Source organism: Oncorhynchus tshawytscha, linkage group LG06 (genome assembly GCF_018296145.1).
Source record: "Oncorhynchus tshawytscha isolate Ot180627B linkage group LG06, Otsh_v2.0, whole genome shotgun sequence".
Classification (NCBI taxonomy): Eukaryota; Metazoa; Chordata; class Actinopteri; order Salmoniformes; family Salmonidae; genus Oncorhynchus; species Oncorhynchus tshawytscha.
The window spans coordinates 78,883,492-79,171,849 of record NC_056434.1 but is presented as its reverse complement, the minus strand read 5'-3'; the positions used below and the strand labels follow the sequence as shown (position 1 = coordinate 79,171,849).

The window sequence follows — 288,358 nt, the reverse complement described above, 5'->3', positions numbered from 1 at the left end:
CATTTTGGTATTTTGTATATAGTTTTGTTTCAATGTATACCTTCACCAATTTGGCCACTTGGGTACATTTGGGCTACTTGTGTGGGACACCTGGGTGACTTCATGATAAATGTCATGTAGCACACTCATTTTGGAAAGTTATCATTCTGAAACTTTGCACAAGTACTGTTGCCCTCTTATATTTTTCACTGAAATTGTCCCCATCCTATCTGAATGTTTTTATCTTGTTCATTTTAAAGATTTTTTTTTTCATTGTTTTATCTAAACCAGCTCTATTGTGTTCTCCTACATTCACTTCACATTTACACAAACCTCAATGTTTTCTTTCAAATGGTACCAAGAGTATGCATATCCTTGGTTCTGTTCCTGAGCTACAGGCGGTTAGGTTTGGGTATATTAATGTAATATATGTAATTAATATTCTTGCCCAATATTGCCATAATTGGGCCCTGGCAGTCAATTAAAAAAAATAATCATGATTTTTTTCCCCCCCAAAAAACATGTCAAACAAATATAAATTCACCCTGAACAACACCATAATTGAACACACAAAAAATTACGCATACCTTGGTCTGATCATATCTGCATCGGGAAACTTTAATATGGCAGTGAATGCACTCAAAGAAAAAGCCTGCAGAGCATTGTATGCAATATATGAAATTATTCAAAATCAACATCCCAATTAAAATTTGGACAAATATTTGACAGTGTAATCCTACCAATAGCTCTTTACGGAACTGAGGTTTGGGGGCCATTCAATAAACTGGACTTTAATATGTGGGACAAACATCCAATTGAAGCCCTACATGCAGAATTTGGTCGGAAAATTCTACAAATCCAGAGAAATACACCAACTAATGCATGTAGGGCAGAATGAGGCCGGTGTTGGACCTCACCAACCAAGCAGAGCCCAGAAACGAGCCCTCAGTCAGCTGGTGTTGGACCTCACCAACCAAGCTGAGCCCAGAAACGAGCCCTCTCAGTCAGCTGGTGTTGGACCTCACCAACCAAGCTGAGCCCAGAAACGAGCCCTCTCAGTCAGCTGGTGTTGGACCTCACCAACCAAGCTGACATCAGCACTGCTTCAACCATTTTTTATTCCAATAAACAAAATCATGAACCAATCATAGGACTCATATTTACATTGGAAAAACAAAACAAAATCCCAAAGCTGACTAAATCGCTATCTGACCCTAAACAGAGAATATGAATTGGCCGATTATCTCTAATCTGTCAGAGATACGAAGCAGACAGATCCTTGCTAGGTGCAGGCGGAGTGACCACCAATTGGCAATAGAAACCGGCAGACATAAAAAGACATGGCTACCCAAAGAGGAGTGTGTATGTGGTCACTGCTCGACAGGGGAGGTAAAAACAGATGCACTTTCTCCTTTACTGTGTGAAATCTTCCTCACCAAGTGATTCATTATTCACAGAAATGACTACATTTTTTCACATTTTTGACTTATTAAACCCATTGTAAAAACTGAAATACACATGGGCGAAGGAGCAATGGCTCCACTTGCAGCCAAATATGTATTTGCCTGCTATAGCCTGAGGGACACTGAATGATAACAACTGCATAGTAAATAGTAACCTACTTATTATTAGTATTATTACTATTATTGTTATTGCTACTATTGTTATTTCTATTATTGTTGTTTATCATTCCAAATAGTAGTGGAATGGGTAGTAGGGTGATGGTAATGATAGCAGTTTAATGATGATGATGGTAGTAGTAGTAGTAGTAGTAGTAGTAGTAGTAGTAATGATGATGGTAGTTATAGTACTGATGTAATGGTGAAGATGACAGATATTTAGTTATAATTTATAGTTTAATTTTCCATGTTTAGCTTTTCATATTACATTCCTACTATATTGTTATTTTTGTATTTAAATTTGTATTATTATTTACCACCATTTTGTTAATGTATATTGTATACATTGTTGCTTTGGCAAAATTGACACAATGTTTTTCATGCCAATAAAGCAGCTTGAATTTGAGAAGCAGAGAGAAATAGAGACAGAGAGAAATAGAGACAGTGATAGAGAGAGGCAGGGAGAGAGAAACAGAGAGAAATAGAGACAGAGAGAAATAGAGACAGTGATAGAGGCAGAGAGAGAGAAACAGAGAAATAGAGACAGAAACAGAGACAGAGATGGATAGAGGGAGAGAGAGGCAGAGAGAGAGAAACAGAGACAGATAAATAGAGACAGAAACAGAGACAGAAAAAGAGAGAGAGAAACAGAGAGAAATAGAGACAGCGAGAGATGTAGGGAGAAATAGATAGAGAGAAACAAAGAGACAGCGATAGAAAGAGGGAAACAGACATATGTAGAGAGAAATAGAGGCAGATAGAGAGAGACAGAGACTGAAATAGAGGGAATTAGAAATAGATACACAGAGAGAGAAATAGAGACAGTGATAGATAGAGGCAGAGAGAGAGAAACAAAGAGAAATAGAGACAGAAACAGAGAGACAGAAAAAGAGAGAAACAGAGAGAAACAGAGACAGATATGTAGGGAGAAATAGATACAGAGAGAACTAAAGAGAGAATAAGAGACAGCGATAGAGGGAAACAGAGAGACATATGTAGAGAGTAATAGAGGCAGAGATAGAGAGAGACATAGAGACTGAAATAGAGAGGGAAATAGACATAGATAGAAATAGATACACAGAGAGAGAGAAACAGAGATAGAGAGAGGAACAGATAGAGATACATAGAGAGAAACAGAGACAGCGACATAGAGAGGGAAACATTGGCATAAAGAGCAGGAACCTGGACTTCAAAGAAATCGGAAATACAGACATTTATTGTCATCCTACAAGAAACCTGGTATAGAGGAGACGGACCCACTGGTTGCCCTCTAGGTTACAGAGAGCTGTAACTTTCAGGTGTGAAACAGGGAAGGGACTCGGGGGGTCTGCGAATTTGATATAGAGCAGACCAAACACACTCCATTAAATTCATCAGAACAGGAGCATTTTGCATTTGGCTAGACATTTAAAAATGAATCTTAACTGAGAAACATGTCCTCCTGTGTGCTACCTATATCCTCCATCCTGGAGGGTTCTAGTCTGTGTGCTCCCTAAATCCCCCCACTAGAATACCCATCCTGGAGGGTTCTAGTCTGTGTGCTACCTATATCCCCCCAGTAGAATACCCATACTTTAATGAAGACAGCTTCTCCATCCTGGAGGGGGAAATCAATCATTTCCAGGCCCAGGGACATGTCTAGTCTGTGTGCTACCTATATCCCCCCACTAGAACCTCCATCCTGGAGGGAGAAATCAATCATTTCCAGGCCCAGGGACATGTTCTAGTCTGTGTGCTACCTATATCCCCCCACTAGAACCTCCATCCTGGAGGGAGAAATCAATCATTTCCAGGCCCAGGGACAAGTTCTAGTATGTAGCGACCTAAATGCCAGAACCGGACAAGAACCTGACACCACACAGGGGGACAAACACCTGCCTGGAGGTGACAGCATTCCCTCCCTCATATGCCCCTCTAGGCACAACTATGACAATGTAACCTCCAGCAGCTTTATCACCCGCTGGGTATGTACATAGTCACTGGTAGGCTTAGAGGGGACTCCTATGGTAGGTACACATGTAGCTCATGTCTTGGCAGTAGTACTGCAGTCTACTTTATCACTGACCTCAACCCCGAGTCTCTCAGAGCGTTCACAGTCAGCCCACTGACACCCCTATCAGACCACAGCAAAATCACAGTCTACTTGAACAGAGCAATACTCAATCATGAGGCATCAAAGCCAAAGGAACTGAATAATATTAACAAATGCTATAGATGGAAGGAATGTAGTTTGGAAACCTACCAAAAACAATTAAGCAACAAATTCAATCCCTTTTAGACAACTTCCTGGATAAAACGTTCCGCTGTAATATGTGTAGGTGTAAACTTGGCAATAGAAAATCTTAACAGTATATTTGACCTCTCAGCTTCCCTATCAAATCTAAAAATCTCAAATAGAAACTGAAGAAAATGAACAACAATGACAAATGGTTTGATGAAGAATGCAAAAATCTACGCCTTCACTATGGTGAATCACAAAACAGTACAGAAATACGCTATGGAAAAAGAAGGAACAGCACGTCAGAAATCACTTCAATGTAATTGAAGAATCCATAGACTAACTACTTCTTGGAAAATTGGAAAACACTAAACAAACACAAAGAATTATCTATCCAAATTGGAGATGTCTGGGTAAACCACCTCTCCAATCTTTTTGGCTCCATAACAAAGACCAAACAGCAAAAACATATATGATCAAATACAAATCTTAGAATCAACTATTAAAGACTACCAGAACCAAAAGTGGAAATAAATTTGACCCCAATAACTACTGTGGGATATGCATAAACAGCAACGTTGGGAAAAGTCTTTGCATTATCATTAACAGCAGACTCATACATTTCCTCAGTGAAAACAATGTACTGAGCAAATATCAAATAGTCTTTTAACGAAATTATCGTACACAGACCACTCATTCACCCTGCACACCCTAATTGACAAACAAACAAACCAAAACAAAAGGTGAAGTCTTCTCATGCTTTGTTGATTTCAAAAAAGTCTTTGACTCAATTTGGCATGAGGGTCTGCTATACAAATTGATGGAAAGTGGTGTTGGGGGAAAATATACAACATTATAAAATCCATGTAACAAACAACAAGGGTGTGGTTAAAATAGACAAAACACACATTTCTTCCCACAGGGCCGTGGGGTGAGACAGGGATACAGCTCAAGCCCCACCCTCTTCAACGTATATATCAACAAATTGGCAAGGGCACCAGAAAAGTCTGCAGCACCCGGCCTCACCCTACTAGAATCTGAAGTCAAATGTCTACTGTTTGCTGATGATCTGGCGCTCCTGTCACCAACCAAGGAGGGCCTACAGCAGCATATATATGTTCTGCACAGATTCTGCCAGACCTGGGCCCTGACAGTAAATCTCAGTAAGACCAAAATAGTGGTGTTCCAAAAAAGGTCCAGTCACCAGGACCACAAATACAAATTCCATCTAGACACCACTATTTATTTTCCACCATAATTTGCAAATACATTAATTAAAAATCCTACAATGTGATTTTCTGGATTTCTTTTCTCATTTTGTCTGCCATAGTTGTAGTGTACCTATGATGAAAATTACAGGCCTCTCTCATCTTTTTAAGTGGGAGAACTTGCACAATTGGTGGCTGACTAAATACTTTTTTGCCCCACTGTACATATGACATTTGTAATGTCTTTATTCATTTGGAACTTCTGTGAGAGTAATGTTTACTGTTCATTTTTATTGTTTATTTCACTTTTGTATATTATCTGCTTCACTTGCTTTGGCAATGTTAACATATGTTTCCCATGCCAATAAAGCCCTTTGACTTGGATTGAAACAGAGACAGAGAGAGAGAGAGAGAGAGATTGAAATTTATAGAGAAAGAAGAGACAACTCCTGTATTTAGGAGAAAACTGTCTGTCGGCCACCCTGCTATAATGGCCATCATCCCGCCTACAGACAAACCAAAAAAGACTTGTCCTCAATACCCCTGGTATTACCATTCAAACAAACCTGGCAACATTAACCAGTAGCCCATAGGCCTAACTGACTTATATTCTATCCGTTCCTAGAGAAAATGACTGACCTGTGCAAAAAAATTTTTTAAATTGCTGACTGCTTTTGTGTAATTTAGGCACAAATCATTAGGAAATCATGGAAGATCATTATTTTACCCATGTGGCTCAAACACATCAGTTTTTCTGTGGTGTAACGGCATGCAGACATTGCTAATGGAGCAACACTTGGACTCCCTACTAAATTATTTCTCAGTCGTTCTGCTCTCCCCAGCTGCTCTCGCTCTGCTGATTAATCCTAATGGAAGATTACAGCCTGAATCCCACCAATCTACTTCCATAATGTTGCACTCTTAAATCTTTCACATCCAGTTAACAATCTATAGTGTTATTCATGCATTCTAGTATTGTCTAGACTCACTGTGACCTAAGTCAGAGAGGAAGAGAGAGGAAGAGAGAGAGAGAGGGAGAGAGGAACATACCACATTATGAAATCCATGTACACAAACAACAAGTGTGTGGTTAAAATGGGCAAAAAACACAAATGTCTTCCCACAGGGCCGTGGGGTGAGACAGGGATGCAGCTTAAGCCCCACCCTCTTCAACACATATATCAACGAATTGGTGCGGGCACTAGAAAAGTCTGCAGCACCCGGCCTCACCCTACTAGAATCTGAAGTCAAATGTTTACTGTTTGCTGATGATCTGGTGCTTTTGTCACCAACGGAGGGCCTACAGCAGCACATATATGTTCTGCACAGATGCTGCCAGACCTGGGCCCTGACAGTAAATCTCAGTAAGACCAAAAAAGGTCCAGTCACCAGGACCACAAATACAAATTCCATCTAGACACCATTGCCCTAGAGCACACAAAAAACGATACATACCTTGGCCTAAACATCAGCACCACAGGTAACTTCCACAAAGCTGTGAATGATCTGAGAGACAAGGCAAGAAGGGCATTCTATGCCATCAAAAGGAACAAAAAATTTGACATACCAATTAGGATCTTGCTAATAATACTTGAATCAATTATAGAACCCATTGCCCTTGATGGTTGTGAGGTCTGGGGTCCGCTCACCAATCAAGACTTCACAAAATGGGACAAACACTAAATTGAGACTCTGCATGCAGAATTCTGCAAAAAATATCCTCTGTTTACAACGTAGAACACCAAGTAATGCATGCAGAGCAGATTTAGGCCGATACCCACTAATTTACAAAATCCAGAAAAGAGCCGTTAAATTCTACAACCACCTAAAAGGAAGTGATTCCCAAACCTTCCATAACAAAGCCATCACCTACAGAGAGATTAACCTGGAAAAAAGTCCCCTAGGCAAGCTGGTCCTGGGTCTCTGTTCACAAACACAAACATACCCCACAGAGCCCCAGGACAGCAGCACAATTAGACCCAAGCAAATAATGAGAAAACAAAAAGATAATTACTTGACACATTAGAAAGAATTAACATAAAAACAGAGCAAACTAGAATGCTATTTGTCCATAAACAGAGTACACAGTGGCAGAATACCTGACCACTGTGACTGACCCAAACTTAAGGAAAGCTTTGACTATGTACAGACTCAGTTAGCATAGCCTTGCGATTGAGAAAGGCCACCGTAGGCAGACCTGGCTCTCAAGAGAAGACAGGCTATATGCACACTGCCCACAAAATGAGGTGGAAACTGAGCTGCACTTCCTAACCTCCTGCCCAATGTATGACCATTTTAGAGACACATATTTCCCTCAGATTACACAGATCCACAAAGAATTCGAAAACAAACCCAATTTTGATAAACTCCCATATCTACTGGGTGAAATACCACAGTGTGCCATCACAGCAGCAAGATTTGTGACCTGTTGTCACAAGAAAAGGGCAACCAGTGAAGAACAAACACCATTGTAAATACAACCCAACTAATAATGTAGGTGGTTCTTATCAGTGTGTTGATGCTGACTAGCCATAACCTAAAAAAAGCTTCGCCAACTAGTTGTTTTTTTTACATATTAAAATGTGTAAGAAAGAAACAGTACGAGAGCCAGCACTCTGTCACTGATACTAAGGTGATGTCTGAAGATACATTTTTTCTGCCATCTGATGCATCGGACTCTATGGCTGCGTTTGGCCAGACAGCCCAATTCGGATATTTTTTCACTATTTAGTCTTTTGACCAATCAGCTTTGAAAAATATCTGATGTGAAAAGATCTGATGTGATTGGTCAAAATCCCAATTTGTGGAATAAAGAGCAGATTTGCACTGCCTGTGTAAATGCAGCCTAACATACATTATTAGAGCAGTATTTCAGAAGTAGACCAGAGCCCATGGGTTTGATCTGTCTGTGAGAGAAGACAACCACAGCTTCTTGACAGCGCTGTGTGAAGGTCACAATTGATTCATTTAGCAGACACTCAAAAGCGACTTAGTGAGTGAATGCATGTTTGTACTTGTACCCCGTGGGAATCGAAACCACAACGCTGGTGTTGCAAGTACCATGCTCTACCAACTAAAGCACATTCACACACACACACGCACCCTGGGTAGAGACGAAGCAGGGTAGAGACGAAACACAAAGGTTAATGTGACCAGTGTAAAAATTATCTCACAGAGTAAAGGTTAACTTGGACAGTGTAAACATTATCACACAGAGTAAAGGCTAACTTGGACAGTGTAAACATTATGACACAGAGTAAAGGATAACTTGGAGGCTAACTTGGACAGTGTAAACATTATGACACAGAGTAAAGGATAACTTGGAGGCTAACTTGGACAGTGTAAACATTATGGCACAGAGTAAAGGCTAACTTGGAGGCTAACTTGGACAGTGTAAACATTATGACACAGAGTAAAGGATAACTTGGAGGCTAACTTAGACAGTGTAAACATTATCACACAGAGTAAAGGCTAACTTGGAGGCTAACTTGGACAGTGTAAACATTAGAGGTTGGGTTAGGATAGTGCAAGAACTAGTCTAACCATGTCATTATCCTACCTACAACATCAATATGTTCCTTTAATGAGTGTTGCCCCTTTACTACTTTTTTGGTGATAAAAATGCTAATTTCTATAAAGATGGAGATATCCACAGGCAGACGTAGTGTGTTGGAGTGCTGATGAAAACTTCATGGTTGTATATGTCAGCTGAGCCCTGCAGGCACACACACACACAATTAACACACAGCCTGGAGATACACTACATTACCAAAAGTATGTGGACACCTGGTCATTGAACATCTCATTCCAAAATCATGGGCATTATTATGGAGTCGGTCCACCCACTTTGCTGCTATAACAGCCTCCACTCTTCTGGGAAGGCTTTCAACTATATTTTTGAACATTGCTGCAGGGACTAGCTTCCATTCAGCCACAAGAGCATTAGCGAGGTAGGGCACCACTACAGCCGACGCTTGGCATTGAGCATGGTGATCTTAGGCTTGTGCGTCCACATACTTTTGTATATACAGTGTATGTGCCTTGTTACCATAACATCAAACAAAGCACAGGTAGGGTCACACTAAAAAGTAACTCAATCTCAGCCTCCATGCATGCTCCTGAGACCCTATAACTCAGAACGTTCAGTCTAAAAACACTTTCTTTCAATAACCCTGTTACCTCTCTGTTGACAGCAGAAGAGATCAGGAGATACTGAGTAGGAGATACTGATCAGGAGATACTGATCAGGAGATACTGATCAGGAGATACTGAGTAGGAGATACTGATCAGGAGATACTGATCAGGAGATACGGATCAGGAGATACAGATCAGGAGATACTGATTAGGAGATACTGATCAGGAGATATGGATCAGGAGATACTGATCAGGAGATCAGCCTCCTGGCCATATACAGCATTCCTCATTGAGTTCCCTGAATTCCTATCGGACTTTGTAGTCATAGCAGATAATATTCAAATTTTTGGTGACTTTAATATTCACATGGAAAAGTCCACAGACCCACTCCAAAAGGCTTTCGGAGCCATCATCGACTCAGTGGGTTTTGTCTGGACCTAGTTTTGTCCCATGGAATAAATGTTGTGGATCTTAATGTTTTTCCTCATAATCCTGGACTATCGGACCACCATTTTATTACATTTGCAATTGCAACAAATAATCTGCTCAGACCCCAACCAAGAAACATCAAAAGTCGTGTTATAAATTCACAGACAACACAAAGATTCCTTGATGTCCTTCCAGACTCCCTCTGTCTACCCAAGGACACCAGAGGACAAAAATCAGTTAACCACCTAACTGAGGAACTCAATTTAACCTTGAGCAATACCCTAGATGCAGTTGCGCCCCTAAAAACTAAAAACATTTCTCATAAGAAACTAGCTCCCTGGTATACAGAAAATACCCGAGCTCTGAAGCAAGCTTCAAGAAAATTGGAACGGAAATGGCGCCACACCAAACTGGAAGTCTTCCCGACTAGCTTGGAAAGACATTACCGTGCAGTATCGAAGATACTTACTGCTGCTCGATCATCCTATTTTTCCAACTTAATTGAGGAAAATAAGAACAATCCGAAATTCCTTTTTGATACTGTCGCAAAGCTAACTAAAAAGCAGCATTCCCCAAGAGAGGATGGCTTTCACTTCAGCAGTAATAAATTCATTAACTTCTTTGAGGAAAAGATCATGATTATTAGAAAGCAAAGTATGGACTCCTCTTTAAATCTGCGTATTCCTTCAAAGCTCAGTTGTCCTGAGTCTGCACAACTCTGCCAGGACCTAGGATCAAGAGAGACACTCAAGTGTTTTAGTACTATAGCTCTTGACACAATGCTGAAAATAATCATGGCCTCTAAACCTTCAAGCTGCATACTGGACCCTATTCCAACTAAACTGCTGAAAGAGCTGCTTCCTGTGCTTGGGCCTCCGATGTTGAACATAATAAATGGCTCTCTATCCACCGGATGTGTACCAAACTCACTAAAAGTGGCAGTAATAAAGCCTCTTGAAAAAGCCAAACCTTGACCCAGAAAATATAAAAAACTATCAGCCTATATCGAATCTTACATTCCTCTCAAACATTTTAGAAAAGGCTGTTGCGCAGCAACTCACTGCCTTCCTGAAGACAAACAATGTATACGAAATGCTTCAGTCTGGTTTTAGACCCCATCATAGCACTGAGACTGCACTTGTGAAGGTGGTATATGACCTTTTAATGGCATCAGACCGAGGCGCTGCATCTGTCCTCGTGCTACTTAGTGCTGCTTTTGATACCATCGATCACCACATTCTTTTGGAGAGATTGGAAACCCAAATTGGTCTACACGGACAAGTTCTGGCCTGGTTTAGATCTTATCTGTCAGAAAGATATCAGTTTGTCTCTGAATGGTTTGTCCTCTGACAAATCAACTGTAAATTTCGGTGTTCCACAAGGTTCCGTTTTAGGACCTCTATTGTTTTCACTATATATTTTACCTCTTGGGGATGTCATTCGAAAACATAACGTTAACTTTCACTGCTATGCGGATGACACACAGCTGTACATTTCAATGAAACATGGTGAAGCCCCAAAATTGCCCTCGCTAGAAGCATATGTTTCAGACATAAGGAAGTGGATGGCTGCAAACTTTCTACTTTTAAACTCAGTCAAAACAGAGATGCTTGTTCTAATTCCCAAGAAACAAAGAGATCTTCTGTTGAATCTGACAATTAATCTTAATGGTTGTACAGTCGTCTCAAATAAAACTGTGAAGGACCTCGGCGTTACTCTGGACCCTAATCTCTCTTTTGAAGAACATATCAAGACTGTTTCAAGGACAGCTTTTTTCCATATACGTAACATTGCAAAAATCAGAAACTTTCTGTCCAAAAATGATGCAGAAAAATTAATCCATGCTTTTGTCCCTTCTAGGTTAGACTACTGCAATGCTCTACTTTCCGGCTACCCGGATAAAGCACAAAATAAACTTCAGTTAGTGCTAAATACGGCTGCTAGAATCCTGACTAGAACCAAAAATGTTTTATCATATTACTCCAGTGCTAGCCTCCCTACACTGGCTTTCTGTCAAGGCAAGGGCTGATTTCAAGGTTTTACTGCTAACCTACAAAGCATTACATGGGCTTGCTCCTACCTATCTCTCTGATTTGGTCCTGCCGTACATACCTACACGTACACTACGGTCACAAGACGCAGGCCTCCTAATTGTCCCTTGAATTTCCACCCCACATAGCCTGGTTCCTCTCTAGGTTTCTTCCTAGGTTTTGGCCTTTCTAGGGAGTTTTTCCTAGCCACCGTGCTTCTACACCTGCATTGCTTGCTGTTTGGGGTTTTAGGCATGGTTTCTGTACAGCACTTTGAGATATCAGCTGATGTACGAAGGGCTATATAAATAAATGTGATTTGATTTTGATTTGAGTAGGAGATACTGATCAGGAGATAGAGTAGGAAATGTGAATCTGTATTACACAACATAATGCCTGTTAAGGATTAAGGCAATAACCAATCACTCTGCAATCCCACTACGATGTCTGATATGAAATACTGACATAGAATAATAGTTAACAATATAGAAATAGTCTACTTCACACTGCCACCTTTACACTGCCTGGGAGCCTTACATTGATTGGCTGGTTCTGTCCATACATCTTCAACATGATTTCTCTACATGTCACTGCACATTACAGTACATTGGACATAGTACTACATGTATCATAACACATTGAGACATATTTTCTAATCTACAGTGGCGTGAGAAAGTATTTGCCCCCTTTCTGATTCTCTAATTGTGCATAATTTTGATACTGAATGATCTTCAACCAAAACCTAATATTAGATAAAGGGAACCAGAGTTTAGAAATAACCCAAAAAATGGATACTTATTTAATTTATTTAATTAATGAAGTTACGCAACACCCAATTCTCCTATTTGAAAAAGTAATTGCCCCTTTACACTCAGTAACTGGTTGTACCACCTTTATCTGAAATGACTGTGACCAAATGCTTCCTGTAGTTGTTGATCAGTCTCTCACATCGCTGTGGAGGAATTCTGGTCCACTCTTGCATGCAGAACTGCTTTAACTCAGCAACATTTGTTGGTTTTCAAACATGAACTGCTCGTTTCAAGTCCTGCCGCTACATCTCAATTGGAATTAGGTCTGGACTTTGACTAGGCCATTCCAAAACTTTACATTAGTTGCTTTTTAGCCATTTTCATGTAGACTTGACTAAGTGTTTTGGATCATGGTCTTGGTCAGCTTCAGCTCACAGATGGACGGCCTGACGTTGTCCTGTAGAATTCTCTGATACGGAGCAGAATTGATGGTTCCTTCTATAAAGACAAGGTCCCGGGGTGCTGAAGCAGCAAAGCATCCCAAAAGCATCAGCCTACTACCACCATGCATGACCGTAGGTATGGAATGCTTACTGTGGAGTGCAGAGTTTGGTTATCGCAAGGCCCAATGCGACCCATGTCAATGATAAAGTTGACTCAAGTTTCCAAAAGCACCTAGAAGCACCTAGTTGATCATCAATACCCTTATAAGAAAGTTCTATGGACAGATGATTCAAAAGCAGAACTTTTTGGACGACATGGGTCCCATTGTGCCGGGCGAAAACCAAACACTGTCATGTTCCTCCATCAGCGCTTCTAAAAATACGTGTTTGCTCCAATGACAGCAGCCAATGTCAAACACTGTCTACAGTTAGTGGCATCTTTTGTTCCAGCCTCTTTCACATCCATCAGTTTGTCATCTCCATCGTGGTGCTACCGGTGCTATCTGCTATTTACAACTAGCAGCCCATCAGTCTGATATCTGTTGAGTCATGGCGCGACACATGTGGCTTGGCAAGATGCTAAGGACTCAAAAGAACAACAGTGGCCTCTGCAGCCGTCTGTAAACAAATCTCTCCACACTGATTACCTCGACTAACCACTACCCCCGCACATTGACTCGGTACCGGTACCTCCTGTATATAGCCTCATTATTCTTATGTACATGTATTGTGTTACTATTTGATTGATTAGAATTTTTTAACTTTAGTTTATTTAGTAAATATTTGATTATTTCTTGAACTGCATTGTTGGGGAAGGGGATACTTGTAAGCAAGCATTTCACAGTAAGGTCTACACCTGTTGTATTAAGGGGCATGTGACAATTGTATTAAGTGGGCAACAGTCCACTACAACTACTAGACTGTTGTAGTTGTAGTAGACTGTAATCTAAACTAGATCAAGAGCCAAGAATATTTACACAAGAAACATATACTTGAAAGCTCTTGAATTATAGTAAAGAAACTATAACATAAGACCACAGTTTCATCGTTGTGTGGCCTTGAGTTATGTCTACTACAGAATGAGATCAATTTGTGATCCAAGACAACCACCCACTGACAAAGAAGCTGGTGTGGATACAGGATTTTTTGTGCTCTTGAGGAATCCACTTGACCTGAAGAAACATCGGGGCACATCTATGGGTGTATGAATAAAAAAGCCTGGATGAGACATGATATGAATAATTCATGATGTCACTGCTTGTAACCTTGATGATCGGAACAAGAATGATGGCCAAGGGCGTTGTTCCGTGGGACATGTTCAGCAACCATTATTTGTCTTCAGACTGACTGCACGCCGCCGCATGTGATTGTCAAAGCATCTGTAAAATGTTTGCCCTTAATACTCATATTAACACTTATATAAAAATGCCTGGAATATTTCAATTTTGGAGAATCTCTTATAGAATGGCTTAAAGTTATGTATAGTAACCCCAGGTGTAAAATAGTAAATATTGGCTGCTTCTCAGAAAGTATTTAACTGTCAAGAGGAGTAAAACAAGGTTGTCCACCATCAGCATATGTATTTATTATGGCCATCGAAATGTTAGTTATTAAAATCAGATCCAACAATAATATCAAGGGGTTAGAAATCCAGGGTTTAAAAACAAAGGTGTCATTGTACGATGATGAATCATCTTTTCTTTTAAATCCACAATGTGGATTCCCCCACAGCCTCATAGAGTATCTAGATCATGTTTCTAACCTTTCTGGATTACAACCAAATTATGATAAGTGTGCTATATTATGTATTGTATCACAAAAAAATACAACTTTTACATGACTGTGTAGTTTACCAATAAAATGGTCTGATGGTGAAGTGGACATACTCTGTATTCATATCCCAAAAGAAAGCAATGATTTGTCACATTCTGACCTTAGATCTTTTGTTATGTCTTTGTTTTAGTATGGTCAGGGCGTGAGTTGGGTGGGTTGTCTGTTCCTTTTTCTATGTGGTGTTTTTGTGTTTGGCCTGGTATGGTTCTCAATCAGAGGCAGGTGTCGTTAGTTGTCTCTGAGAATCATACTTAGGTAGCCTTTTCCCACCTGTGTGGTGTGGGTGATTATTTTATTTTCAGTGTTTTTTCAGCACCATACAGGACTGTTCGTTTGTCGTTTTATTTGTTTTGTTCAGTGTTCATTACGTTATTAAAAAATATGAACACTTACCACGCTGCGCATTGGTCCTCCTCTTCTTCCACCTACGACGACCGTTACAATCTCACTACATACATTTTAATAAAAAGTGGTCAAAAATAGATAAGATCTTAATACCATGGAAAGGTATCTATTTGTGGAAAAATCACCCTGATTAACTCTTTAGTCATATCCCAGATTACCTATTTGCTTATGATCTTGCCTACACCTAGCAACTTGTTTTATAATATATATGAGCAAAAAAATAGTCATTTTATTTGGAACAGCAAGCCAGGCAAAATTAAACGGGCCTATTTCTAGAATGAATATGAATTCAGATGGCAGAAATGTTTAAATACTAAAGCATTAGACCTCTCAGGCTTCAGTCATACAAAGGTTATTCTTAAATCCAAACTGGTTATCTAGCAGATTAGTAAGAATGTCTCCCCCAATGATCAAGAATGGCCTTTTCCCCTTTATTCAGCTTACAACCTTTCACGTTTGATTTTTAAAATGAAATCTCCAAAATATTGCTATATTTAAAACAAGCCATATAAAGTTGGTTGCAATTTCAGTTTAATCTACCAGAAAAGACTAAACAAATATTATGGTCAAACTCAAAAATGTGACTTGTTTCTGGAAACTAGTCATGTGTCACTACTTTCTTTTTGGCAGAAATGCATTCTGGAACATGTGAACTTTCATGTGCCTAAATAACAAACTTGTATGCCATCTGTAAATATGAATACAATTGTTAAATTACTAGTTGGTTTAGCCACAGAAAAAGTAAGCAACTTTCCCGCTAGCCATGATTGGTTGAGATAATGAGTGGGCTGGACATGCTGGAGATGAGTTTGGATTGGTCTGCCATGTACCACACTTCTGTCTATAACATGAGCTAGTCAGTATGTGTAGGTAATCCTTCTAGCGCTGTTTTTTCAAATGAGATCACATAGTAGAACTGCATAAGTTTTGCTCTCCACTTTCTGGAGGACAGAGTTTTGAAATAAGTGGAATTAAAGTTTGATCGCTAAGGAGATGGAGAAGATTATGCGTTTGATTGCAAATATGCAGAAGCAGTCAAAAAGAGAACACACAGAAGACTGTTATACAAAACACCTGTCTCCGGATTACATCTTCAAACTAAGGTCAACCATGGCATCCGTGACAGAGAGGGAGAAGTGTCCATCCATGTACAGTTGAAGTCGGAAGTTTACCTTATACACCTTGGCCAAATACATTTAACTTATTTGGGATAGGGGGCTGTATTTTGACACCCGGATGAAAAGCATGCCCAAAATAAACTGCCTGCTACTCAGGCCCAGAAGCTAGGATATGCTTATTACTGGTAGATTTGGATGGAAAACACTCTGTAGTTTCTAAAACTGTTTGAATAATGTCTGTGAGTATAACAGAACTGATTTGGCAGGCGAAAACCCGAGCACAATCCATCTAGGTAAAAAATGTTTTGAGCTCAATCTGTTTTCCATTAGTTTATGGCAATCCCTTTTTAATAGAAATATCCTTGCAGTTCATATGGCTTCCACTAGATGTCAACAGTCTTAAGAAATTCGTTGATGTTTTTCCTTTGAGAAATGAAGAAGTGCTGCTATTCAGAATGAGTGTCAAGCCAAGTGAACTCGTTTGTTCTATATCTATATTTTATAGATTATTTACGTTTTAGGATACCTAAGGATGGATTAGGAAATGTTTGGACCAAGTTTACAGGTAACTTTAGATAATTTGTAGTCATGTTGGGCGAGTTGGAACCGGTGTTTTTCTGAATGAAACGCGCCAAATAAATTTACATTTTGGGGATATAAAAAGGGAGTTTATTGAACAAAAGGAACATTTGTGATGTTTCTGGGACATATTGGAGTGCCAACAGAAGAAGATCTTCAAAGGTAAGGCATAAATTATATCGTTATTTCGGACTTTCGTGTCGCACCTCCCTGGTTGAAAAATGTTTGTCATGCATTTGTATATGGGGTGCTGTCCTCAGATAATCGCATGGTTTGCTTACGCCGTAAAGCCATTTTGAAATCTGACATGGTGGCTGGATTAAAAAAAAGTGAAGCTTTATTTTTTATGTATTACACTTGTGATTTCACGAAAGTTAAATATTTATAGTAATTTAATGTGAATTTGGCGCTCTGCCATTTCACCGGATGTTGTCAAATTGACCCCGCTAACGGGATTTCATCCACTCAGTTTCACAATTCCTGACTCTTAATCCTAGTAAAAATTCCCCGTCTTGGGTCAGTTAGGATCACCACTTTATTTTAACTTGGGTCAAATGTTTCAGGTAGCCTTCCACAAGCTTCCCACAATTAGTTGAGTGAATTTTGGCCCATTCCTCCTGACAGAGCGGGTGTAACTGAGTCAGGTTTGTAGGCCTCCTTGCTCGCACACTCTTTTTCAGTTCTGCCCACAAATCATCTATTGGATTGAGGTCAGGGCTTTGTGAATGCCACTCCAATACCTTGACTTTGTCCTTAAGCCATTTTGCCACAACATTGTCACAAGTATGCTTGGGGTCATTGTCCATTTGCGAACAAGCTTTAACTTCCTGACTGATGTCTTGAGACGTTGCTTCAATATATCCACATAATTTTCCTCCCTCATGATGCCATATATTTTGTGAACTGTATATTTTGTGAACTGCAAACTGTAGTCTGGCTTTTTTATGGCTGTTTTGTGGCTGTTTTGGCTGTTTATGTTTTTTTTATGGCTGTTTTGTCTGTTCTGTTTTTGGTTATGTCGATATAGGACTCGTTTTACTGTGGATATAGATACTTCTGTACCTGTTTCCTCCAGCATCTTCACAAGATCCTTTGTTGTTGTTCTGGGATTGATTTGCAGTTTTGCACATTTCTAGGAGACAGAACACATCTCCTTCCTGAGTGGTATGACGACCGCGTGGTCCCATGGTGTTTATACTTGCTTACTATTGTTTGTACAGATGAACGTGGTACCTTCAGGCGTTTGGAAATTGCTCCCAAGGATGAACCAGACTTGTGGAGGTCTACCATTTATTTTCTGAGGTCTTGTCTGACTTCTCTTGATTTTCCCATGATGTCAATTAAAGAGGCACTGAGTTTGAAGGTAGGCCTTGAAATACATCCACAGGTACAACTTCAATTGACTCAAATGATGTCAGTTAGCCTATCAGAAGCTTCTAAAGTATGTGTGTGTGTGTGTGTGTGTGTGTGTGTGTGTGTGTGTGTGTGTGTGTGTGTGTGTGTGTGTGTGTGTGTGTGTGTGTGTGTGTGTGTGTGTGTGTGTGTGTGTGTGTGTGTGTGTGTGTGTTTGTGTGTGTGTTTGTGTGTGTGTGTGCGCGCGCATGCGTGAGTGAGTGTGCATGTGTGTGTCTTCCTATGAAACATGCATGATGTGATGCAATTTGTTGTGATGATGTCAATTCTAATTTATATCATGCAATTGCAGTGTTCTTGCAGGAAAACAGTCTGGCGCCAAATGGGTTATAGAGTCAGACCCCCGAGGTGGGAAAGGAATGATGAATATGACTGATTACAACTCTGAGCTCTATAATATCAAACATGACAGATAAAACAAAACATATTGTTATTGACATAAAACAAAACATATTGATTTAAAACTTGTAGCTAGAAAACTAGGACGTCTTTTGATTTGACCAATCTTTCTGTTGTTATATATTTGCTGCAGGGCCTCCCGGGTGGCGCAGTGGTCTAAGGCACTGCATCACAGTGCTAGCTGTGCCACCAGAGACTCTGGGTTCGAGCCCAGGCTCTGTCGCAACCCGGGAGGCGCACAATTGGCCAAGCGTTGTCGAGGTTAGGGAGGGTTTGGCCGGCAGGGATATCCTTGTCTCATTGTGCACTAGTGACTCCTGTGGTGGGCCGGGCGCAGTGCACGCTAACCAGGTCGCTAGGTGTACGGTGTTTCCTCTGACACATTGGTGCGTCCGGGTTGGATGCGCGCTGTGTTAAGAAGCAGTACTCGGGGGTCTGGCTTGGCTTGGTTGGGTTGTGTTTCAGATGACGCATGGCTCTCGACCTTCGCCTCTCCTGAGTCCATGCGGGAGTTGTAGCGAGGAGATGAGACAGTAACTTCTAACAATTGGGGAGAAAAAGGGGGTAAAAAATAAATATTCGCCACATTTTTCTTTTCTGTGTATTTTCCTGAAGTTACAGTGCAGCTCAATCAAGGTAATCATGTAGAATAGACTGTACCCCTCTACACAGTGCACTTATGGCCCAACAGGGCTCTCAGCGGAAGACTGATTACACCCTGGTGCTCTACAGAAAGGTTAAGAAAATGTCTCCCGCCCACGGCCATGCCTACAGACATTCAGGCTTTTATCAACAGGTCGAGGTCATCATGGCACAAATACATTGATCACGCACTACCACCGGTGTTGTTCTTTTGAACACTAGTCCAGTACTGTACTTTTTACTTGTCCATGTACAACCTTACATCCCTTTGGGGATTAATAAAGTTTCATCTCAACTCATCTGAGTGAGATAGTTGGTCATACTGTAGTCATGTTGACATCTACACTACTATACTGAACAGAAATTTAAACGCAACATGTAACAATGTTTACGTTTTTACTGAGTATAAGGAAATAAAGAAATATGGCTGTAATCTGGGCAAGGGTGCAGCCATGGGTGGGCCTTAGAGGGCATAGGCCCACCCACTTGGCAGCCAAGCCCACCCATTGGGGAGACAGGCCCAGAGAGCGGGAGAGAGAGAGAGAGACTGCCAGTTCCTTAATGTAGCCATTGGCTACAGCCAAAACACTAAGGAACTGGCAGTCTCTCTTTCTCCTTCTCTCTGTCACTGTTTTCTTCTTTTGAAATATATGTAGCCTAATATTTAAACACTTCTCTAAAGTGGGCAAAGGGGAACACTTGGAATGCATTAATTTGAAATATGTAGTTAGGCTATATATAAGGTATTATATATGCCAAGATATTTATTCACTGATTTTCTTCTGATGTCTAATATATGTGCTTATTCTAACACTACCGGGATGGGTAAACACCTTATTTTAAGGGTCCGTAATAAACCATTTATTAATAATTTACTAATCATTAGTAGAGTATCTTTGCAGTCCCTAAAGTGAGTGATATTTATTTGGGAGACCAGTGCAATTTGTTAGAAAAAGATGGGCATGCCATTGGTAGACATTCCTGCTGTACCTGGTAAAATAACAAGCACACAACATAGGATGCAAATGCAGCTAGCTAGTTTAGCCTACTCAAACACCCAGCTCAAACAGAGGGATGCTATGTTAGCTAGCTGACTATGACTATCCAACACTGTAACTCTTCCAAGTCAAGGTAAGCTTTTGTTTTTTATTAATTTATTGCCCCCGGGGCCTGCCGATGTAACTGCTAAACTGCTTACTGACTGTACACTACTGCATGATTGTAGCAGGTTTACTAACACGTTACTTTAACTAATATGGTGACAACGATGTGGGCTGTGTGTAGAGGTTACGATATGAAGCTTTGGCTTGGAAAGGTTTTGTTGCCTGGTCACAGACAGCTGATGTGTTGTGCATTGAAGTCCACAAGCGAAGGGAAAGGGTGAGAGGAGGAGAGCGCATAGATGCAAGAAGGAATACAACAAGCGTCTGTATGTGGCTATTAAAGTGAACTGTTTGCTGGGGTGTATTAATTCCACTGATTCTGTTCTTTAACGGAAGCAAACAGAATAAAATGGGGATAAACATACCTGATTTTGTCCAATAGAAACTCTTGTTTGTAACTGTTGGACAAATGATTACAGCCTAGATCAGCTAGATGCAAGCAAGAGTGTGCAAGGAGGTATTGAATGTGTCACTGTCTGTCCATGTGTCACTGTTGCCTCAAATCTTTCTCTCGACCTGTGTGAACCTACGTTGTAAACTTTCATTCATAAACTAGGTTGTAGCAACCACATGATGGGTACAGGGAAATTTGAGTATCATGTAGTAGCCTAAACCTATCAATGTTACATTGAACTGGATGAATGAACATGAATAACGGTCATCTAATATGCTGTAATATAACTAAGGCCATCCTCGTAAAAAAAAATCTGCGTCCTCCCGCATCTTAAACGACACCGACTGCCACTGATATACATGTGTAAATAACTAGCTTACTAACATATATACATGTGGGAGTAAGGATTAATAGTGGTAGTGAGCAAACAGTTTGTAAATGCCTTATAAATAGTTTACTAAGTACCCTTGAAATAAATTGTTACCCTAGGATGTTGCTGGGTCCAGCACAAGCAGTGTGGTCCCCTGGTCCCAGTGATGCTAGGCATAGCACAGACATCTCAGCTGTAAGGATGTAGAGAGAAAACAGAGGGGGGGGAGACACTGACACATGTACTGCCAGTTTTATAATATTTTGGCTCTATATTATATACGTAATAGTAATTTACCCTTAGGATATACCCTTAGCATGACACCTAGGCACATGTATTTGCAATTTAAGTAGTTAGGCTTTCATAAGGTATTATGTGCCAATGGTCATCTATTAGCCATTTATTCAGTGATCTTTTTACATGTGTTTATTCGTTCACAACTAGGATGATGCTGGGCCCAGCACAGGCAGTGTGGTCCCCTGGTTCTGGTACCATTGCTGTGGGAAAGAATGTTAGGCTTATCAGAGACTGCTCAGAGGTGAGTGCAGTGGAGGTAGGAAGAAAACAGAGAGACACAGATGTACTGCCAGTCTGTCTGTATGTCTGTGATTCTCCTTGTTCTCTTCTGTTGTCACTCTGTCTATCTGGCTCACGAGGACGCAGTTCAGGAGCCTCATTCATGCCAGTGTTACGCTACTACAACATTATGAAACCAGTCACAATCCAGAGCGACTCCAGCCAAAGTGGACTTGGATGCTGCCTCATGCAGGAAGGCCAGCGCGTTGCATTTGCCTCAAGAGCTCTCACCCCCACTGAACAAAACTATCGGCAAATTGAAAAAGAGTGCCTCAGCATCCTCTTCTCCTGTCAGCTCTTCCATCACTACTTGTATAGTCATGAGCTGATCACCATTGAAACCGATCACAAACCACTCATTTCCATTTCCAGTAAACCTCTCTTCAATGCTCCCAAGAGGCTTCAAAGCACACTCCTGACTCAAAGCTACAGCCTGGTGACACACTGAGCAGGGCAACAGCACAATGTATAGGCGGAGGCATGGCCTATCAGCGACATGCCATCTGTTCCCTACAGCAGGAACCAAGACATTTTAAACACATCAATCAGGCAGACTACATCACAGATTGCCGCCTAGCCCAGATCAGGCAATATACAGACAAGGATGAACACCTACAAGCCCATTCTTCTCACAGGTTGACCTGAAAGAGGAAACAGTGAGAGAATACTGGACCTTTTGAGACGAGATCAGCATGCAAAATGGCATCTTGTTCAGAGGTCATAAGGTGATTACCCCCAAACCACTACATCTAGAGATGCTTACCTGCATACACTCCAGTCACGTTGGAGGTGACGCATGCTACCGCCAAGCACGCAAAACATTATACTGGCCAAACATGCAGGCAGAAATTAAAGACTATTTCAGCAGCTGTATAACATGCAACAAGTACATTTATGAACAGCAAAAGGAAACCATGATGTCTCACAAAGGCCTGGCAGATCGTTAGCATGGACTTATTCAGCCACAGACAGAAAGACTATCTTCTCATCGTTAAACACTATTCTGACTTTTGGGAAATTGAACTGCTCCCTGACTTGTCTGCAGAGACGGTCATAAAGTGCTGCAAGGCACAGTTCGAAAGGTAAGGCCAGCCTGACAAGGTCATCACGGACAATGACCCACAATTCACCACACAGTTCAAGCGTTTTGCCTCAGAATGGGAGTTTAACTACGTGACCTCCTCTCCAAGGCACCCAAAGGCAAATGGCAAGGCAGAGTCAGCTGTCAAGATGGCAAAACACCTGTTAAGGCCTTGCATGACAGACACGACCCCTGATAAAAACCTGTTACACAAGGCCTTGCTTGACCAAAACAAGCCCTGATAAAAACCTGTTACACAAGGCCTTGCATGCCTGATAACCCCTGATAAACCCCTGATAAAAATGGACAATGACCCCAAACATACTTCCAAAGTTGTGGCAAAATGGCTTAAGGACAAGAAAGTCAAGGTATTGGAGTGGCCATCACAAAGCCCTAACCGCAACCCAATAGACGATTTGTGGGCAGAACTGAAAAAGCGTGTGCGAGCAAGGAGGCCTACAAAGCTGACTCAGTTACACCAGCTCTGTCAGGAGGAATGGGCCAAAATTCACCCAACTAAATGTGGGAAGCTTGTGGAAGGCAACCCGAAACGTTTATCCCAAGTTAAACAATTTAAAGGCAATGCTACCAAATACTAATTGAGTAAACTTCTGACCCACTGGGAATGTGATGAAATAAATGAAAGCTGAAATGAAGTATTCTCTCTACTATTATTCTGACATTTCACAGTCTTAAAATACAGTGGTTATGCTAACTTTTTACTAGGATTGAATGTCAGGAATTGTGAAAAACTGAGTTTAAGGTACTGTTGAAGACCTTCTTTGGTTGGTAATAGAAGTACGAAGTCATCAGCATATAGCATATATTTTACCTCTGTGTCAAATAGTGTGAGTCTCTGTTTCTATTTCTCTCTCTCTCTCTATTTATCTCTTTCACTGTCTCCATTTCTCTCAATTCAATTCAATTCAAGGGCTTTATTGGCATGGGAAACATGTGTTAACATTGCCAAAGCAAGTGAGGTAGACAACATACAAAGTGAATATATAAAGTGAAAAACAACAAAAATTAACAGTAAACATTACACATACAGAAGTTTCAAAACAGTAAAGACATTACAAATGTCATATTATATATATATATACAGTGTTTTAACAATGTACAAATGGTTAAAGGACACAAGATAAAATAAATAAGCATAAATATGGGTTGTATTTACAATGGTGTTTGTTCTTCACTGGTTGCCCTTTTCTCGTGGCAACAGGTCACAAATCTTGCTGCTGTGATGGCACACTGTGGAATTTCACCCAATAGATATGGGAGTTTTTCAAAATGGGATTTGTTTTCGAATTCTTTGTGGATCTGTGTAATCTGAGGGACATATGTCTCTCTAATATGGTCATACATTGGGCAGGAGGTTAGGAAGTGCAGCTCAGTTTCCACCTCATTTTGTGGGCAGTGAGCACATAGCCTGTCTTCTCTTGAGAGCCATGTCTGCCTACGGCGGCCTTTCTCAATAGCAAGGCTATGCTCACTGAGTCTGTACATAGTCAAAGCTTTCCTTAATTTTGGGTCAGTCACAGTGGTCAGGTATTCTGCTGCTGTGTACTCTCTGTGTAGGGCCAAATAGCATTCTAGTTTGCTCTGTTTTTTTGTTAATTCTTTCCAATGTGTTAAGTAATTATCTTTTTGTTTTCTCATGATTTGGTTGGGTCTAATTGTGCTGTTGTCCTGGGGCTCTCTCTATCACTGTCTATTTTCCTCTCTTTCTCTACTTCTCTCTCAATATCTGTCTTTATTTCTCTGTCTCTATTTCTCTCTCTATATCTCTCTCTGTCTCTGTCAGTCTCTATTTCTCTCTGTTTCTTTCTCTCTGTTTCTCTCCCTCTTTCTCTATTTCTCTCTCTCTCTCTGTTTCTTTCTCTCTATCACTGTCTCTATTTCTCTCTGCTTCTCTCTCTGTCTCTCCCTGTTTCTCTCTCTTCATCTGTCTCTTTTTCTCTCTCTGTCTCCATTTCTCTATCTCTGTCTCTATTTCTCTCTCTCTCTCTGTTTCTTTCTCTCTATCACTGTCTATTTCTCTCTGCTTCTCTCTGTCTCTCCCTGTTTCTCTCTCTTCATCTCTCTCTTTTTCTCTCTCTGTCTCCATTTCTCTCTCTCTCCCTCTGTTTCTCTCTCCCTCTATTTTTCTCTCTCTCTCTCTCTCAGTATCTTTTTTCTCTATCTCTGTTTCTATTTCTCTCTATCATTGTCTATATTTCTCTCTCTCTGTCTCTATCTCTGTTTCTGCCTCTGTATGTATTTCTCTATCGCTGTCTTTTTTCTCTACATAACTCTCTGTTTCTCTCTCTCTCTTTCTCTCTCTATATATATATATATATTTCTTCTCTGCTAAAGGTGAGAAACTGTCACTGTGTTGAGTTTTAGAATAATCATTAACGTACTTCAGATTAACCTATCCGAGCTCTCGTAGACCTTTAGATAAACACATTCATTGTAGTTCAATTACCAGTCCGCCCCATGGGACGGCCTAATGGTCCAGACAACATAGTTAATGACTGTTTATTTTTACAGTTGGTTTGGAGACAGTAAATTGGGCTTTAGAGTAAATATTAGTCCAGAGTCTAGATGTATTTTCAGCTTGGTCCAAATCAAATTTTATTCGTCACATACATTTGGTTAGCAGATGTTAATGTGAATGTAGCGAAATGCTTGTGCTTCTAGTTCCGCCAATGCAGTAATATCTAACAGGTAATCTAACAATTTCACAACAACTTCCTCATACACACAAAGTTAAAGGAATGAATAAGAATATGTACATAAAAATATGGATGAGCGATGGCCGAACAACATAGGCAAGATGCACTAGATGGCATAGAGTACAGTATATACATTTGAGATAAGTAGTGTAGTGTATGTAAACATTATATAAAATGGCATAGTTTAAAGTGACTAGTGATACATTTATTAGATCCAATTTTTAATTATTAAAGTGGCTAGAGATTTGAGTCAGTACGTTGGCAGCAGCCACTCAATGTTAGTGGTGGCTGTTTAACAGTCTGATGGCCTTGAGATAGAAGCTGTTTTTCAGTCTCTCGGTCCCAGCTTTAATGCACCTGTACTGACCTCGCCTTCTGGATGATAGCGGGGTGAACAGGCAGTGGCTCGGGTGGTTAATGTCCTTGATGATCTTTTTAGCCTTCCTGTGACATCGGGTGGTGTAGGTGTCCTGTAGAGCAGGTAGTTTGCCCCCGGTGATGCGTTGTGCAGACCTCACTACCCTCTGCAGATCCTTAGGGTTGTAGGCGGAGCAGTTGCCGTACCAGGCGGTGATACAGCCCGTCCAGCTGACGCCTCTGTGTTTGTTTATTTGAAATGGAGAGAGATCAGCTATTGTTGGGGGTTAACTGCACCCGGGGAGCAGTTCTTGTTGGGGGTTAACAGCCTTGCTCAATGGCTCAATGGCAGAGTAGATTTGAACCAGCAACGTTTCAGTTACTGGCCCAAAGCATGTAAATTAAATCAAATCAAAGTGTATTAGTCACATGCGCCGAATACAACAGGTGTAGGTAGACCTTACAGTGAAATGCTTACTTATGAGCCCCTAACCAACAATTCAGTTTTAAAAAAAATATGAGTGAGAATAAGAAATAAAAGTAACAAGTAATTAAAGAGCAGCAGTAAAATAGCAACAGCGAGACACTATACACAGAGAGGTACCGCTACAGAGTCAATGTGCAGGGGAACTGGTCAGTTGAGGTAATATGTACATGTGGGTAGAGTTATTAAAGTGACTATGTATAGATGATAACAACAGAGAGTAGCAGCGGTGTAAAAGAGGGGGAGGGGGGGCAATGCAAATAGTCTGAGTAGCCATTTGATTAGATGTTCAGGAGTCTTATGGTTTGGGGGTAGAAGTGGTTTAGAACCTTAGACTTGGCGCTCCGGAACCGCTTGCCGTGCGGTAGCGGAGAGAACAATTTTTAGGGCCTTCCTCTGACACCGCCTAGTATAGAGGTCCTGGATGGCAGGCAGCTTAGCCCCAGTGATGTACTGGGCTGTACACACTACCCTCTGTAGTGCCTTGCAGACGGAGGCCGAGCAGTTGCCATACCAGGCAGTGATGCAACCAGTCAGGATGCTCTCGATGGTGCAGCTCTAGCACCTTTTGAGGATCTGAGGACCCATGCCAAATCTTTTCAGTCTCCTGAGGGGGAATAGGTTTTGTCGTGCCCTCTTCACAACTGTCTTGGTGTGTTTGGACCATGTTAGTTTGTTGGTGATGTGGACACCAAGGAACTTGAAGTGCTCAACCTGCTCCACTACAGCCCCGTTGATGAGAATGGTGGCATGCTTGGTCCTCTTTTCCTGTAGTCCACAATCATCTCCTTTGTCTTGATCATGTTGAGGGAGAGGTTGTTGTCCTGCCACCACATGGCCAGGTCTCTGACCTCATCCCTATAGGCTGTCTCGCCTTTGTCGGTGATCACGCCTACCACAGTTGTGTCATCGGCAAACTTAATGATGGTGTTGGAGTCATGCATGGTCATGCAGTCATGAGTGAACAGGGAGTACAGGAGGAGACTCAGCACTCACCCCTGAGAGGCCCCTGTGTTGAGGATCAGCATGGTGGTTGTATTTTTACCTGCCCTTACCACCTGGGGGGAGTCCGTCAGGACGTCCAGGATCCAGTTGCAGAGGGAGGTGTTTAGTCCTAGGGTCCTTAGCTTATTTATGAGCTTTGAGGGCACTATGGTGTTGAACTCTGAGCTGTAGTCAATGAATAGCATTCTCACATAGGTGTTCCTTTTGTCCAGGTGGGAAAGGGCAGTGTGGAGTGCAATAGAGATTGCATCATCTGTGGATCTGTTAGGGTGGTATACAAATTGGAGTGGGTCTAGGGTTTCTGGGATAATGGTTTTGATGTTAGCCATGACCAGCCTTTCAAAGTTCTTCATGGCTACAGACATATGTGTAACGGGTCAGTAGTCATTTAGGCAGGTTACCTTAGTGTTTTTGGGCACAGGGACTATGGTGTTCTGCTTGAAACATGTTGGTATTATAGACTCGGACAAGGAGAGGTTGAAAATGTCAGTGAAGACACTTGCCAGTTGGTCAGCGCATGCTCGCAGTACACGTCCTGGTAATCCGTCTGGATACTTTGACTGCGGAGAGTATGATCACACAGGCTTCCGGAACAGCTGGTGCCCTCATGCATGTTTCAGTGTTGTTTGCCTCGAAGCGAGCATAGAATTACTTTAGCTCGTCTAGTAGGCTTGCGTCACTGGGATGCCCTCGGCTTTGTTTCCCTTTGTAGTCTGTAATGGTCCCTTTGTAGTCTGCCACATCCGACGAGCGTCAGAGCCGGTGTAGTATGATTCGATCTTAGTCCTGTATTGATGCTTTGCCTGTTTGATGGTTCATCGGAGAGCATAGCGGGATTTCTTTTTAGCTTCCTGGTTAGAGTCCCGCTCCTTGAAAGTGGCAGCTCTAGCCTTTAGCTCAGTGCGGATGTTGCCTGTAATCCATGGCTTCTGGTTGGGGTATGTGTGTACGGTTACCGTGGGGACAATGTCATCGATTGATGAAGCTAGTGGCTGATGTGGTGTACTCCTCAATGCCATCGGAGAAATCCCAGAACATATTCCAGTCTGTGCTAGCAAAACTGTCATGTAGCTTACCATCTGCTTCATCTGACCACTTCTTTATTGATCAAGTCATGGGTGCTTCCTGCTTTAATTTTTGCTTGTAAGCAGGAATCAGGGGGATAGAGTTGTGGTCGGATTTCCCGAATTGAGGGTGAGGTAGAGCTTTGTACATGTTTCTGCGTGTGGAGTAAAGGTGGTCCAGAGTTTTTTTCCCCCTCTGGTTGCGCATTTAACATGCTGATAGAAATGTGGTAAGACGGATTTAAGTTTTCCTGCATTAAAGTACCCGGCTACTAGGAGCCCTGCCTCTGGGTATGCTTATGGCGGAATACAGCTCATTCAGTGCGGTCTTAGTGCCAGCATCAGTCTGTGGTGGTATGTAGACAGCTAAGAAAAATAGGTAGATAGTGTGGACTACAGCTTATCATGAGATACTCTACCTCAGGAGAGCAAAACCTCGAGACTTTCTTAGATGTCGTGCACCAGCTGTTATTTAGAAAAATGCGTAGGCCGCCGCCCCTTGTCTTACCAGACGCAGCTGTCCTATCCTGCCGATACAGCGTATAACCAGCCAGCTGTATGTTGATAATGTTGTCGTTCAGCCACGACTCAGTGAAGCATAATATATTACAGTTTTGAATGTCCCGTTGGTAGTTTAATCTTCCGCGTAAGTTATCGATTTTATTTTCCAAAGACGTTTGCTAGCACAATGGAAGGGAGTGGGGGTTTACTCGATCGCCTATGAATTCTCAGAAGGCAGCCCCCCCTCTGGACCCTTTTTCTCTGCCTTCTCTTCACGCAAATGATGGGGATCTGGGCCTGTTCCTGGGAAAGCAGTATATCATTCACGACGGGCACGTCGGACTCGTTAAAGGGAAATAAAGGATTCTGCCAGTCCGTGGTGAGTAATCACAGTTTTGATGTCCAGAAGTTATTTTCGGTCATAAGAGACGGTAGAAGCAACATTATGTACAAAATAAGTAAAAAAATAAGTTACAAACAATGCAAAGAAACAAACAAAAAACCACAATTGGTTAGTAATACGTACAACGTCAGCCTTGTTCCCTAGCACCGTTTTGCACTTAACCGTCTGAATGGATTGTGTTTTTGTGTGAAAAGTCCTCTGTATCATGTTACTGGTTTCATTTCCTGACTCTGGATTAATAAGGAAGCCATCTTCGTCATGGTGATATTTTTGGCCTGTGAAATTGTAAGGGGATTGTCGAGGAGGTGGTTTGGGAGGCTGTCTGAGAAGCCTTGGAGTTGCTAAGAGTTTAAAAAGACCGAGAAGGTGATTTGACATTAGTTACGCTGTCAGGGAGAAAGAGACTGTTTTGTCCTTCATACCATCTCCCAATATCACTCTGTTAAACAGTGGTATGTTACTAATAAGGTATTTCCTGAAGGGAAATTTGGAGCCAAATTATGTTTTTTTTTTAGATGATTTGAGAATCCAATATAATCACTGTTTAAGTAGAGTGAGGATGTCTCTACCACACCACGTAGCAGAGGAGGCTGCTGGGAGGAGCTATAGGAGGATGGGCTCATTGGAATGACTGGAATGGAATCAATGGAACGGAGTAAAAAAAATGTGGTTTCAATATGTTTGCTGTGTTTGACTCCGTTCCATTGATTCCATTCCAGCCATTCCAATGAGCCCATCCTCCCATAGCTCCTTCCACCAGTCTCCTCTGTTGTACTCAACCTGGTCTGTGTGTCTAGTTCTCAGTCTATTTTCTATCTAAATCATTTTAAAGCCTGTTGGTGTTGAATATTTGCCAGTTAATTGTCCAGGTCAGTTGGAAAGCCCGCTCATCCCTCATGGAGTGGTGCTCTGACGCTCCATGTCCCTTCCAACCGCTCTTCAAAACCTCTCCTAGCTCACAGGAAGAAATATGTTGCTCCATTCATTACTCACAATTTAACAGTGGTGGAAAAACTTCTCAATTGTAATACCTGAGTAAAAGTAAAGATACCTTAACAGAAAATGACTCAAGTAAAAGTGAAAGTCACCTAGTAAAATACTACTTGAGTAAAAGTCTAAAATATTTGGTTTTAAATATAATTAAGTATCAAAAGTAAATGGAATTACTAAAATGTACTTACTTTGATTTGATTTGATTTGATTTGGTATCAAAAGTAAAAGTAGAAACTACACATATTCATGGATACCCAGGGGCACACTCCAACACTCAGACATGATTTACAAACAAAAGATTTGTGTTTAGTGAGTCTGCCAGATCAGAGGCAGTAGAGATGACCAGGGAAGTTCTCTTGATAAGTGTGTGAATTGGACCATTTTCCTTTTAAAATGAGCCTTTTTGGGTGTCAGGGAAAATGTATGGAGTAAAAAGTACATTCTTTTCTTTAGGGGATGTATTGAAGTAAAAGTAAAAGTTGGCAAAAATATAAATAGTCATGTAAAGTGGTGTGTGTGTGTCCCGGTCTTTGATTAAGGGTGCATAACTTAACTATTCCTCCCCCACTTTTCCTCTTCAAATTGAACCTCAGAATGCAGACCTCATCCTCAACTAATCATTAGATAACTATGGTATTACATAGCCTTTATTGTACATCGACAGACATTTAACTCAGTGTCCACATGTGTATTTAGTCTTTCATTGAAAGATGTAGTAAAGTAAACATTGGCAAAAATATAAATAGTAAAGTACAGATACCCAAAAAAACTAGTACTTTAAAGTATTTTTACTTAAGTACTTTACACCTCTGCAATTAACCAACATCAATCTATTTTCTGACTAAAGAGCCTGAACCTACCATTTGGTATTGAAACTTAACCATATGGATTTGAATGAAAATTATTTTAATAAACATGAAAACGTGAAATTAAATCAAATCAAATTTTATTTGTCACATACACATGGTTAGCAGATGTTAATGCGAGTGTAGCGAAATGCTTAAGAAGCACACATTATTTCAAATAGTCTACATGTCACATTAAACAGCATTTAAACACTCTAAATAGGTCAGGAGCCAGACAGGGAGCCTAAGAAGGAACAAAAATGAATTATTTAGGCTATATTATTTCAATTATTTCAAGGCTATAGCCTACAAAGAAATACATTGTGAAGCATTTGCAAGAGCGACACATTAGGCTCAGCATTTAAACAAGATTTTGTTGTATTAAGTCATTACATTTAAATTAAATCATTATAGTCTATAAATTGTGCATATAGGATGTGACTTACTTAGAATTAAATATAAATTAAACGAATAATGACTTATTAGTGCCTTTTAAATTCATTTTTAGAAATGGCCAGTCTGTGGTTTCAGGCCCATGTGATGGTGCCTGGAGAGCAGGTCAGCAGCGGGGAATACCCTCTCAGCGCTTCAGGGCCACTTCTATTGTTAGGACTAAATATTTTTAGGCAAAATAACCAAATCTAAATAACCCAATCTCCCTGAACGTGAGAATATGCCAGACCTATTGGGCCAAAATCAATTATGGCCTATTGTATAGATAATAGAAGAAACATAACAGAAATTAACCGTTTAAGAGATCTGATTTGTGGTTTATATATACTTTGCTACAATAACACACTTGTCTACCCATCTTGTTCCTTTCGGTTAGCATGTACATGTAGTAAGTACAGTGGCGAGTACACCTGTTTTGAGCCCCACCTTTTTAGCTCAAAAAACAAATACAAATACATATTTTTTTAAATATTGAGGGGGTTGCCTGTTTTGCCTGTTATTTTGACATAAAAAAAAATAATATTAGAATAATTTGAGTTAATAAAGCCGCAAACAAACTTGGTCTCTTTTTTGCTTTCTTGAGTAAGGAAGCTCCAAAATGCAGGTCTTTCAGCCTAGCTCATTGCTTTCTGTGGTGGTGGGGCAGCCAGCAGAAAATACAGAGGATTAGGGGTTGGTAATGTTCTCTAGTTGCGCCGTGATTGAGTAATGTTCTCTATTTGTGCCGTGATTGGCTCAGTGTTCTGTCACTCATAGGGACTAAGTCACTGCCAAATCAAGGGGCAGAGCTCGACAATTCAAGCCCCTTGGGTGCTGCCATAGAGTTACATTAGAAGTGCCCATCTAAGAAGGCTCAAGGCCATTGGCCAAAGATAAAAGGATGACAAATCACGTTATAATTACAGTAGCTTTGGTTGGACTGATCATGTCAACATCAAACTTTCAAAATCTTAGCTAGCAGTCATCATGAATCAAGTTGACAATCTACTGGAAAATGCTTTTTAATCCTTGTCATCGGAAGAGAAATAATGAAGATAAATTATAGATAAAAACATATCGGTGCTCATCGGCGATTGGAGATAAACATTAATCAACAAGTTGGACATCGCAAATTCAACAATGAGTGTAACGGCCGTTGGTGGAAGAAGGTGAGGACCAAGGTGCAGCGTGGTAAGTGTTCATTTTAATAGTAAAACTGAACACTATCAAACAAGCAACGAAAGAACAACCAATACAGCTCTGTCAGGTGCAAAACACACTAAACAGAAAATAACTACCCACAAAACCCATGTGGGCAAGAGCTACCTAAGTTGGGTTCTCAATGAGAGACAACGATAGACAGCTGCCTCTGATTGAGAACCACACCCGGCCAAACACATAAATCAAAAGCATAAAAAATGAACACAGAATGCCCACCCTAGTTACACACTGGCCTAACAAAAATACATAATAAAAACCTCTCTATGGCCAGGGTGTGACAATGAGTGGATGGGAAGGAATCAGTGGCTAACTGCAAGCATTGCAAAGCAATCACTAGCCTGCTATTCAGTGGAGTGGGGATTGTGGTTCCAAGATTGTGGTTCCAAGTCTGGGTTTAAGGGTCTCTTTTCCCAGCTGAAAAGGATGCACATTCAACATTTTGTCACGAGTCCGACCGAGGGTGTTTCCCCTTCCTTGGCGGTCGTCGTCACCGGCCTATTAGCTGCCACTGATTGTTTTTCCTCCCCCTCCTTGTATGTTTAGTGGTAGCACCTGTTTATGATTAATTAGTTTGTCTTTATTAGACAGCCGGCCCGCCTGGTTGTTGTGCGGGATTATTTCAATGTAACCTTCGGCTCTGTTGTAGAGGTACGTGTTAGTGCCTGGTCGTGATTTTTTCCATTGTACATTTTGATTCCCTGTGTTTGGGAACGTAACTTTTGTGAGCACCCTGTGGTGCGTTGGTGCTATTAAAAGACGCACAGCATTGAACTCTCTGTCTCCTGCATTTGACTCCACACCCACGACACCCGGAGCATTACAGAATCCCGCACCTATTAAATTGAATGGAGTCAGCAGGAGCAGCAGCCAACCCTCTCCCATCGATGGAGGAACGGGTTCTCCACCACACCACCGTCCTCCATCGGATCGGATCCGCGATGGATCAAGTGATGGAGAGAATGGACAGATGGGAGAGGAGTGGTCTCCTCTCTCCACCTTCGGCACCCACGGTTCCGGACTCCCCATCTCCCGACTCCATCACCCTCCGTCTGACGCTACCGAGGGCTTATGATGGAGCGGCAGCGGGTTGCCAGGGGTTTCTGCTTCAGCTGGAGCTATACCTGGCCACCATCAGACCCACTCCCTCAGGAGCAGAGAGGGTGAGTGTCCTCATCTCCTGCCTCACGGGTCGTGCTCTGGAGTGGGCGGACGCAGTCTGGAATGGCCCAGACTCAGCGCGGGAGCACTACCCAGAGTTTTCCGGCCGCTTCCGTGCCATGTTTGATCACCCTCTAGACGGCCGAGCGGTGGGAGAACGACTATTTCATCTCAGGCAGGAGAGGAGGAGCGCCCAGGATTACGCGCTGGAGCTCCGGACCCTGGCAGCCGGATCTGGGTGGAACGACAGGGCCCTTATGGACCACTACAGGTGTAGTCTCCGAGAGACGTCCGCCGGGAGTTAGCGTGTCGGGACACCACTCTGTCACTGGATCAGCTGATTGACATGTCCATTCGACTGGATAATCTGCTGGCTGCCCGCGGGCATTCAGAGAGGGTCCTGTGCGTTCCACCACCCAGCCCCTCCGCTCCCATTCCGATGGAGTTGGGAGGGGCTGCGCCGAGGGGTACCGGAGGAGGAGGCCTTCCCTGCACCAACTGTGGTCGGAGAGGACACACGTCTGATCGGTGCTGGGGGGGTCCGTCTGGGAGTAGAGACGGCAGGCGGAACGCTTCTCGGTCACCCCAGGTGAGTCAGCATCAAACTCACCCAGAACCCCCTGTTGGCCACATGTTTGTCTTAACCTTTTTCCTTCACTTTTTTTCCCTCTTCCCAGCATAGGGCGCTAGTCGATTCAGGCGCAGCTGGGAACTTTATGGATCGCGGACTCGCCCTTAAGTTAGGGGTTCCGCTGGTGCCGATAGATTCTCCTTTCCCCATGCACTCCCTAGATAGCCGGCCATTAGGGTCAGGGATGGTCAGGGAGACCACGGTCCCACTGGACATGGTGACGCAGGGGAATCATAGGGAGCGTATCAGTTTCTTTATTATTGATTCGCCTGCGTTTCCAGTGGTGCTGGGGACTCCCTGGCTGGCCCGGCACAATCCTAAAATTTTGTGTAGACAAGGGGTTCTCCAGGGGTGGTCAGAGGAGTGTTCTGGAAGGTGTTTGGGAGTTTCCATCGGTACCACGTCGGTGGAGAATCCAGACCAGGGTTCCACGGTGTGCATTCCCCCCGAGTATGCCGATTTGGCAATCGCTTTCAGTAAAGTGAAAGCGACTAAATTACCACCTTATCGACCGGGAAGGGATTGTACGATAGATCTCCAGGTAGACGCTGCGCTTCCCAAGAGTCACATGTACCCGCTGTCCCAGGAGGAGACGTTGGCAATGGAGACATATGTCACGGAGTCGCTGGGACAGGGGTACATTCGGCCCTCCATTTCACCCGTCTCCTCGAGTTTCTTTTTTGTGAGGAAAAAGGAGGGAGGTTTGCGTCTGTGTATCGATTATAGAGGTCTAAACGCCATCACAGTGGGGTATAGTTACCCTCTACATCTCATCACTACGGCGGTGGAATCGTTCCACGGAGCGCAGTTCTTCACAAAACTGGATCTCAGGAGCGCGTATAGTCTGGTGCGTATTCGGAAGGGAGACGAGTGGAAAACGACATTTAGTACTACATCAGGCCACTATGAGTACCTCGTCATGCCGTATGGGTTAAAAAATGCTCCAGCCGTTTTTCAATCCTTTGTAGACGAGATTCTCAGGGACCTGTGCGGGCAGGGAGTGGTTGCTTATATCGATGACATTCTGATCTACTCGGCCACTCACACCGCGCATGTCTCTCTGGTGCGCAAGGTGCTTGGTAGACTGCTGGAGCATGACCTATACGTCAAGGCTGAGAAATGCGTGTTCTCTAAACGAGCCGTCTCTTTTCTGGGATATCGCATTTCCACCTCGGGGGTAGTGATGGAGGGTGACTGCATTAGGGCCGTGCGTAATTGGCCGACTCCGACCACGGTAAAGGAGGTGCAGCGGTTTTTGGGTTTTGCCAACTACTACCGGAGGTTTATCCGGGGTTTTGGCCAGATAGCGGCTCCCATCACCTCACTGCTGAAGGGGGGCCCGGTGCGGTTGCAGTGGTCAGCAGAGGCGGACGGAGCATTCAACAAGTTGAAGGCACTGTTCACTGATGCGCCCGTGTTGGCGCATCCGGACCCCTCTCTAGCATTCATAGTGGAGGTGGACGCGTCCGAGGCTGGGGTGGGTGCCGTGCTATCACAGCGCTCGGGTACACCACCAAAACTCCGCCCCTGCGCTTTCTTCTCAAGGAAGCTCAGCCCAGCGGAGCGTAACTATGATGTGGGGGACCGGGAGTTGCTAGCGGTGGTTAGAGCTCTGAAGGTGTGGAGACACTGGCTTGAGGGGGCTAAGCACCCCTTTCTCATCTGGACCGACCACCAGAATCTGGAGTATATTCGGGCAGCTAGGAGACTTAACCCACATCAGGCAAGGTGGGCCATATTCTTCACCCGGTTCCGGTTTACTTTGTCTTATAGACCGGGCTCCCAGAACGTAAAGGCTGACGCACTGTCCCGCCTTTACGACATGGAGGATGGGTCCACCGAACCTACTCCCATCCTTCCCGCCTCAAAGCTGGTAGCCCCAGTGGTATGGGAGGTGGACTCGGACATCGAGCGGGCGTTACGGGCTGAACCCGCGCCTCCTCAGTGTCCAGAGGGGCGAAGGTAAGTGCCGCTTGGTGTTCGGGACAAACTGATTCGGTGGGCTCACGTCCTACCCTCCTCGGGTCCCCCTGGGGTTACGAGGACAGTGGGGAGCTTTCAGGGGAGGTATTGGTGGCCTACGTTGGCTAAGGACGTTAAGGGTTATGTCTCCTCCTGTTCAGTGTGCGCTCAGAGTAAGGCTCCTAGGCACCTTCCTAGAGGGAAGCTACAACCCCTCCCCGTTCCACAGCGGCCATGGTCACATCTGTCCATAGATTTCCTGACCGATCTTCTGCCGTCTCAGGGGAACACCACGGTTCTGGTGATTGTGGATCGGTTCTCTAAGTCCTGCCGTCTCCTCCCGTTGCCCGGTATCCCTACAGCCCTACAGACTGCGGAGGCGTTATTCACCCATGTCTTTCGGCACTACGGGGTGCCGGAGGACATTGTTTCTGATCGGGGCCCCCAATTCACGTCTCGGGTATGGAGAGCGTTCATGGAACGCTTGGGGGTCTCTGTCAGCCTGACCTCCGGTTATCACCCCGAGAGTAATGGGCAGGTGGAGAGAGGGAACCAGGAGGTGGGTAGGTTTCTGCGGTCGTATTGCCAGGATCGGCCAGGGGAGTGGGCACGATACATTCCCTGGGCTGAAATGGCTCAGAACTCACTACGCCACTCCTCTACTAACGTGTCCCCTTTTCAGTGTGTGTTGGGGTACCAGCCGGTCCTGGCACCATGGCATCCGAGCCAGACCGAGGCTCCTGCGGTGGAGGAATGGGTACAGCGCTCCAAGGAGACCTGAAGGGCCCTACCGGGGGACAGGGTCTGGCTCTCGACCCGAAACCTACCTCTCCGCTTGCCCTGCCGGAAGCTGGGTCCGCAGTGTGTAGGGCCTTTTAAAGTCCTGAGGAGAATAAACGAGGTGTGTTATCGATTACAACTCCCTTCCTATTATCGTATTAACCCCTCGTTTCATGTGTCTCTCCTCAGGCCGGTGGTAGCTGGTCCCCTGCAGGACAGTGAGGTGCCGGAGGTCCCTCCCCCCCTCTGGACATCGAGGGGTCCCCGGCGTACACGATCCGGGCCATTCTGGACTCAAGACGCCGGGTGAGGGGCCTGCAGTACCTCGTGGACTGGGAGGGGTACGGTCCGGAGGAGAGGTGCTGGGTACCGGTGTGGGACATCTTGGATCCATCCATCCATGTTGAGGAATTTCCATCGCTTCCATCCGGATTGCCCTGGTACCTCGTCCTCCGGGCGACCTCCGAGAGGGGGGGGGGGGTACTGTCACGAGTCCGACCGAGGGTGTTTCCCCTTCCCGGGCGGGTGGCGCTCGGCGGTCGTCGTCACCGGCCTATTAGCTGCCACTGATTGTTTTTCCTCCCCCTCCTTGTATGTTTAGTGGTAGCACCTGTTTATGTTTAAATTAGTTTGTCTTTATTAGACAGCCGGCCCGCCTGGTTGTTGTGCGGGATTATTTCAATGTAACCTTCGGCTCTGTTGTAGAGGTACGTGTTAGTGCCTGGTCGTGATTTTTTCCATTGTACATTTTGATTCCCTGTGTTTGGGAACGTAACTTTTGTGAGCACCCTGTGGTGCGATGGTGCTATTAAAAGACGCACAGCATTGAACTCTCTGTCTCCTGCATTTGACTCCACACCCACGACACCCGGAGCATTTTTCTGAGTTCCCAGTTGTCTTGAAGGCACCATAAATCCAGAGAATGCCAGACTTTGATGACAGAATTTGCCCACGAAGGACCGCCACGCCACCTTCCTGTTCAAGTGAGTACAGCATAACAAGTCTAAAAATGTATTGTACTGTATGCTGCATAAATGATGTAATATGCAAGGGAAATATGTATACTGTAGCTAAGAAAGTAATACTAAATGTATGTTGTGTAGTAAGCTGTTAGTAGCCCACATGCCTAATAATTTGGTCCCTATTTTGCCTACTGTTCTGACTTGGTGGTGCAGGCTATAGCCTATAGCCTGTTTTAGACAAATGTAATCACCAAATATTGTAAGAGCTTTCATTGTCTGCTTATATGCCCCCTTTATTTATCCTACTTTTTTGACTTGGTGTACAGGGAGAATAGAGTAAGAATGGCCCATGTTCTGAATTCTGTCATTGTACATTTCAAAAGTGCTGAACAAATAGTTATAATGACTACGTCCGTCGTTGCTCGCTCATTAATGTCTTAATCTAAATTACGGATTGCCTCTTATCTGCTCGTCGTCCCCTTATGCCATAGTTTGTGTTTCTTAAAAGATAGTAAATGAGGCTGAATTAACTGTTTCTCTGCCAGACAAGGCTCCGCTGATAGCCAGGTGTTTGGACAGCTTTATGTAGGCCCTAACAGTTTGTGGGCACCGTCTGTCACCATTATAGTGCAATTAATGTATTGTTAAGTGTTGTGTAGTGGCTTTGCTGGCATGTTTGTTTGCCCCACCAAGATTTACATGCTAAAATCACCACTGAGTAAGTACACCATCATGCTTTCAGGATACCTGTCTTTTCAGATTCCACCATGATTCTTTAGTTGTGGACACTAAATCACCGCACTCCCTCTCTTGCTCTTGGTCCTCATCTTTGTACGTCATCTTGATTTAGCACTTGTGTGTTTTATCAGTTTCTTTATGAAAATATTATGTGAACTCCATGACAGTAGCTAAAGCAAGGGGCAATAGCAGTACACAAGTAGACTACAAATGCATCTGCTCCTCACGCTCCAGCTCTGCTCACATACTCTGGTCCAGGTCCACAGCCCTTGTCATGTGAAAATGAACATACTCAGCTCTAACCCTGCTCGGCCTATAGGAGAGATCCGACCTGTGGAGCTCACACCCCTTGACCATGGAAGCCTGTTCTGATTGGCCTAAGGCCTGTCATCACCTGGAGATGTGTGAGGCCACAGCGCACTCTCAATGCTCACTGGCTATGTTGGGCTATATAGTTGCTGTGTAACTTGCTGTTTCTCTATGAATCATCAGTAGTGGTCCTAAAGATCAACATTGAACATGCATGATCACTGCACAGTGCCCCAGCTACAACTTTAGATAAGTGAGTGACTGTGTCTCTCTCCTACCCTATCCTCATCTCTGCCCTCCGTCTGTGTCTCCTAAGGGAGCGGGCGTGTTCTGGAGGTCAACACCAATCAGCCTGGCATCCAGTTCTACACAGCCAACTTCCTGGATGGCTCTTTCAAAGGAAAGGACGGGACTTCCTACCCCAAACACAACATCTTCTGCCTGGTGTCCTGTAAGGTAGGCGGAGTAGATCAGTGGTAGAGGAGAGAGCCAGATCATTTGGCCATGGGTGCATAATAGTATTTTTTTATTTAACTAGGCAAGTCAGTTAAGAAAAAATTCTTATTCACAATGACGGCCTACCCCGGACCAATTGTGCACCAGCCTATGGGACTCCCAATCAAAGCCAGATGTGATCCAGCCTGGATTTGAACCAGGGACTGTAGTGGCACCTCTTGCACTGAGATGCAGTGCCTTAGACCACTGTGCCACTCCAGAGCCCAAATAGAAGTCTGTTGGTGCTTTTCCATGTAGACTTACCCCCAGGCCAGTGTGTCCCCAGTGTTTTATGTGAATGTGAACTCTTGGTGCAATTGTGTCTCCATCAGGAGTGTGACATTAAAGACTTGGAGCAAGCAGAATCAACAACCTCTGCACCATCAAGACAGTTGCTTTGTGATAAGGTGTTAAATGTTCACAGCCATTGTTATGTAAATGACAGCTGAAAAGTATGCAGGGCCCTACCCTGGCTCCAAGTCAGAGCAGGTCTGCCTGAGCCATGGCCCAGTGAGACACCGGTGCCGGCCCACATAGATGGAAACACAAAGGTCTGAGTATTTTGCGTAAAACACTGGTGTATATCCTCAGTGGAAAAACCCCATGTGTAGACTGTAACCACGGAAATCAACTATGGAAATGTTTAGTCACAGTCGCAGTGAATTGGTTTGCAAATGGCCCATGGGCTAAACTACTGCTGATGTTGACTTTCTATTGATGAGGAACATTACACACTGTCAGTACCTCTCTTCTATTTATGATGGGCGGTCTGGTGGGTCCACATGCATTTTATAAACTGCAAGGCAGGCTGCTAACACACACACACACACATTTTAATTGTCCCTGAGCTTTTTCCTCACAGCCCATTATCTCTAATAAGACTGACTTACTAATTAACCTCGCTACTATTGTTTTGTCACTACTGTTAAGGTACGACGTTAATGATGTGCCCATTAACTAAATGATTAATGAGACTGCTACTGGGAAATGAAGCCTCGAAGACCATTCGATTCTCTTTGATCTAACATTGCAAATGCTCAGCCATTTAGTTGCATACAAATCTTTTTCAAATAAGTAAAATCAAAGGGTTTTATACTGACCAATATTAAAGACCTTCATATGTTGAATCATACTCACTTGTTTTGCAATAATGTGAAATACTTTACTTTGGAGTTACAGTAAAACTAAACCAAACTGTGATGTGTGTCAGTACTTGTATTACATGAGAGCATAGATGTTTAATGACTAGAATTTACGCAACTAGATTGTAGTTGGTGAATATACAGTAAAAGCATAATGGTGAGATTGTGTGTCGGTGCAGAGAGGTGATTAAAGTACATGGTGCAGGTAGTGTTGATGTAAAGACTGGGGGTTTAGAGAGATTGTCTAAGAGCAGAGGACAGGTTCTGGGGGTTTAGAGAGATTGTCCAAGAGCAAAGGACAGGTTCTGGGGGTTTAGAGAGATTGTCTAAGAGCAGAGGACAGGTTCTGGGGGTTAGAGAGATTGTCTAAGAGCAGAGGACAGGTTCTGGGGGTTTAGAGAGATTGTCTAAGAGCAGAGGACAGGTTCTGGGGTTTAGAGATTGTCTAAGAGCAGAGGACAGGTTCTGGGGGTTTAGAGAGATTGTCTAAGAGCAGAGGACAGGTTCTGGGGGTTAGAGAGATTGTCTAAGAGCAGAGGACAGGTTCTGGGGGTTAGAGAGATTGTCTAAGAGCAGAGGACAGGTTCTGGGGGTTAGAGAGATTGTCTAAGAGCAGAGGACAGGTTCTGGGGGTTTAGAGAGATTGTCTAAGAGCAGAGGACAGGTTCTGGGGGTTTAGAGATTGTCTAAGAGCAGAGGACAGGTTCTGGGGGTTTAGAGATTGTCTAAGAGCAGAGGACAGGTTCTGGGGGTTTGGAGAGATTGTCTAAGAGCAGAGGACAGGTTCTGGGGGTTTAGAGAGATTGTCTAAGAGCAGAGAACAGGTTCTGGGGGTTTAGAGATTGTCTAAGAGCAGAGGACAGGTTCTGGGGGTTTAGAGATTGTCTAAGAGCAGAGGACAGGTTCTGGGGGTTAGAGAGATTGTCTAAGGGCAGAGGACAGGTTCTGGGGGTTTAGAGAGATTGTCTAATGGCAGAGGACAGGTTCTGGGGGTTTAGAGAGATTTTGTAAAAGCACAGTTTCATGAGGCCAACAGTGGAATCATGGGAAATCAATTGTTGTCAGAGGTGTGGGAGGAGAAGAGAACACTTTACAGATGGAAGGAGAGGAAGAGAGGGAATAGAAAGGCGGTGGAAGGTGTGTGTGTGTGTGTGTGTGTGTGTGTGTGTGTGTGTGTGTGTGTGTGTGTGTGTGTGTGTGTACTATGCTCCTGCGTGTCCCGGTCTTTGATTAAGGGTGCATAACTCAACTATTCCTCCCCCACTTTTCCTCTTCAAATTGACCCTGAGAATGACGACATCATCAACTAATCATTAGATAACTATGGTATTACATAGCCTTTATTGTACATCGACAGACATTTAACTCAGTGTCCACATGTGTATTTAGTCTTTAGTCAGAAAGCAATGTAACAACAACAACAAGTACTTTCCCTGAGTATTGAGTTTTCTCATTGACTGTCGCCAGAGCCCCTAACCCCTGTAGCATGCAATGTAATAAAGTGCTTTGACATCTTGTGCTCTTGATTCATCGGGCTCCATCAGCTTATCAGTGAGCTGGCTTCCCTTGGCTAGAGTTACAGTACTGCATGGCTGAGCTGTGCAGCAGCCCACTATACATTATCACACAACACACAACACTCAGTACAGAGACTGTCTCATGAACTGCATGAAAAAAGGTTTTATTGAAACATTTCCCCTTCCTCTGTACACGCACACCTTCGCCCCAGTAATCATTCATTTTAAAGAACCAGATTTAGTTTAATTTAAAAAGCTTTAAATCTGATGGGGTGTGCTGCAGACAGCAGCAAATCACATATACTGCAAATATAGACGGCATGAGGATATATTCCAGACATGGACACAGGACACATACAAGGAGCATGGACACGTGAAGGTTGACACATGGTGCACTGAGAAATATTGTATAACACACACACACACTGTCCAGTTCTCCTCTGTAGTTATAATGCACTTTGGCCCTCTCTCTGCTGGCCCCCTGTGCTTCCATTAGATTTATGGCAGTAATTGTTGCTTGAGTAATCACAGCATCAACGTATAATGGGACTTCAGGGAGTACCCTCTATGAGATTTACTGAGAACTGTATACTCCTCTCCTCCTCTCTTCTCTCCTCCTCTCTCCGCTCCTCCTCTCCTCTCCCTTTCTCACCTCTCTCCCCTCCTCTCCTCTATTCTCCTCTCCTCCTCTCTCCTCTCCTCTTCTCTCCTACTCTCTCTTCTCCTCTTCACTCCTTTCCTCTCCTTCTCTCTCCTCTCCTCTTCCCTCCTTTCCTCTCATCTTCCTCTCCTCTCTCCTCTTCCCTCCTTTCCTCTCCTCTTCCTCTCCTCTCCCCTCTCCACCTCTCCTGCTCTTTCCTCTCCTCCTCTCTGCTCTCTCCTCCCCCCTCCTCTCTTCACTCCTCTCCTTTCTTCTCCTCCTCTCTTTTCCTCTCCTCCTCTCTCCGCTCCTCCTCTCCTCTCCCTTTCTCACATCTCTCCCCTCCTCTCCTCTATTCTCCTCTCCTCCTCTATTCTTCTCTCCTCTTCACTCCTTTCCTCTCCTTCCCTCTCCTCTTCCCTCCTTTCCTCTCCTCTTCCTCCCCTCTCTCCTCTCCTCACTGTATACTCCTCTCCCCTCTCCACCTCTCCTGCTCTTTCCTCTCCTCCTCTCTGCTCTCTCCTCTCCCCTCCTCTCCTCTCTTCACTCCTCTCCTTTCTTCTCCTCTCCTCCTCTCTCCACTCCTCTCCTTTCCTCTCCTCTCTTTCCCCTCTCCGCCTCTCCTGCTCTTTCCTCTCCTCCTCTCCTCTCCTCCCCTCCTCTCTCTCCTCTCCTCTCCTCCTCTCCCTCCTTCTCTCCTCCTCTCTCTCTCCTCTCCTCTCCCTCCTTCTCTCTCTCCTTCTCCTCTCCTCTCTCCTCCTTCTCTCCTTCTCTCTCTCTCTCTCTCTCTCTCCCTTCTCTCTCCTCTCTCTCTCTCCTCTCCTCTCCTCTCTCTCTCTCTCCTCCTCTCCTCTCTCCTCTCCTCTCCTCTCTCTCTCTCTCTCCTCTCCTCTCCTCTCCTCCTCTCTCTCTCCTCTCCTCTTCTCTCTCCTCTCCTCTCTCTCTCTCCTCTCTCTCTTCCTCTCCTCTCTCTCTCCTCTCCCTCTCTCTCCTCTCTCTCTCCTCTCCCTTCTCTCATCCTCTCCTCCTCTCTCTCCTCTCCTCTCTTCTCCTCCTCCTCTCTCTCTCCTCTCCCTTCTCTCCTCTCTCTCTCCTCTCCTCCTCTCTCTCCTCTCCTCTCCCTTCTCTCATCCTCTCCTCTCTCTCCTCTCCTCCTCTCCCTCATCTCCTCCTATCCTCACTGTAACGCATTCTCCTGTCTAGACTCTCTTATCTCTCCTCCCATCTCTCTCTTTCTCTTCCTCTTTCTCTTTCATCACTGTTTCTCCCTTCCTCTCTGTTCTTCTTTCTCGACTGCCCTGCACGGTATTGGGGGCTGCACAGTATCAGGGTGGCAGGTAGCCTAGCGTTGGGCCAGTAAACGAAAGGTCGCTGGTTCGAATAACCGACAAGTTTAATAATCTGATATGCCCTACTACGGCTAACCCTGTAAAACAACACATTTCACTGCATATACACAGTGTATGTGACAATACATATATTTGTTTGTATTGCCTCACCTCTCTCCATCTTTCTCTCTAGGCTCCCTTTGTCTTTCCATCTATCTATATCATAACCCTGAGAAATGTAATTATGGGCTGGGAGACTTTTTAAGCAGGAGAAGGCTGCGTGAGGTTGTTGATTTCCATAAATCTGGTTGCTCCTTTCCTCTTGCTGTGCTAGAGTTGTGCAGATTAGTTTCACAGCCTCTCTTGCCCACAGTGTCATTAGAGTGAATATGAACAGGGGAAGGTTCCAGTACACTGTACATGTCTATGAGGCCCATTTCTGTGATTCCAAATGTTTATGTTCAGTTGAAGTCAGAAGTTTACATACACCTTAGCCAAATACCTTTAAACTCCGTTTTTCACAATTCCTGACATTTAATCACAGTAAAAATTCCCTGTCTAATGTCAGTAAGGATCACCACTATATTTTTTATAATGTTAAATGTCAGAATAATAGTAGAGAATTATTTCTTTCAGCTTTTATTTATTTCATCACATTCCCAGTGGGTCAGAAGATTACATACACTCAATTAGTATTTGGTAGCATTGCATTTAAGCCTTTCAATTGTTTATCTTGGGTCAAACGTTTCGGGTAGCCGTCCACAAGCTTCCCACAATAAGTTGGGTGAATTTTGGCCCATTCCTCCTGACAGAGCTGGTGTAACTGAGTCAGGTTTGTAGGCCTCCTTGTTTGCACACACTTTTTCAGTTCTTCCCACAAATGTTCTATAGGATTGAGGTCAGGGCTTTGTGATGGCCACTCCAATACCTTGACTTTGTTGTCCTTAAGCCATTTTGCCACAACTTTGGAAGTGTGCTTGGGGTCATTGTTCATTTGGAAGACCCATTTGCGGCCAAGCTTTAACTTCCTGACTGATGTCTTGAGATGTTGCTTCAATATATCCACAGAATTTGTTCCTCATGATGCCATCTATTTTGTGAAGTGCACCAGTCCATCCTGCAGCAAAGCACCCCCCACAACATGATGCTGCCAAAGAAATTTGTAGAGTGGTTGAAAAATGAGTTTTAATGACTCCAACCTAAGTGACTGCATCCTTATGTAATACATGTATCACTAGCCACTTTAACTATGCCACTTTGTTTACATACTCATCTCATATGTATATACTGTACTCGATACCATCTACTGTATCTTGCCTATGCTGCTCTGTACCATCACTCATTCATATATCCTTATGTACATATTCTTTATCCCCTTACACTGTGTATAAGACAGTACTTTTGGAATTGTTAGTTAGATTACTTGTTGGTTATTACTGCATTGTCGGAACTAGAAGCACAAGCATTTCGCTACACTCGCATTAACATCTGCTAACCATGTGTATGTGACAAATAAAATTTGATTTGATTTGATGTAATCTTCTGACTTCAACTGTATGTGTGTATTTGAATTGGCAAGAAGAATTTTTGAAACATGGCTAATAAGGCTGTCTTGAACAGAGGAAATTACAAGCACTCATGTAGGCCTGCACACACATCCATAAATACACTAGAATTACCTCATCACAGAATCTCTAACCACCGCACCAGTCAATAACACCAAGAGTCTCAGACATGCCTGCATTTAAAGACTAGCAATGAGAAAGCAGCTTATGAGAGACAATGAGCAATATGACTCAGGGTGCTTTCAGACATTGTTTTATCAGCCTTCCATTATCTACTGCATGCTGTGGCCAAAATGTTTATTTAGAGCTATAACAATGTGACATATTTACTGTCACTAATTTCATTATATTTTTTGTACAGTAATAAAGAAGGTTAAATATTTAGTGTAGTTGTTTCTAAAAACTGATTGGACATTCAAATATAAAAATGTTCATTCACATTTTATGGATTCACATCTAATGTTATCGTATTTGTATATAGGTATTATACTTTTATTGTGTACTAGATCTTATGGAGGGAAAAAGTGTTTCTTCTCAGACATAAATTCAGAGGAATTCTGAATTTATTTATTTACACAATTCCAGATGAAAGCCAATATCCATACCTTTCTGGCGGGGGACACTACTACATTATTCAATAAATTGCCGCCTTGGTAGATTGATGAATACAGCTATAGCAAAAACAGTGCAAAAGTGCTCTCAGCTTGAGAGTTTAATGGCTGCTGGTGGGTGGGCTGCCTGGTAATTACAGCCCTTTGTGTTGCCACTACGTGGGTCACATCCAGAGTGTTGGCTAGCACCAGCTCTGGCCCCTGCTCCTCCTCTTCTGTGCTGTAGGAGAGGCAGAGACCCACACAGAGAGACAGCCATTTGCATTGGATTGAGCTCAAGAACAAAGTGTGCAGGCAAATGACAGATTGAGAAGCACTTCTATTTGCATACATATCAAACTGCCGCCCATATGGGAGCAAGAGAACACAGCAGTCAGATCAAGCAGGGGGAGGGGAGGAATGGAGAGGGAGGGTGGGAAGACTGGGTAGAATGTGTCAAAACAGGAGATTTGGAGAGAATGGTACACACACACACACACAAACACACACACACACTTGGAGAGATTTGAACTGAACTCTGCCTCTTGTCTTTTTCCGACTTAACAAGGCCAGCCAGTCCATGTTTTAACTTCTCTTTTCTTCTGTTTGGATGGTTCTTCTCCAGTTCCTTAAACCTGACCTCGACATGTGATGGGAAACACAAACACTGTGTGTCTGTGAACGTTTGTTCGTGTGTGTTTGTTCATTCAGCACAATCACTGAACCTCACATTGAGAGACTCAATGCAGCTGTCTGTCATGTGACACTTTAGGCCAACAGAGACCTCCTCCGTATTCACTCCTAACCACCTAGCAACCACATCTACAGCTGCATGCCCATAGCAACCAGTTTTAGCCTGTCCACAGTTCTCCCAAAAGCCTTCACACCTTTCTTCTGTCTTCAAGGTGAGCCTCTTGTGTCCTGTCCTTCAGGTGTGACCCTGACCATGTGATCCTATGTTTCTGAACAGGCCTCGTTCCCCGACGCCCTGCTGAGAGGAGTACTGTCATGACACTCGCTTCACCTTTTCCACTGCCTGATGGAGAGACAGGGGGTTCAGGGATCAGCATCAAGCACCGAGTAACCAATCAGAATCCCAGCCACTGATCAGAGCTGATTCTTTGCTGAAAGGAGGGATGGAGTGACACGGACCAGGAGATGTTAACACTCAAATCAGAGAGATGATATTGCAATATACAAGGACCAATATGAGATGGACAGGTAATGATTTTGGAATGAAAATGATGCAGATGATTGGCAGCATATTCATGGAAGGCGACGTATATGATTAGAGGTGATGGGTTCATAAAGACACACGGGGACCAATTTGACTCTTTCAACTTCCTCCACATTGCTTTGTTCCCCTATTTTTACAGCTGAAATTTATACCACATGAAACATTGTGATATCATATGAAGTTGGCTCTGAGCCATGTTGAAATGAAGCTTTTAGCTTTAATAAACTAAGCCATAAAAGAAACGTTTTGCTGTTTTCAACAAATGTAACGTGTAAATATTTGTATGAACATAAGATTCTACAAATGAGACATGAACTAAAAAAGTTCCACAGACATGTGACTAACAGAAATGGAATAATGTGTCCCTGAAGAAAGGGGGGTCAAAATCAAAAGCAACAGTCTGGATCTGGTGTGGCCACCAGCTGCATTAACTACTGCAGTGCATCTCCTCCTCATGGACTGTACCAGATTTGCCAGTTCTTGCTGTGAGATGCTAACCCACTCTTCCACCAAGGCATCTGCAAGTTCCTGGACTTTTCTGGGGGGAAAGGCCCTAGCCCTCACCCTCTGATCCAACACGTCCCAGACGTGCTCCCTGGGATTGAGATCCTGTCTTGCAGGAAATCACACACAGAACGAGCAGTATGGCTGGTGGCATTGTCATGCTGGAGGGTCATGTCAGGATGAGCCTGCAGGAAGGGTACCACGTGAGAGAGGAGGATGTCTTCCCTGTAACGCACAGCATTATGACACTCACCTGGACTCCATCACCTCCTTGATTACCTGCCCTATATAAAGTTGAAGTGGGAAGTTTACATACACTTAGGTTGGAGTCATTAACTTGTTTTTCCACCACTCCACACATTTCTTGTTAACAAACTATAGTTTTGGCAAGTCGGTTAGGACATGACTCAAGTCATTTTTCCAACAATTGTTTACAGACAGGTTATTTCACTTATAATTCACTGTATCACAATTCCAGTGGGTCACAAGTTTACAAACACTTAGTTGACTGTGCCTTTAAACAGCTTGGAAAATTCCAGATTATGATGTCATGGCTTTAAAAGCTTATGATAGGCTGGGATGGTAGAATGGTCCAACATTCCCCCAACTTGTTGTGGGAAGCTTGTGGAAGGCTACCCAAAATGTTTGACCTAAGTTAAACAATTTAAATGCAATGCTACCAAATACTAATTGAGTGTATGTAATCTTCTGACACACTGGGAATGTGATGAAAGAAAGAAATGCTGAAGTAAACTATTCATGAAGAACTGAGGTTAAATGTATTTGGCTAAAGTGTATGTAAAACTTCTGACCTCAACTGTACATATAAAATGAGTAAAGCAGTATGGAAATATTGTTAAAGTGACCAGTGATTCCATGTCTATGTATATAGGGCAGCTGCCTCTAAGGTGCAGGGTTGAGTAACCGGGTGGTAGCCGACTAGTGATGGCTATTTAACAGTCTGATGGCCTTGAGATAGAAGCTGTTTATCAGTCTCTCTGTCCCACCTTTGATACACCTGTACTGTCCTTGCCTTCTGGATGATAGCAGGCCTTGGCTCGGGTATTTTTTTTTTTGCCTTCCTGTGACATCGGGTGCTGTAGGTGTCCTGGAGGGCAGACAGTGTGCCCCCTGGTGATGCGCTTGACAGACCACACCACCCTCTGGAGAGCCCTGCGGTTGCGGGCAGTGCAGTTGGCGTACCAGGCGGTGATACAGGATGCTCTCAATTGTGCATCTGTAAAAGTTTGTGAGGGGCCAAGACAAAAAATTTCAGCCACCTGAGGTTGAAGAGATGTTGTTGCGCCTTCTTCACCACACTGTATGGCACATGTGTCAAATTCATGAATTAGCTGGCATCATTTTATGGATTTATACAAAGAAATGTCAAATGAAAAAAGCTTAAACAAATGCAAATGCAGAGACTGTTGTTATTCTGGCTACACTGTTTGACATGACTGTAAATTAGCCGTAGTTAGCTAGCTAGCAAGCAAGGCATAAGAACATTGCCAGCTAGTATGGCAATGGAACATTTTGAACGAACGACTGGGTCGCGTCCATATATACAGAACAAAAAGACTGAACGACTGGGTCGCCTCTCTGACAATCGAACCGATAGAACGAACGACCAGCCGCCTTGGGTAGCAACCCTATATTTGTGTCAGGACTATGTCTTGTGGAAGGATTAAATAGTATGAATAAATTAATCAAATTAATATTTTTAATGAAAATATGTCAATCATTATTTGAGTATGTTGGTAACCTGGTGTATAAAAGTGATAATGCCCTTCAAGCCGGTGTTTGGAGGACATATTGGTACGGTTTCGACTTTGTCTCAGGCTTAACAACACCTGTGCCAATGTATCCTCCGAACACTGGCTTCGAGGGCATTATCACTTCATTATACTCTATAAATTGACTCCTTCAAATAATTTACTCTGGCAAGTTTGCTACTGGCATGCTGCAGTAGGGAAGTAAAGCGGAAGTCGAATCCATCACTTCCGTTGTTTGGCTGTGCCCATAGCAACGTTCGAAAACGAGTTGGATAGGGTGGAGTGTTTCATTGTGCCATCATAGGCACAATGGTAAGAGTGGTATCCCAAATAAGTTGCCTGTCAAACTAACTTTCTTCAGCACACCATTGAATGCTAATGAAATCCCAATAGTGTTGTTTCTGTCTGCGCCTGTCACACTTTTGGATTCATCTCACATGAACTATTTCAATTCGTTGCTTCTTTAGCTGTGAGCGATTCATTCTCATCTGAACAAAGTGAGTACTACTCTTTTTGTAAAATCTGCTCAGATACTCAGCAGCAGCGTTGCTATAGTAACTCCTTCATTCAACCTTCAAAAACTTCAAATTCAGATGTTGGCCCAAAGCCTTTTTCTCTCTTGGAGAGATGAGGTGTTGAGTTTAACAGGTTGCTAAATGTCCTTTTGCTTTACTGTTCATCTTTCTAGCATGGAGGAAGAAGAGGTGTGTATGGTTGGCCTGGATTTAATTGGATTAGATGAACCTTGTTATTTTTTATTGCATCAGTCCAATTGCAGGATTTGGGGATTTGTAAAGTATATTATTCATTCAGGTGGCCGCCTGCGCTGAATGGTTGAATCTAAAGAATGTGACCTGTAGATTTTGTGTTTGTCTTTAATAACTTTATGAAAGTAAAAGTGATTGCCTTACTTCAACACAGAACAGTGTTCAACGTCACAGTTAAGAGTGTCATTACAGTCTAAACTAATTTCACATAAAGAATCACTGTGAGTGTTATACCACTTTTGTCTGTCACAGCTGAGGCGACATTATCTGGTCATGAACAATGAGAAAATCATGCCAATCAGGAATTGTTTATATAAATGAAAGTTAAGACAGGATTCGTTGAGGAGAGAACATTTTCCCAGTTAGAGAAATGGCACCATGCCAACTCTTCAGAATGCAGATGAGTGGGTGGGTGGAAGTGTGAAAATGACTGCTGTTACTATAGAAACCAAATCAACACACTGGTGGTGCTGTGTACGGTATTAGAAAAAGAGCTTGTCACTAAATATGTTGTGTGTTAAATCACATCATTAAAAAAACGTAACTTTAAAATGGTTGCACAAATAAATCTGGTTGATGACCCAGGTATAGAGTCGTGAATACAGTATATGAAATATGGCATACTATCACAAACATTACCCAGATACCCTAACAATTCAAATTTAAATAATTCTGAGGGAATTATTGTTTATTGTCAAATCATAAATAGACAATAATATTTTTCTCCACTGTGTAAGTATCCTAAGTATACTAATATTAAGTCTTGGTCATCATGTCAGCGCTCTGCACTCTAACCTTAAACCACAGGACTATGAAGATAAAATACACCTCAACTAGTTTCTGTTTTGGGGCTGACAGTTAACCTTATAGGTCATAGGCACTCATTTCTAAAAGAAGATTCCAAATTCTCCCACGCTACTCATAGATCGACCTCGCAGTCAAAATATATGAGGAAATGTTTGGTGGCCAGAAATGATGTCACACTTATTAAAATACTAACTGCTCTCTTTTGACTTGTTCCCCATTTGTCAGGGATATGTAAGACACTCTGGCCAATCGCTGCTGTTGGCAATATAAACAAGGGACGATTGTGTCCAGTGGGCCATAATGTGCATGTCACATGTATAATACAGTATATAGAATACAGTATGTATAGAAGGTCATTCACTCCATTTACATTATAAGCGCGGTATAATAATGCACATGACTCACACTTGCTGTTTAACCTAAGGGCTCACTTGCAATTATCACCTTTCTCTCTCCCTACCACTGGGCATAAATGTTGGGATGTAAACTCAGCAAAAAATAGAAACAGCCTTTTTTCAGGACCCTGTCTTTCAAAGATAATTCGTAAAAACCCAAATAACTTCACATATCTTCATTGTAAAGGGTTTAAACACTACTTCCCATGCTTGTTCAATGAACCATAAACAATTAATAAACATGCACCTGCGGAACGGTCGTTAAGACACTAACAGCTTACAGACGGTAGGCAATTAAGGTCACAGTTGTGAAAACTTAGGACACTAAAGAGGCCTTTCTACTGACTCTGAAAAACACCAAAAGAAAGATGCCCAGGGTCCCTGCTCATCTGTGTGAACGTGTCTTAGGCATGCTGCAAGGAGGCATGAGGACTGCAGATGTGGCCAGGGCAATAAATTGCAATGTCCGTACTGTGAGCCTAAGACGGCGCTACAGGGAGACAGGACAGACAGCTCTTCCTCCTTGCAGTGGCAGACCACATGTAACAACACCTGCACAGGAGCGATACATCCGAACATCACACCTGTGGGACAGGTACAGGATGGCAACAACAACTGTCCGAGTTACACCAGGAACGCACAATCCCTCCATCAGTGGTCAGACTGTCCTCAATAGGCTGAGAGAGGCTGGACTGAGGACTTGTAGGCCTGTTGTGAGGCAGTTCCTCACCAGACATCACCGGCAACAACGTCGTCTATGGGCACAAACCCACCGTCGCTGGACCAGACAGGACTGGCAAAAAGTACTGACGAGTCGTGGTTTTGTCTCACCAGGGGTGATGGTCGGACTCACGTTTATCATCGAAGGAATGAGTGTTACACCGAGGCCTGTACTCTGGAGCGGGATCGATTTTGGAGGTGGAGGGTGCATCATGGTCTGGGGCGGTGTGTCACAGCATCATCGGACTGAGATTGTTGTCATTGCAGGCAATCTCAACGCAGTGTGTTACAGGGAAGACATCCTCCTCCCTCATGTGGTATCCTTCCTGCAGGCTCATCCTTACATGACCCTCCAGCATGACAATGCCACCAGCCATACTGCTCGTTCTGTGCATGATTTCCTGCAAGACAAGAATGTCAGTGTTCTGCCTTGGCCAGTGAAGAGCCCAGATCTCAATCCCATTGAGCACGTCTGGGACCTGTTGGATCGGAGGGTGAGGGCTAGGGCTATTCCCCTCCCCCCCAGAAGTGTCCGGGAACTTGCAGGTGCCTTGGTGGAAGAGTGGGGTAACATCTCACAGCAAGAACTGGCAAATCTGGTGCAGTCCATGCGGAGGAGATGCACTGCAGTAGTTGATGCAGCTGGTGGCCACACCAGATCCTGAAAGTTGCTTTTGATTTTTACCCCTTTGTTCAGGGACACATTATTCCATTTCTGTTAGTCACATGTCTGTGGAACTTGTTCAGTTGTTGAATCTTGCTATGTTCATACAAACATTTAGACATGTTACGTTTGCTGAAAATAAACAGTTGACAGTGAGAGAACAGTTATTTTTTTGCTGAGTTTATTTATATGTCAACTTAACTTTGATCTCTTTTGCTGTTTTTAGCAACCGTTTTTGACGACCACCCACCTCCCCACCAGCTATAATAACTTTAAGGCACGTCATTGGAACACCTTTCTCCCAGTAGGGGGGAGTTTCGATGCCAGCAGTCCCAAATAGGGCTACCCGTGATCACATCCTCTGTCTCTGAGGATCTTCCCTCTGAGATGAAGCCATTCCACAAACTATTTAATAAAATGTCATGTTGCATTCTGTCTTTGTTGTTCATTCAGTTATGCCTTTGCTGGAATTAAATAAAGGATTAAGTGGCCAACGAGTGACGTGAATATTCGTACTCCAAGGAGCATTTGCACTCCAACATTTCCATGCAGTGACTATGGTCACTAGGTACAGTGTCACAGACAACAATGCTAATAGAATGATCATTGCTGCTCATGCACTATTAAGCCATAATGTTAAAATGTTTTTTTTGTCAATGACTGTCAGACACCAAGGTATTTATAGTTGTCCACATATTCTAAGTCAGAACCATCCAGAGTAATGACGCTAGACAGGCAGCGATCGGTTGAAGACCTTGCATTTAGTTTTACTTGCATTTAAGAGCAGTTGGAGGCCACGGAAGGAGTGTTTTATGGCATTGAAGCTCGTTTGGTGTCCAAAGAAGGGCCAGATGTATACAGAATGGTGTTGTCTGCGTAGAGGTGGATCAGAGAATCACCAGCAGCAAGAGCTACATCATTGATATTTACAGAGAAAAGAGTCCCGGGAATTGAACCCTGTGGCACCCCCATAGAGACTGCCAGAGGTGCGGACAACAGGCCCTGATATGGTTTAGGACCTTGAGCGTGGATGAGGTGCACCTATGACCAGCACGGAAACCGGATTGCGTAGCGGAGAATATACGGTGAGATTCGAGATGGTCGGTGATGTCACGCCCTGACCGTAGAGATCTTTTTATTCTCTATCTTTGGTTGGTCAGGGTGTGACTCGGGTGGGAAACTCTATGTTCTTTGTTTCTATGTTTTGGCTGGGTATGGTTCTCAATTAGGGATAGCTGTCTATCGTCGTCTCTGATTGGGAATCATACATAGGCAGCTTTTTTTCCTTTTGTATTTGTGGGTAGTTGTCTTCGTTTGATGCAGGTATAGCCTTCGTTTTTGTTGTTGTTTTGTTGGCGACATTTAAAGAAATAAAGAAAAATGTACACTCACCATGCTGCACCCTGGTCCGGTCATTTTCAAGACAGCGATCGTGACAGAACTACACACCACAAACGGACCAAGCGGCATGGCTGGGAGGAGCAGACAGAATGGACATGGGAAGGCATTCTGGAAGGAAAGGGATCCTGGACTTGGGAGGAGATCCTGGCTGGAAGGGATCACCTGCTGTGGAAGCAGCGAGGAAGGCGGAGGCAGCTAGTAAAGGGGCCCAGCGTTACACAGGGTCATGGCTGGCAAGGAAGACCGGGAGGCCACTCCAAAAAAACTTTTTTGGGGGGCACACGAGGAGGTTGGCGGAGCATGGTACTGGTCAGGCACCGTGTTATGCGGTGAAATGCACGGTGTCTCCAGTGCGCTTTCACAGCCAAGGTGCGCTACATTCCAGCTCCCCGCATTGGACGGGCTAGAGTGGGCATCCAGCCATGCCGGCTCAGCGCTCCTGGCCTCCAGTGCATATCTTCAGCCTAGGATATCCTGCGCCAGCTCTGTGCACTGTGTCTCCGGTGCGTCTGCACAGCCCATGCGTCCTGTGCTAGCGCCCCGCATTTTCCGGGTGAAAGTAACCATCCAGCAGGACGTTTCGACTCCACGTTCGAAGCCTCCAGTGATGATCCATGGCCCGAAGCCTCCAGTGATGATCCATGGCACGAAGCCTCCAGTGAAGATCCATGGCACGAAGCCTCCAGTGACGATCCATGGAATGAAGCCTCCAGAGACGATCCGCGGTCTGGAGCCTCCAGCGACGGTCCCCGGTCCGGAGCCTCCAGCGACGGTCCCCTGTCATACTTAGGCAGGCTTTTTTCCTTTTGTATTTGTGGGTAGTTGTCTTCGTTTGATGCAGGTATAACCTCACAGAGCTTCACGTTCATTTTTTGTTGTTAATTGTTTTGTTGGTGACATTTACAGAAATAAAGAAAAAATGTACGCTAACCACACTGCACCTTGGTCCGGTCATTTTCAAGACAGCGATCGTGACAGGTCATCTGTTTGTTCACTTGGCTTTCGAAGACTTTAGAAAGGCAGGGCAGGACGGAAATAGGTCTATAACAGTTTGGGTCTAGAGTGTCTCCCCCTTTGAAGAAGGGGATGACTGCGGCCGCTTTCCAATCTTTAGGAATCTCAGACGATACGAAAGAGAGGTTGAACAGACTAGTAGTAGGGGTTGCGACAATGTGGGCAGATAATTTTAGGAAGAGAGGGTCCAGATTGTCTAGCCCAGCTGATTTGTAGGGATCCAGACTCTGCAGCTCTTTCAGGACATCAGCTGTCTGGAATTGGGTAAGGAGAAGCGGAAGCGGGGGGGCTTGGACCAGCTGCTGTGGGGGGTGCAGAGCTGTTGACCGGAGTAGTGGTAGAAAAATGCTTATTGAAATGATCAATTATCGTGGATTTATCGGTGGTGACAGTGTTTCCTAGCCTCAGTGCAGTGGGCAGCTGAGAGGAGGTGCTCTTATTCTACATGGACTTTACAGTATCCCAAAAGTTTTTGGAATTAGTGCTGCAGGATGCACATTTCTGTTCGAAAAAGCTAGCCTTTGCTTTCCTAACTGACTGTGTATATTGGTTCCTGACTTCCCTGAAAAGTTGCATATCGCGGGGACTATTCAAAGCTAGTGCAGTGCACCACAGGATATTTTTGTGCTGGTCAAGGGCAGTCAAGTCTGGAGTGAACCAAGGGCTATATCTGTTCTTAGTTCTACATTTTTTGAAAGGGGCATGCTTATTTAAGATGGTGAGGAAGGCACTTTTGAAGAACAACCTCTACTGATGGGATGAGGTGTATTTAGATGGCAAGTTGGTCAGGATAATAAGTCAGGGTGTTAAGCATATCCCAGTTTAGATCACCTAACAGTACGAACTCTGAAGATAGACGGGGGGCAAACAATTCACATATGGTGTCCAGGGCACAGCTGGGAGCTGAGGGGGGTCAATAACAAGCGGCAACAGTGAGAGAATTATTTCTGGAGAGATGGATTTTTAAAAGTAGTACCTCGAATTGTTTGGGCATAGACCTGAATAGTAGGACAGAACTCTGCAGGCTATCTCTACAATAGATTGCAACTCCTCCCCCTTTAGCAGTTGTATCTTGACAGAAAATGTTGTAATTGGGGGATGGAAATTTCAGAATTTTTGGTGGCCTTCCTAAGCCAGGATTCAGACATAGCTAGGACATCAGGGTTGGCGGAGTGAGCTAAAGCAGTGAATAAATCAAACTTTAGGAGGAGGCTTCTGATGTTAACATGCATGAACCCAAGGCTTTTCCGCGGGGGGTCAGATTGTAGTGATCTACTGGACAGGGGCGTCAGAGAGTGGAGATCTACTGGACAGGGGGTCAGAGGGTAGTGATCTACTGGACAGGGGATCAGAGGGGTGTGATCTACTGGACAGGGGGGTCAGAGGTGGTGATCTACTGGACAGGGGGTCAGAGGGTGGTGATCGACTGGACAGGGGGTCAGAGGGTGGTGATCTACTGGACAGGGGGTCAGAGGTGGTGATCTACTGGACAGGGGGTCAGAGGGTGGTGATCGACTGGACAGGGGGGTCAGAGGGTGGTGATCTACTGGACAGAGGGTCAGAAGGTGGTGATGTACTGGACAGGGTGTCAGAGGGTGGTGTGCCACCTGTTGGTCTGTTGTAGGAATAATATCAATCTTGTTGCTTGCATGTACACGTGTACACACACACACACCTCCACACCCTTCTTTATCCACATCCACACAGACAAATCTAATTTCCAACCTGATTATACATTCAACAGGCAGATTGGGAAGGAATGTCTTGTTGGTGAGTGGAGACTGAGATTGTGTAAGGAAAAGGCCCACAGAGTACACAGCATAATAACTGGTGGTTGGAGTAAGTGATACATGAGCATGGATTACAGCTACTACTCAGTCACAATCACCCCCAACAAGTAGGACTTCATGCTTGATTGCCTTCGTTTAGGACCGAGATATCAAAACAAGTCTCATGAACACGAGGGGAGAAAGAGAGCTGGTTTCAAGCGCAGGGCGCAGCAGGTGTTTATTGCAAAGGACCACAGGAGGAGGCAGGTGGCTGGGTCCAGGGGCAGGCAGGTCTTACACAGGGGGTCCAAAAGTGCAACAGTACAGGCAGGAAAAGGCTAGTAACGTAGTCCGGGAGATCAGGCAATAGGTAGATAACAGGAAATCCGATAGGCTAAAGTACAGACAGGGAATAAGCAAAAAGGCATTGTCATTGAGGCAGGCAAAAACTATCATACACGGGAGGCGTAAATCACAGGAAACCCAGCGCTCTGAAAGACATGTGTCACAAAACAAACAATACCTCACAATGATGGGGTGCAAAGAACTGAACTAAATAGTGTGTGATAATGACATACAGGAGGAGTGTGAACAGGTGATTAGAATTCAGGTGATTGGGATCTGGAGATTGAGCTGTGTTGAGGAGATCTAGGTGTTTGAGGGTGTTGAGGGAGTTGGAGGCAGATGTTACAACAAGTGTGTGAAACATGCTAGTTACACTTCCTGAGATTGCAATGCCAGGGTTGTGGGTTTGATTCCCATGGGGTACCAGTACGAAAATGTATGCGCTCATTACCTACTGTAAATTGCTTTGGATTTATCGTCTGCTAAATTACGTAAATGTAAAATGCTATTGAAGGCTCTTGAGATATGCAAATCTCCCATTGGCATAAACTCATATAAGTTATGCAAGTTAAGCACGCACATATTAAGATTCACTCATAATGTTTAAGCCGTTCAAATGAGGAACTGCAACTGGGAGAAAAAAAACACCTAGCACTGAAGAGGAAGTGAGGCAATATAGATGTCCTCACCCTGTGTATCTGTGAGTGTGTGTGTGTGTGTGTTTGTGATCTTGTTCTTCTATCCTCATGATGACATGAAACCCCCAAATGTCCCCACAAGGATAGTAAAATAAGAAAAATTCTCCCTCATGGGGACCTTCCTCAAGTCCCCATGAAGAGAAAGGCTATTTTAAGGTTAAGGGTTAGGGTTACAATTAGGGATTTTGAATACCTTTTAGGTCCCCACGAGGATAGTGTGTGTGTCCTTGAGCAAGGCACTTAACCCTAATTCCTCCTGTAAGTCACTCTGGATAAGAGTGTCTGCTAAATTACTAACGTGTGTGTGTGTATTGTAGCACATTGTGATTACACAAAGGAACTCAAGGCCCTAAGGTCCTGGAGTACTCTGGACAGGGTTTGTAAAGGTTTACAAAAAACAGTAATTGTGTTACATTACCAGCAAAAATATTGTGATCAGATTGCAGATACTAGTTGATTACTTCAAGGATTACTTTCAAATTCAGAAACAATGTTTGCGAAAAAAAATCATCTTTGACACTTAGTGTTTTCTCAATAACATTCAAATCAGCATTGAAAAAAGGAGCACATTTAAGTTTGTTCCAACTGAGCGAGTCACCACAAGTCAGACACCCCTATGATGACACACCAATGTGTTTGGGAAAAGCGCAGGAATAGACTTTTGTAGGCTACAGTCCAATATATGTCTTGCAATGGTGCAATGGGTTAGTCTACAGCGATACGGATATCACTTATTATTGACATCTACATAGCGCATTGATGTGACTCAGTGCTGCTCTCTCATTTAGCTATTTGTGCCTCATGGATTGTGGTTGTTGTGGATGGCTGTCACAAATCTAAATATGTATTTGAACCCAATAATGGTTGAATTTAAGATGTTTAAACTGCCTTTCAATCATTGTTTTTGAAACCAGCCATTGAAAAATGCGCTCTTGTGAAAGCTGCCTAGTGCAGATCTCAGCCTATGGAATAAAAATGGGGATTTTATTGCTCAATATAATTCATGCTGATAAAAAAAAAAATCCATTTTTTTTTTACCTCAATTGGTTGTAGTTACAGTCTTGTTTCATTGCTGCAACTCCCAAACGGAGAGGCGAAGGTCAAGAGCCATGCATCCTCCGAAACACAACCCAACCAAGCTGCTTCTTGACACATCCAACCCAAAAGTCAGCCACACCAATGTGTCTAAGGAAACACCGTACACCCGGTCAGCATGCACTGTTCCCACCACAGGAGTCACTAGTGCATTATGAGACAAGGATATCCCTGCCAGCCAAACCCTCCCTAACCCAGACAACTCTGTGCCAATTGTGCACCGCCCATGGGCCTCCCGGTCAGCTGCGACAGAGCCTGGGCTCGAACCCAGAGTCTCTGGTGGCACAGCTAGACCACTGCACCTTAGACCACTGCGCCACCTGGGCCACTTTCAATAGACTTAAAGGGCGGCAGGTAGCCTAGTGGTTAGAGCATTGGACTAGTAACTGAAAGGTTGCAAGATCAAATCTCCGAGCTGACAAGGTTGTTCTGTCGTTCTGCCCCTGAACCCACTGTTCCTAGGCTGTCATTGAAAATAAGAATAAGAATTTGTTAAATAAAGGTTTAAAAAAAAGGGGCAATCTGTAGCTCCTACATCTATTTTTGAACTTATAAATTATATATATATATATATCCATTGATTCTTGAAGAATATAACTGATAAATGCCTCATGAGCTTAGTTCAACTGTCACACTCCATGAGAACCCCGAATATAAACTTGTTTTTCTCCAATGTTTGTAAACATTGCAAATGTAAACAAACATGTATAGCCTCATAACATATTTAAAATAATATGTTTGATATCATGGATAGTCAATCCTTGCATCCATAGCTCTGTCTATTAATCTGAGAGTAGTTACATTTCTCCTGGCCCATCCCTCAACTTTTTACCAAAACAGAGGCAGGGTTTCCATTTTGTTATTGTTTCATCTGAGCGCAACATTTATTTATCAACTCAAATCAATGAGCCAAATCAGTCCTCCATGACAACAAAATCATAAACAACAGAGTACGGCTGGCTAATAAGTCCTCTGTTTTGGGGTTATGCTCAGGTAAAACAATTTGGCTAATCTATACTTCCATATTTCCAAGGAACGACGAAGCAAGTCCTTGAATATCCTTTCAACACCTCCTACATCAATGAGAAGAAATTAATTGTACAGACCTCATACAACATTTATATGGTAGCTCCCCTGGCCTCCACTCTGCTGCCCCTACAATTTAGGCAGTGCCATCAAAACTGTGTTATAGAAACCGTGCCATACAAAACAGTGCCATCCAAACCGTGTCATACAAAACAGTGTCATACAAAACAGTGCCATCCAAACTGTGTCATACAAAACAGTGTCATCCAAACCGTGTCATACAAAACAGTGTCATACAAAACAGTGCCATCCAAACCGTGCCATCCAAACTGTGCCATCCAAACCGTGTCATACAAAACAGTGTCATACAAAACAGTGCCATCCAAACCGTGTCATACAAAACAGTGTCATACAAACTGTGCCATCCAAACCGTGTCATACAAAACAGTGTCATACAAAACAGTACCATACAAAACAGTGCCATCCAAACAGTGTCATACAAAACAGTGTCATACAAAACAGTGCCATCCAAACCGTGTCATACAAAACAGTGTCATACAAACCGTGCCATCCAAACCGTGTCATACAAAACAGTGTCATACAAAACACTGCCATCCAAACCGTGCCATCCAAACCGTGTCATACAAAATAGTGACATACAAAACAGTGTCATACAAACCGTGTCATACAAAACAGTGCCATTCAAACCGTGTCATACAAAACAGTGCCATTCAAACCGTGTCATACAAAATAGTGTCATACAAAACAGTGTCATACAAACCGTGCCATCAAACCGTGTCATACAAAACAGTGCCATTCAAACCGTGTCATACAAAACAGTGCCATTCAAACCGTGTCATACAAAACAGTGCCATTCAAACCGTGTCATACAAAACAGTGCCATTCAAACCGTGTCATACAAAACAGTGCCATTCAAACCGTGTCATACAAAACAGTGCCATTCAAACCGTGTCATACAAAACAGTGCCATACAAAACAGTGCCATCCAAACCGTGTCATACAAAACAGTGCCATACAAAACAGTGCCATCCAAACCGTGTCATACAAAACAGTGTCATACAAAACAGTGCCATACAAAACAGTGTCATACAAAACAGTGTCATACAAAACAGTGCCATACAAAACAATGACATACAAAACATTTACGTGCAACGCATGCTTCCCTTTGTGCTGGGGTGTAACCTGACTCTCAGGTCATGATGAGGAGATGAAGGAAACACCCAGTTGTTTGGTTCCTCTGTATGTAGAGTCAGAGGAAGATGATGATGATGAGGTGATATCTCTCGCTTTAACAGGGTCTATAGGGGAGTGTCTCAGGGGTTTCAACAACAGGAGATTGGTGGCAACTTAATTGGGGAGGACGAGCTTGTGGTAATGGCTGGAGCGCAAAAAGTGGAATGGTATCAAATACATGGTTTCTGGTTCCAGACATTACTATTAGCAGTCCTCCCTCAGCAGCCTCCCGTGGCGTCAACACAGCCCCGATTATCAGACAGAGGCCTCCGTTTGAAGCTTTAACAAACACAGCTACCATGTCATCCAGGGACAGCCAGGCTTTCTCTGTGAAGAAGAGAGGTGGACGTTGAATAAACATTAGGCATAGATTGTCATTTTAAACTAGTGCGTTTAGCCTACCGGTATTACTTAGGTGGGCAAAGAATCTAGAGCGCACAAGGACAGCATATAAAACTGAGAAGGTAAGGAAATATTGGGTTTCTGTACATGTGAAACTGACACACCCAAGCCTGAAGTATAGAGAGTCTGAATCCAGAACCTTTTGTTTGGAGCTATTGATTAAGCAGAGGACACTGGGTATTGTGTGTTTCATCTGAGCATAATGCAGAATCAGGAAGCCCAACGGCCAATTTACAACCTTGGTTAGATAGATAAACATATTTCAGTCACATCTTCTAGTCTAGTACCGTGGGAAGGCTTTCTCTTGACTGTAGTTATGATTCTCAACAATATACCACTGGCTGTCAGAATATGGAGCGGACGGCTGTTCCACTGAGCTGGAGGATCTTCTCAGCTCTTGGATGCACTCAAGTCTAGCATGTTAGTGGGAACTTTAGAGAACCAGACAATAGACTAAAGTATGCATATATCAGGTGCAAATATGGAAATTAAACTAGCCCAAAGCTAGTACTTTTCAGACAACGTTTCGATCCAAACCGGATCTTCGTCAGGTCTGTCCAGTTCCCCAAATTCTTAAATTCCACCCCTGACCAGGTGCAACACAAATATGTGCACCAACTATCAGGTGCTGTGGCAACACTCCTGGAAGTGTTGAAAAGTGGTCCCAGGATGGTGCCAGTGGCTCTGTGGTTTGGTAGAAGGCTCTACCAAAGGAGGTGGATGGTGTTGTGATTGTTATCTCCCCAACTGGGGGAAAATGGCTTCTTCTGTACTTTTAGGAGATTCTCATATCTGCAGCTATAACTTGGGGCAGGAGAGTTGTTTCAGGACTTCAGATATTTTCTCCCATCTTTAAAAGGCCCAAAGAATCATCAGTGATGTCAGCAACATTTAGCTAGAAATACAATTGCAATGGTATCACAATTATGTTGCAATTTTCGAATTCAAACATTATTTCTGTCGCAGGAGATATGACAGCTCGAGCAGCGGCAATCATTTCTGCGTACTTCTTTACTGCATAATGTGGAAACTGGAGAGCGAAGGCTTTCTCTGTTGACACACAAAGACTGACCAATCGGTAGATGTATTCCTAAGTAGCAAGCACAGACTGTCCAATGACGGAGGTGCTGGGTGGGTTCTCTCCACTCACCTTTTCTGGGCAGCTCTCTGGTACAGAACCGCGGAGGAGGGCGCGTTACAGAAGGACATTCAGGTTTCATTGATGCACGCTACGCCAGAGACATTTACAAAAAAAGAACGAGAGGGAACTTTCGACGCACCACTAGTCCGTCTTCACGCTCTATCTCCAGATTAAGAAGGGTTCAATCGCTGTCCATCTGAAGAGCCATGTCACTTGTTGAAGAATACGAGGAAGGGGAGTATGGGAGAGCGCCGAAGCGACTGAAGACGGCAGAGGTGGAGGAGGGCGAGGAGCTGGAGGAGGGAGAGGACTCAGACTCGGAGTCTGCAGGGCTACTCGGAGATGTAGAGAATGTAGGAGCCGAGAAAAAAGCCCTGTGGACCACAACGAAATACGGACCTGCAAGACGGGTAGGGAAGCGCGGCCATCGAATATATATCTGAATCTGATCTGTTACAATGTTTCGTAACATTACTAGGATTGTTTGGCAATGGTGACACAGTGGTGACAGTGTTGCTACTGAAATATTAGCCTAGCCTATATATAGGCTATTCATTCATTGTGTTCGTCAGCGTTTGATAACCTGTCTGCCCTTTGCAGTCAAGATGTCTATTGACAGGCTGTTTCACATGTAGGGTACCCTCACCAGGTAAACATCGTACAATGTATGGGCAGCCTATAGTTATTTTCTACTCTGACAAGGTGTAAATCGTGTTCAGACTAGATGCCCACGTGTTGAAGTTAAACGGGATTGTAATATGATCCAAATTACATGGATTATAACTGATTTATTGGACAATTGATGCATAACATCAAACTGCAGAAAAAGCAAGTGCTTTGCAGAGGAGTTGAAACATACTGAACCCTCATTGACTACTGTAGTTTTAGGCCTACTATGATAGTGACATGTCACGAATATTGAATGACATTTGTGAAGTTAGTGATGTCACTTGGCCTAATATCACTGTTATTAGCAATTCATTTAGGAAATGTCCTCTACCCACTGCTTTTTGTAAAAGTACATATTGACATGATGACGTGATTTGCACTGCTTACATAGTCAGTAGACTGTGCTACACTGTCAGAGTATAGTCTAGTCTTTGGGGTTGCTTACTTTGGATAGGCTACAGATGCGAATGGGAACATCTTCACTTCTGTTGTCTAATGTCTGGAATTGAGTTATGTGAAGACCTGCTCATGCCCTGCAACAGACTTTACCATGACATGACTAGTTTAGTATAATTAAAAGTAAATAGTCTACAAACGTATAATAAGTCTACAGAAACACGTTTAACCCTGCAGCAGAGAAGTGGACCCCGGTGTGTAAAAGAGGGAACAGAGTCTTTAGATTGTAAACCAGTCTATTGAGTTGTCCAGTGAAACTGAGAATCCTGATGTTTTAGATCTGATTTATCTCACTTCAACCTCCGCGGGGTGCAGAATACAGCCCAGCATGCCTTGCTTTGAGATCAACAACAAACAGCAATGTGGGAAGCGAAACCAGCTTCCTGCTCTGTGTCCGTATCTCTGCTACATTTTCTCCGCAGATTATCATAAACCGGTCCTGGCCTGGGGAGGCATTGAACGCATTATCTAGATTAGCTATGCAGTGTTTTGGTCTTTGCTACCTCAGGCAGTGCAGATCTTTAGTCCGTTGATCGGCTTTTCCCCTTATCACCATGGAAAAGCTACGAGTCTGCCACCGGCAAGACAGATTCAGCTGCCTGATGTCACAACCTGCGGTGGAGCACGTACCTTATCTGCGCTCTCTCCCAAATAATGTTTCTACATCAAATGGACGAGCAACAAGAACATCCACAGTGGTCCACACATCCACACATGTAGCTTAGAACGTGAACAGTGAACACCTGACAATAGGCTAATGTGATTCCACATTTCAATTAGATGCTGTTTGCCAAATATGCTTCATAGGTAATGTTTTTATTTTTAGGCATATCAGATTCATCCCAATTCAACCTGGACTCAGAACATATTGTATTATTCTATACGGAAATCTGAGACACTCCATTTAGTATAATATGTTATGTTTCGTATGGTATGTATTCATTTGTGGATGTCCATCATCCATTTTGTATGATATGTTACGAATTTGCAAAGTGTATGATCAAATCAAATCAAATGTATTTGTCACATACACATGGTTAGCAGATGTTAATGCGAGTGTAGCGAAATGCTTGTGCTTCTAGTTCCGACAATGCAGTAATAACCAACGAGTAATCTAACCTAACAATTCCAAAACTACTACCTTATACACACAAGTGTGAAGGGATAAAGAATATGTACATAAAGATATGAATGGGTGATGGTACAGAACGGCATAGGCAAGATGCAGTAGATGGTATCGAGTACAGTATATACATATGAGATGAGTAATGTAGGGTATGTAAACATTATATTAAGTAGCATTGTTTAAAGTGGCTAGTGATATATTTTACATCAATTTCCATTATTAAAGTGGCTGTAGTTGAGTCAGTGTGTTGGCAGCAGCCACTCAATGTTAGTGGTGGCTGTTTTAACAGTCTGATGGCCTTGAGATAGAAGCTGTTTTTCAGTCTCTCGGTCCCTGCACCTGTACTGACCTCGCCTTCTGGATGATAGTGGGGTGAACAGGCAGTGGCTCGTGTGGTTGTTGTCCTTGATGATCTTTATGGCCTTCCTGTGACATCGGGTGGTGTAGGTGTCCTGGAGGGCAGGTAGTTTGCCCCCGGTGATGCGTTGTGCAGACCTCACTACCCTCTGGAGAGCCTTACGGTTGTGGGCGGAGCAGTTGCTGTACCAGGCGGTGATACAGCCCGACAGAATGCTCTCAATTGTGTATCTGTAGAAGTTTGTGAGTGCTTTTGGTGACAAGCCGAATTTCTTCAGCCTCCTGAGGTTGAAGAGGCGCTGCTGCGCCTTCTTCACGACGCTGTCTGTGTGGGTGGACCAATTCAGTTTGTCCGTGATGTGTACGCCGAGGAACTTAACTTACTACCCTCTCCACTGCTGTCCCGTCGATGTGGTTAGGGGGGTGCTCCCTCTGCTGTTTCCTGAAGTCCACAATCATCTCCTTTGTTTTGTTGACGTTGAGTGTGAGGTTATTTTCCAGACACCACACTGAGGGCCCTCACATCCTCCCTGTAGGCCGTCTCGTCATTATTGGTAAATAAGCCTACCACTGTAGTGTTGTCTGCAAACGTGATGATTGAGTTGGAGGCGTGCATGGCCACACAGTCGTGGGTGAACAGGGAGTACAGGAGAGGGCTCAGAATGCACCCTTGTGGGGCCCCAGTGTTGAGGATCAGCGGGGTGGAGATGTTGTTACCTACCCTCACCACCTGGGGGCGGCCCGTCAGGAAGTCCAGTACCCAGTTGCACAGGGCGGGGTCGAGACCCAGGGTCTTGAGCTTGATGACGAGTTTGGAGGGTACTATGGTGTTAAATGCTGAGCTGTAGTCGATGAACAGCATTCTCACATAGGTATTCTTCTTGTCCAGATGGGTCAGGGCAGTGTGGTTGCGATTGCGTTGTCTGTGGACCTATTTGGGCGGTAAGCAAATTGGAGTGGGTCTAGGGTGTCAGGTAGGGTGGAGGTGATATGGTCCTTGACTAGTCTCTCAAAGCACTTCATGATGACGGAAGTGAGTGCTACAGGGCGGTAGTCATTTAGCTCAGTTACCTTAGCTTTCTTGGGAACAGGGACAATGGTGGCCCTCTTGAAGCATGTGGGAACAGCAGACTGCGATAAGGATTGATTGAATATGTCCGTAAACACACCAGCCACATGGTCTGCGCATGCTCTGAAGACGCGGCTGGGGATGCCGTCTGGTCCTGCAGCCCTGCGAGGGTTAACACGTTTAAATGTTTTACTCACATCGGCTGCAGTGAAGGAGAGTCCGCAGGTTTTAGTTGCGGGCCGTGTCAGTGGCACTGTATTGTCCTCAAAGCGGGCAAAAAAGTTATTTAGTCTGTCTGGGAGCAAGAGATCCTGGTCCGCGACGGGGCTGGTTTTCTTTTTGTAATCCGTGACCTCTTGTGTCTAGGGGGTTAGAGTTAAGGGTAGGAGTTAGGTTAAATGGTTATGGTTAGCTAAAAGTTTGGTTTAGGCTAAATAGTGACTGTAGACCCTGCCACATACCTCTTGTGTCTGAGCCGTGGAATTGCGACTCTACTTTGACTCTATACTGGCGCTTAGCCACAATTTGTGGCGTTAGCTAGGCTAGGGGTTAGAGTTAAGGGTAGGAGTTAGGTTAAATGGTTATGGTTAGGAGAAGGGTTAGCTAACAAGTTTGGTTTAGGGTTAGCTTACATGCTAAATAGTTGCAAAGTAGCTAAAAAAGAGCTAAGTAGTTGCAAAGTTGCTAATTAGCTAAAATTCTAAAGTTGTCCTTGATGAAATTCGAACACGCAACCTCTGGGTTGCTAGACATTCGCGTTATTGGTTGTCCGGGATGAGATTCGAACGAGTAACCTTTGGGTTGCTAGATGTTTGCATTAAACGTAACATATCATACTAATTTGGGTCTCGGAGGATTTACATTGACTATTTTACGTCTAGTCTATGAGACCAGGCTGCCCAATTAGGTAGAATATAGGCCTACCTGATATCTGGATGCTGATGCTGAGTTTGTGCATGGTTAACACCTGGAATTCGACATGATGACAATTTATTTTTCTCCGTCCTGCCATGCGCTTTAATGGGATTGGTCCCACCATAAACAGTTATGTGGATATCTAAGAAATTGCATATTGATTTTAATTTTCTAATCTGGTATGCAGGCAGCAGATAGTGCTGGGACTTCTCCTCATTGCTGATGTGTTTGGTTGTGTGTGTGAGTGTGTTTGTATGTGCGTGTGCCTGCATGCGTGCGCATGTGTTTGTGAGAGCGACCTTGCAGGCAGCATGAACTGCAGACAGACCAGGTTTGTGTGTGTGTGTGTGGAATGGGTGCTGCTGTGTGATGCAGGGTGACAGGATAAAATGGACTGAGGCTGGGGGTGACCTCCTGAGAGGGCAGAGTGTCTTCTAAATCATCACTACTGGTAATATGACAGCTGGGACTGCTACTGAAAACCAGCCATGGGCTGGAGAGAGAGAGATAAAGACATAGAGGGAGAGACAGAGAGAGATAACGAGGTAGAGAGAGACAGCGAGAGATAAAGAAAGAGAGAGAGAGAGAGGTTTTAGAGGGGGCTATAAAACATTTTTGTATACAGTAAGTCAATGGTTTCCCCATCGGCATAGTGACAGAGACAGACAAGTCCATGACGAAATGTCACACCTAAACGATTAGAAAAATACATTTAAAGATGGTGTTTGAGCCTGTGGCATAGAATGTATTTATATATTAAACCGTCTTTGAAGACGATGGAAACGAGAGACTCCTGACGAAGGGAGAGATTAAGATACAAACAAACAGAAATTGAGACTAGGGATGGGGGGTTTAAAATAATTTCACTATTCAAATACTATCATGAATTTTTGTCGGATATCCGGTTATTCGAAATACATATGTTGTTTTTTTAACTTAAGTTTTAACATGAGCACTGCTGCACGAGGGATAGAGGCTGGCGCTCTATTGCTGCAGCTGCGGAGGGGCCAGCGTGTGATCGTATGGGAGCGAACAGAAGGAGGGGGAGAGAGAGATGCAGCCAAGGCAACTCGGCTACAGCCAAGACGAGCTAACTTGTAGCAACCACAATGTTATCTATCATCCCATATAACAGTGCCTGTCTTGACTGGAGAAGCCTAGAGAAGCTAGCTAGCTAGCTAGCCAGCTATAGCTAGCTAAGCTAATTGAGGCCCATATGCTGCGTTTTCTCTCCAACCCCATTCAGATAAAACAACAGCCTACTGTTGGTTGATCATTGTATCCTACTCCTTCTAATTTCGCTAACCTTTAATTCACAAATTGTATTTAATCTTGCATTGCATTACTGACGCCACTCCACTTGCTACACATTGAGCCTCTTTGCCGCATCGATTGGCCAACATAAACAACAAGCTGGCACACGCCATAAAATCTGCATTGAAAAGTTTGTATTTTTATTAAATTAATAATTTGAAATGTCATGGTATATCCTTGTATGTAACATTGTCAAATTTATATTTTTATTTAATTTAGAAAAAATCTTATTCAGTGTTAAAATAGGCCAATATTTTATTTGTCAGACAATTCGAATTCTAATACCCGTCAGATATTGGAATATTGGAATATTGGAATAACCGTGCACATCCCTAGTTGAGACACTCTGCACCCAGTAGAGAAGAGAGAAGACAAGCACAGCACCTCTTCAAGTTGTCTGAAAGTCTGTGGAAGAGACAACTAGACTGTTCCAAATCAAAACCCGATTTCTGAGATTAGTGAAAAACAATATTATTTCAAGACAACATTAAAGCACATTTGAACTTATGCAGTTGGATGTCTTGTTTGATTTCCACTGTAAGCACTGTTTTGATGACGGCGGAGCACGAATGCATGGTTTTGTAGTGTGAATGTGGTTATGTGTGTATGGTTTGTTCAGTGGCGTAGTTTTGTGTATGTGTTTAGTTTGTGTGTAAAAGGTAAGTGACCTAATGACCTTGACTCAATAGCCTATTTACCAGTGTAAACATTGTAGCCTACCTCGTGTGCCAGAATATATTAAACATTTTAAGTCATATCCAAGGCACAACAAAGGGTCAAAGGTTGAAAAAACCCCCCATAAAGGTAAAGATATCAATTTCAAGTTGTTATTTTTAAGCTGACGTTATTTTGATAAAGGCGCTCCAAACTTTCTGTGGTGCAAAAGCATGATCTGCCTTAGGTAATTCTAGCAGTGCTGACAGAGTGTGTTTGTGTGTGTGAAGCCTCCTGCTGCTTACAGACCACTCTGTAGAAAGCCTTCCATTACAACCTCCTCCCAGGGAATTTACTCAGTGACAGACTCCAGCTTTCTAGCTTCCATTCCTCCCTTCTTCCTCCCTCTCTCTCCTCTTCTCCCCCAACTGTTAGGTTAGAGAGAATGTGAGAGGGAACTTTGTTCTCATATGTCTCCAGTTTTCCTCCTTTAGGCTGTGAAGTGACCTCCTGACTTCTCCTACAGCATCTCAAGTCTTCCACTGTTGCCAGAAGAACAGTGCAAATATGTGTTAGATTTCCCACTGGCTCTTTTGGAGATGTGCGAATTGAATTATTTGTCAAACTGAGAAAGAATTGAGTGTGTGTATAGTGTGTGTGTTGGTGACTGCGTGTGTTGTGTGTGTAATTGTATTTTACTAAGTGTGCTCACCATCTTTTATTAGCTGTGCTCTCCCACAAAGGAACCTGTTGATTAAAAAAAAAAAAAAAAAAGAAGTTTTTGTTAGGATCCCCATCAGCTAACGTTGTAAAGTTAGCTAATCTTCCTGGGGTCTTCCATGAGTTTGATTTAAATGTTAATGTTGTTGAGACCCTGTTTGTTAGGAGGTGTTGAAGTGAACTGTGTATGTGCGGTCTGCCCTATGCCCTTAATGTAGAACTATACTGAGCAGAAATATAAAAGCAGCATATAAAGGGTTATTTCAACTGACGGATTTCCTCAAATGAACTGTGAGTCAGTAAAATTGTTGAAATTGTTGCATGTTGCATTTGTATTGTTCAGTATATGTTGTGTGTCGTAGGGAGGTGCGTGTGCATGCTGAGAAGGTGCGTGTGTGCATGTGTGTGTGCATGCTGAGAAGGTGCGTGTGTGCATGTGTGTGTGCATGCTGAGAAGGTGCGTGTGTGCATGTATGTGTGCGAGTGCTATGATTCTAGTGTTCTATGCCTGTTACTCACATTTTGTTCATTCCATGTGATTGAGTTAACAGTCTAAAGGTATTTCTGCGCTTTAGAAGTCTGGGTCTTACGTAGAAGCTGTCTTTAGAGTACTAGGAACAATGCTCCTTGTTTTGGTCAATTATTGTGTTTTAGACCGTCACCATGTGATCACATGCTTCAGGGTTTGCAGCTGCTCACATCAGTCACGGCAATTGCAGCGAGTAGAAAAGAAGGATTGATAAAGGCACTGACTGACATTGTGATTTTGTGTGATTATATGTGTATGTCCAGCATGTGTTCATAGTTTGTGTATTTGTGTATTTGTGTGTGTTTAATTAGTTTGTGTATTTGTGTGTTTAATTTGCTTGTGTATTTGTGTGTGTTTCATTTGTTTGTATATTTGTGTGTTTCATTTGTTTGTGTATTTGCATGTGTTCATAGTTTGTGTATTTGTGTGTGTATTTGTGTGTGTTTAATTTATTTGTGTATTTGTGTGTTTAATTAGTTTGTGTATTTGCATGTGTTCATAGTTTGTGTATTTGCGTGTGTTTGAATTAGTTTATGTATTTGTGTGAGTTTAAATAGTTTGTGTTTGAAAGTATATCATTATAAGTTTTGCATCAACCTTCGACTCCACAATGACCCCTTGTGCAGATTACTCTGTTCAATTCACAGATAACATGTATTTCTGGAGGTATCCTTCCTGGTCTTTCTTAATGGCGCAGACCAGCTGGATGGTGTGTTTACGGACATATTCAATCAATCCTTATCCCAGTTTGCTGTTCCCACATGCTTCAAGAGGGCCACCATTGTCCCTGTTCCCAAGAAAGCTAAGGTAACTGAGCTAAACGACTACCGCCCCGTAGCACTCACTTCCGTCATCATGAAGTGCTTTGAGAGACTAGTCAAGGACCATATCACCTTCACCCTACCTGACACCCTAGACCCACTCCAATTTGCTTACCGCCCAAATAGGTCCACAGACGATGCAATCTCAACCACACTGCACACTGCCCTAACCCATCTGGACAAGAGGAATACTTATGTGAGAATGCTGTTCATCGACTACAGCTCAGCATTTAACACCATAGTACCCTCCAAACTTGTCATCAAGCTCGAGACCCTGGGTCTCGACCCCACCCTGTGCAACTGGGTACTGGACTTCCTGACGGGCCGCCCCCAGGTGGTGAGGGTAGGTAACAACATCTCCACCCCGCTGATCCTCAACACTGGGGCCCCACAATGGTGCGTTCTGAGCCCTCTCCTGTACTCCCTGTTCACCCATGACTGCATTGGCCATGCACGCTCCCAACTCAATCATCAAGTTTGCGGACGACACTACAGTGGTAGGCTTGATTACCAACAACGACGAGACGGCCTACAGGGAGGAGGTGAGGGCCCTCAGTGTGGTGTCAGGAAAATAACCTCACACTCAACGTCAACAAAACAAAGGAGGTGATTGTGGACTTCAGGAAACAGCAGAGGGAGCACCCCCCTATCCACATCGATGGGACAGTAGTGGAGAGGGTAGTAAGTTTTAAGTTCCTCGGCGTACACATCACGGACAAACTGAATTGGACCATCCACACTGACAGCGTTGTGAAGAGGGCGCAGCAGCGCCTCTTCAACCTCAGGAGGCAGAAGAAATTTGGCTTGTCACCAAAAGCACTCACAAACTTCTACAGATGCACAATCGAGAGCATCCTGTCGGGCTGTATCACCGCCTGGTACGGCAACTGCTCCGCCCACAACCGTAAGGCTCTCCAGAGGGTAGTGACGTCTGCACAAAAAAAGAAAAGCCTTCTCCATTCGCTGTTTAAGTGCATAGATGACATGTGTTTTTTCTGCTGCCCCTGTTTCGATACAGGTGCATGATAATTGGTCGATTCTAAATCCAAACAAATGTCACACATATATTATTTAGTATATGTAAAGACAAGATTAAATCAAGAATAGTCTGATGGGTGACAATATTAGCATATCACTTGTGAAATATATATTATCACTTGTAAATGATGCCCAGCATAAGAAACAAAGGCTTTTTTTTGTGACTTGTTTGAATCATAGTCACACACCTCATGTAGCCTAGCCCTCATGTAGCCCTCATGTAGCCTAGCCCTCATGTAGCCCCATGTAGCCTAGCCCTCATGTAGCCTAGCCCTCATGTAGCCCTCATGTAGCCTAGCCCTCATGTAGCCCTCATATAGCCTAGCCCTCATGTAGCCCTCATGTAGCCTAGCCCTCATGTAGCCCTCATGTAGCCTAGCCCTCATGTAGCCCTCATGTAGTCTAGCCCTCATGTAGCCTATCACTCATGTAGCCCTCATGTAGCCTAGCCCTCATGTAGCCTAGCCCTCATGTAGCCCTCATGTAGTGTAGCCCTCATGTAGCCTAGCCCTCATGTAGCCCTCATGTAGCCCTCATGTAGTCTAGCCCTCATGTAGCCCTCATGTAGCCTAGCCCTCATGTAGCCTAGCCCTCATGTAGCCCTCATGTAGTCTAGCCCTCATGTAGCCCTCATGTAGCCTAGCCCTCATGTAGACTAGCCCTCATGTAGCCCTCATGTAGCCTAGCCCTCATGTAGCTCTCATGTAGTCTAGCCCTCATGTAGTCTAGCCCTCATGTAGCCCTCATGTAGTCTAGCCCTCATGTAGCCTAGCCCTCATGTAGCCCTCATGTAGTCTAGCCCTCATGTAGCCTAGCCCTCATGTAGACTAGCCCTCATGTAGACTAGCCCTCATGTAGCCTAGCCCTCATGTAGCCCTCATGTAGTCTAGCCCTCATGTAGCCTAGCACTCATGCCCTCATGTAGCCTAGCCCTTATGTAGCCCTCATGTAGCCTAGCCCTCATGTAGCCCCCATGTAGTCTAGCCCTCATGTAGCCCCATGTAGCCCTCATGTAGTCTAGCCCTCATGTAGCCCTCATGTAGCCCTCATGTAGCCTAGCCCTCATGTAGCCTAGCCCTCATGTAGCCCCCATGTAGTCTAGCCCTCATGTAGCCCTCATGTAGTCTAGCCCTCATGTAGCCTATCACTCATGTAGCCCTCATGTAGCCTAGCCCTCATGTAGCCCTCATGTAGTCCGATACAGGTGCATGATAATTGGTCGATTCTAAATCCAAACAAATGTCACACATATATTATTTAGTATATGTAAAGACAAGATTAAATCAAGAATAGTCTGATGGGTGACAATATTAGCATATCACTTGTGAAATATATATTATCACTTGTAAATGATGCCCAGCATAAGAAACAAAGGCTTTTTTTTTTGTGACTTGTTTGAATCATAGTCACACACCTCATGTAGCCTAGCCCTCATGTAGCCCTCATGTAGCCTAGCCCTCATGTAGCCCTCATGTAGCCTAGCCCTCATGTAGCCTAGCCCTCATGTAGCCCTCATGTAGTCTAGGGTTTCGATACAGGTGCATGATAATTGGTCGATTCTAAATCCAAACAAATGTCACACATATATTATTTAGTATATGTAAAGACAAGATTAAATCAAGAATAGTCTGATGGGTGACAATATTAGCATATCACTTGTGAAATATATATTATCACTTGTAAATGATGCCCAGCATAAGAAACAAAGGCTTTTTTTTGTGACTTGTTTGAATCATAGTCACACACCTCATGTAGCCTAGCCCTCATGTAGCCCTCATGTAGCCTAGCCCTCATGTAGCCCTCATGTAGCCTAGCCCTCATGTAGCCCTCATGTAGCCTAGCCCTCATGTAGCCCTCATATAGCCTAGCCCTCATGTAGCCCTCATGTAGCCTAGCCCTCATGTAGCCCTCATGTAGTCTAGCCCTCATGTAGCCTATCACTCATGTAGCCCTCATGTAGCCTCATGTAGCCTAGCCCTCATGTAGCCTAGCCCTCATGTAGCCCTCATGTAGTCTAGCCCTCATGTAGCCCTCATGTAGCCTAGCCCTCATGTAGCCCTCATGTAGCCCTCATGTAGTCTAGCCCTCATGTAGCCCTCATGTAGCCTAGCCCTCATGTAGCCTAGCCCTCATGTAGCCTAGCCCTCATGTAGCCCTCATGTAGTCTAGCCCTCATGTAGCCTAGCCCTCATGTAGACTAGCCCTCATGTAGCCCTCATGTAGCCTAGCCCTCATGTAGCCCTCATGTAGTCTAGCCCTCATGTAGCCCTCATGTAGTCTAGCCCTCATGTAGCCCTCATGTAGTCTAGCCCTCATGTAGCCCTCATGTAGCCTAGCCCTCATGTAGCCTAGCCCTCATGTAGCCCTCATGTAGTCTAGCCCTCATGTAGCCTAGCCCTCATGTAGACTAGCCCTCATGTAGACTAGCCCTCATGTAGCCTAGCCCTCATGTAGCCCTCATGTAGTCTAGCCCTCATGTAGCCTAGCACTCATGTAGCCCTCATGTAGCCTAGCCCTTATGTAGCCCTCATGTAGCCTAGCCCTCATGTAGCCCCCATGTAGTCTAGCCCTCATGTAGCCCTCATGTAGCCCTCATGTAGTCTAGCCCTCATGTAGCCCTCATGTAGCCTAGCCCTCATGTAGCCTAGCCCTCATGTAGCCCTCATGTAGTCTAGCCCTCATGTAGCCCTCATGTAGTCTAGCCCTCATGTAGCCTATCACTCATGTAGCCCTCATGTAGCCTAGCCCTCATGTAGCCTAGCCCTCATGTAGCCCTCATGTAGTCTAGGGTTTCGATACAGGTGCATGATAATTGGTCGATTCTAAATCCAAACAAATGTCACACATATATTATTTAGTATATGTAAAGACAAGATTAAATCAAGAATAGTCTGATGGGTGACAATATTAGCATATCACTTGTGAAATATATATTATCACTTGTAAATGATGCCCAGCATAAGAAACAAAGGCTTTTTTTTGTGACTTGTTTGAATCATAGTCACACACCTCATGTAGCCTAGCCCTCATGTAGCCCTCATGTAGCCTAGCCCTCATGTAGCCCTCATGTAGCCTAGCCCTCATGTAGCCTAGCCCTCATGTAGCCCTCATGTAGCCTAGCCCTCATGTAGCCCTCATATAGCCTAGCCCTCATGTAGCCCTCATGTAGCCTAGCCCTCATGTAGCCCTCATGTAGCCTAGCCCTCATGTAGCCCTCATGTAGTCTAGCCCTCATGTAGCCTATCACTCATGTAGCCCTCATGTAGCCTAGCCCTCATGTAGCCTAGCCCTCATGTAGCCCTCATGTAGTCTAGCCCTCATGTAGCCCTCATGTAGCCTAGCCCTCATGTAGCCCTCATGTAGTCTAGCCCTCATGTAGCCCTCATGTAGCCTAGCCCTCATGTAGCCTAGCCCTCATGTAGCCTAGCCCTCATGTAGCCTAGCCCTCATGTAGACTAGCCCTCATGTAGCCCTCATGTAGCCTAGCCCTCATGTAGCCCTCATGTAGTCTAGCCCTCATGTAGCCCTCATGTAGTCTAGCCCTCATGTAGCCCTCATGTAGTCTAGCCCTCATGTAGCCCTCATGTAGCCCTCATGTAGCCTAGCCCTCATGTAGCCTAGCCCTCATGCAGCCCTCATGTAGTCTAGCCCTCATGTAGCCCTCATGTAGCCTAGCCCTCATGTAGACTAGCCCTCATGTAGCCCTCATGTAGCCTAGCCCTCATGTAGCCCTCATGTAGTCTAGCCCTCATGTAGCCTAGCACTCATGTAGCCCTCATGTAGCCTAGCCCTTATGTAGCCCTCATGTAGCCTAGCCCTCATGTAGCCCCCATGTAGTCTAGCCCTCATGTAGCCCTCATGTGGCCCTCATGTAGTCTAGCCCTCATGCCCTCAGCCTAGCCCTCATGTAGCCTAGCCCTCATGTAGCCCTCATGTAGTCTAGACCTCATGTAGCCCTCATGTAGCCTAGCCCTCATGTAGACTAGCCCTCATGTAGCCCTCATGTAGCCTAGCCCTCATGTAGCCCTCATGTAGTCTAGCCCTCATGTAGCCTAGCACTCATGTAGCCCTCATGTAGCCTATCCCTTATGTAGCCCTCATGTAGCCTAGCCCTCATGTAGCCCTCATGTAGTCTATCCCTCATGTAGCCCTCATGTAGTCTAGCCCTCATGTAGCCCTCATGTAGCCCTCATGTAGTCTAGCCCTCATGTAGCCCTCATGTAGTCTAGCCCTCATGTAGCCTAGCACTCATGTAGCCCTCATGTAGCCTAGCCCTCATGTAGCCCTCATGTAGTCTAGCCCTCATGTAGCCTAGCACTCATGTAGCCCTCATGTAGCCTAGCCCTCATGTAGCCTAGCCCATATGTTTTAATAAGGTCTTTATCACAAACATCTTAAAATGAAGCACATGAATCCACACTACAAGGGGTGTAGAGCCTAACTGGCAGACATAAACAGTACATGAGATTCAAGTTTGGGGAAGATCATTTTCACCATAAAAATGCAGCTTTATAATAAAAGCATTACATGCATAATTTCGTTTGAGGTCACTTTCGATATTGGTGTTTCTGCTAATGGAACATTTGCGCTTATAGCCTACTACCATGTGTGCATTGCTGCGCTTATAATGTGAAGAAATAGCCTAATAGTTTATCAACATTTTAAGCTAACTGTTCTGATCTTTTCCATCATTCACATTGCATTTTTTTAAATCTTAGTGGTTGTATTAATTTGGGATCTAGCGCATTCCACAACTGTCCCGACTATGTTGGAATATTTATTTCTTGCACAGAATAGAATAGGTCGGGGCCTCCCGAGTGGTGCAGTGGTCTATCTGTGCCACTGGAGATCCTGGTACGAGTCCAGGCTCTGTCGCAGCTGGCCGCGACCGGGATACCCATGGGGCGGCGCACAATTGGCCCAACATCGTCCAGGTTAGGGGAGGGTTTGGCCGGCAGGGATTTCCTTGTCCCATCGCGCTCTTGCGACTCCTGTGGCGGGCCGGGCGCATGCACGCTGACACAGTCGCCAGCAGGTGTACGGTGTTTCCTCTGTCACATGGTGCGGCTGGCTTCCGGGTTAAGTGGGTATTGTGTCAAGATGCAGGAGTTGCTGTGATGAGGCAAGACTGTAACTACCAATTGGATACCACGAAATTGGGGAGATTTAAAAAATATTAGAATATGTCGGCTTTTGTACTATGAGGGATAGTAGATTGACATAGGCTAGTGCTTTTGCTGTTCATTAGGCCTACTCATCTTGTTGCCTACTCATCGGAATTGGATAAGGACACGCGTAGTTGCGTCCCCGATGTGTCGGTCTTCACTTGTAGCCTCTGAGAAAGACCCAATTACTGAATGGAGAGCCTCGGATTGGCCAGCACTCTCGGGGAGAAGGGCACAATGCAGCACTCCGGCCCGCAAAAGGGTGCATTACGGCCACAATGTGACGGCGCATTGAAATTTGAGGCATTATCAAGTGATTGTCAAATTGTGAATTTGATAGTGTGAACAGCCTGCTCAAAAAACAAAGCAGAGCTCATGCCTTTCAAGCTACTTTTTTCAAATCATCATTAGAGTCTCATCATGCAGCCTTACAATGTATTAAAAATCTAAACATATAGTCCACCGTTTGTAGAACAACTAAAGTTACATTAATAACTCTAAATTAAGCATATAGGAGTACCTATTTCTTTGTTAAGCGCTCAACACAGAATAGCCGCATGTGCGCACTCCCTGAAATAATTGAGAAAATATTTATATTTTATTCAGCTTTGTTCAATTGTATTCTTCATACTATAAAATAATATAAAATAATGCCACAGAATTATAAGCAAATCTTGTCTGCTAAATGAACTAGTGTAGCCCACAGCTATTTGGCATAGCCACATCAGGGCCTAACATAAGGACAACTTATGTATGCTATTCTGTTCTTCTGAAATAGACTACATTTTCTTCATATCATGTTTCTTTAGACCTGTCTAAAATAAATAATGGATTTATTGTGAAGGTGTATTAGACTGTGTGGAAGCCAGGAGATGCTAAATCTGTTTATGTTAATCAATGGTCAATTACCGTGAGACCATTTGCTTGACAATCACCGGCTGACAAAATTGTGTGACCGCCACAGCCCTAGTCTGACTGAACATGGTAAAATGCAGGTGTCAAATGGAAGTCCTGTGTTTGCCCCCAGTGCTGTGGAGCTAAACGTGTGTGTGTGCAACTGTGCTTGTGTCCTTGCGTGTGCAAGTGTGTGTGTGTCTGTTCATCACAGCTGCCCTCTCAGCGTTTCCCAGCAGAATGAGTGTGATAATACACCTTAGTGAGGAATCCTGAAAGCATCAGGAAAAAAAAACATAAAAATGAATGCCCGTGTTCAGATAACGGCAGAACTCTTCTCAGACAAAACAGCACAACACTGGTAATTGGCTTCTATAGTAAACAATAGGCCTGAATTCAGCTGAAATTGATAAATGCCAAACATTGCCTGATGTATACTCAGAATAAATGCTTGTGAAAGGGCCAGTGAGAGGCCTGTTATTGTCCCAGACTTGATGAGACTTGATTGCTAATCTACTCAGACAGCGACACAGGTGTCAGAGCAGGGTTGGGCTGAAACATTACCCTTTAAAGTGTTCGGTTGATAGAATGGTTAGTGTTTTTGGCATAATTTAAGTCAGAATGACAAATGACTTCAAAGTCCATTTTGTTCAAATAATTATCACAGGTTCTATCTTTCATTTGAAGGTGTTATTCATATAAAATAGTCGAGGCTGGTCTAAATTATGATCATTATTCAGGCAGTATTTCTGTCGTGGATTTTTTACATTTTTCAAATTTTATTTCACCTTTATTTAACCAGGTAGGCAAGTTGAGAACAAGTTCTCATTTACAATTGCGACCTGGATTAAGTGTGTTAATCCAAGTGCTGTAAGGCTGATCATATGAAAGAGAGAAATCTGTATGATTAATGAGGGTCATGTGAAATGGAATGGTAGACTAACATTGTCACATAGCAACAATCCCTGTAGAATTCTCAAATGTTGTTTTTATGGATGGAGCTCTGTGGGAAACTGATGTTTATCGTCAATGTGAAGTCCTTATATCTTTCAGGGATGCAGTCTGTTATAGAATGAAATGGTCTCATTTCAACTGTCAATGTGAAGTCCTTATATCTTTCAGGCATGCAGTCTGTTATAGAATGAAATGGTCTCATTTCAACTGAAGCCTGGTGGAACTCTGAGGTGGAATTGTAGAGGGATGATGTGCTGTAGTAGACTGAATAGTATGTCTCTTTGAGAATATGTCTCAGTGAGGAATGAAGGGGCTGTCACTAGCAAGGTTGTTTTTTTACACATATCGGTCCTGTGGATGATATAATATTCCTCCCAGACGTCTAGGGGAGAGGGGGTGGGGGAAGGGGGTTGGGCTCCTGGGAAGCAAAGCCTCAACAGTCGATGTTCGCCACTCAAACACATACAGAGGGACACACACACACGCAATCATGTTTCAACCATTCGCACACTCTCAAACACACATACACCAGAGTATGTGAGATGAGTTGAGTGGTCGTAAATCCTGCTCATCGTTCTGTTCGAACCACTTCGCTAAAAACCTACTCCTCGCTCAAAGAAATAAAAAACAGCCGCTCCGAATTCATTCCATTCATTAAAATCGCAATTGAACCAAAACCCATCTATTATTGCGACTACCTGGACCTAACGTTTGGTTTTGAAGTTTTAAAATCAAACCGTACGATTTGAATGAAAAGTATTTTAATAAACAACAGGAAAAGGTGACTAAGAAGCATTTATAATTTCAACTAGGCTACATGTTGTATTAAACTAACTGTAAATAGGTCAGGAGCCAGACAAGGAGCCTAAGAAGGAACGAAAATTTATTATTTATTATTATTGTTAATTATTATTTCAAGGCTATAGCCGACAAACAAACACATTGTGAAGCATTTGCAAGTGCGACACACTAGGCTGGCAGGGACATTAAGCGCTCAGCATTTAAACAACATTTTGTTGTATCATAGCGTATAAACTACACATATAGGTTGTGATTTACTTAGAATTAAATACAAATTAAATAAAAAAGCCTTATTATGCTCCATCTACAGGGCCTTTGAATTCATTCTTAGAAACATGAGTTTGGCCGGAGTCTGTGGTTTCAGGCCCATGTGATGGTGCCTGGAGAGCAGGTCAGCAGCGGGGAATACCCTCTCAGCGCTTCAGGGCCACTGCGGATGCCGAACACCCTTTGGGAAGCTCTTGCCAGGCTGGGCAGGGATGTGTAGTCGTTTTATTATATTTCTATAGCTAGGCCTAAAGGATTTGAGGTAAAATGACCCTATCAAAACAGAAAGCTACTTGAAAGATGTAAAATGCCAGGCCTATTGGGCCAAAATCAATGTTGGCCTATTGAATAGATAATATAATGAAAATATTTTTTTTTGTTTATAAATACTTTGCTACAATGACACACTTAGCTAGCTACCGACCTCCTTCCTTTCTGTTAGCATGAACACATACTAAGTACCCCATCATGCTTTCGGGATACCTGTCTTTTCAGATTCCACAATCATTCTTTACTCCCTCTCTTGCTCTTGGTCCTCATCTTTGTAAATCACCTTGATTTTTCACCTGTGTGTTTTATAAGTTTCTTTATGGAAATATTTAGCCTACTAGATGACAGTAGCTAAAGCAAGAGTCTATAGCAGCACACAAGTAGACTATAAATGCGTGCTGGGCCGGTCATGTCCTGAGGTCGTGAAGTGACTGCTACTTGAGAGAAATTGGAGCTGAGAAGGCCGACGCTCCAGCCTTTGGGAAACTCGCGCTCCGCTCTACTCCTCGTTCCACTCCAGCTCCACTCCAGCTCTGCTCCTCGCTCCAGCTCCACTCCAACTTCGCTCCACTCCTCGCTCCGCTCTACTCCTCGCTCCGCTCTACTTGCTCCGCTCCATCTCCGCTCTGCTCCTCCAGCTCCTCTCCACTCCTCGCTCCGCTCCCTCTCCGCTCCGCTCTGCTCCTCCAGCTCCTCTCCACTCCTCGCTTCGCTCCACTCACACAAACACACACATATACAAACAGGTTCAAGCCCCTAGGAAGCAAACCCTGGAAAGCTGATGTTGAGCACAAATTGAGAACAAATTCCGTCTTACTCACACACTTGCATGGCCACACACTCTCCCAGGGGACGTGGCCTGGAAAGCTGATGTTCACAGTCCAAGGAACATCACTCCTTACTCTCAACATGCTAACAGACTCCCCCAGTACATGTTCAGAATGCCTCTACAGGCTCCCAACACAGTTACACACTCTCTCCACCTAAAAATGCTGTAATATAATATTATAAAAATACTGTACTACTTTATATGTTTGGGTGGTATCCAGATTTTCATATTGTCATACCGGCCTTCTTTCATACTGGTATTACTGGCTTAGTACACAAAAATGCAAAATGCACGCCTATTGAGCGTCTATTACCGGAATGCTAACAGTATTATAACAAGTAATAGCGTATTTCCGTGACGGCTATAAAAATGTGTTAATTTGCACAATGTCTATGCATGCTTGTCTGAAGGAAGAACAGTACTGTCTCTGAAGCAGCATGTGTAGGCTACACGCTGTGACTGTCTGGAGTCGCTAGGGCAACAGGCCTGCCTGTCTGCTCAGAGAAGAGGGGGGAGGAGTAAATTAATAACTCATCCAAAGGGCTTTGACTCAAACACGACAGAAAGCTAACACAATATGATGCCCCGTCACCTTATTTATTCAGCCACTTACTGAGATAACTAACATGTTAAATTTAGGGATTGGGTTAAAGCAGAATTCTACGTTTTTCATGCAGGAAGAAAATATATAGCAGATTAGAAACATCTTGCTGTGTTTTGTAAATGCAGATTTAAAATGCTTGTTATTGTAATTTCTACTCGGCATCAGACTCATTTTGTGCTTCAGTTGCCCTTCTCCACTGGAAAGAGAATTCACAAACGGGCATTCTATCAGCAGACAGCGCTTTGATTGATGTGGAGCTACTTTTCTCCATCATTCTATCAGCAGACAGCGCTTTGACTGATGTGGAGCTACTTTTCTCCATCATTCTATCAGCAGACAGCGCTTTGACTGATGTGGAGCTACTTTTCTCCATCATTCTATCAGCAGACAGCGCTTTGACTGATGTGGAGCTACTTTTCTCCATCATTCTATCAGCAGACAGCGCTTTGACTGATGTGGAGCCAGTTTTCTCCATCATTCTATCAGCAGACAGCGCTTTGACTGATGTGGAGCTACTTTTCTCCATCATTCTATCAGCAGACAGCGCTTTGACTGATGTGTAGCTACTTTTCTCCATCATTCTATCAGCAGACAGCGCTTTGACTGATGTGTAGCTACTTTTCTCCATCATTCTATCAGCAGACAGCGCTTTGACTGATGTGTAGCTACTTTTCTCCATCATTCTATCAGCAGACAGCTTTGAGACAGCTACTTTTCTCCATCATTCCATCAGCAGACAGCGCTTTGACTGATGTGTAGCTACTTTTCTCCATCATTCTATCAGCAGACAGCGCTTTGACTGATGTGGAGCTACTTTTCTCCATCATTCTATCAGCAGACAGCGCTTTGACTGATGTGGAGCTACCTTTCTCCATCATTCTATCAGCAGACAGCGCTTTGACTGATGTGGAGCTACTTTTCTCCATCATTCTATCAGCAGACAGCGCTTTGACTGATGTGGAGTTACTTTTCTCCATCATTCTATCAGCAGACAGCGCTTTGACTGATGTGTAGCTACTTTTCTCCAGTACTTTTCTTGGTGTAGCCAGACTACTTTTCTCCAGTACTTTTCTTGGTGTAGCCAGACTACTTTTCTCCAGTACTTTTCTTGGTGTAGCCAGACTACTTTTCTCCAGTACTTTTCTTGGTGTAGCCAGACTACTTTTCTCCAGTACTTTTCTTGGTGTAGCCAGACTACTTTTCTCAGGTAAAATGCTAGATTAACATTAAGCAAAACATTAGGAAATGTAGCTGGCTACATTCTTTCTATGATAAACAGTAGAAATATGATGGACATATATCGTTTTTGATTTTTTTTAAATACCTTGCTTTTTCATTTACTTGTGTCTGCCAGCCAATTAGTGTTGCACTTCTGTTGTCATTTGATGAAAATTAAAGTATTTTCTGCCTAATGTGTTTCATTAATGTATTTTATGTGAAGGAAAACTATAGGAGCAAAAAAACCAACTTAACTTTCATTATAAAACGCGACCCCTAATACACAGCTGTATCGTTTTGATTTTTTTAAATACCTTGCTTTTTCATTTACTTGTGTCTGCCAGCCAATTAGTGTTGCACTTCTGTTGTCATTTGATGAAAATTAAAGTATTTTCTGCCTAATGTGTTTCATTAATGTATTTTATGTGAAGGAAAACTATAGGAGCAAAAAACCAACTTAACTTTCATTATAAAACGCGACCCCTAATACACAGCTGTATCGTTTTGATTTTTTTAAATACCTTGCTTTTTCATTTACTTGTGTCTGCCAGCCAATTAGTGTTGCACTTCTGTTGTCATTTGATGAAAATTAAAGTATTTTCTGCCTAATGTGTTTCATTAATGTATTTTATGTGAAGGAAAACTATAGGAGCAAAAAAACCAACTTAACTTTCATTATAAAACGCGACCCCTAATACACAGCTGGACCTGCTCCCGCTTTCTCCCGTTATGCTATTTACGAACAAACACATGACTGGCTCAACTGTTCTGGGGAACTAAGCTTGTAAAATAATGTGACAGGTGAAGAACGCAATCTGCTTTATCTCCTAACATATTGCACAATTTGACTGCAGGTATTTACGTAGAAATTAGCTACAAATATAAAAATGTATTGAACAACTTCAAAGAAATGGTTTCAAGTTATTCATAGTATTGAAAAACCCTCCCGTGGCTATTTCCAAATACCCCGGTATACGGTATATACCAGTGGAGGCTGCTGAGAGGAAGACGGCTCATAATAATGGCAGGAACGGAGTGAATGGAATGGCATGAAACCATGTGTTTGAAGTACCACGAAGTACCACGAACCCGTTAAGGTGCTTTTAAAGACTCATTTCAACACATATCTGCTGTGTTGCTTTCTCCCATCAGCCTTTATATATTTTCTGACATAGATGTATTAATCTGATCTGCTGTTTGTATTCCCAGAACAGCATAATGTTTAGTTGGTCTATCTACAGGTTGTAGAGAGTCTAGCCTGAGGAGACCATGCAGACCATCAAATTTACCCATTGAAAGTTTGATCAAAATCAAATCAAATGTTATGTCACATGCACCGAATACAACAGGTACCATGAAATACTTACCGTGAAATACTAACCTACAAGCCCTTAACCAACAATGCAGAGTTTTATTTCCTATTTTATTTTATAGAAAATACAATAAACACATTTAATAGAAAGTAACACACTAAAATATGTAAAAATAGCCTACCTAAGGCCAACAAATAAAAACATTGCTGCCTGCAGGTAGAAAATAAATATCCTATAAATCACATTGGCTATGCGTGACCTGTCTGCAATGAACTTCAAACATTGTGTCAACTATCAACTGGGTCCGACCCAGTGCTTGCACTATCAAACTTGCAACACTGTTGGACAGTATTCTGGGCCCTCAGAGTTTCCCACACCAGTGAGCTCCGGACAGACACTGCTAAGCTTTGTGCAAGGGATAAGTAGTAATCAGGTATGTATAACGGAGACACTGAGAGTCAAGGAGGTGCAGATGAAACGTTTAATAAAACAACAAACATTGACCAAGCCAACATAACAGTAGCATCTACACATAAACACAGGAACAATACTGACTGGGGAAGGAACCTAAGGGAGTGCCAGATATAGGGGAGGTAATAAGTGAGGTAATGGAGTCCAGGTGTGCCTCATGATGATGTGCAGCTGCGAGTAATGATTGATGCCAGGTGTGTGTAATGATGGATCCCAGGACCGGTGGTTAGTAGACCGGCCACGGCAAACGCCGGAGGGGAGGAGACGAGACGTGACAGTAGGCCTCTTTTATGATTTTTACACTGGAGTGGTGTAACCACACCAAGTGGTTATCAAAAGGGAGAGACCTGGAAAGATTTTTCTAACAGGCTACATTAAGGAACTATTTAACTATGGATGTTAAAAAATATATTTAAAAAAATACTTTGAGAAGCTCCACAGCTTATTAGTGGTGGTGAAATACTATCAGATCCCAAAATGGGCACATTTATATGCTTACATTTGCAAGTAGGCCAGGTAGCCTAGGCCTACTGCCATGCATAATCAGGTGTGTGTCCTTACACAACATTGACAGGAGCTCTCCAAACAAAAGACACTGAATAAATTGCCAAAACTTGTAAATGGAATGAAATAAACCAAAACTTGTTTCTCAGAAGTGTAGCATAGGTTGTGCGCTCTGCAAACAACTCCAACAATGAGAACAGTAAAAGACTGGAATAATATTGAATGCATTAAGGGAAATTACTGTAACCAAACAAACATTGTAGATTAGAAATTATGGGGATTAACAGAATGTATTAATGGTGATAGGGAATTGATAAACACTAACAATCAAAAGAATCTAGGTCGAAAAACAGCCTACCGACCAAATAATCGATCCGTAGACTAAATGGGGGAAGGTCTAATACACAGAGTATCAGTACCAAGTCAATGTGCAGGGGTACGATGTAATTGAGATAGATATGTACATATTGGCAGGGGTAAAGCGACTAGGCAACAGGATAGATAATAAGCAGTAGCGTATGTGATGTGTCAAAAGAGTTGGGGTCAATGTCTGGGTAGCTATTGGTTAACTACTTAGCCTTCGTATTTTAAGGTTCTGTATTTATTTTCTTAGTCAACCTTGTTCTGTTTCGTTGTGTTCTTGAACCTAGCCCTGTTTCTTTGTGTTCTTGAATATAGCCCTGTCTTTCATTTTTGTTCATTGATTTCACCTGTGTTAGTTACTCACCTGGTCTCATCAGCTCCTTATTTAATTCAGTTCACCTCCTGGAACATAGTAGGCCTTTTAATCCTCCTGGAACATAGTAGGCCTTTTAATCCTCCTGGAACATAGTAGGCCTTTTAATCCTCCTGGAACATAGTAGGCCTTTTAATCCTCCTGGAACATAGTAGGCCTTTTAATCCTCCTGGAACATAGTAGACCTTTTAATCCTCCTGAAACATAGTAGACCTTTTAATCCTCCTGGAACATAGTAGACCTTTTAATCCTCCTGGAACATAGTAGACTTTTTAATCCTCCTGGAACATAGACCTTTTAATCGTCCTGGAACATAGTAGACCTTTTAATCCTGCTGGAACATAGCAGACCTTTTAATCCTCCTGGAACATAGTAGGCCTGTCACTTAACATGTTGAAATGTTCCATTCATTCCTCTTCATCTCGCACGCATTATCGTTTCATCTATAGTCTGAGAAAAATATACAGTATATCTTGCATTTTTCATTTTCTCGATTTCTCTTCACTATGTAAGCAAGCATGATATTAACTTTATCTCTTAAAGGAAGGAAGTTAGACTTGCACAAGAAGAGTACACTCCCTCCTATAAGTATTAAGAAATAACATCACTTGATTCACACTTGAATTTAGTTCAACTGCACCACCAGTACAGGTTTAGGTATCCGTGGATGTTGGCAGGAAGTATGTTTGCAGGACTTCTCCTCTTTATACCAGGTCTGCTGGCTGCAGTTGTGGTAGTTTTATTTTGTAGAAAGGAGAGTGTTTGCGCCTTAGGATCGTCCGTAGAATTGTCCTGCGGTTTGGAAATCCAGGAAACCAGAAGTAAATTTAAAGAATTCTACTGGTTTAACAACGACAACAGGAAGAAATGGAAGGACACAACCATTCCGGAGGATCTGATTAAAGATCCAGAGTATGGAGGACATTTGAGATCTGGTGGTGTTGGGGGTTCCTCAACCCTGCCTACATCTGGTACAAGAACGGACAACAGCTAATCAACCCAAAAACCCTAAATACTAGCCTGCACCTAGACCCATTCAACATTACGGATGCTGGCAGCTACTCCTGTGCTGTAAATGATCTCTGTTCTCCTGCACTTTGTGTACTGGATAACGGTTGGGATGTGAGATACACAAACAAGACAATCTGCGCCATAACAGGGTCATCTGTGGACATGCCTTCCACTTGCACATACCCGAGTGGACAGACCATCACACAGACTCTCTGGTCAAAAACTGTGGATCCCAAGGGGAAGCCTGAAGACTTGGAGTATGAGCAGGCCTTTCTCATTGACCTGGCCCGGGTATCCTGGAAGGATATTGACCTCATTCAGTCAGTAGAGGATGCCTGGTTATTCTTTAAAAGTGCTTTCCTCGCCATCTTAAATAAGCATGCCCCATTCAAATTTTGTTTTAACCAGGAACAGATATAGCCCTTGGTTCACTCCAGACCTGACTGCCCTTGACCAGCACAAAAACATTCTGTGGCGTTCTGCATTAGCATCGAATAGCCCCCACGATATGTAACTTTTCAGGGAAGTTAAGAACCAATATACACAGGCAGTTAGGAAAGCAAAGGCTAGCTTTTTCAAACAGAAATTTGTGCCAGGAAAGTACTTGGCATACCTAGCTAAAAAGAGGGCTGACTCTCAGTCAATTGCTACTATTACTGATTCTGATGGTAATCATTTATATGAAAATAAATTAATAAGTGACTCATTTAAGAAATTTTATACAAACCTTTATGCCTCAGAACTGCCAAAGGATGCACCCAAATTAATGGAGAACTTCTTTTGTAAGATTGAGCTCCCTACTATCTCCGAAGAGCAGAGGTCCCTCCTCAATGCCCCTATTACCAAGGAAGAGATAATGTTCGCAATTAAGAATCTGCAAAATGGTAAGGCCCCAGGACCAGACGGGTTTTGTAGTGAGTTCTATAAAGAGTTCCATGGCCTGATCCTTGAGCCATTGCGTGATATGTTTAACCACTCATTTTCAAATGACCAACTCCCTCAAACGCTGAGAGAAGCCAACATTTCACTTATTCTCAAAAAGGGAAAATGTCCAGAGTCTTGTTCCTCGTACAGACCAATTTCCCTTCTGAATGTGGATAGAAAATTGCTTTCTAAAATTCTAGCCACAAGATTAGAGGACTCACTGCTACTAATTGTGAAAGGAGACCAAACTGGCTTCATTAGGGGCCGTAAGTCGTGCAACAACGTCAGGCGGCTTCTTAATGTAATTCAAGCCTACCAACAAAGTGCTGTGGATGGTCTTGTGCTCTCCCTAGATGCTGAGAAAGCATTTGATCGTGTGGAGTGGTCTTACCTATTATTTGCTCTAAATAAATTTGGTCTGGGGGACAACTTTATAAAATGGGTGAAAGTTTTATATGATGATCCTCAGGCTGCTGTCCTTACTAATGGGCTACGGTCAAATAGCTTCTCTATACACAGAGGTACCAGACAGGGCTGTCCTTTATCCCCCCTCCTCTTTGCACTCGTTATGGAACCACTGGCCGAGGCCATCAGGGTAACGCCTGCTATACAGGGGCTGCTCATTGGTGATGTTCACCATAAAATAAGCTTGTATGCTGATGATGTCCTGATATTCATCTCTAGTCCCGAGACTTCAATTACATCTCTTATTAATATTATTGAATCATTCAGCGAATTCTCAGGCTACAAGATTAACCTTACTAAGTCAGAGGCTATGCCACTTGGTAGCCTACACTCTGTACCTAATACTTCTCCCCCTTCCCTTTTAAATGGTCTCCCTCAGGTTTCATGTATCTGGGTATATTTGTAACTCCTAAATTCCAGCTAATGTACAAAGCCAATTTTGTTCCCTTGTTTGATACAATAAGACAGGATCTGGAGCGCTGGAACTCTCTCCCGATTTCTTGGTTGGGTAGAATATCCCTCTTGAAAATGAACATTTTACCTAGACTACTTTACCCAATCCAAATGATCCCAGTATTACTCTCCAATAAGGTAATAAAGGATGTAAATGGATGGCTAAGTTCCTTTATATGGAGTAAACGCAAGCCAAGACTTAAGATGGCAATATTGCAGCTGCCAAGTTCTATGGGCGGCTTGGACCTGCCCAATATCAGGTTCTATCAATGGTGTGCCCACCTTTGTTATATTTCTGACTGGATCACAAATGATGACTCCTCTATTTGGTTAGACATTGAGACTTCTCTTTCAAAATACCCCTTACAGGATCTTTTATTTTTCAGAAGTTTCAAGTCTGTAGAATATCACTGCAATAAATCCTGTTACACTTAACACACTCAAAGTATGGAGGTCAGTTCAACGCTTCCTGGGAAGGTCCAAACTAACCTCTGCTCTTACCCCAATTCTTAACAACCCAGATTTCAGTCCAGGATTGCTGGATGCTGGCTTTAATTTATGGCTTAATAAGGGCATACGGAGGCTAAATGACTTATTTGCTGATAAGATTTTGTTGTCATTTGAGCAGATGGTCGAGAAATATCGACTCCCAAAGCAGGACTTTTTCCGCTTCCTACAAGTAAGACATTATATTCTGAAGAGCACCACCTTAATTGGTAACCCTGATGTGTCTGTCATTGAAAGAATGCTTTTTTTCCCACAAAGGAAAATGTCTGTAAGTCTGTTTTATGATACTTTAAGGTCCTTTTCTGCTGACAACACACAGAGGGTGAAACAAGTGTGGGAGAAAGAATTGTCTGTTACTATTGATGAAGAGATGTGGGAGGACATTTGGAGATATGCAAAAACAATATCTATATGTAACCGTACTAGAGCAATTCAATTAAGAATAATACACAGATTGCATATATCCCCAAATCGCAGACATGCTTTTAGCCCCACTTCCTCTTCCCCTCAGTGTCTTAAATGCAAAACTGATACAGGCACCCTAACACATTGTTTATGGTCATGTACCAAAATACAAAGATACTGGTCTGGTGTTCTGCTAGAAATGGAAAAGATCCTAGGGGTTGATCTAGAATTGGACCCAGTTTCTTTACTGTTAGGTCTCCCTAGTAGGCATGTTACTTCTGTCGGTAAAAGGAGGCTTTACAACATCCTTACCTTTGCAGCGAGGAAAAACATCCTTTTACAGTGGATTAGTGATAAGGTTCCTTCAATTAAAGATTGGCATAAGATACTATTTGAATGGGTGCCTCTGGAATATCTGACATGTACATTGCATTCTAAAACAGACCAATTCTACAAAGTATGGGAACCTTATCTAAATTACCTAGAACCTGAGGTATCAGCTATTATGCTGCAAGGATTCTCTTAGAATGGCGGGGATCTATGTATTTCAGAACTACACTGTACGTTCCATGTGTGGAACCTAACCTCTTGGTTTAAACTGAGCTTTTTTGTTTAATTTCTGTTTGTAAGTTTGTTTAAAATGTATGTATTGAGAGACGCAATGATGGTGATGGGGTGAGAGAAGCACCGAGCGGGAAGAGGAAAATGGTGTACGTATGTATGGGTGTGTATATGTGTGTGTGTGTGTGCGTGTATGTATGCGTATGTGTGTGTATATGCATGGGTATATGTATGTGTGTGTATGTATGTGTATGTATGTGTATATATATGCACGTAGATATGTGTAAGTGGGTGCTGTTTTTCTTGTTTTTGTTCTGTGTGCTTTGTCTCTGTTGTTGTATCTCTTAATATGGGTGAAAATTGTGAAATTCCAATAAAAATACTGTTACAAAAAACAGAAATTTGTATCCTGTAGCACCAACTCCAAAACGTTCTGGGACACTGTAAAGTTCATGGAGAATAAGAGCACCTCCAACCAGCTGCCCACTGCACTGAGGCTAGGAAACACTGTCCCCACCGATAAATCCACTATAATTGAGAATTTCAATAAGCATTTTTCTAAGGCTGGCAATGCTTTCCACCTGGCTACCACTACCCCGTTAAACAGCTTTGCACCTCCCACAGCAACTTGCTCAAGCCTCCCCATTTCTCCTTCACCCAAATCCAGACAGCTGTTGTTCTGAAAGAGCTGCAAAATCTGGACCCCTACAAATCAGCTGGGCTAGACAATCTGGACCCTCTCTTTCTAAAATTATCCGCCGCAATTGTTGCAACCCCTATTACTAGCCTGCTCAACCTCTCTATCGTATTGTCTGAGATCCCCAAAGATTGGAAAGTTGCCTTGGTCATCCCCCTCTTCAAAGGGGGAGACACCCTAGACCCAAACTGTTACAGATCTATATTTATCTTACAGTGCCTTTGTAAGGTCTTCGAAAGCCAAATTAACAAACAGATTTCGAATCCCACCGTACCTTCTCCGCTATGCAATTTGGTTTCCAAGCTGGTCATGGGTGCACTTCAGCCACACTCAAGGTCCTAAACGACATCAAAACCACCATCGATAAAAGACCATACTGTGCAGCTGTATTCATCGACCTGGCCAAGGCTTTCGACTCTGTCAATCACCGCATTCTTATTGGCAGACTCAACAGCCTTTGTTTCTCAAATGACTGCCTCACCTAGTTCACCAACTACTTCTCAGACAGAGTTCAGTGTGTCAAATTGGAGGTCCTGTTGTCCAAACCTTTGACAGTCTCTATGGGGGTGCACAGTTCAATTCTCGGGCTGGCTCTTTTCTCTGTATACATTTGAAGTCGGAAGTTAACATACACTTAGGTTGGAGTCATTAAAACCTGTTTTTCAACCACTCCACAAATTTCTTGTTAAGCTCTCTGGGATATTTGGGACGGTAGCGTTCCACCTCAACAACAGCCAGTGAAAGTGTAGGGCGCCAAATTCAAAACAACAGAAATCCCATAATTAAAATGACTCAAACATACAAGTATTTCACAACATTTTAAAGATAAACTTGTTGTATATCCAGCCACAGTGTCCGATTTCAAAAAGGCTTTACGATGAAAGCACACCAAACGATTATGTTAGGTCAGTACCTAGTTACAGAAAAACACAGCCATTTTTCCAGCCAAAGAGAGGAGAAATAGAGAGACAATTAATCACTAATCTTTGATGATCTTCATCAGATGACACTCATAGGACTTCATGTTACACAATACATGTATGTTTTGTTCGATAAAGTTCATATTTATATCCAAAAATCTCAGTTTACATTGGCGCGTTATGTTCAGTAGTTCCAAAACAACCGGTGATTTTGCAGAGAGCCACATCAATTTACAGAAATACTCATAATAAACATTGCTAAAAGATACAAATGTTATGCATGGAATTTTAGATCCACTTCTCCTTAATGCAACCGCTGTGTCAGATTTCAAAAAAGCTTAACCAAAAAAGCACACCATGCAATAATCTGATTACAGCGCTCAGACAACAAAACAAGCCATACAGATATCTGCCATGTGGTGGAGTCGACTAAGTCAGAAATAGCATTATAAATATTCACTTACCTTTGATCTTCATCAGAATACACTCCCAGGAATCCCAGTTCCACAATAAATGTTTGATTTGTTTGATAAAGTCCATCATTTATGTCCAAAAACCTCCTTTTTGTTCGCATGTTTAGTACACAATCCAAACTCACGACGCGCGGGCAGGTCCAGGTGAAAGTTCAGACGAAAAGTCACATTACAGTCTGTAGAAACATGTCAAACGAAGTATAGAATCAATCTTTAGGATGTTTTTTTAATCATAAATCTTCAATAATGTTCCAACCGGAGAATTCCTTTGTCTGTAGAAATGCAATGGAATGCAAGCTAACTCTCACGTGAGCGCACGTGATCAGTTCATGCCACTCTTGCAGACCTCTGACTCATTCAGCTCCCAATCCCCCCTCTTTCACAGTAGAAGCATCAAACAGAGTTCTAAAGACTGTTGACATCTAGTGGAAGCCTTAGGACGTGCAATATGATCCCATAGACACTGTATATTCGATAGGCAATGACTTGAAAAACTACAAACCTCAGATTTCCCACTTCCTGGTTGGATTTTTTCTCAGGTTTTTGCCTGCCATATGAGTTCTGTTATACTCACAGACATCATTCAAACAGTTTTTGAAACTTCAGAGTGGTTTCTATCCAAATCTACTAATAATATGCATATATTCGCAACTGGGCCTGAGTAGCAGGCCGTTTACTCTGGGCACCTTATTCATCCAAGCTTCTCAATACTGCCCCCCAGTCCCAAAGAAGTTAACAAACTATAGTTTTGGCAAGTCGGTAAGGACATCTACTTTGTGCATGACACAAATCATTTTTACAACAATTGTTTACAGACAGATTATTTCACTTATAACTCACTGTATCACAATTCCATTAGGTCAGAAGTTTACATACACTAAGTTCACTGTGCCTTTAAAGAGCTTTGAATTTAAAAAAAAAATTATGTCATGGCTTTAGAAGCTTCTGTCAATTTGAGGTGTACCTGTGGATGTATTTTAAGGCCTACCCTCAAACGCAGTGCCTCTGCTTGACATCATGGGAAAATCAAAAGAAATCAGCCAAGACCTCAGAAAACAAATGGCAGACCTCAGACTGTTTGACCATAATGGCCATCGTTATGTTTGGAGGAAAAAGGGTGAGGCTTGCAAGCCGAAGAACCCCATCCCAACCGTGAAGCACGGTGGCAGCATCATGTTGTGGTGGTGCTTTGCTGCAGAAGGGACTGGCGCACTTCACAAAATAGATGGCATCATGAGGGAGGAAAATAATGTGAATATATTGAAGCAACATCTCAAGACATCAGTCAGGAAGTTAAAGCTTGGTCGTAAATGGGTCTTCCAAATTGACAATGACCCCAAGCATACTTCCAAAGCTGTGGCAAAATGCCTTAAGGACAACAAAGTCAAGGTATTGGAGTGGCCATCCCTGACCTCAGTCCCATATAATATTTGTGGGCAGAACTGAAAATGTGTGTGTGAGCAAGGAGGCCTACAAACCTGACTCCGTTACACCAGCTCTGTCAGGAGGAATGGGCCAAAATTCACCCAACTTATTGTGGGAAGCTTGTGGAAGGCTACCTGAAACGTTTGACCAAAGTTAAACAATTTAAAGGCAATGCTACCAAATACTAATTGAGTGTATGTAAACTTTTGACCCACTGGGAATGTGATGAAAGAAATTAAAGCTGAAATAAATAATTCTCTCTACTATTATTCTGACATTTCACAATCTTAAAATAAAGTGGTGATCCTTACTGGACTAAGACAGGACATTTTTACTAGGATTAATTGCCAGGAATTGTGAGAAACTGAGTTTAAATGTATTTGGCTAAGGTGTATGTAAACTTCCGACTTAAACTGTACGTCAATGATGTCATTTTTGCTGTTGGTGATTCTCTGATCCACCTCTATGCAGACGACACCATTTTTTATACTTCTGGCCCTTTGGACACTGTGTTAACTAACCTCCAGACGAGCTTCAATGCCATACAACACTTCTTCCATGGCCTCAAACTGCTCTTAAATGCAAGTAAAACTAAATGCATGCTCTTCAACCGATCGCTGCCCGCACCTGCCCACCCGTCTAGCATCACTGCTCTGGGCAGTTCTGACTTAGAATATGTGGACAACTATAAATACCTAGGTGTCTGGTTAGACTGTACACTCTCCTTCCAGACTCACATCCCCAATCCAAAATTAAATCTATTATCTGCTTCCTATTTCACAACAGGCTACAAAATAGCCTCCAACACTCTACTCAGCAAACTGGATGTAGTCTGTCACAGTGCCATCCATTTTGTCACCAAAGCCCCATATACTGCCCACCACTGCGACATGTATGCTCTCGTTGGTTGGCCCTCACTACATATTTGTCACCAAACCCACTGGCTCCAGGTCATCTCTAAATCTTTGCTAGGTTAAGCCCCGCCTTATCTCAGCTCACTGGTCACCATAGCAGCACCCACCCGTAGCACGCGCTCCAACAGGTATATTTCACTGGTCACCCCGAAAGCCAATTCCTCACTTGGCCGCCTTTCCTTCCAGTTCTCTGCTGCCAATGACTGGAACAAACTGAAAAAAATCACTGAAGCTGGAGACTCATCTCCCTCACTAACTTTAAGCATCATCTGTCAGAGCAGTTTACAGATTATTGCACCTGTACATAGCCCATCTGTAATACCACATCCCCATATTGTTATTTTGCTCCTTTGCACCCCAGTATCTCTACTTGCACATTCATCTTCTGCACATCTATCACTCCAGTGTTTAATTGCTATATTGTAGTTATTTTGCCACTATGGCCTATTTATTCCCTCACCTCCCTAATCTTACCTCATTTGCACACACTGTTCTATTGTGTTATTAACTGTACGTTTGTTTATTCCATGTGTAACTCTGTTGTTTTGGTCTCACTGCTTTGCTTTATCTTGGCCAGGTCGTAGTTGTAAATGAGAACTTGTTCTCAGCTGGCCTACCTGGTTAAATCAAGGTGAATTTTTAAAGATATTTTTTTAAATAAAGCTTATGTGCAGTACTGTGGAGATAAGGAGACTGACTGCACCCTGAAAGTCACAGAGCTGAGACAGAGGGACTCAGCCAAGTACAGTTTTAGATTTCAAACACAACAGGGGAACTACAATGACCAATTTCAGGTCACTCTGTCTGTCACAGATGTACGTGTAAACGTTAGTCCTGACATTGTCATGGAGGGAGAGGAAGTCCGGATCTTGTTCGAGACTTCCTGCTTTCTGAACCTTAACTCTATTAACTACATCTTCTATAAGGACAGCCCAAACCAATACTGGGGTATCATATACCTTGGCCCAGTCAGCAGTGAGGATGCAGGCAGCTACTCCTGTGCATTGGTTGGCCTCGAGAAGGACTGGTCCCTTGCAGCTATGCTCATTGTGAGATATCCTCCAAGGTCCACCACTGTGACAGTCAATAAAATATTGGAAGGCGGTGCAGTGACTCTGACCTGCAGCAGTGATGCCAACCCACCAGTGGAGAAATACACCTGGTACCAAAGGAACGGAACTGAAGTGACGGTTTTACAGGGAGAAACAAATTTATACCAGTGTCAGTCTTGGGTACATTGACCAGTACTTCTGTGAGACTAAGAATGAGATTGGAGCTCAGAACTGTACCTGGGACCTGACCACAGATGATAGACCAGTGTCTTGGCTCCTGTACTGGGGGTGGCGACTGTCCTGACTGCTGGAACTCTTCTAGTCCTCAGCTACTACACACTGAATGGAGAAACCGTGGAGAAAGTGATCTCAGATACACTGAGAGTCCAGTATGTCAGTAAGGATGCCTCGACGTGTGTGAGAAGGAGAGCATAGATCATATCTACGCTGACGCTGCTGAGTTCAATGACATACAGGATGAACCTGATGAGCATGATGACCTACAGGATGACACCTACACAGCCCTTCAGAAAGACCCTCGCCACTCGGTATACGATACTATTGCTAACAGAGAATCACCATAGAACCTGAACTGAAGACCTATGGCAACAAACCAAAGACAGGCCTAACACCTTTTTCCTCTGCTATCACATTGACCTGTGTGTGATGTTTTCCAGACATTGACCTTTAATGTTTGAGTTTATGCTGGACTTGAATAAGCGTGCTGAATTGTTTTGCTGTTGGCTACTGCTATTGTAAATTCTGTTAGATTATTTGGTGTTAGAGTTGATTGTTGCTTACTACACAAGATGAGGTTGAAAGAAATGTCATCAAATCACATGCATGTATTCCTATTCTTTATATTAAGTGAAATATATTCAAATATACCATTAGTGATTGCGACTTTCCTAATTACTGCTCATACTCTGGTAATTATCTTTAATAAAACAATTGAAGCTTGTAGATCGGGCAATAACCAAAGCTATTCTATAGCTAAGATAACTAGGAATACATCAGCAATCGTGCAGACCTTTCAGTATTGTTAATATAATACTAAGGTGTTTCTAAGTCAATGAAATTTCAATAAATGTTTGCTATATGATAAGAAAAACATGTATTGACCCCTGGTTTATTAGCATACTGTAGTACTCTTTACATAGTCATTTCATTGATGGCAGTTTTTTTTAATTAGCAGCTACACACATACACACATATGTACACACATACAAAAATATTGTCCCTAACTGACATATTTTACCAATAACAAAAATACCATTTTGAAACTTCAGAATCTGTTATGAATACATGAAATTTCAGAGTACATTGAGGGAGTTACTACTTTCAATAAATTAAAAAAATACATTTGTATGAGGTTTTCATCAGACAGATATACACTCACCACGCCCACCTCCCAGTACCAACTACCATACTGCAAGCTAATTGGTCACCTATCACAATACACTGCACCAGCCCTTTTCCTGTATGGCCTACATTTTTACTGCAGCCACTCTGAAATGTCAGCAGTGTTCTATAAATATCAGAGAGGGGAGAGGAACACACTCAGTCAGAGCAGCATAGCAGAACACAGGGATGTTGTGAGAGGAGTACACACAGTGAAGGTATGTATGGGAAGTAACATTTATTCTGTCTCTCAATGCTCAAACTGGTGCCTTGCTCTCCCTAAACGGCAGGTGCTGCTGTCTGTGCCAGGGGGGTCACCTCCCTCTGAGACTGTCGGGGTCTTCGTGAACAGCACAGACAGTAAAACACTGACACACACAATAGGCTGAGGACATCAGCTCAGCAAGGAAGTGTAGTCCACCACCACATCATAACTGAGAGAGAGAAGAGAGAGAAAGGTAAAGTAGTGTAGAGAGACTGAGAAGTCATTTAACCTCATTTTAGCCCTGGTCACCTGTGCTGTAGTGAGGATTATTCAGGATTAGAGTGAGGAATGAGCTGGAATACAAGGCCACTAGGCCACTCTCACACACCACTTTAACAAACACTGAAAAAACAGCACTCTGGGAAAATGAGTCTGCTGATGGATTGGACTGCCACTTAACCTTGCGCAACCATCTGCCCATGCCTACACACACAAACACATACAGACACACACACTTGCGTGGCCAACTGATCCTTGCACACTAGGTTATTAGTATTTCCCTAAGAAGTGATGAGGAATGTTGAAATCCCACAACGGGAGAGGAGCGACTAAGTTAGAAAGCCCAGGAAAGAGAAAGGAACAAGTTTTTCCACTATTTCCATCTTAAAGCCACCTCATTCTATTTACCTGATTGTCACCAAATATCTGTCTCTAACCAGGTTTCCATCCAATCTTTTTATGCAAATAAAGTACACATCAGATTGGGAACAGAAAATGTGTCAGTAAACATTCCAATCGTCTACCCCAAAAAATACGACAGTGGGATTTTGATGTGTCGTTAAAATAAATTGTGAGAAATGTCAGTGGAACTGCTTATGTGCGCAAATATTGATATAATAAATCAACTTGGAGTCACGCGGTGACATCTTTTGTGGTCCTCCCACTATGACTCGTTGGGAAAGCATGTTTATTAGGCTACAGATTAAATACATGCTGATGAACTTCACAGGGTGGTGAAAGTGCAAGGTGACGATCTTGATGCTCCTTTCCAATAAACATCGAGGGTCTTATTCTGATGGCATGATCACCGATGCTTGGCTTCCGTTTGACAAATGAAAATAATCGCATTCTCTTGTCGATAATAATCTCATCATGTACTGCAGGTAGGCTATACCCACACGGTGTCTGCGAGCTGTTTGCTAGAGTGCACATGTCCATACCAGAGTGGGCACACTCGCTCTATAAACCACATAAACCACCACATTTTTTTATTTGCATCGAGCATCATGTCACCAGAATAAGACCCTAAATATTTATTGGAAAGGACCATTAAGATCACCTTGCACTTTCACCAGCCTGTGAAGTCCATCATAAATTATTTCATCTGTAGCCTAATAAACTGTTTGGTTTGCTGAGTCGTAGTGGAAGGACCACATACCATACCATTGCATGACTCCAAGTTTACTTCGATATAATGGTTATTATATCAATATTTGCTTTGCGCATAAATGCGTTTCATTTAATACATTTTACAGACACAAAAAGATTCCACCATGTCGAACAAACAAATGATCTGTCAGTGTAGTGGTGTAATATGTGTATTATACACCTCACATGCTAGAATAAGCAATTAGCCTATTAAAATATTTATCTGACTCCATAAAGATGATTCAAATATGCAAGAGACTATAATTGATTTAGAGTTATAGGCAATCAAGAAATGTCTGAGAATGGAATTCTAAATACAGTTGAAGTCAGAAGTTTACATACACCTTAGCCAAATACATTTAAACTCACTTTTTCACAATTCCTGACATTTAATCCTAGTAAAAAATCCCTGTCTTAGGTCAGTTAGGATCACCACTTCATTTTAAGAATGTGAAATTTCAAAATAATAGTAGAGAATGATTGATTTATTTGAGCTTTTATTTCTATCATCACATTCCCAGTGGGTCAAACGTTTACATACTCAATTTGTATTTGTTAGCATTGCCTTTAAATGGTTTAACTTGAGTTAAACAAGCTTACCACAATAAGTCGGGTGAATTTTGGCCCATTCCTCCTGACAGAGCTGGAGTAACTGAGTCAGGTTTGTAGGCCTCCTTGCTCGCACATTCTTTTTCAGTTCTGCCTACACATTTTCTATAGGATTGAGGTCAGGGCTTTGTGATGGCCACTCCAATACCCTGACTTTGTTGTTCTTAAGCCATTTTTCCACAACTTTGGAAGTATGCTTGGGGTCATTGTCCATTTGGAAGACCTATTTATGGCCAAGCTTTTCCTTATGATGCCATCTATTTTGTGAAGTGCACCAGTCCCTCCTGCAGCAAAGCACCCCCACAACATGATGCTGCCCCCTGTGCTTCACGGTTGGGATGGGGTTCTTCGGCTTGCAAGCCTCCCCCTTCTTCCTCCAAACATAACGATGGTCATTATGGTCAAACAGTTCTATTTTTGTTTCATCAGACCAGAGGACATTTCTCCAAAATTATGATCTTTGTCCCCGTGTGCAGTTGCAAACCGTAGTCTGGCTATTTTATGGCGGTTTTGAATCAGTGGCTTCTTCCGTAATGAGCGGCCTTTGAGGTTATGTCGATATAGGACTCGTTTTTACTGTGGATATAGATAATTTTGTACCTGTTTCCTCCAGCATCTTCACAGGGTCCTTTGCTGTTGTTCTGGGATTGATTTGCACTTTTCACACCAAAGTACGTTTATCTCCTTCCTGAGCGGTATGACGGGTGCATGGTCCCATGGTGTTTATACTTGCGTACTATTGTTTGTACAGGCAGATGAACGTGGTACCTTCAGGCATTTGGAAATTGCTCCCAAGGATGAACCAGACTACAATTTGTTTTCTGAGGTCTTGTCTGATTTCTTTTGATTGTCCCTTGATGTCAAGCAAAGAGGCAGTGAGTTTGAAGGTAGGCCTTCAAATACATCCACAGGTACACCTCCAATTGACTCAAATGATGTCAATTAGCCTATCAGAAGCTTCTAAAGCAATGACATCATTTTCTGGAATTTTTCTGAATTTTTCAGTTAAAGGCACAGTCAACTTAGTGTATGTAAATTTCTTACCCACTGGAATTGTGATATAGTGAATTCTAGATTAAATAATCTGTCTGTAAACAGTTATTGGGAAAATGACTTGTGTCATGCACAAAGTAGATTTCCTAACTGACTTGCCAAAACTATAGTTTGTTAATTAACAAGAAGTTTGTGGAGTGGTTGAAAAACGAGTTATAATGACTCCAACCTAAGTGTATGTAAACTTCCCACTTCAACTGTACAAATATTATTTAATTACCTTGTAAAATGAATGGATTCACATACAAGGCATGAAGCTTAATTTACAAAGCATTAACAAGCATTACAAGGCCTTAATCTAGGCATGATCAGAGAGAGAGAGATAATGAAACCATGACTTGTGCCATGACCCACAGCTCACTGGAGAGAATCTCACCAATGCAGGTCAGGAACAAAAAAGAGCGACAATTAATCAAATCAAATCTAAGACCCTTTTATAACATCTGAGTTGTTGGCCAATAGCATTACTGTAAAGTTAACCTCCAATCAGATATCAGACCTACATGATGTAATCACATCAGAACCTCTACTGCTCAGAGGTGTGACAATGGGGTTTGGTGAGATCAACACAGAGAATGTTGCATTCCTAAGACACAGAGGAAATTCTTGCATACAGTTTAAAGGGTCACTTCTGGGGTTCCCCTACATCGGCATTTATAAAACTGTACCGAATCTTGGTATTTCCAACAAACCTGTTTTGATTTTTTTTTATACGGTATGACTTTACTCACATTTAAACTGGGTATGGAAACGTTATACACTGTGTGATATATTTTGAATCGCATTAGGCGTTATCAGAGTCTGCAGGGACTGAACTGTGGGCCATTTGAAATGAACCTCATTTTGGAGACAGACACTTCTAGCAAGTATTTTAATCTTCCTGCCTTGTCCAGAGTCTCTCTTTGGCCCTCTTTCTTTAAAGTCCCAGCACAGTGCATGCTGACACAGGTGTATGGTGTTTCCTCTGACACATTGGTGCGGCTGGCTTCCGGGTTAAGCGAGCATAGTGTCAAGAAGCAGTGCGGCTTGGCAGGGTCGTGTTTTGGAGGATGCGCGGCTCTCGACCTTTGCCTCTCCCGAGTCCGTACGGGAGTTGCAGCGATGAGACAAGACTGTAACTACCAATTGGATACCACGAAATTGGGGAGAAAAATAGGTAAAAATGACAAATAATAAAAAATACAAGTTCAGTTGGGAATCCTTGAAGCGACCCATCCTCTCATTCATAGATGTACTTAAACACTCTCACATAGAGGGGTACAGTCCCAGTTAGGGAAAGGTAACCTGTACTGGAGGTCATCCATTTTTAGCTACAGTTAAATTATTCAACCTGAAACCTCCCCTCTACATACACTCTTTTCAAAATGACTCATATTTTAGATAGGTATTATACAGGACATTGCACTTCAGTTGTTATATGATTTAATACGGTTGATTTATGATCAACATAACCTCTGCCGCTATTCCAGGTATTGTGTGTTCTAGTCTCTAACCAATGTTGTTTGTGTGTGTTGCAGGACAGTGGGGAGGACTCCCACAGGATTGCACAGTCCCCAGTCGTCCATGTCAGGGGGCTGTGTGAGGCTGTGGTGGAGGCTGACCTGGTGGAGGCCCTGGAGAAGTTTGGACCCATATGGTAAGAATCCACCCAAATGTGTTGGGTGGTATATGCACCCCACCCCTTAACCCCTTGTTTTCCTCATTGTTAGACCTAATAACGAAAAGGCATTTATCCCATCCTTTTGTTAAACAAAGGAAATTATGCACAGAAAGTTGTTTTACCAAATATTTAAGAGATAGAAATGGTTTTAAAAAAGAAGTGGTAATATGTCATACAGTACAAAGATGTGTAGGCGGCTTAACTTACCCTATACCCGGGGTAAGTTGTGCCAAGAGACCACTTTTTTTGGACAAGACATGTTCTCAAAACTGTAACGGTTACATGAATTCTGATTATTTCCAGGTATAAACAACACCCTGAAATATGTAGATTTCTTTGTTAGAATGAATAATATGTTTCCCTTGACGGAGTGATGCTGAATGGAAAAAATTGCTCAGATTACCCCACTCTCCCCTACCTCACAGAGACCTTGAGTAACAGAGAGATCTCAGTGTTACTTAGGCTCCTTATGTGGTGCAATATTCATTAACATCCCATCAACCCTAAGAGAGCTGTGGAAACAGCATACGACAGCATGGGTAACCCACAACATAGGGACAATCTGCCGTACCATGGTAACTGTAGAAACTATGGTAACTGTCCAATTAGACCAGCACTGCCCACAGTATTGTCACAGCAGCAGTTTCTCCCCTCCTCTGTTTTGTGTGCTTTTGTGTTGAGCCACTTTAGGCCCAGTGCATCTATGATAATTTTTTGAAGGTAATTTAAACAAGAAGTAGATAGAGCAGTTTCCTTTCTGCTAGAATTGTTTGACAGTTGCCCAACACCTCACAATTTGACTAGGAAATGTTTTATAATCCAAACTTGCAGTTTAAATTCTGTCAGTTCAGGACATGAGTTCTCATTGGGGAAATCTCAAAGAGACCCTCTTCCCAATAGTGCTCTCTATATGGCATTACAGTAGTCAGCAGGGAATAGGGTGTAATTTGAGCCTCAGTCCATTCAGAGTAATGGACACATTTTCCACTCAGTCAATTGAATTCTAATGGACTTCCTTGTTGTTCTGTGTTGATGGCAGCTATGTGATGATGATGCCCTTTAAGCGGCAGGCGCTGGTGGAGTTTGAGATGGTGGAGAGTGCTGATAAGTGTGTGGCGTGTGGGAGTAGCGAGGCCGTCTACATCGCAGGCCAGCAGGCCTTCTTCAACTACTCCACCAGCAAGAGGATCACTCGCCCCACCAACTCAGACAACCCCAACAGTGGCAACAAAGTCCTGCTCCTGTCTATCCAGAATCCCCTCTACCCCATCACCACGGTAATCAGTGCTGAAAATACATACTGTATTATACATTACAATGATAAAATATATTTATAATATGCCATTTAGCAAACGCTTTTATCCAAAGCAACTTACAGTCATGTGTTCGTTCATTTTGCGTACGGGTGGTCCCAGGAATCAAACCCACTATCCAGGCATTAAAAGCACCATACTCTATCAACTGAGCGACAAAGAACCATTACCACAGTGGCAGTTATGAAGTCGCTCTGTGCCACGCCCCTGGTACTGTATGTATGCTATTCTCTCACCATGGTAACAGCAGCTAATGAGAGTCCCTGATTATTGCCCATATTAACAGTAGTCAAATTAAAAAAAAAAATATGAATCTAAAGCATTGTGTATTATCATTTTTTGTACTCTTTCTTGCTCTCTCACTCCTCTATATCTCAATGTTATCTCTCTCTGTCTCCCTCTCGCTCCTAATGTGAGCCGACGGGCTGCATTTAGAAAGTCGTGTTTTAAAGCATCCTGGGGCTGTTTCAAGGTTTATTTCTCCCGGAGTTTGCATATCCCCCTCCCCGTTGCTCTCTCTCTCATCTCCCCCTGCTCTCTTTCTCTCTTTCTCCCTCTCAGGTGCTGATAGATAGAGAGGGATCTCAGCGGGGCGTCTGTAGATGTGTTCAGATAGCATGTGTCTGATGATTAGAATACCAGGAAGCTCACGTATATCAGTCTTCCTCAGATATGGATGAACAACTAGGCTGAGAAAGCATCCAGCACTGCTTCCCTGTGTCTAATTCCAGCTGAGCAGAGAGGAAATACAATAGATATGCACGCTGGTCATGGATAGGGTTGAATTATTATTGAGTCAAACGTAGTCTGATTAGAGAGACACAGTCACTGTGCTAGAACATACAAGCATTATGGAAGAATGAACACACACTAAAGGACTGATAGATGTATACACATAGATATACACTCAGTCTTATAGATAGACATGCAATGCCATACTAGAGTGTCTTATATCAAGACCAATGGAACTTTAAAATGGATAACATATAGGTTCCTGCATCCAGATTGCTCTCGCTATTGTATAATTGTGTAATGGCACCGGAGGGGATGGCTGCCGTTTTACGGGCTCCTAACCAACTGTGCTATTTTGTTTGTTTTTTCGCATTGTTTGTAACCCATTTTGTACATAAAGTTGCTGCTACCGTCTCTTGTGACCGAAAAGAGCTTCTGGACATCAGAACAGCGATTACTCACCTCGAACTGGACAGAGATTTTTTCTTTAATGAGTCCGACGTGAAGGATATACTACTTTGTTGAGACAAGCCCCAAATCCCCGTCATCCGTGTGAAGAAAAGACGGAGAAAAAGGGGGGGTGTCTTGTAAGAATTTGCAGACGAGTAGGTAAACCACCACTACTCTCCGTATTATTGGCCAACGTGCAATCATTGGAAAACAAACTAGACGATCTACGATTAAGACTATCCTACCAACGGGACATTTGAAACTGTAATATCTTATGTTTCACAAGATGTGGCTAAACGACGACACGGATAATATAGAGCTGGCTGGCTTCTCCGTGCATTGGCAGAACAGAGCAGCTATTTCTGATAAGATGATGGGCGGGGTGTGTGTCTATTTGTCAATAACTGCTGATGCGCAATGTCTAATATTAAAGAAGTCTCGAGGTATTGCTCACCTGAGGTAGAATACCTCATGATAAGCTGTAGACCACACTATCTACCAAGAGAGTTCTCATCTATGTAGCCGTCTATTTACCACCACAAACCGATGCTGGCACTAAGACCGCACTCAATGAGGTGTATAAGGCCATAAGCAAACAAGAAAATGCTCATCCAGAAGCAGCGCGCCTAGTGGCCGGGGACTTTAATGCAGGGAAACTTAAATCCGTTTTGCCTAATTCCACCAGAGGAAACAAAACTCTAGACCACTTTTACTCCACACACAGAGACGCATACAAAGCTCTCTCTCGCCTTCCATTTGGTAAATCTGACCATAATTCTATCCTCCTTATTCCTGCTTACAAGCTTAAGCAGGAAGTATGCACACTGGTCATGGATAGGGTTGAATTGTCTTATTATTGAGTCAAACAGAGTCTGATTAGAGAGACACGGAAGTGGTCAGAGGATGCGGATGCTACGCTACAGTACTATTTTGCTAGCACAGACTGGAATATGTTCCGGGATTCATCCAATGGCATTGAAGAGTATACCACCTCAGTCACCCGCTTCATCAATAAGTGCATCGACGACGTCGTCCCCACAATGACCGTAGGTACATATCCCAAACAGAAGCCATGGACTACAGACAACATCCGCACCGAGCTAAAGGCTAGATCTGCCGCTTTCAAAGAGCGGGACTCTAACCCGGACGCTTAAGAAATCCCGCTATGCCCTCAGACGAACCATCAAACAGGCAAAGCGTGAATACAGGACTAAGATTGAATTATACTACACCGGCTCTGACGCTTGTGGAATGTGGCAGGGCTTGAAAACTATTACTATATTACGGACTACAAAGGGAAACCCAGCCGTGAGCTGCCCAGTGAGGCGAGCCTACCAGACGAGCTAAATGCCTTTTATGCTTGCTTCGAGGCAAGGAACACTGGTACTGGTACCTGAATATAGTGTCATTGTTGTTATGTAATTTTCTTGTGTTACTTTTAGATATTTTTTTACTTTAGTTTATTTAGGAAATATTTTCTTAACTCTATTTCTTGAACTGCATTGTTGGTTAAGGGCTTGTAAAGTAAGCATTTCTCGGTAAGGTCTACACCTGTTGTATTCGGCACATGTGACAAATAGAATTTGATTTGATTTGATTGGAACTTTTATCTTCCGTCTGCAGCCTTGGTGAGAGCTGACTAAAACATTCTCTGTCTCCCTCTGTTGTCTCCAAGGACGTTCTCTACACCGTCTGCAACCCCATCGGCAGTGTGATGCGCATCGTCATCTTCAAACGCAACGGCATCCAGGCCATGGTGGAATATCCTTTCTGTCTGTCTGTCTGGCAGGCTGATTGTCGGGTCTGTCTGTCTGTTAGGGTATCAGTGTTAGGGGTGGAGGGTGAGCCAATAAGAAAGGTATCCCCAAGTCAAATTATTCAACAAGCATAGACTTGTTTTTGTTGATGGGTTTAGAGGTTTTATAACTTCTATCTGGGGACTTGTAATTGTGAATTGAGGCTTGAGGTTCGTTGGTTGTTTTGCTGTTGTCCTTAACTTGCCCTCCTCACATTTGAGTCCGTCGAGTGTGCTCAGAAAGCTAAGGCTGCTCTCAATGGAGCCGACATCTATGCCGGCTGCTGCACCTTAAAAATCGAATATGCAAGGGTAAGTCTATATTCAACACACGCAATCACATATATAATGCTTAGCAAATAGATTTAGTTTAAAACAGCAGAGCACTTCCTGATGATCAGCCTCAGCATGCAACAACATATCTGTTGTTTCCCCCCTTTAGCCAACTCGCTTGAACGTGATCAGAAATGACAACGAGAGCTGGGACTACACAAAGCCTTACCTGGTCCGAAGAGGTAACAATCTGCTTCTTGTTCTGTAGGCTATGGAGCACTCTCATTGTGTAGAAGCTGCTGTGTTAGGACTAAAACCTGCCATATCGGGCTGTCAGAGAGTCCATGGGCAGCCTGCAGGGCAGAGTCAGGTTTTCAGCCTGCAGGGCAGAGTCAGGTTTTCCTCCCTCTGGCACAGTAACTCAAATTTGTCCAGGCTGCAAACAGAACAGCAGGAAAGAAGCATTAAGGATATCAAATATGTGTGGCTCTTTCTCTCTTTTCATTCCTGCAGGCTGTAGATAAGTCAGATCTTAGCTGTTGGAGAGAGAGCGACAGAGAGAGGAGAGAGAGCGACAGAGAGAGGAGAGAGAGAAAGACTGTTTGTCTTGAGTTTAGTCTGCATCAGCTAAAATTAAACAGATACTTGGCGATACTTCTCTATATCCTCCCTAACGTTGCTAAATGTGAGACAGAGAGATACTGAGTCAGAGGCCGATGTGGGAGAAGTGGTTTTATCATTATATGAGGAATGTTACAGTAGCACAGATGCTGTTTGAAAAAAGAGCAGAGATATGGCCCTGTCTATGTGAAATCATCATTGTCACTGTAGCGCACCTATTGGAAGGTGTTTAAGGACCAGTATGGACCACAGACCTGCAGTCAACCAAGCCAACACAAGATCGACCCACTGCACGTCCTTCTCCAAGCAACACACTCTCACATCCGTCTCTCACAAGCCTGCACCTGCCACCCATGGAAATAAAGAGAGAGAGAGAGAGAGAGAGAGAGAGAAAGAGGGATGGACGACAGGCTGACCCTGCACAACAACATGCATCCATCTTCACCCAAACCTCAAGTGAGAGGGAGAGAGACTACTCATTCACCCTGACCTCATGCAACCTCAACATCAACACGCCCAGGAGAACCCGCCAGTGCCACCTCATGGCTGGAGGACTGACTGCTTTTAGACTGGACCTATTTTCTTCTCTTGCTTGCATCCTGATCTTATTCAGTCAGTGCTCTGACTGGCTAAATCCCTTTCTATCCCCTCACCAAATGACCAGTAGTAGAAATATTGATGTATTAGTGGATACAATCTCTAGTCTGGACATGGGAACATTAGAGACAGAGAGTGCATTTCTCTCTGTCTTCAAGCCTGTAGAGAAAGCCTGTATTCTGTTAAATAAGATACATACCTATGCTCTGTAATCTACTTAAATACCAAATTGACACTATCTTATTCTATAAGCTCTACTTTATATTCTAGTATTTCTGACAATGTCAATGTGTTGCAATGCCTATTTTAGCAGAGAGAAAAGTTTAGAAAACAAATGTTTAGATAATAATTATTGCATGCACTGTTAATGGAAGCACATTGTGTGGATGAAGAGAGTCACAGTTCCTTTTATGATTGTCTCAACTCCCTAGTAAAGTCCCATCTCTATGAGACCTGGAGTCCCTCTATCAGAGGTCCAACTTCTCTATCTCCATCTGAAAGTCCCAGCTCTGTCAGACCTGGAGTCCCTCTATCAGAGGTCCAACTTCTCTATCTCCATCTGAAAGTCCCAGCTCTGTGAATGTCATAGCCCCTTGTCTCTTAAAGTGCATCTATATATTCAGACTAACCAGGGGACATTAGTAACCTGCTTAGGAGGTTTACTTTACGATGAACATCTCCCTTTACTGTGTGGCTAAATTAGAAAACTCAGGCAAGACGCTAACTCATTTGAAACCCCAGTGAGAGCGTGTTAGCCTCCTGCTGTGGCATTCTCACAGCATTCTAATTTATTCCTCCAGTGTCCTCTGTGGACAGCTCTTACCTCGGGACAGACTGCTTAAATAACATGCTTACCTGAGAGGAACTGATATTTAATTCACTTTGAAGCACCCTCACACCTTCATTATACTGGGTGTTGGATTGTATATCAGCCCATTTAAGTGAGCTAATAAAACAGTGCTTAACTTGGACTGAAATAGTGTCGGTACTCATTTTGGGTACCGGTACTGTTTATTATTTAGGTGCCAGAACTCCCCAATACTTTTAATCCAATATTCTATAAGAGTTGCAGGAACTCAAGCAGTACTCAGTTCCTGTGAGCTCCTGCCCAAGTCAAGCTCTGCTGATAAGTCATAGCTCTATCAGCTAGAATGAAGTAACCCAGACCTCTACTCTATCTATCATCTGGTCTGCAGCACCTTCTCATACAGAACCCATTTCCCTGGCATTGAGGAACAGGTGTAAACATGGTGTTACATGTTAGTGCTTGATGCTCTACCAACTGCAACAACAAAGTGTCTGTTTTACATCCCAAGGGGACCAGCCAGAGAGGCTCTCTGTGACATCACGTCCCCTCTGAGATGCTTTAACCGCAGCAGGGTTCATATTGCTGTAGCCTACAGCAAAGATCTTCATTTGAGCCAGTTTGCTACAGCAAGAAAATAATCCTGCACCAATAGCAAATGTGAAATATTATGTGGATTATAATTAATGGCTTTTTTGTAGGGGTTGATAAATTACAAACTTCAGAAGCCTGAAATACGGTACAAGTTTTACATTTCCTGCATTGCAGGAAACTTCTCCTGCAACAGGAGGATCAAATTAAGATCCTACCTCTGTAGTAGACCTTTTTATTAGCCCTCTGATTACAATGAAGAGCAAAAAGTGCCGCTCTGTTCTGGGCCAGCTGCAGATTAACTAGGTCTTTCTTTGCAGCACTGGACCATCTGACTGGACAATAATCTTGATAAGATAAAACTAGAGCCTGCAGGACTTGCTTTGTGGAGTCCTCAGACCTCTCCCCATCTTTACAACCATTGAATCTATATGTTTTGACCATGAAAGTTTACAATCTAAGGTAACACCAAGTAATTTAGCCTCCTCAACTTGTTCAACAACCACACCATTAATTACCAGATTCAGCTGAGGTTGAGAACTTAGGGAATGATTTGTACCAAATACAATGCTGTTAGTCTTAGAGATGTTCAGGAGCGGTTTGTTACTGGCCACCTGTTCCAAAACAGACTGCAACTCTTTGTTTTCAGTGACTTCACCAGCTGTGGTTGCTGATGCGGATATAGTTGAATCATCAGCATACACGGACACACATGCTTTGTTTAATGCCTGAGGCAGGTCATTGGTAAAAATGGAAATGAGTAGAGCGCCTAGAAAGCTGCCCTGCGGTACACCACACTTTACATGTTTGACATTAGAGAAGCTTCCATTAAAGAAACCCCTTTGAGTTCTATTAGATAGCTCTGAATGCACATTATGGCAGAGGTTAAAAAGCACATACGTTTTCTCAAAAACAGTTTATGGTCAATAATATCAAAGGCTGCAATGAAATCTAACAGTACAGCTCCCACAATCTTCTTATCAATTTCTTTCAACCAATCATCAGTCATTTGTCTCAGTGCAGTACATGTTGAGTGCCCTTCTCTATAAGCATGCTGAAAGTCTGTTGTTAATTTGTTTACAGAGAAATAGCATTGTGTTTGGTCAAACACATTTTTTTCCAACAGTTTGCTCAGAGCTGGCAACAAGCTGATAGGTCTGCTGTTAGAACCAGTAATGGCCACTTTACCACTCTTGGGTAACGGAATGATTTTGGCTTCCCTCCAGGCCTGAGGACAAAGACTTTCCTCTAGACTCAGATTAAAGATTTGACAGAGAAGATTGGCTTTAGAGTAAGCTACCTTCCTCAATAGCTTTCCATCTCAGTTGTCAATGCCAGGAGGTTTGTCATTATTGATCAATAACAATCATTTGTCCAACTCTTCCACACTAACTTTCCAAAATTCAAACGTACAATGCTTTTCTTTCATTCTTAGTTTTATCATGCATGAGTACGATGGCTCAGTGTTTGCTATTGGCATTTTCTGCTACATTTTGCCTGCTTTGCCAATGAAGCAATCATTCAAATAATATTATGGTTAAACTCAAATATACTAATTGACAAAAAAACATTATTTTTGGAAGAACATTTTTAGAAACTGTATAATCTTTGTAAATTGTATCATAAATAGGAATGGTGGAGTTATGTCACACAGGCAAATAACCAAAATATATGGAAATGTCTGTTCTATCCAAAATTACAACCAGCTGCAGCAAAAAAGGGAAGGCAAGTGGAAATGGGAGAAGGTAAAGAACTTGTCTGTTGGCCCTGCATTAAAGACCAAAATTACAAAACAATTGTCAGCTGCACTATATAGGTTGCAAAATAGTTGGGAGATTTTAGATGTACCGATTCCATGGCACATGGTTTATGAACTGAAACACAAAACCAGCCGGATTCAAAACATTCCATTTCAATTGTTATACAAAATTCTTACAACCAATAGAATGTTATATATATGGGGGATAAAACGATCCCAGCTCTGCAGAATTTGCTGTGAAGAGACAGAATAATTAGATCATTGGTTTTGGTACTGCCCATATATACAGTTGAAGTCGGAAGTTTACAAACACTTAGGTTGGAGTCATTAAACTCGTTTTTCAACCACTCCACAAATTTCTTTTTAACAAACTATATAGTTTTGGCAAGTCGGTTAGGACATCTACTTTGTGCATGACACAAGTAATTTTTCCAATAATTGTTTACAGACCGATTACTTCACTTATAATTCACTGTATCACAATTCCAGTGGGTCAGAAGTTTACATACACTAAGTTGACTGTGCCTTTAAACAGATTGGAAAATTCCAGAAAATTATGTCATGGCTTTAGAAGCTTCTGATAGGCTAATTGACATCATTTGAGTCAATTGGAGGTGTACCTATGGATGTATTTCAAGGCCTACCTTCAAACTCAGTGCCTCTTTGCTTGACATCATGGGAATATCAAAAGAAATCAGCCAAGACCTGAGAAAAACATTTGTAGACTTCTACAAGTCTGGTTCATCCTTGGCAGCAATTTCCAAATGCCTGAAGGTACCACGTTCATCTATACAAACAATAGTACACAAGTATAAACACCATGGGACCACGCAGCTGTCATAACACTCAGGAAGGAGACGCATTCTGTCTCCTAGAGATGAACGCACTTTGGTGCTGTCTCCTAGAGAGGAATGTACTTAGGTGCGAAAAGTGCAAATCAATCCCAGAACAACAGCAAAGGACCGTGTGAAGATGCTGGAGGAAACAGGTACAAAACTATCTACATCCGCAGTAAAACAAGTCCTTTTTCGACCTAACCTGAAAGGCCACTCAGCAAGGAAGAAGCCACTGCTCCAGAACTGCAATAAAAAAGCCAGACTATGGTTTGCAACAGCACATGGGGACAAAGATCGTACTTTTTGGAGAAATGTCCTCTGGTCTGATGAAACAAAAATAGAACTGTTTGGCCATAATGACCATCGTTATGTTTGGAAGAAAAAGGGGGAGGCTTGCAAGCCATAGAACCCCATCCCAACCGTGAAGCGCGATGGTGGCAGCATCATGTTGTGGGGGTGCTTTGCTGCAGGAGGGACTGGTGCACTTCACAAAATAGATGTATCATGAGGAGGGAACATTACGTGGATATATTGAAGCAACATCTCAAGACATCAGTCAGGAAGTTAAAGCTTGGTCGCTAATGGGTATTCCAAATGGACAATGACCCCAAGCATGCTTCCAAAGTTGTGGCAAAATGGCTTTTTAAGGACAACAAAGTCAAGGTATTGGAGGGCCATCACAAAGCCCTGACCTCAACCCTATAGAACATTTGTGGGCAAAACTAAAAAAGCGTGTGCGAACAAGGAGGCCTGCAAACCTGACTCAGTTACACCAGCTCTGTCAGGAGGAATGGGCCAAAATTCACCCAACTAATTGTAGAAAGCTTGTGGAAGGCTACCTGAAACGTTTGACCCAAGTTAAACAATTTAAAGGCAATGCTACCAAATAATAATTGAGTGTATGGTAACATCTGACCCACTGGGAATGTGATGAAAGAAATAAAAGCTGAAATAAATCATTCTCTCTACTATTTTTCTGACATTTCACATTCTTAAAATAAAGTGGTGATCCTAACTGACTTAAGACAGATCATTTTTACTAGGGTTAAATGTCAGGAATTGTGAGAAACTGAGTTTAAATGTAAACTTCCGACTTCAACTGTAGCTTGTTTTTGGTTGCAGGTTCAGGAATGTTTTACTTGGAGCTAACTGCAAATAGCATTGCTTGGTGATTTGATAAGTCATAGTCAATCGATCAATAATATATTAATACTCTTAGCAAAGGTGTTTATCTTTAATTTTACAATCTGTAGAAACTATGAAAATTGAAAGGTTCAGAACATTTGTGAAACATCACAGCACAGTGGGAAAATATATGGCAGCTAGAAATTTAACTAGATGGTCTTCAGAGATGGATGGGAGGGGTTGAGGGGAGTTGAAGGCTGGGACTGGATGGTCTTCAGAGATAGATGGGAGGGGCCATAATTTAATTTAAAGTACTCCAAAGTTTTTTTTCCATCATTCTTTTATCATTGATCTTAGCTTTATAACACAGTTTCTTCTTCTTTTTGTTGATTTTAGTCACATAATTTATCAATTTGCGGTAAGTCAGCCAGTCAGATGTGCAGCCAGACTTATTTGCCACTCCTTTTGCCCCATCTCTTTCAACCATACAGTTTTACAATTCCTCATCAATCCATGGAGCCTTAACAGTTCTAACAGTCAGTTTCTTAACAGGTGCATGTTAATCAATTATAAATTAATCAAGTGCAGCGTCTGGATGCACATCAGACAAACAAATATTTTTAACATCATCCACATAAGAGTCACAGCAAAATCTTAATACACTACTTCAGGCCCAGCTTTTGGAACTGTGGTTTTCCTGGATATAGCCACTATATTGTGATCACTGCATCCAATGGGTACGGATACAGCTTTAGAACAAAGTTCTACAGTATTAGTAAAAATGTGATGAATACATGTAGATGATCTTGTTCCTGTAGTGTTTGTAAACACCCTGGTAGGTTGATTAATAACCTGAACCAGATTACAGGCACTGCTAACAGTGAGAAGCTTCCTCTTGAGCAGACAGCTTGATGAAAACCAGTCAATATTCAGGTTCCCAAGAAAGTAGACATTTCTGTTTACATCACATACACTAACAAGCATTTCACACATATTATTTAGATACTGACTGCTAGGACTTGGTGGCCTATAGCAATGCCCTGAAATAAAAGCCTTTCGATGTGCCAAGTGAACCTGCAACCACAACACTTCAATAACACTTGACATAAGATCTTCTCTAAGCATTACAGGGATATGGCTCTGAATATATAAAGCAACATCTCCCCCAAAAGCATTTCTGTCTCTTCTATAGATGTTATATCATTGTACTGATACTGCTGTATCATCAAATGAATTATCTGAGTCTCAGAAATGGCAAATATATGAACGTTATCTGATGTTAGCAAGTTATTGATTTCATTAACCTTATTTCTAAGGCTACATATATTAACATGGGCCATTTTCAGCCCGTTCCTGGGTAGTGTATCAGAGATAGACATGATATGTACAAGAGCAAACAAAGCAAGAGAAAAAATATACATTCAGCAATCCATGAATCAATTTGTGTGTGTGTGTGTGTGTGTGTGTGTGTGTGTGTGTGTGTGTGTGTGTGCTGCAGGGTTGAAGCTATGAACCCACAGGCTTGGCTCTTTCATCCCTTCCATGCTTTTGGGAGGGAGGGTGGACAATGAGCCTGTCATAGTAGATGTAAGCAATGTCCCCACACAATCTGTCAGTTTTCATGGCTGGGATGCGTTATTTCCTTTTCTGGCACACAGCTTCAGGATAGTCTTCGTAGAGGAAGATGTACCTTCAACCTCAGGAACTTTACCACTATCGGCCTAGGCCTGTTACCTGGGCCGGGAATTAGTTTTCCAAGTCCTGTGGGCATGCTCCACCTCAATCTTCCTGTGGTCCATCTTCAATTTCTCCGAGATCATTTCCCTCACTTTGTCTTCAGATTCCATCCAGGTCTCATGTGGAGATTCTGAAATTCCATCCACAACCATGTTGTTCCACCTTGATTGTCCCTCAGTCTGATTTCTCAGTCATTGTTATCATGGATTCACACACAGATCTGATGTCCTCTCTCAATGACTTACAGATTGCTGTCATCTTGCCATTCTCCTGTTTCAACTCATCGGGCTGACCCTGGGAGAACTGCAAACTGTCCTTCAGGATCTGGACCTCTCTGGTCAGGTCGTCCATTCTTGTTTTAGTTGAATCAACCAGTATTCGGACAAAACACTTGAAGCTATTTTCTTGTTGTTGTAACAACTGCTTGTGGAACTATTTTTGTTTGTTTAAAATATCCTTCACCTGTGATAGAGAGACACTACTGTCATCAAAGGTACTCCCGCCGGCTTTGGTCTTTGTTATGATACCAATGTGGCGGCAGGTAGCCTAGTGGTTCGAGCGTTGGGACTTGTAACCGAACGGTAAAAATCCGAAGGTAAAAATCGTTCTTCCCTGGAACGAGGCAGTTGACCCACTGTTCCTAGACCATCATTGAAAATAATATGTTTTTTCTTAACTGACTTGCCTAGTTAAATGAATAAAATAAAATGTAGTTTACGCTGTTACTCCTCGCATTTCCAGGCATTTCCAGACAGGGCAGGTCGCAGGGAAGAAAACAATAAACAGCAGGGATCTAGACAGCCACAAACCTGGGACAATCCGTGGTCTCTGCCACAATGGCTATCTGCATAGCTGGCTGTGTTTATACTCTCAAGAAAACACCTCTAGCTTGATAGGCAGCTAGCTATCATTTAGGCTAGCTGCTACACCAAGCAGCTCCTCAGACCCGGCCTTGGTTGGCAGGATCCCTGGACAGATAGTAGCAGACCCATCAACTGATGCCAACCATGTCGCGGGACTCAAACTCAAAAGGTAGCTAGCTAGTAACCAAACTTTCAAAACTTTCCAAAACAACAAACCGAGCTCTCCCGAGCTCTCCCTCGTTCCGCGGTCAGTGTTGTGCGGTGCGTTCAAGACAACTGGAGGCTAGAGGATGGGCAGCTGCTCAGTGTAAAGCTGAGCGTACAGCAGGGGTCTGCAGTCTCTCCGTGGGAGTTCTTAATGATGGATAGTTTTCCCTTCTACCAAGAGGACGAGGAGAGTAGAGGAAATAGGGGATTTGTGAGGGGAGGGGGGATTTGAGGGTATTCGTGACTTGATTGTTGAGGGAGCGGCCGTAGCTTGAGCTGGGAGGGGCCGTAGGGTGAGATGGGAGGGGGGGTTTAGGTGATTTATGCTTGCACAGCAGATAAAACAATGAACCTTGCTGCACATCCCTGATTTGTGACTGAAGGTCACTGTCTGTTTGATGAGCTTTCTCTCTCTCAATAATCCAGTACTGGTACCCCTGTATATAGTCTCGTTATTTTTATGTCATTTTCTTGTGTTACTTTTTGATTTTATTTTTTTGCTTTATTTTTTACTTCCCATTGGGTGGTGCACAATTGTCCCAGCATCGTCCGGTTAGGGGAGGGTTTGGCTGGGGTAGGCCGTCATTTTAAAATAAGAATTTGTTCTTAACTGACTTGCCTAGTTAAATAAAGGTTAAAAAGATAATGATACTTTAGTTTATTTAGTAAATATTTTCTTAACTCTATTTCTTGAACTGCATTGTTGGATAAGGGCTTGTAAGTAAGCATTTCACGGTAAGGTCTACCTACACCTGTTGCATGTGGCACGTGACAAATAACATTTGATTTGAATATTTGATTTGAACTATTATTAGGCATGTTGAGGGCTCCTTTGGGACAGTTCTTGTGGGAGATGGGACTGCAGCTGCTCTTTGTCTATCCTGTGCCTCCATGTATCTCACTGTGATTCTGTGACAGATGTGAACTGACTGTATGATGATGTAACACAGGTTGATGTTGTGCACTTGTGCTGAAAGAGACAACCTGTGCCAATAAAGCCAAGACCTCAGTGAGAGGGTTGCTGACTGTTCACGCTAGTGATGTAATTCAGGTACTGTTCCTCCACCAATCTTTGTATTACAAATGTAACAATGTTTTCCCCCTATTTAAAATGTGATATTTTATGTTGTTTCTTTCTATTCTTGTGTTTTCTCTCTACTGTTCCTTGTCTATAGGTTGTGAAGGATTTAAATGGTATTTTATTAAAGTGAATTGCCGTTGGGGTTAACAGTAGGACCTACTTTTTAAAACATGTATTGGCGTCTTCTTCTCTCTGTGTGTATTAGTACAACATAGTACTACTATTTGAAGTACTACTATGGTAAAGGTACAACTGTGGATGCATTATAGTCCTTCTAATGCAAATTATTACCAGGAGCATGCTCTAATAGAGCGGCAGGTGTTGGGCCAGTAACTGAAAGGTTGCTTGTTTGAATACTGGAGCCGACAAGGTGAAACATCTGTTGCTGTGCCCTTGAGCAAGGCACTTAACCCTAATTGCTCTAGGGGTGCTGTACAATGATGACCCCACTCTTTGTGGGTGTCTCAGGGGGAGTTGGGATATGCAAGAAGCACATTTCCATTATACACTTGTGTTAACAGGACAAATATAAACACCCCAAAAAATAATTATTATGTGTGTTAATCAATAGCATTTTTTCCATATGTAGCTTTGACTTCATTATTGTGCCATGTTGTGCCCTATGCCTGCACTGTTACTATGTGAACATGTAATGTAAAGTAAGATGTCAACAGAGAGTGGGTTTCCCCAGTCGGTGTACTCATACTCACCTGTAATGTCACAGGGTTTCTGTCGCCTCTAATTATTCTGCTTCTTTACTTCCAATGACCTTTCCATCAGTGTGTCTATGTGAATAGTACCTATTTCAATTTGTAACCCAGAGCCATTTACCTCATACTCTCTCCCTATGTTGTGAATGTGTTGATGTTTCAGAGCGTGGGAAGGGCAGGCAGGCCATACTGGGGGAGCACCCGTCCTCTTACGGAGACAATGGATACGGTAAGATCCCGCCTCTCAGCACCAAAACACTACCATATTACTTAGTGTATCGGCTTCCTCCATCTCTAGACACAGACTGCTACATTGTCCACTCTATCCACACAGACTGCTACATTATCCACTCTATCCACACAGACTGCTACATTATCCACTCTATCCACACAGACTGCTACATTATCCACTCTATCCATACAGACTGCTACATTATCCACTCTATCCATACAGACTGCTACATTATCCACTCTATCCATACAGACTGCTACATTATCCACTCTATCCATACAGACTGCTACATTATCCACTCTATCCACACATACTGCTAAATGATCCACTCTAACCACACAGACTGCTACATTATCCATCCCATCCATACAGACTGCTACATTATCCACACTCCCCATTCCTCAGGTGAAACCCTGCCCAACCACCTCTATGCCTCGGATGGTATAGATTCCCAACCTTATCTGAAGGTGAGAGGAGTAGAGAGTACAGACCTCCCACCCTGCTTTGTCTCCAGAGGCTACCCATATGTAACCCACCTCCAGACTAGTTTTACCATCAGGGTTGTGTTTAGTAGGATCAAATAGGATCAAACAGGATACGAAAGTAGTAGCTGGCCTCCTCCATTTCAAAATGTTTTATCCCGTTTCATGCCTAAATCAAATGAAATGTAATTATATAGCCCTTCTTACATCAGCTGATATCTCAAAGTGCTGTACAGAAACCCAGCCTAAAACCCCAAACAGCAAGCAATGCAGGTGTAAAAGCACCTACTGAACACAACTAAGGTGGAAGTGAAAGTTGTAACCCCTCCTCCTCCTTTCCCCTTGGGTTTTGTATTCCAGGGTCACACTGCCCCCTGCTGCCTCTCCCAGGGAACAGCAGGTACAAGCTGAGCTCCCACGACATCCCAGAGGTAGTGGCTTACCCCCTGCCCCAAAGCTCCTCCTACAACAACCACGGCTCTAGCTCTGTCGCCATGGTGAGCGGCCTGCACCCCACCAAGATGAACTGCACCCGCATCTTCAACCTTTTCTGTCTCTATGGCAACATCGAAAAGGTCAGCAGCAGAGATCCACCTTAGGAGGGACTTGAGGGCATCCATGTGTTTGTGATAGTTTGAGTGTGAATGAACATTTCTTTGATGAATTCATTTTTTGTTGTTGTCAGTGTGTGTTATTCTGTTTGAAGTATTTCTGTTTGAAGTAGGTGTGCTAAAGCAGTAGTTCTCAAATCTCTCCTGGGGACCCACAACTGTTCCATGGATATAATCTATTCCAGAGCACATCTGATTCATGGCGCCGGAGAAGATGGTTGATGTTTTACGTGCTCCTAACCAACTGTGTTTTCTTTCTCATTTTTTTTTCGTTGTTTGTAACTTATTTTTTAAAACTTATTCTGTACATAATGTTGCTATGACCGGAAATAACTTCTGGACATCAGAACAGCGATAACTCACCATGAACTGGCAAAAGCTTTTTTTTTCTTTAATGAGTCCGACGAGCCCGATGTGAAAGACAATACTGCTTTCCCGGGAACAGGCCCAAATCCCCATAATTTGCGTGAGAATTCGTAGGCGATCGAATGAACCCCCACTGCCTTCTGTTCTACTAGCTGACATGCAATCATTGGAAGAAAAAAAACAATGACCTACGAGGAAGATTAAACTACCAACGGGACATTTAAAAACTGTAATATCTTATGCTTCACTGAGTCGTGGCTGAACAGCGACATTATCAACATACAGCTGGCTGGTTATACTCTGTATCGGCAGGATAGAACAGCTGCGTCTGGTAAGACAAGAGGGGGGCGGACTATGTATATTTGTAAACAAATTCTAAGAAAGTCTCAAGGTTTTGCCCGCCTGAGGTAGAGTATCTCATGATAAGCTGTAGACCACACAATCTACCTAGAGAGTTTTCATCTGTATTTTTTGTAGCTGTCTACATACCACCACAAACCAATGCTGGCACTAAGACCACGCTCATTGAGCTGTATTCCTCCATAAGCAAACAGGAAAACACTCATCCAGAGGCGGCGCTCCTAGTGGCCCGGGACATTAATGCAGGGAAACTTAAATCCGCTTTACAAAATTTATATTGGCATGTTAAATGTGTAACCAGAGGGAAAAAAACTTGAGACCACCTTTACTCCACACACAGAGACGTGTACAAACCTCTCCCTTGCCCTCCATTTGGCAAATCTGACCATAATTCCATCCTCCTTATTCCTGCTTACAGGCAAAAATTAAAGCAGGAAGCACCAGTGACTCGGTCAATAAAAAAGTGGTCAGATGAAGCAGATGCTAAGCTACAGGACTGTTTCGCTATCACAAACTGGAACATGTTCCGGGATTCTTCTGATGGCATTGAGGAATACACCACATCAGTCACTGGCTTCATCAATAAGTGCATCGATGACGTCGTCCCCACAGTGACCAAACGTGCATACCCCAACCAGAAGCCATGGATTACAGGCATCATCCGCACTGAGCTAAAGGCTAGAGCTGCCGCTTTCAAGGAGCAGGACTCTAACCCGGAAGCTTATAAGAAATCCCACTCTGCCCTCTGATGAACCATCAAACAGGCAAAGTGTCAATACAGGACTAAGATTGAATTGTACTACACCAGCTCTGACGCTCGTCAGGTGTGGCAGGGCTTACAAACCATTACAGACTACAAAGGGAAGCACAGCCGAGAGCTGCCCAGTGACACGAGCCTACCAGACGAGCTAAACTACTTTGATGCTCACTTTGAGGCAAACAACACTGAAACATGCATGAGAGCACCAGCTGTTCTGGACGACTGTGTGATCACGCTATCCGCAGCCCGATGTGAGTAAGACCTTTAAACAGGACAACATTCACAAGGCTGCAGGGCTATACGGATTATCAGGATGTGTACTACGAGCATGCGCTGACCAACTGGCAAGTGTCTTCACTGACATTTTCAACCTCTCCCTGTCCGAGTCTGTAATGTTTTAAGCAGACCACCATAGTCTCTGTGCCCAAGAACACTAAGGTAACCTGCCTAAATGACTACCGACCCGTAGCACTCACGTATGGAGCCATGAAGTGCTTTGAAAGGCTGATCATGGTTCACATCAACACCATTATCCCAGAAACCATTCCAATTTGCGTACCGCCTTAACAAATCCACAGATGATACAATCTCTCTTGCACTCCACACTGTCCTTTCCCACCTGGACAAAAGGAAAACCTATGTGAGAATGCTATTCATTGACCACAGCTCAGCATTCAAGACCATAGTGCCCTCAAAGCTCATCACTAAGCTAAGGACCCTGGGACTAAACACCTCCTTCTGCAACTGGATCCTGGACTTCCTGACGGGCCGCCCCCAGGTGGTAAGGGTAGGTAACAACACATCCGCCACACTGATCCTCAACACAGGGTACCCTCAGGGGTGCGTACTCAGTCCCCTCCTGTACTCCCTGTTCACTCATGACTGCACGGCCAGGCATGACTCCAACACCATCATTAAGTTTGCTGATGACACAACAGTAGTAGGCCTGGTCACCGACAACGACGAGACAGCCTATAGGGAGGAGGTCAGAGACAACAACCTCTCCCTCAACGTGATCAAGACAAAGGAGATGATTGTGGACTACAGGAAAAGGAGGACAGAGCACGCCCCCATTCTCATCAACGGGGCTGTGGTGGAGCAGGTTGAGAACTTCAAGTTCCTTGGTGTCCACATCACCAACAAACTACAATGGTCCAAACACACCAAGACAGTCGTGAAGAGGGCACGGCAAAACCTATTCCCCCTCAGGAAACTAAAAAGATTTGGCATGGGTCCTGAGATCCTCAAAAGGTTCTACAGCTGCAACATCGAGAGCACTGGTTGCATCACTGCCTGGTATGGCAACTGCTCGGCCTCCGACCGCAAGGCACTACAGAGGGTAGTGCGTACGGCCCAGTACATCACTGGTGCCAAGCTGCCTGCCATCCAGGACCTCTACACCAGGCGTTGTCAGAGGAAGGCCCTAAAAATAGTCAAATACTCCAGCCATCCTCGTCATAGACTGTTCTCTCTGCTACCACACGGCGAGCGGTACCGGAATGCCAAGTCTATGTCCAAGGGGCTTCTAAACAGCTTCTACCCCCAAGCCATAAGACTCCTGAACATCTAATCAAATGGCAAGCCAGACTATTTCCATTGCCCCCCCAACCCCTCTTTTACGCTGCTGCTACTCTCTGTTATTATCTATGCATAGTCACTTTAATAACTCTACCGGCATGTAGCCTAGTGGTTAGAGGGTTGGGCCAGTAACTGAAAGGTTGCTAGATTGAATCCCTGAGCTGACAAGGTAAAAATCTGATGTTCTGCCCCTGAACAAAGCAGTTAACCCACTTTTCCTAGGCCGTCATTGTAAATAAGAATTTGTTCTGAAATGACATGCCTAGTTAAATAAAGGTTAAATTAAATAAATAAATAAACCTACATGTACATATTACCTCGACTAACCGGTGTAGTCTCGCTATTGTTATTTTACTGCTGCTGTTACTTACTTACTTACTTGTTCCTTTTATTTTATTTCTTAGTCTTATTAGTATTTTTTAAACTGCATTGTTGGTTAGGGGCTTATAAGTAAGCATTTCACTGTTGTATTCAGCGCATGTGACTAATAAAATTAGATTTGATTCAAATTGTCAACTAATTATCAAGCCCTTGACTAAGTCAATCAGGTTAGCTAGTTCAGGGTGAAACAAAATTGTGAAATGTCTGGCTGGCCCCGAGGAGAGGTTTGAGAACCACTGTGCTAAAGGTGTATGTAGCTATATAGTATTTGAGGCTTGCTATGCACATCATGTGTCTAAATCTGTGTGTGTGGCAGGTGAAGTTCATGAAGAGTGTCCCGGGCACTGCCCTAGTAGAGATGGGGGATGAGTATGCAGTGGACAGGGCCATCACTCACCTCAACAGCATCAAGGTGTTTGGCAAGCGGCTTAATGTCTGGTGAGTGTCCTTGTTAGCATGTTAGAGGATATCTTAGCACCTGCAGTATTCAACCACGGAATTAATGTTATTATCTAGTATCTTTTTACTCATTCTTTGTATTCCATTCCCTTCCTCTCCATTTCTCTCTCTCTCTCTCTCTCTCCCCAGTGTGTCCAAGCAGCATGCGGTCATACCCAGTCAGGTGTTTGAACTGGAGGACGGCAGCAGCAGCTATAAGGACTTTGCCATGACCAGGAACAACCGCTTCACCAGCCAAGGCCAGGCCTCCAAGAACATCATCCAGCCACCCTCCTGTGTGTTGCACTACTACAACGTTCCTCCCTGCATCTCAGAGGACCAGCTACTGAGGGTAGGGCTGTAATGATGTCAATGGTAGCGATAGGATGTGAGCAGAAGCCTGAGGGTTTGTGGGTCAAGGCTAGGGGATATAGGTAAGGTTTATGGTTAACTCCCATCCTGTGAGCTGCACTACTGCAACGTCCCATCTGAAAGTACCAGCTGCTGAGGTTATGGCTGGAATGACAGGGTTTCTGGGGAATGGGGAATAGAGAAGGGTTTCTGAGGTCTGTATGGGGTAGGGTTTAGCGTTGACTCTCATTCTGTGAGCTGCACTATTACAAGCCCCTCCCCCTACATTTCAGAGGGCCAACTGGATCTTGGAAGGAGGGTGGATATCTGATGTTTGGTGGATAGGAGGCCTAAGAGATTAAACTCTTTTGCTGAACAATTACTTCCATAGAAGAAGCGGACCACTGATGTATCTACCAGTCATTCACTGTCAATGATCTCTGTAGTTTGACCGTTATTAAAGAGCTCCATCTTGTGGATGTGGTTAGAAAAACATGAGCTCTGTTTCAGCTGCCCTTGTTGACTGTTGTTTGATTTCTTACAGCTATGCTCAGAGCATGATGTGCCGGGTTTCACCAAGTTCAAGATGTTTGATGCAAAGCGTAAGTTTATCATTTTGTTCACTTTTTTTATTTTGTTAGGCTGTTGAAGGAGTTAGCTGTACTGCCATACTTAAGTTGTCCTACTGTCCTCTCTTGTCATCAGCCTCCTCCAAAACTATCTCTGGGTTGTTAGAGTTTGACTCCAAGACGCACGCGGTTGAGGTCTTGACCGTCCTAAACCACTACCAGATCAGAATACCAAGTAAGTGACCAGATGGCCTTGCTTTCCTCAACAGTGACCGCACTCTAGCACCAAACACTCCACCGTTAGTAGTCACTCTCAGTGGGATAACTGAGTGTGTCACATAGTCAGAGAAATGCCCAGAGAAATTGGATTCAGACCAAATTTACCTGAAGACTAAATCCTATCTTACATTCAATCTACCCCTTTCCCTTTACTGCACTGGCCTAGTCTGTCTTATTGCCCCACTATTATTCCTGAGTGAAATAGCATGGGGGACATGTTATAAAATCCAAGGGGGAGAATGCTGTCAATGCTGTCTGTTCTAGAAGCAGGTGGTTGGTTTTCACAATATTTATCCTCTCTGTTGGTTGGCTCCACAGGTGTTTCAGCCTGGCCCTAGGTGTGTGTGTGTGTGTGTGTGTGTGTGTGTGTGTGTGTGTGTGTGTGTGTGTGTGTGTGTGTGTGTGTGTGTGTGTGTGTGGGGGGGGACCAGACTTAACGCTGCTGTGTTCAGAATTCTCCCTGCCAATGTCCCCAACAGGGTGAACATGTGTGTGGGCATGCCATGTGAGCATGTGTGTTTGTTTATGTGTAGGAATATGTGTGAGTGTGTGTATAGTAGGTGTGTAACCCAGTGTGTCTGACCTTTTCCAGATGGCTCTAACCCCTACACCCTGAAGCTGTGCTTCTCCACGTCCTCTCACCTCTGAGGAACTCAGGACCAGGGCACCAGCAGGACTGACCAGAGCCCAGTAGGAGATGGAGAGAGAGAAAGGATGGGGCTGGGAGGGACAGAGTACTGAGCTAACAAGACACTGAGACTCACTGTCTCCCGTTGAAGTGGAGAAGACTACTGAAACACACAAGTGTGAAACACTGGAAAATTGCTGAAGAGGTTTTCTCTTGTACCTCTTATTTTCTAGTATTTTCTGTTCTGTTAGTTTTTAAGTTGTCTCTATATAGAGAGAGCCAATCAGAACTAAGAACAGAGAGACGACACCCTCTCTTCCCAGCATCCATTGAGGCTGAGCATGGTACTGTAATGTAACAGATGACCCCTGAAAAGACTTGTTGTGGACAGAATGTGATTACTTGCCAATTTTTGCATTGTGTTCGAAGACTGAATAGAGGACGTCCAATATGCATCCATGCTGGTAAAGACTATCCAAAATGGTCGCCATATTTATGGGTTGACAGTGCTGCATTTATGCTCACCTTATTTACCTGAGCAGCAGAAACTCAGTCGGTACTTCAGTGGAACAATGTGTCAATATGAATTAAAAATCGCACTGTAACATGTAAATGTGTATATAATTGAAATGAAAGCTCTGCTATAGAGGGTTGGGACAGGGGAGCGGGTGATATTATTCATCTTATTTGAGGTCATTGTGTCAGCAGGTGTTTTGCTTTGGAGTGGACCGTTTAATGATGCGTTTTAGACACTGTGTTTGTACGATGTTTACACATGAAGAGCCCATGGTCTGTGTAGTATGTCAGTGTTTTGGGGCACACTGTTTGAATGTTAGTACTGGGTTCAGTGTAGTATCATGGCTCGCCTGCACTGGTTCAGTGTCAGTAGTTTTGTACATTCAGACTGTTTTAGTGTTTAGTGACACGCCGATATGTCTTATGTTCACAAAATGGCTGTATCCAGAATCATTATACATCACCCCTAGCTCTTTGCCTCATTAATGAGCAAATATTTTGATATTAATTAGTATATTTAAAACATTTATGGACATTTTCAGATGTCCTAATCCCTCAAATACCTAAGGTTATTTGGGAACAGCCCTGTCAAAGAGTGTAACAAATAATATGACTACAAATTCTTAGCACAACAAACTTGGAATTCCATTTTACTTGCAAAATAAGGAAATGACATGTTAAAGCCAAATTCCATTGGTCTACTCTGTATGTACTATTGTATAACATGAGCAATTACATACAGTACAAACCTTAAGGTGTTAATCAACCTTTCTGCAAGTAGCAAATTGCTATTGTATCTACTGCAGGGGAGGCTTTTCCAGGCACAGGATCAGGTTTGATTGGTTCTGGATGCATCCTGAGAACGTGACATTCATTAAGCATTCAACAGTCTACAGATCCTCTTACATTTTATTATTCCAGAATTGTTCCACATTCCGACTTCAATTTCAAAAGCCTGGAGTTACCATAAACAGCAGTCTTGTGCTTAAGTTCATGTTATCATCAAATGTAAGACACTACACGCATGTTCAGGTGGGTAGATCCCATGACTTCCATGTCTGACTGGTCATTAAATGGCGTTGTATCTATGGCTTTGTGGTGGATTTTATGGAGTTTTGTGATCTGTGCCAGTGTTAGTCACTGGAGTGACACCAGAATAGTATCCTCATGCACACTACTGATTGTGCATTCTCCTGCCCTATGAGCTTTGAGAACACACTACAATGAATTCCCTTAAACTTCAGAGGATCCCTCTGCACACAAATGTATCTCTAAGGGCATAACTTGTTCAAATAGAACACTGCAGCCTTTGCTTTCCAGAGTCCCTATTGTCAATAAAGGAACGTAGCTTCCCACAGCTAAAGCTTTACTTTTCATGACTTGACAAGAAGGCACTTTACATTGTAATGGGAGAGCTGGTTGGAAGGATATGAGAAAGAACAGGACAGGCGAGGATGAAACTGAGACACACACAGTAACATTATTAATGATAGTTATTTTCCCTGTGCTCAGCTAGTGACATGTACTTGAATAACAAACATGACTTGCTCTTTCAACTCTTAACACTAAGAAAAACACAAACTTATACAAACCCATGTGGGCACACACTGACAAACACCTCTCTCTCCTATCTCTCTCTTTTTCACACTCCAGCCTCGTCTCTAGCTTTGCTGCACACTCCTACACACACCCTTGGTGCCCAGTAATCTGTTGGGGAACGCTGGTCTCTCGTGACCCTCTCTCTAAATTTACAGCTGCCTGTTGCTGTTCCCTGTGTGGGTCTCTCATATTTCTCTAGCCGGCTGCGACACTAATAATAGCAGTGCTGCGACACAGATTACTCCAGTCTGAGCCGAGGAGGGTACCTCTCTCTCTCTCTGCTGGGGCCTTTTCTAGTTCCCTGGCTTTCTTTATTTAGCCACTGACCCGTTTCTCTTTTCTCTTTGGAACAGAGGGCAGGTCACAGGCTCATTAGCATATTAAGGCTGTATGCATGTTTTTATCATGACTGGGTCTTATGGTCAGCACTTAATCAGAGTATTATGAGTGTTATACTGAAGGTGATAAAAAAATACAGCAAGGATTTAGGAAGGAGGAAGATAGTAGCTCATATGAATTTACACAGACTTCACATGAGCAGAGAGGGAGGGACTGTAATAAGAAAGTCAGAATAAGCACAGACGTCCTCCAGCTCTTTGTGTCCCAGTTTTCTAGGTTAGCCAGGCCGATCTATGTAAACAGGTGCCCTTGAGCCCAGAGATACCCAGAGAGATACTTGTCTCTTCAAAGGTGCGATTCCCACTAACCGCTCCATTATGATTCTAGCCTCACATGTCACTCTTGACAGCTCTCCTGTAAACTGACAGCTACCTCTGATTCTCTGTCCATGAAAGCCACATATATGACATTTTATAACTGCAGAAGAACATGTCTCACGCAGGGGAAAAGTCCTTTGGGAGAACCGAAAATGTCACATTTAATCCTGGGATGGAAGGGGGATCTCCTGGCTCAGTAGTCCTGGCAATTGGACGTATGTGTTTGTGCATGCGTAGGCCTATGTGTGTGTTTATCACGTGTGTGTGTGTTGATCCAGTGCCACCTGCCTGGATATCCGACCGCAGTCTTTTTCTCAGGTCCAGTAAATCTCTTATGGCTATGTGAGGGGTTATTTGAGGACAGCTGTGAATCCCACCCGGAGCCATCCGGCGGACTGTGACACCTCGCCAGTCCAGCATCGCTGACCAGTGAACCCTGGCCAAGACCTTGTCACATGGGTCTTACAGTGTGTGCATCAATGGAGATTGTATATGAGGAGTACTCTAAGGTAATGTGTTTATACAGCTTTAAGGACACATTATATTTATTTGACAGGGATGCGTTTAATACGAAAAAATGGTGTGAAACATAACGGTGCTGTTCTGAACGACCAGTTGAACGACCAGTGAGGGGTTGGGTTGTTGGTTGTGGAACGCTTTCAGCATGGCCGCTACGCCTGAAATACTTTCACTCATTGCTTCAAGCCACACCCCTCCACATTCACCAAACGGAGTAAATGTACTTCAAAGTCTGTTCTAGAAAGTTGAAGAACGTTTTGGGCAAACACACCCCAGGTGTGTTATAATCCTCTGCTACCCCACCGGGATATGATTAAAACATAATTACATCAAGATATTTTGGTCTTTGACCGAAGGCCTCATACATCATTTAAAATGTACTAGTTATTTTGGGGGAGCTATAGTTAGCTATTTATTTTATGTCTGTGTAATTGCAAGCACTTCCTTAGGCATCAGTAAAAAGAATACCCCTACGAGGTAAACGTATTAACCTTTATGAAAATGAGCTCTTGAGAAATCCATTACAATACACAATATTATTATATTAACTTCCTAACACTCAGCCCAATTCTAAACAAACTCCTTTATAAACTCAGCAAAAAAAGCAACGTCCCTTTTTCAGGACCCTGTTTTTCAAAGATAGTTCGTAAAAATCCAAATAACTTCACAGATCTTCATTGTAAAGGGTTTAAACACTGTTTCCCATGCTTGTTCAATGAACCATAAACAATTAATGAACATGCACCTGTGGAACGGTCGTTAAGACACTAACAGCTTAGGCAATTAAGGTCACAGTTCTGAAAACTTAGGACACTAAAGAGGCCTTTCTATTGACTCTGAAAAACACCAAAAGAAAGATGCCCAGGGTCCCTGCTCATCTGCATGAACGTGCCTTAGGCATGCTGCAAGGAGGCATGAGGACTGCATATGTGGCCAGGGAAATAAATTGCAATGTCCGTACTGTGAGACGCCTAAGACAGCGCTACAGGGAGACAGGACGGACAGCTGATCATACTCGCAGTGGCAGACCACGTGTAGCAACACCGGCACAGGATCGGTACATCCGAACATCACACCTGCGGGACAGGTACAGGATGGCAACAACAACTGCTCCAGTTACACCAGGAACGCACAATCCCTCCATCAATGCTCAGACTGTCCGCAATAGGATGAGAGAGGCTGGACTGAGGGCTTGTAGGCCTGTTGTAAGGCAGACATCACTGGCAACAAGTCGCCTATGGGCACAAACCCACCGTTGCTAAACCAGACAGGAATGACAAAAAGTGCTCTTCACTGACGATTCGCGGTTTTGCCTCACCAGAGGTGATGGTCGGATTATCGTCGAATGAGCGTGTACTCTGGAGAGGGATCGATTTGGAGATGGAGGGTCCGTCATGGTCTAGGGCAGTGTCATCGGACTGAGCTTGTTGTCATTGCAGGCAGTCTCAACGCTGTGCGTTACAGGGACGACATCCTCCTCCCTCATGTGGCACCCTTCCTGCAGGCTCATCCTGACATGACCCTCCAGCATGACAATGCCACCAGCCATACTACTCATTCTGTGCGTAATTTCCTGCAAGACAGGAATGTCAGTGTTCTGCCATGGCCAGCGAAGAGCCCGAATCTCAATCCCATTGAGCACGTCTGGGACCTGTTGGATCGGAGGGTGAGGGCTAGGGCCATTTGCAGGTGCCTTGGTGGAAGAGTGGGGTAACATCTCACAGCCAGGGTACTTAATACAGCTGGTGGCCACATCAGATACTGACTGTTACTTTTGATTTTGACCCCCCTTTGTTGAGGGACACATTATTCCATTTCTGTAAGTCACATGTCTGTGAAACTTGTTCAGTTTATGTCTCAGTTGTTGATTTTTGTTATGTTCATACAAATATTTACACATGTTAAGTTTGCTGGAAAAAAACGCAGTTGACAGTGAGAGGACGTTTCTTTTTTTGCTGAGTTTATAACTCCCATGAACCCTGGGGAAAGAGCCAAGTTCAAACCCTGCCAATGCAAACACACTAACTGAGAAATTAGTTTGTGGAAGTCTGACTAGCTGAAATAGTCAAACAAAGGCTTGTCCTGTCCTTGTTTTTTGAATTGTGTCAGTGTTGAAGGATTACAATGCATATGTCTCATATTTTGCAACTAGTCCGTTTGCTATTTATCACATCATGGACCTCCACATCTAGCACTTACTGTATGGTGACTGATCATCACTGATCATCACATTTAGCATGCTCTTCTATGTCAGCTCTCCTATTCAGAATGAATTTACTGTGGAGGTTTGTCCTTGGCCTTGTTTTATTAGAGCATGAACACAAACAGTAGCAATCATTGATGCGATGCCGTGACTTTGTCGACTTTCAAACAACTGAAACAAAGGTCGGTGAAGACCTGAGCAATCTAGACTAGTCTGAAGCCTCCATACCTCGAGGGCCCTACTCCAGTTTTATTGTGTTTGTTCTGTTCCATAAGGAGACCATTACCTCAATCAACATCACTATACGTTTACTGCTCTTATCCAAATAGTGATAGTAGGCAGCAGATGATATGACGTCAGGTAAATAACAGAATGTTATTGCACCTCTCAACTGAAGATGTTTATTGCTTTTTAAAGTGCCTCAATGATCCCTAAGTACTAACCATAACGGCTAGACAAAGATAAACCGACACAGAATCCATTCAGCTCCATGGGCAATACTGTATATGCACATTTTTCAGTAGCTTTTGTGATTTCCTTAGTCACTCTACGGTGGATCTACAGTTGCTGAAGGCGTCTCAAGTTCCCACCTCATCCTCTCTGACCTCCTTTTCTCCTCAAATTGTCTAGAGAGCAGTGTGGGTAGAGGATAGTTATGTAAATAGATCTAGCAGTTTCTCTCAAGTGCAATGTGGGTAGTGGCAAGCCTGTTCTCCTCTGAGTAATACAGAAGGGTTTTTCTCTCCCCCTCACCTCTGCTACTCCTTCTAAAATCAAAAGGCAAAGTACAAAATATGGGTATAATCAGAGACAACTTCTCTGGGCTTATAACCAGCAGGAACACCATACTGCAGCCTACAGTACTGTCATTTTATTTCCCTCTTCTGGCTTTAAAAATGCTCTGCTAAGCTTGAGACATTAGTCAACCAAACTGAGACCTCCTTTCTGTGTAGCCTATTTTGGACGACCCGGTCTCTTCTGCAACTCCTCATTTGAGAAACACCGCCACGTCTAATATTTATGAATGTGAGAAAGGCGTTTGGAAACTTGCATAACTAGTTTCTATCTTAGCCACAGAAAGCTAGAAGCTGTGTAGCGTCTACATTATTTATTTTTAGGAGAATCTACTATTGACATAAACATTAATATATTAGAAATTAGTTATCTAAAATGAAAGCTAATAAAATGAAAACAAATAAAGGACTACTGTGGAAGACGATTTCTGGCAATGGGCTAAAAGAGGCTTGGCTCCTGAGTCATATATTAAGTAATATAATCATATAATTGATACAGACTGCACTCCCAGGCAGTTCTAGATTGTTAATACAGCAAGAGTAGCTGTAGCCTGTTATCACAAACCATGAGAAGGAGAGAGAGAAAAGAGTAGGAAGCAGAGAGAGGAGACAATGATTTATTGATCAGACTGTACTTCACTCACTACTTCTTTTTGTTTTAATCACATTGCTTGTAATGACTATAATGGGCGGTTGTATCATGCCTCATTTTCAAAGTTAACTCTGCCACATAGAGCAGGCATATCCTTAGGAAATGTGATGACATTTCACCATCAGTGACCAAATTCAGTAGTGTACAAGATGTGTACATTTTCTAGACCCAAAAGAGAAATCTAAAGAGGATTCTGGAGCTGGAAAACAGAAAAAAGTGGACAATGGACATCAGCCCACTGATGGACTTGCCCTTCCTTTAAGACAGTGAGGAAGGAGTGTGTCGAGGAATTTTGGCGTCAAGTACAAACAGAGCCGTACTCCAGTAGCACTGGAGGTGAATTGGATGGGAATAAGGATGAATTACCTGAGGTGGCAGGTGTGGTGATGGTCATGATAAAGATGATTCTGGTCCAGTAGGGGTGACATTTTGGGAGAAAGTGGATCCCTACCTTTTGGCTGACCCATGTGTGGTTTCGGGTTGGGTGAGGCAGTTGGGTGCTGTTGAATTGGTGAAGGTGATCATTTTTTGTGTTTCTTGGTATTTGGTATTTTATTTGGAACCTCATTAGCTGTTGCAAAAGCAGCAGCTACTCTTCCTGGGGTCCACACAAAACATTAAACATTACATAATACAGAACATTAATAGACAAGAACAGAACTACATCAATAAAATAAATATATCAATACATATACAAACTAAAGTTAATGCGTTTGACCCATCAGTTAGGGGTGGTATACAGAAGATATCCCTATTTGGTAAAAGACCAAGTCAATATTATGGCACGAACAGCTAAAATAAGCAAAGAGAAATGACAGCCCTTCATTATTTTAAGACATGAAGTTCAGTCCGTGAAAGTTTCTTCAAGTGCAGTCACAAAAACCAACACTATGACGAAACTGGCTCTCATGAGGACCGACACAGGAAAGGAAGACCCAGAGTTATCTCTGCTGCAGAGGATATGTTCATTCGAGTTACAGGCCTCAGAATTTGCAACCCAAATAAATGCTTCACAGAGTTCAAGAAACAGACATCTCAACATCAACTGCTCAGAGGAGACTGCGTGAATCAGACCTTCATGGTCACATTTCTGCAAAGAAACCACTAGTAAACGACACCAATAAGAAGAAGAGACTTGCTTGGGCCAAGACAAATGAGCAATGGACATTAGACCGGTGGACATCAGTCCTTTGGTCTGATGAGTCCAAATTTTAGATTTTTGGTTCCAACCACCGTGTCTTTGTGAGACGCAGAATAGGTGAACAGATGATCTCTGCATGTGTGGTTCCCACCGTGATGCATTGGAGGAAGAGGTGTAATGGTGTGGGGGTCCTTTGCTGGTGACACTGTCATTGATTTATTTAGAATTCAAGGCACACTTAACCATCATGGGTACAACAGCATTCTGAAGTGATACGCAATCCCATCTGGTTTATGTTTAGTGGGACTATCATTTGTTTTTCAACAGGACAATGACCCAACACACCTCAAGGCTGTGTAGGGGCTATTTGACCAAGAATGAGTGTGATGGAGTGGTGTATCAGATGACCTGGCCTCCACAATCACCCAACCTCAACCCAATTAAGATGGTTTGAGATGAGTTGGGCCGCAGAGTGAAGGAAAAGCAGCCAACAAGAGCTCAGCATACATGGGAATTCCTTCAAGACTGTTGGAAAAGCATTCCAGGTGAAGCTGGTTGAGAGAATGCCAAGAGTGTGCAAAGCTGTCATCAAGGCAAAGGGTGGCTACTTTGAAGAATCTAAAATATATTTTGATATGTTTAACACTTTTTTGGTTACTACATGATTCCATATGTGTTATTTCATAGTTTTGATGTCTTCACTATTATTCTAAAATATAGAAAATAGTAAAAAATAAAGTAAACCCTTGAATGAGTAGGTGTGCCCAAATGTTTGACTGGTACTCTATGTTTTTTCAACAACAGGTTATGGTAATAATATCAAAGGCTGCACTGAAATCTAACAGTGTGCTGAGAGCTGGCAGCAAGCTGATAGGTCTGCTGTTGGAACCAGTAAAAGCCTCTTTACCACTCTTTGTTAGCAAAATTACTTTGGCTTCCCTCCAGGCCTGAGGATAAAGACATTCCTTTAGGCTCAGACATCTTAGGGCTAGGCCCCTATTTTCTCAATTTCCGCCTGAATGACGTGCCCAAAGTAAACTGCCTGTTGCTCAGGCCCTGAAGCCAGGATATTCATATAATTAGTACCATTGGAAAGAAAACACTTTGAAGCTTGTGGAAATGTTAAAAAATAATGTAGGAGAATATAACACAATAGATATGGAAGGAGTAAATCCAAAGAAAAACCAACCTGATTTAGAATGGCAAGTATAAGGTCATACTGAGAATTAGCTCCCTAGATGCAATTACTATGGCTTCCACAGGGTGTCAGCAGTCTATGTTCAAGGTTTCAGGCTTGTAACTTTGAAAACGAATAAGAATATCAGTTTTAGTACATGGACACAGTCTAGGAAATGTGTGTTTGCATGCGCCATGAAGACAGGACACACCTGCTAAAATTAGTTTCCTATTGAACATACTTCTTCCTGCAAGAAATATTATAGTTTGATTACATTTTAGGGTATCTGAGGAGTAAATAGAAATGTATTTTGACTTGTTGAATCAAAGTTTAGGGGTAGATTTTCGGATTCCTTTCTCTGCATGTTGAACGAGTGGATTACTCAAATCGATGGTGCCAACAAAACAGTCTTTTTGGGATATAAAAAATGGTCTTATCTAACAAAACGACACTACATGTTATAGCTGGGACCCTTTGGATGACAAATCAGAGGAAGATTTTCAAAAAGTAAGTGAATATTTAATCACCATTTGTGAATTTATGAAACCTGTGCCGGTGGAAAAAGTTTGATGTGGGGCGCTGTCCACAAGCAATCGCATGGCATGTTTTTGCAGTAATAACTACTGTAAATCGGACAGTGCAGTTAGATTAACAATAATTTAAGCTTTCAACCGATATAAGACACTTATATGTACCTAAATGTTTAATATCCACAATTTTTATGATTATTTATTTGAATTGCGCGCCCTCCAGTTTCACCAGAAGTTGTCCCGCTAGCGGGACGCCTAGGCTTAAGTTAAAGATATGACAGATATGAGAGACTATAGAGTCAGCTACCATCCTCAGTAGCTCTCAATCTAAGTTGTCAATGCCAGGAGGTTTGTCATTATTGATCGATAACAGTAATTTTTCCACCTCTCCCACACTAACTTTAAAAAATTCTAACTTGTAATGCTTTTCTTTCATTCTTTGTTTTGTTTATGGATAAATATGATGGCTCACTGTTCATTGTTGGCATTTCCTGCCTAAGTTTGCCCACTTTGCCAATGAAGACATTATAAAAAATAAGCATCAAATGGTTTTGTGATGAATAAGCCATCTGAATCGATGAAAGATGGAGTTGAATTTGTCTTTCTGGCCATAATTTAAATAAAAAGTACTCCAAAGTTTTTTTCCATCATTCTTTCATCATTGATCTTGGCTTCATAATATAGTTTCTTCTTCCTTTTGTTAAGTTTAGTGTTGTGTCTTTAGTATCCTTAATGTGATGACATGCTAGTTTATCAAATCGATTACCTAACGTTTAGTTGATTACATGATTGAATTAAATCATGCAACAATTCATTCATTAATGACCTGGGGCACCACGGAGAAGTTTATTTAATGAGTTCCATCTTACGAATGAACTCTTAGAGATCTAAAGATCTAATCAGTCATGAATTATTCTTTACCTTCTATCAGTCTCATCTGCATGTCGTAAAATTCTTGGTTATTTGCACGAACCCTAGTTTCCATAATGAGTCAGCAATATACAAATTGGCTTAATTATTTATTTACTACCTAACTAACTAATCACAGAAATACATTGGTTACTAACACAATGCATTGATAAGTCCCTAGGTGGCTAAGCCGATATGACTTGGCTTAATATGGCTTGGTAGACAAAAGGAAAGGGGGGCCTGAGAAAGAGCGGGAAAAACTAAATGGATTCACTACACACAGTCTATAATTATATTCATTGAAATGCTAATCCTTTGTACATGAACGGCCGCTCATTCGAGAATAATTGCAATTTATATAATTACGCCCGTATGTCGTTGTTGTCTCCTTGATCGTCCTGTAGTGTTCATCAGAGTCTGGTTAAATTGACCAGAAGTCATGTCTTTTGTGGTTGTAAGTGGTTAGAAGGATACTTCAGAGTACCATTCAGACATGTTGTCATAGAATAGATGCTTTGGCGGTTGTTGGTATTCTCGTTCTAGATTTACGTAATTTTTAGCTACAGACTAGTAATTATAACTAGTAATTATAAGTGCCTATGATACCCCCAGGGCACGTCATGACATTAGTCACATAATTGCTCAATATGCATTAGATCAGCCAGTCAGATATGTAGCCAGACTTATTAGCCACTCAAAAGTAGACCTCTCTGTTTACTTCACATACACTATCAAGCATTTCACACATATTATTTAGATACTGACTGCTAGGACTTGGTGGCCTATAGCAATGCCCTGAAATAAAAGGCTTTCGATGTGCCAAGTGAACCTGCAACCACAACACTTCAATAACACTTGACATAAGATCTTCTCTAAGCATTACAGGGATATGGCTCTGAATATATAAAGCAACATCTCCCCCAAAAGCATTCCTGTCTCTTCTATAGATGTTATATCATTGTACTGATACTGCTGTATCATCAAATGAATTATCTGAGTCTCAGAAATGGCAAATATATGAACGTTATCTGATGTTAGCAAGTTATTGATTTCATTAACCTTATTTCTAAGGCTACATATATTAACATGGGCCATTTTCAGCCCCTTCCTGGGTAGCTTATCAGAGATAGACATGATATGTACAAGAGCAAACAAAGCAAGAGAAAAAAATATACATTCAGCAATCCATGAATCAATTTGTGTGTGTGTGTGTGTGTGTGTGTGTGTGTGTGTGTGTGTGTGTGTGTGTGTGTGTGTGTGTGTGTGTGTGTGTGTGGTGTGTATAGGAAGATATACGTTCCTCTCAAGTTCTTGGCTCTTTCCAGAACAGCTACCTTGTCCTTCAACCTCAAGAACTTGACCACTATCGGACTGGGCCTGTGACCTGGGCTTATGATGGGTTTTCCAGTCCTGTGGACATGCTCAATCACCTCAATCTTCCTGTGGTCCATCTTCAATTTCTCAGAGATCATTTCCCTCACTTTGTCTTCAGATTCCATCCAGGTCTCATGTGGAGATTCTGCAATTCCATCCACAACCATGTTGTTCCGCCTTGATTGTCCCTCGAGTCTGATTTCTCAGTCATTGTTATCATGGATTCACACACAGATCTGATGTCCTCTCTCAATGACTTACAGATTACTGTCATCTTGCCATTCTACTGTTTCAACTCATCGAGCTAACCCGGAAGAACTGCAATCTGTTCTTCAGGTCCTGGACCTCTCTGGTCAGGTCGTCCATTCTTTTATTAGTTGAACTGAGCAGTATTCAGACAAAACACGAAGCTACTGTATATTCTTGTTGTAACACCTGATGGTAGAACTACCTTTGTTTGTTTAAAAGATCCTTCACCTGTGATAGTGAGACACCACTGTCCTCAATGGTGCTACCGCAGGCTTTGGTCTTTGTTTGGGCAGGGCAGGTCACAGGGAAGATTGAACAAAAATAACAGCAGGGATCTAGACAGCCACAAACCTGGGACAATCTGTGATCCCTGCCACAATGGCTAACCACGTCACGGGCTGCGTTCAAGCTCTCAAGAAAACTAGCAGCTAGGCTAGCTCCTACACCAAATAGCTTCTCAGACCCGGCCTTGGTCGGCGGGATCACTGGACTGAGAGTAGCAGGGAGAAGATTCCCGGTGTCTGTGAAGCCCGTCATTTGGTGCAACGCAGACTCAGTAGCGAGCGTTTCCACTACAAAGTAATGTTAGGATATATCAGTTATCCTATAAGAGCTTTTGTGCAGAACACACTACTGTGTTTCAGGTACCAAGCTTATGGTCATGTTGCAGCAGTATGTAGGAGGGAGATTCCTAGATGTGCAGAAGGGCATTGGACAAAGAAATGTGTAGTGTCGGTGAAAGAAGTTTACTATAGGGGTGCCCTTGTTGCTGGGGATCAGAAGTGTCCGGTGCGAGAGAGGCAGGTTGAGGTTGCCAGCGTCAGAGTTGTACAGAAGATGTCGTATACTGAGGCAGTGAAGAAAGTAGAGGAAGATGGGTTGAGGGTGAGGTATCCTAAGAGGCTCCCGGTGAGTAGTAGACCTTTGCCAGTACGAATGAAATGCAATTCAGTAAAGTTGGCTTTTTAGAGTACATTGCCATGGTTATAATCTGTACTGCAGAAATGAAACATTCATCACAAAAATAGATGTTATGGTGGCAGCTGCAGAGAAGTACTTGGGTTTACAAGATTTTACTGCAGAAGAGTTACAGGGTGTGTTGAATGGTAGTGTCCCGTCCTCCCTGGCTGTCGGTCAAAGTAGTGTAACGGGGAGGTGTTTTTTTAATGAATGTAAAGTAGACAGGGTCATTTTCATCATTTTCCCCCTTTTCCCTTTTTTTCATCACAGTGTAATGGATTTACACTCCAGTCCAATTGGTGGTGGAAATGCATATTTTTGGTAGAAGAAGGAGGAGGAGGCTCGTGGGAAAATGGCAGAAGTGGATGCTGAGTTCAAATCAAGCAGCGGGTCAAGTAAATTTGGTGAAGATGAATGTTCTGAATGGACAGTAGTATTGAAAACTGGAACAAAAAGGAAATGGTCTAAAATTGGAGTGGAGTGTGTGACTGATATTTTGATTCATTATATTTCTGAAGAACAGGGGAAGATTGCAGTGGGCCTCAAAAGAATGCGGACAACAGAAGTTTTGTGTTTTGAACTTCGGAGTAGAGCACGTGTCAAAGGAGTAATCTCAGGGGTGATGACGGATGTTCAGGTTGAATACATGAAGAGAATTCCTGCCATGGTTGGTGCCCAGTGTCTGACCTGCTGGGTGAATGAAGAAAAATAAGAAAGTCTGTCAGTCTTGTTGTTTTTTGATAAAGAGCAAATACCTACTCATGTGAAACTTGGTTATGTAAGATACGTCGTAAGAGTTTTCGTCCCCAAACCACTGCAGTGTAAGAATTGTAAAAGGATTTCGCCATGTTTCAAGTGTGTGCAGACGAACAGAGTATACTGAAGAACGATGTGTAGAACGACAACAGTGTTGCAATTCTGGTGGGGATCATGATTCTGAGCTCCTGGAATGCCCTGTAAGGGTGAAGGAGATTAAAGTGGCAAAAGTTAGAGCAGTCTAGCGAATCTCCTATGCAGGGGCGAAAAAAATAATTGAGAAAACAAGTGATGGTAGTGAAGATATGGTAGTGGATACACCACAGCCTGTAGTAAATGTTTGCTTCCAGACAAAAGATACCCTGTGTGGATTTTGTTGTGTTCATTGCCACAGTGATAAACTGTACAGCACAAGTCTCAAAGAAGTCTAAGAAACTGGACATTATTGTGGCTGCGGCAGAAAAGTTTTTGTGGACTTAAGGATTTTACATCTGAATACTTGCAAGGTGTACTGGCGCCGGAAGACCCACCCTCACAGGTTCCCCTTGTGCCTGTGTAGGAATCAGATCGGGTGTATTTTTTACCGGAAAATGTATTCAAATTATTTATGTATTTCTTTGGTCATTTTTGGGGTAATTTGTTCAATTTTGGTGGGAATCCTGTTTCCATCCCACCTAGTAGGTGGTGGGATGCACATTAAATTGTGTGATCGCCAATATACCATAGAAGAATAAAAATAAGAGTTCTTTAGGCCTCTTGAGCAGGATTTTAAAGGGTAAATAGTGGAATGGTGTGGTGTTTTTTAAATTATTATTATTATTATTTATATTCTTATATAGGGCAAATTTTTCCTTTCCCCCAATTGTATAGTACCTTATCACAAAAATGTAGGCAGACCGTGAACGGCCAAACACTCCAGTCAGTACAGTAGGTGGCGGTGTATTGGATGCGATCCAACAACACAATCCCAAAGAAGAAGGGTTCTTTGACGCAACTACGTGGGATTATTTTAAATAGGACAAGATGGCCGAGGTTAGCGGGCTGAGGAAACGGAATCATTTCGAACAAAACCGCAAAAGACACGTCTTTGACGAAGGTAATTTTAAATTTAAGGAGAATATGTGGAACTGGATAGTAATATTGAGACTGACTGTTACATGAACCTCGTTCCGCGTGCCGTAACCTCCAGTAGCCAAGATAGTAACGTATGTGTTTACTTTTACAGGGACCCAGCCAGTGAAGGGTTTAACGTTTTTGTGTAGTTAATTTCGCTGGCTAATTCTCGCCCGTCAGCCCTTACTCTCACCTGGTCGGGTCTGTCATTTTCGGACCGCGAGTGTTGCCCGCTGTTGAGTTGCGTCTATCCCATGGTCCGTTCAATTCTGAATGCTGATTGGTTAAAACCGCATTCCAGCCGGTGTCTCTTCCACAAGTTACCATCGGCTAAATCTAGGACATTAAAATGCCTATACTCTATTCCATCTGACTAAGCAATCCACTGTCTCATAAACCCAGCCAGGCAATTTATCAACTTGATCTCTACTATAAAAAACATCTAGACATTTATCTCGCATTTCTTTTAGGCTAACATTTGGTTTTCAACAGATTGCTGGTGGTCTCAACATTTGCAACATTGTTTCAATATTCAAATTGGAGTTCCAGCTGTCCCATAGTAATGAACGAGTTGGGATGAGAGACAGGGCGGCAGCTTTTCTCAGCCAGTCGAAATCATGAATCAACATTATTTGTATGGACATATACAAATAACTATCAATAGAAAACAACAGGTAAAACGAACCGACGTGCAGCTAGTTTGCTGTCTTTCCAGCTTCAGTTTGAAGTGATTGTGTTAGCTGTGTTGTTTGGCTAGCTCCTCTGAACAAGTGTCCTGACGAGAGAGCACATTTTCTATGCCAGGTGAAATCGCGCATCATTAGCTCATTGTTATGGCTGTATCCACATAAATGTCACTAGAAAACGGTTTATGCAAATGCGACTACTTCAATGTTATTCTGGCACAGTTTGACGTGACTGTAAGTTAACCATAGTTGGCTAGCTAGCAAGCAAGGGATAAGAACGTTGCCAGCCAGTATGGTATTTATACTATTTCATCCTACAACAAGATAGTCCCGACACAAATGTAGGGTTGCTACCAAAGCCGACTGGTCGTTCGTTCTATCAGTTCGGTTGCCATATACTCGATCCAGTCGTTAAGTCTTTTTGTTCTGCATCTATGGACTCGAACTAGTCGTAAATAACGTTTTCAATTAAAATATGTAAATCATTATTTAAATATGTTGGTGACCCAGTTGGATAATGCCCTGGAAGCTGGTGCTTTGAGGATATATTGGCACAGTTTGCGTTGTGCCTAAGAACAACCCTTAGCCGTGGTATATTGGCCATATACCAGACCCCCTCAAACCTTATTGCTTAAATAACACAGTATATTGGCACTGTAGAACTCAATAGCTTTAGTTCATTCTTACATGCGTTGTTTGAGTTGCTTTTTAAAGCAAAGGTCGATTTGAGCGGATGTCGTCAACCTTCTTTTCAAAGTGGTTTACAAAGTTGTCCACAGGGAATGATTAAGGAGGGAGGAGAAGGTGGAAACAGAAGGTGGAAACAGTTTCCTAGGGTTAGAGGAAGAAGCTTGATATTTATTGATAGAATTGGCTTTAGCAGAACAGGTAGAGAGGAGGGTGTGAAAGGATGATGGGTCCTCTAGAAGTTTAGTTTTCCTCCATTTTCGGTCTGCTGCCAGCATCCCTGTTGTGTAAGCTGGCAAGGAGTCACTCAGCCATGGCGTAGATGGGCAGAGCCAAGCCGGCCAGGAGGAAAGGGGACAGGAGGAGTCATGGGATGTGGAAAGGGAGGAGAGTTTGGTCGAGGCAGACTCAGGAGAAGGATTTAGCAGACTTAGGGGCAGCGCATGTTTGAACTCTCATTTTTGGATTTAGACAACCAGGAACTCCTTATTGTTTTAACGTTAGCTAGGAATTTCAACTTTCTGGCTTTTCCTTGAAACCAATATTCCACTCTTGGAATAGCGTTTTTGTCTTGTTGCAGATTAACTGAAACCCTCCAAACCCAGTTAGACAACTAGGCCTAATGTTAATATATCGAAAAGAAAACGCTTTGCTCCTGTGGTTTTGCATGCCCATTCTGTATCCTTGCATCAGACTCATGCAAGGAACGAACAACACCAGATGCTTTTTCTCTCCCTCTGTCAGGTCAGGTGCAACAGCCATCATCAACTCTATTGTAATGTGATATAGGCTAGCTATGTGTAGCCTTCCATTTCCTCAGCTGGCCTAGTCTTGGTTTCACATGGGGAAATTCCCTTGCACCTCTACCCAACACCCCTAGCTAACATCTCTCACTGAACAACAGTTGCAATCTGGTACAATTATTTGGGTAATAATGTTGTTTTTGGAATGTTAATGTATACAGAAATCAGTCATCAGGAAAATAGAAGGTGTTATTTTTGACAACTTTACTAATGGGGGTCTTTCAAATCCTTTAACTTTGTGACATGACTCTTGTATCAGTGCAAAATACAGCTGGGTTTGTTTGTGTGGCAATAGTTAACACTCAGTGGTGCTGCACTTTGTCCTTGGTGTGCAGATCCCTTTTTGCAGTTTAACATGCTTGACTCCGGTCCAGAGAGGGAGTCGTCTCTTGGAGTTGGCACCAGTCCGCAGTGTCACGACGAAGGAGAGGAGGGACAGAGTAAAGAGAGCTGTTTCAGATGTAGATCTAGACTGGCTTCATACATGGCCTGCCAGAGACCCGGATCAGGGCTGTTTCAGATGCAACAGGAGAGAACTGTGGCAAGATAAGGAATGATAAATAAGCCTGCCAATTTTAGATCTGGCTCTGTTTTCTCCAAGGATGAGGGGATTGGACTTCCCAGCCCAGTCCCTGCAGAATAGTGTCTCGGTCTCTCTCCTATGGCACCACTGCCACTTAATTTAGCTGACTACTGCTTCCTATTCCCTGCTTTGCTGGACACTTGCATAGAGGGGTCTATGTGTGGGTTATGGTCTATTTTACACTGGACTGATGTTGGATGTTTAGTACAGTTGTCTATATGTGAGTAAAGTTAGGAGCAGTCTGGCGACGAGTTACAGTAGTTTACCTGATTAACACGGGGACTCTTCCATTTCCTGTCCTGACCTGCTATTATGCTAATATGCGCGTGTGGACTGGTGTAAACTTCACGTCTGCCCATGTGGGGGAGATTCTGAGGTGTCAGGAGCTGGGGGTATTTAAATTCAGTTTTAGTGTCACTGCGGCTACAAAGGAACTCTGGCATTGATGTCTGTGACATGGATGTCCGTCTAGCTGTAGAATAAATTCATAACCTGTCTTGTTGTGATTTTGTTAACTTTTTTAAACAGATTTTTTGGTAGTGTTTATCTAGCAGTGTCAAACCCACAGTGAATTATGTCTGTTGACAGACCAGACAGTCATTATACCAGAATCAGCAGGATGCCTCTCCAGTGTAAGCTCTGCTCTGGAGAATGCTGTCCTGTTCTCTCGTACCTTCTGTTCGGCAACCCCTCTCCTGGCATCAGCCATAGAGCCCAGTCAGCCCACTGCTGTTTGCCGTCTGCAGAGAACAGCCTTGCGGCAAGCTCTCAAACCTGCCTTAGACCAAATCCTCACTCTGAGTTTTGGTACGAAGTGTTTGTTTGGACTGTCAGCTCAGGAAGGAAATGTCATAATGGGGAGAATAAGGTTTTTCCTTGGAATCTTGCTTGGTGTTGTGAACCATACCTCTCCAAGGGTCTCCTTGACACAACTGTTTTTGGTTGATACTTGTCATACCAGTTCCCAGGGTGTCTGTTTATTGTGATGGGGAGGGACATCTCTGATGTAGAGGACATTTCCCACACCTGGAGGGGAACGCCTACCTTTAGACACCCTTTCATCGAAAGATTAAAAGACCAAACAAAGTGATATTGATGTCATAGCCCAATAAATCATTGTATTTGTGACATGCTTGGTAAACAACAGGTGTGGACTAACAGTGAAATATCTACAGGCTTGGACATAGAAAAGAGGCTACTGCACAGTGTAGATGCTATAGACATTGACTCACATATGACCCATTTGTAGGCCTAGTACTTCATCTCATAATAGCACTGGCTTTTGTCCCCCTTTCTCAGATATGTTTCCTAATACCCAAGTGTGTGCACTGCAGGCCTGTGGCAATGTACTGGCATCATGCTAGAGGTTGACACAGGAGTGCAAATTTGTTCCTGTCCTGTACTGTTTTTTTCACGTACAGTTATATAACCCCGGAACTTTCCGGTCCCATCCCGATAAAAATCACACTCGTCCCATGTTCATTTTTAATGCTCAGAAATCAGAAATAACTTCCTCCATTAGCTACTGGTCTGTCTGTCCCGGCTCTGTGGCCGCATAGCGTTAGCAGAAACCAATACTGTTCTCAGGGCAAGCCTGGTTTTAGCTGGATTCACCTAGTCAGTCTGTCATGGAAAGAGCAGGTATTCCTAATATTTTGTACACTCAGTGTATAGTAGGCTCTTTTTATATATATATATATATTTTTTTTAAATTTTTTTTTTTTTAAACTAAATGCTCCACAAATACTTACTATTCCTCTCCTGTTCCAAACTTGACTAAGAACTTCCCACCTATTCCTGCTGGAATCTCGCAGGACTTGTAAGACCCGCTGAAGTCCTGTTACCTTTTCAACCTCTGCAGCAGGCAACAAATATCATGGCCAGGAACTGTCATGGAATGGCCTATAATATGTACAATGCCTGATGGAAGTTCAGATGCTGGAATCCTCTAAGATGATAAGAATATTGGCAACATTTTTTGAAGAGGATCCTGACACTTCTCTGTATTGTCCTTGTGATGTGTAAAGTTTGAATTGCACCATGTGCACTCTCTCCCTGCTCTTAAGGTCATGACACCATGTGTCCTATTCTCTCTCAGGTGCGGGTGGTGTGGAAGATGTTCCTCTGTCCCTGCCAGATCGGAAGCCTCCTCCCAGGATGGCGCCTCGGGCAGAGGCGGATAGCGAGACAGACGAGGAGTGGGAACAGGCCCCAGAGCTGACTGCTGCCTATCAGAGTCCTGTCAAGGAGCAACCTGTAGAAGAGGTGGTGGTGGAGGAGAAGGCTCGGCCCATCCAGATTGTCCTGGCTCACGAAGACGACCACAAATTTGAGCTGGACACGGCGGCTCTGGAGAAGCTCTTACTGCAGGAGGATGTCAGAGACCTTAATGTGGTGGTGGTGTCAGTGGCTGGGGCCTTCCGTAAGGGCAAGTCCTTCCTGCTGGATTTCATGCTCCGATACATGCTCAACCAGGTGAGAACAGGTGCACATATACAGTGCCTTCAGAAAATATTCAAACCGCTTGACTTTTTCAACATTTTGTTGTTACAGCCTGAATTTAAAATGTTATAGAAGAAAAAATTGGCACTCTACACACAATACCCCATAATATAATGTATTATTATATATAAAGCTGTATTGTCTTCAGTCAAGAAGTATTCAACCCCTTTGTTATGGCCAGCCTAAATAAGTTCAGGAGTAAAAATGTGCTAAATAAGTTGCATGCAATAATAGGGTTTAACCTGATTTTTGAATGACTCTGTACCCCACACACAATTATCTGTAAGGTCCCTCAATCGAGCAGTGAATTTCAAAAATGGATTCAAGCACAAAGACCAGGGAGGTTTTCCAATGTCTTGCAAAGAAGGGCACCTATTGGTAGATGGGTTTAAAAATTAAAAATAAACTTTGAACATGGTGAAGTTATTAATTACACTTTGGATGGTGTATCAATACACCCAGTCATGACAAAAGATACATGCGTCAATGGTGACTTTAAAACAGCTACAGAGTTTAATACCTGTGATGGGGCAAATCAACACATCACTGAGTACCACTGTTCATATTTTCAAGCATGGTGGTGGCTGCATCATGTTATGGATATGCTTGTCATTGGCAAGGACTAGGGAGTTTTTTTATATATTAGAGTAAAGTAGAGGAAAACGTGGTTGTCCACTTTCCAACATACAATGGGAGACAAATTCACCTTTCAGCAGGGCAATAACCTAAAACGCAAGGACAAAACTACACTGTTGATGCATACCAAGACAACGTTGAATGTTCCAGAGTGGCCTAGTTACAGTTTAGACTGATCTATGGCAAGACTTGATAATTGCTGTCTAACAATGATTAACAACCAACCAACAACCATGATTAACAACCCAGAGACTCCCAGCTGTAATCGCTGCCAAAGGTGATTAACATGTATTGACTCTGGGTTGAATGCTTATCTAATCAAGATATGCGTTTTATTTTTCATAGGTGTACGACATTTTATTTTACTTTGACAGTTTTGTGTAGATCTTTTTTTTTTTTTTAAAGGAAAAGGAATTTAATCAATTGTCATCCTTTTCTGAAGGCACTGTACCTACAGTACAGACAATTCACTACAAAATACTGATTTCTCTGAATCATTCATTGGGCAGATCAGGTTGAATTAAGGTTTTGCTGCTCTAAAAGGAAGAACCAATTTAACTGTCTGTTAGTTGGAAAAACTGTGGTTAAAAGCACTTTCTGGCAGCATCAACATCAACAATCTATTATCACGTCATTAACACACCCCTGGGTGTAGGGTTAATTCTAAGGTGTTGAGTAACGCTGCTAACCTTTTCAGGGTAAATCTCTGGGTTGCCGGTTCAATACCAACATTTGTAAAGCAGTTTGGAGATCCTGAATAAACCCTGTATTAGTCTTGGATTTCCAGATGAATTATCCACCTACTGACCTGATTGTGTTACCTGGCTGATTTTACATAATGTCCTCCATCTAGGGGTTGATGAAATAGGAAGTCTGCTAATGGCTCTAAATGGATGTTAGTAGTTATTCTTTCCTTTGGGATTAATTTAGTAGTGTGAAATTCCTTCAGGACATCTTATTTTTAGCCAAATGCATTTTCCATTCTTAGACTGCTAGATAATTAGCCTTGTCTTCAGCTCATTTCACATACTGTAGTTCAAAAGCAATTTGTCTCATTAGCATTCCTTTTGCTGAAATATGAATTTCTCTGCCAGTTTCTGGGACAAGAGCTTCCCAAGGGAAGGGCATACATTACCAAGGCTGCATCACTACATTCCAGTGCAACTTTCTAATCAGCCTCCAGGGGTTATGTTAATGTGTCCACTGTCAAGGATTTGGCTTGAACCATGTGTCGAAATATTGTTTTTTTGTTTTTACTTTGAGAAATATTTATGTAGCTATAGGCCTAGATTTGGGAATGTCTGGTGTCTTCTCGGCACTGAATAAACATGGGTGTGTAATCAATATTTCTACCGATGACTTGAATCTGAGGGAGAGAGTGAGGAAGAGGACAGTCAGTCATGCCCTCCATCAGGACAGCCAAGCAGCAGCCAGCGATTGCAGGGCCAGTATCACTTTACAGACCACAAAGCGTTATTATAGGTCTGGAAGCTTGGGAAAGCTTTATCTTATATAGTTATAGCTGCCTCAAACTCATTCTCACTGTGTAGTCTGCTGCTAGTTTCCCTGCCTGCCTGGGTCTGTTCCTCTCAAGGTCTGTCACTAGTGCTGAAACTGAAATGTTTTTTTTTTTTAAGCAACCAATTGACCAATGTCTGTTCAATTATTTGAATTCCATTGTGTTTTCCTGTGAGCTCAATGCGGACATCACAGTTTCTCTAAAGATAAATCTGATCCAGCCTGAACTGTGCGATGTAGTAGGGAGTTGTAGTTTCCAACAGGCCAATATTCTACATAGTTTAGCACACACAACGTGGTAATTAACTACAATGACCATAATCCATTGCATGTATCCTTGTCCGGTCTTTTACTTTGCATGGTATCTCTACCTGAGATTGCATGATCGAAGTGATTTTATAGTTTGTATTCTTTGAACTCCAAAATAGTGATTTTTGTTAGACAAAATAGGCAGCAGCACTATAGAGCTGAGATGATGACTTGGAATTAAGTAATAAAGTCATTAAATAAAACATGTAATACACACACTTGAGATATTTTATTAAAGTTGTGAAATAAATGATGGTTATTAATAAGTGGTTAATAAGTAATAAGCATTAATGGGAAGTCACTACCATGATGGAACTGTTATTAATGGTTTTATTCTGTGTTACTGAACTTCAAAAAGCACTATCTGACCCACTGAATGATCTGAGGACAGATGCATAGGAGAAGTAAACTTGAGGTCACAGTGGGGTCAGAGGAGCAGTGATTGCTAGTGTTCTGAGAGACAATGCACTCCATCGCCTTTGGGTCAGGTATTCAGGATTGCTCTGATTGTGTTGCCTAAGTTCTTTCACAGCAACTCCAGTCCCGAAAAAACAGAAGGAACTGCAGAGATTGAGTATTCCCCCATGTTAGTCTCCAGCGGGTTATACCCTTTAGATATCTTTGTAATTACGTCCCAGGCAGGTGCTGTTTTGGGGTCTTGGTCTGGCCAACCTAATTTTCCTCCTGGTGCTGATCACTCTCTTTTACGGCCTAGAATTTGAACACTCCATTCCAGTCACATTTCCTGCTGGATAGAGAAGTCTGCTCTTCTGTGTGTGTGGCAGTTTGACTGACTGGACTGTTTGGTTAATGTCCTCAGAGGGAGGAGACAGAACTAAAGCTTGTTATCTGAAGCCTGCCTTGTTTAGTAGCGCCGCGCTATCCTTGCTTAGTAGCGCCGCGCTATCCTTGCTTAGTAGCGCCGCGCTATCCTTGCTTAGTAGCGCCGCGCTATCCTTGCTTGATAGCGCCGCGCTATCCTTGCTTGATAGCGCCGCGCTATCCTTGCTTGATAGCGCCGCGCTATCCTTGCTTGATAGCGCCGCGCTATCCTTGCTTGATAGCGCCGCGCTATCCTTGCTTGATAGCGCCGCGCTATCCTTGCTTGATAGCGCGCGCTATCCTTGCTTGATAGCGCCGCGCTATCCTTGCTTGATAGCGCCGCGCTATCCTTGCTTGATAGCGCGCGCTATCCTTGCTTGATAGCGCCGCGCTATCCTTGCTTGATAGCGCCGCTATCGCTATCGCTATGCTTGCTTGATAGCGCCTGCTTGATAGCGCGCTATCCTTGCTTGATAGCGCCGCGCTATCCTGCTTGATAGCGCCGCGCTATCCTTGCTTGATAGCGCCGCGCTTGCTTGATAGCGCCGCGCTATCCTTGCTTGATAGCGCCGCGCTATCCTTGCTTGATAGCGCCGCGCTATCTGCTTGATAGCGCCGCGCTATCCTTGCTTGATAGCGCCGCGCGCTGATAGCGCCGCGCTATCCTTGCTTGATAGCGCCGCGCTATCCTTGCTTGATAGCGCCGCGCTATCCTTGCTTGATAGCGCCGCGCTATCCTTGCTTGATAGCGCCGCGCTATCCTTGCTTGATAGCGCCGCGCTATCCTTGCTTGATAGCGCCGCGCTATCCTTGCTTGATAGCGCCGCGCTATCCTTGCTTGATAGCGCCGCGCTATCCTTGGTAGCCTAGTGGTTAGAACGTTGGGCCAGTAACCGAAAGGTTGCTAGATCGAATCCCCGAGCTGACAAGGTAAAAATCTGTCGTTCTGCCCCTGAACAAGGCAGTTAACCCACTGTTCTTAGGCCATCATTGAAAATAAGAATTTGTTCTTAACTGGCGTGCCCAGTTAAATGTAAAATAAATTGTTTAATAGCGCTGTAGAATCCTTGTTTAATAGCACTTGATTATTATCTCTGTATTAACACTGCTGCAGGATGTGTATTTTAATAGCTGTGTGATATCTATCACCACCAGGCATGGTTAGGTTAAGCTACTCTTCTGCTTCGGAATGCTGCCAGTAGACAGAGCCAGGTTCACTTAAGTAATACCTTTTAGGCATGAAATATAGCATACCATTTTGTATAATTTGGCCACGCTCTCCCTGGAATTAAGACCAGCCCCGTAGGCCACGCCCTCCCTGGAATTAAGACCAGCCCCTTAGGCCACGCCCTGTAATGAAGTAGTAGAGTAATGCGCGCACACTTCTAACGGACTTGTTTTCACAACAGCAGCTCATATCCTATTAAAGGTGTTCTTCAGACTTAAGTTTCTTTTTCTTTTTTACTGCCTACACTGAAATGAGTCTGACATGATGTTGCGTTTGGCTTAGGCTGTGTAAAATTACCCTGATCTCAGGACACCAGTGGTTTGAATGTGATACCACAGGGACCTCCAGTGGTAGTAAGTTGCAAATGCATGTAAGAAATAGCAGTATGCCTATTCCTTCCTTTGATTACTGTTGGAGTCTTTCCACATTGCCCATATGAAACACACACTTGCCTACGGGAATCAATAACTTGTTTCCTATACTGACCACTCACTCCCTCTCTGTCTTGGTACCCTCCTGTCACAGCAGCAGGAGCAGTCAGACTCGTGGGTTGGGGCTGATGATGAGCCGCTGACAGGGTTCAGCTGGAGAGGAGGCTGTGAGAGGGAGACCACAGGGATCCAGGTCTGGAGTCAGGTGTTTGTGGTCAACAAGCCGGATGGGAGCAAGGTGAGCCCTACTCTGTGACACAAACACTGTTATTAACATTGAGCGGAACACCACAGTGGCACAGTCGTGTTTTGTGTATGATCTTATGTCCATCCCTGCCGCTCATACTGGCTGTACTGTCTTCAAGTGGATTTCCATCATGTTAATGACCTAAAGGTGACCTGTAATATCCTAACACTTGACAGGTTGCTGTTCTGCTAGTGGATACACAAGGAGCCTTCGACAGCCAGTCTACCATAAAGGACTGTGCAACGGTTTTTGCCTTGAGCACCATGACCAGCTCTGTACAGGTGAGTCTATGATGGACCTGACTGAGTTCTCACTGTTTGAGTACATACCCATAAAGGTGCACACATTGTGCCAGTTGAGTTAATGGTGTGTTGTGGATGGAAAGGGCTGGTTGATGTCAAGAACTGGCCTACGTACAAAGGATATTTCATGGTCTAATTCTTTTCAGGTGTATAACTTGTCCCAGAATATTCAGGAGGATGATCTTCAGCATCTCCAGGTATACATACTATTCCTCCCCATCTTAATGAATACATTAGACATTTGTTGGTGTGTTTGAAAACAATATTAAGGCTATGACTAACATTGTATTTTCTCTATCTGTTTAGCTCTTCACAGAATACGGCCGGCTTGCTTTGGAGGAAATCTATCTAAAACCCTTCCAGGTGTGTTACTGTCCTGAAAATGGATATGGTTTCTTCAATATATTCAACATGCAAAGTTTGGATGTGCACATTTGTCCTCCCTGAGCACATTCTCTCAGTAACCCTGTCTGTGTTGTGTTCCAGTCTCTCATGTTCCTCATCAGAGACTGGAGCTATCCATATGAGCACAACTATGGACTGGAGGGAGGTAAACTCTTTCTAGAGAAGAGACTGCAGGTAGGTCTGGAGAAGAGAATGGGGCCCATGATGGATTATTTAGAATGGGCTCCTCCATATTTAAACCTAGTATCTAGTCCAGTGTGGCTTTTTCTGAGGGGAATTTCCACTACAGTTTTGAAGTAAATTATCTCAGCAGAATTGTAATATGAATTTTGTTCAGTGTCTCTGTGAATGGAAGGACGCAGTAGTGGAGGCTGAACTCTTTCCAAATAGCCTATGTTTTTGTGGTGAATTACTTGTAAACCTACATTTTTTTTTATTAGTTCCAGAAGGCCTACAGTGTTGTTGGATAGTTGCTACGGCTGTATTTAGCTGTTATTTTTTTACAACATTTTATTTCAGATGCAGCACTGTTAGCTACTTGGCTGGCTAGCATTGCTAATGTAGAGCAGGCTTCAATCATGAGACTAGGATTCCTTAGTGATTTGCCTGTAAATCTTATGTTTTTTGGACTGTTTTAAGAGTCGCTAAGATTTAACTTGGCTCTAATAGCATGCTAGCTAACCAGCATCAGACACATCAACTTAATTTCATTTTTTTTTGTGTAATGCAGTTGATTGTCACCAATGACATGAACATACTCTTGGCCGTGTAGTGTATGTGGACACCTGCTCGTCGAACATCTCATTCCAAAATCAAATCAGTGTATTTGTCACGTGCGCCGAATACAACAGGTGTAGTAGACCTTACAGTGAAATGCTTACTTACAGGCTCTAACCAATAGTGCAAAAAAGGTGTTAGGTGAACAATGGGTAAGTAAAGAAAGGCTACATACAGGCACCAGTTAGTCAGGCTGATGTAGTATGTAGATATGGTAAAGTGACTATGCATATATGATGAACAGAGTAGCAGTAGTGTAAAAGAGGGGTTGGTGGGTGGCGGGACACAATGCAGATAGCCCGGTTAGCCAATGTGTGGGAGCACTGGTTGGTCGGCCCAATTGAGGTAGTATGTACATGAATGTATAGTTAAAGTTACTATGCATATATGATAAACCGAGAGTAGCAGCAGTGTAGAAAGAGGGGGGCGGGGGGTACACAATACAAAAAGTCCGGGTAGCCATTTGATTACCTGTTCAAGAGTCTTGTGGCTTGGGGGTAAAAACTGTTGAAGCTTTTTTCGTCCTAGACTTGGCACTCCGGTACCGCTTGACATGCAGTAGTAGAGAGAACAGTCTATGACTGGGGTGGCTGGGGTCTTTGACCATTTTTAGGGCCTTCCTCTGACACCGCCTGGTGTAGAGGTCCTGGATGGCAGGCAGCTTAGCCCCAGTGATGTACTGGGCCGTACGCACTACCCTCTGTAGTGCCTTGCGGTCAGAAGCCAAGCAATTGCCGTACCAGGCTGCTCTCGATGTTGCAGCTGTAGAACATTTAGAGGATCTCAGGACCCATGCCAAATCTTTTTAGTTTCCTGAGGGGGAATAGGCTTTGTCATGCCCTCTTCACGACTGTCTTGGTGTGTTTGGACCATTCTAGTTTGTTGATGTGGACACCGAGGAACTTGAAGCTCTCAACCTGCTCCACCACAGCCCAGTCTATGAGAATGGGGGTGTGCTCGGTCCTCCTTTTCTTGTCGTCCACAATCATCTCCTTTAGTCTTGGTTACGCTGAGGGATAGGTTATTCTGGCACCACACAGCCTACAGGGAGGTCAGAGACCTGGCCATCTCGTCGTTGTCGGTGATCAGGCCTACCACTCTTGTGTCGTCTGCAAACTTAATGATGGTGTTGGAGTCATGCCTGGCCATGCAGTCGTGGGTGAACAGGGAGTACAGGAGGGGACTGAGCACGCACCCCTGTGGAGCTTCAGTGTTGAGGATCAGCGTGGCAGATATGTTGCTACCTACCCTCACCACCTGGGGACGGCCCGTCAGGAAGTCATGGAGATGAAATGCACCCTGGGAATTGTAGTAGAAGAGGACAATGCAGAAACTTTTTAAATGACTGAAACGAGGATTGTGCAGTATGACTAACAAATGATAACAACATATTGTGTTAAATCTTACAGTAGTACATATATACAAACAGCATAACTGATTATAAAGTGGCGGAATTGTCCTTTAAACTTGTGCTTTAGACAACAGGCCAGTGTCTTGGATATTATGTAACAGCTGTGTGTGTTTTCTACAGGTGAAACAGAACCAGCACGAGGAACTGCAGACCGTGAGGAAACACATCCACTCCTGCTTCTCCAACATCGGTTGCTTCCTACTGCCCCACCCCGGCCTCAAAGTGGCCACCAACCCCATGTTTGACGGCAGATTAAAAGGTGAGGCCTCCCATTGCAGAGAATAATCCCTTCCACCCCCACCCTCCATACTATATACTAACCCCCTTGCACCCCCACTCATACTCCACTAACCACCTTCCACTCATCCTCCATACTCAACTAACCCCCTTGCACCCCCTCATACTCCACTAACCCCCTTCCACTCATACTCCACTAACCCCTTCCACTCATCCTCCACTAACCCCCTTCCCCCCTTCCACTCATCCTCTATACTCCACTAACCCCTCCACAAACTCGCTCCACTAACCCCCTTCCACTCATCCTCCATACTCTACTAACCCCTCCACCAACCCGCTCCACTAACCCCCTTCCACTCATCCTCCATACTCCACTAACCCCCCTCCACCAACCTGCTCCATACACTACTAACCTCGTTCCATCCCCTCCATAATCTACTGACCCCCTTCATACTCTACCGACCCTTTCCACCCCCCTCCGCCAATACTTCACTTCCATTCCACCTGATGTTATCCCATCCTCAGTGACTCCCAGACCCTTTTCTTAATACTGAGGTGGAGAGGCAGTTTAAGAAAATAGTTAACCCCTGGAGGAGACATTCTTGGGCTTTACTATGCTTCTGGCTGTGTTCTTTGTGTAGACATTGATGGTGACTTTAAGGAGGCACTGGGTAATCTGGTGCCCTTACTGCTGGCTCCTGAGAACCTGGTGGAGAAGGAGATTGGAGGGGCTAAAGTGACCTGCAGAGATCTAGTGGAGTACTTTAAGGTAAGCACTATGTTCTCCCATGGCTTATAAACTACTTTAAATGCTTGAAACTTCCTAGCTTCTCGTCACAACTGAAGTTATAGAAAACACATTTTCTCCACGGCTTCTTCCCAGGCCTATATAAAGATCTATCAAGGGGAGGAGCTTCCTCATCCTAAATCAATGTTACAGGTATGTACTGGTTTGATCCACATTGATAAGTTTTGAGCAAGCTTGTGGGGGTTTTCTCTTATCTTGCTCAAACCCTCTTTGTATTTGACTGTGCTCTGTTAACTAGGCAACGGCTGAAGCCAACAACCTTACAGCAGTTGCTGGAGGAAAAGACACTTACAGCAAAAGCATGGAAATGGTAGGTTTGTTCACCCCTGGCTTGTTACACGAACAATGTATAGTGCATTCTGACCCCTTCCCTTTTCCCACATTTTGCTACGTTACAGCCTTATTCTAAAATGGATTAAATAAAAACATTTCCTCATCTACACAAAATACCCCATAATGACAAATCAAAAACAGGTTTTTAGATTTTTTTGCAAATGTATGAAAATACAAAAACGGATACCTTATTTACCCCTTCCTTTGGCCTGAATTCCAAGCGTCACGTCTGGAGGAAGCCTGGCACCATCCCTACGGTGGTGGCAGCATAATACTGTGGGGGATGTTTTTCAGCGACAGGGACTGGGAGACTAGTCAGGATCGAGGGTAAGATGATCGGAGCAAAGTACAGAGATCCTTGATGAAAACTTGCTCCAAAGTGCTCAGGACCTCAGACTGGGGCAAAGGTTCACCTTCCAACAGGACAATGACCCTAAGCACACAGCCAAGACAACGCAGGAGTGGCTTCAGGACAAGTCTTTGAATGTCCTTGAGTAGCCCAGCCAGAGCCCGGACTTGAACCCGATCAAACATCTCTGGAGAGACCTGAAAATAGCTGTGCAGCCACGCTCCCCATCAAACCTGACAGATCTTGTGAGGATCTGCAGATAAGAATGGGAGAAACTTCCCAAATACAGGTGTGCCAAGCTTGTAGCCTCATTCCCAGACTCGGCTGTAATCGTTTCCAAAGGTGCTTCAACAAAGTCCTTAGTAAAGGGTCTGAATACTGGAACTGTGATTAGTTTGTGATTAATACATTTGCAAAAATGCCTAAACCTGTTTTTGCTTTGTCATTATGGGGTATTGTTTGTAGTTTGGGGGACAATTTAATCCATTTTAGCACAAGGGTGTATTGTAACAATATTTGGGAAAAATGAGTGGGTCTGAGTACTTTCCAAATGCACTGTATCTACACACATTCCAAGCAGATTGGTTTACTATTGCTGTTGTACTCATGCACACTACATGTTAATGTTTTTAAATGTATGTGAACTGTAAAGTCTTGTCTAATGTATTTTTTGTTATGTGTTGGACCCCAGTAAGACTAGCTGTTGCTATTGGGGATCCTAATAAAATACAAATTGTCATAATACAAATGTAACCAATGAGGTCATTCATAGAGGTAATATTTTTGCCACTAGTCTTTGTTAGTCGGTGTAGTAATCTATTTGGTTTGTGAAATTTGGTGTTTCCCTGCTAGGTGTGTGGAGGGGACAAGCCCTACATTGCCCCTGCAGACTTGGAACGCTGCCACGAGGAGTTCAAGGAGTGCTCGGTGCGTCAGTTCCGCTCTGTGAAGAAGATGGGAGGGGAGGACTTCTGCAAGAAATACCAGGAGCAGCTGGAGGGCGAGCTGGATGAGGCCTATTCCAACTTCCATAAGCACAACGAGGGCAAGAACATCTTCTACGCTGCACGCACACCCGCCACGCTCTTCGTTGTCATGTTCACCACCTACATCGTCTCAGGGCTGACCGGCTTCATTGGAATGAACACTATTGCCGTGCTGGCCAACCTGGTCATGGGCGTGGCTCTCATAACTCTCTGCATGTGGGCCTACGTCAAATACTCAGGGGAGTTCAGAGATGTGGGCACCATCATAGACCTGTTGGCAGAGACACTCTGGGAACAGGTGGGTGCTGATATGTCTGTGGATAAAAGTGTTTTGTGTTTTCATAGATTTTTCTATTAAGGATAGAAGTATGGATGCAGGAAGTATGTTTATTTAGCATGTGTGACTCAAAGCCATGTGAAGCTGAGAATTTTTCATGTTCTCCACTGTCGTCTGTGATGATTCCTTCCCCTCAGAGTCCAGATTTCTAGTGGCCCTCTAGTTCCCCATCAGCCCTGAACTCAATCGCATTATCCTTCACCAGCCCTATCCAATGAGCTACCAGCCTTTTTCCTTTACCATCCAATCAGCCTGCCCGATCTGTTCTTCTTTTAATCTGATCTTGCTCTCCTCTCCGCCTCAGATGACTGCCAGAAAGGTGAGGTGGAGGTTTCTCTTCCTGCCTATGTTCCCGGTTCAGTGCACTGTGTGTTCTGTCTTTGTTTGTTTGTTTCCCTGATTTGTTGCTCTTCTCTGCTAATTCCTCACCTCCCATGTCTCCAGGTGCTTTCCAAACTCTTTGAGTTGGCCAGGAGTCGAATCACGTGGCACTCTTTCCTACCATCAGCAGCAATGCAGAGAAAGAGACTCTCCTCAAACAACAATGACAAGAAGACTCACTAACTTTTCTGGCTAGCTGCTTGGCTCTTTATTTCCAAATGCATCTGCAGTCCACTCTTGTCATTCCTTGTGACATATGGGGCTGGTCTTAATTACAGGGAGGTTGTGTTTGCCTAGTTCATTCTACTTGTAGAATATGCAGGTTGGCACTCCCTAATCTTCTGATTGTAATCACAGCAGGCCCACTGGAATTGGCCTACTGACTAGTCTTAAATCATCTCAACAATTATTTTATTTTTTAATCCATTTGTTCATTTGCCATTCTGCTCTTGTCATTCCTTGTGGCCTATGGGGTCTGTTTGTCATTACAGGGAGGTTGTGGCTGGTCTTAATTACAGGCAGGTTGTGTCTACGTAGTTCACTCTGTTCCATGTAGAATGCAGGTTGGCACTCTCCCTACTCTTCTGATTGTAATCACAGCAGGCCAACTGGAATTGGCCTACTGACTAGTCTTAAATCATCTACAATTTTCATGGATTTTTGTTTTAGCCATTTGTTCAATTGCCATGATTGGAGTTTAGTTTTTGCGATGTTTATATTCGTTTTAAATGATCATGCATGTTTTCAGTCTGTATGTTGGACAGAATCTCTTCTCCCTCCATTTGTCCTCATGTTTTCATTTCTATTGATTTGATTTCGTCTCATGTCATGTCCCTTTGTGCTCTCCTCTTCCCTCCTCTCCAGGTGTTGAAGCCACTGAGTGCGCAATATATGGAGGATAACGTTAGACAGACTGTGGTTAACTCCATCAGAGCCAGTCTGACGGAACAAGCCACACAGCATGCAAAATTAAAGTCACACTGACCCCTCCTCCTGCTATTACTCTACCATCCACTCACCCCACCCCTTCACTCAGTGCTAAATCCTAGGACTGTGGCACTGTGCAAACCAAAGTTTACCCTGCACGGGCCCAGCCAGCCTCCCTGTCTGCTGTAGTGGCCTGTCTTACTGCTGGCTACTCTACTCTTGGATCCCCCCTGTTGGAAGGTGGACAATCAGCAAGTTAAGAAGTAGTTGCCGGTCTGCTCTCACCTTTACCACAATTTGACTGATTCACACGCAACCCCCCCCACACACACATACACACCTATGTCAGGATTTTAAATTATGAAGAGTTGTTAGGTTTGCTGACCCGGTTTTAGTGTTGTCATATTAAGCAGATTGCACTTGCTTGGTTTCAAGGTTAATTCAGGGAGTCACAGCTCTTTGATGGTGTGCCATTGGATGCAAGATGAACTGTCTGCAGTCATGCATACTATAGCCTAGCCAGTGTTCCTACCCTCTCTCCTGATACTGTTTGGTTAACAGGGGTGGATTTTGAAATCCTTTTGAGCCTCTTTAGTTTTAAGATACTGATGTTTAATCTTGCTTTAGTGTCTACCTACCAGTGTTATCTACTGCATGGTATTAGACAAACACAGCATAGCACTATAATAGGCCCTAGAGCTCAATCTATTGTGCTTAGCAGGGGAATGTAATTCAGACAGTTTCATTAATTTGCCTTTCTTGAAAACCCACAGGACAGTGGGAGTGATCAATGGTATTGCACATCTAGTTTTTCTTGTCTATACAGCACTAATGATATCAGTTAGGTCAATGCTTTTGTACCAATTCCATCCACAACTGTCTCGCCTAGGAACGCGGCAGTTGTTACAGTTCATTTAAAAAAATAGGGAATGATGTATGACACATTTTACACTTTGTATAAATTCTAAAGTGTTGGCGGGGTGTTTTTTGTTGTTGATTGGCCTAGTGTGGTTTAAGGAATGTTTTGTGATTGGTCTTAGTTGCATCTTTTTCTGTGATCTACTATACCGGTACGTAAACAAACTCTAGGCTAGAGCATTTAGATTCCACCCCGGACAAAGCTTTCTGGAATTTGATGAGTGGGTCGAGATTGCCTTTTTAAATCACTTCCTGTAATTTATTTTTCAATAAACGAGTACATTGACCTTATTGATTAAAATCGATAATCTACTGTTGACTCCTTTGTTTATTGGAACGAGGGCAAAACCATCATGGCTTGCTCCTGCAGTATTCAACAATATAGATGTCAATACAGTGGGTATAAAATTGAAGCTTTATAACTTAAGTCACACTGGTAGTTCAATATCAAAGTCAGATTTGTTGTAATAACCACCATAACTGTTTATCTTGTCTTCCCAGTTTACTGGACACATGGCATCCTAAGCCAGTTAAGGTTGGTCTGTGAAGATGGAGACCTCTTCCCCCAATACATTCATTACCGGTATCCTCAGCTATACCCGCTGTGCATGGTTCTTCAACTACCACGATCTTGTATGAAACGGGTGTGTGTGTATGCAGTAAGAGTAGCCAGAGAGCGTTATCCCAAGACCCTGAAAAGGGATGTCCTTGTCCAGGCTGACGGTAGGATTGTCACACATCCTCTGTAACGGAGCGGAGATTAAGTTAGTCAGTTGCTGCTGCACAGGGTAAAGTCAGCTCTTATCAGACCAACTATTCTGCCATTTAAATGTATTAATTTAACCTTTTAACTAGGAAAGATGGTTAACAATAAAATATTTACAATGACTGCCAAACCTGGACGACGCTGGGCCAATTGTGCGCCGCCCTATGGTACTCCCAATCACAGCCATGTGTTGCAGCCTGGAATCGAACCAAGGTGCTGTGCCACTCGGGAGCCCCAATAAACAACTGCTCCACAAAGGTTATTTTGTATACAAATTCAGCAGACTGGACAATTTTATATAACAAAGCTTTAAAGAAGTCAAACACTTGTTGCAATGTAATATTTTAATATATTCACAAATGCTACAGATATGAATGCTGGACATGTGGTTAGATCTATTTTTGAAACTTCAATCATTTTACATTTCAGTGCAGGTAGAGTGAGTGTCTTAAATACTTTTTTTTTTACAGGACTGCTTCATTTTGTAGTGTACAATAACTTTCTGGATCAGACTTTCATTCCAATCAGGATGAGAAGACGCAAATGGCTGTTAATAGGATGCATATTGGAGAATGGGTAATAAAAATAAGTCAATTGCAACTTTAAAATTTAACAGGCACATTCAGGGCTCTAAAATAACATTCATCAGTACCACTGGAGCACCAGAACATTTTATCATTTGAGATCTAGCCAATATGAATTCTTGCTAAGTCTGAAGCACATTGACCTTTAATTTAGCAGAAGCTCTTATCCAGAGTGACTTAAACGAGCAATTAGGGTTAAGTGACTTGCTTAAGGGCACAGACAGATTTCACTTAGTCTCAGGGACTCGAACTAGCAACCTTGGTTACGGCCGAACGATCTAAACAGCTAGGCTACCTAGTGCCCAGGATGTAACCCTATAAATGTTAATTGAAATGTAAAAGTCAATTGTGGAAAGAGGCTTCTACAGTATGTAAAAGCACCATTTTCCTATTGAGATGAATTACATAATTTTCAAGGTCTCTTTAGAAACGTCAAGTTTGTGATGAGGTGTAAGAAATCGGCCATTTATTCTTTGCTATGATCATTGAACTACTGAAAAAGCTATCCTTTTCTTTCGGTGCCCCCAAATGTTTGGCTATACTGGTAAAGTTACCAGGTTGTTGGCTAGCTAGCTAATGAGGTAACAACCATGACTGAACAAGGTGTAAAACAAATGGTACACGGCCCACAAAGAGTTTTAGAACGGTTTATGAATGTAAAATGCAGCCCCCCAATCCTTTACAGGAAGATAAAAAAACTTTCCACCAGTAATATGGGCCAAAGACCTTTCGAACTGTTTGGGCTAGAAACAAGCCGTTTTCGCTGTAGTAATGGTGCAAGCATGACGCTAACGATTATGCGCTTGGGAAACAACAGTAGAGCAAAGCCTTATTTCAATTATGAATACACACACACACACACAGATGTTTGTTGCACTGGTGCGCCCAAATTAAAAAGGTTGCACAGCAAAATATTTTGTCGTACTTTAAAGCCCTCGGCACGTTGCATTCTTTTTTTTTTTTTAATTCATAAAAACAACCTGATTGAGACGAACCAGGCGAATTTAACTTGTGCCAATCCGGTTTTAAAATAGAGCACTCAGAACTAGATCTGATACAAAATGTTTTGATAAAAAAAATAAAAAAATGGCAAACTGGCAGAACAAATGAAGTGAGTTTTACAAACTCTCCTACCCTCACCGTTCACAACACATGTAATTAATAGCTACATATATCACTGTGGTAAAGATATTCAAATACTATAAAATACCTTTACATGGCAAGGCTATACCACAATGCGCATTTACACACTTACCTAGGCTGGTAAAACTCCATTGAGATTTAGAATGCCTATACAATTCAATGATAACACACACCAAGACATAAGAATCCAGGTAGTTTCACAATCCATATAAATATACGGCTCATACAATTTACGGCTCATAGCGGCATTTTGATCAATAAACTGAAATAATCCCTTGAGTGGAGAGAACTCCTGTCTTCCACCATGGTCCTTGGAGGATGTGAGAGACATTATAGATGTTGGCAACGAGAACAAGATATGAGAGCGGTAACATAGGCAGCTGAACTAGATGAACTTTGCATTCTTTCATAATGAAAGAGTATCATCAGTCAGTGGCAGGAGGGGAAGCACAGACTCTCGGAGGCTGGCTGCTTCTGAGTGTACTAGCGTTGCTCCCGTGTGAGAAGAACAAATCAATTAACAGAAAAGTTCACCACCTCCTCCAACCCCCATCACTTCCTCCACGGCAGGTTGGTTAGAAGAAAGTGTTCAGGGGTGTTTTGGGTCTAGATAATGATTCTGAAGACGAAGGACAGGGCTGCTCCCAGAGCCAAACCCAGAGACAGGAAGAACGCCATGATGGCGCCGGCTGTCTCCGCTTCGTGTTGTGCCACTTTCCTGTATGGAAACACAGGAGGGACAAAACAACATGACTAGGAGGAGAAAAGAGGACTGTACACACCTTGATGAAACAGTGCAATGTCTTTGTCGTGAGTAGCGTGTGGTAGTACAGTGTTTCTCAACACGTGTTTGCAGGAACCGGCAAGCTATGGTTCCCTTCTATGGAGTACCGCTTGAGTACTGACTGCAATTACTGTCAGCTTTCAATTTGAGGAACCAGAGGGTTGAGAACTATGCCGTATTTGCCACTGGCGATGGCCTTACTTTGGTCCGAAGCACATGCAGAGGCTGGCCAGGTATCCGTTGCTGAAGGAGAAGAAGATCATGAAGAGGATGTACCAGGCGTCATGGGCGAACGGCACGGGCAGGTAGTTCCTGGGCTGGACGTTACACAGCATGAAGAGAGGCACGAAGACCACACGGAGACCCACCATGACTGGCAGGATGATGCTGTCCTTACCGGGCTGAAGGGACAAAAGAGGACATCTCAGTACACGTCAACATTATAATACAGATCCACTCCACCATTATATTGTGCATCATATTAACACACACACACATTCCAATAAAGAGCTTAGACAAGGAGCCAGTGAACTCACAAAATTCTGCAATGACTTTCAAATGAAACCATGAGAAACATAATTCAGAGAAAACAAGAGAAATCAACTGATATTCTCAACTAGCTAATAAACTCTGTTACATAATATAGGGCCTACTATACGCTTCACCACGGAGCTAAGCTAATAAAATGCAGTGCTGTATAAAGAGACACCTAAACATTTTCTTGGTTAAATAATTCAACTAAACCACCCCTGGCCAAGCTTAATGGCACTGGATTTGATTATTTCAATTGGTAGGGCCCTAGGAAATCCATTTAAACATTGTTTAGTTTTCCACCCCAAAATTCTATTTTGTTTTTCCAAGTTTCTTGCTCTCAAAATCACACTTTTCTAATAAAGAAAATCTAAGCCCACAACAATGCTTAAACCACATCAGGAGACATATTTTGAGGTCTGGAAGAAATGTAAGAAACGTTCATTTTTGGGTGTAGTTACCCTTCAACTCAACCCTGCCCCAGCAAGAGACTGTTTGGTTAGCAATGTTTCTGTAGCACTCATGTGATAGCAGAGTTTGCAAAACAAAGCCACTTGATTGACGTAAATAATCATGATACTCTGCCAAGCAGAGGCTACTGTGTGGTTAACATTTAATTGAGAAGTTTTTTGGGAAAGCCTTTCCATCTCTACCAGAATAAAGGTTATCATTAGCACCATCACTAACGGCTCGACAGAGTGTAGACATAAGCGCGCACCGCGCACACACAGACGGGTATTCCTGTGCCGGTTCAGAAAGTTGCAGGAAAATACGAATCACTGATGCATTTTGTTAATGTTCAATTTAAAAAAAAAAATGTTTTTGTTCATTTTAATGTTGGGATTCTGTGATTCCGTCCACGGTTTCCGCTGACTTTATGAGGGAAGCCAACTTGTAATGAATTAAAGCAATTTCCTTTAATAGAAATGGGTCGCAATGCAAATGTACAATCAGAATTTAAGGAATGAACCTCTAGCCAACAATGTACTGTAAGGTAACAGTGCACTATGTGTACTCAGCCCATCATTATATTATACAGTAATCATAGGATTGAGGTGGAAGGGGGGGAGCTGAGGTAGAATTAAATAGAAACCCACAGAATGAAATAAAACACCATCTATGGGTAAGTTCCAAAATAAAGGAAACACTTGAGTAAATGAGGGATACAAAGTATGCTGAACAAAAATATAAAACACATAAATTTCAAAGATTTTGCTGAGCTACAGTTCCTATGAGGAAATTCATTAGGCCCTAATCTATGGATTTCACATGACTGGGAATACAGATATGAATCTGTTGATCACAGACCCCCCCAAAAAAAATAATAATAATAAACGGGCCTCAAGGTTCTCGTCAGGGTATTTCTGTGCATTCAAATTGCCATCGATAAAATGCAAGTGTGTTTGTTGTCCGTAGCATGACTGTCCATAAAATAACGTGAAACATTTTGGGGATCTTTTATTTCAGCTCATGAAACATGGGACCAACACTTTACATGTTGCGTTTATATTTTTGTTCAATGTATATTGAAAGCAGGTGCTTCCACACAGGTATGGTTCCTGAGTTAATTAAGCAATTAACATTATGTATAAAAATGCCCAGTTCCCCATTATTTTGGCTACCATAGGGGTCTCAAAGAAGCATAGGGCATTTAAAGTGTGTGTGTGTGTGTGTGTCACTCACCAGATCTCAATCCAATTGGACATTTATTGGAAAATCTGGAGTGGCGCCTGAGACAGCGTTTTCCACCACCATCAACAAAACACAAAATGATGGAATTTCTTGTGGAAGAAAGGTGTCGCCTCCCTCCAATAGAGTTCCAGACACTTGTAGAATCTATGACAAGGCGCATTGAAGCTGTTCTGGGTGGCCCAACGCCCTATTAAGACACTATGTCAGTGTTTCCTTTATTTTGACAGTTACCTGTATATCTCTACAGCAACTCTCAGCCAGTGAATCGCACACTGTTACAGCCCCAGTCGCACAGCTGTTACAGCCCCAGTCATGTGACCTATTTACAACAGGAAACTAGTCCAAATCAATAGGGGGTCTTCAGTGTCACCATGAGCCACTCCTCACCTACCCCTCCAAATACACTTCTTTCAGCAGTCACACAACCTCTTCATCCTAAAAACACAAGGGATTTTTTTCCAATACAAACCACTGGCCTACACATCAAAGTGTTCCAGATTTTCCAGAGAATTCTGAATGATTGATGTCTCGGCAATATGTTTTCAACTGTGGAGAGGGTTACAACCCCATGACATTATGACATCATCAGGCAGTAATCCAGATCAGATTTGGACTAAATATTTAGATTTAACACATTTGAGATGGTATTTTTAAACAAAAGCCAGAAATGAATTTGTTGTGTCATCATGTATGATACTGTTGTCATGGGAGTCGTCAGTCTAATCCTCTCCTCTTCAGAGTGATGAGACGCCAAGACATTCTGATCCATGTTCCAGTGAAACGGCAAAGAACTCAGCCAAGGGGAACAATTGGTCAGGCCAGGGGGAACCATTTCAGGGGAGCACAGATGTTAGGTGGGAATCTACACCAACAAACCTTTGTCTGTTTGAGCCAGTGTTAGTGGAAAGTGCTCAGGGCTTCAGACTCACCCACATACACACGGCCGTCAGACTTCTGCCTGCCCAGTCCATCACATTGAAGAGCAGGAAACATGACACAGGGATGAAGTATTTATCTGTGGAGACAAAGTAACAGCAGCAGCCGCATGGCGAATAAGACTACAGTCCTCACAGACTCTTAAATCCTACTGGAACCCATTACAGCAAAATCGGCAGAAAGGCAGATGTTCGGCATTGTCCTTGCCAGTTGAGAGGATTAATGCTATGAGCCTGTATGCTGGTCTCTGGCTTTTCACAAGCCATTAATACAGCAAAACACAGTCAATAAAGACTTCCCCTTAAGACACTCACCCCAGGCTCCCCCATCGGCCACGGTGGACCTGACGTCAACTGTGACTGCAGGGAATGTTCCGATGGTGATGGTGAACACGAAGCACACAGAAAGGGCCATTACCCAGATCTACAGGAGACCACAACATCAGTAGGGGGTTTTAGGCCCCACCACCAATTCCCTCACTTGGGAGGACTACTTTGTTTATATCATCTTTGTGCCGGTCCCTTACCCGTTTAAAGATGGCAAACACAGATATGTTGGACCTGGTTTCCTCCTCTGTCAGGCTGACCACCTGCCTCTTCTGTGCTGGGCTGTCTGTCACACAACATCCCCTTTTGCTGTTAGCTTTACACAGGTAGATATGCAAGAGAAATGCACAACTTGGAAGAAAAGCACTGAGAATTAGGTCAAAGAGCAGAGATAAACAAGCAAAATATGTATTGTAGTATAAACCCAGTGAGCCCTGGGAAGATTCAGAGTACACTACTACACAGCAAATGAGAAACATTTCTCAACGTTACATTCCATCTGCACCTTTTTCCAAAAGGTCCATCTTGTTCTCTTCATCTCTGCCGGCTGGCCTGGATCCATTACTTTCCAGGTAGTACTGGAAAAATTCCTGCGAGGTTGGGAGAGACATTAACAAAAATCAGCACATTTGTTGTGCTTACCCTTACTTTAGGGTAGCTAAGTTGACTGAGAACTATTCGCTTTTACAGCCACGACCTGGGGATGAGTTACAGGGGGGAGGAGAGGGGATAAATGAAGCCAAGTGGAAGCTGGGGATCAGGTGTCCATGATGGTATGAGGGCCAGATTGGGAATTTAGCCAGGACATGGGGGTTAACACCCCAACATACTATTATCAGGTTACTGCATCTATCTATATAGCTGCATGTAAGGACACATTATGGATACAGGCCAGGGAGTCTATACAATGCTACACACTACTAAAGGCTTCCCTCAGATAACATTGTTGAGTCAATGACAACTTGTCTGACAGAGTGAACTAGCATTTTGAGGTCAGAGCATTCCATTAGGCAGAACACACTAGTAGGGGTCAATAGTGTGTTAGTTGAGGTCTCACCATTCTGGGCAGAGCGAAGTAGGACAAGATGGCCAGGAAGACGACCACGCACGCTGTGATGAAGTAGCCAAAGGCACTGTCCTGTAGGGCCGAGCCACCTAAACACACAAAGAGAATACAGGGTCATGACCTGGAAGTGCTTACTATTCTCATCCTGGAATATATGAGTTATGGACCTGGTGGGAGTGGGAGTGTTATGGAAAGTGTTGAGAGCAGTGGTGTGTGTGTTTTGAGTGTGTGTCAGACGTACTGGCCAGGGCACAGATCATAGAGAAGGCAGCGAAGGTCCCGGCGAGGCCCTGTCCACTCATGATAGGCGCAGTGTAGGAGGCCGGCAGCATCCCAGCCAGACCAAACAAACTGCCCTGCAGCACTGCCCCAAACGCTGGGGAGAGAAAAAATGTAATTAAGTCAAAGTAGAGAGAGAATGAGTGATTGCAGATGTTGGATATAGGAGGGAGTAATACATTTAAAAGCAAAGGAGAGGGCAAGAGGTTTATATCAGCAACACAAGAAAAATAAAGCAAAACCAATGAGAACATCACAGGGGTTGTTTTACATCATAAACATTATTTAATTCACCCGTCTTCCTAGTATAGACAGACAGGAAGTCTTTACAGGGAGAGTGTGGATGTCAACATCAAAGCGTTCCAACTGGGTCACCTTCTCCTCCCCTCTAGTGGAACCTGGACCGTCAGAGAAGCTGGTCCTCATCAGGCATCAGGGGGCCAGGATCAAAGCAACAGGAGAGCATATCCCTGCTGTTTAACATCCCACTTTAAACAAGCCAACTCCGTAGCAGATGGTGTGAAGGTGAGTGAGTTGAACTGTGTGAGCTTGGTATGTTAGGTAAGAGTCTAGTAGTTTGGGTGGGGTCCACTTACAATTGATGCAGATAATTTTGATCATGGTGAGACAGAAGAAGGGGAGAGGGCTCATGTCCACTTTGACCAGCACCGCCGTCAACAGGAAAACCAACAGGATCACAGACAGGGAGCCGGCGATACGGCAATTCTGAGGGATCCTGGGGGACAGGTGAGGGGAAAAGGGGAGACAAACAGAAGGAGATATTCATAGGACTGTTTAGACAGGAGTGGGGGTCATTGATGGACAAGCCCTTGCTGGATCTCTCTATATCCAACTATAATTAAAGTCCACATACCAATGTCCTATGGAAACAACTGATGGGGTTCACGGAGTGAGTATTAGGTAGGCAGAGATAACTTAAGTTTACATGAAAGGTACCGTTCAGGGTAGCTTAGGGGAAACTGAGGAACATGTATGGAGCGAGGTTAGGGGGGCATGTGAACAGGCAATGTTTGAGGATAAGAGTGAGGTTTGGTTTGGAGTTTGAGTCCTGGGTCTCCTCGAGGTCACAGTAAAGGGATTGACATTCAAGTCTGAAAAGTGCTTCACCATCAGACAAGGCAGGAATATTTTTTTGTCTTCCCAAAGATTATCATCACCTTCCCCAAAATGCTAATTGGTTATGCTAATGAGCTATTTACAGGGTAGCCTAGTGGTTAGAGCGTTGGACTAGTAACCGAAAGGTTGCAAGTTCGAATCCCCGAGCTGACAAGGTACAAATCTGTCGTTCTGCCCCTGAACAGGCAGTTAACCCACTGTTCCTAGGCCGTCATTGAAAATAAGAATTTGTTCTTAACTGACTTGCCTAGTAAAATAAAGGTAAAATAAAAAATAAAAAAAATTAAACATGCAGAAGTACCTGCCTTTCACCTACACATAGGGGAGGAACCAGGAAGATCACTACTGGAATTCTTTGTATTTTGTTTGTATCAGTAAAATACATTCTCAGAGCAGGCTCAACTTGCCTGCCTGCCATAAATTGTCCATCTTCCACTTTAACCATCTTGAAGAACAATCTGGCTTTAAATGGCCATGTACTCTTATAATCTCCACCCGGCACAGCCAGAAGAGGACTTGGCCATCCTCTCTAGGTTTCTTACTAGGTTCCTGTCTTTCTAGGGAGTTTTTCCTAGCCACCGTGCTTCTACATCTGCATTGCTTGCTGTTTGGGCTTTTCGGTTGGTTTTCTGATAGCACTTTGTAACATCTGCTGATGTAAAAAGGTCTTTATAAATAAATGTGATTGAACAATTGGGAGTAACGGTGCAACCTCAGAGCAGGCTCAACTAGGCAGGGTAGCCTCATGGTTAGAGCGTTGGACTAGTAACTGAAAGGTTGCAAGTTCGAATCCCCGAGCTGACAAGGTACACATCTGTCGTTCTGCCCCTAAACAAGGCAGTTAACCCACTAGGCCGTCATTGAAAATAAGAATTTGTTCTTAGATGACGTGCCTAGTTAAATAAAAAAAGGTAAAATAAAAAAACTGCTCAGTTTAATTGCCCCAGGGAATAGGGCAACCTTAATACCAATCCCTGCAGTAGAAACATTACCATTAGTTCTAACTATACCTCTGGTGGATGAAGGAGTTAAGGCAGGTGAAGATGAGCAGGGGCACCATGGCACACAGGGTCATCACATTGTTGAACTTGGACTCCAGGACATTCCTCGTGTCTGCCTCCACTACCGTGGCGTTGGCCGTCAGATTCGCTGAGCCTTCGATGGCTGGGTCCTTCAGTCGGCTGGTGAAGTACTAAAGGGAAGCAGGAGGGTGGAGGAGCGAAAGGGGTTCATGAACAAAGCTTACGAGAGTCAATGATTTCTCGGGATGTGCATCTTTCCCTTTCAAGACAATTCGATATGTATCTAGATACGAAACTTGAAACTATATGGGCTCCGATGCAATACAGGATTTAGTGTGAAACGATCCAGTGAAATACTATGGAGAGAGTGTCTCGGGAAGGTAGAAAGAAAGTAATATGAGCACAAATAATTAGTGATTTGGCGATTTGTAACATTTGAGTTGATTTTTTGACCGATGCATGCTGCGTTTGTTTAATCTCTAATGTTTTCATAATGCTAGCCTGCTGCCGAGGGCGGGGACATATTGGCATGGCAACACACCTGGCCAAAAGTTTGATGAACCAGGTGGCTTCTAACTGTTTACAATATTGGTCTCAATGAAACATCCTCCCTCGAGGCAGCTCCAGAAGCATTAAAATGACCCTTTTGTTAGCATTTCAGGTAAAATAACAACCTAATGTTTATATCCCAGGACAAATTAGCTAGCAACAGCAAGCTAGCTAAATAGGACAAATTAGCTAGCAAGTGCAAGCTAACTAGCTAAATTGCCATAAATGTTTAATGCTTTTCGACCTGTCCCCAAATTAGTGTCATTGGTTCAGAGTTTGTTTTGATATTTTAACCTGCGTGTCATGATCGCGTTTGGTGTAGGGGGACAAAATAAATGTATGCACGATGTCGAATGCGCGCAGCAGCCAGTTTGGGTTCCATGTAAGTCTGATTTCTCATGGTTATTATAATCAAGCAGTTGTGAAGAATGCAGAACAGTTACCATGGTTGCAGTCATGAAGAAGTTCCATGGCAGGAGGGTTCCCAAGCCAAGGATGAAGAAAATTATCCACACCGCATTATACCTGACAAATACAGTCACACACCAGAAATTTTAATATGTAGCCTTTACCAATTGTATCCTTCAAATATATCCATATAGCATTAAATGATTGCAGGCAGAAGCAGAAAATGCAAAGTCACTGCACTCACTTGTCCTGTGGAGCATTGATGGCCGTCATTGTCCTGAAGTACTGCAGGAACCAGCTCTGAAGTCAAAATGTGTCACGGGTACTGAAAACAGACATTTTCATAAATTAATCAGCCTAGTCTTCACAAAGAAACAATAGAAAGTTCAGGAGAATGAATTCGACATGCAGTTTTTTGCCAATTATCCCAAAAAGATTAACAAAACGCCACATTGTGATATTATCCAACATTGTACAGTGGGGCAAAAAAAGTACTTAGTCAGCCACCAATTGTGCAAGTTCTCCCACTTAAAAAGATGAGAGGCCTGTAATTTTCATCGTAGGTACACTTCAACTATGACAGACAATGAGAAAAAAATTCCAGAAAATCACATTGTAGGATTTTTTATGAATTTATTTGCTAATTATGGTGGAAAATAAGTATTTGGTCACCTACAAACAAGCAAGATTTCTGGCTCTCACAGACCTGTAACTTCTTCTTTAAGAGGCTCCTCTGTCCTCCACTCGTTACCTGTATTAATGGCACCTGTTTGAACTTGTTATCAGTATAAAAGACACCTGTCCACAACCTCAAACAGTCACACTCCAAACTCCACTATGGCCAAGACCAAAGAGCTGTCAAAAATTTGATCATATTACTCCAGTGCTAGCCTCTCTACACTGGCTTCCTGTCAAAGCAAGGGCTGATTTCAAGGTTTTACTGCTAACCTACAAAGCATTACATGGGCTTGCTCCTACCTATCTCTCTGATTTGGTCCTGCCGTACATACCTACACGTACGCTACGGTCACAAGACGCAGGCCTCCTAATTGTCCCTAGAATTTCTAAGCAAACAGCTGGAGGCAGGGCTTTCTCCTATAGAGCTCCATTTTTATGGAACGGTCTGCCTACCCATGTCAGAGACGCAAACTCGGTCTCAACCTTTAAGTCTTTACTGAAGACTCATCTCTTCAGTGGGTCATATGATTGAGTGTAGTCTGGCCCAGGAGTGGGAAGGTGAACGGAAAGGCTCTGGAGCAACGAACCGCCCTTGCTGTCTCTGCCTGGCCGGTTCCCCTCTTTCCACTGGGATTCTCTGCCTCTAACCCTATTACAGGGGCTGGGTCACTGGCTTACTGGGGCTCTCTCATGCCGTCCCTGGAGGGGGGTGCGTCACCTGAGTGGGTTGATTCACTGTTGTGGTCATCCTGTCTGGGTTGGCGCCCCCCTTGGGTTGTGCCGTGGCGGAGATCTTTGTGGGCTATACTCAGCCTTGTCTCAGGATGGTAAGTTGGTGGTTGAAGATATCCCTCTAGTGGTGTGGGGGCTGTGCTTTGGCAAAGTGGGTGGGGTTATATCCTTCCTGTTTGGCCCTGTCCGGGGTGACCTCGGATGGGGCCACAGTGTCTCCTGACCCCTCCTGTCTCAGCCTCCAGTATTTATGCTGCAGTAGTTTATGTGTCGGGGGGCTGGGGTCAGTTTGTTATATCTGGAGTACTTCTCCTGTCCTATTCGGTGTCCTGTGTGAATCTAAGTGTGCGTTCTCTAATTCTCTCCTTCTCTCTTTCTTTCTCTCTCTCGGAGGACCTGAGCCCTAGGACCTGAGCTCCAGGACTACCTGACATGATGACTCCTTGCTGTCCCCAGTCCACCTGGCCATGCTGCTGTTCCAGTTTCAACTGACCTGAGCCCTAGGACCATGCCCCAGGACTACTTGACATGATGACTCCTTGCTGTCCCCAGGAGTTTTTCCTAGCCACCGTGCTTCTACACCTGCATTGCTTGCTGTTTGGGGTTTTAGGCTGGGTTTCTGTACAGCACTTTGAGATATCAGCTGATGTATGAAGGGCTATATAAATAAATTTGAAAAATTTGAAAAGCTGTCAAAGGACACCAGAAACAAAATTGTAGACCTGCACCAGGCTGGGAATAGGTAAGCAGCTTGGTTTGAAGAAATCAACTGTGGGAGCAATTATTAGGAAATGGAAGACATACAAGACCACTGATAATCTCCCTCGATCTGGGGCTCCACGCAAGATCTCACCCCTTGGGGTCAAAATGATCACAAGAATGGTGAGCAAAAATCCCAGAACCACACAGGGGGACCTAGTGAATGACCTGCAGAGAGTTGGGACCAAAGTAACAAAGCCTACCATCAGTAACACATTACACCGCCAGAGACTCAAATCCTGCAGTGCCAGACGTGTCCCTGTGCTTAAGCCAGTACATGTCCAGGCCCGTCTGAATTTTGCTAGAGAGCATTTGGATGATCCAGAAGAAGATTGGGAGAATGTCATATGGTCAAATGAAACCAAAATATAACTTTTTGGTAAAAACTCAACTTGTCGTGTTTGGAGGACAAAGAATGCTGAGTTGCATCCAAAGAACACCATACCTACTGTGAAGCATGGGGGTGGAAACATCATGCTTTGGGGCTGTTTTTCTGCAAAGGGACCAGGACGACTGATCCGTGTAAAGGAAAGAATGAATGGGGCCATGTATCGTGAGATTTTGAGTGAAAACCTCCTTCCATCAGCAAGGGCATTGAAGATGAAACGTGGCTGGGTCTTTCAGCATGACAATGAACCCAAACATACCGCCCGGGCAACGAAGGAGTGGATTCGTAAGAAGCATTTCAAGGTCCTGGAGTGGCCTAGCCAGTCTCCAGATCTCAACCCCATAGAAAATCTTTGGAGGGAGTTGAAAGTCCGTGTTGCCCAGCAACAGTCCCAAAACATCACTGCTCTAGAGGAGATATGCATGGAGGAATGGGCCAAAATACCAGCAACAGTGTGTGAAAACCTTGTGAAGACTTACAGAAAACGTTTGACCTCTGTCATTGCCAACAAAGGGTATATAACAAAGTATTGAGAGAAACTTTTGTTATTGACCAAATACTTATTTTCCACCATAATTTGCAAATAAATTCATAAAAAATCCTACAATGTGATTTTTTTTCTCATTTTGTCTGTCATAGTTGAAGTGTACCTATGATGAAAATTACAGGCCTCTCATCTTTTTAAGTGGGAGAACTTGCACAATTGGTGGCTGACTAAATACTTTTTTGCCCCACTGTACATCACATCTTCAACTGAAATTCAGTCCACAAGTTCACCATCCTGCCAGTAACAAAACAATTTCCTGTCTAGCTAGTTTACCTGTCTAAGGTAGGGTTGTAGAATAATAGTGAAGACATCACAACTATGAAATAACACATATGGAATTATGAAGTAACCAAAAAAAGTGTTAAAGCAAAATATATTTTAAATTTGAGATTCTTCAAAGTAGAAACCCTTTGTCTTGATGAGAGCTTTGCACACTCTTGGCATCCCCTCAGCCAGCTTCATGAGGTAGTCACCTGGAATGCATTTCAATGAACAGGTGTGCCTTATTAAGTTCATATGTGGAATTTCTTTCCTTCTTAAAGCGTTTGAGCCAATCAGTTGTGTTGTGACAAGGAAGGGGTAGTATACAGAAGTTGGTCTTTTACCAAAAAGGGCTAAGTCCATATTATGGCAAGAACAGCTCAAATAAGCAAAGAGAAATGACAGTCCATCATTACTTTAAGACATGAATGTCAGTCAATCCAGAAAATGTCAAGATCTTTCAATGTTTCTTCAAGTGCAGTCACAAAACCCATCAAGCGCTATGATAAAACTGGCTCTCATGAGGAAAGGAAGAGAGAGTTACCTATGCTGCAGAGGATAAGTTCATTACAGTTACCAACTTCATAAATTGCAGCCCAAATGAATGCTTCACATAGTTTTAAGTAACAGCTGTGGCTGCTTTGCATGATGTATTGTTGGCTCTATCTTCTTGCCCTTTGTGCTGTTGTCTGTGACCAATAATGTTTGTACCATGTTATGTTGCTACCATGCTGTGCTGTTGTGTGTTGTCGTCTTGCTATGTTGTCGTCTTGCTATGTTGTCGTCTTGCTATGTTGTCGTCTTGCTATGTTGTCATCTTAGGTCTCTCTTTATGTAGTGTTGTCTCTTGTCGTGATGTGTGTGTGAGATAAAACGCACATGTTCTTAACTGACTTGCCTAGTTAAATAAAGGTTAAATAAAAATAAATAAAAAGACATCAACTGTTCAGAGGAGACTGTGGGAATCAGGCCTTCATGATCAAATTGCTGCATAGAAACCACTACTAAAGGACAGCAACAAGAAGAGACTTGCTTGGGCCAAAAAAACAAGCAATGGACATTAGACCGGTGGAAATGTGCGATTTTTGGTTCCAACCTGTCTTTATGAGACGCAGAGTAGGTGAACGGATGATCTCAGCATTCTGCAGCGATACGGAATCCAATCTGGTTTGCGCTTAGTGAGACTATCATTTATTTTTCAACAGGACAATGACCCAACACTCCTCCAGGCTCTGTAAGGGCTATTTGACCAAGGAGAGTGATGAGTACTGCATCAGATGACCTGGTCTTCACAATCACCTGACCTCAACCCAATTGAGATGGTTTGGGATGAGTTGGACCGCAGAGTGAAGGAAAAGCAGCCAACAAGTGCTCAGCATATGTGGGAACTCCATCAAGACCATTGGAAAAGCATTCCAGGTGAAGCTGGTTGAGAGAAAGTCAAGAGTGTGCAAAGATGTCAAGGCAAAGGGTGGCTACTTTGAAGAATCTCAAATATATTTTGTTTAACATTTATTTGGTTACTACATCATTCCATGTGTTATTTCATAGTTTTGATGTCTTCACTATTATTCTACAATGTAGAAAATAGTACAAATAAAGTAAAACCCTTGAATGAGTAGCTGTGTCCAAACTTTTGACTGGTACTGTATATCTCTCAATATTTTGCATTCAGCAGGTTTTGAAAGGACCGAAGAGTTTGGGCCGCTTCGTGTTTACATACTGGTAACGTCACAGCCCTAATTAGGCTACTTTCTTATTCTGACCAAATATACAGATGAGCATGTAACCAACATTACATTTCAGACAAACAACAATTCCTACCTACTACATTTGTAACTGAAAGATACAAACCAAGTTCTTGTTTACCAGGAAAATATAGTTTGTTAAATTGAAAAAAGATGCAGCATGTGTAAGCAACAATAGGAGTTATAACCGCTGATATTCCTACCATTAAACCAAACCAAAAGTCTAGCCTATCCAGTTTCAGTGTTCCATAGTGACAAATAAAGCCACAAGACAACCTTCAAAATCTTATTAAGCACGATAATGTGTCATCTCAACAAATCAAAACATTCTAGCCAAATATCCACACAAGTCAAAATGTATCATCCAAGCCAGACACAGAGTCTGCTATATCAGCACTATTTTCTTCTGATTTTGTTTTATTATACTTAGAGTAGTGCAGGAGTAGCCTAAATCCAAGAGTTGATTTACTGAAAGGATAGATTGGCAGCTGAACATCGTTTCAATTTATACATGGGAGGAAGCCTTGGTTAAGAGGTGGTCTAAAAAGAACATACAGAAGTCTGGCATTAGTCCTTCCTATCACAATATGCTCACTGGCCCCACACATCCCATAGCAACTACTCTACCACTGATGGAAGACATCTACACACAGACAGATGCTTCTGTGACGCCTTTCTGAAACACAGCAGGCTTTCTGAGACCCTCTAAAACAAATAGCCAGAGTTCACTGTACACACAGATGTCTGTGCAGAACTCCAAGCATCCCAGCAGCCCAAACAGGTTTATCTCACAATGTGTCTCATAAGCATAGGCATGATGTGTTCTGGATGCCATAAAGGAATAGGCTAAGCCTTTTTAGATGGAAATGTGCATGTCCAATTTAGATAGAGTCATCATCATGGAGTCATCATCATGGCCATGGGTAAGGAGTATTGAATGCAGCTCATTGTTCCACGCTGAATCGATACAGTTACATATCGCAATCTAATTTCTGGACGATATATCAATCCTTCACTCCAAGTATGGATTTGTAATAGACACTGCTCAAAAAAATAAAGGGAACACTAAAATAACACATCCTAGATCTGAATGAATGAAATATTCTTATTAAATACTTTTTTCTTTACATAGTTGAATGTACTGGCAACAAAATCACACAAAAATTATCAATGGAAATCAAATTTGTCAACCCATGGAGGTCGGGATTTGGAGTCACACTCAAAATTGAAGTGGAAAACCACACTACAGGCTGATCCAACTTTGATGTAATGTCCTTAAAATAAGTCAAAATGAGGCTCAGTAGTGTGTGTGGCCTCCACGTGCCTGTATGACCTCCCTACAACGCCTGGGCATGCTCCTGATGAGGTGGCGGATGGTCTCCTGAGGGATCTCCTCCCAGACCTGGACTAAAGCATCTGCCAACTCCTGGACAGTCTGTGGTGCAACGTGGCGTTGGTGGATGGCGCGAGACATGATGTCCCAGATGTGCTCAATTGGATTCAGGTCTGGGGAACGGGCAGGCCAGTCCATAGCATCAATGCCTTGTCTTGAATTAGGAGGAACCCAGGTCCAACCGCACCAGCATATGGTCTCACAAGGGGTCTGAGGATCTCATCTCGGTACCTAATGGCAGTCAGGCTACCTCTGGCGAGCACATGGAGGACTGTGCGGCCCCCCAAAGAAATGCCACCCCACACCATGACTCACCCACCGCCAAACCGGTCATGCTGGAGGATGTTGCAGGCAGCAGAACGTTCTCCACGGCGTCTCCAGACTGTCACGTCTGTCACAAGTGCCCAGTGTGAACCTGCTTTCATCTGTGAAGAGCACAGGGCACCAGTGGCGAATTTGCCAATCTTGGTGTTCTCTGGCAAATGCCAAACGTCCTGCACGGTGTTGGGCTGTAAGCACAACCCCCACCTGTGGACGTCGGGCCCTCATACCACCCTCATGGAGTCTGTTTCTGACTCGTTTGAGCAGACACATGCACATTTGTGGCTTGCTGGAGGTCATTTTGCAGGGCTCTGGCAGTGCTCCTCCTTGCACAAAGGCGGAGGTAGCGGTCCTGCTGCTGGGTTGTTGCCCTCCTACGGCCTCCTCCACGTCTCCTGATGTACTGGCCTGTCTCCTGGTAGCGCCTCCATGCTCTGGACACTACGCTGACAGACACAGCAAACCTTCTTGCCACAGCTCGCATTGATGTTCCATCCTGGATGAGCTGCACTACCTGAGCCACTTGTGTGGGTTGTAGACTCCATCTCATGTTACCACTAGAGTGAAAGCACCACCAGCATTCAAAAGTGACCAAAACGTCAGCCAGGAAGCATAGAAACTGAGAAGTGGTCTGTGGTCACCACCTGCAGAAACACTCCTTTATTGGGGGTGTCTTGCTAATTGCCTATAATTTCCACCTATTGTCTATACCATTTGCACAACAGCATGTGAAATTTATTGTCAGTGTTGCTTCCTAAGTGGACAGTTTGATTTCACAGAAGTGTGATTGACTTGGAGTTACATTGTGTTGTTTAAGTGTTCCCTTTATTTTTTTGAGCAGTGTACACACGCACACACACAAAAGTTTGGGGTCACTTAGAAATGTCCTTGTTTTTGAAAGAAAAGCAACTTTTTTGTCCATTAAAATATCAAATTGATCAGAAATACAGTGTAGATATTGTTAATGTTATGACTATTGTAGCTGGAAACAGCAGATTTTTTATGGAGTATCTACATAGGCCCATTATCAGCAACCATCACTAGCCTTTTAAAATTCAAATATTTTTTATTAGCTAACACAACGTGCCATTGGAACACAGGAGTGATGGTTGCTGATAATGGGCCTCTGTACGGCTATGTAGATATTCCATTAAAAAAATGTTAAAAAGCCGTTTCCAGCTACAGTAGTCATTTACAACCATGTCTATGCTGTATTTCTGATCAATTTGATGTTATTTTAAGCCGTTAGTCGGCTGCATGCTGCACCACTGCTTATAACTAAATATATGTTAACTTTAAGAAATCTAAGAAGTGTCAAATAAATGATATCCAGCTCAGGGCTCCAGCTTTGCATTTGGATTGATAGCTTGCTAGATGTCCAGTGGCTAGATGTCCAGTGGCTAGATGTCCAGTGGCTAGATGTCCAGTGGCTAGATGTCCAGTGGCTAGATGTCCAGTGGCTAGATGTCCAGTGGCTAGATGTCCAGTGGCTAGATGTCCAGCTTCTTGGTTACAGCAGACATTCTAGCCTGAGTACTAGTCTCTTTGACTAATGGAATGTTACTGTAGCTATTGTCAAAAAGAGACTGTCCTTTCTGCCATCTTCAATGAATATTCTATCATTAATGAGCTCTTGGAAAACAGAGGAGTTGATCCTGATTCGATAAGTCTCACAGCTATCCTCCAATCACAACTATTATCCTAATATGGGAACTCTATTTTTGGAACTCTCTCCACAGAACAGTTGGTATCCGGTTACTAAACAACCATTTTTTGTTTGTCCAACGGAAAACAGCATAGAAATAAGAATGAATAGAAAGGGTGTCTCCATAGAGTACCACAGTATGAGTCATAATACCTATAAAACCTAGAGGTCAAACAGGGAAATGGTTACAATCCATTTTCCACCATTCATTTTTCCCATAAAGGATTTTAGAAACACTTAAAATAAGGGCTGTGTTTCGTGTAGGTTTACCCTGGCGTGACGTTTTGATATCCATGTAAATCTCGTTGGGACAAGGTGACTTTTATCAATATATTCACCTATACCGCCCAACCCTACAAACTCGATTTGACGAGCTAATTATTTCTCAATAGTGTGTTTCATTGGAAAACTTGATCAGCGGAAGGACTGACTGAATAATCTGACACGCAAGGAACAAGTTAGTAGCGGAAGGCATGGCGACTTTGATTGGGTTAGGTTATCTGAAGCTCTGATTAGGAGCCCAGCAGCACATTAAAAGCTGTCATTATTAAGTTCCCCCGTAGTATTTATAGCTGTAGCTACTATGCCATTACATTTTTAAAAGGCAATGGTAACTAAAAATAGAGGATAAACATACAGTTCTGCAATTGTTGCATTGGACTCTTACATAAATATTGTCCCCAGAAATGAATGGCCTTTGAGGACAGGTCGGTCCATAGTGAAAGGTCTACATGTGGATAGGATTTCAATCTCTTGGTCCCTGTGACAGGCTAATCGTTGAAATCCAGCACAAACTAATAAGAACAACGTTATCACAGCCAATGGAATTACTGAGACTGTGTGTCACATGGTTGAAGAAGGAATCCAATTGGAGGTACCAAGCTCCGGTTCATTCTGTCTCACTCCGTTGAACGTGTCATCAAACAGTGCCAGCTGGCTGGCGTGCCCCTCTGGGATGAAGTCTGTCCCCCTGTCTGACCAACTCAGAGCCACAACACAAAATCCCACATTGTCCTGAGCCAATGACACTTCACCAGTGCCACTCAAAATTTAAAAAACTGACTCTAAGTACCACTATTGCAGTGGAAGTTGGCTGCAACATAATACTCTTACATCAAGTTGTAAAACTCTCATAAGCCAATCACAACTAAGCCTACTTCCGGCCCTAAGGAAAATACCGACTAACAAAATGTTGAGATCACAAGTTGTTTTGCCCTTTGAAGTCACCCAATAAATCTAAAGCCGTCACTCTAGCCTCATTCCCAAGAGACCAAACAGTAGTAAGAAAGCACTTTGAAATAGTGTGGAGGTCACCCTTTGCGTTAGCATAGAATGGGGCCGATATGGTCTTGATCATATAGGAATAGCTCTGTGACGGGTAGACCTTTATTCCCAGACAGTGTATGGGTCACATGACAAGGTGAAAAGAACCGCTCGCTTCACCATTTCCCAGGAGTTTATATAGCACTAGTCCTTATCACTGTTCGACTGTTTAAGGGAGAAATCAATAGTACTCGCAAGAGAAGTTGTCCCATTCAGAATTAGCTAAACGTTCCAGAATATTACTAAGAGAGCACAGTAGCAGCAGATAAATAACTTGTCAGAAAGAATAGTAAGCAGTCCCCCCATGTACTGGATAAAAACAGACTTACAGCTTGTTATCGGGTAGTCTAAATAGATGTATCAACAGTATCACAATGTTTTTTTGTTTTTTTACATGTTGTAATTCATCCCTCTGGTTTAATGTGGGCAGTTTGCAAGCAGTTAGTAGGAGCTAAATCTAGTGGAAATATCAGAGCTCCCCTTGCCTTCACCCCATTGCCCAACCTCGAGGACAGGAGAGTGCACTACCTGCTGACCAACACACACACGTACTTCAATCCTTTACGATCATGTTTAACGACCAAGGGCTCCCTCTCAGATTCAGCATCCAAAAGCTATTTCCTCCACCATTTCCAGGGATCTGGTTCTTGAATCAGACACGGGTGGATTATCATGTCAAAAACAATACTGTGGGCTCCACAAATAGCCTGTGGGCTGGGATTGGTTTATAACAGCCACTGCTGGGCCTGTAATAGGAGGATGGTACGTATGATACTGTGGTGCATCTGTGGTTTGCTCAGGCAGCCAACACACATCCAGTCTACACAGCAGCATCACACATCCCACCATAGCGCCCATTTATGAAGACAGTTGGCTAGGACTCTGATTTTGGTGTGAACAAAAAAATCCTATTAATGCAGAGTTCTCTGTAAGCTCCCCATTGCTAGTTTCTCTCCTACTTCGGATGGGGTACTTGGAAATTAAAGCCTGGGCCAAATACATATTCAGTCCATCAGTTCCACATGGCTAAAATAGCATTAGCTCAGCACAGCAGGCCTAGGTAACACAGTTGGTTGTGTTAGAGGCTTTGACAGACAAAGGCATGGAGATGAACCCAAGTCTTTGGCCATTAGCTGAGAGAACAAATAAAATCATAGGAATCTTATGAGAAAGAGTTAGAAACATAAAAGTTGTTGTGTACAATGCATTCGGAAAGTATTCAGACCCCTTAACTTTTTCAAAATGTTCTTACGTTACAGCCTTATTCTAAAATCGATGAAATAAATATCCTCAATCTACACACAATAATCCATAATGACAAAGAGAAAATAGGTTTTTAGAACTGTTCACAAAAAATAAATAAAACATCAATACCTTATTTACATAAGTATTCAGACCTATTCAAGCCTTTATGGTAGAGTGGCCAGACGGAAGCCACTCCTCAGTAAAAAGGCACCTAAACGACTCTCAGGCCATGAGAAACCAGATTCTCTGATCTGATATAACCAAGATTGAACTCTTTGAACTGAATGACAAGAGTCACGTCTGGAGAAAACCAGGCACCATCCCTAAGGGGAAGCATGGTGGCAGCATCATGCTGTGGGATGTTTTTCAGCGGCAGGGACTGGGAGACTAGTCAGGATCAAGGTAAAGATGAACGGAGCAAAGTAGAGAGAGATCCTGAATGAAAACCTGCTCTAGAGCGCTCAGGGCCTTAGACTGGGGTGAAGGTTCACCTTCCAACAGGACAACGACCCTAAGCACACAGCCAAGACAACGCAGGAGTGGCTACAGGACAAGTCTCTGAAGGTCCTTGAGTGGCCCAGCCAGAGCTTGGACATGAACTCGATCGAACATCTCTGGAGAGAGCTGAAAATAGCTGTGCAGCCAGGTAACAAGGATCTGTAGAGAATAATGGGAGAAACTCTCCAAATACAGGCGTGCCAAGCTTGTAGCGTCATACTCAAGAAGACTCAGGGCAGTAATCGCTGCCAAAAGGTGCTTCAACAGAGCACTGAGTGAAGGGTCTGAATACTTATGTAAATGTAATGTCAGTTTATTTTTTGTATGTATAATAAATTTGCTAACATTTCTAAAAACCTGTTTTTGCTTTGTCATTATGGGGTAGTGTGTAGATTGATGAGGGGGGAAAACTATTTAATCAATTTCAGAATAAGGCTGTAACATAACATCAGCCAGCCTCAGCCCGGTCAATTCCTGCCAGTTTGCACAGCGCGATATCAACCCAGAGCATATCGGACTGCTTTTTCTCTACCACATCTCCGAATTCCTACCGCAAGCTCTGAACCTTTATGCCGAATCATCGCAGCTAGCTAGCTGATATCCGAGTTGCTACTCCTGGCTAAACACCAGTTAGCCTGGAGCTAGCCTCAAGCTAGGCCCATCTCCCAGCTAGCCGGAGAAGTTCATTCAGCCAATTCTTGGGCTACAATACATATTTTGCCAATTGGCCTGGATCCTTTTACTGCCGACACGGAGCCCCGCCGATCCATCACGACTGGTCTGCCGACTAAATCGTCTGCGGGGGTTTCAACAGGCTCTTCCATTGCAAAGACCCACGGCCCGTAGCTGTCTGAATCGCCGGGTCTTCAGCTCGCCTAGCTACTCACTGGAACCTATGATCACTCGCCTACGCATGCCTTGTCCATCGCTGTTTTGGTTAGTGATTATTGTCTTATTTCACTGTAGAGCCTCCAGCCCTGCTCAATATGCCTTAGCTAGCCCTTTTGTTCCATCTCCCACACATGCAGTGACCTCACCAGCTACTAGATGGTTCGATGGAGTCTCCAGAGACAAAACCACTCCAATCGTCACTCAATGCCTAGGTTTACCTCCACTGTATTCACATCCTACCATACCCTTGTCTGTACATTACGCCTTGAATCTATTCTTCCGCGCCTAGAAATCTGCTCCTTCTACTCTGTTCCGAACGCACTAGACGACCAGACGACCAGCCTTTAGCCGTACCCTTATCCTACTCCTCCTCTGTTCCTCTGGTGATGTAGAGCTTAACCCATGCCCTGCAACCCGTAGCTCCACTCCTATTCCTCAGGCACTCTCATTTGTTGACTTCTGTAACCGTAAATGCCTTGGTTTCATGCATGTTAACATTAGAAGCCTCCTTCCTAAGTTTGTTTTATTCACTGCTTTAGCACACTCCGCCAACCCGGATGTCCTAGCCATGTCTGAATCCTGGCTTAGGAAGGCCACCAAAAATCCTGAAATTTCCATCCTTAACTATAACATTTTCCGACAACAAAGAACTGCCAAAGGGGGCGGAGTTGCAATCTACTCCAGGTCTGGTCCAAACTATTCGAGCTTCTACTTTTAAAAATCCACCTTTCCAGAAACAAGTCTCTCACCGTTGCCGCTTGTTATAAACACCCCTCAGCCCCCAGCTGTGCCCTGGACACCATATGCGAATTGATTGCCCCCCATCTATCTTCAGAGTTCGTACTGTTAGGTGACATAAGCATGTCCCAGTTTAACACCCCGGCTGTCCTACAATCTAAGCTAGATGCCCTCAATCTCACACAAATTATCAATGAACCTACCAGGTACAACCCCAAATCCGTAAACACGGGCACCCTCATAGATATCATCCTGATCAACCTGCTCTCTAAATACATCTCTGCTGTCTTCAACCAGGATCTCAGGGATCATTGGCTCATTGCCTGCATCCGTAATGGGTCTGCCCCTCATCACAGTCAAACGCTCCCTAAAACAATACAGCGAGCAGGCTTTTCTAATCGACCTGGCCCGGCTATCCTGGAAGGACATTGACCTCATCCTGTCAGTAGAGGATGCATGGATGCTCTAAAAAAAAGTGCTTTCCTCACCATCTTAAATAAGCATGCCCCATTCAAAAAAATATAGAACTAAAAACAGATATAGCCCTTGGTTCACCCCAGACTTGACTGCCCTTGACCAGTACAAAAACATCCTGTGGCGTTCTGCATTAGCATCAAAAAGCATTGCTTTGCTTTATCTTGGCCAGGTCGCAGTTGTAAATGAGAACTTGTTCTCAACTGGCCTACCTGGTTAAATAAAGAAAAAAAAAGTCAAATTAAAAAATGACCCAAAAAAGTACAGTCAAGTGCTCAAAAAAACAAAAACAGACGTTGCAAGAGGCCTTTGCCCGCGGCACACCATATGACAAAAAAATCACGAAGATGGAAGGAGATAACAGCTGCCGTTACAACTTACATCTGCAAAGACCTGACCCCAATTTACACGGTCGAGGGACAGGGGTTTCGTGAGTTGGTGCTAACACTCGACCCAAGATACCAAGTGCAAATTGATATGTGACACGTATTAATGCCAAAATAACATGCAAAACAGACAAGCCCCTAATATATATATACACACAGTTGAAGTCAGAAGTTTACATACATTTAAACTCAGTTTCACGATTCCTGACATTTAATCCTGGTAAAAATTCCATGTCTTAGGTCAGTTAGGATCACCACTTTATTTTAAGAATGTGAAATGTCAGAATAGTCAAGAGAATGATTTATTTATTTCATCACATTTCCAATGGGTCAAAAGGTTACATACACTCAAATAGTATTTGGTAGCATTGCCTTTAAATTGTTTAACTTGGGTAAAATTAAATCGGTCGACCTCCGATTGTGATATGTATCGTTGTCAGGATATGAAATTACCTATATCAGGATATGAGATTTTGGCCATATCACCCAGCCCTAACTGTCTGTGTGTGTAAAGTGAAATAATGCTGTTAAATTCAGCTTTGTGACGATAATTCCGAAGCACATGATAGTCCAGGCAGGAAAGAACACTGATACTACTGACACACACACACACACACACACACACACACACACACACACACACACACACACACCATTACTGTACTGAAGCTCTTCAACTCGCCTTTCATATACATTTAGGACTAATAGGAAACATGATGGCATTCTTTTTATACCAGGATACTCAACATGAACAGCTCACAACACAACAAAAATACATTATTTATGCTTGATCACTTTTGAAAAATGTATCCTAATTTCTATGGCACTGCCTATAACTAACTATAAGTATAATTATAAGAAATCTAAGTGTCAAATAAATTATCTCCAGCTAAGGCTTCCAGCTATGCATTTGGTTTGTTAACATGCTACATGTCAAGATCAAACTTCTTGGTTACAGCAGACATTCAATCCCCTCCTGGAGCAAGATCCTTGTTACCTAAATTGTTTTGTACAAGGGGGGGGAATACATTGGTTTTTAAATAGCACCCCTTGTGTGCACCTCCGGTTTTGTGCCAAACATCTCCCCCTGACAGAATTGTCCCCCCCTTCGTGGTTTTCATTTCTACGTGCAGAGCTGTTGACCGGGGTAGGGGTAGCCAGGTGGAAAGCATGGCCAGCTGTAGAAAAATGCTTATTGAAATTCTCAATTATCATGGATTTATCGGTGGGGACACTGTTTCCTAGCCTCAGTGCAGTGGGCAGCTGTGAGGAGGTGCTCTTATTCTTCCTGGACTTTACAATGTGAAAATAACTTTTTGGAGTTTGTGCTACAGGATACAAATGTGTTTGAAAAAGCTAGCCTTTGCATTCCTAAATGCCTGTATATATTTGTTCCTAACTTCACTGAAAAGTTGCATATCGCGGGGGACATTTGATGCTAATGCAGTACACCACAGGATGTTTTTGTGGTCTGGAGTGAACCAAGGGCTATATCAGTACCTGGTTCAAAAAAACATTTGAATGGGGCATGCTTAATTAAGATGATGAGGAAAGCACTTTTAAAGAATATCCAGGAATCCTCTACTGACGGAATGAGGTCAATATCCTTCCAGGATACCCGGGCCAGGTCGATTAGAAAGGCCTGCTCGCTATAGTGTTTTAGGGAGCGTTTGACTGTAATGAGGTGTGGTCGTTTGACTGCAGTCCCATTACGGACGCAGGCAATGATTGCTGAGATCCTGGTTGAAGACAGCAGAGATGTATTTAGAGAGCAGGTTGATCAGGATGATATCTATGAGGATGCCCGTGTTTACGGATTTGGGGTTGGACCTGGTAGGTTCATCGATCATTTGTGTGAGATTGAGGGCATCTAGCTTAGATTGTAGAATGGCCGGGGTGTTAAGCATGTCCCAGTTGTCACCTAACAGTACGAACTCTGAAGATAGATGGGGGGAGGGCAATCAATTCACATATGGTGTCCAGGGCACAGCTGGGGGCCGAGGGAGGTCTATAACAAGCGGCAACGGTGAGAGACTTGTTTCTGGAAAGGTGGATTTTTAAAAGTAGAAGCTCAAACTGTTTAGGCACAGACCTGGATAGTGTGACAGAACTCTGCAGGCTAACTCCGCCCCCTTTGGCAGTTCTATCTTGTCGGAAAATGTTATAGTCATGGATGGAAATTTCAGGATTTTTGGTGGCCTTCCTAAACCAGGATTCATACACATCTAGGACATACAGGTTGGCAGTGTGCTAAAGCAGTGTATAAAACAAACATAGGGAGGAGGCTTCTAATGTTAACATGCATGAAACCAAGGCTTTTACAGTTACAGAAGTCAACAAATGAGAGCGCCTGGGGAATGGGAGTGGGGCAAGGCGCTGCAGGGCCTGGATTAAGCTCTACATAAACAGAGGAGGAGTAGGATAAGGGTGCGGCTAAAGTCTATAAGAACTGGTTGTCTAGCGCCTTTGGAACAGAGAGTAAAAGGAGCAGGTTTCTGGGCACGGAAGAATAGATTCAAGGCATCATGTACAGACAAGGGTATGGTAGGATGTGAACACAGTGGAGGTAAACCTAGGCATTGAGTGATGATGGGAGAGGTTGTCTCTTAAAACACCATTTAAACCAGGTGAGGTCACCGCATGTGTGGGAGGTGGAACAAAAAGGGCTAGATAAGAAATATTGAGCAGGGCTGGAGGCTCTACAATGAAATAAGACAATAATCACTAAGCAAAACTGCAATGAACAAGGCATATTGACATTAGGGAAAGGCATGCGTAGACGAGTGAGCATAGGGTCCAGTGAGTAGCTAGGCGAGCTGGAGACACAGCGATTCAGTGTGTAAGGATAATAATTCAGCCATAGTTGTTCTGCAATGTTTATTGCTTGCCAACATTTTACTCCCTCTTCTATGTTTAATATAACACACATAGAGTTGAAGTCGGACGTTTACATACACCTTAGCCAAATACATTTACAAACTCAGTTTCACAACTGCTGACATTTAATCCTAGTAAAAACTACCTGTTTTAGGACAGTTAGGATCACCACTTATTTTATGAATGTGAAATGTCAGAATAATAGCAGAGAGAAGGATTTATTTCAGCTTTTATTTATTTCATCACATTTCCTGTGGGTCAGAAGTTTGCATACACTCAATCAGTATTTGGTAGCATTGCCTTTAAATTGTTTAACTTGGGTCAGATGTTTTGGGTAGCCTTCCACAAGCTTCCCACAATAAGTTGGGTGAATTTTGGCCCATTCCTGACAGAGCTGGAGTAACTGAGTCAGGTTTCTAGGCCTCCATGCTCGCACACGCTTTTTCAGTTCTGCCCACACATTTTCTATAGGATTGAGGTCAGGGCTATGTGATGGCCACTCCAATAGCTTGACTTTGTTGTCCTTAAGCCATTTTGCCACAACTTTGGAAGTATGCTTGGGGTCATTGCCCACTTGGAAGACACATTTGCGACCAAGCTTTAACTTCCTGACTGATGTCTTGAGATGTTGCTTCAATATATCCACATAATTTTCCTTCCTCAAGATGCCATCTAGTTGGTGAAGTGCACTAGTCCCTCCGGTGCAAAGCACCCCCAACAACATGATGCTGCCACCCCCGTGCTTACTGGTTGGGATGTTGTTCTTCAGATTGCAAGCATCCCCCTTTTTCCTCCAAGCATAACGATGGTCATAACGATGTCCCCATGTGCAGTTTCTGGCTTTTTTTAATGGAGGTTTTGGAGCAGTGGTTTCTTCATTGCTGGGCGGCCTTTCAGGTTATGTCGAATAGTACTCGTTTTACTGTGGATATAGATACTTTTGTACCCTTTTCCTCCAGCATCTTCACAAGGTCCTTTGCTGTTGTTCTGGGATTGATTTGCACTTTTCGCGACAAAGTACATTCATCTCTAGGAGACAGAACACATCTTCTTCCTGAGCGTAATGACGGCCCCATGGCGTTTATGCTTGTGTACTATTTTTTGTACAGATGAACGTGGTACCTTCTGGCGTTTGGAAATTGCTCCCAAGGATGAACCAGACTTGTGGAAGTCTACACTTTCTTTTTTTCCCTGAGGTCTTGGCTGATTTATTTTTATTTTTCCCACGGTGTCAAGTGAAGAGGCACTGAGTTTGAAGGTAGGCCTTAAAATACATCCACAGGTACACCTCCAATCGACTCAAATTATGTCAATTAGCCTATCAGAAACTTCTAAAGCCATTACATAAATTTTCTGGAATTTTCCAAGCTGTTTAATTAAAGGCACAGTCAACTTAGTGTATGTAAACGTCTGACCCACTGGAATTGTGATACAGTGAATTATAAGTGAAATAATCTGTCTGTAAACAATTGTTGGAAAAATTACTTACAGTATGTCATGCACAAAGTAGATGTCCTAACCGACTTGCCAAAACTATAGTTTGTTAACAAGAAATTTGTGGAGTGGTTGAAAAACGAGTTTTAATGACTCCAACCTAAGTGTATGTAAACTTCCAACTGTACATTCATTATTAATTTTGGTTGCCTATCCTGACGTATAGTTTGTTCTATAGAATGTATTTGACTCTGATGTGTGCCACAAAGTATTTGACTCTAGCCACAAAATTAAGGAAATTAGAAAGAGGGGGTTCTGGCAGGGGTGAGATTTTCACCACCGGTAATACCGTTTTTGCCCAACCCTACTTTGTATATTACCTAAACTACAAACATATTAAACATATTAGTTTACTATACACTTCAAGGGTTGGTGACAGTTGCCTCTGAACAGTGGGAGGCACCAACCAGCTCTCTGAATATGGACATTAGCAACTAGTAACAGGAAATGTTTAAATACAATGGAACTGCGTGGCATGTCCCCCATTTCTCACAGGAGTGAACACGGTTGCCGTCTGTGTTCTAGCTAGTAGTAACCACTAATGTATGGTAGTAACTAGCTCAGTTAGCTGCAGTTCATCAGCTGTTCATGTTAAGACAAAGAAGCCATTCTCGTGACCCACAAGGAAGATGACCAAAAATAGCACTGACACATGTGAACGACAGCACGCACCAAGACGAGCGAGGTAACGCTGGGCTAACCATTCTTCTATGACCTGGATATAGTAGGCTATAATATAGCCAAGTTTTCTGGGAAACATTGAAAGTAACATGTGTCATGCGAGTACACAACTATATCAAAGACGTGACCAGTTTCGGCATTGTTAACTGACAGGGCGAGCTAGCCAACTCATACGAGCGAACGTGCTTACTCAGAAAGAAGAAAAAAACATTTATGCAACGTCCGATCACAAGAATTGGACAGCTACCTAACGTTAACAAACAGATGGGTGTTTAGCCAGACACGCAACCCAACAGTCCCCTTGTCTTGTTTTTGCCACACTACTTTGCGCGCTTCAAAGTTGGCGCTAAATGTATTCACAAATCAGGACAACAGAGTTTTCTAGAACAAACCATCGGTGTTTTTCAGCACCAAGGCGGGGAACATGTTGTAAAAAAAAACATTAAAAAATGACAGTGTAGCTATGAGAATGACTTTTTGCTAACAATTGCGACATCTCAAAGAAATTAGCTAACGTCACTCATTCGTAAACAAAATGCGCAATCATAAATTGTAGCTACTCGGCGAGCGATACAAGTTACTGCAATAATTTACTCATTTGTAAAATATTCTACAATTGATATATGAATGTAAAGGTAGTTTTCAACAAAAAGTTTAATAAAATTTTCTAAGGCAACAGTACCTTAGCGTGAGAAGAGTAGTCTATCCTCAACGCTGTCCAGATTAGATTCCGAATTTACGAAATAGTGAGGAGACGCATGGATATCCCCCAGCTCATGAAGTGACAGGGGTGTATTCATTACATCTTGTAACGGAAACCGTTGACCGTTTCTTTTGCACAACGTTTTTCAACAGACTTGGCGTAATGAATAAACCCCAGCAGGGCCACGTTCAGTTACCATACGTTGTTGAACTTTGCAGATATAAATACCATGAATAGAGCCGACATGATTCCTTGTTCTACGTGTCTCTATGTTTACATATCACGTTTATATCTGAACTTTCCAAAACGTCGTGTTCTGTTGCGCCCCATCACTGATTTATAGGACTCACCCCTTGACCAATATGACTGAGAAATATCACTAACTGTTTGGTGATCATAACCTAAAGATACTATCTATCACCAAAGCATTGATTTAGCTAATTAATTACTTTTCAAATAACATTCACTGAATACAACATATATTCTACAACAGGTATGTGAATCATTTAATCAATTGATAGTGTCAGAATTTGATCACTTCCCCTTCTATAGTCTCCTCGACTATAGAAGGTTATAGCTCAGCCTCTGAATGTCAAATAAACTAAACAATAATATCCCCATATGCATCAGAGTCACATCTTTCCCGGGTATTTTACAGCTTGTTTGTAGCATTAAGTACTGTTATTTTTCTTATAAATCTTAAACTAACAAGGGGTAGGCCTGTGCGTTAGGATATGTAAATAGTGCATGGTGGGTGGAGGAATTGGCCGACACATCTATGGATAGAGCAGCCTATAGCCTAATTTCTTACATAGGAAGAAATAGGCTCCAATGCAAAGCCCTCTTGTTGTTAGTAAAGTCTCATTTAGATGAAGACGTTGAAATGGATTATGCCTACTCAAATATGCCTACCTGCAGCACAATGAGCTGCTCCAAGTTTCAGCACCACAATGTAAATGACTTGAATCTGGCTTATTGTGAAGTCAATAATTGATAAATACATCATGGGCAAGAAACATATTGTTTTTAATAAAAATCTATTATAGTTGTAGCAAGCTATCAAAGTTGACCTCCGGTCCTCCTCATATTCGCGCTCTCCTTCTCAAAATGGTAACCAGACAGGAATAGGTGAAGCGAGAGGTTTTACGCTCGCCAAAATCTGGCCAAAATAAGACCCATGTGTTTCTATGGGCATATTTTGGACCTAAGCTTTTGCCTGCCTTTCCACCTTTGGGGCAACGACTCCTATTGTTACGACGAAGACATGAGCATTTCGTCATTATATACAGATCTCTGTGGTAACATGATAGTTCTACTTCATTCTACAGGGGGCCTTAGGAGTCATTGTGTTGAAAGAAAAACAGGCCAGGCTTATTAGTTCTCAGTTTTTTCATCCTTTCCCTCAATTTTTAAATTAAGTCCCTCAATATAAAAATGCATACCCTCAGATCTCTCCTGCCGATTCGAACACACCCTTATCATGGATTGATCAGAGTTAATTGAGTTCTACTTCAATCTTGGTTCAAAATATAAAGATTTTCTTCATTATTTGAATATATTATTGAGATAACCTCAATTCATTTACAGATTTGACTTCATTTTCAGAACCATGGCTGATATGGTTGACTTGATAAATGATGGTTCAAATGATAAGCTACTCCTGACTCCTTGTGGATTCATGTAGCCTCTCTCTAGGCCAATTCATTTTTAAAATGGTTTGAGGCAATGCATTTTTTTTAAAGGTATTCGCTTTTGTATTAAGGTAACAAAGAAAAACAAATGGAGGAAACGGATGAAAAATCTGACTACATCAAAATTACTACCAACTGTAATTACAGTCAATAAAAAGTGCAAGTAAACATTTGAGGCCAGTTTAAAATACTCAGTTGGTCTCAAAAGGCAGCATGATTTAAGGTTCAAAACGTACTTTACAATCGTATACCCCTTAGGACCCTACTGTGAAAGTATTCACCACCATCGCTCCTCAATTACCACTCACGCACAGCAAGTCACAAGGCTGACTTGTGATTTACAATTCAAACCATACAGTAGATCAAATCAAGTTAGGGAGAGATAACGCCAGAGCACATCCAATAGGACTTAGGCTCTTACGAGGGAGGTATAGTCTGAAGACATACACCTGACTGGTATTATGTGAACATTCAGCTTGCCCTGCTTGGTCATGGGTCAGCAGCAGTCATCACTCCCACCCGAAAGAGCATGTACATTCCACTCTGAAAAGTGGCACTTGTTGTCAAAACACAATCGTGAGTTGATTTGAGAAATGTTCTCTATCCACTGCCGACAACCAAATTGAAAGACTTGGTGAAAGAAAAAACAGAATTACATATGTTTGGGGGAGATTTACCATAAGAACAAATACTCTCTGAAAGTGTGTGGGAACTTTTACAATTCCATGTCTGTTTTGTCATCTCAAAACTCAACAATCTACTTTGTTAATAGTAACAAAGTGTCCTGGGTGAGGTTGGATATTGAAGGTGCTAAAACTGACTTTACAACGTGGAGCTGAATTTCAGAATCAAGCTAATAGCATTTCCATAGCACATCCGGTATTACAATCAAGAGAAATGTGCTGAAGACAAACAAGGGAAATATGCATGTATCAGGTATGAAGGTAAGACCCAGTTGCAGACAATGTCGAATTAACAGGTCGGCAGGCGGGCTCAGGGGCAGGCAGAGTGATCAGGCAGGCGGGCTCAGAGTCAGGACAGGCAAGGGTCAAAACCAGGAGGGTGAGAAAAGAGAGACTGCGAAAAGCAGGACCGGAGAACAAAAAGACAGGTGAAACAGATCAGGGTGAGACAGTAACCCCCCTTGTGGGGCACCACCTGGTGTCCTACTTGGGCACATACCTAGTTGACCGGGGTGCCGGCGGTGGAAGTCGGCGATGAGGGCTGGGTCCAGGATGTCTCTAGCGGGGACACAGAACCTCTCCTCCGGGCCATAACCCTCCCAGTCAACCAGGTACTGATAACCCCTGCCCCATGGTCGAACACTCACAGGCTTAGTCCTAGACACATGGAAAGTAGGGTGAATACGGGGGGGAAGGGGTAACAAAAGATGAACAGCAGTGGGGCTAATGACTCTAGAGATGGGGAACGGGCCAATGAAACGGGGGTAAAGTTTATGGGACTCTACCAGGACAGGCAGGTCCTGGGTGGAGAGCCATACCCTCTGCCCGAGCCGATAACGTGGAGCAGGGGTCCGGTGGTGATCCACTTGTCGCCTATACCTGGAGGTGGTCTTCAACAGAGCGGCCCAAGCTCTCTTCCAGGTACGGCGATAGAGGCGGATGAACATCTGGGAAGAGGGTTTTCTGACTTCCTCCTCTTGCTCGGGGAAGAGTGGAGGCTGATATCCCAAGGAACACTCGAATGGTGAGAGACCCGTGGCAGAGCAAGGAAGGGTGTTGCAGGCGTACTCAACCCATATCAGTTGTTGACTCAACCCATATCAGTTGTTGGTGGAGACTAGGCAGCGAAGAGTCGTCTCTAAGTCCTGGTTGGCTTGCTTCAACTGGCCGTTGGACTGGGGGTGGAATCCGGAGGACAGGCTGGCCGATGACCCAATGAGCGCGCAGAACGCCTTCCAGAACTGGGATGAGAACTACGAACCCCGGTCGGACACCATGTCCACCGGGAGTCTATGGAACCAGAAGACGTGCTGCACCATAAGCTCGTCCGTCTCCTTGGCCGAGTGTAGTTTGGGGAGAAGAATGAAGTGGGCGGCTTTGGAAAACCTGGTCGACCACAGTCATGATGGCAGTGTTGTCCTCAGACGGGGGGAGAACCGTGACAAAATCCAGGGATATATGGGACCAGGGACGGTGAGGGACAGGCAGTTGTTGGAGAAGACCAGCCGGAGCTTGCCGAGGAGTCTTGTTCTGTGCGCAGACGGCGACAAACACGGCAACATCCAGAACCATAGTAGACCACCAAAAGCGTTGTCGCACTAAGGCCAGAGTCCGACGAGAGCCTGGGTGACAGGCAAGCCTAGGAAGGAACCCCTTGATTTAATCCACATTTTGTTGTGTTACAGCCTGAATTCAAAATGCATTCAGTTGATTTTTTTCTCACCCACACACAATACCCCATAATGACAAAGTGAAAACATATTTTTAGAAATGTTGCATATTTCTTTGAAATTAAATACAGAAATATCCTATTTACTACATAAGTATTCACACCCCTGAGTCAATACTTTGTAGAAGCACCCTTGGTAGTGATTACAGCTGTGAATCTTTCTGGGTGTGTCTCTAAAAGCTTTGCACACCTGGATTGTACATTATTCTTTTTAAAAATTATTCAGCGTCTGACAAGTTGGTTGTTGATCAAGTTAAACAGAAATGTTCAAGTCTTCCCATAGATTTTTAAGCCGATTTAAGTCAAAACTGTAACTAGGCCATTCACTGTCTGTTTAGTAAGAAACTCCAGCGTAGATTTGGCCCTGTTTTTTTTAGATTATTATCCTGCTGAAAGGTGAATTCATCTCCCAGTGTCTGGTCAGACTGATCCAGGTTTTCCTCTAGGATTTTGCCTGTGCTTAGCTCTATTCTTATCGTGAAAAACTCCCTAATCCTTGCCGATTACAAGCATACCCATAACATGATGCAGCCACCACTATGCTTGAAAATATGAAGAGTGGTACTCAATAATGTGTCGTATTGGATTTACTTTATTGCCTTTATTGCAAACAGGATGCATGTTTTGAAATATTTGTATTCTGTACAGACTTCCTTCTTTTTACTCTGTCATTTAGGTTAGTATTGTGGAGTAACTACAATGTTGTTGATTCATCCTCAGTTTTCTCCCATCACAGCCATTAAACTCTGTATCTGTTTTAAAGTCAACATTGGCCTCATGGTGAAATCCCTGAGCAGTTTCCTTACACTCCGGCAACTGAATTAGGAAGGATGCCTGTATCTTTGTAGTGACTGGGTATATTGATACACCATCCAAAGTGTAATTCATAACTTGCTCAAATGGGACATATTCAATGTCAGTTTTTACTGACATTTACCAATATGTGCCCTTCTTTGCGAGGCATTGGAAAATCTCCCTGGTCTTTGTGGTTGAATCTGTGTTTGAAATTCACTGCTTGACTGGGGGACCTTACAGATAATTGTATGTTTGGGGTACAGAGATGGGATAGGCCTAGTAATTCAAAAATCATGTTAAACACTTATTGCACACAAAGTGAGTCCATGCAACTTATTATGTGACTTGTTAAGCACATTTTTACTCCTAACCTTATTTAGTCTTGCCATACCAAAGGAGTTGAAAGCATATTGACTCAAGACAGTTCAGCTTTTCATTTTTAATTCATTTGTAAACATTTTGAAAAACATAATTCCACATTGCCATTACAGGGTATTGTGTGTAGGCTAGTGACACAAAATCTCAATTTAATCTATTTTAAATTCAGGCTGTAACACAACAAAATGTAGAAAAAGTCAAGTGGTGTGGATACTTTCTGAAGGCACTGTAGCTTTGTGTCTAAATGTAGCGCTCTGAGAGCCCTTTTCTACGGACAACACTATAAAGCATTGCTCTGAGTTTGGGTTTCCAAATGCTCTTTAGATTGTCTGCTGTGGCTGTTGAATGGAATTAGTGTGTTTGAATGGAATTGTCTGAAGCGTTGTTTATGTTCGGCTTTGACAGTATTCTACTGGATATGCCGAGTGTGAGACTGTTGTTTGCTCTTATGGTACAACTGCTTTCACCCACACCCTGTCTAGTCTAAAATAAGGCTGCTGTGGTTTGGACAGAGACCATCGGAGGAGGTGTAAACTGGCAGCTTCCCCTCAAAACACCCCAGATCCCTAACCCACAAAGGAACTGGGCTAGCTGCTGAGGGAAGGTCCAAAACCTGTCCTCTAATGCAGTGTTTTCCAACTCCAGTCCTCAAGTACCGCCAAATGTACATATTTTTGCTGTGGCCCCGGAAAAGCACTCCTTATTCAACTAATCATCAAGCCCTTGACAAGTTGAATCAGGTGTTTTTGTCTGGGGCTACAACACCAATGTGTGCTATTCGGGGTACTGGGAAACACTAGAGTCTAATGGCCCGACGCCATATTACACTTTAAAGAAGTAGACCTAATTATATTTCTGAAACAAGCTCAAAACAAAAATGCGTATATCGTCATAATTGGCTCTAATTCTCCAATCTCGGCCACATTGTTTTATTTGGCTTCCTCCAGGATGGAAAACTCACTAAGCAGACAGAACAGGACAGCACTGACTGTGTTTTTCCAGGGCCGGAGTACGGGGGAAAATGGGCAGGGTGAGACCTGTGGTGGTTGTCTACATTTGTATAGCTTGTCCTTCTTACTTCCATTTTTCCCACTACTAGACCAGTCAACCAACTTTATTTCGGTTAGTAACACAATATTAATATCAGATGTGCAATTAGTTTAACATTTTCCACGTGTTACAGTATCAAGATGTCTACTTGCTCAAATTGGTTTGAATTCTGTCTACCCATTTTAGTAACGACAAGCAATAATATACGAACACAAACATACAGTCAATGCCTATTCTAGAACTTCCTGTTGAGTTTGTGGCACAACAACCAGAGAAAGAAAAAAACCCATTCACAAAAAGGAGTGAAAGTGGTGTTTCTGACAACATACTGAGATTTAAGACTGAGAGGACAGAAACAAAGTCCTTGGGAAAGCCTTTTTAACTCTTAAAGGAGTTGATAGAGCCCTGAACCCCATGCAGGATTAGAGTTTTTGCAGGGAATAAAACACTGTAACTCTGTGGATTTACCTCTGAACTGCTACAGTGTAAAGGAAGAAAACAGAGGTCTCAGTTGGGCAAATCCGACTGATGTTTTTCATAGCGTTCTTCTAAAATCCACAGCTATGTGGGATGTGGCAGTGGCTGCTACACATTAAATGACTATATTTAATTTATTTAATCAAGGCTCTAAGGAATTTATTGAAAGTCTGACAGAACATCCAATCTCAATAAGATTCATTTACAGACCTGAATAATTTGACCAAGATGTGTTCCTTATGTTTTGTTTTGCAAATTTGAAAGTACATCTACAACAGCTGTATCAAAATCCCAGAAGAGTTGTGTTGTGTAACTGCACATTCTGTTTAGCTTTTGGGAGAATCAGTGGGGGGAGTTGATTTGTGCCTGAAGGCATGTTGGTATCTGTGTGTGCCCTGTACGTGACATACCTGGCAGAGGAATGGAGCTTCGGAAAGAACTCTATTCATTATGACATGGGCACTGCTGAAACCACTTCACCATATGTTGGGGAAGGAAATCTGAACAACCCCCATCTCAATTTAGGTCCTTAATGATATGTTTACCTATCAAGCTCTGTATGTATGGGATCTAGATGCAGGGGATTTCTTTCTGACTGTAGATCCTTCTTCCCCCTTTGAACCCTATTATTCGAGCACAAGACAAAAGGTCAACATTCTCAACCCTCGAAGGGCTGTACATCCTGTTACCTTGTCCAGAAGTCATTACACAATTGTTCTCTTCCCATCATCACCTAAACCAATACCAAAGAAAACAAGAGTGAGTTGCCAAGCACAGCCCTACCAACCCATTAGCCCTGATTGTTAGTGACCTTTTTCTAATTGTTTACATGGGTCCTGGAAGGCACCTGCTGAAGCCATCAAGACGGCAGACAGCAGACACACCGGTGGTGCAGTAGACTGAATAAAAGGCTTATCGGTCCACTCCGCTTCACGTCCATATGTCATGGAGAGGATTCAGGGTCGTTTAGGTTCACTCCTAAAATGATATACTATTACCTATCATCGACTGGACCCCCGCAGGAATCACATAACATTGCTCCATAAGCAATACAGTCCAGTGCATTTAATCATACAGGGGGAAAGAATCCCCATATCCTCTTCCTGTAGCTGTTGAATGAAATCTAGAAGACTGGCTCCGTGTTCTGATTACGTTTCCGAATCTGGGTGAGCAAACAAATGCATGAACCCAGACGAATCTGTGGCCTGAGGTAACCTAAAGTGTAAGTTAAAATAACTAAATAGACCAATAGCAGTTTAAAATATGTTGTCCAGCCACAAGGCTCACACTGCATTTTTAGCTGATAAAGAGGATATCATGACAGGATGTTTTCAATCTATTAGTCTGAAGGTCAACTCACTCATCTCTTGCAGGGATCCTGTCATTCTGAATGGCACGGTTATAGCCATCTGACAGCCTGTCATATAAACTTTCTCCATATGTCAACATAGAATGTATGCCCCAATAATTTAGTGTAAAACATTTGTCATTGTATTTCACATGCCTTGACACCACTCAGGGAAAAGGCCATTGAGTCAGTGAACCTTGAGCGTGCAAATCAATGTGAGATTAAACAGGTTCAGGTTCCACTTGGCTCTGAACATGTCAGTGATATCACCAGTTGTCATTTATGGGCAAAGGAACCATGCTGCAGTCATGTCTGTCTGAATTTCCCTCATGCACTACATTTCCAGAGGTTCAGTGGGGGTGTTGTGAAAGTGGAAGCAGGTTTGAGTAACACTCAGCCACAGAGATTCCAAAACAACATACATTTGACATTTGAGCAATTTAGCAGACACTCTTATCCAGAGTGACTTACAGATAGCTTGGTGGGACAACCACATACCACAGTCGTAGTAACTGAAATACATTTGTCCTTATACAACATACACCAATAGATGGGTGGGCGTCAGACTGATCCAAACCATCCTCCTCTTTTCTGCCAAAGCAGCAGGGCTGTGCCATGATGGTGTCCACAATGACCATTAGATTGGTTGTTCCACAAAATGGGTGCCTTTTGCGTCCCTTCGATATATTAAGTCGAAATTGTGCCCCAATGTTAAAAAAAATTTGTAACAGTATTTTTATTGGAATTTCACAATTTTCACCCATATTAAGAGATACAACAGAGACAAAGCACACAGAACAAAAACAAGAAAAACAGCACCCACTTACACATATCTACGCGCATATATATACACATACATACATACATATACATACACACACATACATATACCCATGCATATACACACACATACGCATACATACGCGCACGCACACACACACATACACACCCATACATACGTACACCATTTTCCTCTTCCCGCTCGGTGCTTCTCTCACCCCATCACCATCACTGCGTCTCTCAATACATAAATTTTAAACAAACTTACAAACAGAAATTAAACAAAAAAGCTCAGTTTAAACCAAGAGGTTAGGTTCCACACATGGAACGTACAGTGTAGTTCTGAAATACATAGATCTCCGCCATTCTAAGAGAATCCTTGCAGATACCTCAGGTTCTAGGTAATTTAGATAAGGTTCCCATACTTTGTAGAACTGGTGTGTTTTAGAATGCAATGTACATGTCAGATATTCCAGAGGCACCCATTCAAATAGTATCTTATGCCAATCTTTAATAGAAGGAACCTTATCACTAATCCACTGTAAAAGGATGTTTTTCCTCGCTACGAAGGTAAGGATGTTGTAAAGCCTCCTTTTACCCACAGAAGTAACATGCCTACTAGGGAGACCTAACAGTAAAGAAACTGGGTCCAATTCTAGATAAACCCCTAGGATCTTTTAAATTTCTTGCAGAACACCAGACCAGTATCATTGTATTTTGGTACATGACCATAAACAATGTGTTAGGGTTCCTGTATCAGTTTTGCATTTAAGACATATGAGGGGAAGAGGAAGTGGGGCTAAAAGCATGTCTGCGATTTGGAGATATATGCAATCTGTGTATTATTCTTAATTGGATTGCTCTAGTACGATTACATATAGATATTGTTTTTGCATATCTCCAAATGTCCTCCCACATCTCTTCGTCAATAGTAACAGACAATTCTTTCTCCCACACTTGTTTCACCCTCTGTGTGTTGACAGCAGAACAGGACCTTAAAGTATCATAAAACAGACTTACAGACATTTTCCTTTGTGGGAAAAAAAGCATTCTTTCAATGACAGACACATCAGGGTTACCAATTAAGGTGGTGCTCTTCAGAATATAATGTCTTACTTGTAGGAAGCGGAAAAAGTCCTGCTTTGGGAGTCGATATTTCTCGACCATCTGCTCAAATGACAACAAAATCTTATCAGCAAATAAGTCATTTAGCCTCCGTATGCCCTTATTAAGCCATAAATTAAAGCCAGCATCCAGCAATCCTGGACTGAAATCTGGGTTGTTAAGAATTGGGGTAAGAGCAGAGGTTAGTTTGGACCTTCCCAGGAAGCGTTGAACTGACCTCCATACTTTGAGTGTGTTAAGTGTAACGGGTTTATTGCAGTGATCTTCTACAGACTTGAAACTTCTGAAAAATAAAATATCTATTTTGAAAGAGAAGTCTCAATGTCTAACCAAATAGAGGAGTCATCATTTGTGATCCAGTCAGAAATATAACAAAGGTGGGCACACCATTGATAGAACCTGATATTGGGCAGGTCCAAGCCGCCCATAGAACTTGGCAGCTGCAATATTGCCATCTTAAGTCTTGGCTTGCGTTTACTCCATATAAAGGAACTTAGCCATCCATTTATATCCTTTATTACCTTATTGGAGAGTAATACTGGGATCATTTGGATTGGGTAAAGTAGTCTAGGTAAAATGTTCCTTTTCAAGAGGGATATTCTACCCAACCAAGAAATCGGGAGAGAGTTCCAGCGCTCCAGATCCTGTCTTATTGTATCAAACAAGGGAACAAAATTGGCTTTGTACATTTGCTGGAATTTAGGAGTTACAAATATACCCAGATACATGAAACCTGAGGGAGACCATTTAAAAGGGAAGGGGGGAGAAGTATTAGGTACAGAGTGTAGGCTACCAAGTGGCATAGCCTCTGACTTAGTAAGGTTAATCTTGTAGCCTGAGAATTAGCTGAATAATTCAATAATATTAATAAGAGATGTAATTGAAGTCTCGGGACTAGAGATGAATATCAGGACATCATCAGCATATAAGCTTATTTTATGGTGAACATCACCAATGAGCAGCCCCTGTATAGCAGGCGTTACCCTGATGGACTCGGCCAGTGGTTCCATAACGAGTGCAAAGAGGAGGGGAGATAAAGGACAGCCCTGTCTGGTACCTCTGTGTATAGAGAAGCTATTTGACCTTAGCCCATTAGTAAGGACAGCAGCCTGAGGATCATCATATAAAACGTTCACCCATTTTATAAAGTTGTCCCCCAGACTAAATTTATTTAGAGCAAATAATAGGTAAGATCACTCCACACGATCAAATGCTTTCTCAGCATCTAGGCAGAGCACAAGACCATCCACAGCACTTTGTTGGTAGGCTTGAATTACATTAAGAAGCCGCCTGACATTGTTGCATGACTTACGGCCCTTAATGAAGCCAGTTTGCTCTCCTTTCACAATTAGTGGCAGTGAGTCCTCTAATCTTGTGGCTAGAATTTTAGAAAGCAATTTTCTATCCACATTCAGAAGGTAAATTGGTCTGTACGAGGAACAAGACTCTGGACATGTTCCCTTTTTGAGAATAAGTGAAATGTTGGCTTCTCTCAGCGTTTGTGGGAGTTGGTCATTTGAAAATGAGTGGTTAAACATATCACGCAATGGCTCAAGGATCAGGCCATGGAACTCTTTATAGAACTCACTACAAAACCCGTCTGGTCCTGGGGCCTTACCATTTTGCAGATTCTTAATTGCGAACATTATCTCTTCCTTGGTAATAGGGGCATTAAGGAGGGACCTCTGCTCTTCGGAGATAGTAGGGAGCTCAATCTTACAAAATAAGTTCTCCATTAATTTGGGTGCATCCTTTGGCAGTTCTGAGGCATAAAGGTTTGTATAACATTTCTTAAATGAGTCACTTATCAATTTATTTTCATATAAATGATTACCATCAGAATCAGTAATAGTAGCAATTGACTGAGAGTCAGCTCTCTTTTTAGCTAGGTATGCCAAGTACTTTCCTGGCTTATCGCCATGTTCATATAGCTTTTGCCTGACAAATCTCGTTTCCTTTTCAGCATCCTGTGTTAGGAGAGAGTCTAACGTTGATCTGATGACTGATATTTCCTTTAATAGGGCAGGAGTGGGCGTTGTAATGTAGTCCTTCTCTTTAGTTCCTAATTCACCCTCTAACATTTTTTGCTTTTCACACTTTTTCCGTCTCTTAGTAGCTGTGTATGACATAATCAGACCCCTGGCATACGCTTTACAGGTCTCCCAAAGGAGCGAGGGGTTATCTGTTGATTGAGAGTTAGAGAAAAATGCTTTAAACTCTGTAATAAAATATGATGTGAATGTATGGTCTTCAAGAATGGTTGTGTTCAACCTCCAATGTCTTGACCGATTGAATGCCCCATTGAGTTTTATGTCCAGGTTCACCTCAGCATGATCAGATATGACTATGCTTCCTATCCTAGCGGATAAAACAGACTGCAAAGACGTCCTGGGCATAAAAAAATAATCTATTCTAGTCTGACATCCATGAGGTGCAGAGAAAAAAGTGAACTCTCTGTTGGAGGGATGAAAAGCTCTCCAGACATCCGCATACCCCAGATCATCACAAATAGCTTTAAGTGACTTAGCTTGAGGAGAGAGTGAAGCTATACCGCTGGGAAACTTATCAATAAGGGGGTTCAACAAGCAGTTAAAATCTCCTCCAACCACTGCAGTGTCTGAGTTTAATTCTGAAAAGTCTAGAAATACCTTAGTGAGGAAATCAGGGGGGTGAGCAGGGGGGAAGTAAATATTCATTATGGAAATGTTCTGCCCTTGTAAAGTACCATTAATTATAACAAAGCGACCAAATCTATCTTTCACACAATTCAAGACCTTAAGTGGTAAGTTCTTTTTCACCAGAATTGCTACACCTCTACTTCTGGATGTAAATGAGGAGAAAAACACTTGACCAAACCCCCCTTGTTGTAATTTCAGGTGCTCCTTATCATCCAAATGAGTTTCTTGCAACAGGGCAATATCAATATTTTCTTTTTTCAAAGAAGACAGTACCTTCTTCCTTTTAATGGGGTTATGGCTCCCTCTAATGTTCCATGTACATACAATGGCAGGTAACGGACTGTGTGTATCTTGACCATTCAATATCCAGACTGGATCCTACTGTAAAAGCGGGGTGGTGCCTTTTTCCATGTGTTGAACTCTCCTCTATCTCACCGAGCATAAACAAACGATATGATCCCTGAACTCGAACTATACTAAACCCAAAAATTAAACATGTAAAGATCCAAAAGGGGGTTTTCCCACTAGCTAACATGCAGGGGATTTCAACTCTCCAATGTAGACTCTTAAGTCTGCATTGGCGCTCAATAGCCTCATCCTTTATATGTATGGAAAAGAAAATCAATAGAAGAAGATTGAGGCTCTTCCACCTAAAACCAAGCCTGGGCACCAATATGGATTCACACATATCTCAGCCTGAGCTATAGCGGCTATTACTTTAGCAAGAAAAATAATAAAGATACGAATATTACTGAGCCGGAGTACGTGAGGACTCACACCACTGTTTCATGATCAGATTCAACCAAAAATAAACAAAGTTATTCAATGCTGTGGAGGTGCAGCTTAAAGTTATTTACCCGAGAGAGTCAATAAATGCAGAAGCCTCTTCAGGTGTGTAAAGCTTTTCAGGTGATCCGTTGACCACAATCTTCAATGTGGCAGGGTACAACAGTGCGTAGTCCATCTTCATTCTCCTGAGTCGAGCCTTCGCCTCATCAAACGCTTTGCGTCTTCGTACAACCGCAGTGGAATAATCATTGAAGAATTCGACCTTTGGACTTTTACGTTGACTACCATCAGAGCCGATGTTTCTAGCCGCGTCCATGACGCGCTGCTTGTCGGTGAAGTTGTGGAACTTTATAACCACCGGCCGTGGGTGCTGATTGGGACCGGGTATCGGTGCTTGAGAGCGATGGGCTCTGTCCAGCTTCACCCGACCAGCCTTAGTGTCCATTTGTAGGTAGCCAGGGATCCATTCCTCAAAGAATTTTACTGAACGTGTCCCTTCAGAATTTTCCGGGAGTCCCACAACACGAATATTGCATCTGCGTCCTCGATTATCCAAGTCGTCAATGTGCTCTGCCATTTCGCGCACCTGTTTCTCAAGTGCTTTTATCTTAGCGTCCATAGATGTAGTTGAAGTTTCCACTGCAGCAATTCTTCCTTCCGCCTCAACAACACGTTTCACAACGCTCTGTATTTCAGCTGAATGGCCTGCTATTGCTTCCAAGACCGTTCTTATCTTAGCATCGATCACTTTAGTAATGTCATCAGTCATCTTTTGAATCACCAGGTCCATTGTGCCTGGATCCGCAATGGTGTTAGCTTCGCTAACGTTAGCTAGCTCCTCATGCACATCCAGGGGTGGTGGTTTTGGTCGACTTCTTAGTAGTTCTATTGGGCATGTTGTCGGAGATTTTTGCGAAATAGCCGTCAAGACTCATTATATGGTAACTTATTTAGCCAGTTCTACCACTTTTTCAAGCTAGGAGATTAATGTAAAAATATAAATTTACGAATGCCACGAGAGCTCGCTGAAACACCGTGTTCTCCCTACGGCGCCATTTTGTCCCCCCATTGTTAAATTTTAAAAGCCTGTTATTTTAAATGAAGTTCCTCTTTAAAATAGACCACATGGATAATTCAATGAATCAGATTTTTTTCATATGAATAAAGGCTTGCTATAAAGTGCAAAAATTCAGCAAATATTATGGATCCCTCTGTCAACCCTGAAGATTTCAAGCCACTTAATCCAAACATTTAAAAGGAATAGTTTCACCATATTAAAACAATCGTTCAGTTCACGTAAATTATTTGATTACGATTAAATCATCAACCCTGTTACATCAACTCTGTTACTTTATTTGGCACTTAATCAATCAAATGTATTTATAAAGCCCCTTTTACATCAGCCGATGTCACAAAGTGCTATACAGAAACCCAGCCTAAAACCCCAAACAGCAAGCAATGCAGATGTAGAAGCATGGTGGCTATACTAAAGTCATTTTCTTATTTAACCTCTTGAGATGGAAAACATGGTTTTTATTAATTTGAAAATGTGCTCTTTATGACAGAAAGTTCAAATTTGGTGAATTATGGTAAAAAAAAAAGTTTTACCAAGTTAGACTTCTCATAAGACACCACATTGGTGGAACGACCGAGACAATAACGACTCAGACCATAACAACCCATTTTGTAACCTAATATGTCACTTCATCAATACAGCTTGAAAGCCTACACTGTGTGTATGACCATGCCAATAATTTATTGCACAAACTCAGAACTTCTACATTCACTTATTTTCCTGAAACTGGCTATAACAACAAAGGGGAGGTCCAAATTAGGGTTGAATATTTTCCCTGTATTTAACAATTGTTCCACCCTGAAACTAAATCACTCTTCTCCCCAGTAAACCGGTATATCCTGCCCAAAACGGAAGTGTCATTCTAAAGCATATAAATATCTGGATTAGATTCGATCTTTGATCGGCAAGAAAATTCAACTCTGATGCCACCTGAGCCTGATGAGCCATACATTAAAGACTTTTTATGAGCCCTACATTAAAGACTTTTTATGATCCCAAGCCCAAAACAGCCCAAATGATCTTCACAAAGATCGAATGGTTACGGGTGTGATTAATAAACTACTATGGTCAACCTCCATCGCACATCCTCTCCTCTTTTCAAACTCCCTGTGAGTTCTATTGGCTGCTGTATGTCACATTCAGCAAACAAGAGATTGCATTCCTCGTCCAACAGTCTATTAGTATAAGAAACAATATAAAAAACTATTCCAGCAAGCAGATCTAGTTTAGCTTTTCCTGGGACTCTAAGAGCTAAGGAGCGTTTTTTAAGGAGAGAGGCCAGCAGAGTGCAGGTGTGTAATACGCAAGAGACAGAGGCTATAAATTAGAAGTTTATGCATAACCCATCATTCATGAACTAAATATAAGGCTAGTAGGCCTACTGCATACAATGTATTACCTGAAAGAAGTAGACTAGGATATACAGTTGAAGTCAGAAGTTTACATACACCATAGCCAAATACATTTCAACTCAGTTTTTCACCATTTCTGACATTTAATCCAAGTAAATATTCCCCATCTTAGGTCAGTTAGGATCACCACTTTATTTTAAGAATGTGAAATGTCAGAATAATAGTAGCGAGTGATTTATTATCTTCTTTTTTTCCCATCACATTCCCAGTGGGTCAGAAGTTTACATACACTCAATTAGTATTTGGTAGCATTGCCTTTAAATTGTTTAACTTGGATCAAATGTTTCGGGTAGCCTTCCACAAGCTTCCCACAATAAGTTGGGTGAATTTTGGCCCATTCTGCCCTCAAATTCTCTATAGGATTGAGGTCAGGGCTTTGTGATGGCCACTCCAATACCTTGACTTTGTTGTCCATTTTGCCACAATTTTGGAAGTATGCTTGGGGTCATTGTCCATTTGGAAGACCCATTTGCGATCAAGCTTTAACTTCCTGAATGATGTCTTGAGATGTTACTTCAATATATCCACATAATTTTCCTGGCTCATGATGCCATCTATTTTGTGAAGAGTACCAGTCCCTCCTGAAGCAAAGCACCCCCAAAACATGATGCTGCCACCCCTGTGCTTCACGGTTGGGATGATGTTCATCGGCTTGAAAGCCTCCCCCTTTTTCCTCCAAACATAACGATGGTCATTATGACCAAACAGTTCTATTTTTGTTTCATCAGACCAGAGGACATTTCTCCAAAAAGTAGGATCTTTGTCCCCATGTGCTATTGCAAACCGTAGTCTGGCTTTTTTATGGTGGTTTTGGAGCAGAGGCTTCTTCCTTGCTGAGTGGGGTTTCAGCTTATGTCGATATAGGACTCGTTTTACTGTAGAAATAGATACTTTTGTACCTGTTTCCTCCAGCATCTTCACAAGGACCTTTGCTGTTGTTCTGGGATTGATTTGCACTTTTTGCACCAAAGTACGTTCATCTCTAGGAGACAGAACACGTCTCCTTCCTGAGCGGTATGAAGGCTGCGTGGTCCCATGGTGTTTATACTTGCGTACTATTGTTTGATTTCCCATGACGTCAAGCAAAGAGACACTGAGTTTGAAGGTAGGCCTTGAAATACATCCACAGGTACACCTCCAATTCACTCAAATGATGTCAATTAGCCTATCAGAAGCTTCTAAAGCCATGACATAATTTTCTGGAATTTTCCAAGCAATTTTCCAAGCAGGTACAGTCAACTTAGTGTATGTAAACTTCTGACTCACTGGAATTGTGATACAGTGAATTATAAGTGAAATAATCTGTCTGAATGTCATGCACAAAGTAGATGTCCTAACCGACTTTCCAAAAATATAGTTTGTTCACAAGAAATTTGTGGAGTGGTTGAAAAACGAGTTTTAATGACTCCAACTAAGTGTATGTAAACTTCCGACTTCAACTGTATATAAACAGTATTTATACACTGAGTGTACTGAGTGTTCCTAATATTGAATTGCACCCACTTTTGCCCTCAGAACAGCCTCAATTCGTCGGGGCATGGACTCAACAAGGTGTCGAAAGCATTCCACTGGGATGCTGGCCCATGTTGACTCCAACGCTTCCCACAGTTGTATCAAGTTGGCTTGACGTCCTTTGGGTGGTGGATCTTTCTTGATACCAGTGGCGGTCGATGACGTTTAAGGTGCCGATTTTATATATTTTTTGTATGGTATTATTTCTATTACAGAATATTGGATGACTTTCTTTCATATGGCATTCACCCAGTTCAATGTAACATTGATATGTTTACGCTACTATATGACACTTAAATTTTCCCTGTACCCATCATGATGTTGCTACAACCTAGCCAATGATTGAAAGTTTCAGGTCGAGCAAAAAAATTTGAGTAATCAAGGTGACAGACAGTGACACATTCAATACTGCCTTGCACACTCTTGCCTGCATCCAGTTAATCTTGGGCGTAATTATTAGTCCAACAGTTGCAAACGAGAGTTTCTATTGGACAAATTCAGGTATGTTTATCCCCGTAACATTCCGTTTACTTCCGTTTAAGAAATGTTTTTCAACAGAATCGTCAGAATGAATACAACCCTGATCACACGCAAACCCAGTTCACTTTCATAGGAGCCACATACAAACAGTATGATCATTTTGCTCGATGTATAATCCCTTCTCGCACCTATGCGCTCTCTTTCACTTGTGGACCTCAGTGCACAACACATCAGCTGTATGTGACAAGGCGAAAAAACCTTTCCAAGCCAAACCTTCATATTATAACTGTTAACCGCTACACACAGCCTACATCATCATCACCATTAGCTAATGTCATAGTCAACATAGCTACTAGAATTAACACATCAGTAAACCCGCTACAACCATGCAATACAGTGTACAGTCAGCAAGCAGTTGAGCAGTTACACTGGCGGGCCCCGGTGGCAATAAATCAATAAAACCAAAAGCTTACCTTGACTTGGAAGAGATCCAGTGTTGGATAACCATAGACAGCTAGCTAATATAGTATGTATCTCTGTTTGAGCTGGGTGTTTGAGTAGGCTAAACTAGCTAGGTACATTTGCTAGCTAAGTTAAATAAAAATGTAAAATGAAGAAATTTAGCTATAGCTCTCTCTCTTGCTTCTTAATTTTTAATGTGAGTTTGTTCAAAACTGTTCAACAACTATTGTCTTTTTCTCTACTCACCACATTGTATGCACTGCAGTGCTAGCGAGCTGTACTAGATTCATTCTCTGATCATTTTATTAGGTGGACAACATGTCAGTTCATACTGCAAGAGCTCTGATAAGTTGGAGGATGTCCTTCAGAAGTTGTCATAATTACTGTGTAATTGGAAGAGGGTGGCAACCATGAGCCTCTTAGTTTAAAAAAAATTGAACTCAATGTACCCAGAGGAGGACGGAAACTAGCTGTCCTCCAGCTACACAATGGTGCTACCCTATAGAGTGCTGTTGAGGCTACTGTAAACCTTCATTGCAAAACAGTGTGTTTTAATCAATTATTTGGTGATGTGAATATATTAAGTTTTGTTATGAAATTTACTGAAAAGGATGGTCCTCCCCTTCCTCCTCTGAGGAGCCTTCACTGATTGAGCCACATGGGAAACTGTTGAGCCTGCAGTTCTTGACACACTCAAGCCCGTGCACCTGGCACATCCTACCATACCCCGTTCAAAGGCACTTAAATCTTCTGTCTTGCCCATTTGCCCTCTGAATGGCACACATGTAACAGTATAACTTTAGACCATCCCCTCGCCCATACCCGGGCGCGAACCAGGGACCCTCTGCACACATCAACAACAGTCACCCACGAAGCATCGTTACCCATCACTCCACAAAAGCCGCGGCCCTTGCAGAGCAAGGGGAACCACTACTTCAAGGTCTCCGAGCAAGTGACGTCACCGATTGAAATGCTATTTAGCGCGCACCACCGCTAACTAGCTAGCCGTTTCACATCCGTTACACTCACCCCCCTTTTGACCTCCTCTTTTTCCGCAGCAACCAGTGATCCGGGTCAACAGCATCAATGTAACAGTATAACTTTAGACCGTCCCCTCGCCCATACCCGGGCGCAAACCAGGGACCCTCTGCACACATCAACAACAGTCACCCCCGAAGCATCGTTTCCCATCGCTCCACAATAGCCGCGGCCCTTGCAGAGCAAGGGGAACCACTACTTCAAGGTCTCCGAGCAAGTGATGTCACCGATTGAAACGCTATTTAGCGCGCACCACCGCTAACTAGCTAGCCGTTTCACATCCGTTACACACATACACAATGTCTCAACTATCTCAAGGCTTAAAAATACTTCTTTAACCTGTATCCTCCCCTTCATCTACACTGATAGAAGTAGATTTAACAAAGTGACATCAATAAAGGATCAAAACTTCATGTGGATTATCCTAACATTATCTATGTTAAAGAGTTCCTGTGAACTTAAATTGCATCCAAAATAGATAATCCTGTTCAATATTAATATATATATATATATATATATATATATATAGTCATATATTTGGATATATATATATATATATATATATATATATATATATATATATATATTAGTACCAGTCATAACTTTGGACACACCTACTCATTCCAAGGTTTTTCTTTATTTTTACTATTTTCTACATTGTAGAATAATAGTGAAGACTTAAACTATAAAATAACACATACGGAATCATGTAGTAACTAAAAAAGTGTTAAACAAATCAAAATATATTTTATATTTGAGGTTCTTCAAAGTAACCACCCTTTACCTTAATGACAGCTTTGCACACACTTGGCAATCTCTCAACCAGCTTCATGAGGTAGTCACCTGGAATAAATGCATGCTCTTCAACCAATAGCTGCCTGCACCTGCCCTACAAATACCTAGGTGTCTGGTTAGACTGTAAACTCTCCTTCCAGACTCACATCATTACATCTCCAATCCAAAGTTAAATCTAGAATTGGCTTCCTATTTCACAACAAAGCCTCCTTCACTCATGCTGCCAAACATACCCTTGTAAAACTGACCATCCTACCGATCCTCAACTTTGGCGACGTCATTTACAAAATAGCCTCCAATACCCTACTCAATAAATTGGATGCAGGCTCACACAGTGCCATCCGTTTTGTCACCAAAGCCCCATATACTACCCACCATTGCGACCTGTACGCTCTCGTTGGCTGGCCCTCGCTTCATACTCGTCGCCAAACCCACTGGCTCCAGGTCATCTACAAGACCCTGCTAGGTAAAGTCCCCCCTTATCTCACCTCACTGGTCACCATAGCATCACCCACCTATAGCACGCGCTCCAGCAGGTATATCTCTCTGGTCACCCCCAAAACCAATTCTTACTTTGGCCGCCTCACCTTCCAGTTCTTTGCTGCCAATGACTGGAACGAACTGTAAAAATCTCTGAAACTGGAAACACTTATCCCCCTCACTAGCTTTAAGCACCAGCTGTCAGAGCAGCTCACAGATTACTGCACCTGTACATAGCCCACCTATAATTTAGCCCAAACAACTAGCTCTCCTCCTACTGTATTTATTTATTTACACCTTTGCACCCCCATTATTTCTAACTAACTACTTTGCACATTCTTCCACTGCAAATCTACCATTCCAGTGTTAATTTAAAAAAAAAAATTTTTTTTACTTGCTATATTGTATTTACTTCGCCACCATGGCCTTTTTTGCCTTTACCTCCCTTATCTCACCTCATTTGCTCACATTGTATATAGACTTATTTTTCTACTGTATTATTAACTGTATGTTTGTTTTACTCCGTGTGTAACTCTGTGTTGTTGTACCTGTCGAACTGCTTTGCTTTATCTTGGCCAGGTTGCAATTGTAAATGAGAACTTGTTCTCAACTTGCCTACCTGGTTAAATAAAGGTTAAATAAATAAAATGCATTTCAATTAACAGGTGTGCATTGTTAAAAGTGGAATTTCTTTCCGTCTTAATGTGTTTGAGCCAATCAATTGTGTTGTGATAAGGTAGGAGTGGTATACAGAAGATAACACTATTTGGTAAAATACCAAGTCCATATTATGGCAAGAACATCTCAAATAAGCAAAGAGAAACAACAGTCCATCATTGCTTTAAGACATTAATACATGAATGGCATAAATCAGCACTGCAGACCTCTCCCTATCCTATACCGTGCCTTGATTGTATTACTGTTGATGATATCTGGAAATGTGCATGTACACCCTGGCCCACCTACTGTTGCTAGCCCCAGTTCTGACTTGTGCTCTGATATCTGCTTCACTGATTTCTGCTCTCGTAAAAGCCTGGGTTTTCTGCACGTTAACACTAGAAGCTTATTACCCACAATGGATCATTTGAAAGTGTGGGTTCACAGCCCCAATCCAGATGTGTTGGTCACTGCTGAGACATGGTTAAGGATGAGTTTTTGAATACTGATGTTATCCTTTCTAGTTATAACATTTTTCCCCAAGACAGATCTTCCAAAAGTGGGGGAGTGGCAATCTTTACCAAGGATAACCTTCAGTGCTCGGTTGTCTCCACCAAGTCTGTCCCCAAACAATTTGATTTGCTGGTTTTAAGCATTAAACTTTCACATAGCTCTTTGTTGACCTTTGCTGCGTGCTATCGTCCTCTATCAGCACCGGCCTGTACTCTATCTGCCCTAAGCTCTCTCCTGTCCTGCTAGTTGACCTAAACTGGGACATGCTTAAACCACCTGACCAAGTCCTAAATGAATGGGACTCCTTAAATCTTTCTCAGATTAATACCAATCCTACAAGGTATGACTCCAAACATCCAGAAAAGACTACTCTCCTCGATGTTATCCTCACAAATAATCCTGATAGGTAACAGTTTGGTGTTTTCTGTAATGATCTTAGTAATCACTGTTTTACAGCCTGTGTTCGTAATGGCTGCTCAGTGAAACGGCCTGTCCTGATTTGTCATAGACACTTTCTAAAAAACTTTAATGAGCAAGCCTTCCTTCATGAACTGGCCTTTGTAAAATGGTATAGAATCAGCTTGATCCGCTCTGTTGAAGACGCTTGGACCTTCGTATTATATATTTTCAGTGGTATTGTTAGCATACAAGCCCCTATAAAGGGTTCAGCCCCAGGTTCAGCCCCTGGTTCGACCGTGATCTTGCAGAGTTATTCCACCTCAAGAATTGCATTTGGTGAAAGGCTCGGCACACGCATACTCAGGCTGACTGACTCTTGTCCAGGCGAATGAGAAATAAGTGCACTCAGGCTATCCGGAAGGCCAAAGTTAGTTACTTTAAGGAGCAGTTCTTTCTCTGTGGGTCTAACCCCAAGAAGCTCTGGAAAACAGTTAAAGAACTGGAGAATAAACCCTCCCCCTCACAGCTGCCCATATCCATTAATGTTGATGATCTGGTTGTTATTGACAAGAAGCACATGGCTGAGCTCTTTAATCACTACTTCATTAAGTCAGGATTCCTATTTGACTCAGCCATGCCTCCTTGCCCGACCAACATTTCCTCATCTCCCACCCCTTCTAATGCGACTATCCCCGATGCTTCTCCCTCTTTTTCCCCTGCCACACTACAAAGTTTCTCCCTGCAGGCAATAACTGAGTCCGAGGTGCTAAAGGAGCTCCTGAAACTTGACCCCAAAAAAACATCTGGTTCAGATGGTTTAGACCCTTTCTTCTTTATTTCTTTTTTTTACCCCTTTTTTCTCCCCAATTTCGTGGTATCCAATTGGTAGTAGTTACAGTCTTGTCTCATCGCTGCAACTCCCGTACGGACTCGGGAGAGGCGAAGGTCGAGAACCATTCGTCCCACGAAAAACAACCCAACCTAGCCGCACTGCTTCTTGACACAACGCACATCAGACCCGGAAGCCAGCCGCACCAATGTGTTGGAAAGGAAACACCGTACACCTGGCGACCTGGTCAGCGTGCACTGCGCCCTGCCTGCCACAGGAGTTGCTAGTGCGCGATGAGACAAGGATATCCCTGCCGGCCAAACCCTCCCTAACCCGGACGACGCTGGGCCAATTGTGCTTTGCCCCATGGACCTCACGGTTGCGGCCGGCTGCGACAGAGCCTGGGCTCGAACCCAGAATCTCTGTTGGCACAGCTAGTGTTTCTTCTTTAAGTGTGCTGCCCCTATCATCGCCAAGCCTATCTCCGAACTTTTTAACCTGTCTCTCCTTTCTGGGGAGGTTCCCATTGCTTGGAAGACAGCCACAGTTTGTCCTTTATTTAAAGGGGGGAATCAAGCTGATCTAACTGTTATAGGCCTATTTCTATTTTGCCCTGTTTATCAAAAGTGTTGGAAAAACTTGTCATTAATCAACTGACTAAGCATCAACCTTTCTTGATGTCTATAGTATTCTCTCTGGTTGGCAATCTGGTTTCCGCAATGTCACCGTTGCCCTTGATTCTAAGCAATGTTGTGCTGCTATTTTTATTGACTTGGCCGAAACTTTTGATACGGTAGACCTTTCCACTCTTGTGGGCCGGCTAAGGAGTATCGGTGTGTCTGATGGATCTTTGACCGGGTTTGCTAACTACCTCTCTCAAAGAGTGCAGTGTATAAAGTCAGAAAATCTGCTGTCTCAGCCACTGCCTGTCACCAAGGGAGTACCCCAAGGCTCAATTCTAGGCCCCACACTATTCTCAATTTACATCAACAACATTGCTCAGGCAGTAGGAAGCTCTCTCACCCATTTATTTGCAGATGATAGTCTTATACTCAGCTGGCCCCTCCCCGGATTTTTTGTTAAATGCTCTATAACAAAGCTTTCTTAGTGTCCAACAAGCTTTCTCTACCCTTAACCTGTCTAATCCCGTTCCGCTAGCGGAAACCCTCGCCAACAGCCAATGAAAGTGCAGGGCACCAAATACAAATCAACAGAAATCTCATGAATCAATTTTCTCAAACATACAAGTATTAGGCACCATTTTAAAGATAAAATTCTCGTTAATCCAGAAACAGTGTCTGATTTCAAAAATGCTTTACAGCGAAAGCTCCACAAACAATTATGTTAGGTCACCACCAAATCACAGGAAAACCCAGCCATTTTTCCAGCCAAAAAGAGGAGTCACAAAAAGCACAAATAGAGATAAAATTAATCACTAATCTTTGATGATCTTCATCAGATGACACTCATAGGACTTCATGTTACACAATACATGTATGTTTTGTTCGGTAAAGTATATATTTATATCCAAAAATCTTATTTTACATTGGCGTGTTATGTACTGTAGTTCCAAAACATGCAGTGATGTTGCAGAGAGCCACATTAATTCACAGAAATACTCATTATAAATGTTGATGAAAATTCAAGTGTTATGCATGGAACTTTAGATACACTTCTCCTTAATGCAACAGCTGTGTCAGATTTCAAAAAAACTTTACGGAAAAAGTATAATCTGAGAACGGCGCTCAGAGCCCAAAACAGCCAAAAGAAATATCTGCCATGTTGCACAGTCAACATTAGTCATAAATAGCATTATAAATATTCACTTACCTTTGATGATCTTCATCAGAATGCACTCTCAGGAATCGCCGTTCCACAATAAATGTTTGTTTTGTTCGATAATGTCCATCATTTATGTCCATTTATGTCCAAATAGCTTCTTTTGTTAGGGCATCTGGTAAACAAATCCAAAAGCGCGTTCAGGTCCAGTCGGACGAAAAGTTCAAAAAGTTATATTACAGGTCGAAGAAACTTGTCAAACTAAGTATATGTTAATGGGATTTATCTGTTAATTGAATGATTAGAATATTCCACCCTGAAACATATAATTGTATGGAATTGATTAGAATGTATAAAATCATAATCAATAAATGTGTAGTCTTATGTTATGGTATGTTGGTTTTGACCAGGTTTCGGTAGACACTACGGTACCATTCCGGGTAGAAGAGGTTAGGACCGGTGATAGTTCTATAGCCAGCCAGAATACAAGCAGAGCCCCTGACAAAACAGATTCTGACCGTGGAGTCGTCCAGAGCCAAGGGCCGGTGCGGATAGTTCAGACGAAAGATCTTAAGGAAGTGATTGAGGTGGAAACTTGTTATGGGGATTGGAATGGAATGGATTCAGTATACAGCCAGATCAGTAGTGAAAGAAGAATGTTATGCCTGCGCCACAGCAAAACCTCAGTTGACAACCATTCCCTTTCCATTTGGTGGAATTGATGCACCCAGGGGAATGGCCTGTATGGTAAAGCTGTTCATGAAGGCAGGGAAGCCAGATAATGACAGTTGCATTGGTCTGCATTATCTGTATCCCCATGTGCCCATTACATCCAGACTTCCCCCTTTCACAGTTACTGGAGAAAATTATTATTGTATGGCTCGATAGATCACACACGGATGGGACGTAGGGGAAGTAAGAACATGCAGTAGGACAGAGAATGTTACAACCGAACATTGATAGCATCGGAGTTCCAAGGGGGGGTACCTGATGAGTTCAAAGCTAGGAATCAGATATGGGCTGGATTGGAATCAAGCATCTTCTGGTGGTCAACGCTCAATAAAAATTTCGATTGGATCAATTATATCTACTATAACCAACAGCGTTTCATCAACTATACTAGAGAGGCGATAAAAGGTTTAGCAGGACAAACAGAGGCAACTAGTTTGATGGTATGGCTGAATAGAATAGCCTTGGATATGTTACTGGGTGAAAAGGGTGGTGTGTGTGTGTGATATTCGGAGCAGAATGCTGTACTTTCATCCCTGATAACACAGCTCCAGACGGATCAGTGACCAAAACCCTGGCTGGGTTAACCACATTAGCTCACAAATTAGCAGAGGACTCTGCAGTGGATAATGCTCTAACAAATTGGTTTGACAGTGTGTTTGGGAAATGGAAAAATGTCATAATCACTGTGTTGTGGGCAACTGTCACCTGTATGAGTGTTTTGGTTCTCGGTGGATGTTGTTTGGTCCCCCGTGTAAGAGGTTTGATTACCAGGACTCTGGAGAGGTCAATGTCGCAATAGATGGTGAGGTACGGACAGTGGGAGGATAAATACAGGCCTCCAGGCCTAGTAGATGGCTCCGGTTCTTTTAACGATGAGGAGCCAATGTTTGATGAGACTATTTTTGATCTTTAAGACTGTTTTTTATGAAGATTGTAATAAAAACCCTAACAGGAAGTGTTAGGATACCTAATGTAGGCCTATAACAGTCATTGGTGGATAAGGAATGAAAATACACATATTGGTTTTGTGAGGTTGATTTTGAGTGACATTGACAATATTAATACAAATAGATGTCATTTTTTGGAGTTAATGTTTAGGCAATAATTAACAGTATTCCACTGTGTAACATATGGAAATGTGTTTTAATCATAGCAGACAAGGAACCGTGGCAGACAACTTATGACCACTGTGAATCTGATAACTGGGAAGGAGGTCTCCCCACCCAGAGAGGGGAGAAACCATTGGGCTTGCAATAGATTGTGTAACATATGGCAGGATATGATAAGCAATGTATAATGTATTGGTCTGGATTATTCTTGTATACAATTGATGTATCAGTGTGTATTATTTAGTCATTAAGGGTGGATTGTTAGTTGGATTGATCTGTTAATTGAATGATTAGAATATTCCACCCTGAAACATATAATTGTATTGAATTGATTAGAATGTATAAAATCATAATCAATAAATGTGTAGTCCTAGTCAGAATTAGGGTAAAGCAATATAGCTAATGTTTATGTCTTTATGGTATTTTAAACACAGACTGTCTGAGCAAAATTCGGCTCCGACCTGACCAGAGATTTGGGAGAGAACGGGGAGTACGTCTCAAGGAAAGGTCTCCCTAATCTCTGTCGGCTGGGTAGTGAGACAGTATGTGCGTAGGATACCTTCTGTTTGTGTGTATGTATGTGGGTAGGATATCTACTGTTTGTGTGGAAGTATGTGCGCAGCTTTAAAATGGATGTCTTTGTATTCTTGATTTTAGAACATCCCGTGAATAAACATTTGACTATTGTAGACTGGGCCTCTGTCTGTTTTCATTTCAATCATTATCTTACAAATCCTGATTTAGCAGACTAAGTAGTTTAATTGAATTGGTTAATGAACATTGAGAACATAATTCTCGTGACAGCATAGAATCAATCTTTAGGATGTTTTTATCATAAATGTTCAATAATGTTCCAACTGGAGTATTCCATTGTCTGTAGAAAAGCAATGGAACGAGAGATACCTCTCATGTGAAATGTGCGTGACTGAGAACGAGGCTGCTGACAGACCCCTTAGTCAAACAGCTCCCATCCGGCCCCCCTTCACAGGAGAAGCCTGAAACAACATTCTAAAGATGGTTGACATCTAGTTGAAGCCTTAGGAAGTGCAAAATAACCCATATCCCACTGTGAATTTGATAGGGCCTTTTTTCTCAGGTTTTTGCCTGCCATATGAGTTCTGTTATACTCACAGACATCATTCCAACGGTTTTAGAAACTTCAAAGTGTTTTATATCCAACATTAATAATAATATGCATATATTAGCATCTGGGATTGAGTAGGAGGCAGTTAACTCTGGGCACGCTATTAATCCAAAAGTAAAAATGCTGCCCCCTATCCCAAAGAAGTTTTAACCTTGTTCTGAACGCCTCCAAAACAAAGGTCATGTGGTTTGGTAAGAAGAATGCCCCAATCCTCATAGGTGTGATTACTACCGCTCAGGGTTTAGAGCTTGAGGTAGTCACTTCATACAAGTACTTGGGAGTATGGCTAGACGGTGCACTGTCCTTCTCTCAGCACATATCAAAGCTGCAGGCTAAAGTTAAATCTAGACTTGGTTTCCTCTATGGTAATCGCTCCTCTTTCACCCCAGCTGCCAAACTAACCCTGATTCAGATGACCATCCTACCCATGCTTGATCACGGAGACATCATTTATAGATCGGCAGGTAAGGGTGCTCTCGAGCGGCTAGATGTTCTTTACAATTCAGCCATCAGGTTTGCCACCAATGCTCCTTATAGGACACTGGTTGATGCTTATTTATAAAACCCTCTTAGGCCTCACTCCCCCGTATCTGAGATATCTACTGCAGCCCTCAATTTCGACATACAACACCCTTTCTGCCAGTCACATTCTGTTAAAGGTCCCCAAAGTACACACATCCCTGGGTCACTCCTCTTTTCAGTTAGCGACTGGAACGAGCTGGAACAAACACTCAAACTGGACAGTTTTATCTCAGTCTCTTCATTCAAAGACTCAATCATGGACACTCTTACTGACAGTTGTGGCTGCTTTGCGTGATGTATTGTTGTCTCTACCTTCTTGCCCTTTGTGCTGTTGTCTGTGCCCAATAATGTTTGACCATATTTTCTGCTGCTACCATGTTGTGTTGCTACCATGTTGTTTTCATGTTGTGTTGCTACCATGCTGTGTTGTCATGTGTTGCTGCCTTGCTATGTTGTTGTCTTAGGTCTCACTTTATGTAGTGTTGTCTCTCTTGTCGTGATGTGTGTTTGTCCTAATTTTTATAGATATATATAAATATTTAATCCCAGCCCCAGTCTCCGCTTTTGGTAGGCTGTCATTGTAAATAAGAATTTGTTCTTAACTGACTTGCCTAGTTAAATAAAGGTTAAATATATATATATTTTAAATTAAGGTCAGTCAATTCTGAATATTTCAAGCACTTTGAAAGTTTCTTCAAGTGCAGTTGCAAAAAACATCAAGCGTTATGATAAAATGGTTCTCATGAGGACCGCCACAGGAAAGGAAGACTCAGAGTTACCTCTGCTGCCGAGGATAAATTCATTAGAGTAACCAGCTTCATAAATTGCAGCCCAATTAAATGCTTCACAGAGTTCAAGTAACAGACACATCTCAACATCAACTGTTCAGAGGAGACTATGGGAATCAGTCCTTCATGGTCGAATTGCTGCAAAGAAACCAATACTAAAGGACACCAATTATAAAAGACTTGCTTGGGCCAAGAAACACCAGCCATGGACATTAGACTGGTGGTAATCTGTCCTTTCGTCTGATTGGTCCAAATGTGAGATTTTTTTGGGAGATGTAGAGTAGGTGAACGGATGATCTCAGAATGTGTGGTTCCTACCTTGAATCATGAAGGAGGAGGTGTGATGGTGTGGAGGTGCTTTGCTGGTGACACTGTCTGTGATTTATTTAGAATTCAAGGCACATTTAACCAGCATGGTTACAACAGCATTCTACAGCGATACGCCATCCCATCTGGTTTGCGGTTAGTGGGACTATCATTGTCTTTCAACAAGACAATGACCCAACATATCTCCAGACTGTGTAAGGGCTATTTGACCAAGAAGGAGAGTGATGGAGTGCTGCATCAGATGACCTAGCCACCACAATCACCCAAACTCAACCCAATGGAGATGGTTTGGGATGATTTGGACCGCACTCTGAAGGAAAAGCAGCCAACAGGTGCTCAGAATATGTGGGAACTCCTTCAAGACTGTTGGAAAAGCATTCCAGGTGAAGCTGGTTGAGAGAATGCCAAGAGTCTGCAAAGCTGTAATCAAGGCAAAGAGTGGCTACTTTGAAGAATCTCAAATATAAAATATATTTGGATTTGTTTAACACCTTTTTGGTTACTACATGATTCCATATGTGTTATTTCATATTTTTGATGTCTTCACTATTATTCTACAATGTTGAAAATAGTACAAATAAAAGAAAAACCTTGGAATGAGTAGGTGTGTCCAAACTTTTGACTGGTACTACATACATATATATATATATATATATATACACAGTGCCTTGCGAAAGTATTCGGCCCCCTTGAACTTTGCGACCTTTTGCCACATTTCAGGCTTCAAACATAAAGATATAAAACTGTATTTTTTTGTGAAGAATCAACAACAAGTGGGACATAATCATGAAGTGGAACGACATTTATTGCATATTTCAAACTTTTTTAACAAATCAAAAACTGAAAAATTGGGTGTGCAAAATTAAATACAGTTTTATATTTTTATGTTTGAAGCCTGAAATGTGGCAAAAGTTCGCAAAGTTCAAGGGGGCCGAATACACAGGTGGATTGTATTTATCATCATTAGTCATTTAGGTCAACATTGGATCATTCAGAGATCCTCAAGGCACTGTGAAATATCCAATAATATATATTTTTATATATATATATATATATATATATATATATATATTATACTGAACAAAAACTGAACAAAAATATAAAGGCATATTAAGTAAAGTGTTGGTCCCATGTTTCATGAGCTGAAATAAAAGATCCCAGAAATGTTCCATATGCACAAAAAGCTTATTTCTCTAACAATTTGTGCACAAATTTGTTTACAACCCTGTTAGTGAGCATCTCTCCTTTGCCAGGATAATCCATCTACCTGACAGGTGTGGCATATCAAGAAGATGATTAAACAGCATGATAATTACACAGGTGGACCTTGTGCTGGCGACACAATACAATGCCAAGTCTTGAGAGAGTGTGCATTTGTAATGCTGACTGTGGGAATGTCCACCAGAGCTATTGCCAGAGAATTGAATGTTCTGAAACAAAGCTGAAAATGGCCCTGTTTGGCCTGCACCAGACATGTCACCCATTGAGCATGTTTGGGATGCTTTTGATGGACGACAGTGTGTTCCAGTTCCTGCCAATATCCAGCAACTTTGCACAGTCATTGAAAAGGAGTGGGATAACATTCCACAGGCCACAATCAACAGCTTGAGCAACTCTATTTGAAGGAGATGATTTGCACTGCATGAGGCAAATGGTGGTCACACAAAATACTGACTGGTTTTCTGATCTACAGCCCTACCCAACAGATGCATATCTATGTTCCCAGTCATGTGAAATCCATAGATTAGGGCTTCATGAATTTATTTCATTAGACTGATTTCCTTATATGAATTGTATCTCAGTAAAATCTTTCACATTGTTGGATGTTGCGTTTACATTGTTGTACAGTGTAAATAATGTATCAATCTTGAACAGGATTATCTATTTTGGATGCAATTTTAATTTAATTGATGGAGAGAGAGAAAGACAGAGAGTGTTTGTGTGCGCACTGATTTAAAGCAACGATATTGGAGTGACAGGCTGTTTTTAAAACCCTGCAACTGCAATTTAAAAATAAAGAATCTATACAATAAAAAAACAAGGTGACCCCCGAAAGCCAGATGGAGATGTGAAAATTAGATGCGCAGTCAGTGCCTTCAGAAAGTATTCATACCCCTTGACATATTCCACATATAACACATGTGCTGCCATCCTGTTAGAAGGTAACAGATTATTTTATTACAATGGTTAAATTGGATTTTCATTGTGTTCAATGGTGTTATTTGCCCCCTAGTGGCGCTTTCTGGTACTTAGAAAGACGACGCAAACAGGAAGTACAGAATTTGTTTTGCACGCATAGAAGCAGCTACAAACAACGCTACGGTGCAGGTCTTTCAATGTAGTTATTTATTGTCACGCTTCAGCCTTGGAAACATATTTGTTTGTAAGTTCGATTCAAGCATTTAGCTAATGATGATAATCTTGTTATTGATAGAGTTGCTTACATATCAATATTGGTTGCATTTACTCACAAATTGCAATGCCTTTAAATGTATGTCGTTAGCTGTATTACTTTGCTCGTGCGTCATGCAAACGAATTGTAAAATATACAATACTGTAGTTTTGTTACTGTTCCTAGTGTAATATGCTTTGTTATTCTACATAAATGGTTGTACATTATTAGAGTAATGAAAGGAGCCAATTACCATATGAGTAACAATTAGCTATATGGTTTGGCATCATGCCAGATGCATGGTACCTTAGCACGTGCATTGTATTTATGCAACTTCAAATGTTTAATGTACAGCTACAGTATGTCGGTGTGAATTGAATACTAAAGTATATTCTTTTCTGTATTTTGCAGTTTCACAACATAAACGTTTTCAATATATTCATTCAAGAAAAGTCACGCCTTGGGAGTTTTATTGAAGACTTAGTTGTTAGCTATCTGTCTAGTTTTGCATGGGAACGCAACTCAAGGGCAGAATAGTGAAAAAACATCATCACAGCGGGCTCAAGCTCAAGAATAACCACACACGGTGGTTTTGTTTCTACGTTCATCAGCAAACAAAGCCTCTCTTCCTAGGGAAGACCAGCAGTCTATGATGCAACAACCAGAGCCAGGTGTTCAACAGAGAGATGGAAGAGCCTCTTCAGCACATTGGGACCAAGTCTCAATCTACAAGATCAAGGTCATCAAAACAGTCAAGCAGATCCTCAACGGCGAGTTCTGCAGCCATCAAAGCACGCGCCAAGGCGGACGCAGCACGCGCACAAGTCTCTTATGCTGAGAAGGAAGCTTCTGTGATGAAACACAGAAATAGAGGCCAGCTTGTTGAAGCAAAAAGCTGACCTCGAGGCAACTTTATATGTTCTCCAAGTTGAGAGAGCAGCTGCTGCGTTGGCTGAAGCTGCAGCCTTTGAAGAAGCTGTAGGATCAGAACGCAGAGAGCTTTGCAAAGAACTAGACACAGGGACACAGCCCTTAAGTCCAGTCCAACGTACATGTGAGTATGTGCAACAACATGCTAGGCCCTACTTTGCTGAACTTCCATTTGAAGTGGAGAAACAAGAGCTTAGTGTTGACCCAGCTACATGCCATAATCCAGAAGGTAGCAAACAACAGAACATGAGCAGAGACTCTCCGTTCAAAAGAAATGAACAGCAGCATGGTGGAAATGGAAAGCAAGCCCACTTCCAGTCACACACACACAACTTCCCTGAGTCACAAGTGGCACCAGACCTCACCAAGTACCCCCTACGACGTGAGATGGTGAGTTCCGGACTCCTGAAGTTTGATGATCGCCCTGAAAATTATTGGGCATGGAAAGCATCCTTTCTCAATGCGATCAGAGACTTGAATTTATCAGCCAGGGAAGAGTTAGATCTAATTACCAAGTGGCTAGGGGCAGAGTCATCTGAGCAAGCAAACAGAATTAGATCTGTCCATATTTTCAACGCAACAGCAGGACTTAACATGGTCTGGCAACGACTAGAAGAGTGCTATGGTACACCCGAAGTGATCGAGAATGCACTGTTGAAGAAAATTGATGATTTTCCAAAACTGGCTAACAAAGACAATCACAAACTAAGAGAACTAGGTGACATTCTTCTCGAACTGGAGTGTGCTAAAGTAGAAGGGTACCTTCCAGGCCTCGCTTATCTGGACACATCTCGGGGGGTAAACCCTATTGTAGAGAAACTTCCATTCAGTTTACAAGAAAAATGGATAGCACAGGGATCCAAATATAAGGAGGACTATCGGGTAGCATTCCCACCATTCTCGTTCTTCTCGAGATTCATCAGGAACCAGGCGAAAATAAGAAATGACCCCAGCTTCACCCTCTACACCTCAACTAACCAGGTGTCCATGAAAACTGAGAAACCTGCCAGGTACAGCAGCAAGACACCTGTGACTGTATACAAGACAGATGTGTCATCTGAGGCCTCAGACCACCAAACCAAACCCAGTAAGACAAAGGTTGAAAACCCTGACCGTCACTGCCCAATACATAACAAGCCTCATCCTCTTAAAAAGTGTCGTGGGTTTAGATACAAAACTCTAGATGAGCGCAAATCATATCTCAAAGACAATGGCATTTGTTTCCGATGTTGTGGGTCAACTCAGCACAGAGCTAAAGACTGTAAGGTTTCAATCAAGTGCTCTGAGTGCGACAGCGACAGGCATCTTGCTGCTCTGCATCCAGGCCCAGCCCCTACAAATACAGACACCGCTACAGCAGAGACAGAGCATGGCGGGGAGCAAGGTGACGATGCTCTTCTATCTGTCACCTCAAAGTGTACAGAGATCTGTGGTGAGGCAGTCAATCCAAGATCATGTTCAAAAATATGCCTAGTCAAAGCTTATCCGGCTGGGAAAAGAGAGAAAGCTGTCAAAATGTATGTAGTGCTTGATGAACAGAGTAACAAATCTCTGGCCAAGACAGAGTTTTTCAGTCTCTTCAACATCAATGACAACTCTGCTCCATACACCATGAAGACGTGTTCTGGGGTAACAGAGACTTCAGGCAGGAGAGCCGTCAACTTCATGGTAGAGTCTATAGATGGACACATGCAGCTCACTCTCCCTACTCTGATAGAGTGTGATATGATGCCAGACGATAGGATGGAGATTCCCTCCCCCGACATTGCATATCATCATCCCCATCTGCAACCAGTTATGGACAGAATTCCAGCTGTGGACCCAGACGCTCCCATCCGCCTGCTCTTAGGACGAGACATCTTAAGGGTACACAAGGTACGAGAGCAAATCAATGGGCCCCACAACACTCCTTATGCACAGCGACTCGACCTCGGGTGGGTCATCGTAGGTGAGGTCTGTCTGGGAACGGCTCACCGACCAGCCAATGTTAACGTGTTCAGGACAAACATACTTCAAAATGGTCGCACATCCTATCTGAGCCCTTGCCCTGACATCATCCAGGTAAAAGAGAACTACAACAGCGTAGCTCAGAAACACATCTCTCCCTCTACAGTGCACTCGAGAGATCCAAACACAACTGTGAACACAGACAGCCTGGGATGTTCCGTGTTCGACAAAACACAAGACGATGATAAACCAGCACCATCAGTGGAGGACAAAGCCTTCTTGGACATTATGGACAAACAGGTTTTCCAGGATGATGGAAACAACTGGGTGGCTCCACTACCCTTTCGCCCCACTAGACGTCGCCTTCCTAATAACAGGGAGCAGGCCATGAACCGTCTCACATCACTTCGCAGGACTTTAGACAAAAAGCCTGACATGAAGCGTCATTTTATTGACTTCATGCAAAAGATGCTGGATAACGACCAAGCCGAACCTTCACAGCCACTAGAGGGAGACGAAGAACGTTGGTATCTGCCCATATTTGGTGTTTACCATCCACAAAAGCCTGAACAAATACGAGTAGTATTTGACTCCAGTGCTAAGTGTCAAGGCGTGTCACTTAACGATGTTCTGCTCAGTGGTCCAGACTTAAACAACACACTCTTGGGTGTCCTAATGCGTTTCCGCAGGGATTGCATTGCACTAACAACAGACCATGCAACCAGGCCCATACTTGCTGCGCTCTTAAAACACACTAGTTGGTTCTCAGGTCCACCGTTCCTGACCCAAACAAACTCGAGTAAGCCTGAGAACATCAATTTTGACCTTGTAGAGCCTCACACAGATGCAGAGATTCGACCAGACGTCACTGTCTTTGCCTCTAAAGTTTCTGGAGCTCAACTCGGCTCTCATCGCTTTGAGAGGTTCTCAAGCTGGAAAACTCTCAATCGAGCCACAGCACGACTCATTCATGTTGCAAGATCCTTCCATGAAGGTGCAGACAACACCAGCTGCAGAGGCTGGCATGACTGTAATAAACCATGCGGTACAAGTGAGTTGTCACAAGCCAAAACAGCAATCATTCACTGTGTGCAACATGAAGCCTTCAGAGAGGAATTCAAATGCATTGAAAAAGGAAAAGAGTTCCCAAAGCAAAGTACACTCAAAAAGCTGAACCCAGTGATTGATGAGGATGGGTTGCTGAGGGTGGGAGGCCGCTTATCCTCCGCCGACATGTTACAAGACGAAAAACATCCTCTCATCATACCACGGACACATCATGTTGCCACTCTGCTGGTAAGACATTATCACGAGCAAGTGGCTCACCAAGGCCGTCATTTTTCAGATGGAGCTATTCGAGCAGCAGGCTTCTGGATTATTGGGAGCAAACGTCTGGTCTCTGGTATCATTCACAAGTGTGTCACCTGCCGCAAGGTTAGAGGGAGGTTAGTTGACCAAAGAATGGCTGACTTGCCTGCAGACAGACTCACATCTGAACCACCATTCACCAGCGTTGGACTTGATGTGTTTGGACCATGGAATGTCATAACTCGTCGCACTAGAGGTGGTAGTGCAGACTCCAAGCGCTGGGCGGTGCTCTTTACATGTATGTCTACTAGAGCAGTCCATATCGAGCTTATCGAATCCATGTCCACATCCAGCTTCATCAACGCGCTGAGGCGTTTTTCCGCTATCCGTGGTCCAGCAAAAGTGCTACGGTCTGATCGAGGTACAAACTTTATAGGTGCCTGCAGGGAACTGGGTATCGACACAAATGACTCGGAACTGGCTAAATACCTCTCAGATAAGGGATGTACTTGGATATTTAATCCTCCACACTCGTCTCATATGGGTGGTTCTTGGGAGAGACTCATTGGGGTTGCCAGACATATTCTTGATGCTATGCTGTTTCAGACGGGCTCCACTCGTCTCACACATGAGGTCTTGAGCACTCTTATGTCTGAAGTTATGGCAATAATCAATGCGAGACCCTTAGTGTCAGTATCAACCGACCCTGACATGCCTACCATTCTCACACCCTCAATGTTACTTACACAAAAGACCAGCGCTACCTCAGCCCCTTCTGGATACTTCAGCATGAACGACCTTCATGGAAAACAGTGGAAGCAAGTCCAGTGTCTCGCTGACACCTTTTGGAAAAGGTGGAGACAGGAGTACCTGACAACGCTGCAGAGACGCAGAAAATGGACTGCAGAAAAGCCAAATGTAAAAGTGGGAGATGTTGTCTTATTGAAAGACAGTCAGGCACACAGAAATGACTGGCCAGTCGGGCTTGTGGTAAAAACCTTTCCCAGTACTGACAAAAAGGTTAGGAAAGTAGAACTAAAAATTGTCAAGCAAGGAGCTGCTAAGGTGTTTCTGAGACTAATCTCAGAGATTGTTGTTCTTCTTTCTAAAGCATCCTAGAGACAAAAGATAAAAATAGAAAGGACATTATTTGTTTCTTGATATGTTTTATTTCATAGTGGCACAATTTCATTATGCCAGGCGGGGAGTGTGCTGCCATCCTGTTAGAAGGTAACAGATTATTTTATTACAATGGTTAAATTGGATTTTCATTGTGTTCAATGGTGTTATTTGCCCCCTAGTGGCGCTTTCTGGTACTTAGAAAGACGACGCAAACAGGAAGTACAGAATTTGTTTTGCACGCATAGAAGCAGCTACAAACAACGCTACGGTGCAGGTCTTTCAATGTAGTTATTTCTTGTCACGCTTCAGCCTTGGAAACATATTTGTTTGTAAGTTCGATTCAAGCATTTAGCTAATGATGATAATCTTGTTATTGATAGTTGCTTACATATCAATATTGGTTGCATTTACTCACAAATTGCAATGCCTTTAAATGTATGTCGTTAGCTGTATTACTTTGCTCGTGCGTCATGCAAACGAATTGTAAAATATACAATACTGTAGTTTTGTTACTGTTCCTAGTGTAATATGCTTTGTTATTCTACATAAATGGTTGTACATTATTAGAGTAATGAAAGGAGCCAATTACCATATGAGTAACAATTAGCTATATGGTTTGGCATCATGCCAGATGCATGGTACCTTAGCACGTGCTTTGTATTTATGCAACTTCAAATGTTTAATGTACAGCTACAGTATGTCGGTGTGAATTGAATACTAAAGTATATTATTTTCTGTATTTTGCAGTTTCACAACATAAACGTTTTCAATATATTCATTCAAGAAAAGTCACGCCTTGGGAGTTTTATTGAAGACTTAGTTGTTAGCTATCTGTCTAGTTTTGCATGGGAACGCAACTCAAGGGCAGAATAACACATATGGTATCATGTAGTAACCAAAAATTCCATCATGTTACTGGCGGAAAAGGGTGGTGTGTGTGTGATATTCGGAGCAGAGTGTTGTACTTTCATCCCTGATAACACAGCTCCAGATAGATCAGTGACCAAGGCCCTGGCTGGTTTAACCACATTAGCTCACGAATTGGCAGAGAACTCTGGGGTAGATAATGCTCTAACAAATTGGTTTGATAGTTGTTATGGGATTTTTATGAATAATGACTAAATTATGTATACATTTAACTTAGAACTATAACTAAACAGACTACTACTCTGTTACTGTGTGAATGTATGAATCTTATTATAATCACAATACTGAATATAATGTGTCTAGTTTTAGTCAAGAATTAGAACAAGGACTTTCCGTTCCTTGTTAGAAACTAATGGAGCTATCGTCAGACCGGCTGGAATACTGTGTTCCTTAAAGGACATTCTGTCCCCGCCCAGGGAGGGGAGAGACCTTGGGTTTGTAGTAGATTGTTTAACAGGTGGCAGACAATGTGAGAAGGCTTGTGAACTATATTGCCATATCTGAGAGGAGGAGGGACATTTATGACGAAATGTGGAGGTATATAGACCAATGTACCGGAAATGATAGGGAGAAAGTTCCCGTGAATAAACATTTGACTATTGCTGCTGGGCCTCCGCCTGATTCATTTCAACCAGTTTCCTACAAATTCTGGGTTTCAGGCTGAGAGTAATATAATTAAATTGGGTTATGAACATTGAGAACAAAATTCTCCTGACAATAGTGTGTTTGGGAAATGTAATAATCACTGTGTTGTGGGCAACTTTCACATGTATGAGTGTCTTGGTTCTCTGTGGATGTTGTTTGGTCCTCTGTGTGAAAGGTTTGCTTACCAGGACTCTGGAGAGGTCAATGATTCAACAGATGGTGAGGTGCGGACCGATTTCGAGCTCCGGCCAGTGTAATGACAAATACAGGCCTCCAGGCCTAGGAGATGGCTCCGTTTCTTTTAACTACGAGGAGCCAATGTTGGATGAGACTATTTTTTGAGGGTTAAGACTGTTTTTTATGAAGATTGTAATAAAAACCCAAACAAGAATTGTTAGGATACCTAATGTAGGCCTATAACAGTCATTGATGGATAGGAATGAAAATACACATATTGGTTTTGTGAGATTAATATTGACAATATTAATAAAAATAGATGTGTAATTTTTTGGAGTTAATGTTTAGGCAATAATTAACAGTATTCCACCCTGTCACAGTGTAACATATGGAAATGTGTTTTAATCATAGCAGACAAGGAACCGTGGCAGACAACTTATGACCACTGTGAATCTGATAACAGGGAAGGAGGTCTCCCCACCCAGAGAGGGGAGAAACCGTTGGGCTTGCAATAGATTGTGTAACATATGGCAGGATATGATAAGCAATGTATAATGTATTGGTCTGGATTATTCTTGTATACAATTGATGTATCAGTGTGTATTATTTAGTCATTAAGGGTTGATTGTTAGTTGGATTTATCTGTTAATTGTAATGATTAGAATATTCCGCCCTGAAACATGTAATTGTATGGAATGGATTAGAATGTATAAAATCATAATCAATAAGTCTGAGCTCGGTGCCGACCTGACTAGAGATTTGGGAGAGAACGGGGAGTACGTCTCAAGGCCAAGGTCTCCCTAATCTCTATCGGCTGGTTAGTGTGAATGTGTGTGCGTAGCAGGACATTGTGTGCTAATGTTAGCGTTAATGTGTGTGCGTGAGAAGCCGGTATAAAATTAATTGTTTTGTATTCTTGACTTTAGAATGTTCCTGTGTATAAAACTGTTTGACTATTTTAGCTGGGCCTCTGTCTGTTTCATTCAACCAGTATCTTACAAATTCTAGGTCGCTTGACTGAGTAGTATAATTGAATTATGAACATTGAGAACATAATTCTCTTGACATTATTATACCTTTATGTCAACAAGGAACACAGACTGAGACCAAGGTCTCTTTTACAGCTGGGCCCTGCGTATACATGGTTACACATACAGTTTAGGTACAATGCTTAAGAAACTACACAAGACAAATAAAACGATCACAGATAACACACAAAAAAAATACAGCAGCAGATTATTACATTTACACACAGGTTATTCCCCTAACAGGTTATTCCCAGAACAGGTTATTCCCAGAACAGCACAAGAACTTGCATTACACAAAACAGTTACAAGCAATACAAAAATAAAAATATCCAATAAATATTTAAAATGGGCAACAGAGGGACAAGAGTCTCAAGTTTAAGTTTAGTCTGCAGGCTATTCCATAGGCAAGGAACGTAACAGGAAAAGGCAGCCATACCCAACTCTGTGGAAATGGCATGAGCCTCAAGTGTAATCCATGCTTGAGACCTGGCATGTGAATGTCACAAGCTCTAGCCTTCAAAGACAATCAATAGCAGATTGTATTAATCTCCAGACCTTAAAACCAGGCTCAGCCTGTGCAGTCTGTGTATTTTGCTATCTTGAAGTCTCACCGGCTTTATTAAGACCTGAAAACATCCCCAATGCTTTATTAAGCCCTGAAAACAACCCCAAGCTTATTTTCTTAATGGGAAGCTAATGAGTGCATTCCATGCCTTAGTCAAAATACTTTCATGGATTTAATCTTGTTTTCAGACCAAATGTCTTGACTGCATAGACGATTTCTGTGGAGCTTTACATTCTTGCAGATGATTATTTTCTCATATCCTTGGTCCTCCCTGACAGCTCTCAGGTAGTTCTGCTGCGCTGTGTTGTGTAACCGTGTCCTGGCTAATCTACATTTTTCAGGTATTCTGGTAAACTGTGGGACAACTTTCTTTTGTCATTTTCTGATTGCCTACAGCAAGTACTCCCAAACTAGCCGCCAGGGGTACGCCAAGTAAAAATGTGATTAACATTTTTTCTTTTTTTTCCCTTCACATTTCTAAACAGTCCATATATATTTTCCAAAGGGCTATACATTTGGATGAGTTTTTTTGCTCGCCTGAGTAGCCCCGTTTCACTGCCAAAATTAAAATGAAACCATCTAGTGTTCAGCGAATAACAACACAATGTCAAATACAGGTAGCCTAGTCAAATAATTAACATCCAATGACATTAACCATCACTCTCTTGCGGGAAACATACAGTTGATGTCGTAAGTTCACATACACTTAGGTTGGAGTCATTAAAACTCGTTTTTCAACCAATCCACACATTTCTTCTTAACAAACTATAGTTTTGACAAGTCGGTTAGGACATCTAGTTTGTGCATGACACCATACATTTTTCAACAGGCAGATTATTTCACTTATAATTAATTGGATCACAGTTCCAGTGGGTCAGAAGTTTACATACACTAAGTTGACTGTGCCTGCTTGGAAAATTGCTTGGAAAATTCCAGAAAATGATGTCATGGCTTTAGAAGCTTCTGATAGGCTAATTGACATCATTTGAGTCAATTGGAGGTGTACCTGTGGATGTATTTCAAGGCCTACCTTCAAACTCAGTGCCTCTTTGCTTGACATCATGGGAAAATCAAAGAAATCAGCCAAGACCTCAGAAAAAAAAGTGTAGACCTCCACAAGTCTGGTTCATCCTTGGGAGCAATTTACAAATGCCTGAAGGTACCACGTTCACCTGTACAAACAATAGTACGCAAGTATAAACACCATGGGACCACACAGCCATCATACCACTCAGGAAGGAGATGTGTTCTGTCTCCTAGAGATGAACATACTTTGGTGCGAGAAGTGCAAATCAATCCCAGAACAACAGCAAAGGACCTTGTGAAGATGCTGGAGGAAACAGGTACAAAAGTATCTATTGCCACAGTAAAACAAGTCCTATATTGACATAACCTGAAAGGCCGTTCAGCAAGGAAGAAGCCACTGCTCCATAACAGTGTTACAGACCTATATCCATCCTGCCCTGCCTATCTAAGGTCTTCGAAAGCCAAGTCAACAAACAGGTCACTGACCATCTCGAATCCCACCGTACCTTCTCCGCTGTGCAATCTGGTTTCCGACCCGGTCACGGGTGCACCTCAGCCACGCTCAAGGTACTAAACGATATCATAACCGCCATTGATAAAAGACAGCACTGTGCAGCCGTCTTCATCGACCTGGCCAAGGCTTTCGACTCTGTCAATCACCATATTCTTATCGGCAGACACAGTAGCCTCGGTTTTTCTAATAACTGCCTTGCCTGGTTCTCCAACTACTTTGCAGACAGAGTTCAGTGTGTCAAATCGGAGGGCATGTTGTCCGGTCCTCTGGCAGTCTCTATGGGGGTGCCACAGGGTTCAAGTCTCGGGCCGACTCTTTTCTCTGTATATATCAATGATGCTGCTCTTGCTGCGGGCGATTCCCTGATCCACCTCTACGCAGACGACACCATTCTGTATACTTCTGGCCCTTCCTTGGACACTGTGCTATCTAACCTCCAAACGAGCTTCAATGCCATACCACACTCCTTCCGTGGCCTCCAACTGCTCTTAAACGCTAGTAAAACCAAATGCATGCTTTTCAACCGTTCGCTGCCTGCACCCGCATGCCCGATTAGCATCACCACCCTGGATGGTTCCGACCTAGAATATGTGGACATCTATAAGTACCTAGGTGTCTGGCTAGACTGTAAACTCTCCTTCCAGACTCATATCAAACATCTCCAATCCAAAATCAAATCTAGAATCGGCTTTCTATTTCGCAACAAAGCCTCCTTCACTCACGCCGCCAAACTTATCCTAGTAAAACGGACTATCCTACCGATCCTCGACTTCGGCGATGTCATCTACAAAATGGCTTCCAATACTCTACTCAGCAAACTGGATGCAGTTTATCACAGCGCCATCCAATTTGTTACTAAAGCACCTTATACCACCCACCATTGCGACCTGTATGCTCTAGTCGGCTGGCCCTCGCTACATATACGTCGCCAGACCCACTGGCTCCAGGTCATCTACAAGTCCATGCTAGGTAAAGCTCCACCTTATCTCAGTTCACTGGTCACACCCACCCATAGCACGCGCTCCAGCAGGTGTATCTCACCGACCATCCCTAAAGCCAGTACCTCATTTGGCCGCCTTTCCTTCCAGTTCTCTGCTGCCTGTGACTGGAACGAATTGCAAAAATCATTGAAGTTGGAGACTTTTATCTCCCTCACCAACTTTAAACATCTGCTATCTGAGCAGCTAACCGATCGCTGCAGCTGTACATAGTCCATCGGTAAATAACCCACCCAATTTACCTACCTCATCCCCATACTGTTTTTATTTATTTAATTTTCTGCTCTTTTGCACACCAGTATCTCTACCTGCACATGACCATCTGATCATGTATCACTCCAGTGCTAAATTATAATTATTCGCCTACCTCCTCATGCCTTTTGCACACAATGTATATAGACTCTTTATTTATTTTTTTCTACTGTGTTATTGACTTGTTTATTGTTTACTCCATGTGTAACTCTGTGTTGCTGTCTGTTCACACTGCTATGCTTTATCTTGGCCAGGTCGTAGTTGTAAATGAGAACTTGTTCTCAACTAGCCTACCTGGTTAAATAAAGGTGGAATAAAAATTTTAAAATAAAAACAGCCATAAAAAAGCCAGACTACGGTTTGCAACTGCACATGGGGACAAAGATCATACTTTTTGGAGAAATGTCCTCTAGTCTGATGAAACAAAAATAGAACTGTTTGGCCATGATGACCATCATTATGTTTGGAGGGAAAAGGTTGAGGCTTGCAAGCCGAAGAACACCATCCCAACTGGTAAGCATGGAGGTGGCAGCATCATGTTGTGGGTGTGCTTTGCTGCAGGAGGGACTGGTGCTCTTCACAAAATAGATGGCATCTTGAGGAAGGAAAATTATATGGATATATTGAAGCAACATCTCAAGACATCAGTCAGGAAGTTAAAGCTTGGTCGCAAATAGGTCTTCCAAATGGACAATGACCCCAAGCATACTTCCAAAGTTGTGGCAAAATGGCTTAAGGACAACAAAGTCAAGGTATTGGAGTGGCCATCACAAAGCCCTGACCTCATTCCTATTGAAAATTTGTGGGCAGAACTGAAAAAGCGTGTGCAAGCAAGAAGGTCTACAAACCTGACTCAGTTACACCAGCCCTGTCAGGAGGAATGGGCCAAAATCCACCCAACTTATTGTGAGAAGCTTGTGGAAGGCTACCCGAAACGTTTGATCCAATTTAAACAATTTAAAGGCAATGCTACCAAATACTAATTGAGTGCATGTAAAATTCTGACCCACTGGGAATGTGATGAAATAAATAAAACCTGAAATAAATCACTCTCTACTATTATTCTGACATTTCACATTCTTAAAATAAAGTGGTGATCCTAACTGACCTAAGACAGGGAATTTTTACTGAGTTTAAATGTATTTGGCTAAGGTGTATGTAAACTTCCGACTTCAACTGTATATCCTAGCCTACCTCTTTCAGGTAATACATTGTATTCATTAGGCCTACTAGCCTTATATTTAGTTCATGAATGATGGGTTATGCATAAGCTTCTAACTTTTAGCCTCTGTCTCTTGCATATTACACACCTGCACTCTGCTGGCCTCTCTCCTTAAAAAACGCTCCTTAGCTCTTGGAGTCCCAGGAAAAGCTAGATGAGATTAGCTTGCTGGAAAAAAATGTTTTATTGTTTCTTATACTAATAGACTATTGGACGAGTGATGCAATCTCTTGATTGCTGACTGTTACATACATTAGCCAATAGAACTCACAGGGAGTTTGAAAGAAGAGGGAACGTGCGATGGCGTTTGACCATAGCAGTTATTTAATCACACCTATAACCGTTCAATTTTCGTTAAGATCATTTTGGGCTGTTTTTGGCTTGGGATCATAAAAAGTATTTAATGTAGGGCTCATAAAATATCTTTAATGTAGGGCTCATATAATGTCTTTAATGTAGGACTCATCAGGCTCAGGTAGCATCAGGGTTGAATTTTCATGCCGATCATTGCCCTAATCAAATCCAGGCATTTATATGCTTTATAATGACACTTCCGGTTTGGGCAGGAAGTACTGGGTTACTGGGGAGAAAAGTGATTTTTTTCTCGGGATGGAACATTTGTAAAATACAGGGAATATATTCAACCCTAATTTGGACCTCCCTTTTGTCAGTTTAGCCAGTTTCAGGAAAACAAGTGAATGTATAAGTTCTGAGTTTGTGCACTAAATTATTGGCATGGTCATACACACAGTGTAGGCTTTCAAGCTGTATTGATGAAGTGACATATTAGGTTACAAAATGGGTCTTATGGTCTGGGTCGTTATTGTCTCAGGAATGTACTTGGCTAAGGTGTATATAAACTTCCGACTTCAACTGTAGCCGCTGCTCATGTTGGTATCTGTACTGATGGAGCAAAAGCTGTGACAGGGAGACATAGTGGAGTTTTAACGTGCGTGCAAGCAGTTTCTCCCGACGCCACTTGGGTACACTGCAGCATCCACCGAGAGGCTCTTGCTGCCAAGGGAATGCCTGACACCTTGAAATACATTTTTGAAAGACATTTTTATTTATTTACTGATCATCATTTTCACTTGTCTGACCGCTTGCATGATGACGAGTTTCTCACATGACTGTCCTATCTGGGTGATGTTTTTTCTCGCCTGAATGATCTGAATCTAGTATTACAGGGACTCTCCGCAACTATATTCAATGTGTGGGACAAAAATTGAGGCTATGATTAAGAAGTTGGAGCTCTTCTCTGTCTGCATTAACAAGGACAATACACAGGTCTTTCCATCATTGTATGATTTTTGTGTGCAAATGAACTCAAGCTTACGTATAATGTCAAATGTGGTATAGCGAAGCACCTGAGTGAGTTGGGTGCGCAATTACGCAGGTACTTTCCCAAAACAGATGACACAAACAACTTTCATGACCCGCCTCAAGTCCACTTACCGAAATCTGAACAAGAGATCCTCATCGAAATTGCAACAAGTGGTTCTGTGAAAATGTAATTTAATCAGAAGCCACAGCCAGATTTCTGTATATGGCTGCGCTCAGAGTATCCTGTCTTGGCAAATCGTGCTGTTAAGACACTAACGCCCTTTGCAACCACGTACCTATGTGAGAATGGATTCTCGGCCCTCACTAGCATGAAAACGAAATACAGGCACAGACTGTGTGTGGAAAATGATTTAAGACTGAGACTCTCTCCAATACAACCCAACATTGCAGACCTTTCAATCACACAGTTCTCATTAACCTGTCGTGAGTTATTCACATTTTCCAATGAACAAATAAGGTTTTATATGTAAGATGGTTAAATAAATAGCAAAATTATTGATTATTATTATATTATTATTTGTGCTCTGGTCCTATAAGAGCTCTTTGTCATTTCCCACGAGTCGGGTTGTGACAAAAACTCACACTCATTCTTATGTTTAATAAATGTATCGTATAGTGTATGTGGGGCAGGCTTACAATGATGTCAAAAAACAACATTTGAGAGTGTGCCAACCCTGGTGGTAGAGGGGGTACGCAGATGGAGGTTGAACGTTTGAAGGGGTACGGGACTATAAAAAGTTTAGGAACAACTGGCCTACAGTATATGATGCACTTCCTTCTCAATTTCCATCTCTTGAGGTATGACTTTTCTTTCGCTCAGATTGGACCTGAGAGACCCAAACCAGCACCATAGTGGTAAATATGAGATTGCGTACTTTGGAACCATTTGATACAGCTTTGATCTTACAGATGTCCTCCATCCATCAAAATGTGTCTTCTGATTCATGGGAGCTGTCCCAAAAAGCTCCACACAGCAATGAGACAACATTATTGTACTGGCTGCCAAACCGCAGCTTGACATTACTGTGCAAGTTACATCTCGTCGGAGCTCCTGCTTTAAAGTCACAGCCTCTAAATATTGGCTCACAGCAGCCGGATCAGAGCTGGTGGAGTATTGTTTATTTGGGAGCTGTGGGGGCTTGGGATGGACTCTGGGGGTGAGAGCGGGCACAGAGTTGACTTAACAGCCTTGCTAATACTCTGCTGTTGTGCTGTGCTGCACATGGAAAGGGTTAGTTAGTAGGACTCTAGCTTACTGATGTTAATGTGCCATGAGTTCCAGGGATGCCTGTTGGGCTTCTTTGGAACTCCTTATACCTGCAGAGTTTCAAACCCAAAGTGTGATCTTTTGCACCAATAAGTATTCTGTCTCTGGCAGGAATCAGATCAAATTGTATTTGTCACATGCTCCAAATATAATATAACCTTACAGTGAAATGCTTACTTACAAGCCCTTCACCAACATTGCAGTTAAGAAAATACCTTAAAAAAGTAATGTCACGTTCGTCGTAGTGAGAAGACCAAGGCGCAGCGTAAGATGAATACATACTTTTAATGAAGATGAAGAACACTTAACTATACAAAACAACAAACCGAACATGAAGCTATAATAATACTAGTGCAGACACAGGCAAATAGACAGACATAAAGAAGTTGGCTGCCTAAATATGGTTCCCAATTAGAGACAACGATAAACAGCTGCCTCTAATTGAGAACCAATCTAGGCAACCATAGACATACATAAACACCTAGATAGTAAACGAGCCCATAAACCTACAACAACCCCTAGACAGTACAAAAAACACATACTTCACCCATGGCACACCCTGACCTAATCAAAACAATAAAGAAAACAAAGAATACTAAGGTCAGGGCGTGACAAGAAATAAAAGTAACAAATAATTAAAAAGCAGCAGGAAAATAACAATAGCAAGGCTATATACAGGGGGGTACCGGAACAGAGTCAATGTGCGGGGGCACCGGTTAGTCAAATCAAATCAAATGTATTTATATAGCCCTTCTTACATCAGCTGATATCTCAAAGTGCTATACAGAAACCCAGCCTAAAACCCCAAACAGCAAGCAATGCAGGTGTAGAAGCACGGTGGCTAGGAAAAACTCCCTAGAAAGGCCTAAACCTAGGAAGAAACCTAGAGAGGAACCAGGCTATGAGGGGTGGCCAGTCCTCTTCTGGCTGTGCCAGGTGGAGATTATAACAGAACATGGCCAAGATGTTCAAATGTTCATAAATGACCAGCATGGTCCAATAATAATAATCACAGTAGTTGTCGAGGGTGCAACAAGTCAGCACCTCAGGAGTAAATGTCAGTTGGCTTTTCATAGCCGATCATTAAGAGTATATCTACCGCTCCTTTTGTCTCTAGAGAGTTGAAAACAGCAGGTCTGGGACAGGTAGCACGTCCGGTGAACAGGTCAGGGTTTCACCGGATGTGCTACCTGTCCCAGACCTGCTGTTTTCAACTTTCTAGAGACAGCAGGAGAGTTGGAGAGCGGTATAGATACTCTTAATGATCGAGGTAATATGTACATGTAGTTAGAGTTATTAAAGGATTGTGTCAGTGCGGCTCAGAAATTATAGACCCTGTAATAACCCCTTGGCCACAATTATTTAATTGAGTAAAAGCCACCTGAGGTTGCAAAACTATATGGTTAAATGGTTAAATGTAATGTGTGTTATGACACTGTATAATGTAATATAAAATGGTAATGCTATGATTTTGGAATTATGATTTGTGAGTTATGATTATGTAACAACAAAGTTATTAAGGGCATGTCTGAAAAATGACCTTCCCATTGGCACAGAGCAAGTAACATTAAAGGCATTAGACCGTCGTGAGACAGGTTAGTTTTACCCTACTGATGATGTGTTGTTGCAATAGTTGATGCAATCCTTTATGTTATTAAGGATGTTGCAGGTGAACATTTCTAAATGAGCAGCTTAATTAAAAGATAGTTTAGACCCATACTGTCCTGAAAGTGGCAGGACCCTTTTCCTCAGAACTGCTGCCACCACACAGCTGAGAATGCAATCTCACTCCAGATGACTGTAAGCAATTGCTTATCTGAGCACAGATGCACATTGTAAAAGAGAGAGTGCGTTTACAGTTGTGCTGCTATGTTATGATATGTCTATTCTATAGGGGATATTTTGAGAAGTCGTCGTCGTCGTCCCCCCCTGCAGGGACACCCCCCATATGTAGGATGAGGTTGTGTAGCCTACTGGGACTGTGCATAGTTCATATGAACACAACATCCTACAGCTGACCAAACATTATCTCGTCTCTCTCTCTCTCTCTCTCTCTCTCTCTCTCTCTCTCTCTCTCTCTCTCTCTCTCTCTCTCTCTCTCTCTCTCTCTCTCTCTCACACATGTGAAATCATAAAATATAGGCTTACTAGTGTTGCAAAGTCATATAGCAGTTACACACATATCAAAGAACATGTTGGACCTGCTCGCATGTAACATAGGCTAATCGAACACCTCGCATCATGCACACGCATGGCATGACATATTTCAAATGTAACGGTGCACCTGTCATTTCGAGGTAGCGCAGTGCGATGTTGTCACCATTCGACCTTCAGCTATAAACGAGTTGGTATTTGTGATCTACTCTGTGCAGTATGCATGCACGGTGTTTGGTAAACGCGTTTGTTAAAACAATTTAATCCCAAAACCTGTGCATCAACACCATTAGAAATTTCGCTGACGAACGCTTGGCTACATCATGACGATTCGACTCATATCGTCTCCCCAATAAAAGCTTGTGCCATGTGCAGACTGTTGTCGCATGTAAATAATGGTATTTCCATAGTTAGCTATAGGAGTAAAACGATGTACTTACATGATCAGAAGTGGTGTGATGCTGTCACATTCAAACGCGCTCCATTTCCGCCACATAAAGTTGGTGGGGTGTTCTCCTATCTTCCCAACAGATTCGTTACAGTTGCCTACTCATTTGACGACAAAACTTGTAAACTGGGCTGCATTCATTCCGAAAGCAATGGTGATGGTGGTGACACATGCAAATTAGCATTAGGGGAAATTCAAATTCCTTGAAGCAGAGCACCTCTTACTTTGAATTCTTACAAATCCACGATTTAAATATTTTACTATAAGAATTTGGGTCATAACATGTAGTGGACTTTGATTAGCTTATAATGGAAAGTTTATATTGGAAGTTTTATTATAGCCCATGTATTACACTGATGTGGCATTTATTCATGAGCACTATGAACACTATTAATTCTAATGATAAACATCCTAATATGGGGAAAACAAAGCCAGAGCACACTAAACATTGGATGGAAATACCCCTGTGGATACAATGTAGCAAGTTGTAACAAATTAAAATATTAATTCCCTGCAAAGATAAAGTGAATGAGTCAACTGTAGGAGTCACAACCATGTTATCTATTTGATGTAGCATAATGGATGGTGACTCAATGTTTCAATTTGCCTCAATTTTAATTTCACTCTCCATTACTACCATGACTCAGCACCTCCCAAACAGGAAGCCACATAACACACTAACACTGGGGGAGACACTGTGGCGTGTATACATTGAAATGTGCTCTGACTCACAAATGCCTGCCATAAATATCCACTTGAGAGGCTTTTTTGGTTGGCCCTATTTATTTCCTTCTCCTATACAACTGTACTAGTTCACCAAGAATCCCACCTCAGACTGCAACAGCGTCACATGTTGTCCTGTTTTTAATAGCAGTCACTCAGCCAGCCCTGACAGTAGTGATATCTAGGGTAGCAGGTGTGACTTCCTCTAATCATATACAGTGCATTCAGAAAGTATTTAGACCCCTTGACTTTGACATATTGTTATGTTACAGCCTAAATAGTTTGTTTTCCATCAATCTACACACATTACCCCATAATAACAAAGCAAAAACAGGTTTTTAGAAATGTTTGCAAATGTATTAAAATATATACACTACCGTTCAAAAGTTTAGGGTCACTTAGAAATGTCCTTGTTTTTGAAAGAAAAGCACATTTTTGGTCCATTCAAATAACATCAAATTGATCGGAAATGCAGTGTAGACATTGTTAATGTTGTAAATGACTATTGTAGCTGGAAATAGAGGCCCATTATCAGCAACCATCACTCCTGTATTCCAGTGGCAAGTTGTGTTAGCTAATCCAAGGCTAATTGATCATTAGAAAACCCCTTTGCAATTATGTTAGCACAGCTGAAAATAAAACTGGCCTTCTTTAGACTAGATGAGTATCTGGAGCATCAGCATTTGTGGGTTTGATTACAGGCTCAAAATGGCCAGAAACAAAGACCTTTCTTCTGAAACTCGTCAGTCTACTCCTGGTCTGAGAAATTAAGGCTATTCCATGCGAGAAATTGCCAAGAAACTGAAGATCTCGTACAACACTGTGTACTACTCCCTTCACAGAACAGCGCAAACTGGCCCTAACCAGAATAGAAAGAGGAGTGGGAGGCCCCAGTGCACAACTGAGCAAGATGACAAGTACATTAGAGTGTCTAGTTTGAGAAACAGATGCCTCACATGTCCTCAACTGGCAGCTTCATTAAATAGTACCTGCAAAACATCTCAACATCAACAGTGAAAAGGCAACCCTGGGATGCTGGCCTGCTAGGCAATGTTCCTCTGTCCAGTGTCTGTGTTCTTTTGCCAATCTTAATCTTTTCTTATTATTAGCCAGTCTGAAATGCGGCTTTTTCTTTGCAACTCTGCCTAGAAGGCCAGCATCATGCCATTGGACCACAGGAATGATGGTTGTTGATAATGGGCCTCTGTACACCTATGTAGATATTTCATTTTTAAAAATCAGCTGTTTCCAGCTACAATAGTCCTTTACAACATTAACAATGTCTACACTGTACTTCTGATCAATTTGATGTTATTTTAATGGACAAAAAAAATAGCATTTCTTTCAAAAACAAGGATATTTCTAAGTGGCCCCAAACTTTTGAATGGTAGTTTGTGTATACATCCCAGATATATTTATATATCTGGGGGATTGGAAACAATTACATTGATGGAAGCTACAATCTTTCTGCCATATTGAAACTAATCTACCTCTGAAAAATATATATATATATTTATAATAATACTGAAATATCCCATTTACATAAGTATTCGAACCCTTTACTCAGTACTTTGTTGAAGCACATTTGCCAGCGGTTACAGCCTAGAATCTTCTTGGGTATGATGCTACAAGTTTGTCATTTTGGGAGTTTCCCCCATTCTTCTATGCAGATACTCTCAAGTTCTATCAGGTTGGATGGGGAACATCTGTCATGTTCTGACCTTTATTTCCTTTGTTTTGTCTTTATTTAGTATGGTCAGGGTGTGAGTTGGGGTGGGCAGTCTATGTTTGTTTTTCTATGTTGGGGTTTTGAGTTCAGCCTAGTATGGTTCTCAATCAGAGGCAGGTGTCGTTAGTTGTCTCTGATTGAGAATCATACTTAGGTAGCCTGGGTTTCACTTTTGAGTTGTGGGTGTTTGTTTCCATGTGAGTGTTTGGGCCAAAAGGTACTGTTTCGTTTTGTAAATTCACGTTGTCGGCTTGATTTAGTGGTCAGTGCTTTCTTTAATTAAATTCATCATGAACACTTACCACGCTGCGCTTTGGTCCGATCCTTACTCCTCCTCAGACGAAGAGGAGGAGATCCGTTACAGAAGACTTATCTCAAATCCACTCCTGCGTTGTCTTGGCTGTGTGCTTGGGGTTGTTGTCCTGTTGGAAGGTGAACCTTTTCCCCAATCTGAGGCCCTGAGCGCTCAGGAGCAGGTTTTCATCAATGATCTCTCTGTACTTTTCTCTGTTCATCTTTCCCTCGATCCTGACTAGTTTCCCAGTCCCGCCTCTGAAAAACATCCCAACAGCATGATGCTGCCACCCCCATGCTTCATTGTAGGGATGGTGCCAGGTTTCTTCCAGATGTGACGCTTGACATTCAGACCAAATAGTTAAATCTTGGTTTCATCAGACCAGAGAATCTTGTTTCTCAAGGGCTGAGAGTCCGTTAGCTGTCTTTGGCAAACTCCAAGCGGGCTGTGCCTTTTATTGAAGAGTGGCTTCCATCTGGGCACTCTACCATAAAGGTCTGATTGGTGGAGTGCTGCAGAGATGGTTGTCCTTCTGGAAGGTTCTCCCATCTTCACAGAGGAACTCTAGAGCTCTGTCAGAATGACCATCAGCTTGTTTGTCAGCTCTCTGACCAAGGACCTTCTCCCCGATTGCTCAGTTTGACCGTGCAGCCAACTCTGACATGCACTGTCAACTGTGAGACCTTATATAGACAGGTGTGTGCCTTTCCAAATCATATCCAATCAATTGAATTGACCACAGGTAGACTCCAATCAAGTTGTAGAAACATCTCAAGAATGATCAATGGAAACAGGATGCACCTGAGCTCAATTTTGAGTCCCATTGCAAAGGGTCTGAATACTTATGTTATACTTACTGTTTTTTATTTTTAATACATTTGCAAAAAAAAAAAAAAAAAACTGTTTCGCTTTGTCATTATGGGGTATTGTGTGTAGATTGATGTATTTAATCCATTTTAGAATAAGGCTATAACGTAACAAAATGTGGAAAAAGTCAAAGGGTCTGAATACTTTCCCAAATGCACTGTAATGTTCAACCAAGCACGGGGGGAACTCTGGCAGGGAAAGGTCATGCAATCTCATCCAGGAACCCCAGAGGAGAGAACGAGTGTTGTTTGATATGACTGACAGTTTTTACTTGCTACTGAGGCGATGTGAAAATCCCTCTTCTCCTACATCAAGGCAACATTAATTGTTTTGTTTGAGTAGGCCTTTGTGGAATTGTTTAACTACCTTACCTCATATTAAACATTCTGACAGGAATGTACAAGTACTTGCGAATTCCTCTTATTTGATTTTATATTTATTGTGGATTGCAAGTAAATCCCATTTCTTTGATAACTTCTGACCAAAATAGAAAATATTTTTTTCCATTCACATAAAATTCTAATGAGTGAGAATTGGATGAGGAGTCAACCAAGAACGGAATACATATTAGGAACTCCCTCCATGTCAGTAAGACCTTCCTCCATCATCAGAGCTTCCTCCTCAGAAGTCAGATCGTAACCCTTCCTCCTCAGAACTGATACCTCCCCTAGTCATGTCTTAACCCTGCATTAATCAAGCATCACCCTTCCTCCTCAACCCTCACCCTATTAGGTGAGATGTGACTGATGCATGGGTGAGAGAGGTGAGGCGGAGGGGTGACACCTGAGCAAATCAGGGGTAAGCGTTGAAGGGGAGTAGTGACGTTTGACTAGTGCATGGTGAGACACTACTAGCGGAGGGGTGAAGTCTGACGAGGAGGGGTGGGGAAGTTCCTAATATGTATACCACAATCCTGACCTCATTCAACAAGTCACTCTTTGTTTGAAATACACATTTAAAACAGTACTTGTCTTGTTTTGCAGCTGTCTGCTTCCTTTGTCTACCTCCCTCACCTCTGACTGAAAATCCCCCTTAGAATATTACAAGTGTAATTGCATCCAACTCCCATGTGGATTTAAGTTGGATTGCTGAAATAGTGTGCGGTGCCAGATGTTTTTTACTCTGGTTGTGTAGGCGCCATACACCCCTGACAGCCCCCCAGGTCCTGTAATCTATGGTGACACAGCACAGTCGCTGGCCTGACCCATATTAAGAAAATCCTTCTAATTCCCTTAAATAATTAGCACGAAGCATAACTTTGCAGGAGATTAACATTTTTTCAGGAATCATATGGGGCAGCCTGCCCAAAAAGTCTGATGGAAGTCCTGCAGCCAGAAGTTATTCATCCATAGGATCACCCGAGTCTTGTATTGAGAATTTTAGCAAACTGGGGGGTAGATTGTGAAAGATGATTTAAACCAGTGTGTCTGATTGTCTGATCTTTCTTGTGATAACACTGTCTACTCTTTGAAGCGACCCATTGATCCAGCACAATGTAAACCAAGTTAATTTCCACATCTACAGGGGTGGTCATTGTGTCTTTGGGGGGATTTTTGTAGTTACTTTAGATCAAGAGATAGTGATTTCACTATATTGGCAGCGGCACCAAGGCTAAACCCTATAATTGGCACTTTGGGCTTGTATCCCTCACAGGGAATCGACCCCACTGGGCACAAACTGGTTAAATCAACATTCTTTCAACGCAATGTCAATGTATTGTGACATGGAATCTACGTGGAATATACACTGGATTTGGAAAAGTCATCAAAATTATTGTTTTGAGAGTGATATTTCAACCACAGGATTATGTCATCATGGTAACCAACATAGACAAACCTTGTATAAAATATACTGAACAAAAATAAAACGCAACATGTAAAGTGTTGGTCCCATGTTTCATGAGCTAAACTAAAAGATCCCAGAAATGTTCCATACGTACAAAAAGCTTATTTCTCTCGCATTTTGTGCATACATTTGTTTACATGCCTTCTAGGGTGCATTTATCCTTTGCAAAAATAATCCATCCACCTGACAGGTGTGGCATATCAAGAAGCTGATTAAACAGCATGATCATTACACAGGTGCACCTTGTGCTGGGTGCAATTAAAGGCCACTCTAAAATGTGCAGTTTTGTCCTCACAACACAATGCCACAGATAAAGTTTTTGAGGGAACGTGCACTTGTCATGCTGACTGCAGGAATGTCCACCAGAGCTGTTGCCAGATAATTTAATGTTCATTTCTCTACCATAAGCTGCCTCCAAAGTCCTTTTAGAGAATTTCTTACTGGAGAATTGATCTAAAGCTATTATTTTGGTCTCCTATCCAGCATTTTAAACAAGCCCAGCTTAGATATGATACTTGTCACTGACTATTATCAATGTGCTATCATGAGAATGATTGTTGAGAGATCTCCACTTAAAAACTAAATATAGATTCACTGCTGCTATCGAAGTCATTCCAAAGGGTAGGTTTAACAGAGCAAATGAAATGTGACTGTACTTTATCAATCATCAATGATGCTATTTAGGCCTACATAGCATTTATAAAGTCATCAACAGCTATTGCTTCAATTCAACACAGAAGTAAACTAAAAATAGACAATACAATAGCCCTAGGATTTCAAGCTCTGGTTGATTTAATTGTGTTTCGTTGTCAACGCAACCAAATATCAACATTTGAAGAAGATGCATTTTCTGCTTGGATAGTTCCTTCTGTGCCACTGACTTAGTCTGACTTTAATTCCAGTTTGTCTTCAAATAAAACATTTATGTGTTGGATTCACATCTCCATCTCAACCAAAACTCAAAGTTAAAGGACTAAATCAAATCAATAGGACTAAATCAAATCAAACAAGCATTTAAAGATTGATTTGAGCATAAGGGCCATGAAAGACAGGCAGACGAAGGATGGAAGATGATTACATTCATAATGGTCAAAAACAGTAGCTAGCTAACAACAACCAACTACTTCCTGTTTTGTCTTCTTCTGCAGTCGCGAAAAGCTGGTGTAGTCTGGTTGTAGTGTTGTGACTACTTATTTACTACCAACATCAAGTAGTAAAAGTCTCAACCTGATTACTACTGGAAACTGTGTGTGTTCCTTGCATTCCATCCTATCTATCTCATGGGCAAAGAAAATATGAATCACAGCTGGGAAATCCTCATTTTCCAAGGAACCAAAAGCACTGAGCAACAGCCAAATCTGGTTAAATATAATATGTTTTATCCTGCCCAAGGCAAATTCCAAGGGAAACCAAATTTGGCAATACTCTTCTTGAACTTGATTTGCTTTATGAGCTGCCAATCGTATGATGGTGCACAGCTGCAAGCAATAACCTACCAACATCATACACATAGAGTACTGTAATGAAACCATTACCCCATTTCTACCCACTGGGCACAGACGTCTAGTTTCTACCCACTGGGCACAGACGTCTAGTTTCTACCCACTGGGCACAGACGTCTAGTTTCTACCCACTGGGCACAGACGTCTAGTTTCTACCCACTGGGCACAGACGTCTAGTTTCTACCCACTGGGCACAGACGTCTAGTTTCTACCCACTGGGCACAGACGTCTAGTTTCTACCCACTGGGCAGAGACGTCTACCCACTGTTCAACGTCTAGTTTTGATTTTGGTTAAAAGTTGGGTGAAAATATATAATATATATATAATCAGTTTTCCATGTTGATTCAACCTCATCACATATATTTGGGGGGTTGAAATTACGTGGAAACAATGTTGATTCAAGCAGTTTTTAGTTACATATATAGTGGGTAGTTACATATATATCATTGGTAGTTAGTTACACATTACACAACCTGTAAATTGACTATTCAGTGAACTGCAAAGTTGGATGGATGTTGCCTCCCATCTGCTGGTGGAACATGGGATGGTTGTTCCCTGGGTTGTTTCCATAAACAGTAAACACAACAGTCAAAGTGGTCATTAAGACAGTCCCGTGCAGTGACACATTCATGTTTTGACATTTGAATGCTTTGGTGAAGTTTTATACAACATTGTTATTTTTACACAATGCGATACTTAGGGAATAAGGCACGAGAGGTTGTGGTTTAAGGCCAGTATACCAAGGCTAAGGGCTGTTCTTATGTACGACTCAAAGCAGACTCAACGTGGAGTGCCTGGATACAATCCTTAGCTGTTGTATATTGGCCATATACCACAAACCCTCAATGTGCCTTATTGCTATTATAAACGGGTTACCAAGGTAATTATAGCATTAAATAAATATATATTTTTTTGCAAATCAGCACCAGGAGCCAAACTATCCGGTTTATTATATACTGTAGCTACTACTACTAATAAATCTTAATGTTTTGGCTACATGTATTTGTTTACTTACGGTAATTTACGTGTTTATTTCCATACTTACGGTATATGAGAATCGAAATAGTGCGCAACTACCTATGTGCAAAAACCAACATGTCAGCGCCCTTGAGCTGCACCTCTCAAAGAACTTCTCTGGCTTTGGTGATGGTTAGCTAGCTACGATAAATGAACATCCAGAAAAAAATGATTTATGGAAAATAGTCGTTATGGTCGATACAACTGTACACACTATCCAAAACCCTTCAGAACGTCATATCACTTCAATTAGCTGTCGTTGTGTAGTGCAAAACAAATCAGCTAGCTAACTAGATAATATGCTAAACAAATCAACAAATTATAAAGAGTAATATTGTTCCACTGTTGTATTAAGCCTTTTATGCGAACCATTGTTTAGTATGGCTTTTACTCAAGCTGTCAAAATGCACGTAGGGAACGTGTGTGGTCGTTCCTGGATGTCCTCTTACCAGAGGGGGTCTACTGTCATGTCCCAAAGACAAAGAGATTACGGAGCGGTTCTATGCGGTAGATGTCAAAATTCGTCCCAAAAGCTTTGCCCAAATAGTAGAGCTATGCATGCAACTCGGCCATTGATGATTACAAAGTTACTGTCAGTGGACGAGATCTTTGCCAGAAGATCACTACAGGATTACATCAAGAAGATGGAGACAGAGTACAGAGATAGTCTGACAGTTGTCAACATGACAGAGGGACAGCAGGACGGTGAAGAGGAATTGAGAGTGAAGAGAACAAGAGTTTCTGTACTAGCCCCACTAATCCAGTACACCAGAGAGCTTCAGACAAAACAGCAGGAATTTGCTGAAACTGAAACATTACTGAAAGGTGAGGCCACACCTAATGTGTGATGTTCTATCAACAGAAGGGCATCTCGTGACCAATAGGTATCAGCAGCTTGTGAGTTTGACATTGTAACAAACGGTACCTGTTCCTACATCAGGTGACTGTGTATAATGTATGCATCTTGTATCTATCTACCACTGAACAAAAATATAAATGCAACCATTTCTAAGATTTACAGTTCATATTTGAAATCAGTCAATTGAAATAAATTTATTAGGCCCAAATCTATGGATTTCACATGACTGGGAATACAGATATGCATATGTTGGTCACAGATACCTTTTTTTTTAAAGGTCAGGGCATGGATCAGAAAACCAGTCAGTATCTGGTGTGACCACCATTTGCCTCATGCAGCGTGACGACACCTTCGAATAGAGTTGATCTAACTGTTGATTGTGGCCTGTGGAATGTCATCCCACTACTCTTCAATGGCTGTGCAAAGTCGCTGGATATTGGCGGGAATTTGAACATGCTGCCATACACGTCGATTCAGAGTATCCCAAACACGCTTGATGGGTGACATGTCTCTTGAGTATGCAGGCCATGGATGAACTGGGACATTTTCAGCTTCCAGGAATTGTGTACAGATCCTTGTGACATGGGGCTGTGCAATATCATGCTGAAACATGAGGTGATGGCGGCGGATGAATGGCTCGACAATGGGCCTCAGGATCTTGTCATGGTATCTCTGTACATTCAAATTGCCCTCAATAAAATGTGGTCTTCGTTGTCCGTAGCGTATGCCTGCCCATTCCAAAGCCACTATGGGGCAGTCTTCACAATGTTGACATCAGCAAACCGCTCGCCAACACGACACCATACACACTGTCTGCCATCTGCCCGGGACAGTTGTAACCAAAGTCATCCGTGAAGAGCACTTCTCCAGTGTGTCAGTGGCCATCGAAAGTGAGCATTTGCCCACTGAATTCGGTTACGACACCGAACTGCAGTCAGGTCGAGACCCAAGTGAGGACGATGAGCACTCAGATGAGTTTCCCTGTGACTTTTTCTGACAGTTTGTGTTCCCTGGGCTGGCGCGGGTATACGTGGTCTGCCGTGGTGAAGCCGGCTGCCAAATTCTCTAAAATGACGGTGGTGGCTTATGGTAGAAAAGTTCAAATGAAATTCTCTGTCAACAGTTCTATTGGACATTCCTCCTGTCAGTATGCATGACAAAACTGCAAATTTTAGTGGCCTTTTGTTGTCCCCAGCACCTGTGTAATGATCATGCTGTTTAATCAGCTTCTTGATATGCCACACCTGTCAGGTAGATGGATTATCTTGGCAAAGAATGTTAACTAACTAACAGGGATGTTAACAAATGTGTGAAATGTGAGAGAAATAAGCTTTTTATGCGTATTGAAACATGGGACCAACACTTTACATTTTGCATTTATATTTCTGTTCGGTATAAATGGATCTTTCACTGATAGTAAATTCAGTGAAATAAGAAACATTGTTTTTCCTTTCTAAGATGACGACCCAGACATGCGTGACCTGGCAGTCCTTGAGAGGGAGGCTTGTCAGAAAGCGATTCAAGATGTTAGACAAAAGGTACACACCTGCATTTTAAGTTCCCCCTACAGTCGGAATAAGATGACACTGATTAAAGCACGTTTAGGATGCCGAAAGGAAATCGAATCAGTATGGAAAACATAGTTTGAGAAAATTACTAAACTGTCATGTCTGATTCTTCTACATTCCTTCAGATCCTGTCCCTGTTGATCCCTGAGGAGGAGTCAGACATGAGTGACCTGGTCCTGGAGGTCACCGCAGGGGTCGGAGGTCAGGAGGCCATGCTCTTCACTGCAGAGGTCTTTGACATGTACCAGAGCTTTGCAGCACACCAGGGCTGGGGGTTTGACATCCTGGAGTACATGAAAAGTGAAATAGGTCAGTCACATTAACAGGTTTGTTGTTGTCAAACCATTCCTGTTGCTAGTGTTTACCCAAACTTCAACTGACTCCATTTTATGAATGGTAACTTTGTGTGTGTGAATGTCAACTGTCTGCAGGTGGGTTACGTCATGCATCAGCCAGTGTCAGTGGTCCTAAGAGCTACAAGAGGATGAAGTTTGAGGCAGGTGTGCATCGCGTGCAGAGAGTCCCTAAGACTGAGAAACAGGGCCGAATGCACACCAGCACCATGACCGTGGCAGTGCTACCCCAGCCTACAGAGGTGAGACCTTCCCTGAGGCATTTGGCCCTTGTACTTACCTTGTACTTACCTTCTTTCTTTGGTAACATTACCACTGTTATCAAAGATTAAGTACAGACTTATTTTGCTAAGTGCTCAATTCATTATTTCTTTTTCAGATCACTTTCACAATTAATGCGAAGGACTTGAGGATTGAAACCAAGAGGGCGAGTGGAGCCGGGGGCCAGCATGTCAACACCACAGACAGCGCAGTGCGAATAGTTCATCTACCGACAGGTAATCTCAGCCAATACAATTCCGCAAGGATCAGACAGTGGAGTATGAAACTCCTATTCTTATATAGATTTGATTTGAAACCAATGGCGTTTTATCTCTGTTTTGGGGTCATAGGTGTGGTATCAGAATGCCAGCAGGAAAGATCCCAGCTGAAAAATAAGGAGAAGGCCATGAAGGTTTTACGTGCCAAACTCTATAGTATGAGGCTGGAAGAAGAGACCAGTAAGCGATATACTGCACGGAAAGTCCAGGTACGAATCTGAACTGCACACATACAAGATTGTTCCTGGTCAAAATTGTTATATAAGGAATGGATATCAAAATCCAGTTCAAAGTTTTACATACAGTGCATTTGGAAGGTATTCAGCTCCCTTGACATTTTCCACATCTTGTTACGTTAAAGCCTTATTCTAAAATTGATTAAATAAAAACATTTCCTCATCAATCTACACAAAATACCCCATAATGACAAAGTGAAAAGTTGTATTTTTTATTTTTTGCAAATGTATAAAAAATAACAACTGAAATACCTTATTTACATAAGTATTCAGACCCTTTGCTATGTGACTTGAAATTGAGCTCAGGTGCATAGTGTTTCCATTGATCATCCTTGAGATGTTTCTACAACTTGATTGGAGTCCACCTGTAGTAAATTCAATTGATTGGACATGATTTGGAAAGGCACACACCTGTCTATAAGGTCCCACAGTTGACAATGCATGTCAGAGCAAAAACCAAACCATGAGGTTGAAGGAATTGTCCGTAGAGCTCTGTGACAGGATTGTGTCGAGACAGATCTGGGGAAGGGTACCAAAACATTTCTGCAGCATTGAAGGTCCTCAAGAACACAGTGTCTTCTATCATTCTTGAATGGAAGAAGTTTGGAACCACCAACACTCTTCCTTGAGCTGGCTGCCTGGCCAAACTGAGCAATCGGGGGAGAAGGGCCTTGGCCAGGGAGGTGACCAAGAACCCAATGGTAACTCTGGAGCTCAGTCAAAGTTCCTCTGTGGGGATATAAGAAACTTCCAGAAAGACAACCATCTCTGCAGCACTCCTCCAATCAGGCCTTTATGGTAGAGTGGCCAGACAGAAGCCACTCCTCAGTAAAAGGCACATGACAGCCCGCTTGGAGTTTGCCAAAAGGTACCTAAAGACTTTCAGACAATGAAAAACAAGATTCTCTGGTCTGTTGAAACCAAGATTTTACTCTTTGGCCTGAATGCCAAGCGTCACGTCTGGAGGAAACCTGGCACCGTCCCTATGGTGAAGTGTGGTGTCAGCATCAGGCTCTGGGGATGTTTTTCAGTGGCAGGGACGGGGAGACTAGTCAGGATCGAGGGAAGGATGAACAGCGTGAAGTACAGAGAGATCCTTGATGAAAACCGGCTCCAGAGCACTCAGGACCTCAGACTGGGGCAAAGGTTTACCTTCCAACAGGACAGCAACCCTAAGCACACTGCCAAAACAATGCAGGAGTTTCTCAAGTCTCTGAATGTCCTTGAGTGGCCCAGCCAGAGCACGGACTTGAACCCGATCGAACATCTCTGGGGAGACCTGAAAATAGCTGTGCAGCGACGATCCCCATCCAACCTGACAGCTTGAGAGGATCTGCAAAGAAGAATGGGGAAAAACTCCCCAAATACAGCTTTGCCAAGCTTGTAGCGTCATGCCTAAGACTCAAGGCTATAATCGCTGCCGAAGGTGCTTCATAAACGTACTGAGTAAAGGATCTGAATACTTATGTAAATGTGATAGTTTTTTATTTTTGATTAATTAGCAAACATTTCTAAACTGTTTTTGCTTTGTCATTATCCGGTATTGTGTGTAGATTGAGGGGGGGAAATAATTTAATACATTTTAGAATAAGGCTGTAATGTAACAAAATGTGGAAAAAGTCAAGGGGTATGAATACTTTCCAAATGCACTGTATGTTTACCACAAAGTAATTTACAAAACCTAGACTTGAACTCTCAAAAAGACAGTGTTGTAGAAAGACAATGGACAGCAATGGGCAAAAGTTAATATGGTTTGCAATGATAGAATCGACATGACTGACATAGGTGAGAAAGTTGTCTGTTGGAAGATTTAATGCCTTGAAAGTGGAAGCTGAGATGGGCTTGGGGGAGTGGGAACTCAAATAGTTGCCGGCTGTCTGTTGGTTACAAAGCTTTTACACTAAGTGTTGGTCTGTATAGCACATTTTCTTTATTGACTATGTTTAATCTATCCTTTTTTTAGATTGGTACCAAAGGTAGATCTGAGAAAATCAGGACCTACAACTTTCCCCAGGACCGAATCACAGATCATCGGATTTTGAAAACAGTGCATGATGTCAGGGAGTTTCTTGTGGGCGAAGAGCTTCTAGAGGAAATGAATTTGGCACTAGAGGAGTTCTCTAACCAGGAGATTCTCATGGACATTCTTGGAGAAAATAACTCTGATCAATAATAGTCTATGTGGTAGTTTACATTAAATCTATGAAGCTATGCATGTTGTCTTTTGCAAGATCAGTGTGCTTGTTTGCCTTCATGGTTTTAGTTTAAGAGCCCACTTTACACACTCCGCCCATGGGTGTGAACTGCCAGTTCTCAAACTGCTTTTTTATCTTTTAGCAGTAAAACTTCAGAATACATCAGTACCCCCTCCCCCCAGCAGAGACAAAGTATTGCCCAATGAATTATATTTGTGTATGACATGACAGGTATTTGTCAGTGACTGCCTATTACTTTATTCATGCTGTGTTGACTGCCCTTTTCTTTTCCCATATTTCAAACACATTTTTAAAAGAATAGAATCATTGCACCAATATTTAAACGAGTCGCGTACACCTCGACATATTTTCTACTGTATTTTCCAAGAAAGGTTTTTAAACTGAAAATAAAAAATTGTATTTTTTTTAAATACTGGGGGGAAAATGCAGCGGTCTATTGCGCTCTGACGTATAACGTCAGCGTGCGCTTTCCTCTACTCCCATTTGTTTCCCGGTTTAAAGGTAACTGCCCTGCTTGGTCCTCATTGGTGTGCGCCTTTTGGACACGGATTTCAAATGTGTAGCTAGGAAACAGGCGCATTTTCATATTGTCCTCATTCAAGTAGTTCTCAAGTTTGTGAAACCCCGCTTAGCGAGCTAATGTCATTAGCAAAAGTTTAACAGCAGAAATAGGTGGGAATCAAGAAGTCATTAAAGTTACAGGTATGAAACATTTTGTTACGTTACCTCAAGTTTGCTATTATAGCTAGCTAACTTGTGTTCATCTATGATATGTCGCAATTCATTTGATGCAGGCTGGTTAGTTTGCAACGTTAGTAAATGATAACCAATTTGACTAGCCATAACTATCTGGCTTAGCTACCTAGCTATGAAGTTTAATATTCATTTAATGTTCGGTAGTTAACTGCTTTGTAGCTATACATTTTGCAATGACGTTAATATCAATATTACAGTTTCGTTTTTAAGCGCTAAATGTACGCGCGTAAAATTAGAGGTTAGCTAGCCTTGGCTATCCTATGAATATAATAACCACAGTCAACATTATCTTTAATATAACGAAGGTTAACGTTACTGGAAAGATCTGATGCTGCAAACGACTAGCGTTAACGATGGTCTTTTAGTAGTTAACTACAGTATTTTACTCAATTGTCTAGCCAGTTAGCTAGCTATGTTACAAGCTAAATTGGGGGGAACTAGGAGTGCGCCCTTTGGAGAGATTGCAGTTCTACGTTGTCTTTATACTTTTTGATCAACCAAAACAATATCTAGCTAATGTTACATTTTAGAGAATATAACAAACTAGTGTAAGTGGGCAATCCACTGTGGTTTGATGCACAACGTGTTGTAGTTCTGACTAGCTGTCCAGTTTGGCGCGTTTTGATTGAGATGAAACTGGCTAATGCAACTTTTTATCTTCTCTACCTCAAGGTTACAATTTGAACACAATCAGTCATTTAAAAAAATGAAATATCCGTCCAACTACGAGCAACCCCGATTTCCATGCGACATGGAGAAACATGTCACATACAAGGAGTCTGGCCTGAGAACCTCACCACTAAAGGAATGCGCCCAAGTAGTAGCCAAATCACAGCTCTCACCATGTGTCACCACAGCTGCAAACTTTTGCCTCAAGGATGATGTGAAAGGTGTTCACAATAAGGAGAATAACCAACATAATGTGGACCTTGACGGGGTGAACCTAGGCTGTGAAGCATTCGAGGACAGCGGTTTCCTGTCTTTACAGAACAGCCAGATAGAGGACTTTGATAACTTAAAGGAACTAGAGAAGTCTCCAGGACAGCATATATTCTCCCCAAGTACTCCAGTTGCTGATTATCACAACAAGGCTAAGCATACTGCCTCAAAACTCCCCATACTGAAGTTTCAACACGCTGTATGCCAAGAACTCGCCAAAAGTTTCAAGAGGACCCAAAGCTATGACTGGTCTGTCATTAGCAGGCTAGCAGAGGACTCTGGCCTTGAAAGGGTTATTGGTGGGCACTTGGGCCTTGAATGTATGGACGTTTTAAAAGCACTGCTAGAGAGGGACATGAAGCACATCCTCACAAGAATCCTGCTTCTGCTAGGAGATGTAGACTTAATAAGGTAAACATGTGATCTTTACTGGTCCTATGACAGTTGTAGAGGTTTTTCAACTTGGAAATGCATTTATACTCTTGTGTATTCATTGACAGTGGTTTGAAAAGTACTCAATTGTCATACTTAAGTAATAAAGTTGCCTTAATAGAAAATTGCTCAAGTAGAAGTGAGTCGCCCAGTAAAATCCTACTTGAGTAGGTCAAAGTATTTTGTTTTAAATATACTTAAGTATCAAAAGTAAATGTAATTGCTAAAATATGCTTAAGTATCAAAAGTAAGAGTGTAAATCATTTCAAATTCCTTATGTTAGGCAAACCATACTGGTCCATTTTCTTAATTTACGGACAGCCAAGTGCTCAATCCAACACTCAGACATGATTTACAAACGAAGCATGTGTTCAGTGAGTTCGCCAGATCAGGGGCATTAGGGATGACCAGGGATGTGGGACGGCAGGTAGCCTAGTGATTAGGGTTGTACTAGTAATCGAAAGGTTGAAAGATCGAATCCCCGGGCTGACAAGGGGAAAAAATCTGTCGTTCTCCCCCTGAACAAGGCAGTTACACTGTTCCTAGGCCGTCATTGAAAATAAGAATTTGTTCTTAACTGGCTTGCCTAGTTAAATAAAGGTTTTTAAAAAATGTATATTAAATGTTCTCTTGATAAATGTGAATCAAACCATTTTCCTACCTTGCTAAGCATTCAAAATGTAATGCATACTTTTGGGTGTCATGGAAAATGTATGGAGTAGAAAGTACATACTTTTCTTTGGGAATGTAGTTAAGTAAATGTAAAAAATATTTTAAAAATACCCCCAAAAACTACTTATGTGGTACTTTCAGGTGTTTTTACTTAAGTACTTTACACTGCTGTTCATTCATGGTGGTTTTGTTTTCTTCACAGCTGTAGAAAAGTGAGCAAGACCTGGAGAAAAGTAATCTGCCAAGACAAGTCTGCACTCTGTAGATGCGACCAGGCTAAAGAGCGACTCAGGGTAAGCGCTTACATTTAACTGGGGTTACTATAGTCATTGTATACCCTTTTTCGGGTGGCAATAGTTCTGAACCACATTGATGGGTTTTTTTTTTAGCTTGCAACTGCTCCCAACTTGCTAATCCCTTATGCTGATATGTTCTTTATCTGGATTCATTTACAGGGGCCCCTTCCAGTACTTCAATGTTAATGACCTAGCCATAGGGTAATCCACTGTATGAACATTGTTTGATAAATGACAATGTCTATTTGTTGTAGGACCCAAGAACCTCTGCAGGACTGGAGAATGTGGGCTCTTTGACGCGAGATGCGGCACTGTCCCGGGTTGTGATGTCCTGTATGCAGAGAGTAGCTTCAACCCCTATCCAGAAGTCTACCTATAGGACGCGCTCCCAGAGAGAAGGTACACAGACGCTGTACTGCTCCCAGCAATCTCGCTTCAGAGAATACCAAGAGGTGAGGGTTGTGCTATCCACTTTGCTTGTAACGGTACAGAGGACATGATGGTGCTCAGTGTGTGTACTTATTGAGAGTTGGTGTCACCCTTAAATCAGTTCCAAGAAAGTCATTGACATGTTCATGTTACAAATGATACAATGAGTGAGATATGCTCTGTAGTCTTTTTTACCTTTGGTTTTGTTCTCTAGGCTGCCAGTTTGCTGAAGCAGCACGAGTCGTTGAAACCCTGTAAACGCTGCGGCTCTCCTGCCAAGCACAATGCAGACGCCATGAGGGCCACCTGTACCCGCCTCAGCTGTGGATTTGACTTCTGCACCCTGTGCCAGGGCCCTTTTCATGGCTCCTCAGCCTGCCAGACAGGGCTGCCCCGGGGGCCTAGCAGCTCCAGGGCTAACCCTATCCTCATCGGCAGCGCTCGCAGCAAGAGGAACGTCAGACGCCTGTGAGATCAATGCAGCCCTGGATGAAGACTCAATCATTAACCTTTTTAAAACCAACAACATTTCAAATCTTATTTATTAGTTTTAGTCATGGACCTTTTAACACACTGCCCCCTCTCAGGCCAAAAGGATCTCGGGCTATTGGAATACTCTGTGTTAGAACACACTGCATTCTGTGACAATCCCGTGATGTCAGTTGTCCGGCATTAGTCGTCAGAAAGCGACAATCTTACTGGAAGCCAAAAAAATATCATTTTACCTGAATTGTACATTAATTTAATATTTCTTAATGGAATATCTGTCTGTAAATATATATTTTAAATGTGAGATGTAAATATTTATATTGTTGAAATAAAATGTATCTTTGGGGATTTTTTTTCTCTCCACGTGTATTTTTCAAAGCTACATACCACCAGGAAACGTGTACATGCGCAAACTTATTTTAAAAATGTAATCAAGCCCAGAGTGGCGCATTGGTCTAAGGCACTGCATCTGTGCTAGAGGCTACAGACCCTGGTTAGATTCTAGGCTGTATCATAACCGGCTGTGATTGGGAGTCCCACAAGGTGACGTGCAATTGGCCCAGCGTTGTCTGGGTTAGGGTTTGGCTGGGGTAGGCCGTCATTGTAAATAAGAATTTGAAATTAACTGACTTGCCTTCTTAAATAAAGGTTGCAAGCGGAGCATGTTACAATGCCACTTGCTTCAAAAGCGCTGACAACTGGTGAAACTAAGCCGTTCATCCATTTGTGCCATACTGCAATGTGTTTTCCAATGGAATTGGCAGTCAAATCTTGTGACTTTAACAAAGTTGTTCGGCCTCAACATCTCACCTCTGTATAAAGGAGTAATGATGCCAATGAATTAATAAAAATGCATTACTTTGTAATTCCAAATGAATTTCTACCAAGCTGCAAATGGTTAACCTCAACTATGGCTCTCTCTTTCTCTTGTACTTCTCACATACTGCACTGGGGTTATTATGCTGTGCTAAAATCCTCATTACCTGGAAAGATGCATTGTTAACCTTAAGGAGTTGAAGGCTGGACACCAGTCATTCACACTTCATGGTCATAATCATTTGTCAATGAAAATATAATCAGTACATTGCTCAGGGTAGCTGGCTCAGTAAATGACTACTAAGGGTTTGATAATGTGCTATATCTGACTGACAACAGACTCATTCTAATGGTTTGGAATGAGGTGCAATTTGTTGGCTGCACAGAGTGGAGCCAAATCATACCTGTCTAAAAACAACTCGTGAGATCCATGATACATTTTTGGTCCAAATTTTTATATGCAGAGAAAAAGCTGATTCACCTCAAAAACAATTACCGGTATTCTCCAATAAAATCAAATTGGATGTGTAAGCTTATCTGAAAAGTTCCTGTGTTATACACATTGGGGGCATTTCATAATTGAGAAATGTACGTTCAATTATAAAGTCTCTGAGTAATACAAACACAATTTCTCCCGTCTGGCTAAAATTGATTTCATAGGCCTTATCTGGTGCCTGAAATAAGTGGTGCTTGGTCGGTGTCTATGGTAAAGCAATGGGCCAACTTATTTCACAATTTTATTTTTCAATAGTGAAACATCATGCTCTCTGTGCATTAAAAGCATTTTGCTGTCACTTAAAATAGATGCACACCCAATACATCAGTGTTTTTTCCAGTTAGCCTTCCACTCAGCGTGCGTCCTCCCTGTCCATTGGTGTCTGGCCACAGCTCCCTCTGCTCTCTAGCTGCCTGCTACACAAAATGTCAATGTGCAGTCGACTGTTCCGCCATGTGTCCTGTCAGCCTTGTGCTCTGGGCAACACCCTCGGTGATGGAACTACAATGAACAAAAATATAAACGCAACATGTAAAGTGTTGGTCCCATGTTTAATGAGCTATCAAACAGGCAAAACGTCAATAGAGAGACTGAAGTTGTAGTTCAACGGAAGAGACACGAGACGTATGTGGCAGGGTCTCAGACAATCACCGATTACAAAGGGAAAACCAGCCACGTCTCGGACACCAACGTCTTGCTCCTGGACAAGCTAAACACCTTCGCCCGCTTAGAGGATAATACAGTGCCACCGAAGAGGCACGCTCCAAGGACTGGGTTCTCGTTCTCCATGGCCGCCGTAAAACATTTGTGTGTTAACCCTTGCAAGGCTGCCAGCCCAGACGGCATACCAAGCTGTGTCCTCAGAGCATGCGCCGACCAGCTGGCTGGAGTGTTTACACACATATTAAATCTCTCCTTATCCCAGTCGGAGGTCCCCACTTGCTTCAATATGTCCACCATTGTCCTTGTACCCAAGAAAGCAAATGTAATTGAACTCAATGACTATCTCCCTGTAGCACTCACCTCTGTTGTCATGAAGTGCTTTAAGATGCTAGTTAAGGATCATATCACCTCTACCTTACCTGACACCCTAAACCCACTCTAATTTGCATACCGCCCCAATAGATCCACAGACGATGCAATTGCCATCGCTCTGCACACAAGAACAATACCTATGTAAGAATGCTGTTAATTGACTAGCTCAGCCTTCAACAACATAGTACCCTCCAAGCTCATCATTAAGGTCGGGGCCCTGGGTCTGAACCCCACAGATTCTTCAAAGTAGCCACCCTTTGCCTTGATTACAGCTTTGTACACGCTTGGCATTCTCTCAACCAGCTTCACCTGGAATTATTTTCGAACAGTCTTGAAGGAGTTTCCACATATGCTGAGCACTTGTTGGCTGCTTTTCCTTCACTCTGCGGTCCAACTCATCCCAAACCATCTCAATTGGGTTGAGATCGGGTGCTTGTGGAGGCCAGGTCATCTGATGCAGCACTCCATCACTCTTCCTTTTGGTCAAATAGCCCTAACACAGCCTGAAGGTGTGTTGGGTCATTGTCCTGTTAAAAAAATGATTGTCCCACTAAGCTCAAACCAGATGGGATTGCGTATCGCTGCAGAATGCTGTTGTAGCCATGATGGTTGAGTATGCCTTGAATTCTAAATAAATCGCTGACAGTGTTACCAGCAAAGCACCCCCACACCATCACACCTCCTCCTCTATACGGTGGGAACCACACATGCTGAGATCATCCGTTCAACTACTCTGTCTCACAAAGACACAGCGGTTGGAACCAAAAATCTCAAATTTGGACTCATCAGACAAAAGGACAGATTTCCACTGGTCAAATGTCCATTGCTCGTGTTTCTTGGCCCAAGCAAGTTGTGAACAGTTATTTGACTTATTTGGCCAAAAATAGTTCTGACATTAAATGTGGCATTTTGAGTATGACCCTTCTTCTGATGTGTTCCTGATAGGTCCTTATCGTAAAGTCAGTTGTAGAGATTTAGTGAGTAGCGTATCGCCCATCCTGAATTTTAACATTTTCCAAAATCTTTAAAATCTTTAATTTTCTCAGTGCATCTTGTGACTTCAGGCTATTAAAAAGTGTTGGAATTCCATGAAACCAGCAAACATGGACAGGAATGACTGTAAGTTGAAAGGAGACAGCCTTTGACTGTGAGTATGTGTCAGATGCCATTTGTGCTCTATGCACACCAGATGATACATCTCTTAGCTGCCCTTTCCATGACAGATATTGACATGGGTCATTAATTAATCTGATTTATTGAACTCCAGCAAAACTGGTACACTTCTCCAAATGAAACCTCACAAATGAAGTCATCAGACTTTCACACAATCAGGTGTTTACCTACCCTGTTTAAGTCAACAGTGGAGTTGTGTGTGAGTCATACAAGGTGTACTACAGTAACTTACTTTAATTGATCTGATTCTGACAATTTTCAGATATTCACCTTTTTTTTTGCCATGACAAATCAGGCAAGTTCCACAATTGTGTTTGTCAACATCTGCAGTGAGCATCTTCTGTACCACATAACAGCAATACCTTCCATGCGTCCACAAAGATGCAGAGGTAAATATAATGTATGTATTGTGACCATCTTTGTATCTGTGCCATTATAGCAGCATTGAGGCTATCTCCATTTTGAAGTAGGACATTTTCTTCTTCACGATTGGCTGATCCCTCCTGATGGCTCGGTTGGACATGACTCTAACAGAGTCACCAGGAAGGATCAGCCAATGAAGCTGGATGTCAAACCAAGTCGACTACATTAAAATGGTGGAAGCCCTCAATGGCACTGCTCATGCTAACACAGCCTTTTGCCTCTATCATTCATTAAGGTCGTGACTTTCAAGTCTGCCATGGACTTATAGAGCAGTTAGACACTGAAACCCAGCGGCCAATGAGTCTGAAGGACAGTTTCATTGAGTCCCAGAGGAATTCTGAACAAATGCCTCTGTAGGATGGCTGAGGGGGCATTGTGACCTACAGATCTTCTACTGTACTAGAACATTGGTAATGCTGTCTCTTTGATTGGGAAATTTTCCCATCAAAGAGCCATTTTGCTAGCCTGACTACCCACCCACCATGGCGTCGGCCCAACGCCATGCCCACTATTGTTTCTTCTCCACCAAGAGTCTGGATTTGCTTTCCTCTCCGACATCTTGCGGCGAACACATTCTGTCCATTCTGATTGGTCCCAGAATCCGACTGGTTGGGCCAACACTAATCATAAATCACATCACTGGCTTTATACTCTGATTGATTAGAGATGATCCAATCGCCCATGACTTTGTTTTGTACAATGCCCCACATTTTCTCACCAGGCAACCATTTCGCTACCATTCTCACTTCTCTGCTTCTCTCTTGACCTCATATCCCTCAGTATGTGATGGTGACACACACACACACACAAACACACACACACACACACACACACACACACACACACACACACACACACACACACACACACACACACACACACACACACACACACACACACACACACACACACACACACACACACACACACACACACACACACACACACACACACATACATCATATATCACAAACAGTGGTTGATGCACATGTCCAGACACAACCTGTGGGTTGGTGTAGGACGAAGCTCTGGACCATGTGACACTGATAAGGAGTGACTGGCACCTATCGCCCAGCCACAGGTTGACTCCATGCTCTCACAAACATTATGTTGCAGGAAAGAGGAGTGGGGGGGCCAGGAAACAGCACTATTCCCCCCTGAAATCAGCAGGCCCCACTTCCCTTACCAAACTCTCCGAGAGTCAAGACTGAATCACCACACACTAACATTATCATTAGAATATAAAACTGGTCTAGGAAGAGCGGACCAACACTCTAAGTCATTACCAAGATACACTACATGGCTATAAGTATGTGGACACCTGCTCGTCAAACATATCATTCCAAAATCATGGGCATTAAATTTGGAGTTTGTCCCCCCTTTGCTGCTATAATAACCTCCACTCTTCTGGTAAGGGCTCTGTGCAGGCCAGTCAAGTTTTATTTCAACAAACCATTTCTGTATTGACCTCACTTTGTGCACGAGGGCATTGTCATACTGAAACAGGAAAGGGCCTTCCCCAAACTGTTGCCACAAAGTTGGAATCACAGAACTGTCTAGAGTGTCATTGTATGCTGTAGTGTTTAGATTTCCCTTCACTGGAACTAAGGGACCTAGTCCGAACCATGAAAAACAGCTCCAGGACAGGTAGCGCATCCCCCAAACCCAGATTCGCCCGTCGGATTAACAGACAGTGAAGCGTCATTCATCACTCCAGAGAACACGTTTCCACTGCTCCAGGGTCCAATGGCGGCAAGCTTTACACCACTCCAGCCGACACTTGGCATTGCGCATGGTTATCTTAGGCTTGTTTGTGGCTGATCGGCCATGGAAACCCATTTCATGAAGCTCCCGACGAACAGTTCTTGTGCTGACATTGCTTCCAGAGGCAGTTTGAAACTCGGTAGTGAGTGTTGCAACAGAAGACTGCGGTCCCGTTCTGTGAGCTTGTGTGGCCTACCACTTCGTGACTGAGCCGTTGCTGCTCCTAGATGTTTCCACTTGACAATAACAGCATTTCCCTGCATTGAGAAGAAAGTGAGAATGGAGAGCTGGGGGGAAAGGCATTTGGAAAGTATTCAGACCGCTTTAATTTTTTCATATTTTGTTATGTTACAGCATTATTCTAAAATGGATTAAATTGTTTTTTCCCCTCATCAATCTACACACAATAACCCATAATGACAAAGCAAACACAGGTTTTGCAAATTTATTACAAATTTAAAAAATCACATTTGCATAAGTATTCAGACCATTTACTCAGTACTTTGTTGAAGCACCTTTGGGAGTTTCTCCCATTCTTCTCTGCAGATCCTCTCAAGCTCTGTCAGGTTGGATGGGGAGCGTCGTTGCACAGCTATTTTCAGGTCTCTCCAGAGATGTCCGGGCTCTGGATGGCCACTCAAGGACATTCAGAGATTTCTCCCGAAGCCACTGCTGCATTGTCTTAGCTGTGTGCTTAGAGTCGTTGTCCTGTTGGAAGGTGAGCCTTCGCCCCAGTCTGAGGTCCTGAGCGCTCTGGAGCAGGTTTTCATCAAGGATCTCTCCGTACTTTGCTCCGTTCATCTTTCCCTCGATCCTTACGAGTCTCCCAGTCCCTGCCGCTGAAAAACATCCCCACAGCATGATGCTGCCACCACCATGCTTCACCATAGGGATGGTGCCAGGTTTCCTCCAGACATGACGCTTGGCATTCAGGCCAAAGAGATCAATCTGGATTTCATCAGACCAGATAATCTTGTTTCTCATGGTCAGAGTCGTTTAGGTGCCTCTTGGCAAACTCCAAGCAGGCTGTCATGTGCCTTTTACTGAGGAGTGGCTTCCGTCTGGGCACTACACCATAAAGGCCTGATTGTTGCAGTGCTGCAGAGATGGTTGTCCTTCTGGAAGGTTCTCCCATCTCCACAGAGAAACTCTAGAGCTCAGTCAGAGTGACCATCGTGTTCTTGGTCACCTCCCTGACCAAGGTCTTTCTCCCTCGATTGCTCAGTTTGGCCGGGCGGCCAGCTCTAGGAAGAGTCTTGGTGGTTCCCAACTTCTTCCACTTAAGAATAATGGAGGTCACTGTGTTCTTGGGGACCTTCAATGCTGCAGAAATGTTTTGGTACCCTTACCCAGATCTGTTCCTCGACACAATCCTGTCTCGGAGCTCTACAGACAATTCCTTCGCCATCATGGCTTGGTTTTTGCTCTGACATGCACTGTCAACTGTGGGACCTTATATAGACAGGTGTGTGCCTTTCCAAATCATGTCCAATCAACTGAATTTACCACAGATGGACTCCAATCAAGTTGTAGAGACATCTCAAGGATGATCAATGGAAACAGGATGCACCTGAGCTCAAATTCTAGGGTCTGAATACTTACAGTGTGTAAATAAGGTTTTTCTGTTTTTTTACTTTTCATAAAATTGCAAAAATATCTAAAAACCTGTTTTCACTTTGTCATTATGGGGTATTGTGTGTAGATTGATGAGGGAAAAAAATATTTAATCAATTTTGGAATAAGGCTGGACCTGACCATCCTTGAGACTCTCAGAGTCTCAGAGTTTTTACTCTCAGAGGGCCTGCAGGACCATTAAGATCAACAGTAATGACAGTTAATGAGTGTGGCCTCTCCACAATGCAGGGAATAATCACATGTAATTTGCTTTACAATGGGGAGTGGGCACACACACAAATGCGCACACACACACCACATACACACATGTTTTACTTATTGGGGATTGATTGAATAGGCCCCTACACTCTTAGATAAACGGGTTCCAAAAGGGTTCTAGGCATAGGATAACCCTTTTTTCTTCCACATAGAACCCTTTTGGGTTACATGAAAGGGTCCTACATTGAACCCAAAAGGGGTTCAACCAAAATGGTTCTACCTGGAACCAAAAAGGGTTATTCAAAGAGTTCTCTTATGGAGACACCGAAGAACTATTTCAAGTTCTAGATAGCACATTTTTTCTAAGAGTGTATGGTTAACCACTTTATTCAACTGAAAGTTTTTGTGTATTTGTTTGCTGTCCTTAGTCACCGCCATGGTGATTTGCCTTGCCCAAAGCACCTTAGCAATGATGAGAATGTGATGTGACAAATTGAGATGCATGGGGCTGAGCACAAACTTTATCAGCATCCTGTCTCCTCAAATATTTCTGTTTGCCCTGCCTTCAGAGAAGGTGGTTGTTGGTGACACTGAAAAGATGATGTAAAACAGGTTTTAGGATGTTATCTGGTCAAAAGAAAATCTGCACAGCACTTCTGCATTTGATTTAGCTATACTTATTGTTGGAGTTGCTGTTTCCTGGTCATTAAAAGCTTTGACATAGATGCAAGTTGACAGTGATTTGGATTTATTTTTAAAGTTGGGATCCCACATAAGTCTTGGCTAATAATAATATAATTTAATTTGGACTCCCCCTCCCAGCATATTGCTTATGACATTTATGAGTCAAATATCTTGTGCCATTTCGACACTTGTAAACATACTGAGTCATGACTTTTGTGGCACGTTTTCACACTGGCTTACTGTTTCCAACATAGTGAGCATTCATCTCAACATGATGTAGAAAATTTGACAGTGTTTTCTGTTCATATTAGTTATGACCATAACATCACCATGTAAGAGAGTCAGTGAACACTTTTGGTAACACTTTACTTGACACCCAGCATCATGACATGTTATGACACGGTCATAACCATGTCATAGCAACTGACATAACTTGTCTTAACCTGTTATAATATGGTCATAACACTGTCATGGCACATATATTTAGACTTGTTGTGACATATATTGTATCATTTTATTGCTGGTTAGGGCCCCCTCATAAAAGTTTAAAAACTCACAAAACCTACCACAGTAGTTATTTTATGACTGATTCTGACACCTATATAAAAGTGCCAAAGCCCACAAAACCTACCACAGAAGGCAAAACATTTCATTACACCATAGCCTACTTGTCAACAGTATGTCTAAAATGAACCCATTTAAATTATCATCATAATTGCGCACACATTGATGTCAGACATGCACCTAACACAATGCTCTTTTGCTGATGACTGGGATGAATGCAGGAGCAGATTTCAGGAGCAGGACAAGACACCCTCTTATCTGACTGATGAATGACGTAAGGGCATGGACGTGATAGGCCTATCTTGCTTATACAATTATGATGGTCATAATGCTTCTTGACATCATCATAAATTGTATTTTCTTAGTCCAAGTAAAGTGACAAGATTGTCATAATGCTTCTTGATAGTGTCACAAAGTTTATTTTCTTGGCCAAGTAAAGTGACACAGGATGGTCATAATGCTTCATGACAGTGTCATAAAATGTATTTTTTACAAGTTATTTAAAGTATTCTGAAAAAAATATCACTGTAAAGAATTCATTACAACAACAAAGGATTTATGAACTCACTTTCAAACAAAAGGAAACTTCTTGACAGGGAAAAAATAATTTGAATAAATGTGTGTTTTGACACTCATATGTTGGTGTCATAACCAGCCATAAAATAATGCAATATATGTCACAACAGGTGTAAATATATGGATCATAACAGTGTTATGACCATATTATGACATGTTATGAGCGTGTTATAATGTGTTATGACACTGGGTGTCAAGTGAAGTGTTACCACGCGTTTTTACTTGGCGAAGAAGAGAGCACAATCTATTCAAAGAGGAACGATATTAGATCTCTTATATAGTGCCAGAAACTATACAGTGAACTAAGTGCAATGTACAATACAGTAAAGTCAATGAGATGGCTTGACACAGTCCTTTTCACTCTGATTATTACACTTAGCTTGTTAGGAGGCCAAGGAGCCCATCAAATTAGCCCTGGCACTGATTACAAGAGGGATTGAACAGAGGTGAACCTACAGTGAGGTGGACACACTCCTGTGTCATATGTAACCTACATACTACTGTATACAGTAAGTCGGAGGCCCATGCATATTACAAAAACAATTTGACTTTGATCAATATGCTTACTATGTAACTGTAAATAACAACCAGATTTGTAACTAAATATATCAATGCTTCATAATGCAAATTGAATATGGCCATTGAAATTGAAATGGTAAGTGTATCGGTGAGAATAGAGGTGTACACGAACATCATGTCTGTTCAGGTCCCTTTTGTTATAAACTCTAGCTGAAAGCTAAATGTAGACGTAAAATCAAGGCTATTCTTTGTTATTCATTATGCCAGTTCAATCCTTCAGTAATGGCAATCATACATAAAAACAATTGCACAAGTATACATCATTTTATTCACTGAATATATTCGAAGTTACATTAGTTCAGAAAATGTACCAATAATTATGTGGAAACAATTTCTCAGTCATCTTTGTCACAGTCCTCTCATAACTGTCATGATTAAAATACAGTATATGACTTATCTACAGTATGTCTGTTGACATAAATTCATGTTCATGTTTATCTGCTATTCTATGCTTTGTCTCATGTCTTTGAAGGGAATAATATATATTTTTAAAGGAGATCCCTGCCATTATCTAGTTTGAATATTTCCACTGTGTAACTGAGACTGAGAAGGTAATTGCTTTCAAGTTCTTCTCTGTTGTGCTGATTTGATAGCAAATAACATGCTAATTTGTCCCATTGACATGAAACTGATCAATTCATTTCAAATGCTATGAAGTTGATATTCATCAAATCAAATGTAATAGTCTGTTTCCCATCTTCATTCAGCTGAGCAGGTCATCAACACACGTTGAGTGCAACTATAAGTTTGCAACGTAATTTGTAAGCAACTTAGCAATACTTTTTTTCCCAACAAGTTGAAACATGAAAATAAAATAATCAACATCAATATTTACTTACAAAATGACTCAGCTTTGAAAAATAAATGGACATATTTTATTTGGTGGGCGATTTCACAGAACTAAATGCTCTAGGTAAGTTTTTGCAAAAGGTATAGCGTTGTTCCACATGGATATAAAGTGATTATATGCATCATAGCCGCTCTAAATGTGGTCCTCTTCTGTTTAAGCTGATGGTACTCTATAGCAGTATATAGCTTGTTTAGAATGCATTTCTTGAACTACCATTTACAGAGTCCTGGACAAAGCAAATCTATCTAATCCCAGGTGGGCATGTATAATATTTAATATGGCCTACATCTTTAGACCAATATTTTTTGTTTTAGTTTAATTATATACAATGTAAACGTTCACTTTATACTGTAGAGATAACCACACATGACTTTTAGCCCGTTGTTGAAGAACTTAAATATTGTTTTGAATGGCAGATCGATGAGGTTGCCGATTGAGGTCGTCGCACCAGTGGGTCTTCTTCAGAGTGGCTGAAAAAGACAGTTGAAGAAGAGGGAAAGATGGAGGGCGAGAGGGAGGGAGAGATATTTGATTATTGATCAGAATACAGAGTTTCAGATCATGAGAAGACATGATGAGGGCATTCATTTAGTAGAAACATTCTACTGTATTGCCCATAAGCTTTCATTAGCTGAGATCCTGTTGTAAAACGTAAGTATTCCTATGGGTATATACACAGTATGTTGTCAGCCATGCAAAATAGATGCAGCTATGTTTGTCCGCTAAACTCCACTATACAGATATCATGTCTTGCTGTCTCTATGGTAGCAGTGCAACCACACCGTGTTGAATACCCTGTTTACGCAATGGGGAGGGGGGGGTGAAACTGAATGGAGGAGGAGGAGTGAGACTGAACCTACCAATTGGAAGTTATTGAGGAGGTGATCTACGTTGACGTCATCATAGCTCTCTTGAAACGAGGGCTCACTTCTGGATTCTTCTTGCATGGGAGGGTCTTCTTGACTGAAAAGAGAAGGGTACATTGTACTTCTGTCATACTGGGGACATGCGAACATGCACATCCTGACACACACACACTCGCAAACACACCACACACACATACACACACACACACACACACACACAATCTATTATTGTGCTTGTTCCCACCTTCTCTTTCCTGTCAGAACCGAGTTCAGATATTTCTTCACAGCCATCTGTTTGCGGAAGCGACTGTAGTTGTCTGTGAATATGGCATCTGAGTGGCGCTTCACTGGTGCCTGGTCCTCCATCATGTCATCACTGTGACAAATGAACCACAACACATTTTAGTCCATCATTTTGAGACTTTTGCTAACCTTGTTATGACATACTCGACCTATCCAATAGGGTTATTTAAACCATAAGTAGATCACAATTTAGATGACAAATCTCTTACAATTACAACAAATTAGGTTATTAACAGTTTTCAAGGCAGATATGCTAATACAATATTGTTAGGGATATATCAAAAGGTTTTCACTGAGACTAAAATCACAGAGATAGGTTAGAGGAAGACAATTTTATGGAATAGATATTTCTGTCATGCTGTCATTCCTGACTCTATAAATGTTTTCAATAAACCTGAATGCTTCAGAAAATATGTTAATATCAAAGTTATCATACTGTTAAAATTGTTTGAATTTGAAAGGCGCTCCATTCGCGTTTAATAGGGAAACCAAACTCCGCGCGATGATCTGAACGAAAAGCATAAAATAGAGCGTACCTGACTCGCTTTCCGATCAAGGATTCCAGGTACCGCCGCGCCGATAGCTGTCCAAGAAGTTTGCTGTATCCACTAGTAAAGAGACCATCTGCGTGTCTCGTAGGTCTGCCAACAGATTAAAACAGTTATTAGTCACCGTGTGTAGCAAAAATCTGAAACGGGGGTTTGTGTTCCAAAAGGCTATATTAGGGTAAAAAAAAATGTGCCTATGTCAATTACTCTTAGACAATACAAAAATACAATTTGTTGTATTGACACTTTTAAATTCGTTTTTTTTGTATCCTCTCTGGGTATGCTAACATCCAAGATTATATAGTAAGAAATTACCACGTTCCACTGATTATTCATGGCTTTCAACATAATATCCACTTAGGCCTACATGAAAGTAGCCTAGATGACAGAACATAAAACATGATTTCTCAGGACTTAAATATTATTGTTAGAAAGTCGTTTTGAACTAGGATATAGTCGATTAATTAATAATTTTTTATCATCGTGTTTATTCATTAACCCCAGAGTAAGAATATGTTAGAACACTTGAACATTATATACGTTAGTATATCGTTGTAGTTCTTGAACTCTTTGGCAAAAGTAACTATTGATGCTCTTTTACTCATGTCCTCTTGCACATAAATAATACATCTTTAAATGAGTAATAGCGGCATTATTCCTACCTCATAGATGCATATGGCAAACACTGAGTCCGGGAATATAGCACACTGCACAGGGCTATTAGAAAAAGGAGCTGGGAGCCGTTCCTTTGTAACATCGCTTTATACCTGTAAAGGGAGATATGGTTTTATTCACTACTGTTGCTTTCACATAGCCTACATTCTTATATTAAAACAACAACATTTCTCAAAATCCCGCTTGCCTCGTTATTCGGTACCACTTTACGCACAGGAAAAAAGTTTCCTCAAGACCTTCTCTTTTCATTGTATTGTGAAGGAATAAGAGTAAACCACACGAGTAAACAAGTTTGCCGATTTTGCTAGCCAGTGCTACCAGAACAAAATTACGTTGAGAATGAAGACAAATGCGCAATTGCGCATGTATCCAGTTAGTTAGGACTTGGTTTCAACCTTTGTATGATCATTTGTTTATGTCCTCAAATACAATTGCCAATCCCAAATCAATCTTATATTTGGAATCCATAACTCTTTCAAGTTATGCTAGAAGATGGACACAATGACACAATGACTTCTAATGAATTCAAATATGTTTATGCTTGATTGCAGAGGTAAAAACACATTGTAGCCTATGCAATTAGAATATGATGTGAAGCCTAACTGAAAATAATATCAAACAAATATAACAATTATCTCAAACAAATAGCGTCATTGGAAAAAAGTCTTACATTTGCCAAAATGATCCGCTGTTCTGTTCGGGTACCGACCGGGTGCTGTCCAAGGTCTTAAAACGCTTTGTGGCTGTATCTCCTGGAGAAGTCACGGAACACTGTTCAAAACCTCAGTCGCTTCTTCAACTGTCAGCGTCTCGTACTATACCTTCAACCCTTCCCTCGTTTTATACTTCTGAATACTTTTCGACAAGCAGGAAGGCAGTCAGATGTGATCAAGGTTGTTACGTCATAAAAATCCCATTGGGATTGATACGTTCGTCATTGGCTTGTTCGCATGCTTAGTCGAACCAGCACTATGGTAAAATCTGATTTTGCTCATACAAAAATGACTTATTGCATATCATAGGTGTTGACTCAACTTATGTTATCCCTAGATGCTGTACCACCACATTGGTAGGCCTAATAGGGGTAAACACAGGCAGCCCAATTCTGATATTTATTAAACTAATGGGTCTTTCGACCACTCACATCAGATATTTTTCAGAGCTGATCTGATTGGTCAAAAGACCAATTAGTGAAAAAAGATCCGAATTTGGCTGCCTGGGTAGCAGACTAAGAGAAATAAACAGTAAACATTTTTTTCTTCTATTTAGTAAGCAAAGTAAATATAATATTATACACAATGTGACATCTTGGACTGTAACTCCCTCTGAATGGTTGTAAAGTGTCTGTATGACAGACATGAAGAAAAACAAACTACAGTACATGAAACCATACATCCTCTTATCAGTTTCAGCACCAATATCTCCTTCCCTTTCTCCTCTTCCACATCCTCTCCCATCTCATCATCTTTTTTCTCTATATCACACTATCCCTCTCCTAACCACCCTTAGTCCCACCGCTACCTATTGTCTCCCACAATATAAGGACATTAAACGTTGACATTCCCTTACTCAATGCAGATGAAAGGCTCAGTTGATACAGATGTCAGATGCTCTCATGGAATATACACATGTGTGAGTTTAGGCCCACTTCCATTTCACCAGAACAAATCACATACAAGTCCCATCATCTCCTCATTAGGTTTAACTAGATAAAGATTCACACAGATGTTCTGATTTTAGAGAGTGCAGAGTTGTTGAAAAGAGTTGTTCCCAGAGAGAATGAATATTATAGATTTTGGATCTTATTGTTAGTCTGGTAGATGCAAGACTGGATGGCTGTTGTGCTGGAATGTTGGTGGTTCCATGGGAAAATAGATCAATCCATGTAGAACACATCTCAAGACTCAAGTACTGACCAATGTGTTTTCATAATCTATCATTTGTTTGACACACTGGTTAATTTGAGTGATATGCTTCAGGATTGAGCCACATTGTTGTATTTCAGCATCTGGATTCAGTATCATCATTGGACTCTAATTCAGCTGTACTGATTCTCAGCGTTGGGTCTCATTGAATGCATCTCATATCTCCAAGACTGGGTGGTTGTAATAGCCCTATCTCAACCAGGAGCCTCTGGAAACCTAATCACAATTGTAATGGAATCATGCGAAACATAAAGTTGATTAGGGACAAAGGACTGGGAAACATGCTCATTTAATTGACAGCGATGATTTGAAACAGAGTCTGGTAAGGACTCATTATACAGGAAATGTATGTATTATTTTGAAGGAATGTGCAGAATTGACAAGTTTTTATGTATGACATTGATGAACATTGATGAAACGATAATTTTGATGTTATGATGCACAGTCTTTTAAATTCCTCTAGATTAGAAGTTAACTCTCAGCCATTCAGCAATAACGCCAGTCAGCATCACGTCACATGCTTATGACCCTGGGACTGAACACCTCCCTCTGGAACTGGATCCTGGACTTCCTTACGGGCTGACCCCAGGTGATGAAGGTAGGCAACATCACCTTCGCCACGCGAACCCTCAACACGGGGGCCCCACAGGGATGTGTGCTTAGTCTTCTCCACCACGCATGACTCCAACACCATCGGGGGGGTGGAATCACTGCTTGGTATGGCAATAGTACCGCCCTCGATCGCATGACACTACAGAGGGTGGTGCAGACAGTACATCACTGGGACCACGTTCCCTGCCATCAGGCGGTGTGAGAGGAAGGCCCGGAAAACCGTTAGATACTCCAGCCACCCAGGCCATAGACTGTTCTCTCTGCTTCCGCAAGGCAAACGGTACCGGTACATCTAGTCTGACACCATCAGGCTCCGGAACAGCTTCTATCCCCATGACATAACACTACTAAATAGCTAACTAAATAGGTAACATTTTGGCTACATGGACTACCTGAGTTGACCTTTGTATTTTATTCTTATTTTTGCACTGTCTTTATGCACACTCACAGGGCCCTAACACACACACTGACACTGCAACCCACATGCAAACACTCAGTCCATAATTTAATAACATGTGTGTGTGTGATTAAATGATGGAGTGAGTGTTTGTACGTGTGTTGTAGTGTCAGTGTGCGTTATACTGACTCAACACACACACACACATACACTCACATACAATCAAAATATACACTGCTGCTACTCTGTTTATCATACTGTATATCCTGATGCCTAGCCACCTTACCCCTATACATATCTACCTCTATCACTCCAGTATCCCTACACACGGTAAATATGGTACTTACTTTATCGTGCTCTTCTTATTTCTTATTTTCATATCGTGTTGTTTTTGTTCAACCTTGTTATTTTTAGTATTACATTGTTATTGATTCCTGCATTGTTGGGGTTAGAGCTTGCAAGAAAGGCATTTCACTGTACTTGTGCATGTGACATTAAAACTTGAAACTTGAAATGGAAACTTGAATACCATTATACATTATGCAAGCAATAAGTTGATCCTCCATCACGCTTCAATACCTAATGGACAGAATACGCAACAGAAAATACCTGGCCCTGAGTCGGATGCTGGGGAATACCCCAGCTTGTTAGAGCCTATTGTGGTTTAGATGATCTGTCCACTGAACACTGGAGATGTGTTTGTTACCAAATTGGCACTGACAGACTGATTTACGGGCCAGGGTCTAATATGACAGACATGGCCTTCATGGTGAGTCAGTTTTATGTAGTTTGCTTGAGGAACTCACGACCCAGTCGATGACCTTATCACCAATCTCATGGGTTCCCTCACCAGGTTAAAGGTCCACCTGGATCTTATGAGTATTGGATCATCTTATAGGGCAGGGGTACTCAACTCTTACCCTATGAGGTCTGGAGCCTGCTGGTTTTCTGTTCTACCTGACAATGAAATGCACACACCTGGAGTCCCAGGTCTAAATCAGTCCTTGATTAGAGGGGAACAATGAAAAATTGCAGTGGAACTGGCTTCGAGGTCCAGAGTTGAGTTTGAGGGTTATAGAGGAAATTAGATGGCAAAACTAGGTCCAATAAATCAAAACTGAGGGAGAGGATTTTCTTCAGAGTGGAGACCATGAACAGTAAGTGTCATCTTCCCTTTCACTGGCAAACCAAGTGTCATGCCCTGACCTTAGATATCTCTGTTTTTCTATATATTTTGGTTAGGTCAGGGTGCGACTCGGGTGGGTACTCTAGTTTTTGTATGTCTAGGGGTTTTTGTATATCTATGTTGGCCTGATATAGTTCCCAATCAGAGACAGCTGTTTATCGTTGTCTCTGATTGGGGATCATATTTAGGTAGTCTTTTTCCTAATTTGTGTTGTGGGATCTTGTCTATGTATAGTTGCCTTAGTGCACATTAGTAGCTTCACGGTTCGTTTGGTTGTTTGTTGTTTTGTTCAGTGAGTTTCGATTTATTAAAATGATATGGAACTCTACTCACGCTGCGCCTTGGTCCGATCCTTACGACGATCGTGACAGAAGATCTCACCACCAACGGACCAAGCAGCGTGTTCAAGAGGAGCAGGGATCCTGGGCCCGGGAGAAAAGTGAGTGGAGGACATCGTAGACCTGGGAGGAGGTAATGGCAGGGGACAAGACCCTGCCATGGAACAGGAGTAGGCAGCGAAAGAGGAACGGCGACGATACGAGGGGATACGGCTCGAGAGGCAGCTCCAAAAACATTTTTTGGGGGGGCACACGGGGAGATTGGCGGAGTCAGGGTTTAGACCTGAGCCAACTCCCCGTGCTTACTGTGGGGAGCGTGTGACTGGTCAGGCACCGTGTTATGAAGTGATGCGCACGGTGTCTCCAGTGGGCATTCATAGCCCAGTGCGCTCTATTCCAGCTCCCCGCATTTGCCGTGCTAGAGTGGGCATCCAGCCAGGACGGGTTGTGCCGGCTCAGCGCTCCTGGTCTCCAGTACACCTCTTCAGACCAGGATATCCTGCGCCGGCTTTACGAGCTGTATCCCCAGTGCATCTTCACAGCCCAGTGCGTCCTGTGCCAGCGTCTCGCACTTATTGAGCTAAAGTGAGCATCCAGCCAGGACGCACTGTGCCAGCTCCACGCTCCAGACCTCCAGTGCGCCTCCACAGTCCAGTACGTCCTGTGCCTCTTCCTTGCACTAGCCCTGAGGTACGTGTCACCAGCCCAGTACCGCCAGTACCGGTCCCACTCATCAGGCCTCCAGTGCGCCTCCACAGTCCAGTACGTCCTGTACCTTTTCCTCGCACTCGCCCTGAGATGCGTGTCACCAGGCCAGTACCACCAGTGCCGGCACCACGCATCAGGCCTCCAGTGCGCCTCCACAGTCCAGTACGTCCTGTGCCTCCTCCCCGCACTCGCGCTGAGGTGCGTGTCTTCAGCCCGATGCCATCTGTACCGGTCCCACGCATCAGGCCTCCAGTGCACCGCCACAGTCCAGAGCTTCCGGCGACAGTTCCCAGTTCAAACCGGCGACAGTTTTCAGTCCGGAACCTCCAACGACAGTCCACAGTGCGGAAGCTTCAACGACGGTCCACAGTCCGGAACCTGATACAACGGTCCACAGTCCGGAACCTCCAGCGACGGTCCCCAGTCCGGGGTCTTCAGCGATGAGCTGCAGTCCAGAGCCTCCAGCGATGATCCACGGTCCGGTTCCACAAAAGCGGAGGTATCAGTGTAAGGAGGGGGGGCTGCGTCCAGAACCGGAGCCGCCACCGAAGGTAGATATCCACCCGGACCCTCCCCTATAGGTCGGGCCAGGAGTCGCACCTTTGGGTGGGGGGCAAACCAACTGTCACGCCCTGACCTTAGATATCTCTGTTTTTCTATATATTTTGGTTAGGTCAGGGTGTGACTAGGGTGGTTACTTTAGTTTTTGTATGTCTACTTTGGCCTGATATGGTTCCCAATCAGAGACAGCTGTTTATCGTTGTCTCTGATTGGGGATCATATTTAGGTAGCCATTTTCCTCATTTGTGTTGTGGGATCTTGTCTATGTATACAGGGTAGTTGCCTTAGTGCACATCAGTAGCTTCACGTTTCATTTGGTTGTTTGTTGTTTTGTTCAGTTATATCCTTCCTGTTTGGCCCTGTCCGGGGGTGTCCTCGGATGGGGCCACAGTGTCTCCTGACCCCTCCTGTCTCAGCCTCCAGTATTTATGCTGCAGTAGTTTATGTGTCGGGGGGCTAGGGTCAGTTTGTTATATCTGGAGTACCTCTCCTGTCCTATTCGGTGTCCTGTGTGAATCTAGGTGTGCGTTCTCTAATTCTCTCTTTCTCTCTTTCTCTCTCTCTCTCAGAGGACCTGAGCCCTAGGACCATGCCCCAGGACTACCTGACATGATGACTCCTTGCTGTCCCCAGTCCACCTGGCCGTGCTGCTGCTCCAGTTTCAACTGACCTGAGCCCTAGGACCATGCCCCAGGACTATCTGACATGATGACTCCTTGCTGTCCCCAGTCCACCTGACCGTGCTGCTGCTCCAGTTTCAACTGTTCTGCCTTATTATTATACGACCATGCTGGTCATTTATGAACATTTGAACATCTTGGCCATGTTCTGTTATAATCTCCACCCGGCACAGCCAGAAGAGGACTGGCCACCCCACATAGCCTGGTTCCTCTCTAGGTTTCTTCCTAGGTTTTGGCCTTTCTAGGGAGTTTTTCCTAGCCACCGTGCTTCTACACCTGCATTGCTTGCTGTTTGGGGTTTTAGGTTGGGTTTCTGTACAGCACTTTGAGATATCAGCTGATGTACGAAGGGCTATATAAATAAATTTGATTTGATTCAGTGAGTTTCGATTCATTAAAATTATGTGGAACTCTACTCATGCTGCGCCTTGGTCTGATCCTTACAACGATCGTGACACCAAGGGCAAATTGAACATGGAAATTGAACATTTACAAACATAGATCATAGGTATGTTCTAAATTAAGTACTTTGTTTTATTTAAAGAAACAATCCCCATTTCATTCAAGATCTAAACTTTGATAAGCTACTGATATGGAAAAATATTGAATTTAGGCAATACAAAACCATAACTTTGATCTTATGTTTCCAAATGGGCCCAAATACAACACACACTGTAGGCTGGGGGTACACCTTATTTTGGGCCCCTGGGGGACCTGTAATCACAGTCCTGTTGTAGGTTGAAATCTCTGTAATGGATAAATTAAGCAAACAGCTCTTCATAGCATCCTAACTAATTCTGTAAATACATTTGTGTCTCAAGCCACATGGAAGACATTAATGCCCAGTAATGGTCTCAGTGCTTCATTGGTCCAGTAATCAAAGGCACAAACCACCCTACAACGCCCCTGGGACCTTAAGTCATCAGATCCAATCACATTACATCTTTGTCTTTCTGGGCTGATCTCAGAGGTAGAGCCATGTTTTGCATTTCCTTCGATACTAACAAGATAAATAGTGTATTTAAGGCATGTCATTCAACTCTCTGAGGAGTTGGTTCTCTGGATATTGTCTATCTGTGACAGTCAGAGAGCAGGAGAGTGTTCACAGGTAAAATTCTTTCATGCCTTTGTCAAAAGAATTGTACAGTAGAATTGAATATGAATATATTTTCTGGTTGTTCCAGATACACATGACAGATTTTACTGCTACACAAGAACAGTTGCATTCAGAGGAAGTACTTATGGGGAAGGAATTCTTATCACAGATGTTGAGAGATATTTCACAAACATTTTTGTAAAAATGCTTTCTTAAGGTGTCAATTTTGCCCTGCCCTAGACCGACATCTTGAGAACAGTCAGAGGTGAGTGAGTACTACAATATAAAAAATTATCAAGTTCAATAACAGGTGTGAAGGCACACTCTGTTTTATGATGTACCTCGGGACAAACAGGAATATTGGCAGAGAGAAAAACCTAGTTTAGCGGGCACACTGGGGGATGGAATAGTTCCCTAAATACCTCTATTAAACTCATATTGTTTTGACACATCCATCTCTAGTCCCTATGTCACCTGGATTCGTGAGCAGCAATGACAATGAAAAATTGAGAAAAATGGAAGAAAATCTGGACATGGCCTATATCAAAGAGTTCTGCATGTTTACACCTGGCTTTGTCCTATTGCATCCCAGACAGTAAATCATTCGGAGATTAATACTTTTTGCATTGCAATTTCTTATAATAAATAGGCCTACTTATTGTCCAGCAAAAGAGGTTTCATATAACTTTCGCATTCTCTCTGTCTACAATGTATCTTATTACTGAAAATATGAATATGTAAAGTTACCACTTGACACGTGTGCTTTCCAACTTCCTACTTGATTGGTTGATCAAGTGAGGTGAAGATCATGAGGACAGCAAGATGTCAGAGCACTTGCGAAAAACGGATGTGTATTCTTATTTTAGGGGTTGCCTTAAGTTGTTTTTATGTTGACAATGCTGAATACGTGGTACCCAAGTAAGAGTCATATAAAGAAAACACAATGATTCCGAGACAAGGGACAAAAAATGACTTATTTTCAGGTTCGCGCCTGTGCCACTGCGGCATGCCAGCCAGCTATCGAGACAGTGCATGACAGTATGCTAATCTAAACATGGTTGCTAGATAGTTAGCCAGACACAAACATGCAACACTAAACGCTATGTGTATTTGAAGATTACGAAATGTATCCAGATTATATTAACAAACTCCTAGTAGCTAACTTGTTGGCTGGCTAAATTATGGTGATGACCATAGTCACAGACAGTAACTTTGCTAGCTAAAGTCGCTACTGTTAAGTTACTATTTGTTCAAGCCAACGGCTAGCTGTGTAGTTAGCTATCATTAGCTGTTAAAGCTGGCCAACTAGATAGCTAGTTACTTGTCTGCCGTTCGGCATGTTCTACCTAGCTAGCAGTTTATTTGGCTGCACTATAAGCAATTCACAATGATCTGCGGGGCTAGCATGTTGTGTTATTTGATTTTGAACACTAAGTCACTGGTCTCATTATATTTTCTAGGTATTTCACACCATTTTATGTGAAGTTTAACAGGATATCTCTAAGTGAAATATACTGTCAGATATTCTCTCCTTCTGCGTCGCTCAGAAATAACGCTGATATCTGAAACTCATGTCGAACGACTATGAAGAGCGAGCCACAATGATAGCCGCAGTGGAATTGCAGTAATTTGTCCCATTTGGCGTATTCAGTACATTAACCACCCGGACGATGTAAACCTGCAGCTGCAAGCCTCTAAGCTCAGGTCCTCAGACACATGGGGGGTCTGTTGTGTGGTGGTTCCTTTTGATACAGACAACAGTCACTATTGTGTGGATGTTTACAGGAGTGTTGGTTGCTGAGAAAGGGTTCCAGTGTGGACAGTGATGAGAATGAGGAGGAGCTCTAAGCAGCAGGAAACAATGGTCAAAGGGAGCAGAGGGAACAAGAGTCAAGCTTCCCATGTTTACAAGGCTTTCACTGTGGGCAGTCCAGTACTACAGGTAATTGAACTAAACATGTCATATTGAGCATACACCGAGTTTACAAAACATTAGGAACACACCTTCCTAGTATTGAGTTCAAATCAAATTGTATTAGTCACATGTGCCGAATACAACAGGTGTTGATTTCATTTTGTGTAGACATTACAGTGAAATGCTTACTTATGAGCCCCTAACAACAGTGCAGTTAAAAAAATATGGATAAGAATAAGAGATACAAGTAACAAGAAACTAAAGAGCAGCAGTAAAAAAATAAGAATATATACAGGTGGGTGCCGGTACAGAGTCAATGTGCGGGGGCACCGGTTAGTTGAGGTAGTATGTACATGTAGGTAGAGTTCTTAAAGTTACTATGCATAGATGACAAGAGAGTGGGGGTGGGGGGGCAATGCAAATAGTCTGGGTAGCCATTTGATTAGATGTTCAGGAGTATTATGGCTTGGGGTAGAAGCCTCTTGGACCTAGACTTGGCGCTCTGTTACCGCTTGCCATGCGGTAGCCGAGAGAACAGTCTATGACTAGGGTGGCTGGAGTCTTTGACAATCTTTAGGGCCTTCCTCTGACACCGCCTGGTATAGAGGTCCTGGATGGCAGGAAGCTTATGTGCTGGGCCATTCAGAGTACCCTCTGTAGTGCCTTGCGGCCGAGCAGTTGCCATACCAGGCAGTGATGCAACCAGTCAGCTGTCAGCATGCTCTCGATGGTGAAGTTGTAGAACCTTTTGAGGATCTGAGGACCCAAGCCAAATCTTTTCAGTCTCCTGAGGGGGAATAGGTTAGTTTGTTGGTGATGTGGACACCAATACTCAACTTTCTCCACTTCAGCCCTGTCGATGAGAATGGGGGCGTGCTCGGTACTCATTTTCCTGTAGTCCACAATCACCTGCTTTATCTTGATCACGTTGAGGGAGAGGTTGTTGTCCTGGCACCACATGGCCGTGTCTCTGACCTCCTCCCTATAGGCTGTCTCATTGTTGTCGGTGATCAGGCCTACCACAGTTGTCATCGGCAAATCTAATGATGGTATTGGAGTCCTGCCTGGCCGTGCAGTCATGAGTGAACAGGGAGTACAGGAGGGGGCTGAGCACGAACCCCCGAGGCACCCCTGTGTTGAGGATCAGTGTGGCGGATGTGTTGTTACCTACCCTTACCACCTGGGGGTGGTCCGTCAGGAATTCCAGAATCCAGTTGCAGTGGGAGATGTTTAGTCCCGGGGTCCTTAGCTTATTGATGAGCTTTGAGGGCTCTATGATGTTGAACGCTGAGATGGTATGTAAACAGCTACGAAGAATACAGATGAGACGATGAATAGCATTCTCACATGGGTGTGCCTTTTGTACAGGTGGGAAAGGACAGTGTGGAGTGTAATAGAGACTACATCATCTGTGGATCTGTTGGGGCGGTATGCAAATTGGAGAGTGTCTAGGGTTTCTGGGATGATGGTGTTGATGTGAGCCATGTCCAGCCTTTCAAAGCACATCATGGCTACAGACGTGAGTGCTACGGGTCGGTAGTGATTTAGGCAGGTTACCTTAGTGTTCTGGGAACAGGCACTATGGTGGTCTGCTTAAAACATGTTGGTATTACAGACTTGGACAGGGAGAGGTTGAGAATGTCAGTGAAGACACTTGCCAGTTGGTCAGCGCATGCTTGCAGTACACGTCCTGATAATCCATCTGGCCCCGTGGCGTTGTGAAAGTTGACCTGTCTAAAGGTCTTACTCACATTGGCTGCGGAGAGCGTGATCACACAATCTTCCGGTATAGCTGGTGCTCTCATGCATGTTTCAGTGTTATTTGCCTCAAAGCGAGCGTAGAAGTAATTTAGCTTGTTTAGTAGGCTCGTGTCAATGGGCAGCTCTCGGCTCTGCTTCCATTTGTAGTCTATAATGATGTTGTGACGTTGTATTAGTTAATGTGACGAGTGTTGTTCATCGAATGGTTAAAAGTTTCTAATTGCGTGATTAACTGAATCAAGCAATTATTAACTCATTAATAATTAACAGCCGCTAATTAACCAGTTACCTCTTCAATCTAGTTCTGAACATCGATTAGTCCGTGAATCTGCACAGACCCGGGTCTCACCAATGAGTTCGTAGCACACCAATCTTAGTTGAATATTTATTTACTAAAAAGCTAAAATGATGATAAAAGATTCACATAGACAAAACACATTATAGGCTATTGATTAGAACTTAGTATAACGGGCCAACACTATGGCGCGTGTTACCTAAAATGGGGATTTCAAAGAGAGAGAAAAAAAAGAAAGTACACGAGAGAAATATACATTTGGGTGAATTTGTCAGCTATGCTATTCTAACCCTAGCCTTGCCCCAAACTGACGCTCTTATGGGTCAGAATATAATGATGTAATTACGTGGGGAAGACCTCAGAGGATTCTCTGTGTGGACCGTTCAGGCTGCTCGATGACGCACTTCCCCGGCGCACCTTTCTGGTCGTCCTCACGATGTCAGCGTCCTTTTGGCTTAGAAGTCTGTTCCCTCACCCTTGCTCTGGAAGGGGTCTTCTGAGGACAGACAGCTCTGTAGCTCAGAGCTCACATCATAGGGATGAAACCATTTAGATACCACGATTCGCTGGGATTGGATGCTAGGGGGTCCGGCTTGAATTCACCTGCTTAGACACAGCTACTCATCCGTAGCTTGGGTAGAAAAAGATTTCTTTGTCTTCAAACTTGTTGCGTTCTGTTTTTTAAAACTTTTTTAGACCTTAGCTCCAGCTTGGGTCACGTAGTCTTCCTTTGTAAATTCTTTACTCACAGGTTTTATACCCTTGGGTCAGAAGTGGGCGTAACCGCCTTTAGGGCAATTCTCTGGGCGTACCAAGTTAATGAGGCAAGGTCTAGATTTTACTCAAATCCAATTTTAGATGACTAACTTCACATTTCACCTTTACCAAAACATTCCCTTTGATTTGGACATTTTCCACACAACGTACAATGTATAAACATCAAACATATACTAGGAAAACTCTACACGTTACAATGTTTTCGTAATAACGTCATCTATTAACATTTAATAACAAAACAAAAATGACATACATTTTCATATTCCATCTATCGTCATGACCACCTTTGTGGCTGACGGAAACCATTGTTCCAAAGTCCCTTTATTTCATGTTTAATGTTCTGAGGCTGGTTCTCCATAGTAACAGGACAAAGGAATTTGTCTGTGGCCTGAGATTTACCAGGGGCATGAGGGGTCATAAAACCCCCACATCTTCAGACCTCTAGATCTCTCTTCCTCTGTTGGGGTTGAGAGATAATCTGTAGGGTTGTGGTCTCCTGTAACCTGACCTGATCAGGACAGTCATGACAATGGTTGGCAGGCCCTGCCACATTCGACGAGCGTCAGAGCCGGTGTAGTACAACTCAAGCTTAGTCCTGTATTGACGCTTTGCCTGTTTGATGGTTCGTCGGAGGGCATAGCGGGATGTCTTATTAACTTCCGGATTAGAGTCCCGCTCCTTGAAAGCGGCAGCTCTACTCTTTAGCTCAGTGCGAATGCTGCCTGTAATCCATGGCTTCTGGTTGGGGTATGTACGTACGGTCATTGTGGGGACGACGTCATCAATGCACTTATTGATGAAGCCAATGACAGATGTGGTGTACTCCTCAATGGCTTTGGAGGACTCCTGGAACATATTCCAGTCTGTGCTAGAAAAACAGTCATGTAGCTTAGCATCTGCTTCATCTGACCACTTTTTTATTGATCTAGTCACTGGTGCTTCCTGCTTTAATTTAGGCTTGTAAGCAGGAATCAGGAGGATGGAATTATGGTCAGATTTGCCAAATGTAGGGAGAGTGTAATATTGGTCTCTGTGTGTGGAGGATAGGTGGTCCAGAGTTATTTTCCCTCTGGTTGCACATTTAACATGCTGATAGAAATTTGGTAAAACAGATTTGTTTCCCTGTGTTAAAGTCCCTGGCTATTATGACCGCCACCTCTGGGTGAGCGTTATCTTGTGTGCTTGTGGCGGAATACAGCTATCTTAGTGCCAACCTCTGACTGAGGTGTTATGTAAACAGCTACGAAGAATACAGATGAGAATTCTCTCGGTAGGTAGTGTGGTCTACAGCTTTCATAATATACTCTACTTCAGGCGAGCAAAACCTTGAGACTTCCTTAGATATCGTGCACCAGCTGTTAAATATATCACTAGCCACTTTAAACAATGCTACCTAATATAATGTTTACATACCCTACATTATTCATCTCATATGTATACGTATATACTGTACTCTATATCATCTACTGCATCCTTATGTAATACATGTATCACTAGCCACTTTAACTATGCCACTTTGTTTACATACTCATCTCATATGTATATACTGTACTCGATACCATCTACTGTATCTTGCCTAAGCTGCTCTGTACCATCACTCATTCATATATCTTTATGTACATATTCTTTATCCCCTTACACTTGTGTATACTGTACATACATACTGTGTGTACATTATATGACATGTCTGTTTTCATCGTCAACATTGAGATAGTAGTCAGCTTATCAATAATACTTTTTTTCAGTATGTATATGCAGTAATATCTCCCTAACTCCCTTTTTCAAGCATTATGGTGTAATTTTGGTATTGGGCAAAAGAAGTAGGCCTATGCCACATCCTCTTCCTCACGACGTGTCATCATTAAATTCCAGAGCTCATTGATGTACATTTTAAACATTTTTTCTCCATTGATGTTGTGAAGTGGTTAATTTGCTTTCTTGTATTGCAGAGCAGGATGTTATGGAACAGACTGTGTGTATTGTCCCGAGCAGCTGTGTGAATGTGCACAGTGTGACACCGAAGGACTTAATCTCCCCTCTACACTTTCAGGTGAGTTCCTTATCGCTGACTGATGTAACAGCGCGTTGTCTAAAATGTGTGCTAGCAACCATTTGATGTGTTTATGGTGTGTTGAATTTTGTGATGTACTACCCTGTGATGACATCTTGAATTGTGATGTACTGTCAACATTGGTTAGAGAAATCCTTTTTTGAACATTTTGTCATGTCTTCCAGTCCTGGCCATCTAATTTCCTCATTAGAATCCCTTAAGTAGAACCAGCAGATATGGACAGTAATTATGTTTGTTTTACACAGTTATTTATATTTCCCAGGACCAGTCCATTGTCTTCTTAACCAATGGTAATGAGTGATTTGGCTCACTGACAGCTGACGAGAGGCTTCAGATTACAATGAAAAACAGCATCATGCAATTTACGGCCTTGGCATGTATGTGTCATTATTTTTCACATCTAAATCCACTTGACATGATTTAATTTTTGTATTTTTTTCCTGGTGAGTTATGGGAAACACTGAGTAAACCTAGGCCTACGTCGTGACGTACAGGGGAAATGACGGTGGTTTCTTGGGGGTGAATTTAGCTCATGTTGATTGGGTCCACATTTACAGACCAGAATTTTTTTAACCAGTTGTAGTTGATAAGACAAGACTAAGACTCCATCATTCTACAATCATGGTAAATAGGGATATGTCTTGATCCCCAACAAGAGATACTATGAGAATGCAGACTGTCTGTTTCTTTTAGTGAGCCATTCAAATGTTAACTAGAGTCATGATTCACAAGATTATCAAACTTTTTTTCTCCAACATCACCTTGAATAGGATTTCATGAAATTACAGGTCTTCAGTGTGTAGCCCACTAAATTTGGTCTGCTGTTGGAACGCAAAAAGCCCTGCACCCGGGGCTCCTCCAAGTCCTCCCGGGTACATACAGTACACAGCAAAAACCCATAATACCCACTCCCTGCTGTTTCTGATCCCTTTTGGTCGATGCTAGTGTGTCAGGAGTGTTTTGAACATGCCACTGTTTGTGTCTCTGTGTTCTCAGGGAACCTCTTCCCACTGTATTCAGTATGCTGCACCTTCTGGATGAGAGTGGTGTGCATACCTACAGGTGAGACTCTCAATAGAAATAGTCAACACAAATGTGAAACAAATTGTGGCAAAGAGAATGATGGAAAGCACCATATAAATAAACTATAATGGATGTTGAAACCTGAATGTTGGAGCCAGCATACTGTTGGTCCTCTTGCGCTCCTTGACTGCTCTGTTAGCTGGCTGCCGGTACCTTAATTGCTAGCCCCATTATGGCTTGTTAATTGCTCATCTCCTGTGTCTCTGGCAGGTCTGTTCGAGGCTGCCTGTGTGCAATACGTCTCTGACAGCACCATGAAAATCATCTTCTTCAACTGCAAGCCCTCCATAGTTATATGACACTGTGCAGGGCATACACTCAGTCACTCCAGATGTAAGATAACATGCAAGAACAGCCCCTTGTGTTAGAAATGTTTAATGTTTCCTTCATGATTTTTCAGTGGTGAAAAAATGGATTATTCATGGCATAAATGGAATTTAAGAATATAATTCTCATGGCATTAGTGATGACTCAAAGCCGAGTTACAATCCCTTAGATTGGACTTAAGTTGGTCTGACCAGGGCCAGGGATAGTTCACCCAAATTACAAAATGAAACAGGTTTTCTTACCCTGTAAGCAGTCTATGGACAAGGTATCACAGCAATCTATGCTTTGGTTTTATTTCCCTGGCACTGTTTTCAAATGCTAACGTTTTAGAATTTGTGGCACAAATCCCATTCAGGTCATGGTACTGATCTTAGCATTATTCATTCATCATGTCCAAATCATCCGAAACTATGTCAAATTGATTGTGACGCCCAACAAAGGCCCTTAAAGATGATTTGAATATCATGTGCAATAATGATTAATATTGGTACCATGATTTGAATGGGATTCCATGGGATGACGCATTCTCAGGATGGGTGAGCCTAGTATGTTGATATTTGTTGCATACTGCATTCGGTTTTAATAAACAGTATGTCTAAGTATTATGTAGTACGATTAGTATGTCGTTTTAGTAAGTAGTAGGCAAGACAGACATGGACACTGCCCATGTAACAAATAATCGAACCCTGATCCGAACTATAGCAAACGGACGTTGACCCTTTTTGTTTGAGTGCCATCGGTCCAAATTGGACTGATATAAATTGCTAGTTTGGTCTTGGGTTCGGGCTTTCCGAGTTGGGACCTATATTTCTAGAATGTCACCTGAAAACGATACATAGAGAACATCCTACAGGTATGGAACGGTAATGACGCTAAAATTCACAGCAGAGAGAAGTTGAGAAAAAATAGACTTCTTGGATC

General features: G+C 42.6%; 7 protein-coding genes across 15 annotated transcripts; 5 read left to right on the top strand and 2 right to left on the bottom strand.

The window, feature by feature from the left end:
* Positions 1-63,643: 63,643 nt before the first annotated feature.
* Positions 63,644-127,623, top strand: LOC112253148 (heterogeneous nuclear ribonucleoprotein L-like). Of its 2 annotated transcripts, none has more exons than XM_024425121.2 (13): positions 63,644-64,042; positions 103,347-103,465; positions 104,529-104,766; positions 107,660-107,745; positions 107,995-108,091; positions 108,222-108,294; positions 119,148-119,213; positions 120,059-120,273; positions 124,071-124,192; positions 124,343-124,544; positions 125,088-125,145; positions 125,249-125,347; positions 125,984-127,623. In XM_024425121.2, the coding sequence occupies exons 1-13, from the start codon at positions 63,839-63,841 to the stop codon at positions 126,037-126,039; spliced, it is 1,635 nt and encodes a 544-aa protein (XP_024280889.1). In that variant the 5' UTR covers positions 63,644-63,838; the 3' UTR covers positions 126,040-127,623. The 2 variants fall into 2 exon arrangements, with proteins under 2 accessions (XP_024280889.1, XP_024280888.1); XM_024425120.2 differs by having other exon boundaries at positions 119,139-119,213.
* Positions 127,624-141,085: 13,462 nt separating this feature from the next.
* On the top strand, positions 141,086-160,163 carry LOC112253145 (atlastin-2). 4 transcript variants are annotated; one of them, XM_024425109.2, is made up of 14 exons: positions 141,086-141,210; positions 146,085-146,461; positions 151,530-151,670; positions 151,856-151,960; positions 152,128-152,178; positions 152,288-152,344; positions 152,468-152,560; positions 154,695-154,833; positions 155,453-155,580; positions 155,695-155,751; positions 155,858-155,929; positions 157,154-157,585; positions 157,929-157,943; positions 158,069-158,863. In XM_024425109.2, the coding sequence occupies exons 1-14, from the start codon at positions 141,138-141,140 to the stop codon at positions 158,186-158,188; spliced, it is 1,860 nt and encodes a 619-aa protein (XP_024280877.1). In that variant the 5' UTR covers positions 141,086-141,137; the 3' UTR covers positions 158,189-158,863. The 4 variants fall into 4 exon arrangements, with proteins under 4 accessions (XP_024280877.1, XP_024280876.1, XP_024280878.1 ...); XM_024425108.2 differs by having other exon boundaries at positions 151,527-151,670; XM_024425110.2 differs by lacking the exons at positions 157,929-157,943; positions 158,069-158,863 and adding an exon at positions 158,870-160,163 and having other exon boundaries at positions 151,527-151,670.
* A 1,670-nt stretch (positions 160,164-161,833) lies between these two features.
* On the bottom strand, positions 161,834-240,880 carry slc29a1a (solute carrier family 29 member 1a). Of its 5 annotated transcripts, XM_042323643.1 has the most exons (14): positions 190,895-191,012; positions 176,613-176,726; positions 171,318-171,398; positions 171,109-171,190; positions 170,105-170,286; positions 168,554-168,693; positions 167,920-168,054; positions 167,670-167,767; positions 167,118-167,202; positions 166,813-166,928; positions 166,601-166,709; positions 166,280-166,365; positions 163,329-163,528; positions 161,834-163,061 (listed from the first exon to the last, which is right to left on the bottom strand). In XM_042323643.1, exons 3-14 carry the CDS (start codon positions 171,344-171,346, stop codon positions 162,950-162,952), a joined length of 1,374 nt encoding a protein of 457 aa, XP_042179577.1. In that variant the 5' UTR covers positions 171,347-171,398; positions 176,613-176,726; positions 190,895-191,012; the 3' UTR covers positions 161,834-162,949. The 5 variants fall into 5 exon arrangements, with proteins under 5 accessions (XP_042179577.1, XP_024280881.1, XP_024280884.1 ...); XM_024425113.2 differs by lacking the exons at positions 176,613-176,726; positions 190,895-191,012 and adding an exon at positions 240,750-240,880; XM_024425116.2 differs by lacking the exons at positions 176,613-176,726; positions 190,895-191,012 and adding an exon at positions 193,789-193,812.
* Positions 224,060-230,892, top strand: LOC121846634. The gene is made up of 2 exons (XM_042322776.1): positions 224,060-228,519; positions 228,938-230,892. The coding sequence occupies exon 1, from the start codon at positions 224,060-224,062 to the stop codon at positions 228,185-228,187; it is 4,128 nt and encodes a 1,375-aa protein (XP_042178710.1). The 3' UTR covers positions 228,188-228,519; positions 228,938-230,892.
* A 7,911-nt stretch (positions 240,881-248,791) lies between the features above and the next one.
* On the top strand, positions 248,792-254,917 carry mtrf1l (mitochondrial translational release factor 1-like). Its single transcript, XM_024425105.1, has 7 exons — positions 248,792-249,561; positions 251,054-251,133; positions 251,289-251,472; positions 251,595-251,758; positions 251,896-252,013; positions 252,128-252,264; positions 254,255-254,917. The coding sequence occupies exons 1-7, from the start codon at positions 249,117-249,119 to the stop codon at positions 254,462-254,464; spliced, it is 1,338 nt and encodes a 445-aa protein (XP_024280873.1). The 5' UTR covers positions 248,792-249,116; the 3' UTR covers positions 254,465-254,917.
* A 121-nt stretch (positions 254,918-255,038) lies between these two features.
* fbxo5 (F-box protein 5) lies at positions 255,039-258,868 on the top strand. The gene is made up of 5 exons (XM_024425107.2): positions 255,039-255,209; positions 255,936-256,613; positions 257,509-257,599; positions 257,857-258,054; positions 258,246-258,868. Exons 2-5 carry the CDS (start codon positions 255,970-255,972, stop codon positions 258,501-258,503), a joined length of 1,191 nt encoding a protein of 396 aa, XP_024280875.1. The 5' UTR covers positions 255,039-255,209; positions 255,936-255,969; the 3' UTR covers positions 258,504-258,868.
* Positions 258,869-268,708: 9,840 nt separating this feature from the next.
* On the bottom strand, positions 268,709-272,610 carry LOC112253142 (VIP peptides). Its single transcript, XM_024425104.2, has 6 exons — positions 272,376-272,610; positions 271,693-271,797; positions 271,019-271,123; positions 270,424-270,555; positions 270,174-270,276; positions 268,709-269,783 (listed from the first exon to the last, which is right to left on the bottom strand). Coding segments are annotated over exons 1-6 (456 nt in total). The 5' UTR covers positions 272,378-272,610; the 3' UTR covers positions 268,709-269,774.
* Between the last annotated feature and the right edge of the window lie 15,748 nt (positions 272,611-288,358).

Bases quoted from the DNA above. Each gene is read 5' to 3' on its own strand.
- LOC121846634 (XM_042322776.1), top strand. From the start codon at position 224,060: ATGAGCAGAGACTCTCCGTTCAAAAGAAATGAACAGCAGCATGGTGGA.
- LOC112253142 (XM_024425104.2), bottom strand. The intron at 271,124-271,692 runs GTAGGAATAATG...ATCTGTTGGCAG, and splicing joins TTGCCATATGCATCTATGAG to ACCTACGAGACACGCAGATG. The intron at 270,556-271,018 runs GTACGCTCTATT...CATTTGTCACAG, and splicing joins TTGATCGGAAAGCGAGTCAG to TGATGACATGATGGAGGACC.
- slc29a1a (XM_024425113.2), bottom strand. From the start codon at position 171,346: ATGACGGCCATCAATGCTCCACAGGACAA. The intron at 167,203-167,669 runs GTGAGACCTCAA...CCAACCTCGCAG, and splicing joins ACTTCGCTCTGCCCAGAATG to GAATTTTTCCAGTACTACCT. The intron at 166,929-167,117 runs GTGCAGATGGAA...ACCTGTGTAAAG, and splicing joins GATGGACCTTTTGGAAAAAG to CTAACAGCAAAAGGGGATGT.
- mtrf1l (XM_024425105.1), top strand. From the start codon at position 249,117: ATGGCTTTTACTCAAGCTGTCAAAATGCACGTAGGGAACGTGTGTGGT. The intron at 251,473-251,594 runs GTCAGTCACATT...AACTGTCTGCAG, and splicing joins GTACATGAAAAGTGAAATAG to GTGGGTTACGTCATGCATCA. The intron at 252,014-252,127 runs GTAATCTCAGCC...TTGGGGTCATAG, and splicing joins AATAGTTCATCTACCGACAG to GTGTGGTATCAGAATGCCAG.
- LOC112253148 (XM_024425120.2), top strand. From the start codon at position 63,839: ATGTCACTTGTTGAAGAATACGAGGAAGGGGAGTATGGGAGAGCGCCG. The intron at 108,295-119,138 runs GTAACAATCTGC...GTGAATGTGTTG, and splicing joins GCCTTACCTGGTCCGAAGAG to ATGTTTCAGAGCGTGGGAAG. The intron at 124,545-125,087 runs GTAGGGCTGTAA...GATTTCTTACAG, and splicing joins CAGAGGACCAGCTACTGAGG to CTATGCTCAGAGCATGATGT.
- LOC112253145 (XM_024425108.2), top strand. From the start codon at position 141,138: ATGGCCGAGGTTAGCGGGCTGAGGAAACGGAATCATTTCGAACAAAAC. The intron at 151,961-152,127 runs GTGAGTCTATGA...AATTCTTTTCAG, and splicing joins CCATGACCAGCTCTGTACAG to GTGTATAACTTGTCCCAGAA. The intron at 155,752-155,857 runs GTATGTACTGGT...TCTGTTAACTAG, and splicing joins ATCCTAAATCAATGTTACAG to GCAACGGCTGAAGCCAACAA.
- fbxo5 (XM_024425107.2), top strand. From the start codon at position 255,970: ATGAAATATCCGTCCAACTACGAGCAACCCCGATTTCCATGCGACATG. The intron at 256,614-257,508 runs GTAAACATGTGA...TTTTCTTCACAG, and splicing joins GGAGATGTAGACTTAATAAG to CTGTAGAAAAGTGAGCAAGA. The intron at 257,600-257,856 runs GTAAGCGCTTAC...TATTTGTTGTAG, and splicing joins AGGCTAAAGAGCGACTCAGG to GACCCAAGAACCTCTGCAGG.